At 54.7% G+C, this 284320-nt stretch overlaps 1 protein-coding gene and 1 pseudogene across 1 annotated transcript; both read left to right on the top strand.

Moving 5' to 3' along the window:
- Positions 1-70271: 70271 nt before the first annotated feature.
- On the top strand, positions 70272-70487 carry LOC128781554 (U2 spliceosomal RNA; annotated as a pseudogene).
- Positions 70488-95534: 25047 nt separating this feature from the next.
- Positions 95535-222415, top strand: CNTN3 (contactin 3). Its single transcript, XM_053929776.1, has 23 exons — positions 95535-95602; positions 125849-125981; positions 135891-136017; positions 147289-147464; positions 163343-163438; positions 178464-178667; positions 180086-180188; positions 180867-181051; positions 184036-184172; positions 185012-185141; positions 187386-187536; positions 197581-197708; positions 198783-198958; positions 205258-205375; positions 206217-206375; positions 206473-206622; positions 207954-208024; positions 208959-209193; positions 210996-211111; positions 218004-218187; positions 218425-218537; positions 219069-219240; positions 220690-222415. Exons 2-23 carry the CDS (start codon positions 125927-125929, stop codon positions 220788-220790), a joined length of 3087 nt encoding a protein of 1028 aa, XP_053785751.1. The 5' UTR covers positions 95535-95602; positions 125849-125926; the 3' UTR covers positions 220791-222415.
- The last annotated feature ends 61905 nt before the right edge of the window (positions 222416-284320 follow it).

Genomic DNA, 284320 nt, shown 5'->3' on the forward strand with positions numbered 1-284320 from the left:
CGGACCGCTTCTGACTGAGGTTGCGAATTTCAGTCTACCTGTCAAACATGGCTTCCCGCGTCTACTGTACAAGAATGTAAACTCCAGAACTTTCCAGGTGTCAGCAGAAACCAGCAGCCTGTGATTCCGTGTTCTGAGGCGGAAGTCACCCTGGAGGAAGGACAGTCTGTGAAGTGACAGCTGGTGGGACCTGCAGGTGGCTCTGACCCTTCAAGGTACATCTTTCAAACATTGTATCAGTTTAGTTTCCTAGATTCGCACGGAGACAGAGTTCACACCACACTCAGAATCCTGCCTTCTCTCTAGAAACCGGGAGGACACTGGTCCATCCCACACAGCGACTCTCGTCGGGGCTGGGGCAGTGGCCACCTGTCCCCTGGACACTGGGTCCCATGTCCCCAGCCCTCCGCACGGCCCCACATGCTCCTTCTCCCATTCCCACCACCGGGCTTTCCGTTTGCAGCCAGGGTTAGACATGGAGACTAACGTCGGTTATGAAAATATTAGAGAACCACCTCACGTTACTTTATAAAGACTCCTGAGAGGGCTCTTTGTGAGAGAAATCTACGTAATTACACAGAAATAGAGATACTTGTCCGGGAAACTTTAAGCCAAATAACACATGATGTGAAAGTAAAATATGCTAATGTATTCTGATGCAATGGGACATTTACCTCCTTAAGTTGAATGTTGTTACTTTAAATAAGAGCATTATGTGAAGTAATAAAAGACTAAGTTTAAAATTCATCTGGGTGAAACATTAATGAACTCCGTAACACGTAAAATAATACAAAGGACTCTATTTTAGAAGTCTTTTGTAATTTTTAAAGAAGATATACATGTTTTTTCCTCAAGTTCAAAATAATTCTACTAATTAACGTTTTTTAATGTGAAAAGATTATTTAGACGATTGAGGTAAAAAAAGAAAAAGAAAGAAAATTATTAGGACCACGGATCTCTGTTACTGCGTTTCATGGACATCCTTACAATGAAAGAGATTAAAAGACAAATTAATCACATGCTTCCTTCAAGAGAAATGCACTTGTGCCCGTTGCTATAGCAACTACATACATTTCCTATTAGCTTTTCTGTTACAGGAAAAGAATCTATAACGACAGATTACTTAAGATAACATATAGCTTCGGAAGAGACCTATTTATTTACATAATATTATTACAGAAACTGCTTTGCTATGAAAAACCCAAGGCGAGTACTTTGTCAAGGAGTAGTGCAGGCAGTGGAGCGGGTTCGGAGCCCGCAGCCCGGCCGCCCGCCCAGCAGCGGCTCCTGCAGGGGCCCGGCCTGCTCCACTCGGCCGACGGTCCCTGCCAGCCCACCGGCCGCTGCCACCGTGTGCGCCACACCCAGAGACACGTGCCAGGACCTCCGTGGCCTCCTCGAAATCAAAACACCAGTCGACTTCTTCCAGTTCAACAGAATGTTTTTGTCCTGGATTTTCCAGAACTGGTGAGCATTTAAAAAAAAAAAAAAAAAAGGTTTGTTTTGATTTGTTTTCCCCCTAGAGACACTGTCCGGGGAAATTCGATTTGTCCTTTGGGACTTACCGGAACAGTGGCTTGACCCACATCGCACCCACCACAGGTTACCGCCTGGCGGGGGCTTTGTTACTCCTCTGATTTTGGTCTCGGACTTGCATGCTCTGCTTTACGACTGAGCCAGCAGAGCTTCAGTGGGGCTTGGGGGGTGCAGCAGACACACCTGCCCAGTTCCAGGGAGAGGATGTTCTCCGGTCTTCCAGCCAGTCTTTTCCAGGCCGGCGGCCTTGGACGGCACAGGTTGGCCTCTGCGTTTCGCGTTCCCCGAAGGGCCGTCTTCGTTTGCGAAGGGAACTGCATGACTGAAAATACTTTCCACTTGTCTCCATAACCTCACTCATTTCATGAACCAGCAATATTTGGGGGTCTCTTTCACGAGGAAGGAACCCACCGTTTAACACTGCCTCTAATACCCTCACCCCCTCTTTTCCTCAAAGTAGAGAATCAAAAAATTCCTCAAACAGGAAGGAACAAACTACCTTCAAACAGGAAGGTAGTGCGGGTTTCGTCTGTCTGTAGCCGGAGGACTGAAGTGCGGATAAGGCTGCGTGGCCCCCCTGGCCGGAGGGCAGCTGCAGCCTTCCCACCAAAGTGCTCTCCAGCTTTAGACAGGAAAGAACGTGTTGTCTTTTCATCTCAGTTCTCTGGTTCCTCTCACTGAACAATGGCGTCAGAACATCAAAACTGTGCCCAGCTACTAAAACATTGTACTTCTATTTCAGCCTCGAACTGGTCAAGTGCTCGACACCAAGTACCCGAACGTTTCATGATTCTCTGAGCGGCAGCAGCAAGCCTGTTTCTGTTACCTTTTTACATCGCTGGTGGCAAAGTATCGCAGGAAACCAGATCACGTCACCCCAGATCGATTTTTCTGCTGGGGCATACTGACTACTTTGAATCAAAGGCTCTTAAGAAACACCAGCTGCAAGAAAGGATGTCGTGACCACCTTCCTGCTGTTTCCTTTCCAGGGAGGTGATTCTCCCAGGAAAGGCGCCTCCCTGTCCGGGAGGAAGGAAGTCACTCTTAGCAGCCTGGGGAGGGCGGTGGAGGGCCCCCCACACACATCTTGCTCCATTCACTCCTACCAGGTTCTGGGTGGGCTAAGCAGGACCATTATGTGTTTTCTGTGAAAGACACCTTTTTCATTTTCACCAATATCTTCATTGATTGGGATAGTTTGAGTATGTCGGCTCTTTCCTGCTCTCGGCTTCTAGTGGGGAGAAGCCAGGGGTGCTGCTCAACACCTCCCCGTGCAGAAGACAGCCCCACAGCAAAGGATTATGTGGCCCAAACGTCAACAGTACAAGAAACTTCTAACACGTTTGATCCGTCACCTTCTCCCTACACTGTGCAAATCTGTGTGTGTGTGTGTGCGTGTGCATGTGTGTGTGCGCGCGCTTCAGGTGCGTTTTTTTAACCTTCCTTGAAATAATGAAACATAATAGGACTAACATGTTGTATATCTTCTTCCATCTTCAATATTAAAATGGCTGCACAAAATTCCCCAATTTTGATACGTTTTTTCAAATGCACGCTGATGTGACAGCTGTCCCAGAACAATCTAACGACTCTGTTTCAAAAGAAGTTAAAGAGAGCTAAGCACTACGAGAGCCACCACACAGAAAGAAACGCAACAGAGCTTTTGGCCACCCCAGCGTCTACTCCCAGTTTGCAGCCCCGGAGGCCTGATGGGCTCTGCTCGCCTCCCCTAGATGTCCCTCCGCACGGTCACCGTCCTGTGTGGACAAGGCAGGGAAGCAGGAGCTCTAACCACCCCGCCGGTCACTCTTGCTCTAGTTCCCTCCCGCGTGAGGTGGGCGGCCAGTGCTAATAAATTTGGTTTCTGTTCATGGCCTTTTTGTGACGGGGGTGTCAGACAGGCGTGCAGCAAGGTGAACATCACTGTTCCTCCCCCGCAGCATAAGAATTCTTCTGTTAGGTCCCGGTGCAGCCAGCACGTCAGATAACCCCATTCACACGGCTGCTCTGGACGCCCTGCAGACGGACACAGCTGCAGAGGCTATTGCAGGAGCCGACCTACAGCGCTCCCTCTGTTGACCGAAGAAACTGAGAAACTCACAACATCCCCACTTTTCCATTCCTCTCCTTGGCTTCATAGTCACCTTCACTTCTCCCTCGTCACCATCACCCCCCAATTTCTTGTTTGCCCGTCACCTTTCCTCTCACTGAACCCTCCAGGGAAAAGAACCGAAATAACCCTTGGCAGCTAACCTGGGCACACTGCCGCCGTGGCTTTCATCCCCCTGAATGCAGCACTGTGCGCGGAATGCCCACGGTGACAGCTCTATTTGGAGACCAGGTATGAGGGCCACGTCCCAGGTGCAAGGCCCCGTGAGGGGCTCCCACACCATTGAGGTGCCATCACGCACACAGTCAGGGAGCGGCAGCCAAGGCTGGCCCACGACCCGCGCCAGGTCCAGGGACGGCGTGTTCGACGGCAGCGACCGAACAGCCCCAGGCCCCGCCATCCTGCTCACAACGTCCAAACCTCTTCCTTAAACGCGGTCAGTGCCCGTCTTCCAGCAGCCGCAGAAGGCTTACCAAGTGCAGCTGCCCCGGCCCACAGCGTGCAGGGCTGCGTACGTGGGGCTGAGGTGGCGGAGCTGCGAACTGGGCCCACGGCATCAGTTCAGGAGCCGAGCTCCAATCGAGCTCGTCCAACCGCTGCGCTGAGGTCACGGTTCAGTCAGCGCGACATTTCCAGGAGGTGATGCTCTTTGTCTGCGTGGCTGGCGGGTCTGCCTTAGGGAACAGGGCTCTCTGCAGACGAAGCGTGGTCTAAGGGTTTCCCCTCCCGCTGACTACAGTTCCCACCACTCCCTGGAAGGGTGCAGCTTCTCCCAAGGCGCACACATCCGCATTTGCTCACACTGGTGTATTCCCAATTCCCAAAGCAGCCTGGAGGAGGCGATGAAGTGCACCGACCCGTGCCCGAAACCTGGCGCTGACCGAGGGCAGCCTGTGACGCACAGCCTGCACCAAGTGCACGTCACTGGGATGGTTTTTAATTCTCATGGTGCTTCTAAAGGGGGTGAAATTCCTTGCTGGGTCCCATCCACAAACTGCAAACTCAGGTTAGAGGTGGTCATTCCCAAAGCCACCATTTAGTGTCACGGCGTCTCTGAAGGATACGGCCATCTCCTTCCCGCGTGTGGGAGGACTTGGGGAGGAGAGTGCCCAGAGAGCTTGGTGCACTCGTCCCCCTTAACCAGGATAAAACAAGAGAAAACAGAAAGTGGCATGTGCAAATTGAAATATTTAGCTGGATTTTTTTTTTTTGCCACTGAGAATGCTAGTTTATTTATTCCCTTTCTATACTGAAGCCTCATAAATCCATTCTTGATTTTGAACTTTTTAATCATAATGCACAGGATACAAATCACAAAATATGTACACACACCAGCTATTCGCCCATTTTACGTAGATTTTAAATCTTCTCAGTTATGCTCTTTGATTAGTGAGGACCTGACTCACAGTTATGCCCATAAGACCCAGGTGATATAGGAAACATGATCACTTCACTGTGGTCCACATACAACAGGGGAAAGTAGCGTCTTCATCGAGTAAAATTAGCATTTAAAAAGAAATACAGAAATATACTCCCTAAACCTTTATGCCCAGTTAGGTACCCCAGAGGACACCGGTCCCCTCTCTCACTCACACACACGTTGCTGCACTTTCTCTAGAAAACCTACGAGGCGAGTTGTCACCTTCCGTGTGGAAACTCCTCACATCGTCTGTGGAGCTGACGGCAGTGAGTATCTTACAACTAGACTTTTAGAAGCAAGTCGGGGGCTGGGTGAAGTCCTGGGCTGGCCAAAAAGTTCATGTGGCTTCTTCCATAAAAGACACATTTCTCATTTTCACCAATGACTTTATTGAGCTGGGTGTTTGGAGTATGTCGTCTGTCCTCCACGTGGTAGAACGTGCATTGTTCTCAATGTCTCAACTTGACCGCTACCAACTTCACCTGGCCCACCCGACCCTGGAGCATCGTCCAGCGAGAAATCTCCTGCATGAAACTTGCAAACCATTTTGACACATCCGATCAGTCACAGCACCTTCTCCTTACACAGCACAAATATTTTTTGTGTGTGTTTCAGTTGCATTTTTACTTTTCTTGAAATAAGAAAGGATAATATGCTGGAAATGTTGCTTATTTTCTTCCATCTTTACTAAAACTGACAGAGATGTATTTCTGAAAATAATATACTATCACGTCCAAAAATTTAGATGATCCATTTATATTTTAAAATGTTTGAGAAAGTACTATTTAGAGGATATATTTAAATTCAGGTTCTTCTCCTATTCCTATTTCTTCTCTCCTTTTCTAACTGCATCCCACAAGTTAGTTTACTTATATCAGGTTTTTATATTTAAAATATGAAACACTTGATTCTACCCAGGGCGTCTTTTCCTCAGTTGTCTCCTGTCAGGCATTCGTGAGGGTTGACTTGGGTGTGTCCATTGACTGAGCATTTCATTCCTGTCCATCATGTCGCAAGATGGCACAGAGGAAAATGCCCTGGGTGTCAGGCACCCAGACACAGCTTTGAAAGACGACAACCTGAGCAGGTGAGAGAAAGGGAAAGCAGGGCTCTGCACGTGCCGCTTTGCAGCTGCACGAAGGCAATTCCGTCCTCCGCCCAAGACAGCTGCAGAGCCCTCCCTTCCCCCGGGATGCGCAGGTGCGCAGATGCCACGGCCGCCGCCCTGAACCGCAGCCCTGACCCGCAGCCCCGCCGCACACGCAGCGCCAGCAGGTGTCTCCTGCAAGGGCAGGAGGATGAGAGAACCACAGGGAAGCAAAACTTGCAGAACCACCAGGAACCACTAGCTACATTTTTTGTCCTTCATAACATTGTATCCATTGAAAGCGGAGTTCAAAGACCTAACACACAATACATGATGTGTTACAGAATTGCACACCTGAAACCTACATAATTTTATTAACCAGTCATCCCTCAGGTACAATAAAAACTAGACAATGACTTGTTGAGGTTAGAGCCTGGGCCAGGGCCAGGGCCAGGGTCAGGGTCAGGGTTAGGGTTAAGTCCATCTAGGAACGCTCATCACAGGATCAGAAAAACTACCAGGGAGGAAGGAGCTTCCTGAATCGCAACTTCAGACTCTCAGCAGTGTGGGAACTTGAACCTCCAACCTGGGCTCCCAGGAGGACGGCTCACCCCCCGCACTTGCACCTTCCCTGGACCCTTTAGGACGGAGCTGCTTTCTCAACCTCAGTGCTTCTGACGTTCAGGGCAACGATTCTTCCTTGTGCCGCCGTCCTGTGCATCGAAGGTGCCTGGTGGTGCCCCTGGCTCCCACCGCTACTGGCCGGCAGACTCTCGTTCACAGTGGGACACCAGCAATGACCCCAGAAGCTGCTGACGCCCCACAGGAGGGAGGGCATGTTTGCCTCCCGCAGTGAACCCCCGAGCCTGATGGGGAAAAACTAAAGTCTTTAAAAAATAAAAACCTAGAAATTAGTGTTGCAATTATGCTTTAACTGGGTTCAGTCGGAAGGCAACCTGATGTAAGGTTTGGAGCACATGACGTTTATTTGGGAAGTGACCCCAGAAAGCACCAGTGGGGGACACGGGCAGGAGGACAGTGAGGAACGAGGCCACAGGCTTAATGAGCAGGTTACTGCTGCCCGTCCCTGGGGTTGACCCGCTGGGGCCCCTGGGACACTAAGAGGGACATGCCTGGGTTCTGTGCCAGGAGCAGAGGGACATGCGGTGTTTATTCACCACCTGCCACCCTAGTTGCTGCGGCTGCTCCCGAGGTCACTGATTCTCTGGTGCTGTGTACCTGCCCTCCTGTGGCCGGGCAGCTCCTGAGCACGGCCGGGGTCTGCACAGGAAGCTCCGGTCCTCACAGTGCCATCTCTAGACTGGCAGCAGCTGCGTCACTGTGACCTGCGAAGTCACAGGGAATGCAAACTCTCACGCAGCCCCTGAGATCTGCGCCAGGGACCTGGGAGCTGAGGCCTGGAAATCTGTGCGTTATTGGACCCTCCGGGTGATTCCGCTGCAGACTTGCTTCTGAGCCCCTGATCCAGGGCGGTAGGTCTTGGTCGGGGGCCCCCCAGGGGTCATCTGGCCACGTCTGGAGACACAGGGTGTCAGAACCGGGATGGGCATGGAGGGAAGCTGCAGAGCAGTGGGCAACATGCAGGGCAGCCCTCCTCATGGGGCTTTATCTGCCGGGGACGTGACTGGTGCCCATTGGAGGCCCGGGCCAGGGGCCTGCGGAGCGAGGGAGACGGCCGCCCCCCCCACAGCGTGCGTTAGGTCTTCTTCCCAGTGCTGTGGGTTTCCAATGTCGCGAACTCTGATAACCCTTTGATGAGTGGATCAGGGTTACACACACACACGGCTGCCACCTCACTCGGCTCCTCTGTGGGGAAGCTCAGCAAGCCTCCTGTCCCCTCGCTCCACCTGTCCCCTCGGGATGTCCTTTGCTGTGCGGGAGACAGCCCTGCACCTCAGGAAGCCCCTCCTCAGCCCCTCCGTTTCCAGCCAGAAGTGCTGCCAGCACCCCAGCACCCCTCCTCACATTTGTCCTCCTTCTCTGACCTCCGGGCCCCGGGGGCAGGATGCTGTCAGGTCCTCGGTCACTCACCTGGCGTCCAGGAGCCTGCGAGAAGGCCGGGGCCCAGCACCTCCTCTCTGGATGTAGTTCCCTTGTTCTGGGTCTGACTTCACGATGAAGCTGGTCCTGCGTAGCTCAGGGACCTGGGAACTCACTTGGGGTGCATGTCCATCAGTAATGCACAGACTCCAATGTCACAGATGCACAGGCCTCCTTGTCGCCATGGCAACTAGCATTCCTTCAGCATCAGGCCACGCATCTGAGGACCCTGCAAACTACCGGCACCACCTCAGCCTTGACTTTGGGCCTTGGTGTGGCCGCCATGACTGACACCGGCAAAATGTCCTCGGCAGATGTCATGAAGGGCTTCAAAGAGCCACCGTGTCCTGGATTGTCCGAGTGAGCCCAACGACTACGTGAACTCAGGCCAGCAGAACCAAGGGGCGGTGGCAGGGAGAGTGGGCAGGGCAGTGAGGGAAGGGTCGGCACGGGCGGGGGGAGGGGCCGATGCCCCACTCTGGCTGTGAAGGCGGACAGGCACCACCAGGGACAGAAGTGGCCTGCAGAACTAGGGACGTCTCCCCACGAGGAATGAGGACCCAGCCCTGTGACTGCACAAAACCAACTTCTGGCAGCAACGGACTGGCCTGGAAACAGATCCCGCCCCAGGTCCTCCCCCGGGTGCTCACTCAGACACTGTTCAGACACTGTGTTCATGGAGACGGTGTGCAGAGCTGGGTCCTTGTGCGCAGGGCAGTGCTGCCAGCAAGGCTCCTAGGTCCGCGGTGGAGAAAACAGGGGCTCAGACACACTCACTGTCTCAGTCGGGGCTCCATGTTGGTAGGTCAGGGATCTGGGGTCAGAGTTCAGATCTGGTCACCACGGAGACTGCAGCCTTGCCACGCTTTCAATTCTGCCTTCGAAAGGCAAGCTAGCAGAAGTCAGGAACAAGCTGTTTAGATTGATTGGCTTATTTGGTGGCGTTTCCTCGCGGATCTGAGCAGATGAAGCATTCGCAGGAAGATTAGGTGAGTCTATTGGGAAAACATAACCCGTAAGTCATCTAGGCATTAGAGGGAATCATCTCCGTTAGGCTTGGGGGCACGAAATGCTACACGTCACTCATCTGGATAACATGGATATAAGATAAAGTGGTCACCCAATGGGAAGGAGCAAAAAGAGGACATTCCATCCACTTTAAAAAAATTAGGAACCGGCCTGGCCAGTGTGGCTCGGTTGCTTGGAGTGTTGTCCTGTAAACCAAACAGCTGTGAGTTGGACCCTGGGTCACGACGCACAGCTGAGTTACAAGTTCGGTCCAGACGGGCACGTGAGAGAGGCCACCGATGGGTGTCTCTCTCCCTCCCTCCCTTCCCCTCTCTCTAAAACCAACAAGCATGTCCTCAGGTGAGGAAAAAAAATAAACAACCAAAATATGTGAGAAAGGAGGACTTTGTTTTACGTGGTACCAGGAAAGAAGCAGGTAGAGGGGGACTGAGGCCACAGCAGACTTCGGTGGGGAACCTCCCTTCATCTTTGTCGGCCCCACTACGTCGGACACTGTGCAGATTAATCCCTTTGAAAGCAACAGACCCCCTCACCACCAAGTCAACATCACAGGCCTCCCTGCGACGACCCTTGAAAAAGCGGGGCGCTGGAGCATCTCTTCTGCATTTCTCGGGTTCTTGTCGAAGTGGGCGATGATGCGCAGCGGGCTCCTCGAGGACTTTTGTACAAAAACAATTGTGCTTAATTCAGCGAAAGGAGCTTGAGAGTGAAAACATGAAGTGCTACCCATTTTTATTTCACATAGAATGCCCAGAGAAAAGGAAAGGCTACCAAAAGAGGTTTGAAAAAGAGGAAGATGAATCAGTGAAATATGTTTGCAACAGGGTAAGAATCGGGGCCCAGCTGCTGCTGAACAAACACGGTTATTACCATCCATCTGAGGGTCCAAGGAGATACAGTTTCCAGGCAGATGCCAAACAGGAAAGGCGCACGCCTGACAATCAAATACGCAGAGCTCCTGCTCCTGAGGGTAACTGTTCTGAGAAACCACTGAACCTAGGTAAGTAACACACAGGTAAAGCCTGTGCGGGGGTAGAAGGAACAGAGCTCAAATCGGTGCGTAAACAGACCAAGCAATGAATTCCGGATTACTTCGGCAGACTGATGGTCCTGTCTCCCGATGCCTTCCGCTCCCTCACTCCGGGTGAAGCTGGCAATCCCCTGCCACTGCCTTTCCGTTGACCGGCCGATATTTACAGATCCACCTTCTCGGTCTATATCCTTTTTCAGAAAAAGTGCTCTTCTAAAATAGTACAAAGTAGGGCAGGTGCTGCTCGTCACAGATGGTTACTTCCCCCGGATCTGTCTCCTCTGCAGCAGCATGCCCAGCAAGGCAGAAACCGGATTTGCATTTAGCAAGACCACTCGCAGCGCCTGAGCTGCGGCGCCTCCATGACTGGCAGGCAGGTGGTGGGAAGCCAGACCACAAAATGATACATTGTTATGTTCTAAGATGTATCTGGAGCAGAAGTTGCCTGCACCCAACCCGTATTCCCAGACCCTCATCAAATACAATAGAAGCCCCAGTTTCCTTCTAACTCTAAGCTTGCAACTATTTCTTTCCATGAAGGATTTTCTTTCCACCGAAGCTCACTGTGCTCACTGTGCCACGCGCATTGCAGGCTGGGGGGTGGAGGTTGAGCCCTGGTGTGGAAAGACTCCTGGGGGTGTGGAAACCCCTGCCCAGGGGAATCGGCGGGAAACCAGGCCCAGCGACCCCCCCCAGCACGAAACCTCTGGCTTCCTTAGGAAATTCATTGAAACCAGTCTCTAATTTTATTACCAGTTTTATTAGTAGTAATTTAAAATAATCGGGGAGATCCATTTGATTGCTTTTGTTTTCAAAAGTTAGCAACCAGAATCCACCAAATGATTTCCAGGTTTAAGTCGATGACATGTGTATCACAAGGAACTTGCTGGAAACTCCCAGACTACCACCTGGAAGGGCCTTTCCTTTTTCTTTAATGAAGGAAGACCTTTACCCAGCATGCAGATCGAGTCGAATTCTGAGTCTTTCCGTCTCTCACTTTCAGGAAGGCACAGAAGAGGAACATAAATTTATAAAATGTGACATTTTAATCAAGCTCCAAGCTGTCGGCTAATTACACCCCCTGCACTTAAAGGAAAATCACGAGGCGTCGGGCTGGAGCAGAGATGGACACAAAATTGCCCTTAGTCCTCCGCGGACTGGCCTGAATGCCGCCCTGCCCGCTCACCCGGCAGAGACAGCCGTAAATCCTTCTCAGAGTCATGCTTCCAGTTTTCTTTTCGATTTCATTTCGGAGTAAATTCGGACACAGTTTTATGCAAGAGCTGCCATTCTCTTTCAGCGCATCCTTTCCGTGCGGAAATGTGTGCCATGGACCCACCGGTCAGGCTGGACGCCATTGAGCCACGGGAACGTGAAATCAACCAGGAATGGCTATGTTAATCCAGGCACTCGTGCATAGCGGGTACCGCGGGCAGGACTCCGCCCGGCGGGACGGGTGCTGATGGGGCTTCCCGCTGAGGGTGCAGCCCGAGGGGCAACCTGGAATCCTGGGACCTGTCCCCCCGCCCCAGAGGGCGACCAGCTACTGGACCTCGTCACTGAGACCCACCCACATCACGTGGCTCTCAGCCCAGAGGAGGCACCTGTGAGGACCGGTCACCCCGGACAACGGCACTCACCACGGGACCAGAAAGGGCTTTCGAAGTCCCACGTCCACTCCCTCACCCTAAGGACAGGCCACAAAACCGGGGCTGGGGTGCAGAGGCAGACTGCAGTTCTGCTGTCCTTCCTCCTTTGCGCCGGAGAAACGGGGGCTTCGTGTCCCTTACTGACCGAGAGTCTCAGGAAATCTGTGTTTCTGGTGCCCCTCATCCTGTGCCTAAAACCTGGTCACAAAGAAGATGAACCAAAAACATACGATTATGAGATAACTATTGTTGATCCTTTTTTTTCTTGCCAAGGTGGGGATCCCACTTCTTTTTAGGGATATTGGATGGATGGGTGAGAGAGGTGGGTGGGCACATAGATGCATCGACACACAGGTCGATACAAGAATACACAAATACAAGCATGTTTTTAAAATACTGCAATCAATCATTTTGATAAAGACAAATTATTGTTTTTTCTTTACCCTAATTGTGCTCCTTTGAAGCAGCAATATGTTTCAAAAAAACCAAACAAACAACTGAGAATATATGCATTTCCCAGCTTGAGTTTCTTAAGACTTATGTAAATTTTTCCAAAGGCATCTATCTTGCTAACCCTATTTTTGGAATAATTTTATTTGGAGAAATAAGAATTTGTGATGGTTTGATTTTAGGTCCCTTAGACAAAATGTTCAGTGATTTCCTGTGTCATTTCTCAGCATTTCAAGTCTCAATTCTCAGGAGAAGCTCTAAATTAAAATCTTGTTAATTTTGCCAAATAACCACAAAAGGATGCATGCCTCCTGCCAACGGCAGCACGTTCTAGGGGCGGCTGCCAGGCTGGAAGGGGTCATGCGGCTGCGTGACATGAAATTACAACGGGGCCCTACCGAGCAGCGTCCCCACGGGGAGAGCTCACTGGACTGCGGGGGGGGACGTCCAGGCTGTGATTTGGGGGAGTGAGTCCAGAGCAGAGTAAGCGTTTATATTTATACCCTTAAATGCACAGATTTGGCTTATTTCTCTTTCTGGAAAGACATAAATTATGTAGGTTTGTCTTAAAATGAAGTGTGTCCAGCGAGGATTTACAAACTATGCTCTGTTTTAAATTTTGGTCCAATTGTTAAAGAAAGTTGTGCGTATTTTGACGGAGCAATCCTCCCCTTTTCTAGGTGATGCCATTCTTATGTCATTTAGAATGACATTGATTACGTCCTGGAAGCCGCCCACATCATGCATGAGAAGGTCAGATGCTTGGTGTAAAGCGGAAATTGCATTCGGAAAGGTGAGAGAGGATCATCATTATTAACAGCCTTTATAATTTGCTAAGCTACGAACACCGACAGCCCAGACCCTTGGATACACCTGGAAACGCAATGTGTCCGATATCAGGGTAGTTTTCTATATCCATCTGCAGGAAAACCATGGGATTACAGTTACGTCTGCTGTCATGCCCTCGGACTCCGGCAGAACCCGGAGATGCCAGGGGCTGTAGGAAGGGGGCTGCGAGAATTTGGGAGAGAACTTCTGAGCACAGTCCTGGATAAAAGGCGAATTACCAATGAACCCGGGAGCCTTTGCAAGATGCTGCTGGCAGGCTCCACACTGGGCTGTGGGGAGTGGGGGGGCACCAGAGCGAAGGAAGGAAAATCCCCTTTGAAAAGATCAGCGGAGGCCGTTTGTGTGTGATCGCAGACACAGTGCGACTTCCCGGGATCACAGTGGATTAGCAAGTCTTAAAAGGTGGGAAATTGTTTGGTTCGAAGCTCACTGCACTCTCACAAGTGTCAGGGAGACCCCGGACTGAAGTCTGACCCCTGCCGGCTCAGCATGCGCAGTCTCCTACGGAAATATTAGACGAAGGGAGGGCGGTGGCTCGTCCACATCTTTCAGGTAGATGAAAGATCGCTACACATTCAAAGCCCATGTCTTAGGGGGTCTTAATAGGCTTTGCAGTCACCCACATGGACAGACGTCACCGTGTGTGACCTGGGAGACGGCGGTGCCGTGGGCGGTAAGAGTGGGTAAGAGTGAGACAGGCCACTCTGCTGCCGCACGGCCACCCCCCTCCCCGGACCCCCGGGTGGAACCCGGCCCCCTCAGCCTGTGCACTCTGGCCCGCAGCCCCCCGCAGGCCTGACACCATCACCGCAGGGCGCATCGGCCGTACCTGGCATCCGAGAGAGCTGTAAAAGCACGAAGCGCTTTTAAGTTTCAGGTTTTCCTGGCGCTCCCATCTTTGGTTGTGACCGTTGGTGACAATGGTCTGATGCTGTCACGTAAGAAGTAGGAAGTCCAAGCGCTGCTGCCCCACAGGCTGCCTGACTCCAGCAAAGACACAGAGGCCGCAGAGCACAGAACAGCCCTGGCTGGCGGGTGCTGCCTCCCTCCCTCCTCCCACCCCAGCCCACGCGGCCCCTCAGGTGGCCAGTGAGCCACCGGCCTGCCCTCGCTTTTCACAAACGTAGGAAAAGGGACACTGCAGTGCGTGGAGGACAGGGACCCTGGACTGTGCACCTGCTCACAGGAAACACGCAGCATCTTCAGACGGCAGAGCCCCCGGGGCCTTTGCCTCCCCCACCTCCTACCGACCCCCAGATGCCCAGCCCTGGCGCCTGCCTGTCCTTCTGTCCGTCCTCACCCAGAGCAAGAGCTTCTCAGCCAACGGCCCCAGTCGTTGGGGTTGTAAGTGTGAGGTGGGCCTCTGTTCCTCCACCTCCCTTTGCTTCACTGACTTCAGGCCGGTGTTCAGACAGAGAGGGTCTCCAGCCCCGGCACTTCTGCGAAAGCCGAGGGGGCAACTGACCGAGGACCAGGACGCTCTGGTCGAAGGTTCATCTGGAAAAAGGCTCCAGAATCTAGCACCTGGTCCAGCAGGTTAACACTTTGTCGGCAGCAAAGTTTCGATGTAGCTGAAGCTTCAAAGGAAACAAAATGCATCGCCAAGGGCGTTGCCCGGGTGAGACGGGAGGCAGCAGATCACAGAAAGCCGTGCACGTCACTCAGCACGCCCCCCCACCCCCCCATCGTGTGCACTGGGTGACCCGACTCAGATGCGTATCTCAGACAGAAACTTAAGAATTTCTTGCTGATAGTAACTGCAAAAGGAGATGAACAAACGTAATAAGCTGCTGTTGTACGTGGGGCAAAATAAATAAATTTGCTATTGGGAGAAAACCTAAAATGATTGATGGGTAACACAGCACAAAGTGCTTAGAGCACAAATGTCGTCATGAACACAGGCAAAAAAAAAAAAGAGTTTTTGAAGAGAAAACCAGCAGACGGCAGGAAGAAACAGGTTACTCATCATTACTTCCCCCACACTCAGGACTGACCCCTTCTTCATCTTTGTCGCTGAGAGAGTCGAACTTAAAGGGAAAACGCAAGGAGGAAATAAGACAGCTGCCCGGAGAGACCGCCCACCAGAACGGCGTGTGCCCACTCGGCACGGTGAGAGTGTGCAGACATGTGGGCCGCAGGCAGGGCAGGGGTGGGGGGCAGAGGGAGGGGGCGGAAGGAAGGAACACAGCAGAAGCTTTGGGCCAGCTCCCAGCACCTTGCGCAGGAGCCTCCGGATCTCAGAATGATGTCACCAACTTTCACAGCCAGGTAACCGGCCATCAGCTTCTCTCCCACCGTCAACACACCTCGGATTAAATCGCCCGGGGAGCAAAGGTCTCCTCGGAGGTCACTGAGCTCCAGGTTTGGGACTTCCAGAACAGACTCGCCCTGAAGAGTGTTCTTCCCCTTCCACAGCCACCCCCGGCTGCAGCCCCAACCTGCGTCTCCAGGGCTTCGCTTGCTGTGGGGCCTTCCATGGAGGACCCACGGCAAACCTCAAAACCCAAGTCTCTTCTTAAATTTTTAGTTATGTGTCCAGCGTCACTGAGGAGTGACTGGCACGCCTCGCTGTGTGAGTGTAAGGTGCGCAGTGCGACGGTTTGGTGCCCGTAAACTGTGAAATGGTGACAGGAGATGCAGCTAACTAGCTAACTCTGTTCTCCCCAATAAATACCACGGCGGGAGAGAAGAGAGAGCAGACTTCCTCCCCGGGGCCACGGACGGGACTCGCCTGTCCTGTGCCTTCTCCCTCCCCTGCCATCTGCCCCAGACTCCCCTGCACATCTGAGCTCTTCCGCTATTAGTTTGGCCTTCTCTGTTTTGAGATTCCATATATAGGAGAGGTCGTTGGGTACTTTTCCTTCTCTGATTTACTTCACTTAGCTCCACGCATCACACCTTTAATTCCCACCTGTGTTTTAGCAAGTGGTGGGCGCTCCCAGCTTTTACAGCTGAACGATGCCCGGTGTGTGTGTGGGCACATTCGTCCTGCCTTCCCCACCCACCCCTGCGCACGAACTCTGCGCTCGTTCCCGAGTCTTGGCCGTTTCCATAGAGCTGCGGTGCACGGGGGACGTGTGCGTCCTTGCTCCGCGGGCTCTGTCCCCAGGACAGCAACCGCTGGGTCACAGGCAGGTCAACTTTTAGCTGTTGGAGGGTCCTCCGTGATGTTTCCCAGGGACGTCACCAAGCTGCGACGCCACCATCAGTGCCCACAGGGCCCCCTGCCTGTTCTCACCGACACTTGTTTTTTGACGACAGCCATTCTGCCCGGCGTGGGGTGGTCTCACTGCAGGTGTGACTGGCGTCCCTCTGATGACTAGTGATGCCCAGCACATCTCCACCTGCCTGCCGACTCCTGTGTGTCCCCTGTGGAGAAGGCTGCCCTGGGTCCTCTGCTCGTGCTTAAATTGGGTTCCTTCTTTCTCTGCGGCTCAGGTATGTGCGGTCTCTCTGCAGTGCGGGTGTCCGCCCCTCATCAGATAGATGGTTTGCATGTTTTTTCCTGTTGCAGGGGTTGTCTTTCCACTTTGTCGATTGTTTCCCTTGCTGTGAGGACCTTTTTGAGTTCTATGCCGTCCCTGTGTTTATTTTTGATTTTTGTGGCTTGTGCCTCGGGCGTCATATCTAAAAAGTCACAAACAAGATCTGTGTCGTGGGGCTTTGCTCCAACGCTTTCCTCCAGGAGCTTCCTGGTGTCGGGTCATGCGTGTAAGTCTGTGGTCCGTTTGGTGGTAACTTTTGTGAGTGGCCCGAGATACCAGTCCAGTTGTGTTCTTTTACTGGCGAAGGCCCTGTGACCCCAGGACCGTGTGTGGAAGAAGCTGTCTTTTCCCCCTCGAACGTTCCTGGCATACTCGTCAAGTACCAGGCCTGTTAAGTATCCTCAGGTCGGCTCCAGGTCCCAGGGATACCACAGCCACACCATCTGCCTGCTGGGCTCCCTTCCACTCGTGTCTACGGCTCCCCTCGTGGCGTCAGCCCACCTAACGCTCGGCCACACCTTTGTTAAATGTTGGCTGACACACACGCGGGTTATTTGTGGGCTCTTGATTCTGGTCCACTGGTCTGTTTGCCTGTTTTCGTGTAATAACCAGGCTGCTCTGAGGACTATTGCTTCGGAGTATCACTCGAAGACTGGAAGTATGCTGACTCCTACTTTTTTTCTTTCTCCAGAATTTTTTTTGGCTATTTGGGGTCTTTTGTGGTTCCATATAAATTTGAGGAGAGTTCCTTTCTAATTCGGCCCAAAAAAAAAGGCCATCTGAATCTTGATAGGGATCAGACTGAATCTGTAGGTGGATTTGGGTTTTATTGACATTTTGAAGGTAGAAATTATTCCAGTTTGTGCACATGGGGCACCTTTCCACTGATTTCTGTCTTACTCAATTTCTTTCATCAATGACTGTAGCTTTCAGAGGAGAGATCTTTCACTGCCTTAAATTTATTTCTAAGTATGTTTAATTTTTGATGCTATTGTAAATGAGATTAAGGTCTTTATTTCTTTTTCAGAACATTTGTTAGTGTATAAAAATGCTACTGGATTTTGGGTGCTAATTTTATCGCTGGCAACCTTACTGAATTTGTTGATTGCATGTAACAGGTTTCAGGTTGCGTCTTTGGAACTTTTCTATATATAAAATCATGTCATCTGCCGGCAGACACAGCTTTCCAGGGAGGAGAACCAGTCGCTCCTCACTTTTCTCACTCAGCTAAAACCATCGTTTGCCGCGGGCGACCCCTGAGACTGAAGGTCTGCGATCATCTTCACTAAAAAGACGTAATCGAAGTCAACCGTCAGGGAAAAGAAAATAACTATAAGCCAGAAAAAAAGAAAGAAAGAAAGAAAGAAAAGGATATTCAAAGCCTTCCTGCCGGAAGATAAGAATTTTTGCACTTTTGGAAGTAACTCCCGATTCCGTTTACGATCATAAACACATAATGATAGCAGTAGCTTCTTGCAGCCTCCGATAGCTGCTGGGTGCTGCTCGCGGGGTTTCTTGTGGAGAAACGAGGAAAAGCCTCCCAGCCCCCTAGGAGGGAAGAGCCGTGACCGTGTCCAGTTTAGGAAGAGGAAAGTGTGTCCACACAGGTCTGGGTGCCGTCCGTGGGGACCGGGCTACCCCCGCTCCGTTTCCGGGGCTGCACCTCACCCCCACACACAACACCCTCTCGGGCGGTGGGGGCCCTGCCCTTGGGAGCAGGACACGGGGCCACTCAGGCTGACTCCGCCCTGTCACGCGCAGTGACCTTGATACTGCCCACTTGAACGTATCCTTGGGGCTTAGCATTAAAAACCCCAAACCTGCAGTAAAAGTTCGAAGCCAGCGTACCGTGTACTGAATGCTATCAAGTTGATTAAAATTAATATCTGAAATGTCATTTATATGCAAAGTTTTTGTTTATGTTTGGTGTTTTCACTCTCATTAGCAGCAGCCCCACTGAGCTTCTGAATACATCTCATTGTTTTTGCAAATTACAGCCCATGTCTATTCATGAAATCACCCTCTGTGTCGACCGAGAGCAAGCCGTTCTCCAAAGCGTTCATCCTCAGAGTAGACCGAGTGTAAGGGGATGGGAAATTAACCACCACGTGTCTATGACATGTCAGAATGCAACCCCCAGTGATGTTTTGAGGTGCCTTTACTTCGATGGTCGAACCCTATTATTTATGTAGACATACAAGTGTAGAGATTTAATGCATGCAAAGAAAAACTACGTTTCAAGAAAAGATCCACTTTTTTGAATATTTAACAGTAAGGGGATAAATGAGTTGTAAACATCACTTCAATTGCAGTGTTGCCCTGGCCAGGTTGCTCAGTGGGTTAGAGCATCGTCCTGATAGGCCGAGGCTGTGGGTTCAATCCCCGGTTAGGGTGCATACAAGTGCCAACCAGTGAATGTATCAATAAGTAGAACAACAAATCGATGTCTCTCTCTCCGTGTCTCTCTCTTCCTTCCTCTCTCCAAAATCAATCAATAAACAACAAAACAAATAAACTGTGGTGTTTTGGGATTGACCCTGGCACCTCCCTTCTGTAACAGCAGGCAGACGGACTCACGGGGCGGGAGTGTATTCGTCCTCGTTCGGGTGCCGAGCCTCCAAGTGCCTGCATGGGGAACTGGCAGGGGTGACGCTTGTTCCGCCTGGTGTGCAGAGAGCGTTTTCTGTCCGTCACTCCGTCAGCACCGACTGAGTGCCTGCGATGGGTCGGGAGACAATGAGCAAGTAAACAGGAGCAAAGCGCCGCGAGCAGAAATAACTTCCAGAAGGTGTCCTGGGCCCAGTGGTGCCCCCCCCCACCCTGAAACTCACCCAGAACCCAGCATAGGGCCTCATTTGGAGACAGGGCCTGAGCGGCTCAGCAAGAGGTTCCTAACCCTGTCGTACCAGGTCCGGGGGCCCTAAAGCCTACGTGGCTGCCGCTCTGTCAGGGGGAGACGCAGTGCGGAGACATGAACACACGGGGAGAAGACCACACGGGGACAGAGGTGGAGGCTGGAGCCACGTGCCACAGCCACAGAACATCAGGAACTGCCCCAAGCCCCGGAAGATGGAAAGAGCCGCAGGGAGAGCGTGGCCCGGCCATTGGCCATCAGCTGTTGCCTGGGCTTTAGCCTTCCAGGCTCCAGAGCTGAGCAACCAGAAACCTGTGTTGTTTCCAGTCACCAGTTTGTGGCACTTTGCAGTGGCCACCACGGGAGCTGAGTCAGAGGGCGGGAGGAAACCGACAGGTGAGTGTGGCAGCCGCCGCGTGGGGCTCAGGGACAGTGCACCTATGAGAAGGGGACCATTAAGGTGGCCCCTAAATAATGACTCAGAATTGTGAGGAAGACGGGGAGAGGCATGCCAGCCAACAGCAAGGGAAAGTTCCGGAATCAGCAAAGGAGCTGGAGGATCGTACACAGGGCGGTGGGCCACGCAGAGAGGGACAGAGAGACAAGGGGACTGGGAAGCAGGTGCTGTCCTGGGTCAGGTGACCTGAGCTTGTCCCAGCGCAAGGAGAGGCCACCCTCGGGAGGGGCAAAGCCACACATTAGCAGCTGTTTGGGAGGCGGGCAGCGAGGAGCTCTGGGAAAGGCACCGTGTGGGACAGAGGAAGCGACTGTGTCTTCCCGAGAGATCGGGGAAAGATCTGCGGACGAGGGTCATGTGCCCTGGGTCTGAGACCAACACACACAGTTTCCTGCCACGTGAGGCCAGAGTCCCCAACACAACGCGAGCTGGGGGCTCTCGTGCAGGAAGCTCGCTGGAGGTGGCCCCTCTGGGAGAAAGGGAGCTCAGTCGGGACGCGGGGACATCCTGCCTGTGGCCCAGCCCGCAGGCAGCCAGCTCGAGGAGGGTCACGGGGAAATCTCTCTCCTTCAGACAAGGCGCTGGGCTTCTGCATCTGCTGTGCCAAGTCCCCACCCTGGGTCGCCTGGGGCTGCAACCCCTAGCCCCTTCCAGGGAGGTGGCTTCTCAGCTCAAGGGACGAGGGACCTCTTCGTGGTTTCCTAGACGCGTGGGTAGGGGCAGCAAGAGGCGCAGATGGGAGTCAGCCACACAGTCAGAGTTCTCCTCCGGGGGAGGAGAGGGGCCGAGATGCCCAGAGGCACACGGGTGAGTAAGGGGGGCCTGGCCCCCGGCCCTGTTCCAGCTGTGCCCCTCGGGCCACCCTGCTGCCTTGCTTCACCCAGCTTCTGCCACGGGACAACTGAAGAGAAGGAAGCCCACCAGTGACGAGCGATTTTCAGGTTCAGCGTGGAGAGGAGATGCCGCACCATGGAGCAGAGCGGTTGTTTCCAGACTAAGTGCCCGCGAGAAGAGAGAAGGACACACGGTCCCGAGAGACAGAGGGACGGCTCGTTGCCCCATCCTTAGACAGGACACTGCCGCCCGTCTCGCCCCCCAGGATCCTTGAGGCACTTGCTCTGTTCATGTGGCGCGTGGCCACCGAGACCCGCTGGCCCTCAGCAGTGTCCTCTGTGGGGAAGGGGGGTGACGTCACTGCTGACCCCGTCTGGCTCCCGTGGCTCCCAAGCTGCCACCAAGGTTCCTGTAATGAAGTAAAAACCACGCCACCGTGTTTAAGTGTTTAGCTGCCTGGTTGATGAACGTTGTCAAAATTGGAATAATTTTACCGAAACGTGTCATCTATCGGTAGAGGGGAGGAGGGGTGTCCCGAGGACACGAGGACCACAGGATCCAAGGCAACATGCTCAGCGACCGGGAGCTCCCTTCCCGGAGAAAGTCTCAGAAATATGCTGACAATCAGCATGGCCACTGGTGTGGTGGCTCATTAACCCCCACAGGACCCCGCGTTTCGATCGATAGCACATTGGAGAGAAATCGGAATGGGGACATTGTTTCCGAGAGTCACCCCTGCTGTTCTTGCCTCCAGGGACCGCAGGGCGCTGCCTGCAGCCAGTGCAGCCCGAGGGACTGGGGGGAAACGGCCGCGGTGGACGGCCGGCTCCCATCTTCTCTGCGTCAGTCAACGTCAGCCCTCGTCACCGCGCTGGGAAGGCTGGCGAGGCGCACCGTCTCCTAAGGACTGTGTGATTACTTCTTCACACGAGCTACAAGGGACTCCTTACAGCTAAGATCGTACCACGCATTTTGGCTTATTTCACAAAATCCCCCAGAAGAACACAACTAACAGCAACGTGAGTGCTGGCACATTGCGGGGGGCGCGCCAGCTTCCTCGGCTCGGGGCCGTCTTATGCCCTGGCCCATATATCGAAACCCCACTTGCCGGTTACAGGGAGATTTTAGTTGTAAAAATTATTGAAGGGTATTTAACTGTGTATTTTAGATATTTCGAATGTACCCGCATAAAAGTTGCGTGGTGAGAGCCCCCCAGAGTTCACACACTGGGGGCATTTATACATGTTACGTACTTGCCCAGACATTAGGCTGTTCATTCCGTAACAGGCTGTGGAGATGTGGAAATTCGGTGAATCACATTTAATCACTGTTCAACTGTGCCATTGATTTTCTTACCCTGCTCATAAAATACGGCAGCACTAGGTAGATAAGTGCTATTTTTCATTTTTAGAGAAATATCGGGAGTTTTCTGTAATTTTGCCCAGAGTCCGCAGTATCTTTCCAGCCCGAACTGTTCTATTCTGCTGAACTGAAAATTACGTGAGTTTAATTCCTAAAGTTCCTGTGTGGCCAAGGCACTCAAAACGCAAGGGCCTCCTCTCCCCCACGCGGGGGGAGAAAGCGGGGAGAAAGCCTTCAATAAGGGCAACGGTGCCGATTTTTTCAGTGAAACTCTTATTACACCGCTGTTAATGAGTTTACTCAGCATCTTTGTTGAGAAGCAGAACGGCAGTTAAGATCTTGGGGCTAGAGATCTCAATCTCCGTTCAACCCAGCGCTGTAGCACTTACTAAACGGCCTGACGGTCGAGTGGAGAGGAACCGGGCTGCGGCGAAGCTTCTGTAACCTGCTCCATCGCCACCGCTCCAGGACCGCCGGCTCCCAGATGCCCCTCGTCCTCGGGAGGAGACGGAGCGTGCTCCCTGACACAGAAGAACCTTGGTCCTCTGAAGCTCTCCACTCTCCCGAAGGCCCCAGGGTCCCCCAGAAGGCCCCAGAGCCCACCCAGGGGGGCGGCGGTGGTGAGGTCAGGTTTGCTGGGGCAGAAAGGGCTCCGCCCTTTTCTCCGACCCCAATGCGGACTCACTGACGTTTGTGGCGTGGGTGGCTGAGCGAGATGTGGCGAGAAGAACAGTTCTGTGTCTGAATCGACACCAGAAACTGTCGGAGCAGCTGATCGGAAGACCCCACCTCCAAACAGCAGTGTGAGAATCCACGGTCCTGAAACCCAGGTTTAAAGGATCATCGTTTTCCTAGGACGAAATGAAAATGAACTGGAAGGAAGATCCAGATGTCGCACCACGGTTAGTTTCAATCTGGTTCAACTGTTTTTGTTAAATCATCAGCATACCTCACACCTAAATAAATCAGCCCGCTTTGGGAAAAACGGGGACAATAAAGGCGGAGAAAGTTCAATTCACAAACAGCTGCACGGGAGACCCTGTACGCCCCCCGCCGGGCATCTGCGTGCGGCCGCTTCCACCCGGTGGCTCGGTTTCCACACTGGCCTCCCTGCGCCCTTCAGGGGGTCACCACGCCAGTCACATCCTCCACACACAACGCCGGCCCGGATGGCCCCGGGCAGCTGAGACGGGGGCCCACCCGGCCACCTCCATCCCCACACCGTGCAGCCCCCCTCAAATGCATGTCGCAGTTATTTACGGGGTGACCCTAAAGGCAGGCAGAAATCGTCAGTAAGTGTAAAACTTTAGGTTTTTCCCTCATTCCTTTCCAAAGTACGTAGGGTGTGTTGTTCCTACGACAGACGGAATCTGGCAACCGGGCTGTGCGCAGACTCCACGAGAATCACGTTTTATTGGCAGATGGCGCAGCGAGAGGTCGGGGCCGCTGCTTCTGATTGGTGAGTTTCTGTCAGAACCAGGGCCGCAGTTTGGGAGGAGACCATCCCACAGCAGGACTCCCTTTCCGTGACATTAAAAACACACACATATTTCCAGTGACACCCTGGACAGGCAGATCTAACTAACACTGCTTTTGAAATGAAGCCGACTTCACACATGGTGTCTGCTGTGAAGGCTTACGGTTGCGCGGCTTTGAAATGAGGGACAGAATAAGACAGGGAGGAAGAAACCAGAAACTGTTTACCTTTAAAAACTGAGTTAATACAAAGGTTTTCTGCAAATTCATTCTCAGGGAAATATGGAGAAGGTACGTTCTTCTCTCTACCTCCTGTACTAAAATGTTCATCGGAAGAACCAGAAGTGTTTTCATACTTCACATGAGTCCTTAGTAAGCATCCTTTTTTCAAACGAATTTCCCCCCCGTTGGCCTTAATTAAGTTTGGAAGGCTGTACCTAGACACTAACAATAGCTGCAAATCAAATCACTGGCTGGACCAGCGAGCTCTAACCTGTGCCCTTACAGCTGCATCCTGCTTTCCGTGTGTTTGTGCAACTTTCCCTAAATCCAATTTCTGGTAATCAATCACCCGTCAAACACACTGGCAGAAGTTGTCACTTAAATGAGTCTCCGGAGTGACAGTCTTTGCCTGGTGTCTACCTCTGTCTCCGCAGAGCAACCCTGCTCGCCATGCGGGGCACGTGGGCCTGCAGATGCTAACTCGCCTCCCAGGGTTCTCTCAGACGCTGCTGGCAGGGACGAGAGGGGGTTGTCCCTGCCACTGAGCTTCAGCACCTTCACGCCACAGCTGCCCCAGGTGTGTGCGGACGAGGCTCCTGCCCGAGCCCCTGCTCCCACTCACGGCTGTGGCTGAAGGAGCTAGGTTTGTTATCCGTGGCGGGGAGACAACCGCAGCACCAGGAACTGCTGGGGGACTCAGGACGCGGGTGTCGGAGGGCGTGCTACCGAATCGGGGATGGTGCAGAGTGGGTTGCAGGGGAAGTTCAAGCATGCAGGGCTCACTCTGGCTGGACATTCCCGGGAGGTGGGGGAGATTCTACCAGGGGACGTATTGACCCGTCTTACCAAGACCGAGGGCAGGTGAACTGCTGCAGTTGGAACACAGGTGGCAGTCACACAGGTGAAGTGGGAGAGGGGTGTTTGGGGCCGCGCTCCTGGCCAGTCCAAGTTCAGACGCAACCACGGAGTGGCCTTAGTTTCGTCTTCGTCCACCCCCCTCGGGGGCGGCGCTGCCCGGTGCTGGCGTCTGTGATGTTGTCTGTGTCCAGTGGGGACACTGAGGGCTGACCCGGGGCCTGGAGCTGGTCACGGCAACCCCATGCCGGCTGGGCGGCGGGGGCTGCCTCTCCTCTCTCAGCTCGGCGTCTCACTGGTCCCCACGGTGCGGTGGTTCGACCGTCACACACGCGCATTCATCTGAGTAGCACGTCTAACTCAGGGGCCCCCAGAAGTTTCCAGTATCCTAATCCAATAAACCCGGACCCGCCATGTGTCCCACGACCATGTACTCCTCTGTCCCAGGACATCCGGATTTCAAGGGTTCTGCAGCCGGCCGGCGTGGCCCCCGCACCCTCCTGTCTCTGTTTAAATCTCGCTGCTGCAGCCACGACAGACACCCTCATTCACAACTGACCGTAAATCACGGTCAGAAACCTTGTTGTTCTTAATGGGTGCTCTCTCGCCCAGTTTTGAAGAACCCAGTTGCCCTGTGCACAAAACCACGTTACTTAGTCAGTGTTTATTGAGGGGTTAGCCACAGTCGTGGGGAAGACGTGGAGACCAAGGGGCTGCAAACGTAGCAAAAGGCCGCATGGCGCATGTTTGAACCCCCCGCAAGTGAGACTGCAGCAAACGCTTGTGTGTGTAGTTCTGTCCAGTTTGAACAACAGCCCAAAACGCACGCTGCCCACCGCGACACTCGGGAGAAGCGGCTCTGTAGGGAGCTCCCTGCACCAGCAGCCTCAGCGTCGTGCAAGACCCCGGGAAGTGCAGGTCTGCAGGCCCCACCTGACCCCGGGTCAGAGCCCCTGGGGTGCCCGGTGATTTCAGCCGCACTGGCCGTCACTGCCCCCAGGCTGGCTGGTGCCCGCTGTGGCCTTGGAGCACACCACACACATGCAACCCAGGCCCCTGCTGTCAGAATCCGCCCTGAGCCACTCCTGCGGGTGCATCACAGCGGCGTCAGGCCTCCAGGACCCGGACCCGGAGACCAGGACAGGAAGTGCAGTTTCTGGGCAGCTGTGTCCCACCACGGTCCCCTCCAGACCCGTGTGCACGCCCTCCTCACTCCTGTCCCTTCTCGATGCATGAAGACCAGCCTGGCCCACAGGCTGCCCCTCTGTCCAGCCTCAGCCTCTGGGGCGTGGTCTGTGGACTGGGGACACAGTGCTCAGGGTAAAGGGACAGTCCTCCCAATCCACTAGGGCAGGCCAGTCACACGGACTGTGCCGGGCACCTGCGGGACGCTGTGCTCGTCGCTCTGGTCCTGAGCGACCATGAGAGATGGACAGAGTGCCCGTCCTGAAACCCGCTTCACAGCAGAACCCCAGAGACACACCGACAGGGAGAGACGCAAATCCACGCGGTGAGTCCCGATGGCACTGACAACCACGAGAGAAAGTTCCTCATTTGGGAAAAGGGGGACAACAAGCCCATTTGAACAGGAACATTTCATCACTAGTTGGCTGGACCACGGGGTTCGTGACGTCACAGGTGCATTTTCCTGTGTCTCTTTTGTTTTCTTCGGCCGGTGGCCTCGCTTGGCCTCACTGCCATCAACACAATCAAGAAGGAGAATATAGAGAAATTAATGCGAGGGAGTCTATTATTGAGCAAAAACAATCTAGGTATTAGATGAGCTGAAAATCGTTTGATTTAGAGCATCAGCAACCTCGCGTTCAGCACAAATTTGCTTCGCAGGAATATGATGTCGCCTGCGTAGGGCCCGAGTATGTTCTTTCTCACGTAAGAAATGGTTGCTACTCCTTGGCAGAAAACTTTTACTGATAATAATTGCATTTATTTCGGGTTTCTTGAAGATTCCATTCCAGGAAACACCAAGCAAATGGCTTAACACGCACGTATATGGTCTTAAATACAACGCTTGCATCCAAAGTATAAAAGCAACTAAGCAAATTCCGAATCTCAAAGTCTCACAGGGAGTTTACTTGGATACAGCAGAGGTAAGTGGGTAAATCCTACTTCAGGGAGGTGCGCAGCTCTGTCACTCAAACGGGAGAAAGATAAAACCAGGAGTCAGGAACCGTGTCTTCCCCACCTCGCCCCCTGTACTCCGACGATGCTGTGGAAGTGAGCGGATGCAGGAGTCAGACCCACAAAGATGAGATCTGACGGCAACGACACGACAAGAGTTCACGAGAAAACCTCTGGGGCGGCTTCAAACACGAGCCAGCGGGGTGAGGTGGAGGCGCCCCGTGCGGCCACCGTGCCCAGGGCCTGCGTCTGGCCGCCGGCCACGAAGCGTGCTGGGCGTTTGAGGAGTTCTGCTTCTCACAAAGCACAGGGCCCTCACCTATGAAAAGTCCACAGAGAGCCACCTTGTCTTACAGGGTTTTATTTTGTTTCGAAATTGCCTGTCCAGGTTGGACTTTGGAGGAGGTAGGAGTATCAAAAGGAATTTGTTTACCTCCCACCCCAGCCCTGGATGAAAGAAATCGAACTGAGGCTACTCTGTATCTCTGAGCTAACACTGTTGTCTCCATTTACATTACATCCAATATCCTCACCTACAAAATAAGTATAAATGAGGATCCAACATAATTCTAAGAAAATGTATCCTTCCAATGGAAATCTCTGAACTCAAATTAAATCATACTTTTATTTACGTAGGCTTCTTTCTCCTCTTTCTAAGAGCATATTATACTTTGCATGTAAAGCTATTTTTAAAAGTCTTCCTTACTTTATGCTACCTTATCAATCTCTGTAAGATCCTTTCTGGCTTTCCTTGCTTCGCAGCTACTACCTCCCACCAGAGAACAGTCTTCTCACTTCTGCGACACAAAAAGTGGGCAGTGGTATTTATTTGAAAAGTGTTCCATTGATATATTTAATTTCCTTAATATAAATATAGCCTTTTCCTAGGAAATAACTGAAACCACGTCGGTCCTATTTATTTATTACAAAGAGGGTGAACTTTTATTACTAAGACAACTATCCTCCAGCGGAGGTATTGAAGGGACGTGTGGATAGAAAATATTGTCTCACTTATCTCCTTAAATTTTAATGAACAGCAACACAAGCTTCAGCCCTGCAGAGTGCATGCCCTCACGAATTCAGGGAGTCTGAATTGTAACACAGTAGCTAAGAGGAGAAATAACCTTTCTTTAATCCTGACACTCCCTCCGTTTTACTTTCATGGTGAGTAAGTTTAACGAGTCTTGTTCCCAAGGAGGAAGGAAGGAAGTGGAGGAGGGAGCGAGGGGGAGCAGAAAGGGTTTAAGACACAAAGTCTCCACAGGAAAATATGTCGTGCAACGTATCTCAACCTGTGTTATATATATCACTTGGGCAAAAGAACATTTTAATTTTGGCGGTTGTTTATTGTAAAGCCAATTTAAAATAGAACTGGGAAATCACACTAGTGACTTCATGTCTATCACTGCTCAGGGCGCAGCGGGAATAATCTCAGTGAAAAGACGAGTCACATTAAGTCACTGAATAAATGAAGGGCAGGGCCGTTGACAGAGAGAAAACCGGAGAAGCCGGCCCACAAGCGACTTCCCTCCACGCCGTTCCTCCGGCCCGGGGTTACTGGAAACGGTGTCCGCGAGGAAAGCCCGGCTGTCTTTACACCTTTCCAGGACTCGCTCCACAGACAGGACTCAGAGGCAGGCGCGCACCGCCCCACCCACGTTCCCACGCCGCGGGGGGCGGCTGCTGTGAGTGACGCGCTGCCAGGAGGAAGACGCGCTGAGTCCAGCCCTGGGCACTGACGGAGTCCGGGGACACCCGGCGAGCCCTGAGCTCAGACCCGAGCAAGGACTTCGGCGGCTGGGCGGGCGCGGGCTCAGAAGATGGGTCTCCCACCCAGAAACGTTGCGACAAGTGCAATGAACTCGTATTCCACGTTTATTATAATGGGGCAACGAAAGCCGAGGTGGCTTTAATATTCAGAACCTTAGAACCCAGTACACTCAAGCTCCATGACAACCGAATGCGGGAAAACACGTGGGTCTCACCTGCTGCGCGATCACGACGCGGTTCTCTGCTCGGCACCCTGCACGGGTCAGCACGGCTCATGGCCATTTACGGCGAGCCTTCCGTGATGGTTTTGTGACTCGAAAAAAGAGCCAACTCATCACATTAGTCTGTTCATATTACACTTACCCATCAGGATTTTTGATATACCTCACACGCATGGTGTCGTGCAGGTAAGTGCTACCTGACCAGCATTTGGGGACAGCAAGTGACAGAAACCCAGCGAACAGAGGCTGACCCCAGAGCTGCAGCTGTTCTGCTTACTGGGAAGTCCAGGAAAAGGAAGGTAAAGGTAGCTCAGAGGTGTCGTCAGCACTAACTCACGTTCTTTCCACCTGCCCTGGCTTCGTGACTCACGACTTTTTCAGCTTTGTTTTGCTTTGCGTGTTTTTTATGTTCCTTTGTTTGGGTTAAGCTGATGGCTGGCTGTGAGCTGCAGACAGGACACCTGCATTCCAGCGTGGGCAGCCGGCGTGGAAAGGGCTTTTCCTCCCGGGTCTATGCCTTCTCTTCAGGAAGCAGCAGCTCGGTTTGAGGTGCCCAGAGACTTCCTGTCACATTTATGGCCAGAGGAGCTTCCTGTGGCCGTGACACTGGAAAAGTTAGGTGTGGCAGGTAGGGAAGGCAGAGGCAGCAGCTGGCCGTGATCGGTCAGGATTTATGCCCTGAGATTGGACACTCCGCCGTTCCTCAAAGCGCTGTGGCTCAGCTGGCAAGAAAGGCAGGCAGAGCTGCTGAGAGGCATCAGTGAGGCCCATCCCATCGACCTGGGTCCCTGCAGGAGCTCAGAATCCCTGAGGACAAAGCAGGTGCTGCCCTTGGGTTAACCTCGTGCTGGGGAAAAGGGGTCACTGCATAGGTCCTGAAAAGCACATTGAATTTAACTGAAATGCTTTTAAAAAATCAATTCAATTTCAAGAGTTAGTTCAAAAAATAGACTGATCTTTCCCTTCTATAGGTGGACGAATCCCATCCGTCCACCTATAAGTTGCTGTTCGTAGTTATGAAGGGGCACATTTACTTTTAGGGGGGAAGGGAGTGCCGGTAGGATAAAAGAAGATAAAAGAATGAACAGAAAAATCTGCAGTGAGGCTGAGCTGACGCACGGGATGAAGATGGGGAGAGAGCCAGGTCTGGGGAGGCCTGGGAAAGCGGGGCGGCTGGGAGGGCACCAAAAAAAGAAAAGAAAAAAAAGCGGGCGACATAAAGGCAATGCCTCACCTTTAAGAAGTAAGTAAGTTTTACACGACATGGCGTGTCCTCAAAAGATTAAACATAGAATTACACGTGACCCAGCAATTCCACCTCTGGGGACTTACCCGAAGACAAGAAAACCACAAACTCGAGAGGATACCCGCGCCTGCAGGCCCGGGGCTGCGTCACATGCAACGGGTCAGGCCGGACCCGCCTCGGCACCGCCGGCGGGCACTGGGTGAGGAAAACGTGACCGGACTCGGCCAGAGAGAGAGAGAACGGAATCTTGCCGCCCACGGCCACGTGGATGAACTTCCCAGAGCTACGCTGAGAGACGCGTCAGAGAGAAGAAACACCACGTGATCTCACCTGCCTGTGGGGCCTAAAGAGCGAAACACAACAGAAGAAAAAACAGAACTACAGCCGAGCTCACGCGCAGGTGAGGGGCGAAGGGTGGGAAAACGGTTAAAGAGTCAAAAAGCACAAAGTTCCAGTTATGAGATAAACCATCCCCGAGATGTGGTCACAAGAAAAAAATGTGCAACCATGTTTAGTGATGGATGTTAAATGGACTTACTGTGGGGACCATTTCGCAATCTATACAAATATTGAATCGTTACATTGTACCCCTGAAAGTAACCAATGCCAATTATACTTCCATAAAAAATTAGAATATTTTTTAAATAGTAACATTTTTACGTTTTTCTTTTCATCCACCTCTGCCAGGCGGCTCAGCTGATGAAATTTGCCTCTACAGTTTTCCTGCCCTTGAAGAAGAGACAAAGACCCCTTTTGGCTTGACCTTTGACTTCTACAAGGGGAAATAAGAATTACCTAGATTTTTGAGTTCTTACTTTGTAGGGGCCACTCGCGGTATTAAGTGCTTGTGGTTTAATGTTTTGTTTAATCCTCCTGCCAGCTTTGTAGATTAAATATTATCCCATTTTATCATTTTTTTTTTTGAAAGCCCTGAAGCATTAAACGTTGGGTAGCTTGCCTGGTAGCCGTTGTAACCGGCACGCGAGCGCATCCGTCCAGAAAACCCCGTGTTCCTGACGATAACGGCGGCCTGCGTAGGCTCAGGAGCGGGCAGGTGGCCCCGCCGTCTGCAGAACCTCACTGCAAACTTTGGAAAGTGCGCGGGAGCCCAAGGGACCCCCGTCTGTGTGGGGCGCTGCGGTTTGTTTGTCGCCCCCTCCTGACTGGTGGTCAGACAGCGGTACTGCGACTTTCTCCGTCCCTGACTCTGGATTGGCCGCCAAGTCCCTCAGGACATTGGTTCTGGGGGGATGGGGTCCGCGGCATGTGTGTCTACAAAGCCCCCCCCCCCCCCGTGAGGAAATGGGGCATGCGCGTGTGCGGAGGGGCTGGCACCAGAGAGTCACTGTGTTCTCTCCCAAATTACACTCTGGCCAGGTTCTCCGAGGGCCTGTGACGGGTGTGCGTCGTGCGGGTTAACATAAGACAGCAAAATACCAGGAAGGGGTGGCCGCCCAGGCCGCCTGCACCCACCGAGGCTGCTCCTTGTCCCAGCATCACCGCGGGCGGGCCTCCTCTCCGCGTGGGGACCGAAGGCCTGGCGGACGGGGGGGACAGCTGGCCTCACACACCGGCACAGTGACCCGGTCCTGAAAGAACCCCACAACACAGAGTATGTTTTCCTGGGTTTTCATCTTAATTTTAAAATAAGGGCAATGGATTACCAGCATGGCGTACGTTCCCAAACCCAGTATTTTGATGAGCGACTTTCTGATGGAGTGCCACTTGGGTGGGTGGCGAGTGGGAAAGGCGCCCGTGCGCTCCGCTGGGACAGCCGTCCTGGACTCGGGCGGTCCTGGACTCGGGCGGAGGAGACGCGTCCCCACCTCGGGCCGCGCTGTTCGTCTCCAGCGTCTCCGCTCCTCGCACAGACAGCTTTGCTGCAGGAGAAGCACGGGTGCTCTCCTCTTGCCTGTCGGCCGTGTGACTCACTGAAAGCACTGTGGAACATACTATTTTTTTAGGAAACACAGCCCCCCCGATGCCCCAAACGCACGCATTTACCTTCAACTCACCACACTTGTCCTCTGTCATGTATTCGGAGGCCATCGGCACCACTGGGTGGCAGTTTTAACTTTGCATCGGGCAGGTGACAGACATGAAGGCCATAGCAACGGTGAGAGGCCCCACTGTCCCCTGCCAGTCACCTCTGCTTTGAGGTCTGGAGGGGAGCCCCGCACCCCTGCAAAGCTCCAGACTCCGCGTCCTGGGATGTGCTGCTCAGAGAGACGCCGGTTTCCATGGCAACGAGGGAGCAGCCCTGGGTCCGGGCTGTCACTCCTCACAGCAACGTCTGCATTGGGAGACTGTGCTGAGCATCTCCAGCCCCATTTTGCTGTGGATTCGGGAGATGGGACAGCTGTGCTGCCATGGTAACTGTGGGTTTATCTTTGGGGAGATCCTAGAACAAAGTCATCTCCCGGGTTCCAACAGCAACTGCAAACGACTAGCAGCGGAATGACAAGAAAAGTTGGGATAACAAACTCCCTTCTTTGACATGATCTCCAAGTCTGGCTTCCTGGCTGTCGGTGCTGTGGCAATGCTGGGCTTGGGCAGGAGGAGGGGGAGCTACGGAGGACCAGAACGGGAAGAAGAACGCAGCATCACCAGTTACTAATTTTAAAAAGAAGAGCAGGGAAGAGCATGGCTCAGAGAAATGTGTATCACCAATCCTCACATATTCAAGGAATCCCTTGTATCAGTCTCTGCATTAATATGTCACCTAACGCAATCAAAGAGCTCCCACGCTTACGACAACAGTCCATGTGCCTCCCCAGACGCTGACCCTCTCCCCAGCGGCGGGCGCTTAGGCTCACCGGGGACACAGAGAAATGAGGAAACTGACGAGCCAACATCGTAGATTTTATTCGCTCCTGATCCCCCCTCTTCATGGTCCCGCGATTGGCCCAAGAAAGAAACAGCCGATAAACATTATGGAAAAGGCCACGGCCAATATTGTCTCGCCTTTCTTGGCTGTGGTGGCCCGGGCATTTCCGGAGTGTCTGACCACCGTGAACCCGACGGCCACCAGCACAAACGTACTGACAGGAAGTGGCTGAAAGCACAGACTGGAGTCCCAACGCTCAGACGCACACACTGCTAGTGTTCGATTTTGTGATTTTGGCTTAGTCTTTCTCCTGCTCGAGGTTCTACAATGTGGTGAGAATTGAATTAAGCGCATTACTTATGTTACTTTATATAAATTCCACTAAAAGCTTCTGAGGACATCATTATCTTTATTTCCGGAGGGACTTCAGCTAGCTGGCTGAATTATTTGGAATTAGACACTTCTTCTCCAAATTCTAGCGTAGAGTATCTTCATTTTTTGACCCCCCCCAATTGGAATCACATGAAATGCAGCTGGATAATTACTCTGCCACCGGGGAGGAGTGACCAGATCGAGAGGAGCCCCTGTGGCCGGAGGCAAAGGACCCGCACCCAGGAACGGGCCAGCAGCACAGGTGCAGAGCAGGGTCCCAGACGAGCCCACGCCCCAGCCTGCTGCTGCACGTGGTGCCGGGACCCGCGTGTCCCTGCCTGACACAGCGTCCACGGCTGGTGCCACGTGTGACAGATCCCACAAGACCAAAGACATTTCCTCTTCCGTCCGTCTCTCTACAGGAAACGTGTGCCCACCCTTTTTGAAGGCAGAGAGCCCATAGTCAAGAAAAGGCCCCGCGTGTTAGCGGAACGTGTCAGCAGGTAGGTTTGGGCACCTCTGTGAGAGCGGCCGTCGGTGGGATGGCCGGTGCTGAACAGACACGATGAAGGGAGAGGAGAGCAAGGCGCCTGCGCTTCCAGGCTGAATGGCTGCTCACGCCCCCCGCCAGCTCCCACCCGTACAACCAACGTCTCTGTTCACAGAGAAGCAAACGGTGAGTCAGAGGTTTTGGCCACGTGGCCAGAGACGCACGCCCAGGAACCCGGCAGAACGAGAATCTAATTCTGTTGACTCATGTTGCTCCTGCTGAATCACGTTTCCCCCTGGCATTTAGGCCTGAGAGTCCAGAATCAAAGCCTCATGAAATTGTTTTAGATCCCAACGAGAGCGAACTTAGAAGGCCAAGTACTCTGGCAGGAAAGCGGCATCTTGAAACATCATCTGTTCTCAGCGCCAGTGGGCCCAGGAAAGGAGCGAGCTCATTTGACAACTAAGTTCAATTCGTCCAAAATCATCCTTTCGATGTAAAGGATGCTTCCACCCAGACAGACCCGTCTAAGCTGCAGAAACTGCCCACAAGGACCACGTTTCCGCAGACTTCACGGGGAGCACCCACGGTGGCATCGGCTCTGACACAGCGTTGTCCACAGCAGAGACAGGGATGCACGCGATCGGTAACATTAGTGACTGGCAAGGGGACAATGACAGGAACAACGATACCAGGGAAGTACCATTCCTACTACATGGAAGAGAGACCTGGCAGGCCAGCCCTCAGCACCGTCCCATGAAGCTCTGCAGAGAAACCCAAGTGAAAAGGTAAAACTGCTTTCCCAGCACACCTGTCCTTCCGGCCCAGACCAGCCCATGCATGTAGCTTCGTTTTCCCTCACCCCATTGTCCGTTCTCAGGCCGACAACTCCAAGTAAGACGGGCAGCTCGGAGGGAGAGGGCAGCTCGATTATGTCACTGTTCATCAGCGAGGACAGCAGGAGTCCTGCCTGGGGCCATTTGTTCCCTCTGGGGTGTTGGGAAACGTCTGGAGACAGTTTTGGTTGCCATAAGCCCGAGTGGGGAACGCGCCACTCTCGCACCTAACGGGTAGAAGCCAGAGTCCTGTTAAATGCCCCGCAAGGCACAAGACAAAGCCCACACAAAGAACGTTCTGGCCCAGACCGTCCTTCGTGACCAGTGTGAGAAATCCCGTGTCAAAGGAAGAGCACAGTGGCCGTGGGCATCCCAGCCAAGACGCCGTCACCAATATTCCAAGCACACCAATTGCACACGGACAAGCGTTACTCACAAAGTCTTGAACTATGACCCTTAAACAGCCACAGCTGGCTAGTGCAGCCTACAGGGAAGCCTTGCGTAGGGTGACTGAAGGAGTGTGAGTAATGAGTCCCATCAGTGTCACCATGGACGGTGCTTAATAAAAATGGGCCCTCCGCGTCCCAGACGGCACCGCACACGTCCGACTGCGCGGACGCCCTGGGACCCGAGGGCCTCTGCTGGGCAGGTGGGCAGTCTGTCCGCAAAGACAGAGAAAACGTGACCGGGGAGGTGTCCGTCGAGGGCGCTGCAGCTCAGGGCGCTAACACCTCATTGCTCGTCCAGAACGTGCCACCCGCCAGGCGGAACACAGGTGGGCAATTTGCTCTGATCCGCCGAGATGACTCACCAAATTACTGCATAAAAAGGCACTTAGCTCATATTAAAGTTACGAAAGTTACGACCCAAACCCGTCACACGCTGTGTACCCCGAGTTAATGGTGATTTGACCTGCCTTCTCTGCTGTGGGTTTAGACAATGTGTTCCGAGGGAAGAAGTCAAAGGAAGGGTCAAAACGGCCACTGGAAACCGGAGAGTCACGTCTGAATGCTTCCAGAAGTATAACGATTCCAATAGAGCGTGGTTCTCCAAAGCTATAAGATGGGAAAATGTCAGGAGCAATTCTGAACGCGGGTCAAATTTGTTATTGCACCAGTTGCTTCCCTATTACACGACAAATCACACACGGGCACCAGCGCGTGATCTCATTCTCCCAGGAACGTAACGGTGACGGCCGGCACCTCCTCGCATCACAACAACAACCTGCGGGCTGGGGCTGGGGAGGAGTCCCAGGAGGGCCGCCTTGGCCATCCAGGGGCCCCAGACAGGTGCTCTGGGACCTGGACCATGGCTCTCTCTTCTTCATTCCGGTGCTGATGAGAATCCCGGTTTCTATGCCCTTTGTCACCCGCCTCTCCACTCCTCCCTCCCACGTGTGACGAGAGCATTTCCCACTCAGCGGATGTTGGGTTTCGCCACTCACCTTGCTTGCCCAGTGGGCTGTGGGCTAAAATGACAGTGTTCTACCCATTGCTTTGCCGTCACCCCATCAACCTTTCCGGAAACTTGCCTCATGTGCCCACTGACCAAAGTGGAGCTGAGCCGCAGACTTGAGAGCCAGGAAAACGCTTGTATGTCGACGAGAATTTGAGGTTGCTTGTTAGGTAGCCAAATCAGCACTACTACACCTGGACACGGCTTCTCCAACAACGGGCACACTGGGGACGCTCAAGGTTTGCCTCCCCCGCACTGTGTCCCTCACCTCCCGCTGGAGACGCCCGTCACTGGCGCCACGTAGGACGGAGTGCTGGGCTGAAGCACGCCTCGGCCCCTCTCAGGTCACTGTGACTTGATCCAGTCATGGACACATGATTTTAGGTGACAAACTTTAATGAATTGCAGGACCTTTGGAAGAGCGAGCAGGAAATAACTGTGCTGTTTCCACCAGGACTTCCACTGGAAGAATGCTTCCCACACAATGAGCATTCTTGAGCTGCCCAGACCGAAGCCAACGGAGCTGAAAGCATCGGAGACAGGATGAGACAAACCCGGTGGCGTGGCCCATCTCTGAACCCAGCCAGGCCTGCGAGCACGTCAGTCCTGGGGTTCCTGTGCGTGTGCCGGAGTCTCTTCTTCTTCCTCCATCTAATTCGGATTGAGTCGTAGGCCTCCGACCACAGAGAGATCTCTGATTTCACCTGAAAGGAAGGGAAAGAGGGAAAAAGGTGTTTTAAACACAGTTTTCCTGTCTTTGACCTGAAACACTCAGCCATTCTGTAATGTGTATAGAACGAATTTATTGCAGAAAGAGAACAATTAGAAAAGAGTATGTGAACATACAAGCCTAAATCTTCTATTCATATAATTTTCTTATAAAAATGAGTATCATTATGAAATAATTGTAGTTTCTCCAAATCCCAACATGATATTAACACTTCAAAGATATAATAGAATTGTAACATTTTTTGCTACAAGACAACACATTTTACCCATTGAGGCTACATTTATAATCTCCTAACCCTCAGTTAGGAGACTGACTGACACTCCCTTGCAGTAAAAATGAGCACGTTTAACCCCAGGTTATGAATAGGACGCAAGGAAACCTCCGATCTCAGAGACAAAAGAGTGTGTCTCTGCTGAAGTCCAGTCTGAATAAGCCACCTTCCCAGGCAACGCAGGAAGAGCATGCCCTCTGTGACTGAGCAAAGGGCTTCTGTGTCCGGCAGCTGCGTGTGGCCTCACGCAGCGGCCCAGAAGCGGTTTTTATTCCGGGTCAGGGAGGAGTTGTCCTTGGTCACCATCAGTGATGTCGGTGTCTGGTAATTACATCACCAGATGTTAATACATCGCTGCTGGCTGCTTAGTTACAGCCTACACTTTAGGAAATAATGGTCCTCTTCTCTGACTCCAAAGAGAGTAAACACCCATCTTACACAGTCTGGAAGTCCCTGAAAGGCGCAGGGGGCAGGAGAGGCAGCTGGGTTCCCCGCACAGCCATTTATCACCGTTGGCTGCGGCTGCGCTTCTCTCTCCAGAATTCATTTTCCACAACCGCAGAGTTTGTATAATGTGTGTCTCGGTTTTATTCTGTTTGTTTTTTACTGACTACATTTGAACATTTCCCTATGACAACCATTTGTCAAAAAGCACTTTCAATAAATCCCCACCTGACTTTAGGAGCCAAGTTCTCACGATGGTCTCTGTGGCTCACGCCTGTCATTCCCTGTCCCAGCCAGCCCCTCGCCTTCCTGCACCGACTCCGGTCACAAGCACACGCTGCTGTCTCCCGGCAGGCTCTGCGGCCCCACCTCTGCCTCAGCTGCTCCCCTCCCCCCCCCCCCGCCCCCGCTCACAGAGATGGCAGCCCCGCCATGCACGGCCCCTCCACCACCGCCTGCAAATGGCCAGCCTCTGAGACGTGCCCGCAGCCCTTGGCGGGGGGCGGGGGGGTGGTCACGGTCTCTGGGCCAACCTCACATGCTGGCTGTGCGACCTCGGAAAGCTGCTGAACCTCTCTGTGCGCTGGGGATGAACGAAGCCGCCCGAGCCTGTCGTGAGAATGAGAGGCAAATGCACTAGCAGCACGCTCGGCGCCCAGTCCGCACTCGGCGCCCGGTCTGCTCTTGGTGCCCGGTCTCGCCGTTGCACATCCACGGCTGTTTTACAGCCCTGTGCTCTCACTGATGGCTCCCTGTCGTTGTTATGAATCACAATACTGATGCACCAGTCAGCTTTATGTGCACCGTCCCCTGTCCCCTCACTTTCCCTGTCCCCTCACTGTCCTACACATGCCAGAATGGTCAAGGGGTTCACCTTGAAAAGTACCTCAAACAAAAACGCACTCAAAAACAGTAACAAAACAGTGAACCGTGATGCAGAACCCACAACACCACCAGGGTCCCAAGCTTTGCCAACGCGCCCTTCACTTGCCTCTGGTGGCAGCACCGGGAAGCAGTTACCGTCATGATGTGACCTGCATGTCACGGGTGAGAAAACGAGGCACTCACGCTCTTTGGCAATGCCCCCCCCCCCCCGGTATGTGGACAGCTGGTCAGAGTGGCTGAATCTAGGCAGTCAGGTGCTGGAGGCCCTGTGAGCCCCTGAGGAGCAGGACTGGCCACCAGGCTGAAGACCTGGGCACGGAGCACCGTCCCCTCAGCAGGGCCCAGCTTTGGTCAGGAGCTCGAGTGCCTTCTGGAACAGGGGACCCTACCTCTCCTGAGCAAGCAGGCCCACGCAACCTGCCTCATCCCAGCCCACTGCCAGCCGGGTGCCCTCCCCCGGCTGGGACACAGGGCTGGGATCCCCTTGTCCCCGCAGCCCTTGCTTGGCTTCCACAGGGTAAAGGGCCTTGCTGGCCGACGGGCTCTCTTTACCTCGAGCAGGTCGCAGTTTTCCTTCTAAATGTCACAGCTGGTCAGTGTGCTGCTAACAGTGGCATGGCCGGGCCCTTACGCTACAGTCTCACCCGCCCCTGGGGAACAGCCCGCTCTTCCCCTCGCTGACGTACTGCACTTCAGTGGAACTTCTTTTCTGGGGACCTGAGGCTTGTGGATACGGCAGGTGCTGTGGAGGCAGCAGGTGTGGGGGCCGGAGGCCGGCTTCTTCTTAGTCCTGGGAGGGGGTGGCCAAACCCCTGCTCACTGCCCCTTCCCCAGAGCAAACACACGCACTGGCGTGAGCCTGTCCCCGACAGCCACCGTGAGCACCGAGGCTGAGACAAGTCCTGTGTCAGGACCGGCTCGGTTTCAACAAGTGCCCCAGTGGTCTGAGCACTAGCAGGGACACTCACCGCCCTCCGTCCGCAGACACAGGGTCAGCACCTGCTCGGTGCTGCTCCCTCGCTTGTCGCAGGGACACGCGATGCGCTGAAACAGACCTGTCCCGTCTGAGCTGCCACAGCCCCTCGGGAGCCAGACATCAGTGAGGGATGCAGAGGGAACTCGGACTCTCAGCAGGAAGGGCAACGAGGACACGGGGGCTCTGGGATGGGCTCCGGCAGAGGGAAGGGATGGGAGGGGTTCTGGGGGAGGAGCCACTGAGAGAAGAGGGCAGAGAGGTGGCTGCTGCCTGCATAAGAACCTCTCTACTTGTGACAAATGCAGCAGAGTAGGCCCCCCCCAACCGCCCCCCCCCCCCGAGAGCCCCAAGGGAGCAGGGGGCCCACAGGGTTTGCGTTATTCTCCCTGCCCAAGAGGGTCCCACTGGCCACAGCGACTCTGAATTGACAGCTTGTGCAACTGAACATTCAGTTCCTCCATCCCACCGACTGCGTCTCCGCGCCAGGGCCACAGGTGGCGGGGTGCGTATTGGCAGCAGGGGTGCACGACCTTCATCTGCGGAGAGTGGTGGGCAGGACCGGAGGGGCGGCGCCTCCGACAACTGGTTAGAGACGCAGCCGGGACCCCAGGCCTCGGCCTCGTGACAGGATTCTTGAGTGACTTGGAAGTGCAGGAAAGTGTGAGAACCGTAATTCCTGGCAGCTGCCCCTTTGATGGAACCTCATTAATCACAGGCTGCTGGGATCGGGCGTGAAGCAGAGACACACTTCCGATCTCGGCGCCAGGATCCAGGGAAGCGCCTGCGGGAACCTAAGTTCCATGAGGCTCAGAGAGTCCCCCCAGGAGCTCAGAGAGACACACACACCACCTGGTTCAAATCAAACACTGAACATTTGGAAAAAAGACTGTCTTACAGTTCTTTCCAAATGCGATTTTGAGGCATCCCGCCTGCAGTTCCGTCCCTAACGCCGCCGGCGCGAGCAGGGGTTGCTGCCGCCACACCCGCAGAGAGCAGGCTGCGACACAAAACGCTTAATTTTCTGTTTTAGGGTTCCCGGCGGAAGACTGTAATGGGGGAATGTTATTTGTTAGCTCGTTAAAAAGAGCCTAATGAACTCACTGGTTTCCTGAAAGTGTCGCTCCATGTTTCAGGATGGTTCCTCATTTATTTTTAAGCGTATGATTATCATACAAATAGACCGACTTGTGGGTGTTTCGCATTTCAGTTGCATTTCCATTGCACAGTGCGGCCCATGACAAAATTCTCCAGGAAGCTCCCCCCAAGCCCCAGACTTGCAAACAAAGCATCAGAACACATGAGAGGACAGAAAAAACTCCAGACAGCCAGGCCGGCTGATGCTCACACTCACGCTACAGAAACGTCGTGATTCCAACAGGATGATCGTAAACTAACGCCCCCGACATGAACACCAATCGACAACGCACACGTACCTACCTCCTCGTGGTCACAGACTGAACGTGTGTGTGCATGCTGAGGGCCACCCCCCAAAGTGACGGTGTGTGGAAAGGGGCGCCTTCTAGGCCGGGGCTGCTGCAGCCGCAGCTCCAGCCCATGCTGCTGCGGGGAAGCACAGTCGCCAGTATGGAGGTGGAAGTGTGGCCCTGCGCCAATAAAACTTTATTGACAGAGCAGGCGGCCGGCCCACTTTGGCCCGCGGGCCTTCCTGGGTCCACCACGGACTGCCGTGAACGGCATCCGTAGGCGTCCCTTTAACTCCCCCAGGCTCCGTGTTCTCATCTGCGAAAGGGAACCGAACGAGGAGCTTACACGCTGCAGGACTGTGCGGTGAAAAGCACCCTCAGTACAACACACCAGCAACTGTCCAGGCGGCCCTGGTACAAGAGCTGCTAATGGCCTGAGAGCTGCTGTCATCCTTCTACAAACTTTGCATTTGTCTGCTGGCTACATCTGCATTTGTCTGCTGGCTACATCTGCATTTGTCTGCTGGCTACATCTGCATTTGTCTGCTGGCTACATCTGCATTTGTCTGCTGGCTACATCTGCATTTGTCTGCTGGCTACATCTGCATTTGTCTGCTGGCTACATCTGCATTTGTCTGCTGGCTACATTTGCATTTGTCTGCGGGCTACATCTGCATTTGTCTGCTGGCTACATTTGCATTTGTCTGGAAATGCACATATTTAAGACTGAAATTATTTCCCCCTCGTCAAAATATATACATGAAAAAATAAAAACCACCTATCAAAGGAAAAGCCCTGGCTGTTCTGCCTGTTACAGCGTCATCCCTGTTTCCATACCCGGGTTTCAGAACAGCGCCCGGAGCCCCTTGGCTGTGGGGCCGCCCCATCCTCGCCGGGCTCTGTACTTGTCACACGGCGTCATTCCCACGGCGGCTTGGGAGGACACACCTGGATTTGAGCAACGATCTGAGGCCACGATGGCTTCTTGTGAGTAAAACTATGCATGCAGGAAGTACGTTAATGACCTCCTTCACTGCGACTCCTTTAGAGCCTATCTGGGTCCCAACTTCAAAAACGAACACGTTAATCATGCCTTTACCAGTGGCTTCCGGAGGTCAGTGCGCTCCCATAGCGGCTGAAAGGGGTCTCACAGGTTGGCAGGAGGTAATAGCCCCGCGGGACTCTGGCACCGGGCGGCGGAGCGAGAACACCTGCCAAGGCGTGAAAGCAAACACGGAAAGCGGGCGTGTGGCGTGTAAAGCACTCTGCCAGGTAAGGAGATGGCGGGACACTGGCGAACAGCACACGGTGAGACGCAGGTGGGCGAGAGGAACAAAGTATTTCCGTGGGCTGAAGATGCGAGATGCTATTCCAGGGAGAATGGAGTGGAAATCAATGAAGAACAAAAGTGAACAAGGGCAAAGAGGAGATTCTGATCACGCAAGTGCCGACCCTGGGAGGTCTGTGACTCCCGTCCCTGCCCCGCCCCCTCATCTGAACCCCGCCCCCTCCCCTGAACCCCGCCCCCTCCCCTGAACCCCGTCCCGCAGCCTCCTCCCTTCTCTGGGGAGTGAAAACACACTTTTTCCAGAAAGTGAAGGCGCACTTTTGGAACCTAGAATAAAACATACAAGCGGAACACGCACGCAGGAAATTAGTTACTTTCGAAGCTTACATGAATGCACTCACACAGTCAGTGTTCTTTCTTGTTGGGCTGCTTTCGCAAAATGTCGAGGCGATGAGATTGTCCCCTATCGTTGTAGAGAAAGGTGGCCGTGCGTGTCCCGTGTGTCTGTCCTGCAAGCTTTGCCGTGGAAACGCCGCGGTCGTAAACAGCCCGGCTGCCTTTGCTACCCGCCGCGCTTTGGAATGAAGCCGCAGGCGGAGTCGCTGGGCGCGTCCCCGCGGGCCTTCCGCTGCAGGTTCCCAGACGGCTCGTGCCGCTCGCCCACGACACACACCGCACGCACGTCCCCGTGGGCCCAGAGCCCCCAACGCTCAGCGTTCCGTGCTTGTTTTGTTTTTAATTTTGGGCATTCTCAGACTTTGTGACAGCGCATTGGGTTCCTTGTCGAACGAGATACACATGCAATAAAACACAACAAAATGCGCAGATCCTAGCGGTTCAGTTCGATGAGTTTTAACAAATTTATTCATTCGCACAGTTAATAACCAAACAAAACACAACACAGCTCATTTCCACGAGGCCAGGAAGTGTCCCCGGCCTTTTTCCATTCACGTTCCCACTCCCAGGGGAAGCACTACCATCCCGTCCTCCGCCGCTGCAGTCCCGGACCCGGACGTCAGAGAAGCACATTCAACAGCACAGAACCCCCCCCCACCCCACCCCCCACATCTGGCTTCTCGGGCTGTGCGTGGTGGGCGCGGGGCTCGCCCCTGACGTCGCGGGGTCCGAGCTGCTGCGTTTCTCCCCCGCGTCAAACAGCAGCCGCCCCACGCACGCACCGCGACCCTCATCCCGTTATCTGGTCCGTGAGCATTTTCGGCTATTTGGATGAGACGCAATGGACGTTTTCATAAATCTTTTTTGTGGACAAATGTTTTTATTTTCCTTGGGTAAATACCTAGAATGGAATCCTTGGGTTTGGGACAGAACGTTTGTTTAACGGTGTAATAAACTGCCAAGGAGTTATTCAAAGTATTTGTGCGATTTCACCTCCCCGGCGGCCTTTAGGGGAGTCACAATAGTCCCACACCCTTGCCAACACTTAGCACCGGCTCTCTGGATTTTCTCCATCCCAGTGGGTGTGAAGTTGTACAGGCTGCTGCTTTAATTTGTGTTTCTTGGATGATTAATGATGTGGAGCCATCGTGTTTATTGGTCATTCTTGTATCTCCTTGTGGGAAGAATCTGTTAAGAAGTTTTACCTTTTTACTAGGTCGTCTTTGTAACTTTGAGTTGGAGAAGTTCTTCATATAATTCTGGAAAAAGTCCTTTCAGGGTTATGCATTGGAAATAATTTGTCACAGTCTGTGGCTTGGTTATTCATTTTCTTAATAGTTCCTTTGGATAAACACATGTCTTCTTTCTAATATTGATAAAGTACAAATTGCCAGTTTTTGTAATGACTAATCCTCTTTGTGCTTTGCCCAATAAATCTCTGCCTACTCAAGATAACAAAGACATTTTCTGGTTTTCTTATAGAAGATTTACAGTTGAAAAGTTTATTCATAGTCCTTTGAGCCAGAGTGAATCATTTTGATTTGGGTGTGTGGAATTGATCCAGCATTGTTTGCAAAAAGGCTTCCTTTCCCGTGGACTTAATTTAGCACCTTGGTTGAAAATAGTTGACTGTATATACAGGTCTATATCCGAGCCCTTTACTCGGATCTTCCAATCTGTTTGCCAGTTGTCATACCAAGGCTGCCGGCTTAATTAATGTGCTTTTATCGTGATTCTCAAAAGCGAGGCATGTATGTCTTTCAACTTTGTTCATTAAAAAGGTGGGTGCATGTGGCCTTTGAAATTCCATTTTAATTTTAAAATCAGTTCATGATTTTCCCCCCCCAAATCATGCTGGGATTTTGATGAGACTGAGCTGAACTGATAATAGCTTTCTCACTGCTATCACAATTTATAATTTATCTCTAGTTTTCAGCAGCCATGAGATATATCAGTATATTTTTCTTTGTTATCTATGCTACTTGAGTTTTATAACACTCCTTAAAACTCTGCGTTGAACTTTCTAATTAGTTTTTAAAATTCTTAGTGACAATCTTCTTAACCATTGCTTCTGCCAACAACACAGGAATAAACTGTGTTTTATTTACATTTGCGTACTCACAAATGTAACGCTACCTTTACCACACCCGGTATTTTCCTCGCTCCTGTAGATGTTCTCAGCAAATATGCTTTTTGGAAATCTCCTAGTCGGTCATCGTCCAAAGCACAACTTTTTATATCTCTTAAAAAGTAAATTTTTATCTAAGTTACGGGGTCAGCTTAAAAAAATATATTACTATCTCATCCTCTCTGAGGGACCAACCATAGGCAAGGTTTGCCTAATATCAATTCTGCTCATTGACATTCAACAGCATTAGTTGGCACATGTCATTTGTAACTGGCCGGTGCCGACGCTGCCCGATGAGGAGGAAAGGGGACTGATGAGTGTATCTCACGGAGAGTGAGAAGGATGCTGATGCCCAGCTGCACCTCTGAACGTGTAGGCACAGAACACGCCCAGACTGGCTGAGCAAACGCTGGAAGGCCTGACCTGAGTCTTACACCACCCCCACAAAGGACAGGGCCGACCCTACCTACCGCCCAGGCAGCCGGCCTGATGCCGTCCCCATTCCCGAGAAAAGTGGACTAGGAACGAGGATCCACGCGACCTATCGGAAATAGTGGCCGGTATTCCACACAAAATCAGCTGACATGGGAAGATACGGAAAAATGGGGCCCGTTTTTAAGGGAAAATACAATCCATGAATGCCAAGCCAAGCTGACCCGGACTCTGGAATTATGACTCAAGGACTTTATGATGGCTGTTATAACTGTTACTATTAGCTATAACTTTTATAACAAATGCACCTGAAATAAACGTAGAGATAGGAAATTCAGTAAAAGTATGACAAATGACAAAGTGAATGCTTTAAAACTGAAAAGTACAATATTCTAAATAAAAATCCACTGAACAGGCTCCGTAACAGAATATATATGACAGAGGAGAGTGTCAATAAGCTTGAAGATGCATCAATTGAAATTACTCAAGCTCGTGAACAGAGTAGACAAATGATAAAATAAACACTGAACAGGACTTAGGGAGCTACGGACCAATAGCAAAAGGTCTAGAGTAAGTTGCACTGTTCTCCCATGGGGAGAGGATAAAAAATGTAGGGCAGAAACGTATTTGAAGAAATAACATTTGAAAGTATCCTAAATTCGAAGGGATACATAAACTTATGGAATCTAGCAGTCCAGTACATTTCAAATAAGATAAATACTAACAAAATCATGCATCGAGATACACAGTAACCAAACTGCCAAATCCAAAGATATCCCAAACGAAAACAAACCCACTACACAGAGGAGGACGGTTTTAAGGACTGTGTTTCTCATCAAAATCCATCAAGAACAGTAAGTAGTCTATGAAACAGCATCTTTAATGCGCTGACAGGAAAAATAAAAGCATGAAAACTACCCAGCAAAACTATCTTTCAGGAATGACAGAGAAATAAAGCCGCTTTGAAGTCAAGGAGCCACAAAGCACTTGGTTGCCAGTTGAGCTAAACTGCAATGAAAACATAAGGAAGTTCTTCAGGCTTCAAGGAAGAGGAGGTTAGAGGAAAAAAAAATTTCAGGAAGGAATTAAAAGATTGGGAAAAGTGTAACGAAACGCATCCTGCAAAATCAAACGGACTGATTCTCCCGTGTTCAGCCGTGGAACGGGGCCCTCCCGGTGCCCAGGCCCGAGTCAGGCACTGGGGGCGTGACGGCACCCAAACCCACAGTGGCCGGTCACAGGAGACAGAAGCAGCCCAGTGTGAGCACAGGGGGCAGGAGAATGACGACGCTGACAGGGACCTCGGGGGAGCTATTTTGGTGCTGACAGGCCCATCACAGGACAATGGGATTCCACTGGGTGGGGGGTGTCTCTGGGGTGGTGATGTTACACAGACCATTAGGAAGAGCAGGCTCAGAAGCGCACAGGACAGCGTCCCAGCCTCCTCAGGGCCCCAGCGAGGCCCTGCGAGGGGGCGGGACTGTGAGGGACGTGGGGGACAGGAGCAGGTGTCTCGTCTGCGCTGTGACGCCCAACGTTGCCGAGACGCCAGGAGGGACTGGCTTGGCTTCTTTCAAAACTCAGATTTATGAGATTATGTAGCTTTTCAGAAATGGGCTTCCTCCAATCTCTCTGAGCATATAAGTAGATAAACTTCTCTCCACACCAATTAGCTTCCTACTGTTTAAAAAAACCCACGGGGAGCGAGGGTCCTTCCGAAGAAGATTGCTGAACTCACATGTTCTCCCCTGCGATATGCAGCCCAACTTTCTCTTGCTTCGGTGTAAGCTATTTTAAGATGATACCTTTTCTGTGATCGTCTCTCCTGGAACTCTGCAATTTAGGTCTCAAAGACACCCTGAAATAGCTCTTTAATTTTAAGGATGAAGAAACTAAGTCCCTCTCAACATGATTCACACAAGGTCACCCAGGGAAAGTGACACAAATAACTAGGTATTTCTCAAAAAACAATTTCCCCAAACTTAATCCCGATTTCATACCCGACCATTATCTTGTCCGTCCTTTAATCCTTTCAGGGACTCCAGCTTCTCTCTCAGGCTGCAGAGCGGAGAGCTTGTCACCGAGCACTGATGACAGCGCTCGGGCTCTCCACTGCGTCCCCGAACTGCCCGTGCCCCAGGGCTACAGGTGTGCGATGTCGCTCTCTGAGTAAGACCGTAGGTTCTCACACAGGTATGAAAAAGCTCTCTCATGATGCAGCGACCGTGGACTTTGTCAGCTCATACTAGAATGTGTAGACTTTTGAAATACCTTATTTTTAATAAGAAAGAGGCTAGGCAGTAGTTTAGGAAAGAGGTCAGAGATTAGGGAGCGACCCAGAGATAACATTTGTAAGTAGAGAGGGGAAAAGCATCTGTTCTAATTTTTGGTATTTCCCTTTCCTTTGCAATCAGTTAACTGTTGCACATTGGTGGCCGAACGGTGAACGGGCAGCTTGGCTGTCCGCATCTCTCACCCACTTACTCCTCCATTTCCCTTGTTCTTCAGTCCTTTCCAGAATCAGTCTTAGAGTTTCAATCTGCCGTGGCTTTTACTTATTAACTTTTGCTTATTTTCTTTTTTGGCAGCAGAAAGGATCAAAGTTTCTGAGTGATTCCAGATGAAAGTGTCCCGCCGGCATTGGGACACGTTTGTGCCTGAAGAAAAGCTGCTTTTGAACAAAGCGCCACAAGGAAGATAAAGCAACACAGAAACCGAGCGACTGCTTCTCCACGTTGCTTGTGAACTGGAATATTTATTGCAGTGATAGAGGCAGATAGTAAAAATTAAAGAGAACATAAAAGCTCGTGGTGGAAAGCAAGCCCCCTCCCTGCCCTGTGACTTGGGGCATGAGGACAGCAGCTGCATTTCCTGCGCGGGGACCTCGGTCGCCGCCGGGGCTGGCAGAGCTGTGGGGGTGTCCTCCGTGGCCCCAGTCCGCCGCCTCCCGCCGCCTTGCCCCATCTTCCTTTCCTCAGATCTCTCTGCTGGCCTGGTTTTAGGTTAAAGTGACACTGTCTTCCTTCTTCATAAGTTTGCCTGAGCTCTTGTATAGACTGATTAATACAGCTGCAGACCAAGAGCTGTGCCAACACTACCACGGGGTCTGACGTGCCCCACGGAGCACGCTCCACACATCCGAGACCCACGTCACGATCCCCGAGGGGCTGCGAGGAGAGCGCCCGAGGACAAACAGAATTGTGTTTCTTACTCTGCTTCCCTTCAAACCACGCCATGTATTTTACTACTTTGCTGCACATTCGGGTAGCGATTTTCCTAAAATCACAATATTTTTATTATTCCTGGACAATCTAATTGACTTTCCTTCTTCTCCTTGACAAAAACAAAACAAAACAAAACACACTTCACTGTAGTCTAATTTACTATATACTCATTGACATATTATTCGATTCTTTCCCCCAAATACAGAAATTGCAAAGCGCTGCGCACCGCGGCCATCTTTCTCGCGCACAGGGCTGGCTGCCTTCAGAACCTGGGCGACCTGTGCCTCCTGCTTCCTCGTCAAGAATGGAGAGCGTAGGTGACCACTGCAGGTAGCAGGTGAGGTTCTTTTGCTTTTGAATACCTTTGTCTTTTTTCTAGCGGACTGGCTCTCCCAGTGGCCCGCCAGCCTGGGACGTCTCGGTGGCCATCCGGGAACACTGCCGGGCCTGCCGTCCCACCAAATGTCAGAATGAAGACAGCTGGAGTCGGAGGCACCATCCACGGTAACCGGCACCGGAGTTCCCCCGGGGGGGAACTCCAGCTTCCGAGTGGAAGGCTGGATTCTGGCTGCGCATTTCCTGGGTGAGCACAGGTGGGCACAGCTCTTTCCTGCACAAACCTGCAGTAGATGCCCCGGTTTCTGCCTTGTTGCCATCCCTGTCCCCTGCCTTCCAGCCCCTGTCCCAGGGCCATCTTGTTCTCGGGGTTCACAAACCAGGCCCTCCTTCTACACTCTCGCTGGGGCCGTGACCGGGGCCGCCACTCCCGAGAGTCTGAAATGCAGCCCTGGCCAGACAGGAGCTGGCGGAGCCTCCAGAAGCGGGCTAGGTCTCACGGGGATTGATTCTCTCTGCCTTTCCGGCATTATTATTATTATTTTCACTTCAATGCTATGATCATAATGGGGTCTCTGAGGAAAGAGAGGAAAATAATGTGTTCCGACCGTCACAATTGAGCTCTAAATTAAACTTACTTAAATTAATAGGCTCAGTGAATTTTCATCTTTTGTTAGGTTGTCATTGAATTTCTTCCTTCAGCACCACCCGCTGCAATTTCCCGGAATGCGCCGTGCGGTAACACAGCTCCGGAGTGGCCTGTTACTAACCATTGTCCTGCTAAGTGCCATTCGGGAGAGATAAAAGCACGCATTAAGCCAAATACTCAAGCAAAATTGGTAAACCCTTATTATTTATAAATGAGGAGTTCTTAGAGCGTGCTAGGGTCTACCGTGAATTATATGGGCATTAAAAAAGACTTGTGTGCTTTGTGAGCCATTGCACACGGATATTTTAACATATAATTTAAAAACAATTTCTTCTCCTTTGGCTACCATCACACCAGGTACCTGGGGCCAATGGTAGGAAACTAATCTGTCTGGACAAAAGGGCCGCCTCCGGCCCCTTCCCAGGACTCATCCGAGTCCGCAGGCCCCTCTCAGCAGCGGCCAGCACCTGTCGGCTTTGCTGTGGGCTTCCTCCGCATGCGGACATCTCCCTGTTACTTCCCACCAGCGATTTCCGGCCTTCTCCACCTCACGGCACACACACACTCACTGCTAAAATTCTGCAGTGCACCAAAAAGTACAATTTTTGCCGTTTGACTAGGTATCATTGTGACTCACCCACATCGGACAGCTAGTGTTGTGTTGGCTGCTGTTGTCATTTTTTTATTTGACAATCTCAGGGAAAAGAGGTCAGTGCCCCTGACTAACTAGTCAGCATTGTGTGTTTTAAAAATTCTCGCAGCACGCCGGCTGAAAACTGCCGATCTGCAGCAGAGAAGACGGGGTTCTCTCGGCGTAACGGTGGAGAAAGAGACCAGTGGAACCGAAGGGAGAGCGTGGCGACACCTGCGCAGGTTTTGCCAACTGGTTGCTGACAAAGGTCCAGGTCTTTTTTCTGGGGAAAGGAGACCTTTCTAAGGAACGCTGTTGGAAAAGCTGAATATCCGTAACGGTTCTTAAAGGAGCATGGACCGCCACCTCACATTGTACACAAAATTAGCTCATGAAGAATAATTACGAAGTGTGGAATCATAAAACCTCCCGGAAATATCTTTATCCTCCCTGAGGTCACATTATACAGTAACCATAAAATGCTTTCAAATGAACAGATTAGACTTCATCAAAATATACCATTAAGAAAATGAAAATGCCAACCACCGACATGGAGAAAATATTTGCAATATATACACCTGCCAAAAGGCTTGTATCCACCATCCATACCTTTTAGAATTCTATAAACCACCAATTGAAGGGAAAAAAAGGGCACCAGTGTCTTAACAGACATTTCACAACGCACAACACACAGCTGGTCAAGAAGCCGACAAGAAGATGCTCAACTCCATTAGTCACCAGGCAAACGCAAATGAGAACCAGAATGAAATTTGGTTTCACATCCACTAAACTCATTAATTGTCAAAGGGCCAACGCTAATAAATGTCCGTTGGCAGGTGGAGTCCCTGGAACACCGCGCGTTGCTGGTGGGAACATAAACTATTGCAATAACTCAGGGAACGTGAGGGCTGCTCCCCGTGACGCGAAACACAGACGCCACGCTCTGCCGTTTCCTCAGGGGACAGGAGGGCAGGCCCAGACCAGCATGTGTAAGAACGTCCTGCCCTGGCTGGTGGGGCTCAGTGGACTGAGAGCCGGCCTGCAAAACCAAGGGTCTCCAGTTTGATTCCCAGTCAGGGCACGTGCCTGGGTTGTGGGCCAGGTCCCCAGTAGGGGGCGTACGAGAGCCAAACACACATTGACGTTTCTCTCCCCCTCTTTCTTCCTCCTTTCCTCTCTCTCTAAAGATAAATAAATAAAATCTTTGAGAAGTTGCTATAGATTAACACATCAGTCAGGGTTTAATCAGAGATGAAAAACTACTATGATATATATATAATAAATATGTTACACACACGTATAATTATGTGTATGTAATAACAACTACACAATATAAAGTCCTATGTGCCTGTGGAACAGTAATTCTGTATCACAGCACTGTCTCAAGGGGTTTGTGACATGATTCCATCTGAGTCAGGATGGGAGCTGCAGAGCCGTCTGTGGGAGGCTGCTGTGCTAACACTGGTGTAGGCAGCTGGGAATGGAATTCTATAAAATGGGGAGGAGGGGACTAGCAACAGGTTGGAGTGGGAGCCCATGACAACTGGCAGAAAGCCACACCAACACTTACTGACTTCGATTTGGTGGCACGGGACCCGCAGAAGCCAGGGCCCCCCTCAGGATGCTACACGCACCCCTGGCCCAGGATCAGAAGCGGTGACAGAGGACCCAGGGCAGAGGGAGCAGACGCAGGCTGGTCGTGGGCCAGCAGATAACATCTGCCATTCACGTCTGCCCCTCGCCCTCCCTACTGCCCCTCTGAAGGGAGCCCCGGGGACGCATGGAACCAGGCCACACGGGCACCTTCTAGTCACCAGGAGTCCCCGTGTGTGGACTCTGCTCTGCCAGGACCAGCCAGTTAGGACGTGAAGAACTGAAGACTGTCACATCACGCTTCATGGTCGTGCAGCCGTGTGACCCGGACAAGTGGCCGGGACTCTCCGGGGCTGAGAGACCTCCTCTGAAAGCCAGACAACGACAGTTCCTGTGGATGAGGCTTGTGTTCAGAGAGAGAGCAAGAGCATGTAAGACAAGAAGTCACAGAGCCTCGTCTCCCACGCCAGCCCTCCGCCATGGACCGCTGCGGGTCTGCCGCGAGCCACTTCTCATCACCCAGGGGAACCCTCTTCTGTCATTAACGGGTCAGGTGTTTGTTCAGAGTGTCTCGTCGTTGTGACCCTGTGCAACCGTATCATAACATACCTCCGCAAACTTGGTTTATGTATACGCACGCAAACGTAAGTGTTAAAAAGTGCTCAAAATCTACGGGCATCGGTAAAAGCTCAGTTTGAAATGGCCATTTATCAAGTGAGCCGCCGTGCTCATGAAGCCCGTTTAATAGAAGAGTCTGTCTAAAAATAGCCTAGCACACGCCTGTGCTTTTCTCCAGGATTCATAATAGAACAGGGCTTGGGAATTCATATGTTTACATCACACGCGGCTGCACAAAGAGATCGTTCCTGGACTCGTTGCACTTGACAATCATAATCTGTAACAAAAGTGGCTGGTCACAGGCTGATATGTGGCATGTTAGATAAAAAAGAGGTTAACAAGCTCACCAGAGCTGCAGCCAAATTATTCAACACTTTTCTTGAGGGGCAGAAGCCGAGTGAATTCCTTCCTCCTCACGCGTGGACAGCGCCTGCCCAGGTGCGTGTGTGGTGGTCTGGGAGGAAGGGGCGCACCGCTGCTTCGCTGCACACAAGACACAGTGACCCACGCAGGCTGCTGCGGGCTCCACCGGAGAGCAGGGAGACTAGCCCGTGAGCCCAGCAAGCCTCGCAACACAAGGTCGGTGTCGTTGTGCAGAAGCCAACTGTCTGGCTGCGTGCCAGCAAAACCCCGCCCCAACTTTACATCTATTTTTAAACTACTATTCAGCAAGGACTATGAAACTCAGATGCGCAGGAATAAATTTGAAGGAAAACGTGTTCAAGACCTGGATACTAAAGCTGCGAAATACCGCCGAGGGTAATTATAGAGCACCTAAGTCAATGGCACATCAGTCTCTGTTCACGCATCGGGAGATAACCGTTGTGAAGATGTGAGATCGCGCCAACATGACCTGTGGATCCACCATCTCCTCAGCCAAGGCCCTTCAGGACTCTCGTCAAACCGGACAGGCTGGATCCAAACTCCGTAGGGACCTGGGCAAGGCCTAGCTGAAACAGTGTTGAAACTGGAGGCCAGAGTGGGGAGACTTGCTCTGTCGGGTCTGAGGCTCACTGGAAAGGCGCAGTAATCAATAACTCAGAGGAGGAAGAGACACCGTGTTCAACAGAAGCAAAAAGGAAGCCCAGAAACAGGCCTGCACCTGCACAGTGCAGCGATTTTCTCCAAATGTGCAGAGTCGACCCACTGGGGAAGCCAGGCCGCTCAACAGAAGGAGCTGGAACCATCGAAAACCCATAAACAAAAAACCCAGCCTTGACCCGTCCTCCCATGAGGGACAAACATAGATCTGAAATGGACCATAAACCGAACTATTACAGGTAAAATTGAAAGCACCCAAAGACAACACAGGAGAAAGTGTTTATGACTTTGGGGTGGGCACGTATTTCTTAGGTTGGACAGACTGAGCCCAACGTATGAAGATAAACATGGTCGGCTGGACGTCAACAAAATTAAAAAATGTTCCTCCTCAAAAGGCATTCTTTAGGAAGCTGAAGTACAAGCCGCAACATGAGAGGGAATAGCTGAAAAATATGCGTGATACAGGACTTGTATCCAGAATGTAACAGGCCTAGAAACTCGAGGAGACGCACACTCCATTTTAAAATGGGGGCAAAACTAGAGCCCCCCCCCCCACGCGACATTGCCCTTGACCGGAAGGCTGTCTACAGCACCAAGGTACAGAAATATGTACTTATCGAATACCCCGTTCAAGATCTAAGTCTACCCGAACCGGAATCCATGACATCTTCCTGAAGTTGATAAACCTGAGACAATAGAGAATTCTCTGTCAACGAGCATCTTCTTTTCTCTTAAAATGCTTCACGATGCTACGATAAAACAGGAAATACTCTGTTTGGACAGATGCTTCCAGATGCCGCCCAGGTCCCAGGTCCCCAGTCTTTTACCCGAGATGTGTCAGTTGTGAGACACGTCCGACCCTGCGGGGAACCGGAGATTTGAAGACTGTGGCACAGAGACGTGCCGGAAAGGCCCCCGCTCGACACGGGAAAACAACGATAGATGATGATGATGATGACGAAAGACAGGAAGCTCTTGTTTTCCTTGGTGCAAAAACCCTCACTTGAAAATCAAATTCAGGAGACTACTATGCGATGTCATTTCATGCCTAAAATTATAGTTCCTCTCGTGAAATTTCTCAGGGGCCAGATCTACTGAAAAAACCATTCCCCTTGGGGAGGCTGAGAAAAACTTCTCCAGCCACCGTACAGGCAATTCCCGGAACGGCCTGAGAGTTTGTGAAGAACCGAGGTCCCTGCCCCCTTGCCCGCTCACCCAGGAATCACACTCTGTATTGCATTCCATCACGTCCTTTTGTGACTAGACGTAACACGTCAGTTTCTTTCATCCCAGAGGTAGAAGAGAGAGGGGGAATAAATTTGCCTTCAAGTTAGCTAAATAGCTGAAGAGCCACCTCAAATGTCAAGGTCATTACCAGATTGAAGCAGTGAGGAAGTTAACTGTTTGCTGCACTGTGACAAGGGTGCGGCCCTTGGAAGTGACGCAGGGTGCTCCTCCACCTTGGGCGGACGGCGGAGGATGGGGTTCCCAAACAGTCGCATTGCTGCCAGCCACGAAATGGACCACAGCGACACCCAACCACACGGATGGAACCCCCAAGACATAGTGTGGAGCAAAAGAACCAGACAAAAAATCACACATGCTTAGCTGCACTTACAAACAATTTAAAACAATTTAGCGGCAGAACTGGTCTCGGACATTGGAAGACAAGGCGGCGGTCACGGGTCGAGGGGGTGGCCACGGAAGAGACGTGGCAGGCGGGCGGGCAGTCTAGGGCAGGGACCGTCCCGGGCCTGGGCCTGGGTGCTGGGGGCCTGGGCACAGCCGCTCTGGGAAGGTGGCTCACCAACACTTTCTCTGTGTCAGGTTTTACAAAAATACTTGCAATTATTCAAACAAAAACCATTTAAAAGTGGTAACCTCAAAGATGATATGTTTTATTTTTATCTTTTATAAAAGTCTTATTTTTATCATTTTAAAATCCATTTATCCAGGTCTCTAAGTGGGACCTAAATATCAGTTTTCCCGTGCCTGGGAGCCACACCTCAGAGCTGCCCTCAGCCGGGACGGCTGTCCCCACACACCTGTCCCCAAAAGCGGCTCCCCGACAGAGGACAGTAGGTACCCACCTGAGTGGCTCATACGGACGTCAAGTCCAGAGCTCACATTCAAAGTGACTGAGCGAGCAGAGCAACGAATCTGCATCAGAGTTTACATTAAGCTTGAACATTTCCCCACGGAAACTATTCACATGGTTCAGAAGGCTGCAGCTATGGGCAACCGGTGACTGGCAGCTTCATCACGACAACACACCCACTCATGTATCACGTCTCGTGCAGAGGTTTTGTGGCAAAACATCAAATCATCCAGGTGACTCAGCCCCCCTACAGCCCAGATTTGGTGCCTGCGACTTCTGGCTTTTCCCAAAACTAAAATCACCTTTGAAAGGAAAAAGATTTCAGACTCTTGATGAGATTCAGGAAAATATAACAGGGCAGCTGATGGCAATTGGGAGACCTGTGTGAGGTCCCAAGGTGCCTGCTTTGCAGGGGACTGAGGAGTCATTGTCCTATGTACAATGTTTCTTGTATCCTGTATCTTCTTCAATAAATGTCTCCATTTCTCACATTCCATGGTTGGATACAGACCTCGGGCAAACACACATGGTGCTCGGCTCAGCCGCCAGGCCGGGGCGCAGGGTAGCACTCTCCCTGGGAGGGGCTCCGGCGCTCAGCACCTTGGTTCTGCTCAGGCAGCAAGGGTGCAGGGCTGGGAAGGGGAGGCCACATTTCCTGCCTGTGAGGAGCACCCCACTAGCCAGGCCTGCAGGGTCCCTTGGCCCCTGGAATTCTAGGAGAACAGGCTGAGTGTGCGGATGTGGGTGTGCGTGTGTCTGTGTGTGTGTGTGTGTTTGTGCACATGTACCAGAACTCAGGCACGGCAGGGTGGAACAGAGGGCGGGACAGAAGCAATGCAGGGACTCAGAGCCACTGTGGAGTGGTAGCGACGTCCCCACCCACCAGGTGACTGGCAGCTGCAGGGCTGGGCACCAAGCACAGGTAAGTAATTGGCCCAGGGAATGTGCGGCGCAGACGTGGGACTCGGGTTTCATTCCTTATTTATTGTGTTGGCTCATTTATTCAGCAAACGCGTAATGCACGTTGCCGCACTGTGCTGAGTGCGTTGGGAGGTGCTGGAAGACCAGTAAATCCCCGAGTGGAGTGGGACAGGAGAGACGGCAATGGAAGGAGATCGGAGAATCCAAGTGGCGACGAGCCGCGTTGTAAATAAATGTTTGTGTGCGAAGGAATTTCAGAGGGAGAGAACACTTGTCCCACAAAACAATGGCGCCCGTGACTGTGAAAAATAAATAAAAGACTGAGAGAAACCCCATGCTGCTAGCGTGAGCCCCGGCCTCCCAAGCGAGGCCGGACAGTCACTTTACACGCCCCAAACCAGTTGTTTCGGGCAAACAGCATCCGAAAGAGAGTCGGCATGGCTACCCTGAGATCAAAATAAACTCGGAGACAAAAATTGTCATGAGATGGAGAAGAATTACGGAATGATAAAAGATTAATTCTTGAAGAAGGGAGAGTGGTCATCCCCACAATGGACCAAAACTGAGATCCTCCAAACAAATCTGCGAGAACCGGAGGGAGAAATGAACAGTCCAATAATAGTTGGGGACGTCACTCCCAACATTAAAACGCCCTTTCAATAGCGAGTAGGACACCTGTGCAGAAACCGACCAGCAAGCAGAGGCCCTGGACGGCACCATCGCCGCCTGGGCTCGGCGTGGGACTCTCCGCCCACAGAGAGGAGGAGATGCGTCTCCCGTCTGGGAACACGTTCTCTGTGACAGACTGCGTACCGGGCTACGGAATGATTTTCAAGGAACTTTAAAATGCTAGAGTCATAGAGAGTTTGCTCTTCGATGACCATTCAGTGAAATTAGGACGACAGGAGACACCGGGGAGACTCACAAATAGGCGGCGATTCACACAGCTGCTGAATAACCAACGAGCCAAGCGGTGGAGATCAGGCAGCGGTCGTGTGCGCCGGTTTGAAATCGCTGCCACGAGGCTGAGTGAACGCACCATCGTTGGTACTAACTTCTCGTGGAAGGGGAACCCCGAGTTTCAACCCTCGGGCAAGCCAGGCGCACGGAAACCTCGGGTTCTTCGCCACAACGCAGTTCTTGGTGCGACTGACACAGACAGGAGACACTGACAAGAACAGCTTCCTACCCTTTCCAACGGCTCTGCGGGGTCCGGGCCACGTGGGTCCTACCAGAGCCGTAAACTGACAGCACATGGCCACACGGTACCTCTGCCGCTGCCGCCGGTCTGCCCTCGCCCGCTGTCCCGGTTCCAAACGGCCTGCCCGTCCACTCTGCCCTGAGCCCGGGGCTCCTCTGTCTCCGCACACTCGTCCTGAGCAAAGGTCCCCCGGTGGAGTCAGGTGACGGCAGGCACCAGCACGTCCAGGGCCCCGCCCGTGGCATTCCTGGGCACAGAATCCTCCGTGTGTGGTCACGGACATGGTGGCCTTAGGGTTGTGCAGTGCCACCACCCCCCACACGGACAGGACCCACTACCGACTGCCGCTCCCCACCCTAGCTCACGGGGGGGGGGGGGGGGGGGTTGGTCCTGGGCCCCACGCCGCGTTCCCATTTCCCTGGGAGGGCTGACCTGGGGCAACCTTGCAGGGGCGGAGAGAGGTACAGTGTTACCCCAAGAAGCCTCCCAAAGTCGGGTCCTCAGGTGCTCACCGTTAAGCAACCTCTGCCCAGGGAGGACAGCGGCCGTGAGCGGCAGAGGGCAGGACCTGGAGGGAGCCGTGGATGCTCAAGGCCAGTTTTCACACTCCGGGGACCTTGGCGAGCTGACCAGACTGACTGCCGACTGTGGGAAGTGCTGGTTGCAGACACACCTGTCAGTGGAGGGGGTGGGTTCTGGATCATGCCCTTTGCTCTCCCCGAGGGCCTGGCCCTGTGACCGGGTTTTACTCGATTCAGCCACCCTGCTGCAGTCCCCGCAGGGGGACAGCGACCTTCTGCAAACACTTTACAGCCTGTTCAGCACCTGGCATGAGTCCTACAGCCCCTCAGCACGATTGTGGGTGCCTGACTGGTTGAGACACAGGTCAAAGTACATGTGTTTCTGGGTCCTGCCAAGAAACGGGCCCTTACCCTATCGTAATAGAAGAAGGTGTTACTACCCGATGAATAATGAATGATTAAATACTGGGCTATGCGAACTCACAAAATATCTCCGTCTACTTTCAAGGGGGAGCGGAGCACTGCAGAGCATGTCAAGAAGCACCCTGTTACCTCCCAGATCTGACAGCTGAATTATTCATGACTTACAACGGGCATTTCTGAAACCCTGAGCCTTAGAGCCTACGCTGCCTCTTCTTCTGCGTAGAGAAGCATCAACAGACACTAATTTGTGTTGCGTCTGGGCTTTCCAAGCATCCTCCGTATCACCTTTGATGCTGTTAGGCTCCCCCGATCAGGGCTGGTAACGGATTTAACATATCAGGTCAGAATTAAAGTGGGTGACTGGCGGCTGGTCATCAGGAAAACTCACAGAGAAAAACTGCATCACTCCTCCAAGTCGACTTCCTACGTGTTCTCTTTGAAATCAGAGGGGTAAAGACGAAAACCTCTAAATCAGGCAGAAATGCATCGTTAAAATGGCAAGGCTTAGAAGCCCGACACCTCTGTGAGTGACGCCGAGTTGACCTTGCTGAGGGCTGACGGATGGACTACGGACTCAGCCACCTGGACGCAGCCCTCCCTGCCAGCTGCTACAGGTGGCTGCTGGATTTTTTACCTGATCGCAGATGGTTGACATGTAAAATCCACAAACATGATCTTGCCTGGGATGGTTTTCAGGTACACGGAAAAGTTTTTCTCTCCTTTGAGAACAATTAATTTTGCTAATCAATGAAAATCTAGCCACTGTTCATAAAACAATTGTATTTCCTCAAACCTAAGAATCCATGATTACAGGAAAACCAATAACTTTGGTTCCACGGAAACCTGCCCCTTTGACCAGCCGCACACTCAGACTGCCTGGAATTCTTACTTTAAATGACTGCAGAGCTCTGGACCCGGCTGACACCTGTGTGCAGGTGACAGGGGAAGAGAAGCCGGAAACCCTGGGTGGGGCGTCTCAGATGAGAGCGGTTTTCCCCACGCCCTGTCCCAGTCTGTCATCCACGCCCACATTTCCCACACAGCGTCACCCTGCCAGGGGACAACTTGGCCCTCTCCAAAGACGGCCCCCTGATGTCTCCAGATGTTTTGTGAAGCTGCCGACACGCTTCGGCACGCCTGGAATTGGTGCTCCGTTGACCTTCCACAGGAACCAGTGGGAGGTCTCAGGTCTGTCTTTAGGGGGGTCACACATGGCGTGCCCCCTGAAGGGCCACGGGCACTGGCTGTCCCATCAGGCTACCTGAGTCAAACCCGGGCTTGCAGTGCCCAGCTGGGACACCTGGCCCTGCACCTGCGGACCACGACGGCTGCACGCCGTGAACCTGTGGGTGGAGACGTGCATCTCGGCAGCGATAAAACATAAACATGGGGACGGCGGCCTTGAGCTTCTTTCTGTTTCCAAAAGCAGGTGGGTATCCAATGTGAACAATGAGGGAAACAGCCTTCGCAAGCGGCCCCACCCACAGCCCTTCATCCGGATGCGTTTTTGTGCATCCCAGGGGGAGATGGTGGAGTGGTGCGAGCCACCAGTGTGCGTGTTTACGCTCCTCATGATTTATCCCGCCCCCCGCCCGCCCCAGCATGTCGGCCTTGCCCGGTGGGGGCCTGTGTCTCGGTCACTGACGAGTCCCCAGGGCTTAGCAGAGACCTGGCCCAGAGTCGGTATTTCACAAGTACTGGCCGATCACAGGGATTTTGCTGACTCCCTCTTTGGGGATACGCGTTGTGCACTAGCCCTTCCCCTTTACTCCTTCGCTGTAACCGCTGTCGGTCAGGGAGGGGGGGCGGGAACAGACGGCGGTTCTGAGCCTCCTGGTGTCTCGGAGGGAGGCACCCACTCGGCGGCGGGCGTGCGGGGGTCAGTGCACGTGTGTGAAGTCCCGTCACCGAGCCAACGACTACAGTTCAGTGAGATGCTGTGCCAGCTCAAAGTGAATAGAACCTGGCCAGACGAAGAGTCGGATTAGAGAAGGCGGGATACGCCGACGAAGCCCACATACCGAACGTGCGGCTCTCCCGAAAGGCTCGGTGTCTGTTCAGGATTTTGAAATATTCCGAGAGTCCTTGTTGGTCACCAACATCCGGTCGCCACCGCTGCGGATTAATTGTGTGCGGGTTGGATTCCTGTCTTCTACGCCCTTAAGTTATTCGGGTTCGTGTTCAGGGAATCATTTCTGCGAGGGGAAAGGCCAGGGCTGCTAACTGGACCTGCAAGTTTTGATGGCTCATCGAACCTACTGCAACAGTAACAAAATCAGCAGCCAGAACAGCAGCCCTGGGAGCAAGCTCGGTCTGGCCGGCACCGTGAGGCTTTTCGGTGTTTAACGGTCATCGGCAACATGACTCCGGAAATGTAGAAATCACCACGTTATAACTCCGAACATTCCTAGGCTACGGAAGGCCCCTTGGCGAACTACTGGAATTGTGAGCACACAATTCCCCCATCCCACAATAAATCAGCAGAAGGGCCCCTGCCCTCCTCTCAGTGGCTCGGCAGGCACTGTGGGCCCCCGCCATGCTCGCCGTCCTTCCTGGCTTACGGGGTCTGTCCTCCAGGACGCTAACGCTGTGTTATCGCAAAGGGAGGGGGCCCGGTGACAACAAAACACCAAATAGTTCTGCTGGCGCCTCTCCTGCGGATCAGACATTCCAACGGTCTCTGAGGGGGGAGAGCGGTAACACCTGAGTGTGTGTGCTTTAAATCACCCACTGGAAATAGGTCGTGTGCCGTGGAGGCTGGCTCGTGGCTCGCCTACGGGGCCGGATCTGCGGGTACAGGTGTTATTAAGAACAGAAGGAAATGCATTCTGGGACTGTAATTCTTCAAAGCGGAAGGAGACTGAATACACATTTTTTTGAACTGCATAATGTCAATGTGAATTGAATTACATGTTTAAAAATAAAGCTACCTCCTATGTGAATCGTTAAGTGTCTATGAGTATGTAGCCTACACCCAAAAGGGTTATTCTTAGACATATTAAATAACAATGTTTAAGGCCCAGAGCTCCAGCAAAGAAAACTAAAAACTGACAAGTTGGTATTTCATTAGCACTTGTCAGAAAACTACAAGCAACTAAACACAGTGATATACATACAGTAGAGAGAAAATGCCGTGCGTAGAATAGAAACCAGGTTCCGAAATGGAAAGTGGGAAACGTAGAGAATATGAATTCCTGCAGTAACATTTCTCTCAATGACACTCCCCAGCTGCTCTCTGAGACTCCACGGGGCACCCAGGGGGACGGAGCCCGCGGGTGTCCTTTCGCGGAGGACAGACCAGGGGTCGGGAAGGGCGAAGCTGCTGGATTACTATGCAAGCTCTTTGCCACCCGCTGATACTGCCCCAGCTCCACTCCTTGCGAGGTGCAGGGGCGCAGAGCCCGCAATCAGCTAGAAAAGCCACAGTTAACAAACAGTGGTCACATGGCAGGGCTATGAACACGGACAAGTCAGCACAACCGCAGTTTATGCAAATCCACGCGGACAACACAAGTGACCGGGGCCAGTTCGACCAGGGATCAGCGCCTGGAACCGGGACCTCAGCCCTGAGTGGCTCGTGGGTCGTCAGTGATATACAGGCTTGCCGCCCTCCCTCGTCCCACACGGAACCGGGGCCGCTGCTCTGCCCCCCGCAGGTGCAGTGAGCTCCCAGAGCTGACCGGGCCCCCTGGGGAATCAAGGTCCTGCGGCCTGAAGACCCAGCGAGTCCGACCCCAGGTCCATTCCGTTCGAATGAATCCCTCTGCCCACACGCGCCCCTCGTGCACCCACCTGCTTTGCCATAAATGTCTCCACTCCGTCTCCGAAGCTTCAGGGCAGGGGCCTTAGGAAATCTGAGACGAGCCCCCACGTCCGAGGCCCCAGTGTGGCCGAATGTCCTTTAGAACACTAAATAGGTCCGGTCGATGGCTCCTGCTCTTGGACGCAGGCGCCGACAAAGACTGTGTTCCACTGGGCACCGAGGGCAAATGCAGACCAGGCCCACGCCCTGACCGCACATCGACTCCCCAGCACACGTTTTTCCGTAAAGCAGCATCCCTGACAGTCAGGGATGGTCTGGCAAGTTCATGGAGCCCTAGTAAAAGGAAAACAGGCCACTTCCGCCTCGGCATCCCTGCAGCCCATCCGGTAGCTAGAGGCAGTGTGACAAAAATGCCGAAAGGGCCCCTGTCCAGGTCTCAGAGCAGTTGACTCAGGCACCTGGCCAGGCGTCACGGGTCTGTGGTTCTGGGTCACAGGGCAGGGTCAGAGGTATCGCGGAGCTCCGAGCCTCCACGAGCAAAGGGGGGGTCTGGCTCCAGTCTCCTAGGGGAATGCAGGCCTGGGACGCACCCTCTGCACCGTGACGGGGCTGCTGGGTCTGACCCTCTGGTCACCAACCTTGTCACACCACAGGCTGCCTCCGGTGAACACCCAGGGCTCTGCCCAAGTCTGGGCCACAGGGCCGCCAATGACAATAGGAGCGGTGGGCAGGTACCCCGCATCCTCGCCCTGCGCCAGGGGCCTGAGATCCAGCAGGAGGCGCTCCCATGGCCCCAGGGGTCAGTGCCCTGGCAGTGCCGACCCCCAGCTCAACCCCCACTGTCCACGGACACCACCAGCCCAGCTGCGGGCTGCCGCGGCAACTCTGGAGAGAACCAATGAGCTTCCCGTGTGACAGGCCACCTGATGGCAACTGACGTTGGGCTCAAAGCAGCTTCCCGTTACTGACGCCGAGGGCGTGTTGCCAGAGGTCTGCGGGGGTGGGGTGGGCGGCTGGGGGCGGGGGGCGGGCTGGCCCAACGTTGCACCTGCTTCCCAGGGTTTCTCAGTCTTGCCTCGGCTGGCCCAGGGTGGACCGTTCTGTGTCGTGGACACGGTCCTGGGTGTCGTGGGACCTTCAGCCTCACCCCTGGCCCTGCTCGCTGATGACACCAACACCCACCCCCGCCCCAGCAGTGACACCCCAAATCTCTCTAGATTGTGACAAACACCTGGGGGGAGGGGCAACGTGAGGCGTCACCTCTGTCAGGGGTCCTGCCGTCCTCGCTGCGGGGTCTCACTCTCTCGCCCTTCCTAGCGCACTGTTTGCCGCACCTGCCGCCGGCCTTCCCCCAACAGTTCGTCCAGGAGCTGGTGCCACAAGCGAACAGATTTAAATGGCTATGATACCAGCAGTGCATGTCGGAAGCTCCGGTGGGGACTCTTCCTCACTCTCAGCGCAGTTTTCTCGGGATTTCTAGAAGACTGTCCCTCCTGGCCTCACTCCACTTCTCTTTATGGATCACATGAGGTCGTCTTCCCCGCACCCTGGGATGTGCGTCCCAGGAGGTCTGTGGGCCCCTGACGTCCCTGCACAGGTCGCCCCCGAAGGGGGAGGCCTGCATGCGGCGGCCGGCCACTGTCCCTGAGGCTGCCCGCTCGGCAGTGGGCAGCGGAGCCAGGGAACAGCTGGACGTGGCCATCACACCGAGTTACCAGGCTCTCCAAGTCCAGGCCTGCTGTTTGCGATCTAGCATTTGACTGTCTCATCCAGGCTTTCAAAACCCACATTGCACGTGATTTATGCGGCGCTACTGTGCTATTTTCAAGCCTGTGTACACGGAGTGGTGGGTGTAATAAATTTTAGTGCATGATTTTAAACCGTTCTGTGCTCCTTTAAGTATGTTGGGAGATAAAGTGGGTATATAATTGTGCTCGTGTGAAGGGTGCTTTTGAGTAAAGACACACTGACTACAGGAATAATTTTGCAGCTGGGAGATAAATATTTCCAATACTTTCTCCCACTGAAAATAAAAGGTCTATGCCAGTGCCAAACTGCCACGGACGCTGTTTTGGACTAGGAAGGACTTTCTCTAGATTAAAAAAAAAAAATCAAAAACAAGACCAGAAACCTGTTTCCGAGCAGCAGTGTGGGGGGATTTTTCTCATGTTCCTTTTCTTTCCTCAGGGTACGGCTCAGAATAACATTAGGTGTGTGAATTAAAACACACTGCATTACAAAGAATACAGAGGAAACAAGTTGTTCGGAAATGCAAGTATCAAAATGTAACAGAGTGTATTTGGGACGCAGCAACACAGGCAGCGCCCTAACCTAGTCGTGGCTCTAACCACCGACATTTCGAAGCAAAGATGAGCCCTTGCCGCTCGGGGCTGCTCTGTGCTGGCCTCCCGAGGCTTCGGACAGGGCCTCGCACCCCAGTAACGCAGGAAAAGAGAGCTCTGCCCGCCCCCTGCCGCCCCCCTCTCGTTCTGGAGAGACTGACCCATGACCTACTCACAGATGTCCTTTCATATTGCCTTGGGGCTCCAGATCTGCCTGGGGCGGGAGGGGAGGGCGTGACTCACCTCTTCTGTGTGATGAAAATGAGGTGAGGCTTTGAAAAATGGTGTCAGGGACATTTTTGTACTTACTTTTAACCTTTTACATTTTAATAGAAAGTAACCTTTTCTTCCTGTTACATTTAATTGAATCTCTCCCACTCTCAAAGAAAACCATGTCCTTCTCCATCAGGGGAACTGGAGATCGCTATTGAACACTTCTCCGTCCATAACTCTTGACCGATTTTCACCAGTCAGCTAATACAGTGCCCGATACCACCGCATGCATTGTGCGGTTGACTATTGACGGTGTATTTACAGGGAAGATGACTGTCTCAAAACTACCCTTGGATGAGTTTATTTCCAGGTCAGAGTTTATATTTTAGACTTAATTTTACTATAACAAGGGTACAATCCAGAGAGATTAAAAGATAGCTCACAGCTGTAAGTTTTTAAAAATATATGAAGTTCATTTTCCAATAGCATCTGTGATTTGGACAAAATACCCCGGAACAGAGAACGACAGTTATTCGCTGCTTTGGAGGAAACTGCCCGTCTGTCCTGTGAGTCATTTACCTCAGACGCACCGCATCGGAAACCCTCTCGACGCGTCCTCTCAAAGCGGGAGTTTTGAGTTTCCTTCCACCTGAGGCTTGCAGACGACTGGGCTGTAACCGCACGGGGGGTGAGTGATCTGCCTTCCCGGTGACTCTTTTTCCCTGTTGCCGAGTCTCCTCGTCCCCACTCGACTTTTAGGGATGATTAAGAATATTTCTGGTATTCTCGACGGTACAGCAACAGAGAGAAATCCGAACGACCGAATCGGCCACAGGAAATGGTCCATGCACTAAACACGCTGCGGGCCAAGCTCCGCGTGTCCCCAGTTGCGTCCTGGGCGTCACATGCCCTGGAGCCCCAAGCTCGTCCCTGTCCCTGCAGAGGCTGCGCCTCCCCAGGGTGTGAGGAGCCGAGGGAGAAGCCTAATTAGTAAGTAGCCACCTGGGAAATGAGACGGCGAGGAAGAGAGGAGGTGGGGTCAAGGACGAGGAGGGGAGCGGGTGTGGACCCCCTGTTTCTAGAGGAGCCCGGTGGCTGGCAGACCTCTGAGGACAGATGTGCAGGCGGGAAGGGCGTGGGCCGCCTGGCCTCTGGGGGAGGACTGGGAAGACCCTGGGGACGGCTGAGCAATGGAAAGGGAATCACCCAGTTTAAGGGGAAAAGCAAGGGGGACACGGAGGACCGGGAGGGGGTCTGAGCGCTGAGGGGGGGCTTGGCTACAGTGCTAACTCTCCTCAGTCCATGAGGCTGAGCCTGTGACTTTCAAAATCTCCGTTTGAAAATACGTTCCCATCCATGATTTATAAGTAAATATAATTGAATAATTAAGTACTCTGAATTATTCTGGACTCACTTAACAAAATAAAATCATTAAAAAGTAATGAATCAAATCCTTTCTGTCCCTGTTTGCAAACAAAAACAGAGACCTGCCTGCAACGATCGCCCTGTTTTGATGCCGATGCCACCACATCTGATGGATGGAAGCTCTGGCTGAGACACTGCCGAGGGTGAATCACTGTCCGTAACTGGGAAACATTTACCCAAGTTGCATCGGAGCACCGAGTCCCAGGCCTTCCGACACAGAGAGTCATAGAGACAAAGAGCAGTGCGGCGTTTTCCTCTGGTTTCTATGGAGAAGGAGGGGAGAATCGGGAAAGTGGGCGGGGTGGGGGCGCCTTCGCGGAACAGCCAGATGCAAAACCGAAGATGGGCTGGAACCCCGACAAGTCAAGGCACCGTTTCCATAAGGAAGTCAGATCAATGGAGAAAAGAAGAAGAAACGTGTAGCGGGAAGAACCATGAGCTTCTCCCACTGGTGGGCGGACGGTCTCCGAGCATCCCAAAGCCTTGGATGTGAAGACGACACGCCCGCGGCTGTTTGCAGACGAGAGACGGCATCGCACCTGGTGGCCAGGTTAAAAAGCGCAGCACTCTGCGCCCACGCGGCCCAAATGCAGAAATTACCCCGTGAGCTACGTGTCACTACCACAGACGCCAGTGAACCCGCTTACCAACCTCTGGGACGTCAGTGATGGCCGCTGCTCTTCCATCGGCCGAGGAAGAAGCCTACTTCCTGGACATCGAGAATGAATAACCCTCCAGATTTTAACGGTGGGTTCTGTTCTTTGAAAAGCATCAACACACTTGAATATAATTGAAACTTGGAATAGTCTAGTTTGAAGTCAAAGAGTTGACACCTTTATGCTAATTAAATTCCTTCTCACTAACTGAGAATCAGGCCTCAAATTAAAATCAAGACTTTTTGTCGAGCATCACAAAACCACGAAACCGGCTGATTGTCCGCAGCAGGTCGGGGTCCCCCGTCACGCCGACAAGGTATTATTTTAATTATCTCGCCATCACCTGCTGACTTATTTTCAAACCTGGCAAAGGGAAAACTGTTCGCATGTTAACTAAGCTCGCGCTTTGCCTTGGCCTCCTCCGGAAAGGTTAGTTCTCGTGCAAGTAACTCCAAACCGCAAGTTCAGAGACAGTCCACCACTGGTCACGTGTTCCCACAGTTCACCACGAAACTGTGGAAAACACCGCCCTTCGGGGACACCAGTCCTTAGGGGGTGGCACGGCTCACCGCTGCGAGGGCGTCCGTCCATGCACAGCGACGGGAAGCGTGGGCGCCCACGATGGACACAGCTGCTTGATGGCTTCCCGGAACCTGGGCGAGTCTCCTCCCATCGGGGGCTCCGGTAAGGCTGCGAACCTCTCCCCGGGAGCCCCTCGGCCTGCCAACCCCCCTTTCACAGAGGTGGTGTCAAGTCCTGAAAAACGCAACCCCTACGGCCGGCATCCCCGAACTGACCCCTGTCCACCGCGGGCCCCTCTATGGTCTCCCGGGCTCGGTCTCACCCAGGTGACCGCTGCACTGGCCCTTCAGAGTCTCCTCTCAGTCACAGACACAAGCCACCCACAGGGACGTGGGCTCCATTACCCTTCTAGGACAGAAATGGAGACATTTCCACCACGACAGCAAACCCCACTCGCTGGCTTGCAGCGTGTGCGGCTCTGCGACACCGACTTCCGTCTGCAAACTTCACGACGGACCACGTGCACTGACCAGGGATGAGGAAACAATGCACGGAGACTTGTGCCCAAAACTCTGGGAGAAAAGCGCTGTCTGGGGACACGCGGCACCGAAGCCAGTATTTCTGTTACCGTGTTCCGTCCAACACGATGTTTGTGCAGAGAAAAACTCACACACGTGTATGACAGAGGACAAAAATCAGTGTGTCCCGTGCAGCCTGCAGGGTGAGAGGATCCGGGAGAAGGAGAAGCTTCCCCAGTGATGGAGGGGGAGGGAGTTGGGGAGCAGGAGGAGGACGCTGAGCCTCAGTTGGGGTGCCAGGGTCAGGAGTCGCTGCTGGGGGGGAACAGCGGGGTCTCCAGGGACAGTGAGCAGCTAACACTCATAAGTGACCCCTAATGACCACACACATCCGTCCAGCCACCCCTGCTCGGGAGACTCATTCTGGTCCCGACACACCTCGTTCCTTCCTCCCAGGCCCTCAGCCCCTGCCCCGTGCGTCGTCACCCCCTGCGGAGCGCCCACGGCACACCGTGGACAGGACCCACGGGGTGGACCTAGCGGCACATTTCTGGGCCCCCCAGGGGCGGCCCTCTAACCTTCTCAGCTTTCCCCTGAGCTCGAAATCCATGACTAATGCGTGTCACTGCAAACCCTCCGTCCTCCCATCCTCGAAGACCAGGAGGCCACAGTGGCCACCCAACAGCAGAGCGTCCACGCCCCCAGCTGCTCTCTCCAGCTCCGCGAGAGCCGCAGGGCCCTCGGTTCTCCCTCGGCCGTGACCCCGTGTCCCGCGTGAGCCATGGGGGGTCTCCAGCAGAGACGGCTACAGGGGGCCTGGGTGGCGCTCTGTCCCCGTCGGGGTGCAGGCTTGGGCTGTGTAGACTACTTGCCCACCATCAGCCGTGGTTTGCAGACCCTGCTTAACGTACCACCCTGGTCCCGCGTCACCCATGAACTTCAGGTTAAGAACTCTGTCACCAAGGGCACAGCCTTGCACGTGTGTCCACAAGGAGAGGAGCTCCTGACTCCAGCCCCTGTGGGGACCAGGAGGCTTTGTGCTCAGTTCGTCCAGGAACAACATTGTCTCAGGTTTGTGGGTGAGAAAGAGTTCAGGGAGAGGTCAAAACTAGAGATCAAAACGAAATCTCCGAGATGTTCTATTTTGCCAGGAATGAGCTAAAAAATACTGAGTTGACCTAAATGTTGGTTTATTTTTTTCAGCACGATGGTTCTAGTAGCGCCTTGTTGTCTTTAACGTCATTTGAAACAATTTTGTTAGATTGTATTGTGACAGCTGTCACATCAGCGTGCATTTCAAAAATATATAAAAAGTGCTGAATTTTTGTGTAGCCATTTTAATATGAAGATGGAAGAAAATAAGCAATATTATTGGTGTTTTATGCTTATTGTTTAAAGAAAGGTAGAAACACAGCTGAAACACACAGAAAAGATTCGTGCCGTGTACGGAGGAGGTGCTGCGATGGATCGAATGTGTCAAAGCGGTTTTACAAAGTTTCACGTTGGAGTGTTCTCACTGGACGATGCTCCAGGGTCGGGTGGGCAGACCAGTTGAAGTTGATAAGAGATCAAATTGAGACATTAATTGAGAACAGTCAATGTTCTACCACGTGGGAGATTGCCAACATACTCCAAATATCCAAATCCATCAAGTTATTGGTGAAAATGACAAATGTGTCTTTCAGTTTACAGAAAAAAACGTACAGAATTTTTGGCCAGCCCGACAGCCAGACATCAGAATCCCCGTGTCTCATACGAGTGAGCGGCACTGTTACCGACAGACCCCACTGGAGGTGTGACCTGACTAAACCGGACCTCCACGGCACACCTGCTTTCACCAGGCACACGTCCGGCACAGGGCGATGCTGTGTCACCTGACGGAAGCGTGGATGGCCAGAGGACACCGCCACAACACATCACACGTAGGCCCGGCCCTAGTAGTGCTGAAGGCCAGGGCCGGCCTGATGTAGCCGGAGGAGCCCGGGACCCCCCAGCGGGCGACCCTGCACAGCGCCCCTGCCCAGGGCTGCTTCTCCCTTGTCGGAAACCGGCTGTAATTGCACCCACCCGACAGGCGTCCCATCCTGGGCACTCGGGGGAGGGTCAGAATGGAAAGCAGGGGAGAGCAGGCAGGCTCCTTAGAATCTTCTCAGCGCTGCTGACAAAAAGCAGTTCAGGTATTTTAACGGATTCCATCAGTTAAATTGGTTAAATTCAAGGAGCTGTAGACCCAGCTTGCTTCTGAGAAACGACCTGCTTTTCCTTTCTGTCTAAATTACGGGTGTACCTGCTAATAAGACTATGAGAATGATTTCAGCGTATGTGAACTTTCCACATGGCAATTAGCTAGAAATGCTAAATTGCGGCTGATTAGTGCCAAATAACTGGGTTCTCACAAAGAAACGGGTTATCCCACAACTCTGTCGCCTCCTGTCCATTGCCATCAACTTAAAAAAGCTTTTTCTAGAAAACTTCTCTATATCGCTTCTCGGCCTTTTGGCTAAGATCAAGTGTAGAAAACTTCTCTATAAAAACTGAAAGGAACATGGGGCTAATGTTCTGAGTATATCACCTATTTCAATAATAATAGGACTCTTTGGAGTGTTTGCAATTTTTTTTCATTTTAAACCTACTTTTCTTGATGGTAGTCTATTTCATTTAAATTTCAATTTAGTAAATGTCTCAATAGACCTCCACCTATGAATTAGTACCTCATGTGGATCTGTTTCACTCGAAATTTAAAAATTATTTCTGAAATAAAAAATGTAACCTTAGAAATCTAAAATATAGAAAATATAATAAAATCAAAAGATTGCCATTTCTTCGTTTTGCCATGAAGCAGAGACTCGGGTCTTCCTATTTGGTCTCCTTCTGTCCCCTATACCCAGCCTCTTTCCGTCTCCTTCCCCCAGCAGCTGCTCGTCTGACACGCACTGCCCCCCGCGCCCCACCGGGACGTCCGCCTGTCACGCGGCACGGGGGGTGCCCCACGGCCGGGAAGGGCTCCATGGGGAGGCGGCGCCCAGGATGCAGAGTGCAGGTAGGCTGGCTCGAGGTCCCACAGACCCGCTGAACTGAACGCCTCTAAGAGTAAGAGCGGTCGGTCAGTCACACACTGGGGTCGGGAGACAAGCTGTTCCAACTCGCCAGCTGTGTGATCTCAGGGCAGTTGCCTCGCGTCTCTGTGCCCATGTCTGTCTGTCTGTCCACACTCGCCACGCCTCCTTCCTTCACACCTTGGAGGCCAGTGGTTTGCGAACTTTGACTGCTTCAGAGTCACCTTGGAGAAGCGTTCCAACTGCAGATTTGGGGAACCCCGTCCCCAGATATTCTAATTCAAAGCACCTGAGGGTAGCCTGGAAGGGACCGAGCAGGAAGCATGCAGTGCGGTTCGCTGTTAAATTAATGTATGAATGTACATCCGCCTGTCCGCGGCTTCGTACAAACGGGATCCCTCGCACGCACCCTGTGACGACCAGCCCCTCGCACTCGGCACGATGCTCGCGGACTCGGCCACGAGGGTGGGGTCAGTGCTATTCCGGGGCTGCTCCCCTGCCGTCCCCGTGGGCTTCTTCCGAGCAGCACGTGGTCGGCGCCGGCTTTTCCCCCAGTCAGGGGGTCTCTGGTTTTCAGGGAGTCTTTGGTTCAAACTGTTTACAACAGCTGTGAACCAAACAGAAGTTTAAAAACGAGGTCCCTTGTAGTCATATTTTGACAGCTGTATAAAATGACACACATCCAGGCCCCGTGAGCCCCCCACCGTTCAGGACCCTTGGCATGTCGCCAGCGTACCCTGACTGCCCTCCAGTTTAGGGGACACACTCACAGGGACCCACCAATCAGAGCTGAGGCTGCACGCGGCTTCCTAGCGCTGGCTCTCCGGGAAGCACAGGCATTGGAGACCTCCAGCAACACATTTGTTTAAAAGAGAAGAAAGCAGAAAGCATTGTGAGTGGAAGTTTGTGAGCCAAGCGAACGGGCACAGCTGTCCAAACAGAGCCCAAGGATTTCTTGTAAAAGCATCCTTTAAGACAGAGAAACTTTAAGGAAATCATAAAGCAAAAGGCAGAAGACCCAAATGAAAAGAAAAAACCATGTTATTGTCAGCGGAAAACTTTCAACTAAGAGGAGAAGGTGAAACGGCTGGTGGAGCACAAAGGAAACGACGTTTGGGCAGTTATGATAACAGACTCTATTTTCTTCGAGGAGTTATTAACGACCGGCCGGAATTAGTCACTCATTAGACATATAGGATTACGCGCAAAGCCCCCGTCTAATGCGGTAAATCTCTGGTTTGAAGGTGGAAATGGCCCATCTTCTTTCGGAACGTCTCACACTCCGCTCCGGAGTGATGCTTCTATTGCCGAATGCGTTCCGTACTCTCTACAAGCTGTTTTCTCAAATCCTCAGTATCTTCCCTCGTTATGCACAGAGAGCGCATTCGAAGGGGATTAGAAATATGAGTGTATTAGCATTTAAATAAAGTTGATTCAGCCCATAAGCAACAATGGAAAGGCTTTCAGCTGGGTAATTCCACTTTAATGTCTCAACCAACGGCCCAAAGTCACCCTCTGCGGGCTGGCTGGGGGGGGGGGGGGAGTGTACTGGGGATGGACCGGGGATGCTGGTCACTGCATTTCGGCTGCCGGCTGGACGGTCTGCGAGAGGGGGCTCCCGTCCTCGCGCTGACACGGTTCTGTGTAACCTGCAACTCGGTCTGCCCCCTACTTATCCATGCCTGGATGCGGCTTTCGCACAGGGCTTCAGTTTCCTCCCTAAATGGTCATAATTAACACCGCCACCCTGCTTTTACAAGTGACTACAATGGACCCTCAAAGCATATCATTTAGAAATCCCAAAGGCATTGATCTTCATAATGACTGAACTCTAGCAAAGCGGTGTGCACACTATTGGCTGCTGTGCAGACAGGCAGAACCGTGCCGCATCTTCCCACGAACACCGCCGGACGGTTGCCTCTGCAGAGAGCAAACGGGAGTGTATCTGTCTCGACCACAAAGGTGGTGAGACCCACGTTACTTCAGATGCAAACGGCATGCAGACAGGTGGGCCCTCACACACCGACGGACAGGGTAGCGCCTGAGGCTGACAGAACCGATGGGAAGGCCGCCGAGAGCCGTCAGCCGTGGTGCTGACCCCACTGGCCCATCTGGCCGGTGTCACAATAACGTCACGCGTGTGGTTCGTGGCTCTGCACCAGCTGCCCTACACGCATCATCCCATGATCTGCACACTGCTCTAACCAAGGTACCCTTCCCATGGCCCCATTTCACAGTTAAGTAAACCAAGGCAGGAAACAGCTGACTTGAATGAAGCTCACAGAGGCTCTGGTGCTGCCAGCCCGTCCGGAGAGCACGTCCTGAGGGCTGTTCCTGTCCAGGGCCCGGCACGTCGCGAGAGTGATTACAAGATTTTAAAGGTGGTTTCCCCCCAAGTCCACCGGGATTCCTCGCGCTGGCCACTGACACAACAGCAGGCGAAAGTCTGGGGCGAGGCCGTAGTGCTGGCAGCGGTGCTTCCAGTTAGCCACCGGCTCCGAGCACAGAAGCGCCTGTGCTGAGGCTCTGTCTCGCCGAGTTTTATTCGATGAAACTCTGTCATGTCGGACAGGTTCTAGGTTCGCAGGACATCTGCAAAGACAGAGCAGAGGGCCCCCACACGCCCCCCGTCCCATTTCCCTGAAGCTGCCTCTTGCACGCCGGTTCCCCTGTCTGAACTAACGCATCCAAGTTGGCTCCACGGCACCGACTCCCTACGCCCAGGACGTCACAGCAAACAGGGACAGTCGGGTGTGGTGTGTGTGCACGTGGTGGTGATGGCCTCCACACGTGTGCGTTCACGCGCTTGATGTGTGGCCTCAAACCAGGAAGAGGCACGCTGGACATGCCACTGACGATGGCCCTTCCTCCGTCTGGGTTCCCATGAAACACGGGTTTTACTCTGGAGGTTCGTTTGCCTTCTCCCTTGCAAAAACAATTTAAAAAAAAAGGCAGAAATCTATTTTGAATGGCTTGGTCAAAATCATAAGTCAGCGTTTCAGAAAGGAGATGAAGATGTCGTGATTTCCGGGGGGAACCCCCAAAGCAGTGGGGCACTTCCTCACAGTCTCCAGAGCAAAACAGAACGTAACTCTGTACGTGAAAGGCCGTGCTCTTCCTGTGTGAATGGCAGGAAATCGCCTGGATACATAGGGTACTTGACAGCAAAACAGAGTCAAGTTCGCTGAAACGGAGCTTTCCTGAGCGACGGCTCAGCGTTGGAAGGACGCAGACGCCACGGCCTGCAGGCGGGAGGGCAGCAGCCGCGGCGCGTGGCCGGTGACTGAAGAAACGCAAAGGACGCTCTGCGAACGATCAATCGAACGATCAATCGACCCTTCGGAGGAAACACAGGGTGGCGGAGATTGCAGCCAGTCAGATGCACAACGTAAACTCTGTCCCGGGTTCAAGCCCCAAGCCCCCTCCAATGCGGCGGTGAGCAGGGGCCCCGGGGTCCCACAGTGGGGGGGGGTGAGCGAGGCAGCCCGGGGACCCCGTCCTCGCCCAAGTGCAGGCGTGCTCTCCTGACGGGCGACGTGAGAGCAGAAAAGGCACCATCATCAGCATTCATTTGAAAGGCTCACCGGCTGGAGGGACACAAAATCTTGAAGTTTTTCATACGTAAATGCACATGGCAATTAGTAACATGCCCACAAGTGCAGTGACTGTGTGGGACCCAAGCCATGTCCTCGTGGCTGCCCCACGGGCAGGAAATGCAGGCTCCCTCCAGCGTCTGAGCGGATGGGTGGGTGAGGCGTGGAGGACGATACGTCGGGTCTCTGTGGAATCCCAGCCCTTCCTCTGTCCCTGTGCGTGTGAACAGCCACTGTGCTTGGCAGGCCGGCTCCCCCGCACCGTCCACACCCGCTCGTTGCCACCCCGGTGACCTTAATCAACGCAGTGACCCCACAGAGCCCTCGCCTTCTGTAAGATAAGTTACCGCAGAAGAGACGAAAGGTCTTCGGCGAGCCTGACTTTCTAAAAGGTTCTCTTTAATTACACCCGTCACCTGAGTGCTGAGAAGGGAAGGCGTGCGGAAGAACGAAGAGAGCATTCTGAAGTCACGGAGGAGGCGGACGCGGGAGGGACGGCAGCTCAGGCACGACCCAGCCACAGGCTGCCGCCCACAGCCTGAGCTCGCTCGCTAACAAGCCTTCATCGGGGCAAACCCGACCTGATGGGGACCGTCACTGAAGCACGGGGCGGCCGTGGCGGGGTGGCCGGCACCCGGCGACTGCTCCCCACTCGCCACTCTGGCTGCCGCCAGGACGACATGGTGCCTGTGCGCCGGTCTGCAGCCCTGACCCCGCACACCAGTCCAGGTAACGCTGTCACCTGACGTGCAGGTTCTCAGGGCTGGGGCAGATGGCATGGATTCTGCCTCCCAGTGGAGGAGACACAAGTGACGAGACCCCCGATCCTGTCAGCCTCACAGCTCTTCTTGTCCAGACAGACAGACGCACAGACACACCTGTGCACACAAAACACATAGCACACGCCAACAACACACACGGACAGGTGAGCGCACGCACGCACACGCAGCAGGGGTGGCGGCTCCTTGCACGGCACAGCCATCCCACACCAAACATGGGTCTTTTCACGTCTCACACGCCGGCTGTTGCCTGCAATACAGGGGCTGCTGAGCACCAGAAATGTGGGGAGTGTGGCCGTGGAGCTATGCTTTCATTTCGTAATTCTCAGTGAGTTAAAGTGAAGCGTAAACAGCCATGTGTTCCCAGGTCCCCTCATCGGCTCCCAGAGCGGGTGCAGAGCAGAGCCCCAGCGTCGGCAGTGCCCATGGGCGCCCTCGGGTAGCACAGGTGGACCGGCAGGGCCGTGAGCACACACGCTGCCCCTGGCTGGTCCACAGGGAGGGGGCTCACCTAGGCCGGGCCACTTCCATTCTGCCCTGAAAACTCAACCCCAGAGGGACTCAGGGCGACTGGGAGCTGAGTCGTCAGGGAAACACCTGGTCCTGCTCGTATTCCGGCCCGTCCTTGTTCCTTTCTCCTTTGGGCTCCACGAGCTGGGGCAGTGTGTTCCCAACAGACCGTCCCCTGCTTCCCCCAGGTGACCGTCCGCACGGAGGAGCGAGATCTGCACCTGCAGGGAGGAAGCACGGTAAGAAACAGATGCGCCGACGTTTCCAAAGTGAAAAGAAAGGGGGAGCCGGACTTCTCGGCGGATTGCGCTGGACGGCCCCCTCGGAGACTCACCCACAACTGCGTGGGGGGGGTCTGCTGCGCTCCAGGCTCTGCCGGATTCCAGGAGCATGGCAGCAAACGGCAGGTTGTCCCAGACCCCATGGCCACGTGGAGCGGAGCAGGTCTGGGGCTGGGGCGCTGGGGGTCACTCCACCTCCGTCTGGGGCTGAGGGGACAGCCACTGCCCACCCCCTCACCCCGTGCTTCTGGCCATCAGCATGTTCAGCCTGAGGCTGGAGATTAGAATCTGCTTATAAAACTGAAAATCCCCCCACATACCGTATCCTTGCCACTTGTCAGGCATTGGCGGGTCACTAACCGTTCTCACCTTAAACAATCCCGATTGGCCGGGGGTGGGGGTGGGGGGGTCCCTGAGGAACAAGCCTGCGACCAGCAGGGGGAGACAACTACGGCCACAGGACAACAGCGGTCCCCAGAACTGTCCCCTGGCTGCGGGGCAGGCGGGAGGCTCCAGACCTCGAACACACTCTGCATTTAACCCTCACGGCGGCCCTGTGCCGAAGGTGTCCCCTATCCTCACCTGTGCTCAGGAAGCTGAGGCGAGGCAGGGAGGAGGGGGGACCAGATGCAAACTCAATCCACCTATTTCGGAGGAGCCTGTGTCCAGTCGCTGGCCTCCCCTCCCCCTGAAAGGAGAGAGCAGGCTCAACAACCAAAGTGTAAGGGCACCCCGCAGACCTCCACTTCTGCATGGGATGTTTCGATACATTTTCTGAAATATCTTATCTTCTGCTTTTCTGTGCCGATTCTGTCATTGAAGTACTTCAACCTGCGGATGCGTTTTCAACCTTGGGAAACAGTTTTGCTACAATGCATCCTCCCCTCCCCTTCTATCTGTTACCAGCTTCAGTTAACGTTAAATAAAGGTAAAATGCTGGGCGTAAGTGCCACGGAACATAACACAGAGAAGCCGGGCGCCACCTGCCAAGGCCGCAGCCCCGTGCCCGCCCGACTTCTGCTCCAGGCTCAGCGCAGACGCGATCCGGGGAACACAGTGAACGACCTTGCCGAAGGCTCACCAGCAACACTGCCCAGGGGGCGCGCCATCAAAGGTAAGGAGAGGAAGTGAAAAGTCCAACATGGAAGAAACTAGTTTGCCCACGTTACTGACAGCTCATCAAGACCTGGGAGAGCTTCCTAATGACACAGAATAAGCGCTATTCCACCTGGTAAAGCGAATACAGAAACACGGCCCGAAAGAGTCCTTATAAACTGCAGTGGGGACACTGCTCTCAATGCTTTACCTGGCGTGATCTTCTCAACATAAATTTAGAATCAGTAAGTATACTTGGCTGGAAGAAAATTACTCTCTCGATGAGTAAGGGGAGAGATGAAATTAATTTCCATGTTATTCTGATGACTGTCTGCAGGTAAATATGGAAACACTTACATTTGAAATGTTTTTCAGAAAACACTGTAAGAATCCAATATTCTTAAATTGAAAAGTCGTGAACAGAACTAGTTTATTTTAAAACCACAAGACGTTACAACGGTTTTTACTGTCTCACTCTGCGTCTCAGTACCTACGAACAGGTACAATAAGTTCAATATACTTTCATTCTATCCAATGCACTAATTTATTGGAAGCATGTATTGACGTCTCGTTTCAAAGGCTCTTCGATATTGCTCGTGCGTTATTCTAATCAGGTTTTACTTTGCTTTAAGAAGATGCAGCCTGATCGTAAATGCTGTTTTTAATCTCTTCCAAGCATCCCGTCTCGGGTCAGCGCGAGGAGGGGTGAAAGACCAAGGGAGAGAAAAACCCCTGAGGATGCGGAACCTGGTTAAAATCGGTTCCTCCCACTTCGGTGACATTTAGGAGAGATCGGTTGTCGTGGAACTGACCACCCTGGCTGGCACGGCTTCCTACAGAATGCCTCGGGTAGAACAGGCTTTACCGGCTGAACGTCCAACGGAACAAGCCCAACGGGAGTGCAGCTGACCTTGCGTCCCCACGCTGTGGCCCGTGTCTGGCTGAGCTAGACTCACTGTGGGCGGGCTCAGCACCTGCGTCTCCACCCCTGTCACGGGACCCCCGGGCGGCTCCCCGCTTTGGCTGCTGCAAACTCGGTGCACCAACAGCTCTCTGAGACCCAGCTTTCAAGTCCGCTGGGCGTGCGCCCAGGAGCAGGACCGCTGGGTCACACGTGAGCGCCGTTTCGGGAGCCTCCACGCCGGCTCCCACAGCAGGGGCACCGAGGAACCCCCACGGCGGCGCCCACAAAGCTTCCAATTTCTGCACAGCCTTCCTCTCCAACACCTGTTATTCCCTGTGGTGTTTTAAATATCATCATCCTAAAGTGCACCAATGTTGCATTTTAAAAATTAATGTTATAAGCTAAAAATAACTAAAAATAACTTCAGTGAATCATTAATATAGAGTTACAAATTGTTTAGTTTGAAAGCAAACAACAAAAGCCCCCACATTGCACCCTATTTTTACCAGAAATTAATTTATGTTGCTGGGGTTTAAGTCACTTTCATAGCAACAATTTACACTTACATATGTTCTAGTATTCACAGTGTTACTGTTTTCCTTCCTGTAACCCTACTCCGGACTTCTGGGAATGTTACCATTCTCTGGTTATAAACGGGAAACCGATACTCCCGCATGGAAACAGCTAATCCCAGACCTCAGACCGCGGGACGGAGACACAGGGGTGGCCCTGAGGATGGCCTTGGGCCGCAGCCTCACACCACGCCCCAGTGCATTCTGGCGTTAACGCATGGAGACCACGTTTCACAGCAATGCCACACTTGAGAGGAGGCAGAAGACACGCAGACCACGGAGAGCAAGAGTGCAAGCTCCTCCCACTCCCTGTGTGCCCACAGAACACCCAGGACTTACCTGGGGCTGCCGGGTGCTGAGTGGGTCTGAAGCAGAGACAGAGGACAGGAGTGCAGGAAACCAGAGGAAAAGGGAAGAGAAAGGGCAGAGGTGTGTGAGCACGAGAGGAGTGAATTCATGTTGTCTGGCTTTGTGACCCTAGCAGCAGCCAGCTTGCCGTGGCCAGAGGCCACGCCTGAGAGGCAGCTGCTGTGGGTGTGGCATGCTGTGGGCGGGGCACAGACAGGAAAGGAACCGGCAGAGGTGTTCAGTGCGCAGGTAGCAGTGAGAAAGGATCACCAGGGCTTGTCAAGCAGTGGTGACACAGCATCACAGAAGCTCCCGGTCCGTCGCAGCCCCACTCACAGATGAGACGGCCAGGCTCGGACAGTCGCCCAGGCCCCCAGGTCCAGGAACTAGTGTGGGGACTGCAGTTGCCCGTGACACTGGCCACACGCCTGAGTCCCGCACCACAGCGCTCCGTGTGACAGGGGTGGCCCGCACGCATCCCTTCAGACACCCACGGTCTCCTCCACACTGATCGTGGCTCCAGTGGAAATTAAAAATGCTGCCAGCAAATCGCCTGTCTCCTGGCAGAGACTGGGATACAGATGTTATGACGGCGTCATTTGCTAGTTAGTGTGGGCAAAGTGGAAAGGGAGGAAAAGGTAATGACAGCTCCATCATCGAAAAACTACACCGAGGTCACGTGAGTATCGCGGGAGCGGCAGATTCGCGTGGGCCTGGCAGGGTCTATGTAACTCACAGCTTTCAGAGTGCTGTTCACCTGCCGAGAAGCAGAAAAAAAAAATCCCTGCTTCAAAACCAACATTCCAATTACGAAATTGGCTGATACTTGGGGGAGACAGTTTGCATGCTTGAGAAAGCCGTGTCTTACTGAAAATCAGCTGCCCAAAGAGCGAGCGGAGAAGAGCTTCGGGCTTGGAGTGGAGGGAACGCCCCCTCCCGGAAGCAGGAACGAGGCTCAAGAACAACAGAGTGAGTGACACAGGCCGAGGGGACGAGTGTCACCCGCCAGGCTCCATGCAGAGTGTGACGGGAGACACCCAGAGAGGCGGGGGTCCACATTTCGCCCCCATTCCAAGGACAGACCCAGCTGCACCTGCTCCTCAGGTGAGCTGCAGCCAGGGGCGGAGCGACGGCACTGTGTCCAGACCTCGGCCCCAGGCAGACGCCAGGGCTGGTCCGCAGCCACCGGTGACACGTTCACTCCGGCTCGACGTCACGGGGTGAGGGGCAAACCTGTGTGCAGGATGTCTGTAACTGCATCGGCCTACAAGTGTCGTTTGCTCTTCAAACAGGTGTGCTGAGGCAGGGGCCGTGACATCAGGAGTAGCAAGGGACAGATCTAAGGAAAATTCCATCGGTCCTTAGTCAGCCTTCAAAAGAACTTTAAACAGACACAACTGTTTTGGGGAAAAACAGCTCGGTTGCCATGATTTTATGCTAATGGTCACACGGCCTCTTTCTGATCCCTTCATCCGTCCCAGCTTCCAAGAACGGGACGAGAAGGGCTGACGCGGCCAGGTGGCCCTGCACCCCCCCCCCGGGTCTGCAGGGGAGCCCTCGCCCACTGAGTCCCAGGGGGTCAGGGAGTCTGCGCCCCTCACACTGGATCCTCCCCGGGGCCACGGGGTCCAGGACTCCCGCCCTGGACAGAGCTTCCCACTGCGGGGACCTGGACGGACAGTCGCCCCCTGCGGCCTGAGTCACAGAGTTTCTGAGAGTGTGACTCACGGTATTAAAAGTGACCGCTTTTAAAGCAAATGCAGCACGATAATCTCCAATCTTTCACATTAATTAAAAAGTCCTTAGGTATATATGTATTTTGATACATTATTATTATGAAAAATAAATGGAAACTATAGAAACTGTAATATCTTAGAAAAATCTATTTATAGGGCACATACTTGAGCAAAACAGAGACTGTTTTTGAATATTAGTGTTTGTCTGTATTTTCACATTATAAATTCAAGATGACAGTCCCCTCACATAGAACAGAAATGCTTTTTTCTCCAAATCATGTATTATTATCCCTACGAAAGTAATCGAATGATAGTTTGCACCTCCTCACAGATGGTAGCCACACATTAATAATATTCTCATATGTTCTTCCTCATTAAAAACCCCGCTAAAAGCTACTGGGTCTGTGCGTGAGCCCAGGCAAACCTGCAGCTTCAACTCTTTCAAAGGCAAAGCCTTCTCTTTCTGTCCCTTCCCCCAAATCGCTGCTGAGTTAATGAACATTGTCAGGCGGGGTCTGACCCTCACGCTATTTGCCCCTGTGTGACCCGTCGCTGTGTTTGGGTGTGACAGAGACACGAGATGCCCAGGTCAGAGACGAAGGACTGTGTCACCCCCAGCCCAGCCAGCAGCACCACCGGTCCCCAGATCCCCCAGGGAGCGTGCCGGGTGCCATGCACACAGCAGGTTTGCGTCCCAGCTGAGCTTGGGGACATCTGTTCTTCTTGCAGCAAATGGCCAGCGAGCTGGCTCTGTCCTGATGAGACTCCTGGGTGAGTGGTCTCCTGCCCACCCGCTCCTCCTCCTCCTCCTCCCGTGGCCTCAGGTGAGTCGTTCAACCCTTTCGTTCTCAGTCTCCTCATCGTTGGCAGCGGACGCCCATCCTTTGTCAACCATGAAGTTTTGGAACATCCCACACATGCGGCTTCCGTTTCTGGTGCGTTAGCCCACAGCTTGCTACCCAAAGCCCCCAGGGAGAAGGCAGGCCCTGGGCCACGTAATCGTCCACATTCTTAGGGTGTCTTTCTTTCATCAGGAGAATTACTGCAAAGTACCTTCCAATGTTCGCGTACGTTTGCTCCCATTCACGAGGGACCGTCGTCGCAGTAACTGCCCGCCTTTCTCAGGTTCCGTCTCAGGCGTCAGGGACGACACCGTGAACCACGGGTGTGTGCCCTGCTCCCCGGGGGACGGGGGACCCCGTGAACCCCACAGCTGTCCCATCTGCACTGGGGAGGGACCCCATGCCCCGGTCAAACCTGGTCCCACGATGCCCTGTCTCCGAGGCCGTGATGACAAGCGATGGGACCCTCCTACCCCCCTGCACACCCAGAGCTTGCAGAACTCGGCACGCAGGGCACTCGCAGACGAACAGATTGAACCACAGGAAACTGCCAGCCCGGTCAGCCAGACATGGGCAGGTGCTAGCCTTCCCAAAGCTCAGTCGTAAGTAATTACGTTTGAGCGGAACGGAGCTGTCGCTGCCGGTCTTCCTCAAACGACAAGGCCCGGAGGAGCCTCCGTCTCGGGCCAGGGCCGGGGCCCCCGCGAAGGCTTCTGAAGCCTCCGGAGCCCCAGGACCCTATAAACACGTGTCCCACTCCGGATGTGGGAGACGGCGCTGCGTGGGAGCTGGGACGCACTTCAGGACGCGGGTCTCACTGGCCTGAGAGCTGCCCCTCGCGTTAGGAAATTCCGCCCCCGAAACACGGTAGTCGGGAGGAAAAGGCGCTTCAGGATAAAGAACACGCTACATCAAACTGTCTCCACGGCTGTGGTCAGGGCCACCCCCGCCTTCCCGATGCTCCGAAGGAGCACGTCGGCCCCAGGGGCACCTGAGATTCGAAAAGACCAGGCTTGTGTGTTCGCACGGTTGCGTCCTCGCGCAGCTAAGGCTGCGCAGTTGCCGGAAGTGGCTGAAGCACGTGAAGTGTTCTCACTGAAATCACAGAACTACTTCGGGCTGTCTGGTGGTCTCCTCACCTCCTTCCCCGTCTCAGAGGTCAAAGGCCACTGGCCCAAGTGGCCCCTCCCACTTCTCACTCCAGTGAACCGGAAAGAAGCCTGTGTGGAGGGTGAGAGACCACAGTTTCTCCAGCCCCGGCCCTGCGACGCCAGAGAGGTGGTCCTGAGCCTGAGCCCGACAGCCAGGCGCCCTCCAGGGGACCAGAGCCCGGCGCCCGGATCTGTGCTTGGTTCTTGCAGCTGGTGACCCTGTGTTCCAGGGGGAGCTGGGTGGGGCTGGAGCAGGGGGCCGGGACAGAGGCGCAGAGGTGTGGCAAATGGCCTGACCTCGTTTCCAGCACCTAAGGCCTCAGGTTCTTGCTGGCCCTATGAGGGACAACCGCCACTCCGTGAGGGGCGCTGCCCCCCTCCCCTGACACAGCCTGGGTTATCTGTCGGGGTCCCTGCGGGAGTCCAGACGAGGAGGGAGGGACATACAGGGAAGCCTGCGAGTGCGAGGGCAAAGACGAGACCATCCACAGCAGGGACGGGGACCATCGGCACAGCACTGTCCCCGTGTGGAGCCCCCTCACTCCCCAGAGGAAGTGGCAGTGGGATCCGACCCCAGAACACAAAGATTAAGCCTCTCAAATCCAGTCTGGGTTCCAAGACAAGTGGGTGACACAATTAGTTAACTAATTAGCTGAAATGAATGAAATAACTAATTAGATTCGTCTTAGGAAAACATATCACTGTATCTGACCCGATTGAAAAGTGTTCTGGTTAATGATCCTGCACGTGTGGGGGGTGCCTGGCGTGAAGAAGCGGAAGTGGGCGGGGCAGGGGGACATGCCAGACAGCTGTGCATGTGAGTGCAGGACAAGCTCCCCTGTGGGGAGCCCTGGGAGGCACAGCTCCACACCAGCGCAAGCTGTGAGTGGCGGGCGGGAAAGTGGGCGGGAGCCGGTCCTCAGGAGTGTCTCAGGTCCAGCCGACGGACCCGCAGCTGAGGAAAGCTCGGGGCTCCACTCCGGCGTCCCGTCTGCAGCACAGTTCAGAGCTGGGTCTGCGTGGGCCACTTAGGGCTCCGCCACAGAATACGACGTGTGATCTTAACCACATGATTGTGATCATTTTTGTGTGTGGCCTTATGAGAGAGAGAGAGAGAGAAAGAGAGAGAGAGAGAGAGAGAGAGAGCAAGCAGAGTTCACCAGTCCGCCCTGAGCCCCCTGCCCTGGGGCAGTCGGTTCTCTCCTGGGCTAAACTCTGAGGACACCCTCTGATCTGATCAAGTGTGGTCGACTGGCGGGGTCAGTGCTGGCTGGCAGGACTCAGGGAACAGCAGACAGGGTCTGTGAAAGCCGCCTCAGAACTCGGTAGCAGCAGGGAGAAAATTGGGGTCGTAAAGACAAGGATCGATAGGTGTGTCGCCTTCTGAAGAACGGCACCAGGGTCTCTGGCAGATGTCTGGAAACAGTCGATAGACAATAACGGCTGAGAGAACACTGGGCTCTGTGTCTCCGGAGGCACCGGGGCAGCAGTGTGGGCGGAAACACGCTGTTGGCGGGGGATTGACCTCGGGTTGGGACTGCGTAAGTCCGGCCACGTCCCCCACGCGTCACTGGGAGGCGCTAGAAATGAGATTCGTGGGAGTCGCACAAGCCCACAGTTGAACCTGCACATCGGTGATCGTCCACTCGCCCGGAACTGCCCGCCTGTCACGGCCAGGAGCTGGGGAGGGTTTAGAAACAGCTCTCTTCTCTGTCCTATAAAAACATGCGGGGAACAGGACGCAGGTGATGCTGGACCTGAACTTGACCTGGTCCTGGGCTGCCTTTGCTGCTGCGGAGACCACGCGGGGCAGCACGTGCTGGTGGCTGCTGCCCGGTCCCCCGCTGCTTGCTGGGGCATTTACGTTTACAGTTCAAACAAAAAGAGACTTGCTTCCTCGCAACCCACCCGCCCACTGGGGAGGCCTGCGCGGGGATTTTCAGAGCCCCGTCTCCCATCAACGGTTAGCCGGGGTATTTTTAAGGTTAATGTGCATCAATTTCAATTTCATAACATATTGCTTATGCAGGAGAGACACAGCGACATACTCTCAAAATAATTGCGAAATGAAAGACTTTATGTACCAAGTGGGCTCCCAGTTGCTCGCATCTCTGCATCTGCAGAAAAGCTTCGCCTCTCCCCCAGCAGAGGGTACACAGCGTCAACCTCGGGCCTTGGCTTGGCCTTGGAGTGGACTCAGCGTGGACTCAGCGTGGACTGGGCGTGGACTTGGTGTGGACTCGGTGTGGACTTGGCGTGGACTCTGCGTGGACTCAGTGTGGACTTGGCGTGGACTGGGCGTAGACTCCGCGTGGACTGGGCGTGGACTCCGCGTGGACTGGCACTAGCTCAGAAACAAAGCCTCCTGGCCTCCGTGGAGCCTGATGGCCGCCGACATAACCCACCTCCCACAGGCTCCTGACCACGCACAGTCCCGATAGCTGGGGCCTCACAGGGGCATCGGCAGAGGCCCAGTGAGGACGGCCCAGTCCTGAGGGGCGGTAGCCGAGACTCGCCAACCGGGGCATAGCGGCATTCCCACATCTTGGCGCACGCCGTGTGTGCTTCAGATGAAGCACTAGACAGCCCTGCGAGCACCGGCTCAGGCAGCCTTCACGCCCGATTCACGCGGAGCCCAGGCACCTTGGGTGACGAGCACACACAAACCCCAGGGCAGCAGCGGCTGGATTCATCTCCAGGACCGCTGGCTCTCACCCTCTTGTCATCACCGGCAGGGAGGGAGGGTCTTCTCCCCACCTGCCTCCTCCCCCTCCCCATCTCGGGGTTTTGGTCCTCAGGGCTCAGAGTGCACTTACCCGCCCGCCGCCCGGATGCTCGGCCATCCGCCTTTTCTTCCCCGACACTTGATTAGTTGGCTTTGTGGTGAAGGCTTGAAATGTGCCCCCACGGAGGGCTGCTTGCCGGCATGTCCACTGTCCCCGTGAGCCCGGCCCGTGGCAAGCGGTGTCACCCAGCCAGACCCATGGGGGTGCTGGCGCCCACCACGCACACACAGCCAGTCAAAGCACAGGCTCGCGAGCACAAGTGCGGGAGGGCTGCTGCAAGCCAGCGGTCTGTTACGGGGCATCATGGCCGTGACGGGTCAGCACTCCGCCGGGACCCATCCTTCCTCCAAGGAAACTGCCTTCCCCCCGGAATGTGGTTCCGTTCACTTAGCATGAAAAATGACTGTAGACCAAGGTCTGTGACCGAGACACTGGGCATATAGAAATGAAAAGATCAAAACTCAAACGTGAAGCCTGCCTTTCGAAGGCTCCCGGAGGAGGAGGAAGTGTGGCTGGCAGGCACCGAAGTCACGTGCTACATCAGCAGCACGCAGCTCGTGTGGCGGGCCTGGGAGGCACCGTCCATTCTGTCCGAGGGAATGGCGGTGGGGCATGGGAGGGGCGGCCCTTAAGAACATGTGGGAGCAGAGGCTAAATGTGGACGTCACTGCCCACTGCCATCCACGACAGCAAGACACACACAGGCACTGATGTTTCTAACGCAAGCGCAGCTGAGAGTCACGCTGTGTCCGCCACTCCGACCTGGGTACCTGCCCCAGACACGCTCGTGGATGAGACCCAGGTGCTGCCCCCCAGGTGGGCGCGACACCGCAAGGCCACAAAGACGTTCACAGGAAAAATGCAAACGCCACATAGGCGAGGTAGGAATAGCCCTTGTACTAAAAAGGTTACTACCTACAGCTTTCACTCACGGCCTTAATTGAAGGCAGAAATAATGGCTGTGCCGTGAGAGGTTCACGACCCACTAAGAGGGTTTATGGGCGGCCGTGTCTGGAAATGTTCAACATAAAGAGACGTCCTCTTAAAGGTGCGGGAACAGGAGGCCAGAGGCCACTTCCATGTCTTGAGGCTTCCAAGCGCTGCAACTTTCCTAATGCCAAAAGCAGGCTGGAAAAGTTGGGGTCTGTTTTTTACATGTTATGTCTCAAACTAATGCCAATTGAACTCACAAAAGCAACTTTGCAAGTTAATTTTGCAGACTAATTTAGCAGCCCTGCAAGAAGCCTCACTTGAGTGGTGTTTGGTGAGTGTGAGGCAGGAAGTAAACACCAGGAAGGCGTGGGAACGGACCTCGCTTGGGTTGGAACCTGGGTCGTGGAATCGTGTAAAACGAGCTCGGAAGCCCTCACCCTAAGGCCTGCCTCGGCGCTCACACGCGTGTGCACTGCTGACGCGTGCTGTTGACTAAAACACTAGGACTGGCAGCGGCACACGCATCCCTCACACACAGGGACCCCCGGTGCCCAAGGGCCATCAGTGAGGCCCATGAGTGTGATGAGACCTCCCTGGAGCTGCTGCCGGGCCTGCTGGGTAGGAGGAGTGCTCGGAGTACACACCTAAAACCGTCGCAGTGGCGTGGCTTCCATGACGGCGAGCCGAGCACACGAAGGCTGGCCCAGAAACTCCTTCCCAAACAGCGAGCTGTGCGCCACTGTGGCAGGCGCGGAGGCTGGCGGCGTCGCGACTGTGTTCGGCGAGCAGTAAGGGAGAAATAAGGAAGGAGAGACCTGTCTTCTCTGCTCTTCCAGACCCTCGTCCAGAATGCTTCCTGACTCGGGGGGCCCACGTGCCGCTACCCACTTTGGGTTTAAGCCCAAATATTCTATTCTCATGTTGAGGCTGGTCCAACGCGGCGGTTTTCCAGTTTCCAGGCTGACGTGTTCTACCGCAGCCAGAAACCGTTTCAGAAATCACCCACTGCCCCTGCCCCGGGCCCTGCCAGCCGACAGGTGTGCTCCCTGGAGAAAACAGGTGCATCTTAGCGCCGCGGCAGCGTGTGGACACAGTGGCCCACGTGGGAAAGCGGTGGGTCAGGAAACAGACTCACGTGTTTGAAAATCTGTCGTAGGAAATCCGGGAGGAAGACGGACAGGGCACGGATGCCTGAGAAGCATCTCTACAGTGAGGCGACGTTCTCACCTCCCCACCCTCTGCCTGCGCTTTTCGGGCATGCTGCCTTGATTTCCCTGGTGGCAACCAGCGTTGTGTTGGCTTCGGTGAGTCCCAGCCAGTGAGCAGGGACCGAGGACTGTTTGTCACCTGCCCCCCGGGACTCGGGTGTGGTGCGAGTGTTTATGAAGGTTCCTCCCTCGGCTGCTTCGGATCCAGGCACCTTCCTGAGATCAGTACGTAGGACCCCTGCCCTGCTGGTAAGCGGGAAGCCGGCAAACACAGGGCGGAGCTGCCGTGTTCCCAAGCCAAGCAGCCCCCGAAAGGGAGACGGCCCCCCAGGCTGTTTTCTGTAACCTATGTCGGTTTCGAGATCCTGCCATTTCTTGTTTCAAGTTAGTGATCTAAATTTTAGATGTAAGAACCCTCTGAGAAGAGGGGTGTGAAAAGTGGACGGACGGCAGGGGAGAGGCAGACTGAGCAGGAAAGGATCATCTGGGAGTCACAGAGCCGTTTGTCTGAGAGGCGTACCTCCCGCCCTAAACAGGTGGCACCACAGTTGCTCCCGAAGCGAAAGACACCAGAGTAAACGAGTGCGCTAATTACAGAGAACTAGATGCATATAAACGTCTGCAAAGCAGGGGTTGCAGCTGCCTGTCCAATCACACTGCTCTCTGATGAATATTAATTGCCCATCCCGCGTTAGCTGAGTTGGGGATCCGGAGCACAGGCTGCGGGCCGTTTCCAACAGCAAATTTACACCATGAATCAGAGAACCAACACTGGCAAATAGCACCCGAAAACCCAGTCAGGGACACTGCGCTTGCCTATTTCACAGGGAAAAAATCGATTTCACCGAATCAAAATGTGGATAGAGTCTCGCAAAAATGAAAGCACCGCTTTTTAATCCACCTCAAGTAAACTATTAGATTGAATATCTAGCTATCGCGGGAAAATGAGCGTCTAAACCCAGAACATTTCTTGTGAGCGGGACGGCGGAGTCGCTGGTGAAAATAACAGTTTCAGGCTTATAATGGCTCTGCCCAGTGGCTTCGCAGCTCCGAGACCGTGCAGGTGCCCTGCTCCGGGTTTAGTGCCCTGTCGCAGCTGTCTTGAAATTCTCAACAGCTTTCGCTTTGAACTTGTGCTTTGTAAGTGCCATCCACGGGGGCGAGGCATTGTGGCAGCAGCGGGGGTGCCCATGTGATGTCACAGTGGTGCTCTCGAAGCCCCAGACCCTGGTGCACCCCCCACCCACCGTGGGAGCCATAAACTGGCCACTGGCACCACTGCGGGAGCCAAGGGCTGAGGGCCCCGGGACACCATGGGTTCTGCTGGAATTGGAGTTTTGCTTCCAGTGCAGAAACCGAGCAAAGGCATGTAGAGAAACACTAACAACCGGAGCTCAAGGTTGTATCCCTTCGCGTCTGTTACCACTGCCCTGCCCAGCCAACCACCAACGTGGCAACTCTGACGACCGAGGAGAGTGAGGGAGAGATGGGCAGCTGCACCTCCCAGTCCTTCCGGGCCCCCCCGCCCCCGATGCCCGGGACGCCTGGCAGAGAGCGCAGGGGACCACACACTCATCGGCTCACAGGACAACACTGTCCAGCGTCCCCACAGCTCCGGAACACAGAACACACCTGCATTAGAAGCTGCGACATACCAACTGCGTGATTTCGGTGACTCTGCCTGTGAGTCACGTGCTCCTATGTTCGCATCCAAACTGGCACCGTGCAGCGTGAAGATGCGTGGTGAAATTCATGCTAAAATTAGCGTTTGTAATACTTCTTCCCTTAGAATGACATTGAACAGTGAGTAAAGCCGTCACGGCAACTCGAGAGACAGACGACGGAAGAACAGAAACGCATTACCGGCACACAACACGCTGTTCTGTGTCCTCGACAAGGGTTCCCCCCCGCCCCGCACCCTGGGGGCCACCATTCCAAGCCAGCTGCTGCCCGCCGTGGCCGGTCCCCTGGCTGTCACGGAGCAGAAGGCCTCCTCTCCAAACACGGCAGAAATCTTCTTCCAATCCTCCTCCTTCCTTCTATTGTTTTCCCTGCCAAGGATCCTGAAGATGCAAAACCAGAAATAGCCCCAAAGAGATCTGCCTACGGCTCAAAATCGAAAACGCCAAAACCCTTCGAGAACTAGCCACCTGATAACACCGGATAAGAGAAGTCAGCAGCGCGCCTCTCTCTCTGTCTCTCTCTCTCTGTCTCTGTCTCTGTCTCTGTCTCTGTCTCTGTCTCTCTCTCTCTCTCTCTCTCTCTCGCACGCCTGCCCGCACGCCCAGTATATTTGCGTCCCTGTCACTGACCTGTAACTAACTGTGAGTTGTCTCCACTTTGTGTTTCTGTGTGATGATGGCGCTGCTGCGTCCATAACCGCCCACCTGCCCACCTGCCCCGCACTTCTGGCTCCTGCCGCCGCGCCCCCAGCAGGCGAACTGGGCTCTGCTACCAGCGGCTCTCGGTGGCTGTCCTCTCCCCGCAGGACTTTGTCCCTTTGACTCCCTTTGTGTCGAGGTGATGGGCTGAACAATCGTTCCCCCCGAAACACGTGTGCCAGTCACACTCCAGTGTGATGGCATCAGCAGGGGCCTTGGAGAGACACCGAGGTCACGAGAGCGGAGCCCCCACGACGGGGTCCGTGCCCACGGGCTCACACATGCTCGTCCGCCAGGCGTGGGTGTCCCGCACGTCATGTGACGATGACTCAGACGTCTACAGACCAGGAACAGCCCTCACCGACCCGGCCAGGCTGGCCGAGGTCAGACCTCCAGCCTCCAGATGGAGGAACAGGCTGGAGGTGGGTGCTGCCCGGTGGTGGGGCTTTGTCCCAGCCCAGTAACCTACACCTCACAGACTGTACCCCAGACCCTCCCTCAGCCAACACTGGTGTCCTCAGTTCACAAAGGTTTTGTTTTCTACCCTCCAATTCCCATTATCCCATTAGCATCTGGGCAGAGAAGCAACACAAATAGTTACTGCACGGCCTGTGCACTGGATGGAGGGGTCTTCTCCGTGGTGACCTTCAGCGCCTGTGGGGCAGGCTTCCAGTTCCAGAATGGCGAACTTCAGTGACCTGGCTTCTTCCTCAGGTTGCAGCCCCCTCAGCCCTCCCCAGGTGCCACCGCCACCCACCTATGTGTGCACCTCCCTCTTCCACCAACTCGTCCCTCCTGTCGGCTCCCTGCCACTTCCACTCTCCCTGAAACTCAGGATGGGCACTGATACCGGGTGTCAGGTATCAGCCACTCTGCCTCCCCATTGGTGGACCCGGGTCTCACCTACCCTCTCTGCCTTAGTCCCTGCATCTGTAACACCGAGTTGTCCTAGGAAGAGTGGCAAAGCCCTGGCACTGGCAACTAACATGGCACTTGGCATGCTGGTCACTGGCTCAGCCGGGGACAACCATTTCCAGGGCACCTGTCCTGTGTGTCAGTCACACGTGGGGAGCTGCGACCCCAGCAGCAGCGAGCAAAACCAAGTCCCTCCCGGCCTTCCCGTCACTGCCTTTCTAGTGAGGGATTCTGGCAGTAAGGAATATCGGTAAAAAGCAAATGTCGCACAGGGATGTGTCCTGTGAAGTAAAGATGGTGACGGCAGAGCCTCTGGGGATGGGAAGGCAGCAGACGTCTTCCGAGGAGGCACCTGCGTGAGCCCCACATGGTGCGTATCTGGAGCCAAGTCCTGGGCGCAGCACCGAGCATCTCATGTGACCCTCTCACTGGTCAAGGGTGGAACGTGCTTGAATGAGTGCGTGCAATGCATAACCTGGAAGTTCAGGTGAGTGATTCATGGAAGGGTTTTTGCCTCTATCCTGTAGTTTTCATAAAATCTCATTTTTTTTTACCGCATCTTGGATGCTCAAAACCTACTAGTACTCATCAGTCTGAGACAAAGAACGTGCTAGAACCACCCACCCAGCGCTGAAGACGAGAACTCTGTAACCTCGTGATGCAGCCTGTAACCCAGACGTGGGGGCGGAGCTCAGGGAGAGGAATACGGCCGTGTCCCCGAGACCACTGTAAAAGACCGCACACCTCTTCCCATAGCCATAGGCAGTTAACTGAGAAACAGCTGCATCCCGACCTACACTTCTACCTGAGCATGTCCGCCTGAGGGGTCAGCAGGTATCGTTCTGCCTTTCCTTTAGCTACCCAATCCACCGGCGAGCAACGGTCCTGCGGTGTGCGAGGCGCGAGACAGAGCCGCTGTCCCTGCAGAGGTGGGGCGTGGAGCGACAGGGAGATGACCTCACTTTGAAGTGCTTTGAGGCGAAAGGCGCCCCATAAAAGGGAAGTTATTATTCTTAGTTATAATACCCTGAAAAAAGACCTGCCATCCAAACGGCTGCTGAAATTTGACTGCAGAATTGCTTAGAATGCTACAGTCAGTCGAGGCCAAGTTCAACAACAACTCCATCCAGCATTCACATGGAGAAGGCCCGCATGTGCCTTTATTTTATTTTTTTTTAATTTCCTGGGCTTCTGGCCCAGAAATTAGATGGAAATTTTATTTAAACCTGCTCTTGTGTATCAACTTTTGCTAAGTATCAGGTGTTCGGTTGACTCACACTGCGCTCTCCACTTTGAGCAGAGGGAGGAAACAGGATGCCGCCTCTCTGCGTGTGCGCCTGTTTACACACGTCTCACCTGTTCTGACACACGTTGCTGGCTCACACTGCATGTCCATCAGGCCTGGCTGGTGTGGCTCAGCGGACTGAGCGCCAGCCCATGAACCGAGGGGTCTCTGGTTCAATTCCCAGTCTGGGCACATGCCTGGGTTGTGGGCCAGGTCCCCAGTAGGGGGCGTGCGAGAGGCAACCGTACATTGGTGTTTCTCTCTCCCTCTCTTTCTCCCTTCTCCTCTCTCTAAAAGTAAATAAAATCTTTTAAAAAAATGTCCAGCTCCTACCGATTTAGAACCACCCCTACCCCCAGCCGCTGCTGCTGCTGCTGCTGCTGTGACCAAGGACTCCAAGCCCCTTAACTCCCTTCCCCGCGGTGACCAGCTTCCACCAGCACCTGCAGGCTGAGTTTGAGACGACTAACGGTGGGCGGGTGTGGCGAGGGGTCCAGGCTGGGGTTTCTCTCCAACGTGGAGAAGCCCGTCTGCTCTCCTGTCATTCCGCCGCCCGGGCCAGCTCCCCCACCCCCCTCCCGCCTCCACCTTTCGCACTAGACAGGGCGTGTGTGGGTGCGTGAGAACAGACACCAGTTCTACCCAGTGAAACGCCCGTCACACTCGGGGGGTCGGCAACATGTTCCCAGACTGCAAGCCAGAGGGTTATTTACAGCTGCCCATAACAGGCGGAACAGCTGTAAACAACCTTCCCGTCCCTATTCTGCCTCTTTCTTTGGCTAAGTAGAGAGACCTTAAGGAGCCCAAATTTACTGCAATTTAATTCTGATGGGAGAAAGCCCATTATTTTTATTTATAGTAGTGAGCTCTAGCTCACCTTGCCTCCTCCCGTTAAAACTTAAATCACCCCAGTTTTCTTTTCTTTTTTTTTTTTTTAAGGCAGCCACTCTTCTTACGAGGAAGAACAGTTCCCTGACACAGTGGGAGAGGACTGAGGCGGCCAGCCTTGGTGAAGGTCCTGGGGTGTCCAGGCCCTGGCCGCAAGCTCCAAGGAAAGAGCTCATCACTGCCCCCTGGTGCTCAGGCCTGGGGAACGGGTCCTTCCCACCAAGCAGCCCGACAGCAGCAAAGGCGGGTCCCTGCAGGCCCCGGGCACCCTGCGGTGCAGCACCCTGCATCCCTCTGGCCTGGGTTCAACCTCTTGTCTGTTACACCCCTGAAGGAGAGTTTTTCCCAAAGTTCAGATTCCATTCTGAGTTGCAGGGGGCAGAACGGGAGCCCTTTTGGGAGACGTGAGCAAGACTGAGAGGGAGTAGTCAAACCCGCGGCTTCCCTTCCAGGCCTTGCGGTGCCTCCTGGGCCCACCAGGTCCCCGCCCATGCTGAGGGGCTGTCCCTGAAGCAGGACCCAGGGAGGAGAGGGCAGAGGGCGCAGCACTGGGCACTCCCTTTTAGTCTAATTAAACCTAGTAGGCCTTTTGCTATAAACTGTGATACATTTTCAAAATGTTGACCCCGAGAAGGAATACATCTGACAGAGAGGGCTCCTGCGGTCTCGTAGTCCAGCATCCCGGGCTCACAGGTGCAGACTGCATTCCGTGGAACCACAGGCTCACCTGCTGCCCGCCCCCTGCCGGGCCCACCCTTATAAGGGAGTTCCGGGAATCCTATTCCTACCAATGGGCCCGAGACCTGCCTGTCCAATCAGAGCCAAGCAACCAGGCCCTCATTTGCATCTTTACTGAGCAATCAGCAGCTCCACCGTGACCAGTCAGGATGTGTGATCCCAATCAGAACAGTGTATTTGGGCCACACCCTGCAAATGTGGATTCCTCAAATTTGCATCAGAATGGACCAATCGGGGACCAGGGCAGACACTTTGTGTAAGGGGCCTCCCCTCTGTCCTCCAGGGGCTGTGTTTCCCGTTTGCAAACTGGGCACCTGAATCAAGTTCCTCTTCGTACGCCCCCGATTGGGGGTTGGTGTTCCCATTAGATGGGTAGTCGTCACCTTTTGTTGACAAAATGTCAAAGAATCACACAGTTCAGCCCCAATTCCGGTTTCCTGACCAGGCCGGCTGTTGGTATCCTGCCGAGTCCTTCTAGAAAATGCAAATGCAGAACTGTGCACGCACACAGGTATGTAAGCACAAAGACTGCTTCCCCACCCAGCCTCCTTCTCCTGACCAAACTCCCCGAGGCCATGGCAGGCCAGTGCCCGTGTCTGTCCAGTCCCAGCCTCCACCTAACGTTCCAGGGCGCGTCTCCAGGACACTGCGGTCACTCTCCTACCCGTAGGACAGGCAGGTGGTGCCCAGCAGAGGTTCAGTGCCTACTAGGGCCTCGCTGTTCAAAGCAAGGGCGAGGCTTCCACAGGCTTCACTTAGGTCCGGGCTCTGCCAGCTGCCACCGTCTGGAGGTGTTTGGGACAATAAAGGTGAGAACGCCCCCCTTGGAGGAGGAGGAGAACTGGGATTAGTCTCAGAATTGACTGCTGGCAGCCCGAGGCAAGTTAATTTCCTCCTCACTAATTCAGGGAACGAGCAGAGAGCCAGGTTCTCTGGGGAAAAACCAGAGCAGACGCGCCTCCACCGCGCCGTCCACTCCCCGGTGCACAGCGCACCCTCCATGACTGCCGGCTTTATTACGCACACTGCGGTCCCTGCGCACAGCTGGGTGCCATTCCCACCTTTAACCCCCGCGCTCCCTGGACAGCTGTGCGCACCCGAGGCCACCCAGCGGCTATACGCTGCCCTGTGGCCTCCAGCGCCACCACCTCGGGCCTGCAGGCCAGCCCACTTGGGCTCGCAGAGCTTTGGCGGGGCGTGGGGCATCCGTCTGGTAGGGAGTGAGAGAGGAGCTGGCGGGCAGCGTGGGCACACTGGGGGGCGTGGGGGTGGGAACACGGAGATCGGGGTGTGAATGCACTGGGGTGCAGGGTTGGGAAAGGGAGGTGGGCATGGGGTAGGAGCCTTGGGCGCGTACGGGGCGTGCGGCGTGAGTTCCCGTGGGGCGTGGGCACAGGAAGCGCAGGGGTGCGGGGGGCCCGCAGGACATGGGCACGTGGGAGCTTGGTCCTACACGAGCCGCGTGGGGCGAGGGATCCGGTGAGGCGTGGGCGCACGGGGGCGGGGCGCGCAGGGGGCGTGTGTTCTGGCGGGGCGTGGGCACGGGAAGTGCAGGGGGCGCGGGGCGTGGGCGCACGGGCGGCGTAGGTGCACGAGGGCCGTGGGCGCACGGGGGCGGGGCGCGGGCGCGGGGCCGGGTTGGCTGCTCACCAGCTGCTCCGCGTGCCCGCCCCCTGCTCTCCGCCGTGGCCCCGCCTCCAGCCGCGAGGAGCGGCGGAGACGCCGGCAGCAGGACCGCGGCGGCAGACACTCAGCCCGGCTGGCGGGGACAGTGCGCAGCGGGAAGGGCGCGCGGAGGCCGCGGTACCAGGTAGGTCGGGTTGTCCCTCCTCGGGCTTCCGGGAAGACTAGACGCGCTGGCTCGAAGGCCCCTGGGCTCCAAAGTTTGGAGAAGACGAGGCTTCTCTGGCTGATGAGCTTTGGGGCGCTCGTGTTCCCTTCCTGGCAAGAGCTGTTTCGGGGTTAAAAGGCTGGCATCCGGCCCCAGCGGGGGACGTGCCCGCCCGGCCTTGTGACCGGCCCTTAGCGCCGCAATTGACCGGGGAAAAGTTGGGGGGGAAAAGTTGCGGACCCTTGGGACGCAGAGGGAGAGTCCCCGGCCTGTGGTCGGAGTGGGAATGTGACGGTTGTGCACCTGAAACCCCCTTCCCGCCGGGCTCTGGGGACGCCGGGCGCAGAGCCCTCACTAGAGATCGAGTTCTCTGAGCGACCTCTCCCCTTCCAAACCTGCGGCGGGGACGGAATCCCTGTCGCATTAATTTGCCAGGTTTTCTCTGGCGGTCTGTGGTGCGGGTTTCCTGAGCTCGGACCCGGGTCTGGTCTGCTGCTCCTTCCCAAAGGAGCCCCGCAGGGCTCACCGAGCGCCCGCGGGAGCGGCCGAGCTCCCAGTCTCTGCGCCGCGGGGGCGCCGCCGGGCTCCGCTCGTGCTGGGCTCCGCAGGACGGGCGTCCCGCGCCCTTCCCCGTATCGCATTTGCTCGTTGATTGGCAATCAGGAGAGGCGCCCACGGCATGATTTAATAATAAACGGGGCCGATCCGGCGAGGAGAGCCAGTCCCCCTCCCAGCCCTGGCGAGGGGGCTGCCGGTCTGCTCGCCTGCAACCAGAGCTGGGGAAAACCAAGGGGGGGCGGCGGGGGCGGTCGGTGTGCCGGAGAGGTCAGAGGCGCCGGCCCATCTGGTGAGTAGGTTCGTCCAGAAGTCGTTCAACACGATCAGGCAAGAATAACTAAAAATACTAGGGAGACGGAGTGCGGTGGCTTCTGTCTGCCCCCACAGATATGAATGTCGCGCTGGCTGCAAAGAATCCTGATCTGTAAATAGATTAAAAACAGGAATTAATCAGAACAATGAGTCAGGCTCCAGGCTGAAGGGAGGGATAAGTGCCAGGACAGCGTTAGTTATTATGTCTCAGTACCAGAGTCGGACGCGGGGCCTCTGCTTTGGGGCCGTGTTTGGTGACACAGGCATGCCAGGCTGTGGCTGAACCTTCGAGGGTCACGGGACCGGGAGGGAGTTGCAGGTGAGTAGTCCTAAGCACGTGAACACCACTTGCAAAATGCCCACTGCGTGCAGGTCCCTGGCCGTGCCCACAAGACATCCGGTAGGGCTCAGCCTTGCTCAGGGACAGGGGAGAGTGTGCAGCTGACGAAAGCAGAGGTTTCGGGAGTCTTCCAACGCCGTCTGGGCGTCGGCTGAGAGGGGGCGTGTGGTTGGAGGACCCCTGAACGGGTCAGTGCCCACCAGGGACGTGGAGCGCGCAGCTGCACTGTCCTTAGGGCAATGCCCGGGTTGAACGAGGGGCGGGGCGGGGGCTCCTGTCTGAAGTGGAGTGGCTGAGACGCTGAGTGGCTAATTGATTTGCCGGCTGATGGATTCGGGCAGCCGCTGCCTCAGGCAATAACATTCAGCCCCGAGTCCCACTTGCTGCTGGGGTCCTTAATGTTCGCCTGAACACATGGGGGCTTTGTGCTGTTTCTCGGGGAGAAGCCTAACTTTTAAATACCCTTCACCACCGTCATGCGGCCCAGGTGCTCCTTAAAAGGGCCACAAAGTCCTTACCAGGACCAGCATGCCGAGCCCTTTCCGCCAGGGCCAAGGCTAGCTGTGGACGACACACCGTGGCCTCTCCACAGCTGGTTTATGCTCAGCTTCGTCCCCGTCACATCCCGTGTGTGCTGGTGGCTGCTGGTGGCACATGTGTCTGTGTCACCGGTAAGTCCCTGACTCCGTCTCCCACATTCAGGGCGCGTCCTCCGGCCTGGTTTCTCCCGCATTGTGTAAGCGTCTGCCGTGAAGTTTTCATTAGCTCCGCATCTGTTTTGTGCTGAACCAGGACAGAAATATCACTGCGCCGTTTCAAATTGCCAGGTGTCTGTTACTGAGCTGTGGCAACGCCACCCGACAGAGAAGCCATACTGTTTGCCTGTCCCCGAGGAGTGAGTTGTTAAAAGTGAGATAATGTGACTCGTATGTGTCGGGAGACACTCGGGTGGCGGGGGGGGGGGGGGGGGGGGCTTCCTGGCGTGGTGTGTGTGCCCACCCTCCCTGAGTCACCCGCCCTGCACTTCTGAGCTGAGGGGTTCCTCTGTCGCTCCAGGGTGAGCGTTTCTGAGGCGATCCCTGGTTTCTGATACCGAGTGTGAGTCACTTGATGCTGGGGGACTAGCCCGTGTGCTTGAGGACCCTGCATTCAATGGCATCCTTTTTGCCACGTGGTTTGGCAGTGACGGGCATGCCGGGCCACAGCCTGGTTCAGCAGAGCAGGTGTCTTGAAGTGGAGGGGGACAGATCTCAGTTCCAGAGGTGATCACATGTGCTGGCCGGGTTCTGGGTTTTTGTCCTCACCCCACCACACCTGCATCCCACACACTGCAGCCCATTTCTTCAGAAAATTTGCTGCGGGAGAAAGCTCTCCCTGGCAGAGACACTGCGTGCCGAGTTTGAATCCTTGATGCTTTCTCTCCATGCCCCCCCCCCCCGCCCGTGCACAAGTTAGACACAAGAAGTGGGGCTTTCTCAGAGGAGTGCTGGCAGAACTCGATAGCCTCAAACTGCGCCCCTACTTGCAATGTAAATATTGGTGGAATCGTTACTGTGCAAGAAGCTGCCTCACCAAAAAGTGAGAAAAAAGTGACTGTTTTATTAAGTAGGACAAAACAATTCCCAGGGCATGCGCGTTCCTTATTGCAGCCCTCGGTGTCGTGAGAGATCGGTTGTGCCGGATCCACAGTGCCCTGCACCCTCTTCGGGGCCTCTGTGGCTCCGACTGTGAATTTCCTGGGTGCTGGAGCAGGACAGCAAATCTGCTCTGTTTGCTTCTCTCACCCGCTTGCTTCGGATTGCCTTTCGAGCGCCAAGATGAAATCTGTAATTCAGAAACAACTTTGATTATATTGCTGATCGATGAGCCTGCCACCCGGCTCTTCTTACTCGGATAAAGGATTCTCGGGCTCGTTCCAACACGTCCAACACTCTGTTTTGGGAACTGGCAGAGCTCAGAGCTCCTGTGTCCCTTCGGGTTAAGTCTGACGTTTTCTCCGAGTTGCCCGTTTCCCTCAGTCTGTGTCTCCGCTCGCGTTCTTCCACATGCAGCCACCACCGTCCCCCCCTCCCCCCCCGGCCCACCACGTGGGCTCTTTCCCTGCTTCCTCCCCCAAATCTTTCTCTGCACAGAGGCCACACAGCATTTTTTTAAATGTACGTTAAATTCCTGCTCCTCTCCTCAAAGCTCTTAAAGGGCTTCCTGTAGCCTTCTGAGCTATTACGCATTACCTGCAGCACTGGGGAGCATTGGAGCCCCTGCCCCCCAGGCCCCCTCACACCATACTTTGCGGAGTGGGAGCTTCGTCTGCTGTTTCCTGTCCGATGTTTTGTTGACCTCTTTCCACCGTGGGGCTCGTCCTGTCCCTTTGCCAGGTTGTCCCCTCCAGCCTTTAGCCCCAAGCACACGGACACGTGTACACATGTGCACACACACAACCATGTGCAGACACACGGGAGGTTTCACAGCTGCTGCCCCCTTAGGCTGTGTGTAACTTAGACATGTGATTGAGATGACCTCCTCCGTCCCTCCCCGTCACTCCTCCTCCTCCTCTTCCTCTGCCTCCTCCTCCACTCTGAGCTCCTCTCTCTGGTCGTCCCCAGCACGGGCCATCACTCGGCTGGTTTCCTTCCTGGTTCCGTGTTTGCTGATCTGTAAGCCTCTGGCGTGCAGCGACCACCTCTGCCGCCACCCAGTGCTGCACGGCAGCACCGGTCACAGCCCCGGCTCCCAGGGGGCTTTGCTGAGCCCCCCAGAACTGTGCTGTGGGAGGTGCTGAGTTTGCAACTCCGGACGATGGAAGCGCCTGCGATGAAAGACGCTGTGGAGGACGTCCCTGCTCCTCAGGAGTCCGCAGCCCAAGTTCACAGGCGTCCTTCCTGCTGCGTTGCCCAGGATCCCCTAGCGCCCCTGAGTGCCTCCAACGCCAGCCTGCTGTGTGGACATGGGCTTCACGTTGCCTCCAAAGCAGGCCCTTCCCTGGTGACCATTTCTCTCGCTGACGTGCACCGTGGTCCTGGAGCGGGTGGCACCAGTGGCCTCCGGCACCATCCTCTCCCTTTGTCCCTGGAACCGGTCAACTGATTAAAAACACAAGGACACTCACTAGGGATGCTCCTGCTCCATTCCAGGTCTGAGCCTGGGGTCCACACCTCTTACTCAGTGCAGCCGTGATGACGCCCCCTGCCGCCCGCGCCAGCCTTCCTGACAGGCGGAATCCAGGAGCCCAGTGCCTGGAGAAAACTTCCTGGGTGGACCCCTGCTGGCCACCGGGCCCTCCAGCCCCAGGGGCTCTTTTGCTTTCGGGGAAGCTCAGGACCCTTTCGGCTTCCCCCACTTGCTCCTCTGTTCACTCTTACCTCTGCCAGCGAAGCTCTTCACTTCCAGTCCTGACCCTTGCCCGGTGACCCCCCCCCCCCCCCCCCCCCCCCGTCTCTGGTCCCTGCCCCACAAGGCGTGAGCCCCACGCTCTCCTCCCTCCACTGTTTAGGCTTCCTGCCCAGAGGTGGCGTGGCTTAGAGCTCTGTGAGTGGTGTTCAGCTGGCCAGTCTCTGCCGTTCCTGCCAGTCCGGGGTGGTGGTGGCGGGGGGGGGGGGGGGGGGGGGCACACATGTGTTAGGGTTTTGGTGAATATCTGCAGAATGGCAGAGAGTCTGATCACTTATCCACAGGAAATTCAACCGTAGCTCTGCTAGGGCTTAGCACCGTGTTGTCAGGCTTATAATTATTTTTAGTGTATAAATTTAAAGATTTTACTTTGCACGTTTCTGGGTGGCAAATGCTAATTGAAAACAGGTGAGTGTCTTGGCTGCGTGTAAATCTGGGAAACCCCGTGAGCAGCGTAGATGCCGTGCAGGAAGACCGAGCTGGTGGCTGGCGGCGTGGAGGGCCGGGTCTCGGTAAAACCGCCTTGTGTGTCTGGAATTCTTGAAATCTGTTCTTTTGTTGGGGTGGAGCCGTGGCAGGTGGGAACTGTAACTCAATGACTGGAAAACACGTCGCCTCAACTATAACCACGACGGCACGTAAACGGGCCCCCGGCAGTTGTCCCTTGTCCCCAAGGGGCCCTCTGATGGCACCGGACTTGCTCCTTCCCCTCCGCCGCCCCCGTTCGTGGTCTTTCTGGGAGCAGCGACTGGCGTGTTGAAATAATGGGCGTTCCTCGGCCTTTATAGGATTTGCTGAGTTATCGCAGCTGTCAGACTTGGTAAACTTACGTTTTTAATGATTTTATTTTACTGGTTTTGGCCAAAAAGTCTGTATGTTCTTTTTCTGTACAATAAAAGACACATTTTTCATTTTTTACCAATAACTTTATTGATTTGGATATTTTGAGTACATTGGCTGTCTCCTGCCTGGTAGAACATGGATTGTTCCCAATTAACGTCTCGATTTGATCGCTATCAACTTCACCTGGTCTGCCCGACTGTGGAGCACCGTCCAGCGAGAAATCTCCAACATGAAACTGCACAAACCACTTTGACACATTCAGTCACAGCACCTTCTCCTTATGTACCACAAATCTTTCTTTTTCAGTTTCAATTGTATTTTTACCTTTCTTGAAATAATAAAGCATAATATGTTGAAAATGTTGTGTATATTCTTCCAACTTCCATATAAAAATGGCTACACAAAAACTCACTTGTTTTGATAAGTTTTTTTTAATGCAGGCTGGTATGAGAGCTGTCACAATACAATGTAACAACATTGTTTCGAAGGAAGTCAAAGACAACTATGCACTACTAAGAGCCACCTTAGGGGGGGAAAACTAACGAACCCTTTGGCCAGCCCGGTAAAATGGTAATACGGGAAGTCACAGAAACAGCACAGGGAGCCCCTCACGTGCGCCCCCTTCACGCACTCCCCCCCCCCCCGCCCCGTGGCAAGTCTGCCTGTGCTCACAGGTTCGTGTCAGACAGCAGACACCATTTGTCACCTTTTTTAACCAGTGTGTGTGTGGTTGGGTACAGTTCTGTCCCATGTGCAGACTCCTGTGTCCAGGGTTTTACTTTGAAGAACAAATGTCCTGAAAGCCGGGCGTGCGTGCCCGCACACACTGACGTTGTATTTATGCGGGCGTCTTCGAGGTTTCGGAATCCCACCTCCATCGGCCTTCTTCCCAGCAAATATTTGTCTGGTTGTTCTTAAACAGCATGATCCGCCTCTCTCTGGAGATGCCTGCCTGTGCACGTTGCTATGGAAATGGGAGTGTTGGCATTTTACAAACCAGGGTGTGACATTTGGTGGCTCTCAGTAGCCATGGGTTCGGGAGTTTGTGTTGGCTTTCTGTACCAGCTTTTAAAGGCTCGGCAGGAAATGTGCTTGTGTTCGAATCAGACCTGGACAGGGGTCTTAGGCCCCTCCGGCCGAGCCTCAGCCGGTGCTTCCTTATACTGTCTGGCCCACCCCCCATTTCTGTTTCACGGAAGTGGTCCCTCTTTTACGTAACTCCCCATGCGGCAGGGGACAGTGATGACCCTTTTCAGGCTATTAGAACCAACCGGAGCAACAGCTCTGTGACCCGGGCCGGCCGCCACCGCGCCTCGCTGGGCACGCAGGGCAGCAAAGTGGCTGATGGCCGGTCGCCGTGACGAGTCCGTGAGCACTCGACGGCTTCGGGACGCAGACGTGCATGTTCGCCCCACATTGGGTGCGAGCTACTGGGATAGTTGCCCCCCCCCCCCCCCGACACCTACCCGCCCGCTTCGCTGACAAGCATTCCCGTCAGCACACACTACACACCTTAGTGAAGCTTTTCTAACGCTCTTGATTTTGCTATGTGACGCCAAGCAGGGCCTGTGTGCACGGGCCGGGCAGCTCTGAAATCAGAGCCTTGGGGGCCAGCGGTGTTCTCTTCTTCCCGCTTTCTCACGCCTCTCAGTAAGATTTTCTCACACGCAGTGGAGAACACGTGTGTGTCTTCAGCACGGCTTTTTCGGACTCTTCCGGACTCTGAAGCAGTAGCCGACCCCACTGAGCTGGTTCTCGGGTCCCGGCTGGCGTGTCAGTTTCTCGGAAGGAGGACGGGCCTCCCTGTGTGGTTTTATGACGTCATGAAACCGACCCCCTCACCTGGGAGGATTCGAGAGAGAAGCCAGCACACCGCAGGCGCCGGCAGCCCCAGAACACGGGCCGTCTCGTCATCCAGCAGCCACATCATTGTCTGTTGCTCTAAAGGTTTTTGGATGCTGACTTGTTTCAAAAATACTTTTTGTCACTTTTCTAAAAAATTGCTTCTGGGGATTTTCTCCTGGATCTTGATTTTTTAATTTTTCCCTGTGACTGTAAGCACTCTATTTCTTTGTCATTTAATGCCCCGACACAGATGCCCCAGGTGCAGATGAGACAAGGGAACAGTGAACACCAGCGCATTGCGCCCACAAGGCACGTACGAGCACGCACGCGACCAGGGTAGCGGCAAGTGCCGGAAGGAGTGCCGGGAGGAGGGCCGGGGCCAGGCTGAGGTGTTTGCAGTTGATCGGCTCTTCCTCCTCTCCCACTTCCTCGACTCCACCTCCTTTTCTGAGTGCTCTTTGGAGCTTTGGGCCCTGGGTCTGCACCACTCCTCTGTACTGACCCCTGGTGGTGAGCATGTGCAGCCGTCTCTGCGGGCGAGGAGGGCGCGCCTTTGTCTGCAGGGCAAGTGGGGGCTCAGGGAAGGCGACTGTAAAATGTCTCATGTTCGGTTTCCCAGAAGGAAAATTTTAGAAGAAGATAAAGCACAGGCCAGCCCCGCAGGGGATAGTGTATGAGGGAGGCGGGACGGTCCCTGCCTGGGCTCCTCGCCTGGCGGCCTGCCCTCCCCTTTGAGCGATGACCTCATTTCACCCGCCCTGCATCTGGGCCGGCAGCGCAGCAACATGGGGCCAGGTGGGGGGGCGGGGGTGCCTGCAGGGGGCCTCCTGGCTCTCAGGCCGCATTCCTGCTCTCTTCCTTCCTGGAGAGCAGGTGAGGAGGCCCCCATCAGACAGAGCTGACAGCTAGTCCCGAGCACACATGTGATGTGAGTGGCCTCGGCAGGACCAGCGTGCACAGCGCCCCGCCGACTGACCGCGGTCCAGTTCGGCGTCATCATCAAACACGTCGTGTCCGTTGTGGAGTTTGGAGTTGGTCACGCAGCAGTAACCCGCACAGGCACATGTCCTGGACACAGCGTTTGAAAATGGAAATAAACACTCGTATGTTGTGAGTTCCTCTCTCCTTTTGTCGTTTGTAGATGTGTTGGTCGGCCTGTCGTCACGGACAATCTGGAAATCTCCGTGGCTTCTAAGGACCCATGTGACCCACCTGCGTCCCTGGGAGCAGAGAGTGGGTGGGGTCTGCAGGCCACCTCCCCGTTCTGTGGGTGGGCCACCGAACCCTGGTCCTGGGGCTTCTCGTTCTGGTCCCTGGTGGCAGGTCCAGCCCTGTGGCCACCCAGCCGGGTGCAGCATGGCAGCCGCACCCCTCACGCCTGCTGGGAGGAGAAGCAGCTGCTGAAGGCTCCCAGGTTCCCCTCACTGGGACCTGCCCTGTTTGCAGAGAGGTCTTTGCTGAGGTCGCACCTGCTGGGGAGGAGGGCTGTGTCAGGCAGACGCCTGGGCACAAAACCTGGTCCCCTTGGCTCCGTTTAGGACAACTCGGAAGGGCCATCCCAGCCCCACAACGCCCTTCAGGACCGGCCAAGCCTGTGGGGCAGCTGCTGTGCGTTGGGGCCTCTCCCTGCGTGTTTCTTGCACTTGCTGGCAGCCTTCCCTTCCAGGGGCCTGCCTCCCCATACCGCCCTCACCCCAGCCTTGGCTCCTAGGGAGCCTCCCCGGGAAGACAGGCCTGGCCGGGACACAGTCCCAGGGCTGAGCCGAGCATCCCGGTGCCTGGTCAGACCTGTCCCACGGTGGGCGACCTCGCATTCCATCGGCCAGGTCATGGCAGGGCCACTGAAGGAGGTGAGAGGAGAGTGTGGGTAACAGCACAGACAGCCGCCGTCTGCCTGCTGGGTCTGAGATGGACAGAATTCACACTCAGTCACACGCAGGCGGCTCACACCTCTGTCCCCGGGAGCCCTACCCAGGGGTCCCATCTCGTCCTGTCCCATCCCGTCCTCACTTGAGACCCCTGCATTCTGTCACGGTCTCTGCATCTTGGGGCAGAATGATGTGCAGATGCCCGTCGTGGCCTCCCCCCGGGCCCGGCCTGCGTCTTCTGCGCCCATCTAACCAGCAGGCTGCACCCCGAGGCTGTGGGCGCACACATGCATGCCGCAGGAAGGTGTGGGGGTACGAAGGAGCATGTGGGAGCGAGAATACAGTGACCGATGGGAATTTCCACGACAATTCTACTTGGAAAGCGACGAGAGGCCTTCCTGTAGCTCGCTCTCGTGGGGCTGCTGGGGGCTGAGCTGGCCGTGCCCACGTGGCCATGGGTCAGCTGGGCTCGGGATGGCCGGCTGCAGCTGCAGGGCACGGGTCCGGTGTCTCTACGGCCTTCTCCAGGGTCAGCTGGACGGGGGAGCTCCTAGTAGGAGCTCTGTCTTCATGTACTTTCAGGGGTGCAGAACAGGTGGAAACTGCAGTATCTTGGCTTGAAGCTGGAATGTTACAGCTTCTGTAGCACCCTGCTGGCCGTAACAGGAGACACGGTTGAATTCAAAGTGACGGGCGGGAAGCCAGCTGCTGCCCCTTTTCTGGGGGGAATGTGAAGTCCCGCAGCCGAGGGCACAAGGTCAGGAGGGATGACGAATCAGGGCCCGTAGTGCAATCTGCCAGCCACTGACCCTCATACCCGCTAAGCATTGCCGACGCCGTCTCCGTTTTAGCTGCCCTTCAGATTAGAAACAGGAGGTGTGCGAGGGGACTCTGTTGCCCGGGAATGAGTTATGGCTCCAGCAGCTGCCTGAGGGGGTGCTCCAGGGTCAGGCCCCCGTGCTGAAGGAAGGCTCAGCCCCAGTGGCAGATCCAGCCCTGTGGCTGCCCAGCCAGGGGCAGCATGGAAGGCCGCACACCTCACGCCTGCTGGGAGGACATTGCCGACACTGAGGTGTGTTCCGACTCCAGTGATGGCGAGGTGCCGCCTCATCCAGGCGAGTCTGAAAGGGGTGACCTTGGGCTCATTCGTGGAGCCTCCTGGGCCCGGTGTCCTCATCTGTCAAGTAGAACATGGGCTCTTCCCACTCGAGGAAAGGACAGGCCCTTTGGAAGACCCAGGGAAGAGTCAGGCGGCCGCTCCCGTTGATGTTCGTGGCTGTACTAGCGTGGGGTGCCTGTTGCTCACATGTGATGAGTGTGACGGAGTGTAACACAGTGTGATGGGATGTGCGGTAATGGAACGCGGAGACTGATTTTCTCCCCATGCCTCATGTGGCGTGGACTCGGGAGGTGTCTGCTCCTGGGCTCTGTCCTACATGGAGCATCCTTTACTACATGGAGGGAGGTGGGGCTGTGAGACGGGCAGCCACCTGGACTGAGTCAGCTGTGGACGCTTCCGTCGCTCACTGCTGGGTGACACGCCCGGAAGCCGGTGGTGTGACTCGTGCTCTGCGAGTGGGCTGGGCAGCAGGTCTCAGGTCTGTGGTGTTGGCTGTGGGGGCTCCGAGGTGCTTTCACGCAGGCTCGGCGCCTCTTTGGGGCCTGAGGATGGGCCTGGAGGGGCGGCCCTCGCTCACTGGCATCGCTCAGAGACCCGGGCTGCTTTTCTCCCTCCTGCATGTCACAGGGTGGCCTCTGCCAGGCCAGGCTGGGCCTGCTCACCAACGCCATGGCCCTGCCTCTCGGTAGCACCATGGACAGCGGCTGCCATGGTTACTCACCACGAGCCCCTAACTTCTCTTCTAGATGTTTCCAAGGTAGCCTGAACTGGTATGGGGCACAGGAAGTCTAATCCGTGAAATCCGATGTCTTTGTGATTCGCTAAGGGTTCCCACGGCTGTAAACCCGAAGTCATTTCCGGAACTCCTCCTCCGCGATCCTGCCTCCTGCGGGCGTCAGGCCAGCCGACTGTGAGCCTCGCCACTCACCCGATGCCCGCGATTAGGAACCATGTGCGGAAATAGTCCTGACGAGCGAATCAGGGCCAACGGCGTCCCCTGGGACGTGGCTTCGAACATCGTAGGCTCCTTCTAGACAGGCTGTGCTGATACCGGGCCGCTTTGGGATCTCACCTGCCGAGCGCGAGTCCTGGGTAAGGCGGGCGCAGTCTGCAGGAACGGCGGGCGGCAGGAGGACTCGCCCGTGCTCCGCTCTCGCTGTCTGCCCGCAAAAATAAACGTGCTGATCGACGTGATGAATAATTGAGAGACGGCAGTCGTGGGGCTGGGCCGTGTCCTTCTCAGGAACCGCGTGTCCCGTTTCATAAAGCTGCGCGGGCTCACTCCCTGGGAGGAACGAGGGCCGGGTTGCTCCTTACTCGTTAAAATAAAACCGGCCGATTGCACACGGCTGGCAGCAGGGGTTTCGTCGCTCCGGGTGAGGAGCGTGGTCCTGTGCAGCATCAAATCACGGGGGAGGTTTAGCTAACGAAAGCATTATCCCGGGAGCAGTGGTGGGCGGGCACTTCCTGAAATGGGGACAGAGGTGGCTTTCCGGTTCGGGGCCCAACCTGGAGTCCGTGTGATTTAGGGAAGCTCATGCACACAGGGACGCAACACGGAGGTCACCTCTGACCTGGAGGGACAGCCAATGCAGCAACGTCGCCCATTGTCTGCGGCCTGAGAATCCCATGTAAACGGAGAGGTGGGTGCATTTAAATGGCCTGTCCCCTCCCCAGCGGGGTTAGGACAGTGGGGGGACCTGAATTTCAGGGCCCAGGTCACACTGCACCGAAGGTGAGGGGCGAGTCCTGGGCCGAGTGCTGTACCGAGGCCCATGCAGAGGCCCTGGGACCTGGCCTTGGAAGTAGGAACATCCCTGATAACAAGCCACCCCCTCCAACAGGGAGGGCTTTTGTGCTGAAGCCCGTGGCTCCCCGAGTCCCACTCACTGATTGGCTCAGAAAACAGCGCCTCAAGTTCTGTGCTGGGGGCACTCGGTGGGTTTTGTCCTCCTACGTATGGTTCCACTGTTTCTGAAGCAGGAGCCGCTGTGTGGATACGTCACTGTGGGCCTGGGTGTCTAGTGGGAGGGGGAGGGCGGCTGGAATTGTCCACGACAGGCAGCCCCGTGGCCCAGCGTGCTGGGGGATTGGGATGCGGGTGGCCCACGGAGAGTGGCCCCATGAGCTTCCTGGCTCACCCAGTGTCGCGGTGGGCATGGGGCCAGGAGAGGAGGGCCCGCGCCCCGGAGTCTTCCCCTGCTCCGTGTCCTGTTCAAAGCGCGTCGCTGCTCCTCCACTTCTGGAGACAGGGTGGTGCTCACTCTCCTGCGGCTGGGGCTGGGGGAGGGGAGGAGAGATCAGTACTCAGCAGCCAGCCCCTCATACCGGGCTTCCCCAATCTCAGATCGGCTATATGGTAAGAAAAACAATTACATTGTTGCTGGTGTGCTGTGCACTTAGAGGTGTCATGGCTGACGGGGCTTTTCTCTTGTGGTTATTGCCGAAACAGCACAGAATAACACCATTGACACGGGCCCTGTGTTCTCAGGTATTGCAGGAAATCTAGAGACAGTCAAAGGTAGACAGGGGAGGGGCGCAGGTGGTATGCAGGTGGAAATACTGCATTGTTTCACACAGGGGACCGAGCGTCCTCCGGGTCCTGGACCCAGTCCCCCGGGGGCACCACAGAGGACCTGCGTTTGTCATTTCTCTCCCGTGTGACCTTCCAAGTGAGCGAGGTCTGTCTTCCTGTCACTCCGGGCTTCCTCCTGTCAGACGGTCAAATGTTAGAAGCTGCGGCTGATACTTCATGTTTGGAACAGCCCCAACCCACGGACGGGCCTGAGGCAGCCCTGTGCACAGCCTGCCCCTCCTGACTCGGAGACAGGCACGGTCAGCACCGAGAAGACAGCCGTGACGTCGTGAAGAGAGGAGCGCTGCCTTGAACCGAGTTGCGTTTCTGCTGTGTCATCATCCTCTGCCTGTGCTGTCCCCGCCCCAGCCCATGGGACCCCCCCCAGGCCGCTCTGTGCTGTCGCTGTGACCACTGACCGGGCCGACACTCGATTCCTTTCTGAACACACTTAGCCACACATTGGGCGGCGTGGCCGCCACCGCTCACGCAGGCAGGGGACAGAGCGGCTTGGGCTGTGCGTGTCAAGGGGGGAAGCAACAGTGGACGCAGGCTCTCTCGTTCTCCCTCAGCCTCCCGCTTTCTTAACGGCTTTCACGCATTTTCTTGATGAAACATCCATCACATGGTTGGTGGGAAACCTGCTCCGTCGCCGCAGAGGAGCTGGCGTCCCACAGATGCTTCTCGGGGGTCCCGAGTCCCTCCAGGGTGGTCACCGAGCCAGGAGGCCCCGCCGTCGGCTGTCTGTCCCCTGCCAGCCTTGATGGGGCTGTTATGCTGCCCTTTGTACCGGGAGACATCTAGCAGCTTGTCACAGCCTCGGGAGACTTTGAGGAAATGAAGTCTGACTGCCAGCTGGTGATTTTACCATCATCCCAGTGGGTTTGTGTTCTGCTCGATACATTGTAATTTTAACAGGGCAGCTTCAGAGTCCTATCCCGCACCTTTGTGAAAGGCGAAGTAAAGCAGGAAGAGGTCCATCTGCTCTTCTGCAGTGCGTCTGACCGCTGAGAAGCCCCGGAACTGGCCATGACTGCATCCCTCCTAATCTATGTATCCGACGTTGAAATTACACTCTTAGTTGTGTTTATTGGAAATGGTAAAATTATTAACTCTAATTAAGGCCGCCATTTAGTACCTCAAGATGATAGAAATGAGGATTTTCCAAAGTTAAGTAAGAGTTTTAATTTTGCAGTGTGCTTTAAAAAAGTACTTATTTCCAACACGATGTTTACTGATAAAGTTAGCTGTAGTTTCTTTGGCATGTCCTACGAAAGGCCAACATTGTCTCAAGAGGTTTTGGGTCACAGAGAAGTACAAAATTTAAGTCACTTTATTACTCGAGAGGGTGGCCAGTTGTATGTAGCATCTTATTTGTCTAAAACCTGACTTCCAAGTAAAACCGATGCGTTTTAAGCCACAAATGTCAGCCAACGATGAATTCTGCAGCGTGCAGGCCTCGGTTCCCACAGTTGTCCCAGAAGTCCCGGGAGGCGGGGCTTGTGCACAGTTGTTCTTCAACATTTGAAACGCTGTGCATTAGACTTTGCAATCTCTGCTTTGCTCTTCCCTGATGCAGTGCTGGCTGCTCGGCTCGCCTTGCCCGCCCCGGTCCCTCCGGCCTGTCTGCTGGGGGACCCTGTGATTTGTGGGTGCCGACCCGCCGAACCCTCCAGCGTCCGGCTCCGTCTGTGTGAACGGAGCCCCAGGTGCGCCCACCCCCCTCCCCCAACAGGTCTTTCCCGGGCACAGAGATTGCAGCCTGACTAGCGGACAACTGAGTGCACAGTCTCAGGTGGTGTGCGTGTTGCGTTCTGACCGTTGATGGCCTGGACGGCCACAGATGGGCCACAAGAGGCCTGGATCACTTCTCTTGCCCGGACGTCCCCACAGCACTTTCAGGCAGCCTCACCGGGCCCTGGGGAAGCCACCTGGTTCCCTCAGCCAGGAGCCCAGTGTCCTCCGGAGTCCGGCTCTCAGCCCATTGCCCTGCCTGTCGCGCAGGTGTGCCGAGGCACTCGGTGTTCCCGTGTCCCGCTGACAGACGTGGGTTGGCTCTCCACTCTCAGGCTCTCGCTGTTCTGTGGTTGCTTTGGTTCCATATTCGTGTATCTGGCGTCGTTAATTAATTATAGGTCCAAACGACTGGCCAGCGTTCCCTGCATCTTTCTGGGGTTGGATCTGTCCCAGACATCTAGACACAGGGGAACTGTCGTCCAGATGCCGCCCTGATCGGTCAGTCCGGCCGTCCTCCTGGTGGTGGCTGCGCCTGGCCCTCTGCTGCCTGTCTCAGTGCTGTGGCCACGTGGCCCCCACCCGTGCCGGGGCGCGCCCCCTCGTCTGGGGGGCCCAGGTGACGGATCTTCCAAGGGCGTCAACCCCTCCGTGCCGTCCCTCAGCCACCTGCATCGGTTAAAATCAGGGGTGCCCATGAGACAGTTGTGGATGCGGGTCTCACCCACACACACATGCACACGCATGAGCACCGTTCTCCTGCACACGCGCTGGGCGTCCGCGTCTCGGGGTCACCCGCACCCTTGTCTGCACAGCCCCTGCCCACGGTGTCTTCCTGGCAGCCAACCCAGGACCGGAACGTGTGTCTTGCCTCGGGTTTAATTTGCATGACTAATGCCGCTAAGCATCTTTTCATGTGCTAATTCATCACTTTTATGTCTTCTTCTGGGAAGTGTTTGTTCAAGTCTATTGCCCATTTTTATAGGGCTTTTTATCTTTTCATCATTTCCTTGTATACTCAGCCTATAAGTGTGCTGCCTATTTTCTCCTAGACTTAATTAATTTTCTTAATTAATTTTCCTAATGGTATCAATTTTCTTAACGGTACTACTTATGACAAGAGATTGTTAATTTTGAAGAAGCCCAGTTTATCATTGTTGGAAATGGCGCAGACAGCCACACAGCTTTCTTCCGGAAGCTTCCTGGTTTCCGGTCTCACGTTGAAGCCGCAATCCGTGTTGGGTGCGTGCGTGCGTGCGGGTGGAGCACACACAGACTGGGGATCGCTTCATGGACACGCTCCCGTTTGCAGTAACAGTCCTTAGCCCCCCCCCCCCACACACACACACACCACCTCAGTGCCTTGGTTCAAAAACAGAGAACAGGCCCTGGCTGGTGTGGCTCAGTGGATTGAGTGCCAGCCTGCAAACCAAAGGGTCACCGGTTCGATTCCCAGTCAGGGCCCATGCCTGGGTTGTGGGCCAGGTGCCCAGTGGGGGGCGTGTGAGAGGCAGCCACACATTGACGTTTCTCTCCCTGTCTTTCTCCCTTCTGTCTAAAAATAAACAAAATCTGCTGAATTGTCTCAGGTGGAGCTCAGTCTGTGTTTTGGAGGTTCTGTGTAGATTTTAGAATCGTCTCTGTTTCATCCAAAGGGCCTGCTGGCATTCGCAAGGAGTGATGCAGCTCCGGCAGGTGACTTAGGGAGCGTGGGCGTCCCAGGGCTGCGTCTGCGAGTCCGAGAGCCGGCCTCCCCACCTCCCCACCAGGTACCTAGGTCGCCTGAGCTTCTCTCAGCGGGGCTCCTGGTCCCGTGCAGGGCGCAGCACACAGCACACACGCATTGGGTCTCCTCTTGGATCGCTGGGGTTTTATACGCCATTACGAGAATGACTTACACTTTCATTTTGCAGTTACATTTAGAAAAACAGTTGATTTTAGCATATTGACCTTGTATTCTGCAGCATTGCTAGTTTGCATTACAATCCAAGTGGGTTTTGCTTTTACAGATTTTATGGGCTTTTCTTGTATGCAGTCATATTGTCTGTGAATAATGAGCTTTATGTTTTTTTCCATCCAAATGCCTTTACTTTTTTTTTTTTTAGATTTTATTTATTTATTTTGAGGGAGAGAAACATCAATGTGTGGTTGTTTCTCACACACCCCAACCATGGAGGGACCTGGCCTGCAACCGAGGCATGTGCCCCGACTGGGAATTGAACCAGTGACCCTTTGGTTCACAGGCCCACACTCAGTCCACTGAGCCACACCAGCCCGGCCTCAAAGGCCTCGTCCTGTCTGTGCCAGGGCGAACAGTGGAGGGAGGGCCTCTCGGCCTTCCCCTGGTGGGAGGAGCCGAGTGTTCACCGTGAGAAGCTCCTAAGTGCAGGCTAACCAATCACACCCCTCACCTCCCGGGCACCCCGTTCTGTCCCTGCATGGCTGAGATGTCATCGTGAAGGCGGTGGCTTTGTCCTGAGACTCTCCTCCCTCCAATGAGAACAGTGTTTATTCTACTTTATTTTGTTAATGTGGCATTTCACATGATTGGTATTTTAAGTGCTAAACCAAGCCTATATTCTGGGCCAAGTCCCATTTTTTTCCATGACATTTTACCCTCGTTTTAATATTGGTGTTTGACCTAATATTTTTAGGGATTGTTGTTATTTTTAGGACTTTTCAAGGATTATTTCCATGAGAAAATACTGGTCTGTGGTTTTACTGGAACAGCCATCAGATTCTGGGTATCCTGCGTTGGCCAGCCTCGTAGGATGAGTTTAAAGGGTCCCCCTCCTTCTGCGTTCCGAAACACTCCATGTGGATTGGTGTTGTCTTCTCGATGTTGGAGTTCGCCCACGAAGTCGTTGGCCTGAAGCCTCTGCGATGGGAAGGGTTTCGACTGTGAACTCAATCTCATTCATCGATATGTGGTTACTTTGATTTTCTACGTCACCTTGAGTCATCTGCAGTTGTGTGTTTGAAGCAGTTGTCCTGTTAGCTACTGTACCTAATTTGTTGGCGTAACATTGTTGCAATATCTCCCCTCCCTGCTGTCTCCCCGTGTCTGTAGGGATGGTTGTCATGTTGCTCTTCTGCCTGAAGTGGGAGCCCCTTAGCTCTGTTCTCCCTGGGCAGTATTGCTAGTGGTTTATTAATTTTATTCACGTTTCTAAAGAAACATTGTTTCACTGTGTTTATTTTCCTTGTTGTTTGCCCTTTACATTTTTTATTTACTTATCCTCTTATTTTTTGGGTTTTCTTTGTTACATTTATTTTGAGCTTCATTTGCTTCTCAAAGTGGGAATCGCAGGCTTAATTGGAAACCTTTCTTCTTTGCTGTTAAGAGTTAAAACTCTAAATTTGTCCGAACTGCCTTTTCTGCAACAGAGAATGTTAAGTTGTTTCCATCATTATTCATTTAAGAATGTTCTATATTCTTTAATCCAGGGGTTATTTAGAAGCATATATTTTGAATATTGGTGAGTTTATGAATTTGTCCTGGTATTAGTTTTTCATTTATTATTTTGTTAGAGAACAAACCCTTTGTTTGCATTCTTTGATGATTTCAGAGCTTATTTTCATGGGGCCCCTGCGGAGGCCGCTCTGCGGAGGCTGTGCGTGTAGGCTGTGCGTGTGCCCAGCAGGGCGAGTCTCAGGGTTCAGGGAAAGGTGGTGTGGACGCCAGGGAGTCCAGCTGACGCTGGTTCTCAGGTTCCCGTGTCTCTGCTGACCTGGGGGGTGGGGCTGCTCTGCTCGTTCTGCCTGAGATGAAGGGAGCGCTTCGAAAGTCTCCTATGCTAAGTGAAATAAGCCAGGCGGTGAGGGACAAATGCCATATGATCTCACCTTTAACTGGAACATAGTCAACAAAAGAAAAAAGCAAACGAAATATAACCAGAGACATTGAAATTAAGAACAATGTAACAATAGCCAGAGGGGAGTGGGGAGGGGACAGTGGGGAGAAGGGTTTACAGGAGCTACTATAAAGGACACATGGACAAAACCGCGGGGGAGGGAGGTGGGATTGGCTGAGGTGGGGTGGAGGGATGGGGAGAAAATGCAGACTACTGTAATTGAATAACAATAAAAATTTAAAAAAGAAAAAAGATAGAAAGAAAGTCTGCCCCTGCCTTGCGGGGTCTCCGTTTCTTCGGAGCTGTTGGTGTGGGCTTCCTGTGTCTGAAGCTCTGACACTGGTCAGGTGCCTGTGCACTTGGGGCCGTCTCTGCTTTTGAGCTTGTATCACCGTGGGGCGCCCTGTGGCTTTTAGTGCCGTTCGCCGTCTTTGAGTTCTGCTCCGACACTGGTACATGCCAGTGTCCACCCGACCCTCAGAGCTCACACGCCTCATTTTCACAGCTGTTTCCTTCGGACGTGCCTGCCCGCCTATGCTTACACTGTGTTTCTTGTAAACAGCACACGGTTGCTGCTTTTCTGCCCTGTCTCGGAGCCTCTGCTGCTGCTGGCCGCGTGGGCCCTGCTTGCATCCCCTGTGGCTGGGGCCCCCTCTGGGCACAGGTGTCACGAACGGGAAGCCCGAGTTCTCTCTCGACCCCTGCTGAGGAAGAGAACAAACTCACAGGGCTTTACTTTTCATGTACTTAGTTTTTCAGCTGCATGACGGTGCGATTGACCAGGACTTTTTCATGGGCAAAGATCTGAGATAGTTAAAGCTTTTAAGTCTTTTGCAGCGAGTGACGGATACCCTGTGGTTTGGCCCCAGCCCTCCGTCCTTTCCAGAGCATGCGGAAAACGCTGCAGGCGCCTGCGGGGCTGTCCGTGGCTCCTGGCTTCCTGAGGGGCTTCACCCAGCGCCCCGATGGCACCGGGTCTGCAGCTGCTGCCTGGGCTCCTGGAGCAGGGTAAGCAGCTCCTCAGGCTGCTGGTTATTTGCAACTTTGTACTTTAACTTCCGACCATGGGAACATCCAGGGCATCAGGTCAAAAGTTGCTGGACTTTATTTCATTAATGTCCTTTTTCCTGCAGTAATCTTACAGTTTTCACGTTTTCTCTCACCATTTATAACCCGAGTTTGGTCAAGGGGTTGTTTATTATTCTGTTGATAACTTGCCGAACAGAAAAGTTTATAAGTATCTTTAGGCTTTCTTTAATAGGGAATTAATAAATAGCATTAACTTCACCTTAGGAGGAAGTGGATACTTTCAGCATCCACTTTGCGGATTGGTAAGGATTTACAGTAAGTTTATCGTGGTGAAAGTGCGGACACTTAGACTAGATGTCCCTTCTGTACCTGCTAACCGAGACTTCCATGAGTCGCACCGCTCGCGCGCCCACTCAAACCCGTGCCCGCCTCCTGCCCACGCCCCCCTCGTGCCCGTGCACTCACGGCGCCTGCCAGCTGTGCCTGTGTCGGGAACAGGATCGACTTGGAAACATCTTGTCATGGGTTTTTTGTTAGCGACACCCTCCACTGGTGCAGGACGAAACTTCTGGCCAAAGTTAATGCTGGTGTGTGACCCAGCCGCTGGCTTTGGCCGGGTCTGCACTGGCTATTTTCTGAGGCCGCCTCCACCCAGAGAAAGCTGGCGGGGGAGGCGGCACCGTGGGCAGCGGGCAGTGACTCTGGGGCCGAGGTGGCAGTGACAACGTGCTCTGTGGGTCTGCGGTCACCACAGTGACACGCAGGGCCCGCGGTTCTTCTCCCACGTTCTTGGAAAGGAAGAACTCACGCTGGGGTCCCTCGGGGAGGTGGGACCGGTGGACGTCACAGCTTCTGACAAAGGCACTGCTGACGTCACCTGGTTTAACGACCCATTTCGGCAAAGCCTCTTCACTGTGATGTGCACGGGAGCATCGGCACTCGGTGGACGTAGTGTACGCGTTCCTCTGGAGCCCTGGACTTGGGGCGGCCACGTTGTGACTTTGTCCCTGGGCCGGTACCTGGGCGCTCCCTGGCGGGGACACAGCACCTGGGAGGTGTTTGTTCAGGTGACCCTCAGGCCCGGTCAGAAGCCTCTGCCTCCTACCACGTCGAGGCCGCCTCTCCTCAGGAGGTGAAGGGTGGTCAGGAGACTCCACAGGGGTCGGTGGTTAATCCGAGGAAGAAAATGAGCTTAAAATCAGGAGTTAGAGCCCCAAAAATAGACACTGCATGTTTCTCGTAGGAAAGTAGGATTTAAGGCCTCATTTGAGTGTTTTTATTTTTAAACCATGTACTTTTAAAAAGTCTATAGTCAAGTTAAGCATCAGGAAATGTGCCCCTCTTTTTTTACTTAGTATAAACTACACACACACACACACACACACACAACAATCCAATTAAAAAACGGGCAGAGGACCTGAATAGATATTTCTTCAAAGAGGACATGCAGATGGCCAACAGACATATGAAAAGATGCTCAGTGTCACTGATTATCAGAGAGATGCAAATTAAAACCACAATGAAATATCCCCTCACGCCTGCCAGGATGGCTGACGTCAATAAATCCACAAACAGCAAGTGCTGGCCAGGACGTGGAGAAGGGGCCTCCTGCACTGGTGGTGGGAGGGCGGACGGGTGCAGCCGCTGTGGGTGCCGAGTGGACGTGCCTCGCGAATAAAAACGGACCTGCCTGTGACCCAGAGATCGCGCTTCTGGGATGTACCTGAAGAAATCCAAACATTAAGTCCAAAGACTATACGCACCCCTGTGGTCATTGCAGCGTTGTTTATAATCCAGATATGGGGGCCCAAGTGCCCCCCAGTACATGCGTGGGTAGGACTACCGGGGACATTTACAGCATGGAATGCTAGTCGGCTGTGAAGAAGAAGACAGTTTCACCCTTTGCAATGGCGCCGATGGACCTAGAGAGCATTGTGCTAAGTGAAATAAGCCGGTCAGAGAAAGACAGACACCATAGGATTTCACGCATCTGTGGAATCTAATGAGCAAACTAGACAGACAGACAAACTAGAAACAGACCCTTAAATACAGAGAACAGACGGACAGCTGTCAGAGGGGAGGGTTTCGGGGGCGGGGTGAGGAAGGTGAAGGGATGAAGCCAAACAGCACAGACCAGACAGCAGTGTGGTGAGGGAGGGGGGTGGGAGAGGGAGGGGGGTGGAGGGGGTACATGGTGATGAAGGAGATGTGACTCGGGTGGTGAACACACCACACAATGTACTGTTGATGGGCCATAAAGTTGCCCCCCCAAAACCTATGTAATTCTATTAACCAATGTCACCCCAGTAAATTCAATAAAAAATTATAATGTGAGAAACACAAAATACTACTTAAGGGCATTTTAAATAGGATTATGTGTACGATGACTGATTTTTTTATCTCAGCCATAAACAGAACTTCTCTTCTGGTTTACATATCAATGATTAATGCAGTTTCAATTTTTATCGACTTATGAAATTGTTTCCCCCTTGCTTGCGGCTCGGTCAGGAATTATGTTTTCTGTGCTCCCGAAATGGTGTGTAGCCTGGTTTGGGCAACAGTTGCTCTTGTTCTATTTTAAGTAGGCATTATGTAGACTATTGATTTTTTCAATTTTTTAAATGGAAAGGAAGAGGCTATGCAGATTAGCTGTCCGACTTGTTCTGGTTTATTGATGAGAACGCGGGCAGTTCACTTGAAACGCTCGGGTGGGAGGCAGGGGTGCTCTCACACGTGTGTCCGGCTGGACAATTCCCGAACACGGGGATCTGTGGGAACCCCCTCTACACTCCGCCGCACCGTCTCCCAGGAGACGCTGGACTCCGGCGATGGGGTGAGGGGTGTGGAGCTGGGAGGGAGGAGGCTACTGGGTCTGCACAGGTGATGGGGTCTTCCAGTGGGCCATGGCAGGGGCTGTGCTGGGCGTCCTGGGCACCACGATGTGCTGATGGAGGAGGAGGTGCCCAGCCTGGCTTGGCTCTGAGAGCCAAGGTGCTGGATGTCCAGGAACGGGAAGGGACCGGGGACCTGTCCACAGCCAGTGTGGGTGGAGAACCCCCTGGAAGATCCCAGGGTGTCAGGCCACTCACGATGCGCAGGGCGCAGAGGGGAAACCAGCCATGGATGTGCCTAAATTAGAGGTCCAGATGCAGGACCTGACCCCAAAGAATGGCAACTGACTCTCTGAAAAGGGACCAACATCTTTACGTTTGAAGGACAGGAAGCACTGCTGAGAGAAGCGTGATCTCCTGCCCATGGCTGTGAGCACAGCTACCCGACACCCCGTGTGCTGGGCAGCAGCTGGACTTCTCACCGGCTGTGTGGGTGTTCTCGGTGGCAACACTGGGTCCATGGAGGGAACAGGTACCCTCGGGTCAGCTGGCAGGGAGCTCGAGGCTGACCCGCTTAGGAACCCCGGATGCCAGTGTGGTTGGTGCCTCTGGAAAGGGTCCCGGTCTGTCCATCTGGGCCACTGGGTGGGTTGCTGAGACCAGCGGTGGATGTGGGACAGTCGGTCAGTGTGACGGGATCGGTCTCAGCACTTCGAGGGGCTTGTCCCTCAGCATCGCCCAGTGACTCAGTTGTAATCAACTAAATCCTGGGATTACCCTTTAAACCCTTCATCTCATCAGATGTTTAGGTTTTCAGAATGCCCGAGTGATAAGCAGCAGCATCTACTTGTGCACAGATGCCGGCAACGTGGGGCGTCTCTGGAATGAGCAGGAAGGTTTTTAGTGCCGTTCCCATAGAGACCCCCCCATCTCTCCGTCATTGCCTGAAACTGTGCGTTAAAGCACCGGCTTCGCAAGAGAAACAGCCGTCCTCTGCTCCTGCGAGTAACCGGGCTCGGGAGGAGAGGGTGGGAGACGGTTAGAGCTGGAGCCCTCCTTCCCCGTTTTCTGTGGTGCGCTAAAACCGCAATCACTCGGCTCCGAAACTGGAAACTCAGTGATTATGTAGTCAAAGTAAGAAGCACCCCCCACCCCACCAAAGCGTTTCACCGTGGTTGCTAATGAATCAGCACGAAAGCCTTTCAAGTAAGCATCACCCCGCATGCCCATCAAAAACCTCACCACAGACGGTGTTCGGGCTGGAATCCCACCCAGCTCAGACGGCACAGGAAACCGGATTCCTGTATTTCTGTGACTCCCTTCAGGTGGTTTTCCAGTGGCAGACCCCCCCCACCCCCCACTGCCCCGCTGTCCTGCTGCGGTCCCCAGAGTCTCCGAGGGACGTCTGTGACATGACAAAGACAAGACGAGCCACATTCGAAGAATGGTGTCTAGCCCTCCCTTCCCAGGCCATGTGGGGCCACATGTCCCTTACGGCTGGGCCGCCTGTCCTGGCTTCTGTGTCTCCATGCCTTGGGATCGTCCTGAGAACTCCAGGTGACCGGTGTCCTCTGTCCACCTGTGGCCTTCACAGCTGCAGGCCCCACAGCCGGGGATCCAGGGAAATTCCTCTTCCCTGTTCCCGCGTTTCCAGCCCAGAGCTTGGCTCAGTCTTCTCAGTGGCTTTGGAAGCACCGTGCACTTTTGGAAGTGACTCATTTGGGGACAACTCAAACGCTCCACTTTGCCTCCACCTCCGTGTAAGGAGGAACCGCAGAGCTGGCAGATGAACCTGCGCCCCAGGAAACAAACAGCCCCAGAGGCGAAGACACCCCGGGCCGGTGCTGGAAGCTCAGCCGGTGCCGGGAGCACCGGTACCCTGCACCAGAACTGCTGTGGGAAGTTAGAGAAAACAGAACAGAACAGAACAGCGATTCTGGGCCCGGCGCCTGGGAAGGATGAGGCAGAGGCATGAGGGATCCGCGTTTCTGCCGAGCTCCCCCAGATGGTCGGGGACGGGGCCAACTGTGCAGCCAGGGCCCTGCACCCGATGTTCATTAATTCAGCGCATATTGTTTGGCGAGTCTGCTGGGGCCCCGCGCCGGGACGGGCGGGTGGCAGACGGCGGGGCGTGTCGGTGAAGGCCGGGCGGGATGTGAGCACAGCGGGCTCATCGCTATTTGGACAACTCCCCAGAGACGCGTCGCTCTTGCTGCACATTTCTTGTTTCTCCTCTTGCTGCGTGTAGAGAGACCTCAACCCCTGGCCTGCAGGCCACGTCTGCTCTCGTTTTGTTGGGCCAGCCCTGTGTTTAAAAAAAAAAGTGAGTCTCCAACACGAACACCGAACAATGAGCGAGCACCTGCTGTCTCAAACCGAGAAGCACCTGACCCTTTGTCCCGCGTTGCACAGGCCGCCCCAGGCCCGCCCCACCGGGCCCTGGTCACGAACCTGCGGGGTCTGCCGTCTCTCTGATGCCCTCACACTCTGACATGCTCGGAACGCTGGGTGTGCTCCTGGACACGGTCGCTTGTCTCTGTTGGTCTGAAACGTGGAGGCCCCGTGAAGGGGCCGGGTGTTGGTTCTGCTACTGAGATACGTGTTTGGGGGTCCACGGACGGGTGCCTTCTCCGGGGGGTCTGCAGAGGCAGGGAGGGAGCAGGGCCTGGACCTTGGGCCCACCTGCGTTGCCAAGTCCTTTCCGGAAGCACATTTATCATAAAGTTACTCCCACGGGAGAGCTGGGAGGCCAAGCAACAGCCCCGGGGCGTCCCCCTCCAGGCCTACAGGGGGCTTGTGGGCGAGTCCAGGCCATCTGCTGAGTCGGCTTCGCTGCCCCTCAGGGTCTTTGTTAAGGTCTTAGCTTCTCCTGCCAGCCCTTCTGCCTGCATTCAGGTACTTCCTGTGGCAGGTGTAGCAGATGTGGCATCTGTGTGGCGCTCAGGGGCCGAGGCAGCCCGTGTGCAGGGCCCAGCGAACACCCCGTCAGGGCACCGTCTTCGGCACCCGCTGAGCCTGGGCTGCCCATTAGGTTCTGGGGCAGGAGCTCTCAGAGGATGAAGGGACCGTCTCGCTGACCAACACGCAGGCCCTCTGGCGTCACGGGTTCCCTCCTGTGGAGGGTGGGGGTGCCCCGCCCCGCATCATTATCCCCCACCCCCCGCCCCAGGAGAAGACTGGGAAGAGTCTCGAAGTGCGTCTGGTACACAGTGTTGTGTCTTTGTCCCAGGACACAGGGTGACCCAGGACCCACGTCAGGGTCGAAGGCAGGGAAGGTGGGTTTGGCCAGAGGTTTCAGGAAGGACCACGTCGAGGTTGCAGACACACGTTGTTTGGTCCACACAGGTGTTTGGAAGTTGGGGTGCAGGTGGGCTGCTTGCTCACGGGGAAGACTGGGAGATCTCTCCTAAGACTCGGCACGTCAGGGTCTTTTGGAAAGAGAGTGTGGCGGCCCTGGGGTCAGGGCTCCGCCGGGAGGGGGTGTCTGGCCGAGTGTGGCAGGCACACCCTCTGGTCCTCACCCCTCCCTGTGGTTTTGATTCTGGGCTTGTTCCAGATCATTCCACACAGGCAGGCAGTCTGAGGCCCCCTCTCCTCCGTGTGGTTTAAGGGTTTCACCTGAACCATTGCTTACCTGCGTGGAAATGGGGTGTGGGGGACTCCAGTACTTTTCCCCTCTGTCTCCTCAGCTGAAATCCTTCCTGTGGGTATAAATTCACAGTTTGCCACCAAACTGATTCATGCTTCTGAGCTGACAGTGGGTGTTTTACACACCTAGGTGTGAATTCCAGGCAGGTAACTATTCATAAACACGATTAGCATTTCCAAAGGTGTCAAAATCACTCCATTCATTGTGATAAAAAGCAACTTTTAAACACACAGTTAAGCAGAATAATAAGTGTTATGAGCAGCTGATGTCTCACTGAAGCCTGTGATTTATCACCAGCCAGGGTGCCAATCATACTTAATTTCCAGAAGCCACCTGGGAGCACGGGGTCCTGAACCCCAGGGCTCAGGCTCAGCGCTGAGTCACAGCCTTTGCTGCAGCAAACCAGTCAAGTGCGCCTGCACCTGCCCCGCCTCACAGATGTCAAGTTCAGGGCAAACAGGGCGTAATTAACGAGTCACTGGCCCGGTGTGACACAGCTGCATGTGTACACACATGTATTTACCCCGCATTCGCATGTACACACACTCACCCCGGTTAGCCACAGCTTATCCCGCCTCTCGTGTGTTTACACGGGTTGTGACCACCATTCCCGCAAAGAAATTCTGGTTATTTCAGCACTTGATCCGCTGCGAGTTCCCAGATTTCATCTGTGCAACCAGAGCCGCCTCTTTGCTTCAGGGCTGTGACCCTGGACGTCGCCTGGGCGGCCGCACCCAAACAGCACAGTGCCCGTCCCCACCCCGGGGCGGGGGTCGCTGGAATTCTCTCGGAAGAAAACCTTCCCACACCCTCTCCCGCCCCAGGCAGCCGGACCTCCCAGGCTGTGTTCTGGCGCCTGCCCTGCCTTTGGGGGTGACCCCACTCTTGTCCCCTGAGAGACGCCTCTCCTTCGCTCCAGCACCCTGGACAGGAGTGTCTCTGCTCAGAACGCTTCCCAGAACGCCAAGGGGATGGTTTGTGATTCATCGTAGAATAAAATGTCGTCTCCGCACCCAACGAGCCCTGGGTGCCCCGTGCCAGGGTGTGCTCGCTGGGGGCCCGCCCCTCCCCCCAGAACCACAGGTGGGCTCGCCAGCCTTGCCTCCGGCAGAGCCGCTCTCCCTGCTCCCGAGTGTCCGTGCGTCAGCCCTCCCCCTGACGTCATTCGCCATGTCAGAAGTGAAGTGAGATTTTCTTCTTTTTAAACACATTTGTTCATCCATCAGTGTGTGGATGTTGCAGAGAGGTGTATGCGAAGTGTAGGGGGAAGTGTCTTCTCTCTGTTCCCCGGTCCCAAGTGCCCGGCTCTCCCCGGAGACACACACCCTCCCGTCCTGTCTTCCCTTCCATGCTCCTCCGTGCTCCCGAGTGTGTTTACAGGTGTGTTTCCGGTGTCTGTACGAAAGGTGTCATGCCTTCCACACACTGTCACACCTTGTCTTTGTAGCTAGAGAGCTTTTCGGTCTCATGACTCAGTCCCCAGGAGTGGCTGCACCCCACCGACCCCAGGCCGGTGACAGGCAGGTGCGCTTGGAGGAGTCAGCTGCAGCCCTTCCCCTCCACAGAACCTGTTCAATTTCTTAAACTGTGTTGAGATCAATGCATTATCCCTTATGTACCGACTGTCAATGCCAGCTTTAAAAACAGGGAGAATATCAGGTTCCGCTTTCTGGTTCCCTGAGGATTGGGCCTGGGATTGGGTGGTACGCTGTGACCCGCCTCCGCGTCTCCCCGGGGGAGTTTCCCACCTCATCTGTGTCTCAGCCTCTTTATCCACAAGGGGAGGGAACAGAAGCCCCTCGGTGGCTGGCGTGAGGACGGAGGGGATCAGGGCCGACGCACGTGACCGGCACTCGTCTGAGCAGGCTGTCGGGAGATCCCTGTGCCGTTCTTGTCCTCGTCATCGGGACCTTGTCTCTGTAGAAGACATTCAGACCCGATGATGCGATGGAGCTGTGGTAAAACTCCAGTGGGATCTGTGGCGGCAGGGACGGGGTGACGTGGACGTGGGGATGGCGGTGGCTCCCCCTCACAGGGTGCTGGGCTTGCGGGGCCCTCCTGTGGGAGGAGAAGCAGAGACAGGCCATCAGCCTCTGCATTTACAGAAATCTGTTTACTTGGTTCCTTGTCTGTTTTGGGAGATGCTGGGGATAGGAACATATCACAGAGCTGGTAGCTCATGTCAGTCTGTGCGAATTTGGAGATCGGGCCGGTTCTCCAAAGGGACTGAACTCATGAGGGCCCAGGTCACTCACTGTGTCCCCCGGGATGTCATCCGGAGGAGAGAGAGCCACAGTCTCCCTCCCGAGGAAGGCGCAGGAGCATGGCGCGTCACAGGGAGGGAGGTGACGTGTGGGCGGTGTTCTCAGCAGCAGGAGGTGACCGGCAGCAGGGGCCTTCCACGTCTGTGCTGTCGCAGACACAGCTGCCGGGGGACAGTGACCTCGCCCAGGCTCCCTGCAGGGTCCCCTCTCCTTCCCTGCCGCACACTTGCTACCTGTGTGGGGACGTGTGTGGCATCATCCAGACTCTGGGAGCCCAGCGTTTAGTCTGGCTCCGTCCCAGCAGGGACACAAGGTTCGCGGGCAAGGTGGACAGGCGGCGTCCCCGGGAGAGGAGCAGGTCATGAGTCAGAGGGTGGAGAAGGAAGACGGTGGGTGGGTCCTGCCTGAGTTCTGCTTGGTGGGGACACGCGGCTCACCGTTGTCCGAGTGCCACAGGGTCGTGGTGGCTTCCGCGCCGGGAGCTGGATACGTTCCGGAAGACTCCGGGTACAGACAGCGCCGCGGCCTGAAGCTTTTCCCCGTTTGTGACTGCTTCCCTACCCCCGACGTCTCTGACCTGCTCAAGGGCGTGGGTTTTTTTTTTGAGGGGGTTGGGGCGGGTTGTGGGTTTTAGCAACAACGTCTGTTCGAGAACAGAATTTGTTTCTCAACGTCGAAGTTGGAGGTGAGCGATGTGTTCTGTCCATCGCCCTTCTGAGCGAAGTGCCGGGGGTTCGTCTCTGAAAGGAGGACACTCGGCAGGTGGCTGCTCGTCTGCTGGGAACGAAGCTGAAGGAGCAGCATTTCTGGACTGGCCTTGCCCCACGCAGAGCAGCCTCAGCCCTGAGCGTCCGCCCGGCCCGCGCTCACGGACGCCCACACGCATGCCGTGTCGATGTGCATCAGTATTTCACGATCCGGGGTCTCAGTGGCACTGTCGGCACGTACTCGGCACAAGCCACAAACGGTCTCGGAGCAGAAACCAGGAACCGTTTAGAGCCTCTTTGGTCTCAGGGCCAAGGTCCAGCGTTTCTTTGAGCTCAGCTGGCATTAAGAAGAGACGGTCCAGTCTCCAGTCAGCACCAGACTGGGGGGCTGTTTAAGGGCAGCCAGGAGGAACGTGATGTGACTCCATTAAGCTCCAGCCACTAGATGCAAATGTCTGTGAGCCGAGAAAACTCCAAAGGGTATCCGCTTTTTCTTTGACTGAAAACATCCCCATGAATAGCGAATACTCTCGTTTTGAGCCCATGACATTTTGATCTGTGTTTGTCTTGCTTCGGTGGCTTCGTCTGCAATTATTTAGCTTAGCGATCCCGGGAGTGGGACCAGCTTTTATGTGGCCCTTCTCTCTGCGACGGGTGGCACCAGCGCTGCAAACCCAGGTCACGATTGTCTTAATTGCCTTCGTCATTTGTGAAATCAGTGCCCTACCTAGCACTGATGAAAAGCGAGCAACGTGGTTTTTAAACACAGTGTTCCTGGATGAGGTGTTTTTTCACCTCAGACTTTACGCAGTGTATGCCTGTGGGTGCGTGTCTTCCTCCTCTGTCAGGCAGGTTGCCCAACCTTTTCCAGCCTGTGACTCAGTGGGTCCAAGGGCAGGGCTGAAGTGGGTGTGTTGGCAAGCGTGCTCCCTTTCTATTCCTTCAAGCCTGGCACAGGTGATAACACGTCTGAAGTGAATGCCCACTGTGCGTCTGATCACGGCGATGCCTGGTCAGCATCATGGTGACTCTTCAAGGGGCTTCATCTGAGACCAGCGGCCCCGGCCGGGCACCTGAGGTCGAGCCCCTCACAGGTCGGCAGCCTTGTTTCCCCCCTTCTGCCTCCCAGTGACATAAAGTGTTTTTTTTTTTTAAGTGTTTACATTTCGTATACCTTCTCTTTCCCATCAAAAAAGATTCCTTTCACTTAGGATTTTGTGTGACTTACAGTTTTATGAAACAAAGAAAACCTGTGTTTTAAGGTGTCTCATTTTTCAAGTCTTAACTTCCTTGTACGTATCTTTTACAGATTAGGGTTTTCCTGAAGACAAAGCATCCTGTTCATCAGAGACTGGACGAGAGTGGTCCTTGCTGTGGGCAGTTAAAGATGGTATTGTCATGGAAACAGTTGGTCCTGCTCTCCCTCATTGGCTGCCTAGGAGGTAAGAAGGAGCTGTGTTCTGAGTCGAGGTTAGAACTGTACTTAAGTCATGTAGTCAATAATTTGAAATGTTGAAGTAATACTCTGCCAGGAGCAAAGAAAAACAATTTTTTTCCAGGAAAAAAAATTCAAATTCTCTCTTCTGCCTATCAGCTTCTCATTTCAGCTTCTAATTTTAGCACACTGTTTTATTTCCGTGGCAAATATAATGGCTCCTTGTATCACAGATGGCCCGTAGTGTATGACTACAACCGTTAATCAGAATGTGAGGGTATTAATTTATGACTTTTTTCCTGAAAGGAGCTAAAACTTACCTCTAGTGTAAAGGGAGCATATAAACGGTAAAGAATGCCCGTATTTTCATCTCTAACCTTGAGGACAATGCAGTTTTCCTTTAAGCAAATAACTTCTTTAAGGGAACAGAGATACGCACAGGCTTTCTTACTTGTTAATTTGGAAATTTTGAAGTTTAGAACAAAATGGAAAGAAAAAGGAATAATTTTCCAGACATCCACCATATGAAAAGCAGCTCTTATAAATAAATCATTTGATGTGTTTCCTTTTTGTTCATTTTGTTTTGTTTTCTGGAGGACTGTGTAAGAGAAGAATTTTTTAAAGTGGTTTTGGGTTTACTTTATTGTTTGTTTCTTTTTTTATTGTAAAAATTCTCCAGCATCTAAAAAGTTGGAAGAACACTACAATGAACACTCACACAAGCACCATCTAGATGGAACTGTTGTGCCATTTTACCCTATATGTTCTATTTGTGTACGTATGTGGATGCATTTTTTCCCATTGATTGACTGACTGACTGATGGGTGAAACTGTTTGAAAGAAAGACACAGAAGTCCTTACCTCTCACCCTTAAAAGTTTTAGCACTGGCTGGTGAGGCTCAGTGGATTGAGTGCCGGCCTGTGAACCAAAGGGTTGCCGGTTCGATGCCCAGTCAAGGCACATGCCTGGGTTGCAGGCCAGGTGCCCAGTAGGGGGCACAAGAGAGGCAACCACACATTGATGTTTCTCTCCCACTCTTCCTCCCCTCCTTCCCCCCTCTAAAAGTAAATAAAATCTTTAAAAAAAATTTCAGCACCCATCTCCCGAGAAGAACAACTTTCTACATAAACACAGTTTCCTCACAAAAAGGGAACCGACCGAACACTGCAGGTGTGTAGTGGGAGACATGTGTGGTCAGGTGAAACACGTTATCAGAAACGTGTGGCGGGGGGGTAGACTTTCGAGCCCTTATCTCAAACTGTAAACATTCCTCAGATATTTAAATGAAGTGAAAACCCCCAACCTTTAAATTAAAGGTTTTTCACAGGTTTTTCCCCTGTGGCACCTCAGTTCCGTTCCTAAAATGTTTTCTTTGATGGCTGCGCATCTGGCACTGAAAGAAGGAGGAGAAATTACTTACAAATGTCTGCCCGTTTACATGGGCTTTGGGGAAAGACCAGTGTAGATTTCCAAAAAAAAAATAAACACAACTTGTTCTGCGAGGGTTACTTTCTGCACTTACAAAGTCTCAGCGTTGAACTCTGTTGTAGAAGGAGGAAAATGGTATTATTCATGACTCAGCTTTTATGGAAGCAACCTTAAAACTTCCCAGTTCATTGGAAATAGGAAGATATGCTCGGAAGTGCAGTGTGACTCAAGGAAAAGACCCGTTTTTGAAAGGTTTAAAATTTTGAGTTGTGATTTTTCACAGTGTGGAGATTGAATGAACTGTTTTCAGCATTTTTGAGAAATCGTCTACATATTTATGAATGAATTTATGGAAAAAGCAGTGTCCATCTTACTAAAATATTAATAGTTTTTTAAAAATGGAAAAGCCAGCCCTGACCGGTGTGGCTCGGTCGGGTGCTGGCCTGTGAACCAAAGGGTGGCCAGTTCGATTCCCAGTCAGGGCACAGGCCTGGGTTTTGGGCCAGGTCCCCAGCAGGGGGAGCGTGAGAGGCAACCACACACTGATGTTTCTCTCTCACATGGATGTTTCTCTGCCTCTTTTTCTTCCTCCCTTCCCCTCTCTCTAAAAATAATATAATCTGTAAACATTGGAAAGGCCAACTTGAGTCTCTGGATATGCTGGTAAAGATGCTGCGAGGGTTGATCAGGGAGAATTGGGTTAGTTGATGCGTGATGAATTCTATGCAGGGGGTGACTTGTTGAATCGGGCATCTCCGTAATCACCACGTGGGTAGATTGTGGCTCTTAGAATGTTGACTGCATCCAACCCTTCCCATCCTGGACCTGCAGAAATTTCTGATTAAAAGGCTGACTTGTTAATGTGGTATTCTGAGAACCAACACTGGGTCATTTTTTGTGCATTAAAGTTAAAAATCTGTTCATGATTTAGGGATGATCTCATAATATTGGGCAAGTGAAAATACAGGGTCTGGCACAAATAACACCCCTTTTTATTATGAAATCGTAAGCACGTGATTCTGTAACATCACAATATCACACTCGAGCACAACCTACGGCATTTTCGGTGAAACGTTCACATTAAAACAAATTATTCCCACTCTGTCATTACCCGACCAGCCACACCCTGGCAGGCATTAGCTTGCCGGGACCCTTACCTCTGGGTGCTGTGCCAGTCGCTTACTTATAGAGCAGTGAGCAGCCAGAGCCCCAGGCTCAGCAAATGAAGCAAATGGGTGTTTCCTACCTGCCTTGGGGGAGGAAACCGCTGGCAGTGGCAGTGACATTAGTAACAGTGACGAGGTGATACAGGGACGCTCCTTCCCGTGCATCGGGCACCAGGGGAGCTTCGTGTCTGCTTCCCACAGGCACGGTGAGGGAGGTGTGCTGTTTCGGAGATGACGAGGAGACGGTCTCAGAGCCTCGGGAACCTTCTCAGTCTGTTGTCCTCTCGGGATTTCTTTTTGTCCGTGATACCGACATGCAGCGTCCCGATCACGGGTGCTCACTGCTCCAGCAGCTGCTTTCCCCGGCGTGAAGTCGGGAGACAGGCCTGGGCTGCAAACCATCGAGGCCCCAAGGAGGCAGTTGGATTGCTACTTAATTACCCGCTAATCGTGTAGCCATGTTGGAGACTCAGCGCCCACGGCCCAGCCCTACGCGGGGGGAGGGGGCCACTGGCCACGTGCGGCCGCGCATCTGTCAGCCCTACGCCCGGAGGTGGCATCCATAGAAAAGAGAATGGATGCAGAACCTCAGGCTTCTTTCCAAAAATGTGAAGGATAATAATAAATAAAGTATCTTGATAACTTTCTATTGAGCAAATGTTGAACTGATACTATTTTGGATATATTTGGTCGAGTAAAAATAGTCTTAAAAGAAATGTCACTTGTTCCTTTTAGCCATGTTTCACGAGGCTCCTAGCAAGTTTAAAGGGACATGGGTGTGGCTTGCGCTGTCCTTCTGTGGGGTGGCTGTAACATTTATGGAGTAGAAATTGTCCTTTAAAGGTTCTGTGGCATCTGTTGTCGGAAAGAGCCCGAGAGCGGCGAGATTGCGGTGCCGTCAGGTTCCGTGTGAGCAGCAGCAACTGCTTCCGGGGTCCGTGCCAGCCGTGGGGCCTTGACCCTCTGACGAGTGAGCGCCGGTTTCGGGTGAATGTGGGCAAGTTCTCCATCAACACACGTGGAGATTCCGAACCTGGGTGTGTCCAACCTGTTTTCAGTTTTAATCTTCTGGTGGGACTAGCGAGGTAAATGAAACTCCTTTTAAAAAAAATATCTTATTGATTATGCTACCGCAGTTGTCCCAATTTCCCCCCTTTGCCCCCCTTTACCTGGTACCCCCCTTCCTGCTAGCAGCCCCGCTTGTTCACGTCCATGGGTCAAGCGTATAGGTTCTTTGGCTTCTCCATTTCCCATACTATTTTTAACCTCCCCCTGTCTCCTTTGTACCTACCATTTATGCTTCGTATTCCCTGTGCCTTTCCCCCCATCCTCCCCCTCTCCCACCCCACTGATAACCCTCCATGTGATCTCCATGTCTGTGATTCTGTTCCTGTTCTAGTTGTTTGCTTAGTTTTTGTTTTTTAAGGTTTTGGTGATAGTTGAGAGTTTCTTGTCATTTTACTGTTCATATTTTTGATCTTCTTTTTCTTAGATAAATCCCTTTACCATTTCATATAATAAGGGCTTGGTGATGATGAACTCCTTTAACGTGACATTATCTGGGAAGCACTTTATCTTCCCTTCTGTTCTAAATGAAAGCTTTGCTGGATACAGTATTCTTGGATGTAGGTCCTTGCCTTTCATGACTTGGAATACTTCTTTCCAGCCCCTTCTTGCCTGTAAGGTCTCTTTTGAGGAATCAGCTGACAGTCTTATGGGAACTCCTTTGTAGGTAACTGTGTCCTTTTCTCTTGCTGCTTTTAAGATGCTCTCTTTACCTTTAACCTTTGGCATTTTAATTATGATGTGTCTTTGGGTGGGTCTCTTTGGGCTCAAGTTATTTGGGGTGCTCTGTGCTTCTTGGACTTGCATATCTATTTCTTTCTCCAAGGTAAGGAAGTTTTCTTTCATTATTTTTCAAATAAGTTTTCAGGTTCTTGCTCTTCCTCTTCTCCTTCTGGCACCCCTATGATTCGGATGTTTAGAGATGTCCCAGAGGCTCCTTAGCCTATCCTCGTTTTTTTAAATTTTCTTCTTCCTGTTCTGATTGAATGCTTATTTCTTCCTTGTGTCCCAAACTGTTGATTTGATTCTCGGCTTCATCCACACGCAGCGGCGTGTGCCTGGCTGGTGTGGCTTGGTTGGTTGGAGCATCATCCCTTAGACTGAAAGGTCGCTGGTATGATACCAGTCAGGGCACAGGCCTGGGTTGCAGGTTTGTCCCTGATTGGGGCGCATGTGGGAGGCAACTGATCGATGATTCTCTCACACTGATGCTTCTTTCTCTCTGGAATCGATAAATGCATATTCAAAAAAAGGAAATGTTGTGAGAGAAACATGAGTCGGTTGCACCCCAGGCATGTGCCCTGACCAAGAATTGAACCAGCGGCCTTTGGCTTTGCGGGATGATGTCCACCCCACTGAGCCACACCTGCCCGGGCTGATCATCGAGAGCTTTGAAGGACAAACAGGCTTTTCAAGGTCTCCCTGAAGTAGCTGTGGAGCAGCTTTCCGCTGGTTTCCACACTAGCATCACCCTTGGTGTCCCTGCGGAAATGTCGGTGGAGTTGGACGTGGCTGCGCCCAACAGGAGCTGCCGTGACTGCCGTCTCTTCCCTGCGTCTCTGTGTGGTGTGGCGCCATGTGATGGTGCAGACCTCTGCTCAGGAGCCCAGCACCTTCGAGTCCCTGTGATGCACCCCGCCCTCACAGCGCCCGCCACCGTGAGGGCGTCCCGCTTCCCCACTCGGGTCTGGGCGGTTTCTCAGAGCGTGTGTGTGGGAGCCAGAGAAGGAAGGCGAATGCGTTGGTGCATTTCGTCCCCGTAACGTGGATCGGTGACAGCTCCACGTGTTGCGTTATTGTATGTGTGGTGGCAACTAAAAAGGCATCTGGGGACTTAACAGTCATGTGTATTGGAAATGCTATTAGAGCTCAACGAACAGAAGGTTAAGTAAAACCCACAACTTTATTTAGCTTTTAAAATACTTGCTGTCTGCAAAGTGGCTCCTGATTGCTTCACCGGCTCCTGCAAAGGAAGGTTCTTATTCAAACCCACGTGTCTGACGGCTGCCTGAGTATTGAGCGGCCTGAAAGACTTGCCGCGTGGAAGTGTTTTAAGTGCTCGTGTGTGTGTGTGCGTGTGTGTGTGTGAGTGAGTGAGAGAGAGACTCTGGGAATTGTGTTCGCTGAGTGGAATGGAATGGGCCCCCACCTGGACTGGTGCAGTTGTCAGGCACCGGTGCACGAAGGATGGCGGATGGGGGAGTATGAGACACTCACACGCATGTGCCCTCACACGCATGTGCACATGCGCACACGTGCACGTAAGCCATAGAAAGGACTCTCCATTGGTCAGTCTTACCGACGTGCCAGTGACAGGAAACGCCCCTGAATTTCAGCTCCTCGCCGCTGTTCCCTGTCCCCAAGTACGGCCACCGCTCCATAGTGGCTTGTGTCTCAGCCTCTCTCACCGGCCGCCTGCCCTGTTCTCACGTCCCTGCCTTTCCTCCCTTTCCCTGGCGCATCCCGCACGGGCAGCCCAGGCAGCTTCCCGGCACCCTCCCGCCCCGGTGTCCGCTCTGTGTAGCTGCGTATCCAGATGAGTGGCGGGGAGAGGCCCAGGGGGAACCGGGGTGCTGTCATCTAGGAGGGAAAGAAGACACATGTGACAGTGAGGGAAAAACCAACCCTCGCCCTGACATCCTGTGTAAGAAAATCCCTAGGACACTGGCATGGAGGTTCGGGGAGAGAAGGCGGAGAGAAAATGACTTCGAGCTGCATCTTAAAATGACGGTGGCACCCCCGGGAGCGTGTGCCTCGTGCTCACTCCGCACCCTGCTCCGAGCCCGGGGCCTGGCCGGGTTGTGGTGTCCTGGAAAACCTCGGGCCTCCTCTGAGCCCCGCGGGTTGTCACCCCTGTTTTACAAAAGAGGGCTGGAGCCTCTGACAGTCAGGACATTTTCTAAAATTCGTGTAGCTGATAAGGGTTGAGCTAGAGTTAAAACCAAGAGAACTGTGAGGCAGTCTCACTGCCCAGCTCGTGGGCGGGAGCCTTGTGCTGAAATTGGACCCGCCCTGTGCGGATGCGGCCGGTGCTGGCCTGTGTGGACCGCGCCAGGGAAGTCCTTGGGTGGGGTGACGATACATCACATGTGATTTTTGTAATTCTGGAGGTTGGGACTCCTAGTGCCCAGGTGCCAGCCGAGTCCCAGCCTGGGGAGGCCCCTCGGCCTGGCAGCATGGCTGTCTTCCCGCAGGGCCCCAACATTGTGGTTTTGTTGAAACCTAAGTGCCCCCCCGAGACCCCACATCCGAATACGGTCACACTGTGGGCCGAGGCTTCCACATAGGGGTTATTTCGGGGGGACACGGGTGTACAGTCCATGACAGGCAGGGCACTGATTTAATCTCAGCGGAAGGCGTAGCGTGGGTGTGGCGGGCCTGCGGCAGCTTCCATGACACCAACGGCCATGCGCGTGGGGACGGACTGTCCCCTCCACCCCGGCTCCAGGTGTGTTCATTTAGTTAATTTTCCCGATGAGTTTTTGAGGTGGGTCTCGTCACCATTGCTTCGCGAGGAAGCTGAGGCACAGCGAGGTTGCCATTGTGCTCCAGGTCCCGTTCAGGAGGGAGCACACATCGTCTGCAGCACCGCGGCCTCCCCTTTTCACCTGCCCCCGTTCCCAGGACCCCGAAGCAGGCAGGGCAGCCGGTCGCCCCAGGGCCCCCCGGGTGTGGTTTACTAGCTTTCAGGTTTTGAAGCAGAGCTGCTGGACTTTTTTTGGTTTCTAAGTTCGTTTTCCATCATTCACTGTTCTCTCATAGGGTTTCCAGTGGTGTGAGTGTGTGTGAGCTCTCGGCGTGGAATGGAGCACAGACACGCAGGGAAGTGGTCACACGCAGAGCAGCACGAAGGGGCAACTCCGAGGTCTCGGCGGGCGAGCAGGCAGCTGCGTGTGTTCCGAGCGACCGCATCTCCTCGTTACGGGGCCGTTCTCTCTCTCTCAGCGTGGCCAGTCCGCGGGCACCTTTTTCCCCTCATTTTGCAGCCAGGTGCTGCTGTTGGCAGGATTCCTGTTGGGTGAAAACCACACACTCGGCTACCAACAGCATAAAAGAACCTAACGCGGTTTTTTGTGTGTCTTGGAGGTTTTGAAAGCTCTTGGCTGCTTACGTGCCGGGTTTCCCGTTGGCACTGCCTTGGCGGTGAGTTGCCACCTGCGGGCAGAGTGGGCAGTGAGTGCGTGCTGGAGATCCGTCTCTCCATGGGGATGGACTGGTGGCCTCTGTGATGTCCCTCTGCAGATTGATGAGGATCTGTGGTCTTAGACACAGCACATAAAACCACGGTTTTCGCTCACACCGGGTGACCACACAGAGCTGCGCTGCCCGCCACCTCCGAGAAGATCGGCAGCTCCGTCCGGTGTTTCACACGGCGTAGGTATGGCGCCCTGTCTCCCACGTCACTCTTCCTCGGTTAGATACCATTAAAGGTGTGACGCAAGGGCTGGAAAACAGGCAACAGTGTCAAACACCACTTAAGACAGTGCTGCTGCCTTGACAACCTCGGTCGTCCTTGTACCCGACCCCCACGGTGTTGAGGTTGTTGCCACGTAACAGTGTGGAACGTAGGGGCGGAGTGAGGCCCCAACCGGCCCACGGCCAGGAGGAGGGTGGGATCAGGGGAGAAATCGCCTCTGTCTCCATCCCGCAGGCAGGCCCCTTCCCAAAGCAGGGTCAGCACACTTCATGACATGTTCAGGTCATGACGTGGGGGCTTCGTGGCCCGTGGTCCCTCATCTCTGCATCATAAAGTGCGGGCAGCCCAGACAAGGTGCAAACAGGTGAGCGAGGCTGTGTCCCAATAAAACTTTATTGATGGACGCTGACATGTGCACGTCCTGTGATTTACTCGTCACGAACTACTGTTCTGATTCGTGGGTCACAGTAGCCTGTGGGTGTGGGGGGGAAGCCACCTTGGGATTGGGTTGCTGGGCTCACTGGTCCCGTTTGGAGATGCTCACGGCGTCCAGCTGCGGTTGGGCTCCAGCTCCTCTCCTGCACGCCGGGGGTTATCACGGGCAATGCGAAGGGTGAAAACAGAGGCACGAGTGTGGGGTTCACGTGGGGGTTCGTGGCTGCTGGTTCCGTCCTTTCTCCCGTGACTGCCGGTGTGGCGCGATTCTACTCTTGCTCCGATGGGGAATGTTTCCTTCGAATGTCTGCTCGAAGTGGCCGAAATACATGGTCCCACTTTCTGGGCCTCTTTGATTTGCTCCTGCTCTGCTTCCTGTGGAGCCTCTGCAGGGTTCGGAGCATCAAGACAGGAGAGTCCAGAGCTTTCTCTCTTCTTTCCTGTGAATTCGTTTGCTCTCAGAAACGCTCTGGCCACGGTCACACAACCCCAGTGGCCCGAGCACGTGGTGGTGGTGTCATCTCGTTCCTTTCCGAATCTATCACACACACACACACACACACACACACACACAGAGAGAGAGAGAGAGAGAGAGAGAACTCTCCTGGGAGGATGTTTGCGTTCTCCTGAGCAAAGTAGAAACACTTTTTAAAGGACATGGGTTCAGCGATGTATTCGTCCGTTCATTTTGCCAGGTATAAAACAGAAGTCCTGCCAAAAGTAAGAGGTTTGGGTTCAGAATGGCACATAACACAGACGGCTTTCGGCTGTGCGGCCAGGCAGAGCGGGTGAGAAAGGTACCCGCCTGGTGTGAAGCCGGCTCTGGTTTCTCAAAGGAGCTCTGGCAGGACTTTCTGCGGCAGGTTACCCGCTAGGGAAAATGCAGGGAGCCTTCGTCACCAAGAGGAACCGGGGACGCCTTGTTCACGCCGTTAAGCAGTCTCACCGCTGTGGCCGTGATTTTATACCCTGTCCATTGTCTCATATGTGACCAGGCTGCCAGCAGTCAAGGGCACCCACAAACAGCTGCCCCCACAGAGCGTGCCGGCCTGTGGGCAGTCAGTGTCTTTGCCAAGAGCAGACACGAGTCCCTATCTTTTCTTTTCATCTCTGGAATGCAGCTTTTTAAAAATATATAATTTTTTAAAAGATTTTATTTATTTTTAAAGAGAGGGGCAGGGAGGGAGGGAGGGAAACATCAATGCGTGGTTGTCTCTCGCACGCCCCCCACTGGGGACCTGGCCTGCAACCCAGGCCTGTGCCCTGACTGGGAATCGAACCAGCGACCCTTCGGTTTTGCAGGCCGGTGCTCAATCCACTGAGCCACACCAGCCAGGGCTGGAACGCAGCTTTTTACCGTCCTTCCACTGACCAGGGTTATTTCTGGCTGTTTCCTTCCCACAGGTGAGGGGCCTTTCCACGGCCCCGTGTTCGTCCGAGAGCCCAGCAGCAGCATGGTCCCCGTGGGGTCCGAGGAGAAAGGGGTCACTCTGAGCTGTGAAGCACGAGGCAGCCCTGCCCCTCATTACAGGTACAGTGAGACTCGAGTTAAGAACACGGCGGTGTGGAGACTGGGGAGTTTTCGAGTCGGTACGCCGATGCCCTTGGGGAGAAGCAGCACACGGCTCTGGCTGCACCTGGTGTTCGCTGCACCTGAAGCGTGAGCACCAGGCCCCGGGCACAGAGGCTTCTCCACGTCTCGGGAAGGGTTCTGGGTCGAAGGGAACCTGCAGAATCTCTTCCATGCACAGTGGTTCTTACTGACTGACAGTGTGATTGACGCGTGAACTTGGACTTCCACGCAGGGTGGGGATGAAGTAAGTGTGTCTGAGGGGGCGTGGAAGTCACAGAGGTAGGAAAACAGACTGCAGTGCCTGACTTGCCTCCTCGCCGTTTTCCTGGGCTGTGTGGGGAGGTTCATCGGATACAGAATAAACTGCACTCTCACTGAGGTCATTTTGCTTATTCTTGAAGAGGAAAACATTTCTTAGATTTTTTTTCATGTGAAAGTCTGTATTTTGCAGATTACAGGAATAACCCCTGTTTACTGAAGAACTCCCGATGTCACAGAGAGACGTAAGAAAGAAAGAATAAAAACCGATCTCTGAGCACCTTAAGATGCAAACGTGTGGGAACATGTTGGGGACGGGGCTGGGTGGTGAGGACGGGATGGGGGTTCGCTATTAACTAACGGATCATCGACGTGCGTGCTCCTGGGGGGCTTGGGGGACCCGCTCCAATGGGAAATGACTTACTGATAAGCAGCACACGCCGCTTTCTTGGAAGGGCCTAGGAGGACGGGCTGGCGGCTCTGTGGAAACATGTTCTTTGAGTGCTGAGTGTTCGTCCCCAAAACTCTGTTGACACAAGTGGTCTGTGTGGCAGCCCCTGTGGGAAGCCTGAAGAGCAAGCGGACTTCAGCCCACGTGAACGACCCTGTAACCGTGCAGAGTAGCGGTGCCGGTCACGGGGCCGCGGGCACCCAGCTAAATCTCGCAGGCCGTCGGTGCCAACTGTGGCTCGCAGCCGGTGCGGCGCTGGGTTGGAAGGTTGGGTGCTGGCACCCGGGAATCGGCCGGGTAGGTGCCGTGCGCCAGTCTGCATTCTGTGCATTCCCAGCACGGCCCCAGGTGACGGGCCAGACAGGCGCCCGCCCCTCCCTGTCTTCCTCTCCCGCCAGCGACAGGAAATGTTTAACAGACGGTTACACTGGGAGGAACTGTGTTTTATAAGCTAGATTAACCGCTCACAGCTCCTTATTTGGGGGGAAGATGAACGTACCAGCTTAACAAGACGTTATCCTGGAGTAATTTCTCCAGCATTTCCATAGACCATCCTAACCCATTTAAAAGTGCCTCCGATTGTTCCTCCCTGAGAAGGCCAAGCCTGGTCCGAGACTTGAGGGTAAACCTGAGTCAGAGGCCAGCAAGGGACTGACATGTGGGGGGCGGGGGCTGCCTCTCTGCTGTCAGTGAAGTCGTGTTTCCCAGCTTCGTCTTCTGAAACATTGGGTGATAAATATGTTCGGCTGAGAAACTGTCAAGGCGCAGGGTTTTGTCAGACGGGGGCGTCTCTAAATGAATAATCAGGTTTGTGAAGTGTGATCACACAGCAAGAAGCATGGAGCTTAAATGTGCAGACACGGCCCCTTGTCCTTATTTCTTGGTACGCCAGGCACGTATTGGAAAGCCAGACGGAGTTTTTAAACATGTTGGTGGCGTGGCTGCATGTTTATGAAGTGGTTCTGCCCTTTGCCAAGTACTTCTTATATTTAGTATATGCCTGGGTGTTATGATGATATTTAAACACGACCTGTAACGGAGACGGGGAGATGTGTGACTTAAATCGGTCTATCGGTTTCACATCTTACACAGAAGGAATTTAATGCACAGGATTGTCGAACATGCAGGTGTGGTTTAAACCCTTGCTCAGTAGCCAAAGAGCCAACGCTTTCATTAAAGCTGTAAAGGTTTTCTAAAGTTCCGACTTGCAGCCACTGTAAAATTTCACTTCAGCTGAAGGTTGATAGTCCCTCAGACCTTACGAAGAGCACAGGGAACCTCTCTGTTTTGGAAATACTCACCTTTGTTGTAACAAGCCCCAGCAGCCTGCCGCGTGTTGTCCGCATGGGCTCTGGGACGGAGCCGGTGGGGGTGTAAAGTCACCTGGGCTGGAATTACAACGCCGCTCACACACACCAACCATCATTGACGGCCCCGTGTTTCCCCAAGGGTTTGACTGGAACAGTCACCTGGGTGATATTTTACATTATTCTTTAAATGTTCCAAAAGGAAATATGCTTGCTTGTTCTAACGTTTTTCCTGCCCTTCAAAAACCGCAGAAAAATACTATAAACACGTGGTAACATGGGGCCGTCAAAAAGGATATGAGCAACTTTCTCTAGGAAGCAAGAGTATTTGTAAGTATTTGTATACTGAAGCAGACAGGTAGGTAGGTAGTATGGGGACGATGGGTACATACATACACACATACACATTATATAAATGCATAGATAGGGAGGTAGGCGGGTAGTACATACACCCACACGTACATATATGAATGGGTACGTCGGTGGTAGGCAGATAGGTACATACACACACACTTACACACCTGGGTAGGCAGGGAGGTGGACAGGTAGGCAGGTACACAGGTAGGCACGAGGAGGAGCATTCGGGGCCGTGTGAAACCACCAGTGCATGGAATGCAAACACCTTCCCCAACATGCAGAGTGAACTGCGATCATCTTCCCCCGGACCGAAGCCAGCTTGGCCAGGAGAGAGCTCTGTCGTTACCCCACTGGGTAAAAAGAGCTCTTACCTGGCCACGTTAGAAATCCAGAAGTTCAGACACTCTCAGGAGACTCACCTGTCTTAGGGTGTAACTGGCAGTTTTATTCTCCCTGTTGCCTGTCCCCGCTGGGCCCCCCACTCCACATTCAAAGGTGAAGGAGTGTTGGGTCTCCCTGTACCTGCTGGTGGCGCCAGATGAGGTGGCCCTGGGTGGCCTCAATAGCTTGATTAAATGCCAAGCATTTTCCCCGACTTTCCATTGGGTGACAAATGCTCATTGAAAGGCCCCGAAGAGCAGGACCTCTGGTCACTCAGGTGCCTTTCAGCCCTGAAGGCACCACCAGTTGGGGCTGGCTTGGGTAAAGCGTGCCAGTACCCAAACGGACCGGGCAAGTAACAGAACTGAAGGGGTAGCCTGCCGGAGCACCCGCGGAACCTGGGCCGGGGCCTGGGGCTCTCCAGCAGCGGCCCCAGCACCCCAGGTCACCGTGGCTACTCCACACGGCTGTGACCACACTGGGGTCTCAGTCCAGCATCACACGGCTTTTCAAGAGATGCTTTGAGATGTTTTCTCTTGGGGACCTCTCCACTTCTGATGTGGACTCTGCTGTTCTTTTCCCACGTGATTTGGGCCAGAATAAACCAAATCTTCAGGCGGAGCATGGCCCATGTGGGCTGTCTTCAATGTGCTCTTTCCCTGGGACCCGGGAGCCGCGCTGCCCGGCTCGCAGATGCAAGAACAAAGGACAGGCAGTGAGCGGGGCATTTGGGGTCAGATCAGGAGTCAGGGTCACAGGTCAGAAGCAGGGATGACCTTAAGTTGGGGTTGCTACTTCTGTCTGGCTCCACTTTCAGGCCTATTCCAGTGAGGTGACAAGGGTGGCTGCCCAAAGCTCCACACTGACCTCAGCTGGGAAAGAGGACGTCTTCCCTGTTAGTGTCAGGAAGGGTCCGCTCCCATCGGGAAAACATGAAATGCAAACATAGTCATGTGGTCAGCGGGCAAAAGTCAGGAGAAAGGGGCAGCTTGATTCCCAGCTGTGACAGCTGGCAGAGAAGAAATGATTCTTTGTGGTTCTTCTTCTGATGTTCCCGAGTGGGAAGAGGGGGCTGACGCATGCGTCCCACCTGTCCTTGGGCTGGAGGGCATGTTCTGAGGGTCCGGCCTGGGTCTCGTGGGCTGTGGCCTCGTGGGAGGAGACCTGCTGCCGAGAACGCAGACCCAGCCGCAGGAAACGCAGGCGTAGCAGACCCCCATCTCCTCCCTTTCGCCTCGGAACCAGTGGGACCATCATGGACCAGTTGAAACGTGGCTGTAACTATGGAAACTGAACTCTTGTTTTTAATCCCAGTGTGGCTCTGGTCTCTGTTTGTTTTTTGTTTTTTTTAATATGTATGTTTGAATTGGACAGTGAATGACAGAAGGGAATCTATATCATAAAAACACTCTAAAAACTCAATTTTTAAAAACACAGCATCATGATTTACCTCATTTATATCTTCAGCAATTACTGCTGGAGCCTCACTAGTTATTTTTGGATAAAGTATTGAATATGCAAATTCAGAGATGCATGCTTTCAAGGGCCGCAATTATTCTCATCACTTCAGTAAACATATTAACAAGCACTGCGTTTGAGCACAAATGCATTTGCTTATTAACTCGAAGCCGCATCTGAAACCACAAATTGCTTCTGTGATTAAATTCCTAATTTTCTTGTCAAGACCCAACTCAAGCATTGCCTGTGGTTGAACCGGGGTTCGGGGTTGGCCGATTGCCTAGGCCCCGCCCAGCCCCCCGAAAGAGTTTAGTGCATTATGTTGCTCTTCTTGCTTTGTTCCACGTTGAAGTCCAAGGTGACATTTCATTTTCTCCAGAACCTCGCTTTTATTCCCATTTTCCTCAGATGTGGTGTGACAGCGTGGGCATCCTGAAGGACGGTTGCTCCGTACCACCCGCTGCGGATGAATTATGTCCTGGCATCATGTTCAAACTGCCGGAAGTCCCTCGATTTATTTGTAGTGGTGTTAGTTTCAATTTCCACGGGTGACTTTCTCCAACCTTGCTCTCAAGTTCTAGTGGAAGACCGTATTTAAGGCTTGGTACCTTAAATCACACTGGCAACAGGATCCGTCGCTAGTTCTTACTGTTACTTTGTCTCTGGGGGGTTCTGTGTGAGAGGCTGCCCCCTGTGATAATACCTGACGTGGCAAATAAATCAGGACTAGTGAAGTGAATGAAAAAAGTGATACCTGCACCCCATCTTGGAGATGTTTGTTGACCGTGTGGGTGGCCACCGCTGGGGACTACGGCCTGTGTGGGGTGGGTGCTGGCCAGGTGGGAAGGCGGGGTCAAGCCACTTCGTCAGGACACACCTGTGAGTGGCTCCAATCACCGTCTCCCCAGCTTTGGGTGGTCATTCGGGGGAGCCGACAGTCGGGGACTTGGTGTTGATTGAAGCCAGGATGACGCACACCTGAGCTCACACACACTCTCACAGCGGTGCGGTCTCTGCCTGGGAAGGCAGGGAGGGACTCATCCCCTCCGCCATGAATGCTTTATGGGCCAGAAAGTTCATTTGTTTTTGTCTGTACAGGCTCTGGAGCACCCAGTTGTCTCACCTTCATTCAAAACTGTTTTGTTAGATGGCATTGTGACAGCTGTCACATCAGCGTGCATTTGAAAAAGCTGATCAGAATTGGGAAAGTTTTGTGCAGCCATTTTAATATTGAAGATGGAAGGAAATATGCAACGTTTTTGGCATATTATGCTTTATTATTTCAACAAAGGTAAAACCCCAACTGAAATGCAAAAAAAAAAAAAAATTTGTGCAGTGTGTGGAGAAGGTGCCGAGACTGATCAAATGTGTCCAAAGTGGTTTGTGAGGTTTTGTGCTGGAGATTTCTCGCTGGACGGTGCTCCACGGTCGGGTAGGCCAGGTGAAGTTGATAGCGTTCAAACGGAGACATTAATTGAGAACAGTCCACTTTTTACCACGTGGGGGAGAGCCGACGTCCAAACAGTAAAGTTATTGGTGAAACTGAAACACGTGTCCTTTATTTTGTGGAAAAAACCGTACGGACTTTTTGGCCGACCCTGTGCTTTATCCCCTGGACGCAGGGAGTGTGGTTTTCACCAGAGAGACGCTGACCAGTCGAAACGCCTCCTGTGTCAGGCAGCTTATGCTTTACATTCAAGATTCAAAACCTGCTGGTTTGAGGGCGTGTGTGACGTGTTCTGTCAACTGTTCTCGAATTGCTTGGGGGGGATCCCCCACGGGCTGCGCCCTTCTGTGATTGGGCTCCCTGCCCCCTGGCTCACTCTGCCTGCCCCGCCCTGGGCCAGTGAGCTTGGCGTCCAGCAGTGTAGACGAGTAACTGATATTTAGAAGTGGATCCCTGAAACCCCCTCTGCCTCGCTCGGTGAGCAGACATCTCACCCCGCACCCCAACCTCCCCCGCGGGCTGCCGGCCCAGAAACAGATCCCCATGCCTCCTCCGCTCAGCAGCTCCGGGGCCTGGAACACGCTGACTGAGACGCAGTGGGTTTGTGAAGTGGGAACCACAGGCCCGTTCTCGCTGAGGACCCTACAAGCAGATCCCAGCTCGTGCAGAGCGGGCGTCTGGCACCAAGGGCTGCCTGTGTGCGTCCGAGCTCGCTCTGGAGGTCGCCGCCTGATGATTGTGTGGAGACCTCTGCTGCAGGTCGCCGTGTGAAGCCTTTGGGAATGGAATGCGACTTCCGTGAAGTTTTAAACAATTTCCACATTTCAAAAAGATTTCATTGTAAGATTGTCAACTTCCCTATGAACTGCAAAATCCCTTTATAAAACTGGGCTTCTGCACCTTCTACAGAGGACTGTGAAGGTGCAGAACTAAAAGAATACCTTCCCGGAAAAGTCCCCCAGTTTACGCCCCGAACGTGCCCTTGGTCACAGCTCGCTGCTCTGTGCTGTGCCCCTCGGCCCCAAACGGCTGGGTTACACTTCACTGCAGAATCTCAGTCTGCTGTGTGCATCCGACTGCGGGAAAGGAGGAGGGCGTGTGTGTGCCTCCGGTTTTCCAGCACATTTCCTAGGCAGATGAAAATGTCAGGAACATTTACAAATCAGGCTGAAGTGGAAATATTTTGCATTGGTATTTTCTCAGGATAAAACCCAGGCCCAGAGATTTCTTACATACTTCAGAGTTTAAATAAATATGACTCTTTTGAATTCACATACTTTCAGCAAGAGGAAAAGAATCAATATTTAATAAGATATTGAAAAATTCTGTATCACCTGAGGATGAGTTCCATTAATGAGGAACTGTGTTGGGAAGGCGAGAAATCATTGTAAGGCTTTGCTAAAAGAAAATGAATGTTCTTCAGGGAATCTCGAGTGCACGACGCGAGCTCTGAGGAGTCTGCGGGAGGAGGTGCCGCCCCGCTCGGGTGCGGTGGGGCCGGATTTGAGTCGTTTTTGCCTTTTCTGTGGTGAGATAATGCAGAGACTGCGACAGCATGATGGAGACCGAGCTGAAGGAAGGCAGGGCATTTATGTGACCGGAGCAAACCTCCATGTTTTTCTTAGAACTTTGGGGTGATAGCTCTTAGATCTGAGACAGCGACTGAGATGAGGCACTCACTCACCTACTTCCTGACCTCTAACTCTTCCCAGGCATGGACGAAGAAGGAAGAAGTGCTTCTCCGAGTTCTTGTGCATCTTTGCGATTTCCCACACAGCTGCTGTGCCTTTGGTACCCATCAGCTAAACACAGAGACACAGTTTTGAAAGGACGCTACCACCAGGCACGCTGAGACACAAACATTCTGACTCCAGAGCCAACATCTCCTTTTCCCCCCCGTGCAAGCTGAACTCTGGAGGTCACGGCGACACAGGCACCCTTTGTCATGAGACCGGTCCATCAGAACTGAAAGTAACTCCATCTTTCCTGACTTGAGAGAGTGTGTCCCGCTGCAGGCGCGAAGCCCTCTAACTGTTGGCAGGTTAAGTTTCAGCTCGTCCCCTTGTGACGTCCTGTCGGGTTTACTCTGAAGGTCAAGCCCGGCACAAGTCTCGCCCCACGTTCACAGGCTTCTCCAGCAGGTGCATGTCATGTGCAGACACCCCATCTGTGGAGACGCAGTCTGGTCCGCGTGAGAGGAGGGGCTGGGGCGGGGGCACCGAGGGAGGAAGCTGACCTGGAACCAACAGGCACTTGGAGAGGGGAAAGAGAAGCAGAGAGAAAGACGGCTGGGAGCCGGTGAGGGTGTCTCCTCCACGTTGGTAACGGCTCCCTGAGCTAAGAGCTTGGCATTGTTGTCTTTATAAATTTACAGAGATGGTAGTTTTTTCACTCTGCATGTTAAAAACTTAGGTCTAGGGGAGGTAAGTGATTGGCCCATGGTCATAGAGCTGGTGGGGGGTCCGCTCAGCCCACGGAGTGGGGTGCATTTGGTTGGAGTCCCTTCGGGGTTCATTAGGCTTTTACCTGGCAGGAGTGGCTAGGGCCTGGGACCCAGATGGAGGTCAAGGCAGGAGCCAGGAAAGCAGAAAAAAATCCACAAACGTGGAAGCAACCTAAGTGCCCATCAGCAAACGAGTGGATCCAAAAACTATGGCATATTTACACAATGGAATTCTACGCAGCAGAGAGAAAGAAGGAGCTTATACCCTTTGCAACAGCATGGATGAAACTGGAGAGCATTATGCTAAGTGAAATAAGCCAGGCGGTGAGGGACAAATACCATATGATCTCACCTTTCACTGGAACATAATCAACAAAAGAAAAAAGCAAACAAAATACAACCAGAGACATTGAGGGGGGGGACAGTCTAGCAGTGGCCAGGGGGGAGTGGGTGGGGACAGTGGGAAGAGGGGATTGCAGGAACTATTATAAAGGACACATGGACAAAATCGGGGGGGATGGTGGGGGTGGGCTAGGGAGGTGGGTTCAGCTGGGGTGGGGGGAGGGAAGGGGAGAAAAGGCATACAACTGTAATTGAATAACAATAAAAAATAAATTTTAAAAAAAATCCACAAACGTGAAGCTTCCTGAAGGCAGGGACCCATCGCACCGTGTGCTCAGAAACTAGAAGCTGGCCTGGCATACAGGTGCTCAATGTTTTTCTCAGAGGGAGGCAGGGAGGAAGGAAGGGCTTTCTAAGTACAGTTGAACATGAAATAGGTCAAGTGCAGGCGCTCTTACCTGCTTGTGTCCCCCAGAGGTGGCCCATGGTGGCTCCTTGGGTAGCAGGTAGACTGGATTGTCTCTAACCTTAGAGAGCTTAACATCAAACACTCGGCATTCTTATCAGGATGCCAGCTCTGTCTCAGCAGATCTAGGGTGGAGCCCGGGATTCTGTGTCCAATCGACTCCCAGGTGATGATGGTGGTGATGGTGAGGGTGATGGTGATGCTGATGCTGGTGGTGATGGTGATGGTGGTGATGGTGATGATGGTGGTGGTGATGATGCTCCGCAGAGCGCACTGTGTATCAGGCAAACAGAGAATTGGGACAGAGCGTGGATGGACAGTTCTCCTGTGTTTCATTCCCTTTTCGGAATTCCTGTAGTTCTCGGATTTGGGGGAGAATAAGATGAGAGGGGTTTAACACATGCTTATTATGGTGTGACATCAAAGCTCTAAGGGCAGAGTTAAAGTTAAAATAGAAGAAAATGACCCAAAATGTCCATGCAGATATGGACTTGCCTTGGGAAGGATCCTGAGAGTCACTCTACACCCAGCAAAACCAAAGACGCACAGCGGATGCCACCACGAGGAGGAGGTTACAGCTCTTTCTGTTCTTTTCTTTGTAATTTTCTTTTTAAATTCTGAAGAAAAGAGTCGGGGTCTCTAGTTGTCTCTTAGTTACAACTTGGTCTCTCAGGACAAATACTGGTTTAGACCTGGGAGACTGACATGAATAAAGAAGACAAATCAAGAAATTCTTCGTTTTGAACAGGGACAAAAGATAAAGTGCTTGTTGCGCACCAGAGACTGCACTTGGGAATGTGCGCCTTCCCCACAGTCCCCTCACTGAGACTGCAGTGAGCTGTTCCCGACTCAGAATATGGCACAGACGTGCAGTCAAGTATAACGATGAACCTCTCACTACCAAGAAAGCTACAGTCCCTGCGTCTGCCCCTGCTCTCGTTCTCCCTTCTCTCCATGAGAGCTAGTAAAACACCTTAAGTTGAGGTGTATCATTTTCATACATTTAAAAAGTATGTTTAGAATAGCCCTAATATATGTGTTTTTAAAACTTTATGTCAGTGGTTTCGAATTGCATGTTTTATTTTGCAGTTTTATTAACCCTAGTTCTTGAGACTTTTTCATGTTCATACGAGTTCGTGCATTTTCACAGCTGTTGAATATTTCATTTAACTTCTGCACACTCACTTGGGATAGAGCTCACATTTCACCTCATTATGTGCCTTCACGGTACCCAGCGTGTCCAGGTTCACATTCCCCGTGTTAACCAGACACCTTTCAACGCCCCGTGACGTGACTCGGGCTGGAACCAAAGTGGGTGTCGCTTCTGTTCCGGCCAGTTAATCCTCTTGGGACCGTTGCCAACCCACCCAGCTGCTGTGCTGAGCACCTCATCTAGGAAATGGGCCTTACGCCCCCCATTTTCTCAGAATCGTCATTAAGAACAATGAAAGTGGCTGTCGTAACGTGCTAAAATTTGCGGAACAGGTAGCAGTGTGGTTTTATTATTAGGACGAGGCCTTCTTAATGAGAACAATAGAATTATTAGAACAGGAGGTGGATGGCAGGGCGTGTGGAGTGGGTGTGTCTGGGGACTGTGGACGTGGGTGAGTTTGCAATGGCGATGTCTACCTCCGCGTGGCCCCTGGACTCGCTGGTTAAAACCTGCGGTGTTCCTGTTAGAAAGCCCCTGTTTGAGGCCAGCTGCTTGGCTTTTCCTTTTCTTCTTTTGCCTTCCCGTTGATGAATACGCCTCTGGAGTTCCTGCCTGGTCTGTTTCCCACCCCCAGGTGGCAGTTGGGGTCCTTGGCTCTGCGTCCTATTTAGCAGCACGGTGACGGCTTGGAAGCACCTCGGGCCGGTGTTTACCCAGACAAATGGAAATGGATAGCTGAGCACTTTCCCGATTAATTTATTAAACGTGCCCCATCCGTCTGGGTAAATCACAGGAGCGGGCTCTTTCCCGTTCCTGGCCAGCGAGCCACCTGCCTGCGGTGAGGGAGGTAATTACCTCAGCTTTCTGCCTCTCCTGGCTGCCTGGGCCCCGCCTGGTCTGCCCCGGTGAGCGACTACATCATTCCCACCTCCTCGGGAAGTCCTGAGTCATCTTTAACTTCTCGCTGCCACGCTGCTGTGGTTTCTACTCCATGTCGCCTTTGGCTGCTGATAGGTATCTTGGGCGTAGCTGATCTTCAGTTATGAAAGAATGCAGTGACATGCTCATTGCCTGTGGCCTCTAGGAGAGGTGACGGGTACAGTGAGCTTTATATGCCGATTTAAAGAAACACGTCCTAAGAGGGACAATCCTCGACTTTTTTCCAGGTGGCAACTGAACGGGAGCGACATCGACCCGCACGAGGACTCTGGGTACCGCCTGAGTGGAGGGAGCCTCGTGCTCCTCAGTCCCCGCAGGGGCCGGGACGCCGGCAGCTACCAGTGCTTTGCGACGAACGTGCTGGGCACCGTGGTCAGCAGAGAAGCCAGACTCCAGTTCGCCTGTAAGTGCCGCTTCGCCCCCGCGAGCCCAGGTGGGGGTGGCGGGGGATAGTGTGACCACTCGGTGAAGCTCCTGCTTGGTGTGCAGCGTGCTGACTGGACGCTGCCTCCTGGCATCCGCCTGAAGGGGCCTTCCCCACCTGGCTGGGCGGCAGGGAAGCGACCTGTCAGCCCGTGCTGCCCTGCGTGTCTGTGTGGGCCACGCCCTGCCCGGGGCCTCCTGTCCGAGTGGTGGCCGCCCCGGTCTGGCTGGGTGGAAACAGAGAGGGGGCAGGTTGCTTGGTGTCTTGTACAGAGAAGACGGTTCTGTGTAGCTCCTCCAAAGGCCTCGGTGTGCTGACAGCAGGGACGTGGTGCGCCGGGACCGAGGGCAGGGTCACGGGGTACCTTTCACAACAGCTGGGTTGGGGTGCACCCACATGGCAGCTGATCGCCCAGGAATGACGTAACTGCATGATTTGTAGTGCGACCACAGACGTGGGAATGTACAGGGACATGCACCTTCGTCCGTGTGTTTTGTTCAGTGGAGAAGTTCACTGTCACCACAGCTGTCGGACGCTGTCATCATCCCCAGAAGAAACTGTGCCCCGTGAGCCGTCACCTCCACCCCCTGCGGGTCTCCCCCGTCCGCTCCGGGAAACCGCAGGTGTGCTGTCTGTGTGTGGGCTCGCTGACACTGGACAGGTCTGTGGGGTGAACAGTAGTGTGGGGGTCTTTGGGCCGACCAGCTGGGAGCTTCGCTGATGTTTCTGAGATTCACTGGGTGTGATGCCTTGGACACCCGTGTGTTTTGTGAAATACCCCAGTACCTGGTTCATTGTCATTGCCGGGTGACGTTCCAGCCTGCGATGCGCTCCGTGCTGTTTGTGCGTTCGCTCACGGCCGTCAGGTGGTGTTCACTTCGGGGCCGACAGGGATTCCACTGTTGGAAACGTGTGTGCGAGTGTTTGCGCGGGTGCGGCTGCTCGTCCTCCTGCGTTCACACCTGAGACCGCGCTGGCGGGACCGTTGACCCACACGCAGCCTCCAGAGGGCGTGCCGCTTGCATGGTGCCCCTGCACACTCACGTGTCCACCGGCAGTGCCTGAGGGCCCGCCTCTTCCATCTCAGGGAACGTGTGTTATTTCTCTTGTTGACTGTGGCCGTCAGCGAGGGTTCTTTGGGAGATTTCAAAGGTCCTGTGAACTTAGGGGAATGACTTGCAAGTTTATCTGTGACACAGCTGTCCCCCCCAGGTATATTCTGATTTAGAAGGAGGCATCATAGTTGAGGGGAGGGCACAGGGGGTTTGAGGCACATCTGATTCCTTCTAGTTTTGAAGCAGAATTGAGTCCCCAGAATGATTTTAACAGGAAAATATTTATAAGTGAATTGGCCACTTAGAAAATCACTCTGTGTGGAAATAACCTCCCCCCCCCAGGCGCTAGTGCCTGCTGTGCCCATTACTCAGGGCATTTTCCCTCTCGTCAAGCTGTCCCAGTGATGACCTCATCACGCAAGTCTCCAAAACCGTGCTGCAAATCAGAGGCAAAGAGGTTGAAAAGGGAACTTTCGATTTTACCAGAGACTCCAGATTGATGGCGATGAATGCACCCAGGTTGAGAGACAGTAACATGTGAACCCACTGGTCCCTCTTCACCTCACCATCCAGGGACCTGCAGAGTCAGGGGCCTCTTCATTTGATGCCCCAGAAAGTGCACGGCGCCACCTGTGAGTTGCGGCTGACGGAATAAATGAGTCAATGGTGCCGATTCTAATCAAGCCGCTCGGTCAAACCGCCAGCTTACGGGATAGACGTTCAAGTTAATGGAAACCACAGAGATACAATTAGCCTAAACTGCATTGTAATCATTTCAACAGCACGAATGACCGATTTTCTTCAGCTAATTGATGGCGTAACAAAGAAGAAGAAACAGGAGGGCGGGGGGAAGTCCACGAGACCAAATGCCTGCTGGACCAGGGGGTGGCTAAGGACAGCAGGAGTGTCGTCCCAACAGTTCTGGAGGCCGGGAGGCGGGCTCAGGGCCAGCAGGGTGGGGCGAAGGGCCTCTCCCGGCTGCCCTTCTGTATCCTCATGTGGGGGGAGGGAGGAACATCAGCCGGTGTCAACACAGCAGTTCTCCAGGTACAGAAGCAAAGTCACGTGGTCACGTCAGCTGGCACAGAAAAAGCCCTTAGCCGTTTCGATACCTGTGCCTGAAATCTCTCATCGAGTTAGAAACACAGAGTAGTTCCTGCCCTCGGTGAGCCGTAGCTCCGAAGAAGACGAAACAGGTTTAGGCTCACAGACGCGTGCATCATCTCTGCTGGGAACTGTGTGGGGCTGATGACAGAGATGAGAGACAGCCCCCGTAGCTGGGGGATGCGGTGTCCTAAACTGGAAGACTCGATGTGTCAGAGACGTCATTTCCCCCCGGACGAGTGTCCGTGCGTCCCTGACACAGCCCTGGCCAGCGTCGTTTATAAAAAAGTTACAAGTTGGCCCCCTTCAAACTTCAAAACAGAACCCCTGTGCCCCGTGGAAGAGCCAGGGCAGGGGCGCCGGACGTGTGCGGGCAGGCAGGAAGCCCTCCTGCGCTCTGTGGCCGCGGGAAAGCGAGGTCTCGGCTGTTAGAACGCCGGCGTGCTTAGGCTCGCTTTCACGGATTCCAGGGGACACACAAAATCCAGAATCTGGGGAGAGCTGATGAAACGTGTGATGGGAGGTGCTGCCGGAGGGAGCTACCACCCAGGCTGAGGTTGGGGTGTACCTGAGGACTGACGGCTGGGTGTGGGGGTGAAGGTCAAAGAAACAGCAAGGGCGTTTGAGCAGAGGGAGCCGCCCGTGTGAAGGTGGGAAAAGCCGGTGTATTTAAGGACATTCAAGGCCCGGGAGACGTTGGGCGGCTGGACCCAGATTGGCCCCAGGTCAGTGGGCAGGGATGCAGCCGGGGAATGACCGAGACCGTGCCCCCGCCTCACTGAGAGCAGGGTCGATAGGAGTGTGGGGCCAGCCAGACCCGGTTCCCCCTCCTCATGGACGGGACCCTCACCCCGTTTGCAATGGGGACCTGTAGGTGGTCACCTCGGCCCCTATGGCACACTCCAGGGTGTCCCTGGGCCTTACCATTGGGGACCAGCGCCCTCTGTGCCCATGGCTGTGCCGTCCCCGGAAGGTCATGCACAGGGGCACACACAGCCCGTCCACTCCCGCGTCTGGCTCCTCCGCAGGCCACATGGAGTCCATCACGCAGACTCAGTTCCCCCTGTGTGGCAGGCGCAGCCGTAGAAAATGTGGCCGGGTTCCAATAAAACTTTATTTGTGGGCACGGACAGTTTTGTTTCGCGTGATCTCCACGCGCCGTGAACACACAGTCTCCCTTTGATTGTTTTCAACCAGCTGTGACCATCGCTCTCAGCCCCCGGACTGAGCGGGACCGGTTGGCGGGTGGGTCTGGACCCCAGACAGGCACGGTTTGCCGGCCTCCCTGACACCACCAGCCCCCCTACTGTCAGCCCCTCCACCATCAGCCCCGGCACCCAGGCCTGGAAACGGGAGCTCCTCGGCCCACGGATGGCGCCGCGTTCTCGGGATCTGTGTTGCCGATTAGAACCGGAGCCGGGGGACCTGCAGGAGTTCGGTTGGGATCTTGGTATCGGGTATGGTTGCGTTTCACCTGCAGGTCGAGCACGTGAGCAAATTTAAACAAAACGATTTCCGGACACTGAGAGTTATTTCTCCGACCAAACGTCTGTGTTCTTGAAAGTTTAAAGCTGGAGCGGGATTTGTGACCCGAGTGCAATCAGTTAGGACGTTCTCACAGTTCCTGACTCCTCTACACAGTTTTTCCTCTTTTCGAGTTTTTAATTGGTCGGATTCCTCTAATTTGCATGTTGTTATATATTATCCACCTTCTGAGCCGTGCAAAATATTTCCTTAAACAAGCCGTGGCATTAAAAATTTAATGAAGTTTGTGTACCATCAGACTTTATAAACGCTAAATGCTGAAGATTTCTTACTTTCAATAGTGAGTGCAGGCAGCACCCATGGAAGGGACCAAAGTGCACGTTTTTCTTTGGCCTCATTATTTGGAAAGGGGGGGAGGAATGGTCCATAACCCCCCCCCCAGTACTGCAGATGATGTCGAGATCTGAGTGCTGGGCTTTTTGGTGGGGAGTTTCTGGGCGGGGCGCCCCGTTCACCTGGGAGAGGGGAGCGAGGAGACTGGGTCTCGGGGCGGGCAGTGTGAGCGCCGGCCGGGGCCGTGACCAGCAAATCCAGGCTGTGACTCGTGGGCATGGCCGACTTCGAAAACTGTGTCGTATGGGAAGTTATTTTCCGAAAGTTGTCACCCTTCTGGAGGGCGCTCAGCTTTCACGAGTAATCGGAATAATCTCCTTCACACCAGCGGCAGCTTCGTCCCTCCCCACCAAGGTCAATTATACGATCCGACTTATCATTGGTTTCTATAGAACGTCTGATTTTAATAATAAACCATTAACTACCTCAATATTGATCTTATCTGAGAACGTTATGAAATATGCTATTTTAATATTAAAATAAATTCTCCCATTAACGGAGTAGAGCGTATCTGTGGGAGAAATTTTATAAGATTTGCGTTTATTGGTCTTAAGAATTATTTTGTTTGCTTTATGTGTATAGTTTGTGGAAGTAGATTTCATTTTCCTTTATGGGTCCTCTTAGAAATTTGCCCTTTCCACATAAAAGGAGCATCTTAAAGTCTCGGCTGGGTGAAATGAACACACGTGTTCATCGGCCAAAAAAGTTGTAGCCTAAGTCACAACAAGGAAAATGCAGAAAGTTTGTGATTTTTTAATGGAAAATGCCGGTTTCCTGCAGTGAAACTTCCCACCACTCCCAGGCTCACTCGTGGAAAAAACGCTGAACAACCCAACAGTTTCAGACACTTCACTCCCCGCCCCGACACTGTGTGACGGCCAGCTGCTGTCCCTGCACGCAGGGACCCCCCAGTGGACGAGCGGGCTCCCCCGCTCTGCTGCCCTCTGTGCTCAAGAGGCGTGAGGCACGGTGTCAGCCCAGCGCTCTCCGCTCTGAAATAAACATGCCACTTTCACGTCTGTCCCCTCCTCCTGAGCGGCCGGAGCCTGGTTTTATGACCGCAGTGCCTTTGAAGTGGGTGCTCCCGGGCCGGGAAGACAGTGTGGGCTTGTAAATCAGGTAGTTCAAGTGCAGAGGTCTTTCATTCTTTTCTGCAGCAGCTGAACTTCACGTAACGTGTGCTGAGGACCTTGGAGAGTGGGCCTCCTCCCCAGCCCGGGTCCGAGGGTCCTGGCCGCCAGCCCTCTGTGCCCCCGTGGTGTGGCCAGGTGTGGTCCTGCCCAGCGACTGGCAGTTCCTGTTCAGCACCTGCCAGAGTATTTCATATCAGGACACAGGGCTCTGGATTCCCCACGGCTGGGAAACAGTCCGCAGCACAGACCGGAGGATTCGGAGCCTGTTCCTCAGACCAGGGCGTCAGCTCCACCTGGAAACTTACTGCAAATGCTCGTTCCCGGGCCCGGCATCCAGCCTAGGGCATCAGAACCCGGGGGCTGGGAGCCAGCGTTTCAGGAAGACTGCAGGTATTCTGGTGCCCAGGGCTCCAGGGGGCCCTGCTCTTCCCGTTGGTCCCTTCGAGGTCCGTTCTGGCTCCGTTCTGCCATCGCTTTGTAAGTCGCGCTTCAGGGAGGGTGTCTGCGTGGGGACCTCCTGTGGGGACAGGCGAGCCCTGCCACAGCGCCTTCCAAGCTGACACCGCGACCCAGCTGTCCCCCAGTAATGCGCGGGGCCTTTCTTAGCATTTCTGAGCAAGCTTGCTTCGGTTTCTGCTGTGGTCTGGTAACTGGGACTTTCAAAGACTTTTAAACTGAATTTCAAAAACTGCACAGGTTTAAAATGTGTGTCCAGGAGCTGCCGAGCAGTCATGAGTGATGAGTGCCGGGAGCCGCCAGTGCCTGAAGGCCCCCTGTGCGCGGATGCTGGGGTCACGTCACTTTCAGGGGGTGAAGGGGCGGGTGCCGCACGGTCGGTTCCCTTGATGCTAGATCCATGTATGGTGACATGTGATGGTAATGATGCATGTGTGACCACGCGTGACGGCAACACGTGGTGAGAAAAGTAGGAGGGGGGCTTAAACATGCTCTTCAGAGAAATTCGAAACTCACCTCCTGAGGCCGGCCTTTCAAACACATCCCCTGCTTGATGGCCATGCTCCATGGCTGACCCGAGGGTCCGGGTCCTGGGTCAGGCCTTGGCCGGCTGTGCTCCTGAATGTCGGGAGGAAGACAGTTGATGCCTAAGAGCTTTTGGTAAACGTCAGAACTGAAATGGCTTCAGTGGCGCTTCAGTGAAGGACACAAGGTGTCGGAGAGTTCCCTGCGTGTCGGGTGGACCACCCTGTGTGCAGAGATGCACTGTGTGTGGGGCCTCAGGTCACCGCCGCCCGACAGGGCAGGATCCTGGGGGAGGGGGGCAGGGGTGGGGTCTTCACTGATGCTTGCTCCCTGCTAATCATCACACCCCAAGTGGTTTTTATTCTTTTATTAAAAATGATGGCTGGTTTTCTTCTTAATTGAGCAAAGATGATTAAAGAGATTAGTGCTCTCAAGAAGTGTATAAATAATTCAGATTCAAAGTCTTCACTGCAGCAGTGTGATTTACTTAAGACTCGGAACCTCATCTAAACGTAATTAGTGTGGTTTTCGGCCCTCCTCTCTCACTCCGCGGCGGGGGGACGGGCCCAGAGCAGGCCCGACAAGAGACCACAGAGCCCCTATTAACGACATTGTGTAATGTAGGTATTAATGAGTCACGCTGGATGGCCGCTCGAGAGACTGGGATCGGCTTATGGAAGGAAATCAGTGTGAGAGAGGACGAGCACAGATAAAACTAGGAGGAGACCGTTTACGAGGATTAGAGACGGGTGGGTGGGAGGAGGTAACTCTGACAGCCGGGAGCTGCCCCGAGAGGAAGCCCACGGGTTTACCAGCTTCCCACCTTGGATGGAGGGCACCTGTCCAGCTGTCAGATGGGCTGGCTCTTCCTGGACCCCGGCAGCGGGGACGCAGGCTGGGTAGTGACAGGCATTATTTGCCCAGCCTTTTGGCGTCTCTGGGCCACACTGGACGAAAAAGAGTTGTCTTGGGCCAACCGTTAAATACACACAGACACTAACAAAAACTGATGAGCAAAAAAAGGTGTTAAGTACGTTTATGATTTGTGCTGGGCTGTGTTTGCAGCCGTCCTGGGCCGCACGCGGGCTGCAGGCTGGACACCCCAGGCTTAACCGAAGACCAGGCGTGTTTTGCAGAAGATGCGGGAAATCCGTCTGAAGGGCTTCCTGACTTGTATGCATTTGGGTGCCTTAGAATTTAAACCACGGAGTCTTTGTCGAGGCTCTGTGGGCGCCAATGGCGGGGACCACATGTTCAGGGGTTTACCGATGGGGATGCTTCCATGGCAACAAGCAGGCTACCATAATATTTATATCCACCTATTACTGTGTTCTAGTTTATTGTGGGAGACGGTGCTAAAATGACACAATAATTTACGCCATTTTTCTCTTTAATCACTTTATATTAGGCTGATTTTTACCCCCTCAGTTAAATGTTTTTAAAGACGCCATAAAAATTTACAAGCAGTCATTACTGCAAGTGCGACTTCTTGTTATTCCCCATTAGTCGTGAGTTGCACACTTTTGTCTGTTTATGAAGCTTTTAAAGTGAATGGACGTGACGCGGTAGGTCTGACCCAGCGTTGGGGGCGGGGGGTGCAGACGTCTCTTTAAGTTCTACATTTACGTTTTGTGGGGGATTTTTCTTCACTGCCTCCTTGGTGAGCTTTCAGTTAGCAATCGAAGGGCTCTTTGGCGGAACCCTTGGCTGCCGTCCACCTCCCGCCCGCAGGCAGGACTTCCTTGTTTTGTGTGGGTGTGCGTGGGGTGTGGGCATGAGGTCTCTTACCGAAATCAGACGGTAACATCTGCTTATTCAGCTAACTCGTGACCTGTGTGCCCAGGACACAGGCATGAAGCGGAAATTGGACTCTCCCTCCTGAAGTGCACTTTCTGGCTGGAGGGGGGTGGGAGTGGGCGGGCACTCAGTAAATTAGCCCAGCCAGCGACACTGCGTGGTGACTTTGAAGAAGCCGAAAGCTGCCTTAGATTGTGGGGGGTGATGGCTGAGCGGAGCACTCACACCTGAATACGTGTTGTCATGCGCAGTCCGAGAGCTGGTGGCCTGATGGCCACCTGTGACCTCCTGAGCAGGCAGGCTGGTCCCACCTGTGGGGGAGATAATGGGCCCTGTGCCCACGGTGAAGGGCGGGCACAGGTGACTTTCCGAGGCTGGGATTCCTCCTCCCAGCCCAGCCTGGAGTGAGGGGCAGAACGAACCTGAAGTGTGAGCTTCAAACTGGGCAACTCCATCCGTTTCAATTTGCAAAGGCAGAGCTTCTGACGACTGAAAAGGAGCGAGAAGCTTCGACTTCAGTTTGGATGTGGTGCCCCCTCCTTTTCTCTGAGTTAGAAATCAGGGGGCGGGGGCCCCGCTCGGCTCTGCCAGTTAATTGGCGGCGGGACTTTGGGCGAAGGCTCGGTGCCTGTGCCTGGGCTTGCTCGTGGAGAACCTGGGCATAATAAGTGCGTGTGGCCTGCCTCACTGATTTATTTGAAAATCGGTTAAGAGATGTGCATCGTTAATGGTTCATGCTTGTGAACACAGACTCACGGACTCGAAGGACAGACTGACAGCTGTCAGAGGGGAGGGGTTGGGGCCAGTGACAGGGGTGAAGGGATTAAAGACAGAAAAATGAGACTCGTGGACTCAGGGCGCAGACAACAGGGTGGTGGTCGCTAGAAGGAAAGGGGGTGCCGGTGGGGGAGGCAGACATGGTAAAGGGGGATAAGTGGCGAGGGAAGGAGACTTGACTCGGGGCGGTGGGCCGGGAACACAACACACAGACCTGTTACAGAGTTGTACGCCCGAAACCACGGGCACCCCAAAACATTAATAAAAATAAAATAAACATCTCCGTCTGACTTGAAATCAGGAATTTTTCCAGCCAATGCATAAGTAATCATGATGTCTCTGATAAAAACTTCCAGTGTGAAGTGATCACATAATTAATGAAAAAATAAAACTAATTGGCTTCATCCCATGAAACAAGGGCTCTCTTTGCCTGCCAGACCCCGGGGGTCCCCTCACCCGTGGGCCGAGCTGCCCATCGGCAAACAGCTGGGGGGGGGGGGCGCCACGGAAAAATAATCAGCGTTTTCGTCATAAGGGTGGGGCCTCACTGTTTGACATCCCCTCCTGCAGTGCCCCGAGAGTCATCGCTTTGCTGACATATTTTCCCTTCTCACCTTCCTGTGACGGGTGGGGCCAGCAGGTAATGTCACAGTGCTCACTCATAGCTAACATCACCTGCCTTGAAGACAGCTGTCCCTGAGACGTGCGAATGTTCCCGGGGGGAGGGACCTGTCATTCAGAGGCAGGACGCTAAGTGTAGAGAAATGGAAGCCCCCAGAGTGGGGGGGTGATGTAGCTGTGAGTCGCCAGGTCTGGCGGCTGAGGACAGAGGAGGGGCCGCCTGCCAGTTCTCCCTGAGCCCCTCCCCTGTTCCCACACCTTTGCGTTTGCTGCCTCCTGTGACCCTCTCCGCGGGCACCTCGCGCGGTCACAGGCTCTGCGTTTTCTGAGAATTTCGTACAAACCCGCTCGGCCAGTGCGAGCAGCAACCACCACCATGGCAGGCTGCCCAGCTCCGTGTCTTTGCTGAGGACGCACGCAATGTTCTCATCCAGGCTGTTAAACGCTTTTTCAAAACCGTTTGAGAACACTGAGGTAGCTGCGCTGAAGTTCCACAGTCTGTCCCCACGGGCAGGGCACTGTCCTTTCTGGAGATCGCTCTGTTTCCGAGCTGGCGCGCAGACGGTCTGAGTGGGGGCTCAGTGGGTGTTTGGGTTGGACCCTCGGGCCCCCCACGGTGCACCTGGCGGGACGGGCGGGCTTGTAAAACACAGCTCTGCCTTTGGTGCTGTTTCTCTAGGAACCCTGGCTTCTCCTGTGGTCCCGTTCAAATCAAATCAACCTTTGGAATGCGGTTTTCGCGCCAGTGTGCTGAATTCTCTCAGACCTCAGGCATGCCTGGGTCTTTATTCCAGAGGGGAGGGAAGTGATGTGTAGTATGGCCACATCGATTTTTAAAAATGTGGTTTTGATGACAAAACTAGGCTTTTGGTATGGAAATAGAAAAAGAAATGTGTGGGGTGTAGAGATTTATTTTACTCCTCAGAGATAGTAAGTGTCCATCTTTTAAACATCAGTGTTACAGGTGAAATCAACATTCACAATCAGATGGGAGGAGGTTTACTGTTTCTTCTTTCTGCATTTAATAGATTACAAAAGAGCAGAAGTGTCAATAACAGAAACACTAGAGCACCCTTAATTTTTGTTGCTGGGTTTAAAAAATCCAGCATTTACTTTTTTCAAAATACCTAAGGGACTTTCTTATTTGATGCAGTTGGGACCAGGAGTTGGACTATTTATTCACTGAAGAACTCTTTTAAAAATAGGTACTTGTTTGGGGAAAAAAAAAAAAAGTAGATGTGGTAAAATTTTAGTTTTGCCTCGGCACGGAACTGTGTGTGGGCTGTGCTTTCCCTCTTCCCCGTCGCTTCCCCGCGTGGCGCCGCCGCTGTTCCGGTGCTCGCTGTGCTGCCCACGCACCCCACGCCGTGTTCATCCCTCCCGAGGCCTTTCCAAGTGCTGCTTTCCTTTGAGCGAACGTGGCGATTCAGTCCTGATGCATCCCGGGCGCACAGGTGGTCTGCAGACTTACGTTCTGTATTTTCAGGCTTTCGTGCTCATCTCACCCAGTTTGGGCGTCCACCTCAGGGACAAGGGAGGGCAAATTTCCTTTACTGAGTTTTTCAAGACCCTCTCATTTTATTTTTACATAAACAGCAGCTCCCTTTCCTGTCATATTTGTACCTCATGAACTTTTAAAAAATTTATTCATTTAAACAAAAAATGAAACCGGTGTGATCACTTGTGCCGACAAACACAGCCGGCCAGCCGGTGGCAGAGAAGGCTCTGTGGGGCGTGGGTGCTGGCCTGGAGGGGTGGCTGGGCCACTGGGTGGCGAGAACGGTCATGTCCCCAGAATACCGCCTGCACGGGGTGAAATCTTTAACGTGACCCTTCGAGGTGCAGAGTTGGCATTAAATGGGGGGGAAAAAAAGGTGGGGCTTAGGTCCAGTGTCAGAGCAGGAGAGCCCAGCTGTGTCTTGTTCAGACCAGCCAGTACGGAAGGTGACTGAGTGTCAACCGAGTCTCACATCCAGATGCGGCAGGCCTTCCAGAAGCTTCTGCACGTGTCAGGGAACACAAGAAGAGTCACGGTCACCCCCGAACCAGCGTTTTCTCTTTGTCGTGGGGCACGGCTCAGCGAGATGTCCACCGGTGAGGCTGTTGGCTGGAGCGTGGAAGCCGAACCTTTGCCACCGCTTCTGCGCCCGTAGCGTCTGGGCCCGGGGAGCTGAGGATGGGACCCGACTCACCGGCAGCCTTGACTTGTGTGCCCTTTCCGGGTTGTTGGCAGAGTTTGGCTTAGCTTTTGTACAGAGGCCCACAACTTGTTTTCCCTGGAGGCTGTCCGGTCCCGTCAAAGGCAGCCTCACTGTTTCAGCTGGTCTGGCTGTGGTCTCAGTCGGTCACTACCCAGCACATTTCCACGTCAGACGTTAGAGACCTGCAAGGCGTCACGCGTGGGCAAGTGTGACAGTGCCAACACTGGCGTTGCCTTCACGGTTCATTTAACAGCCCCGACAGCAAGTGTTTTGTGATTCCCTGGAACAGGGGGCACCCCGGTGACATCAGACGGGACCGTGGCCCCCAAGTGTGGTGGTCACAGTGTTCCCAGTGACGATGCTGTTTCGGCCCCAGTGCCCTGGCCGCGGTGACCAGCAGGTGTTTGGAGGCAGAGCTCTAACTTTCCAAACTGTAGGGCCGTTTGCTCGGCTGGCCGTGATTTCAGATATTATTGCTGCTTTTATGTTCCGTTTTAGTCCTGCTCGGCGGAAGATGGCCTGCTGTCCTCTGCACTTGTCTGTCTGTCTGTCCACTGTGCCCGAGGGCGCCTGTGTGGCTGGAACAAGACACATGGCCTCTGCCAGCATTTCCCATAAAGTGCCCTGCGCAGAATTCTCGCCCCGGACGTCCCGGGTCAGCACCGCGGCCTCTGTCCCCTGCACGTCAGTCTGCACGGAGACGCTCACTCCCACGCTTTACGGGGTGTTTCCCACACGGACATCTGGCCGACTGCAGTCACGCAGAGCGGCCCTGGGCACCGTCACCCTGTGGGGGGCGGGGGACACAGCACCCACACTGCCAGGCCTGCGTTTTAACTCTGACCAAATCCAGTGAGTCAGTCTTCCCTTCTGTGGTCCACGCCCCCCTGACGTCCGCTTTTCTCATCGGCATCTTGTCGTTTTTGGCATTTGGATCCTTTGCTTGTTTTATTACCTTTATGCCTGAGTTTTCCATTTTTCAAATGATTGCCTGTGGGTTTCAGTTGTAAATTATACTTCTTGCATGTTTATAGTTAGTATCTAGAAAGTGTATCATAAGACCTATCTAACTCATTTATAATAGGAGTTGGGGGGGGGTTGGTGCATTCCTTCTGATTTATTATTCAGACATGTCTTTGCAAATAAAGGTAGTTTTATTGCTTCCTTTTCGCTCTGTAAGCCTCTTTTTCTTTGATTGTTGTGACGGCCACGATTTCTGGTGTGGCGCCGCCGAGAGCGGTGAGAACGGACGTCCGTGAACCCTCCTGGCATCGGGGGAAGCACTCGGTCTCACCACCGACCCCACCGCTGGGAGCGGTCCGTGTGGGGTGTGGTCTGTGTGGCCGATGCCGGGTGCGGTTTGTGTAGATGGTGCTGGTTGTGTTGCTGTTTGGCTAGATGTTCTTTACCATTTTTTAAGATACTGGCTAGTTACAGGCTCCAGAATAATTTCAGAGTTTATAAGAATTGTTACAGGAGAAAAGACAGATTCTGGAATGACTTTTTATTCATTTTGACCCCTACACGCGGCCTGCTGGGACACAAGTCTTGCCGGGGTGGGACTGTGTGCGGCCTTGACTTTGAACTGGGTCATAGGTGTGACCCCGAGGAAATGTGTGTGTAACCTGAGACTGACCAAGTACACACACCGCTTTCGTCTCTTCCGTCCCCCATGCCCCCCACTGGGCAAATCCTGTTGCCTCGAACGTGTTCTTTCTCTTCGTTACCCCACCTGTGTGGGGAGAGTCCCACTGCCCACCCCACCCTCTGCCCCTTATTCCACCTGTGTGGGGAGAGTCCCGCTGCCCACCCCACCCTCTGCCCCTTACCCCACCTGTGTGGGGAGAGTCCCGCTGCCCACCCCGCCCTCTGCCCCTTACCCCACCTGTGTGGGGAGAGTCCCGCTGCCCACCCCGCCCTCTGCCCCTTACTCCACCTGTGTGGGGAGAGTCCCGCTGCCCACCCCACCCTCTGCCCCTTGAGGCATCTGGAGACAGGTGTCTCCCCCACGAGCACCTGAGAGCAGGTGTTCCGTCCCCTGCCAGTGTCCGTAACCCAGGGCCCTGCCGCACCTGCGGGGCTGAGCTCCTTGGGCCCTCAGTGAGCACGCTCAGTAAGTGCCTGCCCCTCTCCCGGTCACCTGTGTGGACGCTGAGCAGGCTCCTTCTGCCACAGGCCCAGCTGTGTGTTCCTGAAAGTCGGAGCTATGTTCCAAGGTGCTTAATCTGGGGCGAACTTCAGACATCTCAATGGGGAGCCACAAATCTGCTGGACGTGCACCAGCTTCAGCAGGTCGGCTCGTTAGCAAGGCCGCTCTCGATCTCACTCGCTGGTCGTCAGGGGTCCCAGAGACCTGCATCCGTGATGAGAACCCAGGTGACGCTGAGGCTGGTGGTCTAGGCAGTGTAAACTAAGAATTCAGGAGAGCCTGCTTTACGGAAAGAAGTCTTCCGTAGCCCAGTGCCCTGCTGGGAGCAGAGACCCAGGAAACACGTCGAAGCTGCTACAGGACGCACGCTCCCTGAACTGGCCTTGCCAGGCAGCGCGAATGACGTTCTCGTCCCGGCGGGAGGTGGAGAGGGCACAGCTCAGCATCCACACAGTGGTCCCGTCTGTGTGGCAGGAAGAGCCTTGTTTCAGGGAGAGGGGCCGTGATTGTTTTTTAGAACTCTTATCCTTTTGCTGTTTCTCTTGTTCAACTTGGTGCTGACTCCCTCCCTCCCAGGGTGTGAAGTGACGGGACAAAGGAAGCAGGAGCGGGGAGAGGGGGCACATGTGCCCGGTTGTCGGGAAGTGACCCCCGATTGTGTTCCGAGGGCTCACGCGATGTGCTGTCCTCCCCGGCAGCCCCTGTACATGCCGGGGTTGGGGGGGTGCGGTTTGGTGGTTCTAACTTCTGGAGCCTTGATGTTTCGGTAATACTGCGTTTCAGGTGCACATTTAAGGTGACACAATGCTATGTTATATCATTTTTGTAGGGCTCCCTCTGGTTAAAATAAGTCCATAAACACTATTTTTCTTCTTTTACAGTCTCATATGTGTGGGTTTTAGGGAATTGCTTCACTCGCGCTGGTGACCAGCAATGTGACATTTCAGCAACGACGAAATGAAGCGTGTACACTCATTCCCCTCCGAGGTGCTTACTCAAGGTGCTCTGAAAGCCCACCTGTCTACCGTTCGCAGTTTTATCGATTCGAAGATATTATTTTGCCTCCTAACATTTTCCAAGGCAGGGTTGGAATTTCCTAGGTTGTGCCCTAAAATGCACGCGCTGTCTCCTCTCTAGGGTGCCCCCCATCGGCGGTTTAGGTCCACCCTCCCCAGCCACGAAACGGGTGCATTTTCTCTTGAATCGACAGCGCGGTTGCCCTGAGCCTGTTACAAACACAGATCTAGTTCTATTTTTAAATCAGACTTTAGAGAAGCAGTAAATTATTTTCTTCCTTGCCCCCATCGGCTTAAGCTTTGTTCAAAATAAAACCAGCAGACTTTCAGCTGGAGAGAGTGCGGTGGATTTGCCGTCCTGGATTGCTGTTGGAGGAAATTCAATGTTTTAAAAATGACCTCTGGCGATCAAAACAGGGTTTGCCTCGACGGCTTCACGGGCCACTGGAAGAAGTTCTTTGGACGGTGATAGAAACGGCACCGTTTTTCAGAGCTGCCCGTAGAGAGGAGTATGCGGATGTGGGTTACCTCGTCCTGTGAATCCCCTGCTTGGTTGCTGCCAGTGACCCACCTCGCGCGGAATCCTCTGAGGCGTGGAGCCGACAGGACCGGTGACCAGGAGCGGGATGCTTTCGACTCTTTTTGGAAAGGGCAACGCTCATTACAGGGGCACAAGGGCATTTCATGCTGCTAAAGGAGAAAGGTCGCAGCAGAAAATTTCATGAATGGTGGGCTTTCATTGCAAGGAGAAGCTAAACATCTTCGCGATTCGGTGAATCGCTGTGACAAGTGTGGGCACCAGTTTCCGTGTGTGTCTGGTTGAAGATACTTCATTTCGTCCTCTGGCTCGTCCCTCCTGCTTGTCTAGTTCCCACCAGCCTTTGCCCTGCGGGGTGGCCGGGCCATTTCCGACGCTGTAACAGAAACGCAGGCTTAGTGGGCTCGAGTCTCTCCAGTGTTGCTGAATTTCTAGGAGCCTTAATACAGAAATCAAAATCTTACTTTTCCTTCTCAAAACAAACATTCTCCTGAGATCCCGGAGAAGGGCTGTTAAGTTCTCTCCTACAAAAGAAGGGCGTGTCCCTGTGCAGACATTTTAGTGTCACGGTTCTTTCTGAAACTGTTTTGTTGTGTTTCCCAATCAGATCTGGAAAATTTTAAAACCCAGACGAGAAGCACAGTGTCCGTGCGTGAAGGTCAGGGAGTCGTCCTGCTCTGCGGCCCCCCGCCACACTCCGGAGGTAAGAGGGCCCGTTTTTGCTCTTCGTCTTCATCGACATTTCTGGGCTGTGGCCACGTCTGTCAGTGGCCCTGGGCCGCGGGCTCTGCCTGAGAGGTGGTGGATGGGAACCTCCGAGGGAGGCGGTCCCACCAGAGCCGTTCGTGAGCACAGCCCACCGGCGCCTGTGGGAGGTTCCCAGGGTGGGCGAGCTCACGACCATTTCAGTCGCCGAATGGCGCTGAGCGCAGCTGTAGCCTTGCCGGTTGCCATCGGTGATGGGGTGGTAGACGGGGCGCGAGCTGTGGTCTTTCAGTGTGTGCACACGCTCTGTGTGTGTGTATCCACATCCATCTATATGTGCACATATATGTATACGTATATATCTACATGTGTACACATAGATACACATATCACACATGTGCGCTCCCACATAAACTTACTAATATACGCCGTCGCACCTCTTGGTTTTTGTAGGAAATATACGGAGTCGGCACGTGTGTGTATTCACAGCATTTTTACTGGGGTGTCGGAATGCAGGTTTTTGCCCAGCCTCGGTGCACACTGGGATTTGGCACTCTAGTGCCGTAGCTGGCCCGCGCTAAACTGCGTGAAAAATGTCTTCTCTTGGTGAAGTAAATGTTTAACTTTCTCTTGTTCACTTGGAACAAAAATCGGAGATGTTCTTCCAGCGTCGACCGGGGTGGCGTCTGTGGGAGGAGGCTGCGGGGCCCCCTGAGGTGCGGGAGCCGTGCTCACAAGCCGCTCAGCCCCTTGCTTGGCCTGCCAACCGTTCGCGACGCTGGCAGTGGCCCGGGCTCGTGGCTGAGAGCAGCCGCCACGTGTCTAATGCCAGAGAAGGAAACCTGGTTCATGGTTGGTGGCAACTGGGGATTTTCCCAGAATCTGTGTCACCACCCAGCCACACAGGGTGCTGTCGCGTGAGATGCCACATCCCGCCTCTCACTCTTTCTGTGGCATCTTCTCCCACTTGTGACCCTCCGCTGTCGCTGCAGACAGCCCAGTGGCGCTCTAGGACCAGAGCGATACACTCTCTGCTCACAGAAATCGGTTGGAAACTGGGAACTGAGGAGACAGGACCAGGACGTGCATGCCTCGCCGCTTCATAATTAATCTCATTACCGAGCGTGTGCGAAGCTGGAAACTGTGACCACCACGAGAAATGCAAACACAAGAAAAACTGTCCTTCTGTAAGTAAGGTCACCCAGCTGGTGCACAGGCCCTCCCTGACGAGCACTGATTAGACGTTAATGAGACAGTAATGGGTTAGACAGTTGGTATTAGGAAATCACAGGTTCAGCAAACCATCCCGTGCACGTGTTAACAAAGAGTGGATTTTGTCGGCAGGTGGCCGACAGAATCCATCTCTCCCAGTGTTTCACGAGCACATCCGATCAGCCTCCCTCCTGTGGACTCACCACCCCTTGGGTCCTGGAAACGCCGCCCCGGGCCCTGCTGCCCCCTTCACAGCACAGCCTCGGGTGTGAACAGAGGACTGGGAGACCCCCGAGAGCAGGGACCTCAGGCGCAGCCTGCCTGTGAACCGGTGCATGAGGGGAGGCCCGTCAGCCCCAGAAGCGGAAGGCGTGGGACGCACACCCTCTGTGTAAACATCTCCCTTCCTTCCTCCCCTGAGACCACAACCGAAAGTGTCACCTCAGGTAGCTTGGCAGGGGGACCTGAAGCAAAGGTGCCCCGGAGGGATGTCTGGAAGGCCACGAGACTGTTATGTGGCATCTCTGGTTATGATTAGGACTCGGTGTGAGAATTTCCCCAAATGACTAATCCGCGAGCCTGGCTTTCTCCAGAGTGCTCGAGTGTGGAAACTTGGGACCGACAATGTTGGCTAAGCCCCCCTCCCTCCTGGCTTTCCTCCCTCCCTCCCTCACATTCTTCCTTCTTTCCGCCCATCTGTCTGTCCGTCCACTTTGCGTATTCACTGGTGCATTCATCCGATATCCGTTGACACGTGGGAGATGCCTCTCGTCTGTCTCACTGGAATGAGCACAGCCCATCATTGGATGATCTCAGCACTGAGCAGAGCAGACGTACCGAGCGTTGCTGGTGAACTTGAAGGGAATGTGTTTGAATGGATATTTGTTGACCCCCCCCAAGCCCCCGCTCTCTGGAGGCACCACCACCAAGCTGATGTGCGGGAAATGGAAACAGAAGGAGCTCTGGTTCGTGGGGGTGGGGAGCCCCCAGGACGCGGACAGGGGGGTTTCCGGTGGCAGCTCACCCTGTAGCATCACACGGGGGCTGTTTCCGGCCAGACCCTGGGCTGCGACTCACCGCACCAGGACGGGTGCTGCTCCCACTCCGCATCGACCAGCTGAGACTCGAGCAGCGAGGCTGCTTGTCCAGAGCCACCGTCAGACATGGGCATCACCCAGAGGGGCACAGGCCACTTGGGTTACTGCCATGGAGAAAGCAGATCTGTGGGATTTCAAGGAAGTTAGAGACTGCGTGTTGGCACAATTTCCCAAAGACGTTTAACAGCCTGGGTCAGACAGCCCGGCTGCGGTCCTTCCTCAAGGTGTTCAGTGTAAACTATTTGGAGCCTCGTTTACGCAACAGAATGAGGGGGGTGAGAGATGGTGAAAGCAGGGTGCAGCCTTTAAAACTCACTCTTACTCCATTCAGAAGTGCATAAAATACTTCCAAACGAGACTAATTAAACCGCTAATTAAGGGCTCAGGAGGCCGCAGGACCGGGGGCAGCTCGTGGTCCCTCCGGAAATGGTTCTGCAGACCTGGTTTATGTTCCTGTTCTGAAGCAGTGACACCTTCTGCACTTCTAGTCCCGTTCACGTCTTTACGCCGTTTAACAAGTTGTTCGTAACCCCGAAGTCCAGACCAGTCTGTTCGCTAAACAGAACAAAGCCGTGGAGGCCTCACATTTGTGATTTCACTCCAGGTGAGTACAAACTTTTTTTTTAAGACCAAATGTGATTTTCACTGGAAAGAGGTGGGTTTGGACGGCCAGGCGTGTTCGGTGAGCCGGTCCCAGGAAGGAGTGCCGTGTCTCGAGGGGAAGCGAGGAGAAGCTGCAGAAACGCGTACGGCCCCCGCTCCCCCGCCGGTGTCTACACCTCGGTCCTTGTTCTCCATGCAAATGTGTCTGGGAATCCAGAAATTCAAGGACCCTTTTTCTTGTCTTCTCACGTAATCTTAATGCTTGTCATGGCATTATTTGGGAGTGATGTGCATTTGCAACCCACTCTTGTTACTTTTTTTTTTAATCCTCACCTGAGAATGTTTACTGATTTTTAGGAGGGTGGGGGGGGTGGAGAGAGAGAGAGGAACATGGATTGGCTGCCGCCCCTGTGTGCCCCGACTGAACCCCCAACCTTACAGAGTGTAGGATGACGCTCCAACCCGCTGAGCCACCCGGCCAGGGCAGTCCTGTTACTTCTTTGTCTCCCGCGTGACCTTTACAGAACTTGCTGGAACTCTGCCCGTGAGCCCCTCCCCAGAGCAGAGCCTTCCTGCAACCGCCTCACCCGGGGCCTACTGCAGTGCAAGCCGGAAGGGAGACTCTGGGTCCCCGTGTGGGCTCCCACCTCCGTCAGCATGTGTCGCACTCAGAGGCCCTCGTGTGACACGAGCTGGCGTTCGTCACAGTGTGTTCCTGTGCTGCCAACACAGACGTCCTGCAAAACGCAAGACACTTACAGGGAATCACATTTTTCAACCTGCTGGGGAAGCGAAAGAGCATCGTCCCGTCATTTCCCAGAACTTCTCCCAGGACAATGTTAGTGCCACCTTTTCCCCAAGAGGAGGGCTCCCCGTGACCTCGCCTGCACTCTCTCCCCGCCTGGCCGCCCCCTGCGGGAGGAGCACACCTCTGAGAATGAATGCCCCCAGGCCAAGCCCCCAGATGTTCTCGTGTCCTCTGCCTGGCCCTCGGGGGACGGGAGGAGGGGGGTTGTGAAAGTTCTCAGGGGCACAGCCGAGCAAACAGACCTTTCCTGTCCCCACCGCTCTGCAGAGTGCGGTTTCGGTTTTACCCGCGTGGAATGGTGGAGTCCCCCAGGAAGGCCCTTTGAAAAGTAGGGCACCGTGCAGACTGAGGGTACGGGGGGACAGCAGGTAGGGAAGGGGCAGTATGTCTTACTTTACTGGGGAGCAGGGGAGCTGTCTCCTGACCGTGTTCAGGTTCATCTCGGCTGTAGAAGCCTTGCTCTGGGGGGGGTGGGGGGTCATCCCTCTCGTCATCACGAGAAGCGGGGCGGAAACGGAAGGGCTCGCTGAGGGGTGAATGCACTCCGACCATTTTGCGAATCCCATGGACCAGGTGTGGTCCCGTCACGCTGTTACGGTGAGAGCAGCCGGCTGAGGTGGTCCGGTGGGGAAAGCCGCCCACCCGTCACCCACCCTCGTCGGTCGTCCAACAAGGGGCCCCATCCGCTGGCTCTCCACGCCCACGGTGTGTTTAAGCCCAGACTCGTGCTGTTCCGCAGTCTCATCGGGAGGCCTGCTCTGGGCCCCGGAGCGTGGAAACGGCGTGGGACGTGCGTGGGCTTCACGCAAGCTCGTGCAGCATCGCAGCCTGTGAGCACCGCCCGAGCCCCCCGGGGCCTTCTCTCTCTGTGTTATGTGTTCTGACAGCTCAGAGCGAAACGCCGCAAACCTGACATCTGGTATAAACAGGAGATGCTAATTCTTGGCACCAAAGCGTTACATTGCCAACCACTTAGAGGTGTGTGTGTGATGTGACATGTTTTCTCGTGACTGTAACACCGAGGCTGTGAGTCTCCTCAGCCCCAGGCTGGTAAGCATAAGGGATGTTCCTCGGTTTTCCGTCGCTATGGTCCCGAGTCTTGGTTCCATCGCTGCAGTTGAGGTGGAGGTGGGCTTCAGGGGCTGTGGACGCACGGGCGGTGAGAGGTGTGTTCCTGCAGCAGCAGGTGGGGCATGAGGGAGGCACAGAACCGTGGGAACCTGTCACACCCAGAGGGTGGGTGGAAGGCGCTACCAGTCTTTCTGTCAGGGAGCCAGAGCAGAAGCCACGTTCGAGGCCCTCGGGCGCCGGGAAGCACGGAGCAGCCTCGGCTTTGGGCTCTCGGGGGAGGGTGTCATTGCCGAACCCGCTCCCCGCCGCCGGCACCGTGAGCCTCCGCAGCTCAACTGGAGGAAACGCTGCTCGGCCAGAACCGAGTCGTGGGGATCAGAGCGTCAGAATGCCCTGGGGGTGTTGGCAGGGGCGCTGCCAAAGGTGTGAAGGGGCCGTCAACAGCTGTGCCGCCTGTCACCTTGGAGACCTGCCCAGGGGAAGCCTGAGCGGACTCCCTATTCAGGGGAGGCAGGCGTTAGCCAGGCCCCAGAACCGCAGCTGGAAGTGTTCTGTACAGAACATCCAGAGCCCAGACTGTGAGGTTCTGCCCCGGGATGCGATGGTCGTTCCTTGGCTTGTGTGGGGTGGTTCCAGCGTCTCCCGCCCCCCACCCCCCGCCGCCGACAGACACCCAAGTCTGCAGGTGCTCAAGTTCCTCAGAAACATCTGGTGTAATATCTGCATATCTGTGTAAACCCCACACACCCTCCCACCTGCTGGACTTCTCGTGACATTTGCTGTGGCCGATGCATCACTTTTGGCTCTGCAAATGCTCTGCAGCTTTCCCTGTGGGTGAGCGGTTCCCACTCTTCATGCCCCTTCAGCTCCCGAGAGGCTTTGTAGAAGTGAGTTTCTGGAGAGTGGGGGAAACCTGAGTGTGTTTGTTAAGTTGGTCCATTTGCAGGTCTTTTTTTTTAAGGTTTTATTTATTTATTTTTAGAGACAGGGATGGGAGGGAGAAAGAGAGGGAGAAAAACATCAATGTGTGGCCCCTACTGGGGACCTGGCCCACAACCTGGGCATGTGCCCTGACTGGGAATTGAACTGGCGGTGCTTCGGTTCACAGACCCTGCTCAATCCACTGAGCCACACCCGCCAGGGCCATTTCCAGGTCTCAGGCCCGTGATCAGGGGCAGACTCCTTGAACCGGTGGATAGGAATCGGGACGGCCAGCAGCGACAATGCCAAGACGCCCTGCAGGACTCGCGCGGCCCTCGTGTGTGCAGAGTTCCCGCCCCCTTCGCGGCCCTCGTGTGTGCAGAGTTCCCGCCCCGTTCGCGTCCTGGAAGGCCCGTCTTCCACGCCCCGCATAGCCCGTCGGCAGAAGGAATCGAGAGCCTCTGCACCCGGAAATGAAAACACAATGGAGCAGAATGTTGTGTAGAGAGTCACACCCCGTCTTCGTCCCCGTGGGATCCCAGTCACACCCGGGGAGACACCCTGCCGGTGGCCTCCTGGACCCCTGGGGAGAGTCACAGGAAGACAAGGGAGGGGTGCGTTCCGTGAAACGTCTTCTGGACCCACGGAAGCACGAACCTCCGGCACCAGGGGATTGTCCCAAAGCCGGAGAGGAGCCCACGGGGACCTGCAGGACGTTCCGAGACCCTGAGTCACTCGCGGAGGCTCCGCCCGGTCTGTGCCCAGAGCTGGGTGTGGGCTGCGTGTCCGAGGCTCTGTCCAGCATCTGCTCGGTGGGCAGAGGCATCGAGAGCAGCTCAGACCACACGCAGTTCCGGCCTCAGCCACACCTGCTCCAAGGCTGGGCCGCGTCCAGGTAGGGACAGTTGCGGAAATAGAGTACATGGCACACTCCGTCCTGGTGTGCCTGTCCCCGCCTTTCGGTCCCTGACGGCTCTCAGACGCGACGCTGTTGCTGTGGGAGGGAGATAATCCGGGCAAGATTTTTGCAGTGGGGGCCCCTTGCTGGAGGCCAACGGCTTGTGTGCTGGAGAGTTCTGTTTTCCTTTCCTTAAACGGCACTTGGATCAGACTTTCAGAGGCTTGTCAGAAATGTGCCCCCTTGTAAATCAGGGGAATTTATATCACACAGTTGTGAGGCCAGTGGGAAATTAATTTCCTTTGAAGCGTATTAGCTTGTGATTTGCCGCCTCCCACGGCGGAGCAGAATCTGTCCGGCCGTGCCAGTGGCCTTGGGGGCTTCCTCCCCGTTGGCAGCTGACTGCAGGAAGCCAGCGGTTTTCTGGGCCGTTCTGGCTCCTTTGGAAATACCGGGTCACAGGAAGGTCGACTGGAGACGCACGAGTGGCTCCCAGCCGCCATTCACCAAAGGGAACTGCGCATCTAGGGTCTCGGGTGTGTGTCCCTGTGCAAACCGGAGGGACATGTGGCTCCTTTAAGTGTCAACAAGGTGTTACATCCCACTGACCTGAGATCCTTTTGAGTGGAAGCAATGTCGTGTTATGTTCCACCATTAGTGTTTATTCCCAGGACATTCCAAACTTGCCATTTAAAAAGGTTCGGGGTGGGGGGCGGGCACAAAGAAGAATTCTGGGTCTTCGGCAATAAGGCCGTTTCTCTCTCTTATCACCTGTGCATTCACCGCGGCTGCGCTTTTAACGTCTGTGCAGAACTCACCGTTTCCGCGCGCACACTGCAGGCCGAGGCCCAGCTCTCTGCCAGCCTCCGCTTTCGTCCGGCCCCCCCCTCCCTGTGCGCCGGCATTTCCAGCTTTTGACGTGAAGTAAGGGACAGGCGAGTCTCCCTCACTCTGCACAGGTAGAGCCGGTGTCAGTCACTCGTTGGCCTTGTGTCTGGGGGACCAGGGAGCCCCGGGCTTAAGGAGGGACCGGAGCGGCGGGTGGTGGAGCCGCAGACACAGCAGCTCTCAGCGAGTTTCAGCGTCTTCCACGGGCGCGTGTCCCCACGCCGCCACACGAGTGACGTCACAGGTCACCAGTCGCAGAGCGCCCGAACAAGGGTGCCCGTCCTGACAGTGGAATGTCGAGTGAAGTGCCAAGTGCAACACAAGACAGGTCGTGAGCAAGAGCCGGCGGAAAAACGGTGCCGAGGGGCAGGACGCAGGGCCGCCCCCAGCCTGCAGTCCGTGAGGTAATACGCAGTGTCTGCGAAGCGCCGCGACTCGGGGAAGTGTCCCTGCACCACACGGGGAAAAGTGTCCCAGATTCCAGGGTAATCCTAAACCACAGCTTCCGCCTGGGTGGACCACGCCGTCCATCACCAGCTCTGAGGACCGCGGCGTCGAACACAACTGCTCTTTCTCTTCCGTCTCCTTCCGTACGTGACCCAGTGTAGCAAACAAGAGAGTTGTCATTTTAGGCCCAGAAAGAGTTAATACGTACGTGCTCAGTGCGGAAACTCTCCGATACGTCTCTCCTTTATTGCTCTCCTCCTCTGGCAGAAACAAAATAATTACTGGCCACAGGAAGCCCTGGAGCTGTTGTAGCCATTTATTTTCTCTGAGCTCGAACTTGGCGGCTCAGGGCGTTTCTCTTCCTTTCGGCAAGATTATAGATTTGCCGGGGAAGGACGCTGTCTGGGGAAGAAAATTGCCCACGGAGGAGGGAGCATTTGTTTCTGCAGCTCATTGTGCTGTAAGTGCTTTGCCTCTTTTAATTCCATCATGTCTGAGCAATCTGTCCGTCAGGGTCCCAGGTCATGCAACTTATTTTGCCAAAAAAGAAAGAAGTATCATCTTCCAACTACGTTTTCCCAAAAGCACACCAGAATCGTCACATTAAAGAAGGAGACCATCTTCACTGGAGTGGGTGACATTCACTGTTGTTTTGGGAAATCGGTAACTACGGCATTAAGATGTCACACTCACGAACACAGCGTGTCCTTCGGCATTGGAACCACCATGTCCTTCACGAAATCGCACGCCTTTTTCTGCATAAATGGCCACGCTTCTCAGCCGGTGATTACATCTGCTTTTCGAAAGAGTGTGGCTGGTGTGCAAGAAGACCCCAGCATCCGTGTGTTGTGCTAACTCTCTGGACACTCTCTTGGGGCCGGCGAATCCTTGGGGGATGCTTGGGCGTCCCCAGAGGATGCTGTAAGAGCCGTCTCAAGTCTCCCTGGGTCAGTAAGTCTCCCTGGGTCACCGCTTTCTGCTGTTCGGTAGAAAACCCGTCGTGTGGAAGGAGGGGCCCTCGCTCCCCACCGCCGGCGTTGTCGTGTGGACCGGCTGCACACTGGCCACGCTCACGCTGTGGTGCACGTCACTGCCACTGCAGTTTGAGTGTAGCCGCAGGTCTGGCCGGTGGCTCCGTGGTTGGAGGGCTGCCCCGATGCACTAGGGTTGTGGGTTCGATCCCCGATCAGGGCACCTACAGGAATCAACCAGTGAACATACCAGTAAGTGGAACAACAGACCGATGTTTCTCTCTCCCACCCCACTTTCTCCCTTTCTCTGCTCCTTCCTAATCAGTAAGTAAAATTTTTTTAGAAAGCATAACCATAAAGCCTTACAGATGTACAAGCCTGGTGTTTGGAGAAGGACCATCCTGGGCCGAGGACTCACCGAGCAGCAGAGCTCGGGCTGTCTCCGCCCCTCAGCCCCTCTGGGCCTCAGTGTGGGGCCACCTGCCCCTGCTCTGCGCAGACTGTGAAGCTCCGCCCCTCAGACCCATCGGCCAGGACAGGCTGAACGAAAACTGTCCGATGTGGAATGAGGCCCTGCTTCCACTGCGGAGCCCCCGTGTGAGGGGACGGTGACCACCATGTGCTTGGCTTCTGACCCAGCTGGGGACGGCCCACTGGGAGGTGGAGCCAGCTGGTGACAACTGGCGGCTTCCGTGAGCACCGTCTCCTGTTCTCTCTGCTCCCAGGATCTGACTCGGTGGCAGTGAGCACAGGCCGGGTGTTTTCTGTGGTGTGAGCAGTCGGACGGAGCTGGAGCTCACTCACCTGGGGCCGGGGCCGAGCGTCGAGAGTGCCGAAATGCCGCCTTCTGCAGCAGGCCGACCGCCGGGGAGGGGCCTTCGGCGGGCGTCTCCAGGGAAGCGGAGCTGGCTTCACAGAAACCAGGCACACGCCTAGGAAGCGCTTCCACGGTACAAGGTCACAGGAGTGTCCCGCTGAGGTTTTCTTCGCTCCCCTCCTCGTACACACACTCCTGTGCCTTCAGTAGAACTTGTGAACAGCGTGTGTCTTCTTACGTGGAGTCGCCCTTGGCTTGGAGCTCAGAGCTGACATGAAACATTGGTCCACAGACGTAGAAAAACACAGACACCGCTTTACAGGTTCCCTGGGTGTGCAGATCAATCCTGAAAGGGCCACAGCTGTTGCTGGGGTCTTACCCATGGTTCCCAAGGGCTGAAGCGTCCGCGTACCCCTGCGGGACCCCTGTCCCCAGAGCTCTGCTTTCTAATACGGGGGATTCAGGGCCTGCATTTCACCCTTCCTGCAGGCCGCCTGGTGGGGCGTGGATGGCGATCGTGATTCTGAAATAGTCTCTGATTCCAGTGGAGTAACCGTCTAGAAGGGGTCCATTGTGTTGCCATGGTTACAGGGAGGTATCGATCGCCGTTACACTTTTGAACCCGAAACGGTGCAGTGATCACGGCCGTAGCCTGCCATCGCCATTTCTTACCACGCTTCCCAGAATAAGTCTGTCTCAAGCAGAAATCCTCCGCACTGGAGCTCTGCACAGGACGACTGGTCTGCCGGCTGGAGAAGTGTGCTCGTGACGCGGCAGCCAATTCCATCTGAAACAGCACATGGAGACCAGACCTCCCTCCACCCCAGCGGGGATGGCCCCCCGCCCTCGGGACTGGAGTCCCCATCTGCACAGTGGAGGCCTTGGGAGCGCCTTCTGCTCGACGGTAAACAAACGGGAAGGTTGAAAGGGAAAACGATGGGGCTTTGAAGGAGAAAAGAGGTGGCTCATGTTAATTTGGAGAGTCTTCTCTCTGTGTGAAATTGACTGACAAGCTTTAATTGGACAGCAGTTTTTGTGTTTTTTTAACTATTTGAAGAACCTGGTATACAGCCCAGCCTCTCCGTCCCCCTGAGACAACCGCACACAGACAGCATGTCCAGGGCTGACCCACCGGCCGGCCGGCCTGGGTTCATTTATGTCTCTGCTCCAGCCCGTCTGGAACCCCCACCGAGTGCCAGGCACTGTCGCTGATGCGTGGTAGACACGTGTGTGTGTGCACTGGCCTCAGGCCGCAGTCTGCCCGGTGCCGAGCTCAGGGTGTTTGTCGTGGGGTCGGCCTGCGCGCCTCCTCTCCACGGCTCTCACCGTCCCTCCCGTGTTCTCGGGTCCGGTCGTGCGTTTGTTCCTCCGGCTCCGGCCCGAGAGCAGGAGCCTGTAGATGGGCCCGTTACTATGGACTCACCGTGCGCAGGCCCCGAGGTCTCTGCCTTGTCTCTGCGGGGTCCTCTCCACCGATAGCTCGCCTTTTCACTTTTTGTCTTCGGGGTTTGTAGAGAATGCACTTTTTGGTGCCTTGGTGGTTTAGTGATGGCTGAGTAGATGTTTGCTGGGTGAGTAGAGGAAGGGAGGGGGGTCAGGAGAGCAGGTGGAGCCCTGGGCACCCCCGGCCTGTCCCCCTCATTCACAGTGTCGTAACTGCCTGTACCCAGCACAGCCCGTCTCAGCCCCTTAATCATACCCTCGCCATCCCCAGCTCAGACTCTGTGCTGTCCTCTCTCCTTCCACCATCACCTCCCCTTCTCTCCTCTTCCTTCCTTCTCCATTTCTCTTTTGCATCCCTTCTTTGTCACTCCAGGGCCCATCACTATTTCTCACAAGAGCGATGTCACCCAACAGCTCCCATCCAAGTTAAAACAGTGTCTTACTCAGGAACCTAAGTGGGAGAATCCAAAATAATAATATAAGTAAACCATCGTAACAGCCTCTGCTTATTGAGCCTCTAGTATGTACCACGGAGACATGCGGGCTATTTCGTCTTCGGTGCGACCCACGAACATGAGCATCACTTCCCCATTTCACAGCAGAGAACGCTGAAGGTCAGAGGGTTAGGTCAAGGTCAGACAGTCGGTGGGCAGCAGGGCCCAGATCGAGCTCGTGACCCTGAGCAGGTCTTCCCACGGCCTCCCCACCCGCAAGCAGACCTTTACTCCCTGCAGGACGTCCAGGCTCCTGGCACCTTTCTGTCCTCACGGTGGGGTGGTGCCTCTGGTCTCCCCTAAGGCAGCATCGTCCTCAGTAGGAGGCGCCGCAGACAAAGCCCGTGTGTGGGTGGCCAACGTTGGCGTGAATCCCGGTGGCTGTTTTATGGGGCTGCCAAACCCAAGTTACTAAAGGCCCCTGACTCCTGTTACAGGCGGCTATGTGTTCCCTTGACTCAGACGTGTCCCTGATCATTCACGGCCAGGCCCCGGTTCCTATTAGAGTTTGATAAATGGGCAATGCCGGGAAACGGGTCCTGTGGAGGAAGACACTTCCAGAGAGGCCTTGGCCACTGTACGTCCTGCTCACTCAGCCCTGCCATCCCTACGGCCCCATCACTTCCCCGTGTGTCCAAGCACTGACCTCTGGCCTGCCTGCAGCCGGCTCGCGGTGGGTGGGCACGGCGGGCAGACCTGCCCCTGGGGGGGCCCGGGGCTGACTATCTGGCGGTGACAGTGTCAGTGTGGCAGTGGGGCTCCGGACAGGCCCCTCTCCGCTGTGACTCCCGCTTTGCCCGCTGCTGAAGCTTTCAGAGGGGTTGTGTCTGCTCAATTTTTTTTTTTTTTCCTGAACGCAGCTCCAGGCGTTCTGGGCCTCACGGGAGAGGGGGCATGGACGCAGGCAGGGAACTTGAAATGCCTGTTAGATCAAAAGATCTTTGTGAAATTCAGAGACTCTCACAGGATGAGATCAGCCGCCTTTCGAAGGGCTCTTCAGACAAGGGAGTGGACAAGACCAGGGGGTGCGGTCCAGCCGACTTCACCTTCTATGGCCGGCTCGTCCCTGGGCCATGTGCGTCGTGGGAGGCGCTGACCCACGGCAGGCTCACCCGGGTTCCCTGACGAGGCTGGAGACACCCGTCAGGCCTCAGGGGCACGTGGTCTGTGTCACACCTGCTCAGGGCACGCAGCAACAGGTGTGTTCACGCAGTCAGTTCACCACCCAAGCAGCCCGGGTCCCAGAGTTGGCTGGAGTGTGAACAGAGGGAGGAAGTGTCACCTCCCCGTTCTGACCTCAGGCCCCTCAGTGTCGACATCACTGTGGACAGAGGCAGGCGTCGAGGCTGAGCCAGGAAACCCTCTGCGTGTGCAGACGTTGCCCCAGACACCCACCTAGAGAGCAGCTTCCGGAACACAACACGCGCACAGGTGTGTCGGGCGGGTGCGTCAGGTGCCGACTTCAAAACCCTCACCCTCGGCCCTTTTCTCTTCACAACTTAAATCATCTTCAGTTCTCTGTGTGGTTGTAGGTCCTTTCATGCGTCCTGCATCCCTGCCCGCCCTTCCCCCGCAGTGCGGTGTCATCTCCTCGCTTCCCGATCGTGTGAACCTGATAGCCGCCCACAGGCCCCCCAGCAAACGGCCAAGATGTCCAGTACGATTTTGTCCAACGGCAATTTCTTCCTCTAGAAATTCCTCTAGGAAATGCCCGTGCGGAGGATTAAATCTCCGTTGTGATAGGGTTTCACGGTGGCCGTAGTCACGTCCGCAGTGTGTGGTCCACGCATCTCCGCGTGCACGGCCGGCGACGTATTTGGCGGAGCCCTGACCGGCCGGGTGTGAGTGCGTCCCGGGAAGCAGGTGGCTGTGGGGAGGAGGGTATCCCGTGCACTCCACTTTTGAGAAGCAGGGTTCCAGGAATTCATTTTGTGGATTTATGGCTTTGATGGCTAACCCTCTTTGTTCTCTTATAAAAAATGTTTCCCGGTCCCAGTATTCATGTCGCGCCGTTAATAGAAAGCCCAGTGGCCAGGTTGCTCTGGCATAATGTGGTTATGATTGAGGCAGGAAGTGGCGAAGGGTTTTGTAAAGTGTAGCTTGATTGAGTACATAAAATTATCATTTTTATGGTAGCTTTGTATTTATCATCACGCATCCAATTATGCTGAAAAATCTCCAAAGGATTCCGGTACGGTGTATATCCTGTTTTGCGGTGCACAATTAACGTTTATTGCGTGTGCGGATTTTCACAAGCCTGATAGGGTTACAGCAGGTGTGTTTTCCTCCGCCCAGAATGCAGTAGATTGCGTGGTTTTCTAACTGTTTCGATCGGGTGGTGCCCCGTGGGTGTGAGCGCAGCCCCCGCACTGAGTTCCCGAGGTGGCACTGGAGCCCTGGGCCCCGGGGTGTGTGGAGGGGTGTGCGCAGCCCTCACCTTCACGGGAGACAGTTGGTCCTTTGGACCCTGAAGTTCAGGGAAACGCTCACACGTCCTTTAGGAGGGAGGTAGTGGCATCAGTTCACTTGTAACGAACTCCTTGCACGTGGACTGAGGGCTGCTCGGTGTCTGGTGGCTCCTGTCGCTCATGGGCTGGGGGTGGGGCGGGCAGGATAAGAGCGGGGTCCGAGTTGCTGGGTGGGGGAGGGCAGACCGGCCAGTAGATGAGGCGTGGAGTGCAGCGGACGAAGGCTCAGTGTTGCCCAGCGGCCGCATGAAGGAAGACGTCCCTCAGCAGGTGACTCCTCAGGTCGGCACCAAGCTTTGAAAACCACCTGGGTGTTTCTGTAGCAAAGTGGGGGTTGGCTCTTGGAGGGAGGAAGCGGAAGGGTAGACGAGGAAATGAGCAGCACCTCACTGTCTGCAGGGTGACTCCCGTGGTGCAGGGGCAGGGGTGGGGGCTCCTCCAAGGGGAGGCTCTGAGCTGCCTGAGACCCGAGACCCCGGCCGTCTGCGAGATTCCTGGGACCCGAGCGGTTGCTGATGTTGCCGAGGCCACTGCAGAATGTGGGGCGCTCCGGGTCAGGAACTGGTCCTGGCAGGAGGTCACGTGCCTGGTGGAAGGGGTCCAGACTGAATCGGGAGACACTGGGCGGGGCGGGGGGGGGGGGTCTGGGAGTGCAGGTGCAATGACGGTGACAGGCCCCCCCCCACAGGAGAGCTGTCCGTGGAGGCCCCCCCCTCACCACGCAGCAGGGATGCATGCCGTCCCCGTCGCGGGCCCTCGTTGCGACCTGCAGCAGAAATGCGCAGCCTCACTTCACAGTGAAGGTGGGTGTGTCAGTTTCCAACGTTCCGCAGACAGCCGTCCTCACTAACGGGATTGATTCCCTTCTCTCCGCTGTGTCCTCAGAGCTCTCATTCTCGTGGATCCTCAACGAGTACCCGACCTTCGTGGAAGAGGACAGCCGGAGATTTGTCTCGCAGGAGACGGGCCACCTGTACATCGCCAAGGTGGAGCCGTCCGACGTGGGCAACTACACCTGTGTGGTGACCAGCACGGTGGCCGCCGGCCGGGTGCTGGGCGCTCCCACGCCGCTGACGCTGCGCGCCGACGGTAGGGCGGCCCTGGGGGCGCATGGCGAATGTGGGCACCGGCACCTGGGGAGCAGCGAGGGGCGTGGCATGGGCAGTTAACCTTTCAATTTTCTCAGAGCAGAATGTTTACGGGTGCAGGCACTACAGAGAGTCCGAGAGCCTCAGGTCCCGTCACGGTCCTCACACAGGCCCAGCCTCGTCACTCGCAGGGGCTGAAAACTGGGGGCTCGCCACCCCGACGTTACTAAGCGTTCCCAGACACCGACCCCTCACTCCAAGCCCAGGGCCCACTGAGCCTGGCCCAAGTCAGCTGTCCTGACCTTCGCCAGCCTGAGGGACTTTGCCACAGGCTGAAAGTTATCTTCATAAAAAAATAAAGAAAGATGTGAACATTGGATCCCCAGAACTTACTCATCTCGTAACTGAAAGTCTGTGCCCTGTGACAAATGTGTCTTCAGTTCCCCCCAGCCAGCAGCGTGGCGGTCGTAGTGAATTAACAACATTGCATCATGCACCTGAAATTGGTTTAGGGCGCAGATCTTACGTGCTCTCTTCACAAAAAAATTAAAAATAAATTAAAAATGGCCCAGCCCGTGTGGCTCAGTGGGTGGGGTGTCGTCCCACAAACCAAAAGGTGGCTGGTTCGATCCCCAGTCAGGGCGCATGCGGGAGGCAGCCCACCGGTGTTTCTCTCCCTCCCTTCCCCTCTCTCTAAAATAAAATTTTTAAAGAATTAGAAAAGGAATTAGACGTGGTGTCTCTGTGAGGGGCTCCGTGCGCCCGGCTGCCTGAGGGAATCATTTCACAGCGCATGTGTGGAACGGTCGCGTTGGGCGACCTGAATGCAGACAGTATTTCTCCGTCGCCCCTCAGCACAGCTGGGAAAGGGTTTCCTCACCCCCTGGCCACTATCTCAGGGACCCCGTGAGCCTCCCGGCAGCCTGAGCGCGCCTCCCAGCCGGCGACAACTACACTGAACCTTCCCCGGGTTCTGGGCGTCATGGGAACCATTTGCTAAGTCTGCGGCCGGTGTCTGCGCCACCAGGGCGCCGTTCAGGAAATGCCCAGCCGCCAGTGTGGCTCTCGAGGGCATTTCGGGAAGTCCCGGTGCACACTGTGCCTCAGTGGGGCCACAGGTGGCCAGGCCGAGCGCCGAATGCCAGAGCCGCCCCTTTTATGTGACGTGAAAGGCTTGCCGATTTCCTCGGAGCTTCTCTGTAAACGGTAATTTATGAGTCCCGGGATTCAAGGACAGTTATTAATGTCGCACATTTGGCCCGAGCCAGCACAGCTTCTAAATGCTCCCACCAGGCGGGAAATGAGTAATTTCAGTCATCGGGAGAGGCTAGCTAGCATGCAGCAAGGGAAGGGCGTAGGTGAGGAAAAGGGGGCGGTTCTGAAGGAAACAGTGAAACTGCCCACTTTGTGGATCTACAGGTGTGATGGGTGAATACGAACCGAAGATCGAAGTGCAGTTTCCAGAGACCCTCCCATCCGCCAAGGGTTCAACCGTGAAGCTGGAGTGCTTCGCCCTGGGGAAGTAAGTTTCTCCGCGCCCCCCACCCCTCACCCCCGCGGGGTCGGCAGGCTGCTCGGGAGATTGGGATCGCTTTTGACAGGCTCTTTTTTTCCTGTTTTCTATTTTCTTCCACTGAGAAGCGAAGGAAAAATAAAACGCAGGGGAAATGCACATACGTAATTTAATTTAAAACTTTCGGTGGCTCTGCCTGATTTTGTGAGCTGAATCGGTGCGATCTTTCTTCTCCTTGTTCATGTGACAAGACAGTGGGCATGTCAGACCTTTCACACTAGGAAAGAGTTAAGAAAACAGCATTTGCTTTATCAAACCGTCCACACAGATAGGGCCGCCCTGGTGCCAGTTTTCTGTGATGGACAATTGGCAAAAGCTGGGACTTTTTTTAAAGGAACTTTCTTTTTTTTTAAAGAAGGAAAGGGAGGGAGAAAGGAGAGAAACATCAATGTGTGGTTGCCTCTCATGCACGCCCCCTACTGGGGACCAGGCCCGCAACCCAGGCTTGTGCCCTGACTGGGAATTGAACCGGCAACCCTTTGGTTCACAGGCTGGCGCTCAGCCCATTGAGCCTCACCAGCCAGGGCCGGGCCCTTTTTCTCAGCCCAAACCCAGGCCTTACTTCGCTGAGCCAAAAGCGCGACTAGACTTTTTACAGCAGCAACCACGTGGCACTTCTCCCCGCAGCCCCGTGCCCCAGATTTCATGGAGGAGAAGTGACGGGCTGCCTCTCCCCCGTAAGATGAGGTTACAGAAGTTCAACGGTGTGCTGGAGATCCCCAGCTTCCAGCAGGAGGACGCAGGCTCCTACGAGTGCGTTGCCGAGAACGCCCGCGGGAGAAACGTGGCCAGAGGGCGCCTCACGTATTACGGTGGGTTTCCCCGTGGGCCCGAGGGGGTGGCCGTTCACCAAGCGCTGTGGACCCGGGGTCCGCCTTCATCTGCATGTCGTTCTGAAAAAGTCGTAAACGGAGTTGACAAGCAATAGAATTCCGCAATCGGGGGCACACTTCCTTTGCATTTTAAAGTGATTCACATGATAATGAAACATTTCACTTTTTCTTCCAAGAACAACCTTTTAGGTATTTAACCACATCAAGGGGAGATGCCCTTTCTAGAAAGGGTGGGTTTATACGTTTATTATCTGTGATCAGGAGGAGGGAACTGCCTCTGGGCAGGAGCCCAGTGCGCCCAGGTCCCCGCTGCTTGGTGGCCCCCCTGCCTGTCCCCACGACGTGGCTGCGTACAAGGCTGCCCGCGATTTGTAATCACATTTACTTGATGTGCTGCTCCGTTCGGGAAAGGATAATTATGTTACCTCCATTTATCTAGTTCATTTGTAGGAGAATTCGATTGTGTTTCTATTCAAAACTTGTTTTCAAATACCTTTTATTAAAAATGCCCTTGGTTCTTGACGAAAGCTCATGATAGAAAGTGTGAGTGGACGGTTTTGTAAAGCGTGCTGTGAAACGCGGGCACGGGAGCTGGAGAATCCGCGTCTGCGGTGCAGCCACTGGGGACGTGGCAAACCCCGTGGGACCGGCCACTGTGTGAGGGGAACTGCACGACGTTCTGTTCATCTCAGAAGCTGGGACCTGGAGCAGGTTGCAGCCTGCGTGTGTCGCCCACGAACCCTGCAGGGGGGAGAACGTTCGCAGACACAGGTGACGGCGATGCGGTTGGTGGCGGCCCCCTGAGGAAAACGGGCCGTGTGCCTGTCCCTTGGCTCTGATCTGATGGACGCTGTTGTGTCCCAGAAGATGTCCAGACTGTTGGGGACGACATGGAGGCTGCATGTGACCCCCATCGCCTTGCGTGCTGGTGGGCGATACGGAGACGGGCCAGAGGCACCTCCCCATGTGGCTCCGGATCCCAGGCCCCCCAGAGCAAGTGACCCTCCTCCTACCTTAGGTTAGCTCTTCCTTCCAAGCTGCCACGGCCGTTCCTGGGGCACACAGGGCAGCCCCACCGTCTCACTGTTTGACAGGGAGGGTGTTTTCAGTGGCGTGGGACAGCAGCCCCGAGTCAGTGGTACATAGGACAGTACGAGGAGCCCAAGGCTGAGCGGGGTTCAGCTACCTGAGGTTCGGTGCTGGCTCAGCTTCTCTGTGGTTTTTGTTTCAGTTTTTTTCCGACTTTTCCCTTTCTCTGCATGTTAGTTTCAGAACAGGCACAACGGGGCAGCCACTGGTGGCCGGCACGCCCACCCTTGTCCTCCCTTCCTTCCTCTGAGAAGCCTCGGATTCCCTCTCCCATCCCGGTGGCCCCGTGCCGACCGCTGCTACACCCATCACCTCCAGGGGGACTGGTCTGAGACAACGTGAGATACTCTGGAACAGGGAGTGAGGGCAGGATTCCTGGGTTGTAGGGACAGTGTGGGGCAGTGGAAGAGAGGATGGCCTCACGGAGAACTGGGCTTATTTTAGGAATAAAGGGGGAGAAGGAGGCACGACAGGTGACCCCCGTGGTCGGCACGCCTTGCGTCATTGCGTGCTGTACGAGCCTTGGAAAGCAATGAGACGCAGTTTCGTGAAAGTAACCGCAGTTACCTGCGTCTCTGCCCTCATATGTCACGGAAAAAAGTGGTCTAAGAGAATATACGTGGGTGTCGTCTGGAGGAAGGGCATCGCAATGAGCAGGGCGGCTGCTACTCTGGGCTGCCTCGGCTGCCAAATGCCCCTGTCCCTCGGGGAAGGAGGACAGCGGGGCCGCCAGTGGGAACTCTCCTACACACGGAGTGTCCGCCGGGGGCTCGTGTGTGGGGCCTGCCTGCGGGCTCAGTCCACCTGGGCCGGGGATTTCTGGGAGAAGAAAATGTGTCTTAACAGAAAGAAGTGATTTGGGACTGCACTGTACTTCAGAGTGGGCAAGTAGTTCATATATTAAAAAAGGAAAAATGAAATGAGGTAAAACTGGGGTCCAGTTTCTCTGAAAGCTGAATGGCCGTATTTTCATTTCAGTCTCATTTTTCTAGAAAGCAGTTTTGTGATAGAAATGGAAAGGCGGGTTTCCCGTGGTTGCAATTAAGTAGAACTGGATACACTGCTGCAGCATGGGGGGGGGGGGGGGGACACAGATGTGACCCCACCCCGCTCTGCACACATCACACAAGTGATGGGTGAGATGCCCCGCCTCCCCGTGTGGGCGACGCTGAGCCCGGGCTGGGCACGCTTTGCGGAGCGGCTTTCACTGGAGGTGGTGCGAGCTTTTATCTGTAAAGGAATTTTCCAAACAGTGTCTTCTGAGTGAAAGTGATAAACCCGCTCGCTGCAGCTGATTTGCATACATAATTGAAGGTGTGCGGGTTACTCCTTTTTCATAAAACCTCCTGTGACTGGGAGCGAGCCAGCACATCCGCCTTCTCTGCCTGCACGCGTTTTAATTAGCACTGAGGCTCATGGGATGCTCACTGGTCTGCATGTGATGAAGAGTTATTTCTCGCTGGAAGGAGACACTTCTTCCTCGGCTACGGCAGCTCCTCCCTGTGGACGTGAAGTTGTGCGTAATTGAGACCAGCGTCTGCCGTCCTCGAGGAGGACGTGGCCGTCAGTTGCGATCTCATGACTCAAACGACGCTTGGAAACAGCAATCTGTTCTGCGTGCCTGCGTCAGACGCCTACACCGAGATGCAAAGACACCGGGGGCTGCCGCCCAGGGCAGCGGTGTGACCGCGGACAAAGCAGGGGGCGCTCTGCTAAGAAGGGGACAGGTTGCCACCTCCATCCTCAAACCTGGAAAAACACCCTCGAATCCACACAGGGGAGCGTAGGGAGTGAGGCATCATCCCCAGCCCTGTGCCTGTGGGGGAGGGTGCGGTTTTCCTTGGCCGGGGGTCTGAAGCTCGTTTTCCTTGCAGCGAAGCCTCACTGGGTGCAACTCATCCAGGACGTGGAGGCCGCCATGCAGGACGCTCTGCGCTGGCAGTGCCGGGCCAGCGGGAAGCCCAGGCCCTCCTACCGCTGGCTGAAGAACGGGGAGGCCCTGGTGCTGGAGGTGAGGCCTGCCCGGGAGCCCGCCCTTTGCCCCACTCGGGGGGACGTGCCCAGAGCCTTGTGCCGGGGGGTGTGGAAAACCCGGTCACCGGAGCGGGGGGTCCCAACCTTGCATTCCCCTGGGAAAGGGTGATCTTTGTGAACTCAGCCTGTGAAAGGACAGGCCACTCACTGTTTTGGTCTGAAACTAGACAAGGACTTCCTTTAGTCGAGTGTAGAATGTATCGCCCTTTCTCCCATGTGGCACCTGGCCCGGCCCCTGGAGGTAAACGTGTGTCTCACCTCCTTGCCTGCTCACCCGAGTGTGTGTTTTCCCCGTCACTTCCTTCTCGGGCCACGTGGGTTCTGCTCTCTCTCAATTGTGTGCAAAGTGACCCCTTTCCTTCACATTTCCATGTGATGTTCCATGCTGCCCCAAACCCTTCCTGAACGGGTGCTTCCCAGAACTGTTTCCAAACACACAGGATTCATAATGTCTTCAGATGATTTTAAAAATGGTGAAAACCTTCCCGGTTGCCGCAACGGAAGCCGTGGCTCCTTGAGTCCACAGGGTCAGCCACGAGGGAGGGTGAAGCGGCTGCCACATTTCACCCCTGCCCGGTCACGTGTCTCAGGGCCCGCTTTGGCCCGAAGGGTGTTGGTTAGTGTTTCCAGTGTGGCTGTTGTGTTAAAATCACTCTCCCGTTTCCAAGTACGGGAAAGTGTGAGTTTCCGGTCAGATGGTCTGGTGGTCTCAGGAAACGGAGGAGGGTAGCGTGAGACCCCGCTGGGCGGTGCTGTTCGCTCTTCTGCTCAGATGGTGTCTACGTTTGTGTGCGAGACGTTCTTGTTCCCGTCTAGGAGAGGATTCAGATAGAAAACGGCGCCCTCACCATAGCGAACCTCACCGTGGCAGATTCTGGAATGTTCCAGTGCATAGCGGAGAACAAACACGGGCTCATCTACTCCAGCGCCGAGCTCAAGGTCGTGGGTAAGATGCGGCTTCTCGTCTTACTGTTATTTCTCTCAGATCCTCTGTTTTGCTAGCAGCAGAAATATGCACTTTCACATTCCTGTGTCTAACAAGGTTCCTAGAGTTTGTCGGGGTTTCTGACCAAGTCCACATACAGCCCATGACTTCTAAGGAGAGCAGGGGTCATGGCCAGGTGAACCTGCAGCTGGGGAGCCGGCAGTGGCAGTGGCAGTGGCCTCCTGTCCCCACACCGCTGTCACACGGAGGGGTCCCCTTCCAGGGAGTGTGTGACTTCGGTGTGCTCTGCCGCTGGGCCACCAAAGGACACCCCCAGTTCTAGGGGGTCACTTACTGGTCTGAAAGGAGCTGCCTCTTCTTGCGTGAGGCTGCCGGAAACAGCCGGGCGTGGTGCAGCGTTAACTAGAGAAGGCTTGGCACCTGGAAGTCCGAGCTTCCCTTCTTCCTGCGCTTCGGGTCCCGGAGAATAGAGAATGTGTCATGTCATGTTCAGGCGATTGGCCAGAAAAGCACTTTCCATGGCAAATGGCTGAAAATCCAGCTGCAGCTGAGAGTCCAGTACCGTACGGCATGAGTAGGAAGGGAAGAGGGAGGGCGGGGAGAAAGGCAGGAAGAATGGGCAGACTGCAGGTCCACGCACTGGAAGTTAATCTTTGGATCTGAGCGCAGCCCGATCCCAGACTCACAGGTCACCGGCATTACCGGGCACTAAATGCTGCTCCCCATGCGTTTCCATTACCGCAGTCCAGGGACAGAGGTGGCTTTCTTAATGGCTCCAGTGGAAGCCACAGGACTGCCTGTCACCGGCCCACGGAGCCCGAGTGGGCCACTTCTCCCTGCTGCCCCAGTCTGCACGTCCTGGGGGCCAGAAGGAAGGAGGGTCCCGATGCATCTGACTGGGCCATCCTCAGCTGGGGACGATGTGGTGGCCAGGGGCAGTGACTGGGCACATGTTTGGTCGCTGTAGTGGGTGGGGGAGGGGGCTGCTGGCTGGTGCTCCTGGTTTTTGTGGGTGGAGGCTGGTGAGGCTGCCGGGTGTCCTCCAGAAGCTCCTGAAGGACAGCTGTCCTGGCAAACGACCCAGCCCCAAAGGTCAAGTTCACCTTGAAAAATCCTGACTTAACAAAAGCAGGCCTCTCAGCCCCACTGTCTGGAGGACAGAAGGCACCCGGCACCCAGGGGTGACCCTCAGCTGAGAAGCTGGCCTGGGGAGAGGAGTTCACACGTGAGTCTCAGGTCCAAGTGCGGCTGCTGTCTCGTGTCAACCTAACCGTATGGACGTGATGCGTCCCTGCCCTACACACCGCATGGCCTTTTATTTATTTATTGGGGGGAAAATGCCAGATACATTTTCTTAATGATTTCATTGACCTATACAGGTCTTTTTGGCTCCTTTCAGTAAAACCGATTCTCTCAGAGTCGTGGTTTTCGAGGCGACAACCTCTGGACGTGTCTTCTGTACGGACAGTCTGCAGACAGAGTAGCCCGTGGCACGGTCTCCACGCATTAAACATACGTCACGTTCCCTGGGATTCGCGGTGAGGCAGCCTTGGGTGGTCTGGGGGTCGCAGCAGGTCCCTGACTTGCCCCCGCACTTGCAGTACAAGGGCGACTCACCAGGGACGTGTGATTTCGTTCCGGCAGTCCCTTGCTACATGTGACGGACCTGCAGGTGCTTCCGGACTTGCGTCCCACACATTGTCACAGACTTAGCGTCAGCTCCTCCTGTTGCAACTCCCTGTAGGAACGCGGGTTGCGATGCGCTCCTCCGACTTGCAGGCTCGCGTGGCCGCTTTGTGCGACATCTTGGTGACCTTTATGTGGGAGAAGAGGACTCAACACCCAGCCTCCGTGTACAACACAGCGGCCAAGGGCCTGGCCCTGGGCCACAGGCAGCTGCCTCAGTGACACGGGGGAGACCCCTGTTGTCCTCTGATAAATGTTTTTAAGTTTTCTAAACTCAGGGTAGAGCGACCTTAAACTTCCTAGTAAACAGTTGCAGTTTCCATGTGAAGTCGCTGTCGCGAGGGTTAGAAGTGGGCGGAAAACCCCACACGGGAGCCAGCGTGCGGCTAAAACTGTGTGTGGTGCCCCCGTGTCAGGCAAACCTGCCCTGGAGCGCATCCGTCACCCAGAAGCTTCACAAATGGCCGTCCAGAGCCAGCTGTGAAGTGTGCGGGACGCAGACCCTTCGAGCCAGGTGTTGAGCGCTCCTCCTCTCTCCTCTTCTTCCTCCCTCCCCAGCTGCGGCCCCCGACTTCTCCAGCGCGCCCATGAAGAAGCTGGCCCAGGCGCAGGTGGGCAGCGAGGTGGCCCTGGACTGCCGGCCCCGTGCCTCACCCAGGGCCCAGTCCTCCTGGAAGAGAGGCGAGGTGGCCGTGCAGGACAATGGAAGGTACTTACCCCGCCCCCCACAGAGAGACCTGTCACCCGAGAACAGCCCAAGAGCCATTCTAGTTATTCAGCCAGCACCTGGGTTTGCCGGGGAAAAGCACAGGGACGTCCCGGGGTGGGGAGTGAGTGAGGTGTACCGTTCACGAGTCCAGGTGCGGGGAGGACCAGCCGCTTGGCCCCCAGAGAGCAGGCGCTGGGGAGAGCTCAAGTGGAGGCAGCGCCCTGTGGGCTGGGGGTGCCAGGAGCCCGCCTGCTGGGAGGAGAAGCGTGTCCTCCCTCAGCCATCGGCCCTGCCCTCCTGTCTGGGGTCCAGTGGCCGGGCCTGACAGTGTCCCCTCAGGGCCCCTGACTCTATTTTCGACCAGGTTTCCCTTATTTACCCTCAACCTGCCACAGTGCGTGGTGCACGGGAGGGAAAGGTGTTTCCATACGACACGGGGTGTCTCGGAACCGTGTCAGTCAGGGCCACGTTGTTCTGTGACCCGCTCCCGACGAGAGTCGTCCGTCTGCGGAACCTGCGAACCTGTGGCTGCAGCCCCTTCTCGCCTGCCCCCACGCAGAGCACTCGCGGCAGATGGGTTCCCCTCCCTGCCGCGGGCGAGGCTCCGCTGGGGTGATGAAGGGGTGCCGTTCTGAAGCTCATTTTGGGGACCAATGAATTCACTGACGTACTTGAAAATACAAGGGAAGGCGAAAGTTCTCGACAGGGCGTTTATATGGCCAGACTGAAAACTCATCGGTTCCTTAGGGTTTCTTCGTCGTCGGTGGTGGTGGTTTTGGAGGTGAACTTGGGTTTTTCAGTGAATAAGAGACTTACGATGAATACGAAAGCTTTCTCCAGCCTCACAGGGGGTTGTTGGTGGCAGGTATGTGTTTGATTAAGTCGATATGTAAACGTATCGTGTGGGTGTGTACAGCTACACAGATAAGTGTCTGTGCCTCTCCATCTGTCTGTCTACTGTCTGTCTGTGTGTCTGTCTGTGGTTTTCTATCTATAGTATTCAAAGCTTAAACCAGAAAAGAACATCCGAGAGCTGCATGTCTCTGTCGGGCCGCGCAGGCTGCTGCCCACGTGCCCCGTGTAAATCACACAGTACATTTGGGTAATTACCGTCTTCCTGGGCCGGGAGCATTTATTGCAGCACCGTGTCAGCTTTGTAATGGGGATCTCAGTCGCCGAGACTCCTCAGTTACAGAACGGTGTGGGAGAGACCGGTGTCACTGCTTTGAAGTGGTGAGCACCTCTCCAGCCGAGGTAATGAAGGGATTAGTTCCGGGCCAGGTCTCCGAAACGCTGCCACTCGGCATAGAGAAAGGGCTCGGCGCACAGATGGCGCCTCCTGCCCTCCCCGCACAAGTGCCGGTCACTCCTTTGCAGATAACTCTGAGTGCCAGCGGTGTGCCGGGCACCATTGGAGACATCCAACTGCTGTTCTCAGCTTTCCAGGGCCTGAGAAGGTGACACAGGGCTGTCCCCGGGGACGCTCAGTTGGGGACGCTTAGTGGTTCCCCGTGAAGGCCGGCTTTCCGGAGAAGGCAGCATCCCAGGGAGATGGGAGGGTGCCGAGGCTCCAGGACAGGCTGGCCTGGGCATCTGAGTGACGAAGGCTTCCTGCCCCTGTGTGGACGGGCTGTGGGAGGGTGCGGAGGACTGAGCGGGGTCTCACTGAGGGACCTGGCTGCTGAATTGCCAAGTCTGGGCCCTCGTTCCGCAGCCACCGACAGCAACAGAAGAAGTCGAAGTGGCAAAGCCAGATCAACCTTCTGTTCAAAACACCACAGAGGTGGCGGAGGGGGTGTGTGTGTGGAAGGGGCTGGGGGCCCCAGTTAGCGGCAAACTGCAGCCTGAACTAAACAGAAGGCGGGGGGAATACAGGGAGGCAGGGGGGCCCTTGAATTGGCAGCACATCCGTGCCGATCTGGTTGAAGATTTGAATCAAGAAGACAGGGTGAGTCCTCAGCGTCCCTCTTGGGCTCCGGAGGGCAAGTGGGAGACCCACCGGTTCAGGCAGACAGAGCAGGACGAGGCACCCAGGTCACAGCAGACTGGTTGGCTGGGCTGGAGCTGCCCCTTGGAGACCCAGCCAGACGTCTCTGTGCACCTACAGGCTGACCGAGTCGGGGACTCGGGAGCGAGGCCCGATCCGCAGGTGGGATGCCGGTGAGCAGGTGGGCGGTGGGGGGGGGGCACCAGGCCCTGGATGATGGAGTCGTCTTGGCAGGTGCCGGTCAGCACACGGGGCTCAGGGCAGGGTGTGCCTCTCCCCTCGGGGCTGATGGAAACTAAACGCAGAGCGGAGGAGGCCGGTGTGTACGGTCCCGTTCACGTGACTGATGGTTACAGTTTATAAGCGATGGGTTTATTGTCAAGCTAAGTCAAAGGTCCGCGTGACTCACCTGGCGGACAGACGGCCTGAACTGTGACATCATGGGCATCAGTAGGGAGCAACGGTGTGTTGTTTTGTTTGGGGTTTTTTATTATTATTATTATTATTGCTGCTTTGTATTTTCTCTGTCACTGAAAAGAAGGGACGCCTTCCTCCCTGCAGGGAGCAAGCTTTCTGAGCCACGCAGGCCCTTCGCTGCTGTGGTTGTGCCCCCAAACCCACGTTCTCAAGACTGGAATTAACCTGGGAGGGTTTCCCTCCTTCAGCGAAGTGAAATTGAAAAAGGCCCCAGAGAATGCAGACGGGCACGGTACACAGGAAGAAACGGCCCAGTGGCTCGTTTTAAAGAGTGTTTAGCTTTTCTGTGTTGCTTACTAGTATTTAAGACGCATTAACCAATTATTTCTAAAAATGGCGCTTTCCCTTGAATGCTGTCCCCTGTGCTGGTGAATGTTTTATTGCAGTGGCCTCAAATTGCTTCATGGTCTGTGCAGCATTTAACACTATAGACAGTTAATTGCTTTTAAAAGGAAGAAATAGTACACATTTTCTCCAAATACGAATAACCATGATGCGGACCATGTTTTAAAAATGTAACCAATTCTCAATATTTTTTTGCATATAGTTAGAAGTTGGCTTTTAAAATGCAAAGAGCATTATATGCTGTAGGACTTTATTTCTGTGACATTCCTGGAAAAGGCACGGCTTTGGGGACAGAAAAGAGCCATCACTGCTTGCTGGGGCAGAGGGGCAGGTAGGGGGGTGCCCACTGGGGCCTCGGGGGTTTGGGGCGAGGGGACAGTTCTGCCCTCGGCTGCGGCAGTGTGCACGGCCTCACTCGCGTGTTAAAACTCCAGGGCCGCACACGGAAAAGGTGACTTAGGCTCTGAGGAGACACCCTACTCTCCTTCCACAAGAGCGTACACGCAGTTCTGCCCCCACCCCCTTCCGATTCCACGCACAGCCTCATGAGAAAGCTCCCAGCAGGGCCCTTTGCCTTTGGGGAGGTGTTGGGCCATCTGCTCGGGGAGGTCACTGGGGGCAGAGTCTGAACTTGCGCCCATCAGCGGGAGACGGGTCGGAGAGACCAGCTGGCGCTGTGACCGCCTGGCACTCCCGGGAGGGCCCCCACCCCTGCTGCTGAGGCTCTGCGATGGAGAACGAGGGTCTGTCTGCAGAGCAGTTTCTCTCTGCATCCCTCCCTGATGCCTCACAGTTCTTGGCTCCCCTCTCTGACTCTCTCATCTCAGAGGAATCTGCTTTTCCTCACACATTCAAGTCACTGCTCCCTGTCCTTCCACCCCCTCTCGTCCCCTTCGCCTCCCTCCTGTGCCCAGCTGCCCCTCCCGATGACGAGTTTGGGTCAGTCCAGCCTCAGGCACACGGCTCATAGCTCAGTGAGCCCTCCTGACCCTTCACTCCCGGTTTATCTCCAACTGCTGGCCTGTCCAGAACAAGGGAGGGCTGTACATAGTATGTGTCAGGCCCCTGCGTCGGGACCCAGGTCTGGTTGGGTGGAGATCAGTGCCCTGTCTGCAGGGAGGTACCCACGCTGTCCACTCGCTCCTCCCACCTGCACTGGCAGCACACGTGAGTGAGAATCAGCACCAGCCTCCCCTGCGTGGGATGCGGGAAACCCGGCCATCAGTTGTACTGAGGTGACCGCGGAGTTCCATGCACTGGGACACCTGGGAAGAGAACCAGGGTGCTGTTAGCGATGGCCTCCAGGAATCTGGACACTGCCACCTGTCTGCAGTGGAGGTGTCCACAGGGAGCCCGTGGGGAGACCAAGGAGAGGCTGTGTCCCAGCCCTGAGCAGGGGGTGGAGAGGGGAGCAGGTCCCTGAGGAAGCAGGGACCTCGGAGCTGCGTCCAGAAGGGTCTGTGCAAGCGAGCAAAGAAGCGAGAAAGAAAACGCCATCTGGACCAGTGACTGCATAGCCCAGAGGGGAAAGGGGGTCTCTCCCCTAGGTGAGGCCAGGTCAGGGTCCCACACGGTCACAAGGGTGAGCAAGCCCAAGCTGAGTTCTCCCTCAGACAGACGACTCCAGCCATCGAGCTGGGAGCTGAGCCACACCTTCCTGTGGGGCCCTCAGCTCTGGAAGAATCCCCTCAGGCAACCGGACTCACAGGGAGGGGGTGTGACTCCTCCTGGGGGGAGAGCACTCGAGGGGGACGTGCCACGGCTGCTGTGGGGAGCACAGCCTGGCGCCCACTGGAGGCAGGCACGGTGCACAGGTGGGCTAGAAAGATACGTAGGGTGTCTCAAGGAAGGCTTCCTGAAGGAAGTGACTTTGGGCAGAGAACTGAAAGGTGAGAAGCCCCGGGTCAGCCTGAGAGCTGGAAGAACCTCCTTCCAGGAAGAGGTGCAGGGGCCAAGGCCTGGGCAGGGGAGAGGGCTGACGTCCGGAACCAGGGGGAAGCCAGAGGACAGGAGTGTCCCCGACACCGTGTGCAGAAGGGCCCTGAGAGGAATCGAGGGTGAGCCGGGCAGGGTCCAGGCGTAGGGTGACCGTGATAAAAACATGACTCCGTTGGAAAGGGAATCAGCAGGCGGGGTGGCGGGGGGCGGGGGGGGGGGACACGCTGGCTGCACCAGGGTCTGGCCAGGCGACTATTGGCTGCGGCATAGACGGTGGGCCAGAGAGACAGGAGGGCTCCAGGAAGCTGGGAGGGGTCAGCGGCTCAGCGGAGGCCGGACCCAGGGCGACGTGGAGGGAATGGCGGGGGGGCTGTGTGTTTCCCCGGCAGCGCTGGGCACACTTGCAGCTCAGATGCGACGCTCCCTGCCAGCGGTCGCACCGGGTGGTGGGATGTGCCTGAGCGACACCAGTCCCCGTGGGCTCTTCGGTTTCAGTCTCCACGGGACGGGGCTCCTCCTCGCTTCTCTGCTTTTCCAGAACACGCAGGGTGTGGTAGGAGCCGCAGACACCTGTGGAAGAGCACTCACCTCAGGCTTCCCGGCACCTCTTCCCACGCACCTGCGGTTTTCTTACTTAACTTACTGCTCCTATTTCTCAGAAACACATAAGATTGACTTTTTCAGAGATTTCTACTTGAGTCTTCCTGTCAGCAGTAGGGATGTGCTGTTCTAGTATATTTCCCCCTCCTGCAGCTCTCGGCTGAACTTGGGGTGGACGGACGCAGGGCTGGGCCGCGGCATGTCCGACGCTGGAGTTATCCGTGACTTGTGGCCCGTTGTGTGCGTTCTCTTTGTTGTCACCGAGTTGGATTTCTTGCTTCCTGACGACCTCAAAGAAATTTGTTGTGTAATTTGGCATTTTCCACCCCCTGATCTTCTCTGTGATATTTTCTAATTCTGTCTTAACACAGACGTCGTGGCTGGAGCGGTTTCTGTGGGAGGATCAGAGTGGTTGACCCTCGTGAGTCTGTAAACCCGAAAAACTCTATCATTGAGTTTGAATGCGAGAGAATCGATTTTGTTTCGGAAAAAACGTTTACCCAACCTTTGACACTCAAATGCTAAGGAAAGAGACGTCTTAAACTTTGACTTTGATTTTATTAGGCACTTAAGTTTTTATATTATGTGTTAATTTACTTAATTGGGAAATCCATAGTATTTTAAAAGCAACCGATACAGTCGATGCCCGAGGCTGCTTTAGGGAGAAAGCCCACCCACGGTCCGCACCCTCAGTGGAGGCCCAGAGCCTGCCGCTCACCGACGAGCCCACTAGACAACCCATGGTGTCCGAGGGGGCAGCGGCCGGGGGGCGCACACGTCCTCTGGCCACGGGGTGCCGGCCTGCCCAGTGGATGGCGGGGCGCTGCGTGGAGAGGATGCTAATGCGGCTCCCGAAATGCAGTGCCTGGCCCACAACCTAAGGGCAGCTTTGAACATGCAGAAACTCAGAATACTTGAAAAACAGGTGATAGACCACCTTTCTTTTAGCTAATGTTCCGTGAATGTGTTTTTAATAACCTTGAAGTGGAACTTATTTCAAGGTCGTGTCCTGTGTCGGCAGCCTTGGGGGCGGAGAAGGAGCCGCTGGGCAGATGGAGAGAGTCAAATACATAAGGAGTCGCCTGAGCGAGCATTCAAGTCCACGTCCTCTTAGCAGGGGCGTGGGGCTCGGCCGGACCCGGTCGGGAGGGACAGGACTGCAGCTCTGCACGGAGTGGGGACAGGGAAGCTCAGGTGGCCGGGCTGAGCGGTTCCTCAGGACGCGGCGTGATGGGAACCTGCCACCCCAGTCCCACTTCTGCGGCCATCGCCGCTCTGTTTCCGTTCGAGGTGGTTTCTAGGGAGCCTGTCACCAAACGTGAGTCACCATAGAGGAAAATCTCACCAAAGCGCGTCTGGAAAGGTGGACGCCGAAGCACCTGGGACAGAGAGGCTGCGCAGGTCACCGGGGGTTGTCATTGCTGCGTGAGGTGCCGACCCACCCTGCCCTGGCCGTAGGCAGCTGGCCCTGGAAGGGTCCCACCTGTGGTCACCGCCGTGCACATAAGCGCCCGTTCTGCAGACAGCGTCCCCGACGTCTCCAACATCAAAGGCGCTGTGTCCCCGACGGTTAGAAAGGACGACCAAGATTGTAAAAAAGGCCCTGAAATGGTGACAGGTGAAAATGGGGACCTTGGGCTGGGAATGGTGGGGCCAAACCCTCCGCCTTGCAGGAACACACCTGGCAGGTGTGTGTCAGACAGAAGGTGAGAAGCGCCGTGTGCCTGGTGCCAGCTGCAGGTGGCTGGTGTCCCCAGGAGTCGAGGACCATGGCTGAGAGGACACCGAGGGTGTTACATAGAGCCCCTCAGCAAGGGGCAGGGACGGCTGGGGGCGTGGGGCTCAGGGTGACCTTGGGTCTCTACGGCCGAGGTCTCAGCGCAGCAAGTGCTGGGACAAAGGGGCCACCGTCATCTTCATTATCACCGTCACAAGTCAGCTCAGAGGACCCGGCTTGGAGTGCTGTTTCTCAAAGTGCGATCCCCGCCAGCCACAGCGACCCTGGGAACTTGTCAGAAATGCACCTCACTGGGGGGCCGTCTAGGGGTGGCCTGGGGTGGGAGTTGGGGAGCCCTGCAGGTGACCGGTGCCCAGAATGTCTGAGGAGCCCCGTGAGGCCTCCAGGGTCCAGCCCTCGGCTGGGATCGGACGGGGGGCCTGGGCTCACAGCCCTGCCAGGATGGCTGGGGCAGAGAGGTCCTTGACACGAGACTGGTGTCGTTTGCCAAAGAAAGGGGAGTCAGTTCTGAGCAGCCCAAAAGTGTCCCACTCCTGCCGGGGTTCCCTGTTTGGGGACAGCGTCGGCTGGTACAGCGCACCCTGGCAGTGCTGTCGCAGGTGAGCTGCATCCAGGGGCCGCCCCAGACTGACGGGCCTCTGACCCTCCCCAGAGGCAGGGTCTGTGCAGCAGGGGAGCTGGCCCCGCGTGCCCGGTGCCGCGCCGGCTCCTTGCGTAGCGCAGGTAACGAAGCTGGCGTTCCCCCCAGTGGATCTGGCTCGTGAACCCGTCACAGGGCAGAGAATAGCAGTGTCCGATGTGGGGTCCCCTCGGACCGAAGTCAGTGCTGCTTTTGAGGTTCGCTCTGACTACGTGGCTGTCGTCCGAGACGGGTTTCCTCGTCAGGATTGCTTTTACCACCTCGGGTGTTTCTAATCACGGCAGGTTGTCTAGTGCCTACGGGTTTGGATGTTTCAAATGGGCCGTTGCCTGGTCCCTAACAGTTTCATAAAACCACTGAAACTAGAAATAGCCTGTAAGGGGCCTTTCAGATTTCAATTCACTTTGGAAACAACCCACTGAGTCGCTGTCATCATGAATTTGGTTTCCAATGTGTCTCTCACGATGGGCAAGCTCTTGAAAGGTTTTGGGGAAGTCACGGAAACATCCCTTTGTTGCTGGTGCTCTTACGGACGAACATGCAGAACTGTTCGTGGGCTGCCAGAGGCGCCACGTCCGTGTCTCGGACCCCGGGTGCCTGTCCGGTGCGGTGTGTCCAGCAGAACAACAAAGCCGAGTGTCGGTGGCCTGGTGCTCACCCCCGCAGGGTCCCCGACTGCCGGACCGTCTCTGCTGTCTCACTTGTCCTTGAGATCTTCTCACCCATAAATTACGAGGCTGACGCTGCCGAGTTTACAAGCGGAAAGCCCAGCGCCGCAGGGCGGCTGAGAGAATGAGCCTTCTGACACCCTTCTCCTGGGAGTGGAGCGGCCTGCAGGCTCCCTCTGACCTCGGGACATTACCGCCTGGCGTCCGAAGTTCTCCTGCGTTTCACTGACTTCTGTTTGCCCTCTGCACCTGCCATCATCTCCCCGTCACACCTGCGTTGTGGCGCTTCCCCCACCTCCGACTGTAAGCGTCTGTCTCTTAGAAGACGTACTCGGCGAGTGGAGTCCAGAATAGCCGTGTAGCTTCCCACCCAGCCGTCCGGTCACAGTGAGCCCATCCCCACCCGGGGGCGGGTGCCCACGACTTCTCAGGGAAACGAAACCAGGACACAGGTGAGCGTGAGGAATGGCTGTTGAAGGAATATGCATGTACATGCACACGTATAAACATGAAAAACCTCATGTGTATATTTTTGGTACATGAACTCAGACGAATTGCGACACCCATAAAAACCTAGCCGCAAATGGACGATGCTCGGAGAATGAGTCGCAGGCCTCCACGCTTGCCCTGCGTGCTCAGCATCACCCCCGCCTCGCACCACGTGGCCCCCGAGCTGGAGGCAGCCCTGGACCCTCGTCTGCACTTACCTTGTCTGAACGCTGGGCTGCAGCGTTCTGAGGAAGTCCGCCATCAGCCCTTCGATAAAAATGACTCCTTTCAAACCTGTGAGCCGGACGGGAAAGGGCCTGCTGAGCATCAGGCCCGTGCTGTGGGTCCTGCAGATGCCGGGAAGTGAATGGGAGGGGAAATAGGGAAGGGCGGCGACGAGGGGCAGTAACAATTCTCGGGTGGGGCTGTGGACCCCGGCAGCCTTCCTCCTCATTCTTCTCCGTTTGAGCGACGCCTTTTCTGAGAGGCTCTCCTGCCCCCTGTTTATCCCCCGCCCGCGTCCGAGAGCGCGTCTCACAGACTACAGATGGGAGCCCACCTGGGTACCTGCGGAGGGAGGGATGTGCCACCCGGGGCCTGTGACCCCGGCAGGTGGGCTCCTGCCTGGCAGCACCCAGCACATGGAAGGCGCCTGATGACTCAGATGCCAGAACCGTACGAACCGGGAGCTCAGCTTCTGCGTGGAAGCCCACGGCGACCAGGTCAACATTCTCCAGCAAAGTCTGGTTTTTCTCGGCTGGCACGTGCCTCTCCCCAGTTCCTGATGAAAGGCCAGCAGATTTCTTATTTCTCATACACTGTTTCCGATTGAAGGGAAATAGTCTCATACCTACTTTCTGTTTTGTCCAAACCGCCACACCGTGTGTTTTTGGGAAGTGTTTCACACTTACCTGACGAAAGAATCTCCCAGGTCAGGTGTAACGTCCAGTAGCGCTGGGTGAGGTCCTGGCGGGCGTGGGGGGAGGGGGGGCAGGTGCGTGTGGAAACATTGTTTCATTGTCTTTATTTCCTGAAGGCGACAGCAGGTTTACTGGCCTTAAAAGTGCTCACCTAAGGCAACACTTCTGTTTAAAACTTGCTGTGTGTTTGGGAGGAAATCTTAGTACCATGCATTCACTGGTCTAATTTACATTTCCTTTAGAATTTCTCTTTTAAAAGACGGAGGCCTCAAAATAGCCAACGTGACCAAAGCTGACGCGGGGACATACACCTGCTTTGCGGAGAACCGGTTTGGGAGGGCCAACGACTCCACGCGCCTGGTCGTCACAGGTGGGTGTTCACGCGGCGTGCTGCGGGGCGCCATCCGGGAGAAGAAGGGGTCTCAGCGGGCTGTGCCCTCTGGAGATTGGGGGGGGGGGACCGGTGAGTCACGGAGAGAAGGCGTGGAGACCCAGTGAGAAGAACTGCCCGGCTTGATACACGCAGCTCAGGCAGATTTAGGAAAAGGAGAGGGACCGGGAAAGATGCGGCCAGCAGGTGGGAGGAAGCTGAAGGGCTTGGGGAGGCAGGAAGCGGCAGAGGGAGTGCGCGGAGGAGGAGAGGAGGGCAGGGGGCCGAAGCTGCTGCTGCTGCTGCTGCTGAGTGCATAAAGCCAGAAGAGAGGGAACTGGGGAGACTTGTGGGAGCCTTGATGGGGGCGGATGGGCTTCAGGGGCTGGGTTGGGGGGGCTGCCAGAATGGATTGAAGAGCGAAGGAAGCGTAGTCAGCATATTCGACTGACTGTTGCAGACGGTTGCTGCAACATGGGCCACGGAAATGGGGAAGGTGGAGGTCAAAGAGTTTAATCCACGCAGACGGCGGGGAGGCAGTGCCCGTGAGGACCTTCGCCAAGGGGACAAACCCGCGAATGAGCCCGGCAGCCTCGTCTCCCCCCCCCCCCACCAAGCCTGCTCGAACACCCGGCAGGCTCCCGGCGCTTGAGTCTGGCTGTGATAGAGCCTTCTCCCTTCACTCCGAGTGAGGGCGGTGGTGGGTCCTGTTTCTGCCGCTGCGCCTGGTGTCCTGTGTCTGGTGTACAGATGTCTGTGTCCTGTAAATTCAGGCCTCCCAGTTCCTTTACGGGAAGGTGTGGGTCCCAGGAAGTATCCCGTAGATGCGCGTAAAACCGTCTGTTAACCTCAAAGAGTTTTATTGTATAGACGGATGAGCACATGTGTGTGCATGTTCAAATGTACGTGCACTTAGAGCATCACACATGTGTGCATGTCCGAATACACATGTGACTTAGCACATACGTGTGCATGTCCAAACATGCATGCTCTTAGATGACCAGTCTGCCTCTGAAAGTTGCTTTCGTCAAAATAAAAAGGTGATGTTCTGCCCCAAACCTTGTCGCCCCCCAGAGCCCACGCGCATCACAGTGGCACCGCCCGACATGGATGTGGCCGTGGGCGAGAGCGTGCTCCTGCCCTGCCAGGCGCAGCACGACCCCCTGCTGCGCGCGGTGTTCACCTGGTACTTCAACGGAACCCTCGCGGACGTCGGCGGGGGCGGATCCCACCTGGAGAAGGTCGGCGGGGTAAGTCGTGCGCCCTCCTCCTGCTCCCCGTGTGTGTGTGTGTGTGTGTGTGTGGCTCGGGCGCTGGTGTGTGGAGAGGCCGATGATGACACGTGTGGGCGGCTCCAGAAATGTCTGTCACCTGCGTGACTCAGGGCTCCCGGGTCTGTTGGCACTGAAGGGAGTCATCGGAATCACCAGAGAGTGAGCACATCTGCTGTGACCTAGAAGTGCAGTTTCAGTTAAACCTGGCGTCCGAGACCGCGCCATCCCTGACGGTTCTGCCGATGGTAGCTCGTGGAAGGCACGGTGTCCGCACACTGTGTCTATCGTCCAATGACAAGCTCACGAGGAAGCGCCTCGGTTTCAGTGAGTCCCGCCTCCTTCACAGCCACTCCCGTGACGGCACCGATGTGAGCCAGACGTTGCCATTTGCCAGGCACACAGACCGAGGGTGGGAAACGTGTTTTTACCTGCCCTGCGCCATGGAGCTGGTGAGAGCTGCTGTCGAGACTCAAGCAAAACACAAATGCCCTCCAGTGTTCCCTTGGCTCCTCCTCAGTGTCCAGTGGGTGAGAGCGTTGTCCAGACACGCCAAGGTTGCAGGTTCGATTCCCAGTCAGGGCACAGGCAGGAGCCAACCAATGACTGTATCAATGAGTGGAACAGCAAATTGAAGTTTCTGTCTGTCTGTCTCTCTTTCTCTCTCTCAAATCAATCGATCAGGAAATAACTTTAAACAAAAAGAATTCCTATTTCGAGGAGGGATTGAGACACCGGAGAACCGCGAGGCAGTGCCTGGTGTCGGTGATGCACCGCCTCCCGGTGGCTTCGTTCTCCCGGCCGAGACTCCGTGGTGCACAGGGGAGCGTGGGGTCTGTCCTTCAGCCAAGACAGCGTGGCAGACAACTCAGCGGGACCCGTTGGACCGGGGTTTCTTACTAAGTGTGTCTGTGGATCTGTGGGCATATTGAGGTATCAGAATCACGTGCAATGCAAAGGATGATGGTTTCCTGGGTTCTGTGAGCCGGTCACAGAACCCATGGTGGAGCGTCGCTGAACCCCAATTTATAGCCGTCGATCACGAGTACTGGCGACAGTGGACACTCGTGGTCACTCGTGGTCGGTGTCTCAGGGTGCAGCGCTGAGCCATTTGCTAACCAGTGGGGCGTGGCGCCCCCTGCAGGCAGGTGGTGTCAGAACCAAAGTGAGTCCCAGGTGCCCCATCGTGTGGGGGTGTGGCCGGCTGTGAGGGGCGCTCACGTCTGGTTGGTGTTGCGCTGTGGGGTGTTCTGAGTGGGTCGCAGTTGGCGGCAGAAGGGACAGTTATTTTCCACGCTCATACATCAGCGCGTGACCTCGTTTGGAAGCAGATTTCTGCAGGTGCAGCTCAGTGACATTGAGGTTGACCGCAAAGGACAGACCCTGGCGCGATCTGACCAGTGGCCCCATGCAGAGAGGGCAGCAGGGAGCAGACACAGAGAGGAGAACCCCAGGGACACAGACACAGGGAGTAGGCCCCATGGGGACCAGGCAGTGGCGGGACCCGCGCCCCCTCGGCCAAGGGGAGCCAGGGCCAGGGAGCTGGATGGGCCGAGGCGGGTCTGGCCAGAGCTCAGGGCCCTGGTCCTGCAGGGGCAGGAGGGTAAGTCCTGTGGTGTGGAAGCCGCCCAGTGTGCGGTCCTTGTTAGGGCAGCTCGAGCACCTCACACAGCGGCCTTTTTAGATTGAATGTGTTGGGGTGGCGTTGGTTAGTGAGATTGTACGGGTTTCACGGTGCATCCCCACAATGCACGGTCTCTACACTGCAGTGAGCGCTCACTCCGCAGCCCAGTCTTCCTCAGTCACCAGGCTTCTGGCCCCGACCCTGGGACGGCCCTCCCCACCCCCTTCCAATCCCTCCCGCACCGGCACACGGTCGTCTGCGCCTGTGGGTGTCTGTCTGTCTGTCTGGTTTGTTCATTGTTGCTTCCAGTTTTATATCCCATGCATGAGGGAGATCTTAGGGCTCTCGACACTTTCTGTCCTGGCGGCGAAATCGTCCTTCCCTGTGGCTGATGTCATGCTGAGCAGTCTTCGAAAGGGAAAGGAAGGGGAGACGCTTGGAAACTGGGCTGCGGGGAAGTACAGCGTCTGGCTGACTCCGTGTTGCATCCTGGTTTCCCTGATTGTTCCGACCGAGTCAGAGCTGTTACGACTGGTCCAGTTGTTCCAAACTGTTAGCATTTCTCTCGCTATTGCATGAAACGCCCTCTTGAAGGTTACCCGCCTGTGTCCTCTGCCAGCTCCGACTCCTCACTCGTGTTTGGCCTTCACCTGTCCCTGGCGAGAAGGGTGCATGTCACCTGCCTGGGGGCCACGGTCCGCTCTGCAGGACACCTCACCTCTGACCCACCTCTCCCCCAGCTTTGACCTTGGACACAGAAGCTGACTTGAAACCCAGGTTTCCTTCACTGCGTCCTGTACTGGATCTAAATTGCTGATGCTGTTGATCAGGCACGAGGCCCTCCATCCTAGCGGGCGCTGGGGAAACACGGGAAGGACCCCACACCCAGCGTCGTCGGAGGAGGAGCAGGCGTGGAGGCAGAGTGAGACACCGCGTCTGCAGGCGGAACGCGCAGCGAAGGGTGTCTGAGGTTCGCCCGTCACTCCGCTGCCCCTGCTTGGCTTGGGTCCACACGAGGCCAGAGCTGCCTCTCAGAGAGAGAGGCGTCTGAGACACGGAGCTTCACGACAGGCCCACACCTATCCATTCCGGTCTTTCTCTGAACGCTCGTTGGTGCTGGGAATCTTCTTACAAACACGCGCCATCAGCGATCAGTGTTCTGCCGCCACGTGGCACAGGGGCCGCCCACAGCGGCTTCGCCTCCGGCACGGAGCATTGAGCAAAGTGGTTTTTGCTGCATCGGACAGAGTCGCGGGACAGCCGGTCCTGCTGTGTGGGCGCCGGGGTCCTGACCAGCGTCACTGAGAAGCCACTCATGTGCCTCACGGTGCAGCCACTCAATGTGAGCGTGTTTGGGGTACAGGCACTGAATTCTGCATCTGTCCCCACAGTCGATTGTAGAATGTTTCAACTCCTTCAAAAAGAGGCCTCACGCCCCTGCCTGGATGCCCCCCTCCCAGCTGTAGGCGACCTCCGCTCTGCGTGTGTCTGTGTATTTGCCTGCTGGTCGTTTCCTGTCCACATGGTCTTCTGTGCCGTCAGTGGCCTTGCCTTGGGGTCGAAGGCAGACGGGCGCACGGGGGGACCAGCGCCGCCACGAGCATGCTTTTGCTGATGGAGCTCAGGGGGCAGGCGGGGAGGTGCCCTGCCGTCCTGAGACTGGAGGTCCCTCAGCCTGCCGTCTCCGCAGTTTCAGAGGCCACGGGTTTGTCTGTGATGTCCCTTCTCTGCTGAGTCTAAGAAGAGCTGTGGGTTTTCTCGTTGGTTCAGCTCTTTTCTTCCTGTTGGGATGGAGCCGTGATACTCAGCTCTTCGGGGCTGACCGGCAGCGAGCCGGCGGGGCTGGCCTGGGTTGCACTGGGCGGGGGGTGCTCGCCTTTTTATCATTGAGTTGCAGTTGTTATGCTGGCTGAGATGTTATGCTCCAGTTTCAGAAAGAAATTCATTCACTTTTCAAGACATAACATTTTATTACACCACTTAATTGATGTGAACACGGACAAGGAAGCGAAGGATGAACGGTTCATTTGGGGCAATTTAAAATGTGACAGTTGAAGTCAGGAACTTTCTTATTACAGTAAGAACTGTGATTTTTAAACTGTGTTTCTTACACTGACCTTAAAATTTTAGAACATGCTTTTTACCAGAAAATAGTCCAATGACCGTCATCCTTCACACCAAACCTAGCTTCTGTCTCCTTCGGTGAAAGTGGGCGATGAGAGGTGTGCTCCTGGGATGCGTCGGGACGGCTGTGGGGCTCCCCAGTCTGCGGTTGAGGCCGATCAGCGGTTCACACTCGGCTGCTGAGGGGAAGGGGGGTGTCCAGGCCAGACTTGGGGGTTTTTCCGTTCTTGTTGCTATCACTCAAAACAACCCTGCAGGGCGGAGTGTTGGTGAGCAAACCCCCCTCGCTCACTGTTGGCCCTTCGGCAGATATGCCGGGGAGCCGAGGAAAAAGCCGGGGCGAGGGACCTCCTCATGCACAGCCTGACCCCCAATGTGGCAGAAGGGCAGGGAGGGGGGCCCACAGGGGGTGCACACCCAGGTTTTGCAGCAGGGGCGGCAGTGACTTCCCTACCCATGTGTCCTTCCCAACGACAGGCATGCGCCTCTGCAGGGGACACTCTCAGGGAGGGGGCGCCCCGGTTGGACTCATGCGAACGTCCCGTCTTCTTAGGTAACGAAACAGCTTCCGGAGTGGCTGCCCCGTCCACACGCCCACACTGCACCCCCGGCGATAACAAGGGCAGTCGCCCCACGCTGGGAACAAGACCTCGACGGCCCCGTTTATTCTGGGGTTCCTGCTCGGGGCCTGTGCCGGGTGACGTCACTTCATCTTTACCCAGTAAACTTCCTGCATCCGTAAAAACAACCTTCCGCACGTATAGGTGTCTGTCCCCTGACTGGGCTTCACGCCCTAAAGTGGTGATCACTCGCTGGAAGCTTCTGGAGCGAATCAAGCATGGCTGCACGCCCGCTGCACCGAGAGACGACGGCGTGAGGGTGGGAGCCCCTGGAAAAAGACCACCACCAACAGGTTTTCCTGAGAGAGGCAGAAACGGAGGCGGGTGTCCTGGGTTTGGTACCTTTTTCACTTACGGATTCACCCACCCCACGTCGCCATGTCGGCACCTGAGAAGTAACCACTGGTTCCTACAGTCACTGTTGAAATCCTGTCTCCCCTGAGGTCGGCCCGCTGCCTGTCTTCAGGAAGGAGGTTTGGTTTGTTCACCAGCGGGCGACGCCGTGGCTCTCACCACCGGTCACACCGAAGGTGAAGCAGCAGAGCCGCGTGCCCGGAAGCGGCTCGCTCGGCTCCAAGGGCGCGGAAAGCCCTGTTCCCGTCCCCTGTGCCCAGGTGCCTCCAAAAGAGCTGAATGACCCGGAAAGAGGAGGGACTGTCGGTGTCACTGCCTCGGCAGAGTTTAGCAGCAACATTCCTACTTCACTGGAAATAGAGGTCCCCGCAGACACCACACTCCAGCCGCTGTGAGCGGACGGAGCCCCTAAAACCTGAGCACTTTCTCAAGGGGCAGCAAGCAGGGAAGATTCTGCTCGGGGGTAAATTTCTGAATAACGCTGAAGAGGAGACGGAGGACGGGGAGAAACAACGTTCAAAGTGGCAGCAATGAAACCCCAAAGTTGAGTTTCTGGATTATCATTTAACGACAGCCGTCGATCACCTCACATCTGCCCGCAGCGGGGGCATGGCCCGTGGGGCGGGCCGCCTGAGGGTTGAGGCCGCGGTCACGCAGCTCCCCTGCCAGAGATGGAAGGGATTGCCTCAGAGCCAGCAGCAGGACCCATCTGTCCACAGGTGCTAGAAAAACTGAGTCTCACTCTTTTCTTCATAAATAACATAAATGCAGTTGCTTCCTCTTCTGCGCCGGCTTAGAGATGATCCCGCAAGTGATCACGTTGAAACGGCTGTGCTTTCTGAGTCGTTCTGTTTCAGTCCCCGTTTTCACTGATGAGCGAGACTGGCCTGCAGTCAGTCACTCTGTGAATGCGGCTTTACGTTCTTCTGAACGAGGACCCGTTTGAGGCTGAGCTTTGAGAACCAAGCACATGGGCTCCGTTACCTGGCACTCAGCTGCCAGGAGCCTCTCGATGGACAGCTGGTCCCTTTGGGGTTTGAAGCACTTTAATTCCTCCGTGTGAGGGGTGCCTGTCGACGGTGCCTACGTTCTGAATCCAGCGGCATTTGGTGTGTAAGCCCCGGTGTGGCTGGACCACGGCAGCCCCTGCCCTGCGGCCGCCTCTCCCCCCAAGACTGACAGGCTCCCCCTCTTCTCGGGAGGATTGCGCAGAGATGGGGCACGGAGAGGAGAGGGAGCGGGTGCTGAGCGTGGGTATGCGGACAAGTGTCGCCTGGTGGAAGGAAATAAACTCTGAGACTGTAATCCCTGCCCACGTTCACTTTGGAACCGTTAATGCCCAGAGGCGCGCCGGCCATCCGGCCCCTCGGCAGGCCGGCTGGGGTTTCACCGGCTCCGATGTCCACACATTCCGTCAGGTCCGTCTTCCTCTGTCTCCCCCACAGTCTCCTCGTGGGGTGCAGGCTCCGCCCTGGTGGGGGGCTGCCCACAGCCTTCAGGGTGCTCTGCGCTTGCAAAGCAGAAGTGTGTGTGCTCATTGAGTGTTTGCCCAACAGAGCTCGTCGGGCGACGTGCTGATCAGAAACGTCCAGCTGAAGCACAGCGGGCAGTACGTCTGCGTGGTGCAGAGCGGCGTGGACAGCGCGTCGTCGGCCGCCGCCCTCGTGGTCAGAGGTAACCATCCACGCGCCCCCGCTTCCTTCCGGTTTCACGTCTTACCGGAGCCTCCCCGTGCGGGAAACTCCGGGATGCGGGGCGGGGGGAGGGGGCATGGGAGCACGCAGGTTCTGATACTGATTTGTGCCCCCCGCGCCCCCGAGAGCGTGGCGCTGTCGGGGTGTGTGTGGATTCAAAGGAATGACACTCTCGGCTCTGCCCTCACACCATCTCCGGGTAACACTCGATCCATGGCCACTGCCTGGCCGGTATGAGCTGTTGTTCATGCAGCGGTTGTGTGTGCTGTGGAAGGGAACGGTGACAGTGTGTGTGAGTGTGTGGGTGCTTGTGTGTCTGTGTGCCTGGTAGTAAGCCAGGGTTCTGTCGCCCAGGATACCCGAGGTAAGTGGTCTGAGCTGCTGTCCAGGTGCTGATTTGCTCCTGGGCTGGACAGGGACCCTGGCCCCAGAGAGGAAAGCAGCCCAGGCAGCTGGGACACTCGAGCCCTCGCAGCGAGCGGGCGGAGGGGCCGGCTGCACAGCCACAGGAGAGGACGCTGCATGTGGAAAGGTGGGGGAATCCTGAATGGGGGCCTCAGAGCTGGTGCTGTGTGTGGTTGTAGGGTGCTCTGACTTCAGAGTTACTGCCTCACGTTCTGATTTACACTCTAACCACAGAAATATGTGGGTTGGGGGGAGGGCAGGGTGGCTTTATTACAGGTGAGTGGGCTTCTCTCAGGTGCTTTTGAGATTGGGGGCAGTTGGAGTTGTGGAAGGGGCCCCGCGATGTGTTCTTCCCTTTGGTGAAGGGGACGATGGGGATGGACAGCTCCCCACCGATGGGTTCCCGCCTCCTGCAGGTTCCCCCGGGCCCCCCGAGAATGTGAAGGTGGAGGAAATCACAGACACCACAGCCCAGCTGTCCTGGAAAGAAGGCACCGACAACCACAGCCCCGTCACGTCCTACTCCATCCAGGCGAGGACCCCTTTCTCCGTGGGCTGGCAAACTGCCACAACAGGTACAGGGGGCAGGCGGGTGCCGCCGGCACCGAGCAGCGCACCGAGGGTCAGCACCGAGAGCCTCGGACCCTCACTCTCTGACCCGCCCCTGTGCAGTGCCCGTGCTCCTCGACGGGACCACCCGCACAGCCACTGTGGTCGAGCTGAGTCCGTGGGTGGAGTACGAGTTTCGGGTTGTGGCCAGCAACAAAATCGGAGGTGGAGAGCCCAGTTTACCCTCAGAAAAAGTAAGAACTGAAGAGGCAGGTTAGTGTTCTGTTTCCTGAGTAACGGGTTGGCAGGTCTCCGGGGTGTGGATCCCATGTCCCTCAGTGCCCAGGCCAGCAGGGCCCAGCGGCAACAATCCGTCATGGCGATGACCCTACCCCCTCATGGCAGGACTGGGGACGGCCAGGTGGCATTTGTCAGAGGCAGTGTGACGTGTCCAGGAGCCCTGTGCGCTGCAGCGTTCGTTAGTGCACACTGAGCGAGCACGGTTTCATCACTTGGGGTGACAGTCGCTCTCAACACAGTCACCCTGCGGACCAGGGAGGTGCTGTTTTCCTAGTGTCCCGTCGGGGAGGCGTCTGGGAGGACCGGGAGGCTTTCCCTGCAGAGTGCGATGTTAGTGGTATTAGGTGAAATGACGTTTCGCTTAAAGTTCTCATGTCAGTGTGGGGACGGAGCCGAGTAGGAGTCACGGTGTAGGTTTCAGCAATTTCAACGATGCCGTTTTACTCCGAACGACTCGGATCAGTTGACTCCAGGTGTTGGGGATGCAGGGGACCGTCCCCTACGTGCTGTGCTCACTCACGTGACACATGGAGGGAGTGTCTGCCGTGGGCTGAGCACTTTCTTCACACAGTGGGTGCAGCTGGACCCGGCCAGGCGGTGGGGATCCAGTGTTCTCGAGGTGCCCGGGGCTCCCCAGCCCAAGGCCTCCGAGCCCGTGGGAGAGCAGCGTCTGGCTGCCCAGGGTCGGGAAGGGCAGCCGGGCACAGGACCTGAGGGGTTGGGTCTGGGCACGTGTGGGTCAAGCCACCATTGGGCCGAGGGTTGCGTCATCCTTGGATGGTCCCCGGGGAATCACTTTCCTCATGTTACGAACCTTCAGACTGAGCCGCTCGTGCTTGCTGTTTGGGTCGTTGGTGACGCTGTGCAAACATAAACGATGTAGTTCCCGGTGCCCCAGAGACAGGCACGGCTGGCCCTTGATCAAGGCACAGACCCCACACCATCGGCAGCCGGGTGTAACCTCTGACTCTCCAACAACTGCAGCTGCACCCCAGCGCCCACTAGGGACTGTGGGTGGCAAAGCCTGAGGAAGCTCCCGGCTCCCGGGGGAGGCAGTAGGTCAGTGTGCACAGCTCGCTCCCTGCACCCGCAGACACCCCAGCCGCAGCCAGAAGCAGCCCAGGGCTCCGGGAGGGAAACCGTGTGCGAGCCTGCGTTGTTCCAGGGTCAGCTGTGTGCACACATATGTGCGATAGACTCACACGTACGTGTGAAATGTGCTGGCGATGAGATCGCTTCAAACACCAGAAACAAGCCGGACGGCGTCTTCTCGCAGGCCCTCACCCCGTCTCTCTCGCCCTCAGCTCCAGAGGTGCCCCCTTCTGAAGTTAGCGGCGGAGGCGGAAGCCGGTCCGAGCTGGTGATAACGTGGGATGTAAGTGTTGGCCTCCCCATATCCTCCCTGGGGCCGGCTGTCCCCAAAGCTGTTGGGGCTCCCAGGGGCCAGGGCTGGGGTCCTGCCATCAGCTCACGCTCCTGAAGCTCGCTCTGTGCTAAGCACTGTTCCGACCATTTTGCGTATTTTTAATTGCATCCTTGCAACAATTTAGACAAGACACTAAGGCACAGAGTCATTAAATAATCTGCCTGCGGCCACTGGGCTGGCAAACCAAGGGGAGAGTCGGGTCCCAGCTGCTGACTGCCCGGCTGGCCCTGCGGGTCTCCACGCAGCTGCTGCACCATTGCCGGTGATGGCCACCCGCAGGAGACACACACCCCCGGATGCCAGCAGGTGGTGGCCTCCTGGCCATCCTCTCAGCTGCTGCTTTGTGTCATAATTAGGGACAGTTTTAATTAACATGTTTAAAGCCAGAAGGCACTAGCTATAACTGTCTGTATTATTTGAGGATGCTGTTGAAAAAATGCGAGTGAAGAGATCATGATGGAATGTCAGCGGGGATTTTTGACGCAATGCAAATACAGCTTTGAGTTTAATGTGTCGTCTTTCTTTCCTTGTTTCCTAGTTTTACTTTTGGGGCTTAATTATCATATCGGTGTGGGACTTAGAGGATTCTTGTGTGGCATGAGATGAGGTGATCCTCATCCTCGTCCGAGCTCAGACCGGGGCTTCAGGCCGCTCCGAAGCGCCCGCGCCCTGGGGAGGGCTCCGCAGGCCTGGCTGTGAGAGGGCACCGTGCGTCTGCCCCGGGACTTTCCTCTGTTGTTTACACGCCCCTTCCCCGCGATGCAGCTTCCTCTCCGGGCCGCCCCATACGCTGAGGACCAAGGCTGCCTGTGCTCGCCCCGAGGGGCGGTCAGGGCCGCTGACGGGCCGTGTCTCTGCTGACGGGCCGTGTCTCTCCTAACAGCCGGTCCCGGAAGAGCAGCAGAACGGCGAAGGCTTTGGGTACGTCGTCGCCTTCCGCCCGCTGGGAGCCACCAGCTGGATCCAGACTGTGGTCCCGTCCGCAGACACCCCCAGATACGTCTTCAGGAACGAGAGCATCGTGCCGTTCTCCCTGTACGAGGTCCGAGTGGGCGTCTACAACGACAAGGGGGAGGGGCCCTTCAGCCCCGTGATGACCGTGTTCTCCGCGGAGGAAGGTACGGGCACCAAGCTTGTCCGTCAGCTCTGCCCGGACCCACGGGCCTGTCCCTGAGGTGACAGGGGAAGGGGGGTTCCCTGTGACTTCAATGCCCGTGGCCAGGACCCTGACCAAGCAAAGGGCTGAGCAGGAGGGTGAGGCCAAGGCTTGGTGGAGGCCGGGCAGCCCAGGTGCAGCTTGGAGCTGTGGCCCCAGTGGGCACCAGCCCTCCGCCTGGACCCGCCCACCTGCCCTTACTACCTCCAGCGCCCAGTGTTGCCTCTCATTAGAAAACATCCCCAATGTCAGAGCTGCTGGGAGTCACAGCCCCTGCCTCACGAGAGCCACAGCCAAGGAGGCCGACTCGTCCTCCTCTGGCCTCTCCCGGCCAGGCCCCCTGCAGGGGCTGAGGGGTGTCTCGTGCACACGTGGGGGAGTGCGGGCTTGTGGACGACATCCATGAACATGCCCCAGTCGAGCCGGCTCACCGCACTGGCACTTTAACGTCACCGGGCTGTGAAACTCGCTGTCCGCTGTGTCCTCTGCGGCCTGCGGCCGTGGCTCCTAAAGACAAGGAGAGACCCCGTTTTCCTTCCCCCTTCCCCCCGAACCCTGTCTTTTTCTGCTGAGTAGAAACACAAACGTATCACAAGCAGCTTCGCAAAAGAGAGCTTTTCTGCCCACACCCAGACCCCGCTTCCGAGCGGTGCTGGGGCTTTCGGACAAGGGCAGGTGGGGGTCCGGGTCGGGTCCCAGATAAGCAGGGGGTTCGCGGCACACCGGCCCCGAGGGCACCGTGGGGAGGGACAGACACAGCCTCAACCCCTCCCACACCCCCATGTCCCTCCTCCTGTTACCCCTCCTGCTGCCCCTGAAGACTCGGTGACAGGTCCTTCAGTTCCAAGTGTCAGAACGGAGGGTGCTCCTCTGTGAAAACCCTGGTGGTCTTTTGAAAACTTCTGGGGGGTCTCGTGGAAGCGGAAGAAGAGTTAAACAGAAAGCCTCATCAAGAGCCGTCATCAGCCAAGGCCTGGGCCCCGAAACGGGCTGTCTCCCTAGCGCGCCAGGACCGGGTCAGTGGGCCCAAGCACCCCTCATCTTCCCAAACCAAGTCGCGAATTCCCAGGTGGAAAACGCAGCAGCCTGGGCTCGGACCAGGGCGCTACCTTCAAACCTATCAGCCACGGCGGCGAGCAGGGTCCGTTAATGACGGGGTGGATTCGGTGGGGAGAGAGTCTCTGCTACAGGGCTGCACTGAGCGGGGAGGGTCCCTGGGCCGGAGCCCGAGGAGCTGTCTGCTGCAGGGGGGCCCCTGACTGCGTGTGTCCTCTGTCCACCCCTCCAAAGAGCTCCCCACTCAGGTCGGGGTGCGAGTGGCCTGGGCCCGAGCAGCCACTCACTAGTGCACAGGCAACGTCTCTAGCCCTCGACCATTGTTGGGAAGTTGGAAAGCGATAAACAGTAGCTTTTGTGGGCATGGTGGTGCCCAGGCGGGAGCCAGGAGAGGATCGGTGGTGGGCGGGGAGAACAAAGGGAAGGGGAGGAAAAGTGGGGGTCCAGGATCAGCTTGAGGGGGTGCCCAGGCCACTGCGGCCTCTGAGCAGGGAGACACGCGTGGCTCCGATGCCGCCAGGTCCTCAGAAATAGACATCGGCCGGTGCCTCTGTTTGCATGTCATGGTTCATGTGTTCAAATACTTTCGCTGTCTGTTGTAGAAATTTTCCAAAGTGCTGAAATGCTGGCCAACACTCGGAACTTCGGTGGGTTTTTTAATGTGCCGCCGACATTTGAAATCGCACTTCCCCTTGTGTCCCCGAGCAGAGCCCGCAGCAGCGCCGCCACGGGTCTCAGCGGAGAGCCTGTCCGCCTCGGAGATCGAGGTGTCCTGGGGCGCTGTCCCGTGGAAGCTGAGCAGCGGCCGCTTGCTGGGCTATGAGGTGAGTCCTGGGAAAGCCCTCCAGCTGCTGCCTGGGTGTTGCCACATTCGCCTGTGTGCTTTCGACAGTGACCTCTCAGCTCAAGTCCGCCTTTTGTTGAAACTCCCCCAGCACCTTGGCCTGTATGAACATTTGTGGGTATTGCTTTTAACTCAGCAAGCTGAGTGGAAGTAACTTCAGCTGGGGTTGAAAAGAAAAAATGGCCCTAGAAAAGGAAAGGCATCTTCCACGTGGGCCCAGTATTTAGAAGGGTTGAGCCAACAGCAAGCCTGGGGTGACCTGTCGTGTTTGAGGTCACGGACACGCGTGCCTTTCCTCCACTGTCTATCTCACTGTCCTGGTGGCCTTGTCACAGGAGGGCCCTCCGCTGGGCTCAGAGTGGCCGGCCGGCGGTCTGGGACTGTTGCCCGCAAAGATGCTCTTTGGTGCAATGAGACGGAGGAGAGGACACAGGAGGTGACCAAACGTGATAAATGCCCAGGTGTCAATCAGAAACGCTCCCCTGGGTAACGAGGGTCAGTGACCTGAGGGTGGGGTGCATAACGGGACCCAGGAGGAAAGTGGGGTCAGTGTGGCGGACAAAGACCTGGCCACGGGGCTGGGGTGGGGCTGGAGGCCCCTGCAGATGGAGGTGCCCGTGGCAGGTGACCACAGACAGGACCAGGACCTGTCACACGAGACTGTCTCCTGGGCCCACGCCCAGCGGCAGCTGTGAGCTGAGCCCCGGCAACAAGAAAACTAAGAAGCAGCGTGATATCTGGAGAAGATATCTCTCGACGGTGACGCTGGAACTCACAGTTGTGACTTCACGCCCACGCACAGCCGTCTGCCCTTGTTCTCGTACATCCTGAGTGGGTGGCGGGCGACAGGCGTGTCTGCAGCACAGGACGGAGCCGAGGATGGCTGCCCCCGGGGGCCCCTTGGCCAAAGGCAGCGACCCAGGGACGGGGAAGCGGAGCTGGCTAGGTTCTGCACTGCAGTGAGCATACAGACGCTGTCATCGCAGTTGGTGAAATGCAGGGACAGGTCAAGTTCAGCTCTTCTCAAGCTCAGGTCACGAGCAAGCAGGGCGAGACGGAGCAGACAGACCGAGCAACCCTGAGGGACGGAGGGACCCGGCTGCATTCTCTCCCACACACCAGCCGTCTGCCTTTGCACTGACTCCCTTCGTGTTCAAGTTTGAGGGACTTTCTGGGCCTCGTACCACACAGGCACTGACCTGGGTGAATGTGAGTGACAGGGAAAGGATTGGCCGGCAGCGTGACACTCACCTGCATCCCATGGACCTCGGTCAGCAGATTTACCTGAATTTCCTGCTAAAGCTGAGCTCCAGAACCCTCCTGGACCTGCCGATCCCAGACACCTGGGAATGGGTCTCACTCACGGACACTTTAGGACGTACGCGTGGGGATGTCCTCCTGCATGTTAATCACGGGACACTGGCTGTGAGCTCTCTGGAGTTAGGGAGCAGGAGCTGAGGAAGGACGGACCAGCGATCACACCGCAGAGCTGCTGGGTCAGCTCACAGGGGGCCCCAGAGCCTGGGCGTGGGAACCCCTCCAGTCCCGAGCACCGCAGATGGTGGCAGCCGGGGCGGCTCCCCAAGAGTGGGGGAACGGCTTTGCCAGGACAGGTGGGGGAGGGGGAACGCCAGGGAGCACACCTGTAACAGAGTGTGGCCCTGAGGTCACACCTGTGCCACATCCGATTCTGCCACTCTGTTTCAAAGTCGTTACAATGAAGATGATAACAGTAAACTACCTAACTCATAGCCATTGTTGAGCAGCCTGAAGAGACTCGGGGACCTCCCCGCTTCTGTTTTGAATTTGGGGCCTCAGGGTGGATTTCCCTGGCAGAGAATCTGACACCCCGTGAAGTCACATGGAAACAGCAGGACCCGAGTGTGTGACTCCTGCACTGCCCTTGGTGGGAGGCGGGTGGGGAGGGGGTAGGGGGAGGGTGCACTTCCCGAGGAGTGAGTCCTGGTTGCAGCCTCGCAGCCTGCGCCTGCTACTGAGCAGCAAGGCGGCCATCCACAGGGGCCCATCCCAGTCCCAGAGGAACAGCTGGTGCATTTTTCTACCCGGGGCTCTCGGAAGGGTGAAGAGAGTGAAGACAGGCTCAGACAAAGAGGTCCTAATTGGGGACGTCATCAGAAATGCTCTCTATAATTACACTGAGGAAAACATCGGTATTCCCCCAGTGCCAGTCATGATGTAAACCCCAACCTGGGAAATTGACGGCTCCGCAGGGCACGAAGCTCCCAGCGGTGGGCTGGCTGCCTGGGCGCCGTTCCTCCCACGTGGCTCTGACCCTGCCGGCCCCTCTGTGAGGGCTGTGCACGGGCCAGCTCCCCTGACGGGACCAAGTCATCTCTGAAGAGCTCATCTCCTGGGGCTGTGGGGCTGTCCCGGCCGAGCTGGAGCGCTCCTGTGCCTGTGGGCAGAGGGACCCTGTGCCAGGGACAAAGGGAAGGCCGAGCTTTGAGCTCACGGTGGGGGGAGGAGGTAGGGACACTGGGGATCCACAGGCAGCATCCTGAAACTCGTTCTGCATCTGGAAGGAGCAGAACTTGCGAGCCTGACCTTGGTAAGTGATTGAAACAGAAGTCTGGACTTAGCAAATAGTACAGAGGAGTGTGTTTTCCAGCACCTAGTCGGTTTTTAAAAACGCTTGGCAGGGAATGTAACCAAAAAAGCATGAGGGCTACCAGACTGAGACTCCGCAGCTGCCCCCACCCGCCGCCTGCTCTCCACAGCCGGGCAGCATGTGCTTGCTTCCCAACATTTTAGCTGGAACGGGAAGGAGATGTCAAATATTGGAGGAGGTGTTTGAGAATACGAAAATTCTACTGGGAAGGGGAGACACACACGTTGAGTCTAATTCCCTGCTGTCAGGCGAAGGGTTAACTTCACTCTGGACCCAGCAAAAGAACAGAAGAGAGTGGGAGAGCCCCCCTCCCCCACCCCCAGACACATTTGCAGAAACAGGGAGCAGGCAGGAGCCTGTGAGCCAGGCAGCCCCAGCTAAGCTGTGTCCCTATTGGGCAGAGAGGTTCCTGCCAGACCCCAGCTCAGCTTGGAGGGCCGGACACCCAGCCCCACCCCCACCTCCTGCTTCCATTCCCAAATCCTCCAGAGAGGTCAGAAGGCACGGGGCCCAGGCCCTGGCCCTCCCAGGCCTGAGACCCTAGTGAAGAGGAAGAAGAGAAGACCCGACATCTGGAATTCTCTTCTGAAACACTGCCGAAGGCATTCTGCCTGCCTGGTGTTTATTTAAATGTGTTTGGTCTAGCAGCTCAATTGAAATACTTGTCTCTGAAAATCTGTGAGTATCAACGGAATTATTTGTCCATTAAAATAGCAGTTTAGACTTCATACCTGTACTTCAGTGGCTAAAAATGGTGCCGTTTTTCAATACATTATTTTTATAAACTGCATTTCATTTTAGGTTTAAATTAAGTGCAGTCTCAGATGCAGTGATATTAAGGACTCTTCCAAGGGGCCGTTAGTTTTCGGAATGACCAAATTACTTGCAGAAACAGCGATCGCATTTTAAATCCTGACGTCCTCGAGTTCGTTTCTGTTCTCTTACCCACATAAAGATGCACTGGCCTGCAGAGTGGTTTTATGATCCTGAAGAAGAAAATCCTGTCAGCGAGAAAGTGGAGTTCCGGTGTGCCGCACACCCGCTGTGTCTGTCTGAGTGTGTCAGCCCCCCACCCCGCACCTGCGGCCCCTTCCCAAGGTGTCAGGCCCTGTGGTCCACCGGGCTCTGAGAATGTACATGGGAAATTCCATAAATCACACCCCGGAGGTTTTGGTTGGTAAGCCGTCCGAGGAGCCTGAGGTGGTGGTTCGTCTCTCCTGTGTCTAGTTTGGAAACCAGCTCTGTCACAGGTGTGTGTGTGTGTACAGGAAGAAACAGTATAATTTAGGGGTTGGTCCACCGGGCACCCAGGAACGTGCCCCTGTGGGGAAGGGAGTCTGCGGCCCCTAGCGGGACGAATGGCGGGAAGCTGTTGTGCTCTGCGCCGCCCGATTCCCCAGCACCAGCGGGGCCACCTGCCTAATTCAGCGCAGTTCTGACGCTGCGTCCATGGAAGGAACACGCAGCATGAGAATCCCTGGGTTTCTTCGTTTCTGGAAAATTCTCAGGTGTTTTCTCCCCGTTGCCTTTTCCCGGATCCCTCCTTCTGGAACTCTGGGTAGAACACTCACAGTAGCCTCAGTGCCTCTTACCTGTGTTTCCACAGCATTTATGTCTTCCTCCACGTTCTGGGTTCTTTAATTACCTCCTAGTCTTCAGCTGAGTCCCATCACGGATTTTAGTTTTTAATACTGAGTTGGGTCTCCCCTTTGGGGAACTTGCCCGCGGTGCAGAGACTCCTCTGAGGGTCCGCTGCTGATGGGTGCGCGCCAGCCGGCCCCCTGCTGCCTTCCTGGTCCGAGGGCGCCTGCGCACTGCCATCTGCCTCGGCCGCCTTCCGTGGACGGTGCCTTCGTGTCTGGCACCTGCGTGTCCGGCAGTGCCACGCTAACTCTCGTCTCACACCTCCCTCTGCTTGGGGGCTCGGCAGCTCCGGTCGCCCACCCTGTGCCTTAAAGCCCCAGTGAGTGGGGGTCCCCTTCTCTTCTCTCCAAGCACAACAGAGAGGACGGACGGGTCTTTGTCTTCGGTCACTCCTGACTTCTCCTTCTTTGTGTACAAACAGTACCTAGCCTTATAGAAATATTTCTGGGAAGAATTTCTCAGAAGTTGGGGATATTAATGTCACCGCTTATTCTCTCTCTCCTAGCTTAATGCGTGCTCATGCGGTCTTTAAAGGAAAGCCACTTAAGGTTCTGTACTCAGTTTTAACCAATATCGTGTTCAGGGTGGCGGCGTTTTCTCCCTGTTGAAACATTTCTTTCTACTTGACGTGAGAACGGACACCTGAAATCACGTCCGGCTCTGCGCAGCAATCGGCCGCCAGAACCTCCAGCTCCTCCCCGGGACGGACGCATCAGAGGGCTTCCGCACGCACGAGGCCTCCTGTGTCTCCTCTTTCTGTCCCCTACGGAACAGTGTTCGGGGGCTTCTGATGAGGTGATTTCACACATAAAGGGGGTGCCCCTGGGTCAGAGGCCGGCAGGGGACCAGAGTGAGTGGCCGGACAACCCTGGCTGTGTCACATTGCCCCCCTCCATTGTCCTCGCTGTCCCCCGCCCCTGCTGTACCCGAGGGTCATCGGAGCCCACCGCTGCGTGGCTCTCCTCCCAGTCCGTGCTGCATCTCAGGCCCTTCAGGCCCCTGCGGCACCTGATTGCGATTAGGGATCACGTGTTGTTCTTCACTGACAACTGGGCGGCACCTCCAGGGAGGGAAGCGCTGCCTCGTCATCCTGGCCCTGAGCCAACCCTCCTCACCGACCTCGCTCACCGTGGGCGCAGCCAGAACCAGCCCAAGCCCCAGCCCCAGCCCCACCCACTGTGAGCTCGGCCGCGGCTTCAGAGCCAACACTGTGGCGTGTCGCTCTCGTAGGGATGTGGTTTTCTCCCGTAATGGCACCTGGGGTGTGTCATTTTTGTGCTTTTTGGTTAAAATGTCAAGTTGCAGTGCCAACCCGGTGCTTTAAAGCTGTAGAAACGACGCGTTCGACTTCACCTCAGTCGTTTGGGTTCACGTCCTTCTTACAGAAACTGATCACCCCTTCCCAGGGAGGTGCCGACATGCGGTGTGTACAGCTGCACGCGCAGACACGCATGTACAAACATGTATGTACACACACACACGTGCAATACATACACACACAGAGGGTAAATGCTGGGCCGGTGTGACATTAGTGTGCTGATTTGGGATCATTGCTGAAAGCCCCGGATTTGTACGTGGCTACCGATGGTCTTCCCGAGTGAATCGGTAGTCGTTCACTTAAACAAAGCAGTGACCTCTAGCGTGTTTTCCCAGTGGACTGAACCCTGTCACCCTACACAGCCCGCAACCGCGTTTTGTTCAGCCCACACTGTCCGTGAGAAATGGAGCCAACTCTGAGTTTGGGGCATTTCACCCTACAATCAGGGTTTTGGCTTTCTTTAAAAAAACAAAAAAGGAAACCACCCTTACCCAGCCCCCCACCCCAGTGGACCGGAGCCACACGGAGGCCGCTCTCGCCTCGCTCTCGCCGCACAAACCGTCGGACCCCTAGCCGAGCCCGCAGGACCCACGGAAAATTTGGAGGTGGCGAGGGAGCGTGTGTTTCGTCGTGTCCGTTCCTTATTTCTTTTCTCGTCAAACTCTCGTCAACTTACCTTCATCGCTGCGCTCGATGTGCGTCCCCTTCGCATGGAGTCCCAGGTCGTTTCGCACGGCGCAGAAGAATGAAGTCCAGCAGGCACTTTACCATCGGCTCCCACTGCACCGCGGCCTGCCGCCTTCCTCCGCAGCAGCTCTGTGGACATGTGGCCGTCACCGTAGCGCAGTCACTGGCAGCTGGCTCTGTGATGGTCTTCTGTCCCCCAGTCACTTTCCTCCGAGAAGGACAGTCCCCCGTCAGGGAAGCTGCAGCATAGCGTCCAGCGTTCCGGAGTTGGGCTCGGTCCCGGTGGACGGGGCAGGGGCCCCTCACTCCGTGGAATGGGCGGTTTCTCCTTCCTGTCCCCTGCGTTAATTCTCGCCTCTCATGGTATTTAGTGCGTCCTCTCTTTGAACTTTCCTGGTTTATCTGGGCACTTGTTGTCTGTCTCTTCGCCACCCTTTCCGTTAACCCCATGGCCCAGAGCCCGAGGCGGCGCAGCACACAGTAGGCGCCTTGTGAGTACTGGTTCAGTCGAGGAGGAAAGGCAGTGCGCCCACAGTGCCCCCCACGGTGGAGCTCCGCGGGCCTGAAGGCGGCTCTGCCCTGCTCTGCCCTCAGGTGCGGTACTGGAGCAGCGGAGAGGAGGGCCCGCCACGCAGAGTGACAGTGGCGGCCGGCAAGACGTCGGCCAGGCTCCACGGCCTGCGGAGCCACCGGGCCTACCACGCCGCCGTCAGGGCCTACAACAGCGCGGGCGCCGGGCCCTTCAGCGCCACCGTCAACGCCACCACCAGGAAGATGCGTACGTAGCGTCTGGTGGTTGCGGGGGCAGGAGTGTGTGTCTGGGACAGACGGGCCACGGCAGCCAGCCCTGCGCCACCCCTGTAGTCACGAGCCACATGTGTTCCCCTGACGTCCCAGGTCCTCAGGCGACCTTTTGAAAGTGCACCCCCGACCCACTGAGTCACTTTATTCTCCTGTGTATCCGCTCCAGGGAGGTGCCCCTGCCCCCGAGTTAACCTCTCACTTCCTCTCCCAGCCCCCAGCCAGCCGCCCGGCAACGTGGTCTGGAACGCCACGGACACGAAGGTGCTCCTGCACTGGGAGCAGGTGCGCGCGGCGGAGAACGAGTCAGAGGTGACGGGGTACAAGGTGAGTGGCGTGTCGGCTGTGATTCCTTTTCCAGCTTCCGGGCAGCCGGCCGGGTTCTCTCCCCGTGGGCGACCTGGCTGCTTCCTGTACCGGAATCTTGTCGTGCCGGGTCAACCCGTTTAGTAAAAGGGCACGTCCCCAAAACGTCTGATTCCTTAAATGCAGTTAAAGGGAAATAAGTCTGCTCACGAGCAGATTTTGGACACAATGTCTGTGGGCTGTTTATGTTCGTTGACTGCATCCGATCCTGCCTCTGTGCAGTGCTAAGAACAGTGCTGGTTCTCTGTGATCACTCAGTCCGGCGTCCTCCATCCGGGCGGTGGGGCCGGTCCCGCCCAGCACCCCGCCTGGCTGGCCCGGGCCCTCCACGGTGACCTTCCCTCTGCCCAGCCTCGGGGCTTGAGGGCCGATGACCCTGCCACGTGCCAGCCTCTCTGGACGGAGCTGTGACAACGTGAATAAGGTCACGGCAGCAGGTCCATGAGAACACGAGAGCCGGCCTGTAGCGAACACGCGTGTCCCCGCATGCAGGTTTTCTACAGGACGAGCGGCCAGGACAGCGTGCAGGTGCTGAGCACGAACAGGACCTCGGCCGAGCTGCGGCTGCCCGTGGAGGACGGGGGCTACATCATCCACGTGCGGGCCACGACGGACGGAGGGGACGGCGCCAGCAGCGAGCCCGTCAGGGTCCCACGGATAACCAGTAAGCTCACGGGGCACCTCCGCATCCGCAGCTCCCAGTCGTGGCCCCGAGGAGGCGTCAGGGCGTCTGTCCACACTACCTGCCCCCCACGTGTTTGTGGGGGCACCGAGGAGGTTTTGGGGGGTGAGGCAGGAGGTACTTTTACGAGTTGTGCAAAATTAGGAGATACATAAAAGCCAGCAGACAGAAAATGTAGCAAGTACTTAGCAAAACTGTGAATTTGCATTTTTTCCACCTTCTGAGCCTAGATTTGCCTTTGGGTTGCATGTAGAAGCAGAATTCTTTGAGGGCAGCATTGAACACACACACTTTTTAAGATTTGTAATGTTCATGTTATTTGCTTTCTAGAAATGATAGTTAACATTTTACCAATTCTTTAAAAAAGTAGAAAAAAATAAATTATCAAGGTCATAAGCCACTTGGCCACACCAAAAACACCTAAAAAAATATTCTTCGAATCCCATTGCATAACAATAAAAAAAAAAAAAAAAAAAATTCTTCATTTCTGTTTTCAAATGAGGTTCACGCTAACTTTTCCTTTACAAATTCAAATGCAACCTGTTTTATCCTCGAAATCCACTTTCTGACGGCAAAGTGGGTGGGTTTGGAAAGTGGGTAGGGAAACAGGCTTGGTTTGTATTTTATCAGTGACAATGACAGAACAAAATTTATTTTTTCTTCTAATCTGGAGTTTTCAGGCCTCAGGCTGAGTACAGTTGACCCTTGACCCGCACAGGTTTGACCCTTGACTCGCTCGGGTTCACCTGTGTGCAGATTTTTTCTGCCTTCCGGCAGCAGAGTCCCAGAAGGGCACTTCTGTGGGAGCTGGACCAGGAATCAGCTGATGCCGAGGATGACGGTTTTAAAATGAAACAGGCGTGCTGTCTTGTGCCGGGAGCACCACAAGGGACAGAGTTAACATTTCAGGGTGGCCCCGGGACTGTTGGATGGAACGGGCTCCAGGCCTTGGAGGGGCGGGCCCTCCTCATGCTGGAGCGCGGTGGACTCTGGAGCCGCTGTGTCCCGTGTTACCCGCATCCACTCAGACGTCCTCTGAGGAAATGGGCCGTCCTTGCCTTGTTTCAAAGATGATGTTTTATTAATTCTGCATAATCGTTACCTAAAAATGTATACAGTAGAAACAGATCTTTCAAATTCCTATCCAGTGAAGCTTTCTTTAATTAAAGCCTTGATTCAAAATCCTTAAGTTGTTTTTTCAGCTTAAAGTTAAATAACGTAGGTGAACGAAGCCTAGAACTGTTTATGAAAACTCCCCCGGTGTTTTCCTGGGTACCCTTGGCAACCAGCACTGGCAGGGGGGGCCGATCCCACGTGCGGCCCCAGGGGAGCCTCTGGCCGTGGCCCGGGTTTGGGAGGAAAGTGTTGCTTCTGCCCACTCTCGGATGCCGGCGTGACCCTCACTAATGAGCCGTTTCTCGTCCTTGACAGATTCGGATGCGAGGGGGTCCACGTCAGCCCTGCTGAACGCCCACCCCGTGTCCAGCTGCCTACCGCTGGCCCTGCTCTCCACTGTTCGTGCTCTGTGGTGACGGCAACTATTTCTGACTATGTGCCGGGAAGTTAATTGGTTACAAAAAAAGTGCTTTCATGAAATGCAGTGATTATGCATGTTGTTTTCCAACTCTGTATTTTTAACTTTCTACGTAGGTATGATACGAATATAACTTAAAATGCATCCTTTTGGGGGACTCTGAAATGCCTTAATACTTGATATAAACCAAAGGACTTTCCATGTTACGAACGTCAGGCTTTTGACACGGATGATCTTAAGCTATCGTTTCGAGCACTGCCTGGGGGTGAAGGGCCCCGCACAAACACGCACATTCCTGTTTTTATTGACGCAGAAACGCCCGTGTGATCCCCGGGTGGTGGTCCTGCCGTACAGCGTTGTTTGGAAGGCCCACTCAGGGTCACGTGGTAAGGGTCACAGCTGCGTTAGAAGCCCCTGTTGGGAACAGTGTACACGCGATTCACAGAAGGGCTGGGTCCCCCGGCCCTCGAGGTCGCGGACGCTGTGGGTCCCGGTGTCTTCTGGCCCGGCTGGGATTCAGCCCAGGTCTCTCTCTCTGCCCCTCCGTCCACGTGGAGAGGGCCACGTGGCCTGCTCACCTGCGCCTGCCCGGGAGCTCCCCGTAACCATGAGGAAGGAAACGGGCGTGGGCCGGGCTGACCCTCGCACCGGGCCTGTGCGGACGTTTGTGTGACGAGACCCCTGTCAGGCCAGGGGACTAGGCGTCTTTATAAAGCATGCATTCCATTCCGGGGAGTGCTTTTTTTTGATTCGATGATATGATATTGAAACAATCCCACCCTATCCTTTCTCAAAAATAAGGAAAAATGATAAAAATGAATTGTTTCCTTCACACCTGTGGAGAAGCTTTCAGGTGTTATGAACACACGGTGGAGAAAATAAGGAAGGACCCAAATCTCAACCCAAACATTAGTCAAAATTCCCACAATTTTTCATTTCCCATTTCTGATTCCATTAAGAGATCCTGTCTTTTTTGGATGACAGAGATGGTTTCTTAATGAAATCTAGCCGGCCCCCCGCGCGAGTCTGCAGGCGTTTTCATTCCGATTAAGTTTGTAACAGAACCAGACAACGCGGCCGGCCTCCATGTGAGTGGCCGGGCCTGCCACTCGTGGTTCCCGAAGGGTCCCCACGACGGCTCCACAGCAACACGGAGGGAATCCATGGACACAGCAGGTTGCACTAGACGTTACAAAATCAATTTTTTTACGTCTTTTTTACCAACATCGCATTGTGCAGAAACTCGTTCTCTGCAAAATTATCAGCGTTTGGAGCCAACAGTTCAGGCATCCAGAAGAATAGAGCGTCACTTTTCATTTAGAGATTACATTTACGATGAAGTCGTTACATGCAAAGGAGAACAGTGTTTATAGCTTTCTCTGCAAGGTCTGTATATACTGTACATAGCCAGGAACATCGGACCATCGCTGCTTCCGGTCGGACGAGGGCAAACGCTTTCTGCAGCACCCGCATTTCACGCTCCCTGTGGAGATGGGGTGCACCTCCTCACCACTATTTCCGACGTGTCCCTGGGCTCGTCACCTCCGGCGCGACGCTCTGTGTCACGGCACCTCCGGCAGTTTATCTCCATGAGATTCGTTCTTTGTTTCATATTGAAAAGTATAAAAAGTATCTTTAAATTCCTGTGTGTGTATCCTATGGTTATCTGTATGTACTATTTTCTATTATTCTAATAAAATTTCTAGCAATCCACTGCCCGTGCCTGGTGGACTGTGGCACAGTAAAAACGAACATCGACAGGGGAACTAGGAGGAATAACTGTGGTTTTCAGCCGACAGTTAGTCTTTCCGTAGTTCACAGGATATTTTCATAATTGCCTGGGGCCCTGGCCGGGTGGGACAGTTGGTTAGAGCATCCTCCCCATACGCCAAGGTTGTGGGTTTGAGCCCCCGTCGGGCACATACGAGAAGCAACCAGTACGTGTATATGTGGAACAATGAATCGGTGGTTCTCTCTCTAAAAGTCAATGAATAAAAGTGTTTAGAAAAGTACTTGTACACCCTACTGATGGAGTGAAACCAGCGTTTGAGGCAGGGCCCTCTGTCCTGACCGGGGGAGTCGGGGGGCGAAGCAGGAGGCTCACCTCACAGGATCCTGGCTTGTCCTGACCTGGTGTGCTTGGCAGCAGCCACGTCCACGGCTCTGACAAGTATGACGATGAACATCCGTTGGTCCCGTCCTCCTCCGTAGACTTCCTCACTGGTGTCAGAGTTGGAGCCTTGCTTTTAAACAATCCTCATGGCATATGAGATTCTAAGTATTTGGAAAACGCACTAGAGAGAGATCAGTGTCTCATTAGTCAAGGGCTGTAAATGTCCCTGTCGAGGTCGGGAGAGTTAGAGCTGAAACAATAACCATTTTCTTACATGAAAATTCACAGGCGTATTTCAAGGCAGGAGAATCAAGTGGGAAAAGCATGTGTAGCACGGGGCACACGGGTGTGCCTGTGTGTGCACACGTGGGTGTGATTTGAACTTAAGCACCGCTGCACGGGGGGTGCCAGTTGCCCTGACGAGGGTGAGGACCTGGGGCGGCAGATGCAAGCTGCTCCATGGGACCGGTCCCAGCACCCCCTCGGCTGAAGCCAGTGCGGTTCACGGGGAGGGTCAGCTCGGCTCGGGCCCCATGGCCACGGCCCAGACACCACCTTCACCGTCGTGCTCAGGGGTCCCGCTCCAGCTCTGCTACCCATCGGGGCTCGGTCCCACCTGCAGAAGGGGCCATGGGAGGGGTGTTCTCGCTGTGGTCGGGACACTGGGTGAACACTCAGCTCTCTGTGCGGGAGGGTCCACCGGCACACTGAGGATGTCGGTGATGCCCTCGGAAGAGGCTGGAGGGGTGTGGGTGCCTGGGGCCGTTATCCTGTTCTTGAACATTCTTCAATTACAGTCGACTTTCAGTATTATCGCGTGTTAGTTTCAGGCGGGCAGCACAGTGGGAAGACGGTGTCCCCTGATGTTTCTGGCACCCGCCTGGCCCCACACACGGTTATCACAACACTGCCGACTGTGCTGGATGCCACGTCCCCGTGCCTGTTCTGTAGCCACCACTCTGTCCTCGGCCCCTGCACCTCTCTCTCCTGGTGGTCTTCCCATCGGAGCAAACGCACGGCAGTGGGAGACAACATTTAAGGCGGCTTTGGTTCATTATGTTTAGGGTTCTCCTGGCACGCACGCTGGTTCCAGGTTATTTTATTTTTCCCGAGGGATTCAGTGTTGGTAAGGTTAAATATTGTGTGTGCCGGGCTCTGAGGTCAGCCCTTCATCTCTGTTGCATCCAGCTTCACAAGCCCATTTCACAGGTGAGCAAGCCGGGGCTCAGGAGGGGAGAGTACGTTGCACAAGCCCTCGGGGCACAGGGACTCGAGCCGGCCCTGTGGCTGTGGCTGTGGCTGCGGCTGCAGCGGGACCAGTCTCATCGGCCCGTCTCAAGGTCAGATCCTCGGGTTTAGAGACTTTGCCCACCCCCAGCGCAGGGGGTGGGGTGCGTTCCATCCTGGTCATCGATCATCATTCCCATCAGGGACCCGAACCTGGGGGGCCTCCCTTGGGCTTTTAGAAATGTCGACATTCCCCATTTCTTGCATGGAACGCTGCCCAAGCTTAAACAGACTCAGCTTCAGAATTCTCTAAGTGAAGACTAGAAAAAATGTTTGTTGTGAAAATATTTTCTAGGTTTTATGTTTGATTTTCACTGTTCACTTTCTTTACATTTTTTGAAGATAATTTGTGTTGACTTCTAATCACTTTATCATTTTCAACAGAAACATAACAGTATAATTCAGTAAAATAAACTGCAAAATGATTAGGATGTTCCAAGTTGGTTTTTTTCCCCAACTAAAACCCCTCTGCATTGTATAGTCGTGTAATTCCATCTTTTCTACATTGAAAGTCAACCTTAGGTGGGATCATGTTATTCTGAATACGTTGCCCTTTTTAAAAATGAACATTGGAGTTAAGAACAATCTGACAATGGACAGGGGGGAGTGGGGAGGGGACAGTGGGGAGAGGGGATGACAGGAACTACTATAAAGGACACATGGACAAAAGGGGGAGGGTAGAGGTGGGGGAGGGAGGGGGGTTTGGCTGAGGTGGGGTGGAGGGATGGGGAGAAAAGGCATACAACTGTAATTGAATAACAAAACTTTTTTAAAAAATGAACATTGAACCCATGTGTATTTCACTGTGGGTCCACCTCTGTAACACCCCCCGCGGTGGCCATGACAAAACTGGCAACTGGTGAGTTGTCCCATTCCTCTGGAAGAGAGAAGTCAAGAGGTGGTTGGGATGTGGCTCATGGACATCGTTAGCTGTGTTTGCTTGAACCCTGTGCCCTAACTTGGCCCGTCTGGCCCTGCCTGGAGGTGATAGTGAGCTCTTGACCTTGCACCCGGGGGGATGCGGATGCGCGTGCGAAAGGGTGTTCTTGCCGGTCCTCACCCTCGGCTGTGGGCTTGCTCTGCCCTCTGACGCTGCCTGGTGGTCCTCCCGGGGGGGCCAAAGGTCTGTCTAGTTTTCCATAAAATAAAAGGCCCACTTCTCATTTTCACCAATAACTGTTGATTTGGATATTTGGAGTGGTAGAATGTTGATTATTCTCAATTACTGTCTCTATTTGATCTCTATCAACTTCGCCTGGCCCACCCGACCGTGGAGCACCGTCCAGCGAGAAACCTCCAGCACAGAACCTCACAAACCACTTTTGACACATTCGATCAGTCACAGCACCTTCTCCATTCACGACACAAATATTTTTTGTTTCGGTTGCATTTTCACCTTTCTTGAAATAACAAAGTATAATATGCCAAAACTGTTGCTTATTTTCCTCCACCTTTAATATTACAATGGCTACACAAAAATTCTCCAATTTCTTTTTTTCTTTGTAAATTAATTTAAAATTTTATTTTTTAATTTTATATATTTGCCGTATTTTTATTGTTATTCAATTACAGCTGTCAATGTTACTTTTTAAATGCACAACTGGTAGGAATCTGTCACAACACAAGCTGACAAAACTGTTTGGAATGAAGGGAAAGACGGCTGAGCACTACTGGAGCCGTGGAACGGAAAAGACATCACGGGCTTTTTCCCCAGCCCAGCACCTCGGTCGTCCCTTGTGCTGCAGGGCGGAGAAAGACTCAGAACCCGTGTCCTGGGACGTCACCTGGGAAACGCAAAAAAAGGGCCACACGAGGAGAGTGGCCAGTGAGTAGCTGTGTTCTGTCACCGGACAGTAGAATATAATGGGCGCACAGCTCGTGCTGAATGTGTATCTTGACTGGCTAAGGAGGACATGGGGCTTCACCAGCCTCTTGACATGAACGGCCCCTCTGAGGCTGCACATCACGGTCACCCATTGAAATGCCCTCGGGGACCCCGGCTCCGGCCCAGGGAGCATCCTCAGCCTGCACGGCTCAGCTCTGCCCGCTCAGTGCTTGTTTGTTGAATTGACTCAGTGAGTCTGTGACCACTTGGTCCTGGCCTGTCCGGTGTAGACTGTGCCGTGGGCAACACGATGTGGAGGCAGGAGAGTGAGAGGGACTGTGCAATTGCAGCCACTGTCAGTGGTAGGTCACCTGACCTGGGCACACCGAGCCGTTGGGAACGAGGTCGTGTAGGCAGCTGGTACAAGCACCGCTCCCAGCCTGTGTTCCGGACAGAATCCCAGCCCGGTCCCAAAGTGCCCACGTGACCTTGGACCAGCAGGTAGCTCCGCTGAGACACAACGCTTGTCTCTAAAATGCCACCGAGGGAGGGCCTCGGTGAGGACGTGATAACAGGAGCTCCTCACACAAACGTTTTTTCAGAGTTTCTCACGTGGATGCTCAGCAGCGGAGTCCAACAACTTCATAACGTTTCCGTTGTTGTTATTGGGTTTTAAATGCTGGCTCGTTCGTCAAGAGTTACTTGTCAAACACACACAAAAACACACGTATTCGAAGGGTAACTCGGTAATTCCCCCACCCGCAGACTCTGGTCTCTCGGGGAGCTAAGGTGCAGGCAGCGAAGCAGGAGACGGGGCCACGGGGCTTGCTGGAGGGCCAGACGGTGAGTTTGGGCGCACGCCGCAGCGCCGGGAGGTAAAACAGTGTCTGCACAGCTTCAGGCTCAGTTCTGCACACGGTGACGAGTGTCTCTCCGGGCCGTGTGACTCCCTCCGAACAGGACAGGCCTGGCAAACAGCCGATGTGGCCCCACCTCCAGGCCAGGAAGTCACTGGGGTCTGTTGCTTGGAAAGAGGTTAAGTCGCAGACTGAACGCTTTCCTGCGGCTGTCTGTGTGTGAGAAAGGCCCGTCTGTGGCCTCGGGTGTTCCTTGTGACCCGCGGTGACTGAGAGCAGAGTCGCGGAGCTGGTCGGGGTTGGTCCAGGCGGCAGAGAAGGTTCCGGTTGTTTGTCTGAGGAGCCTGATGGAGAGGAATGTGCTGAGCAAAGGGGGTCCTGGGGACAGTCCCCAGGCCCACGTGCTCTCCCCTGGAGCGGGTCCCTCCACCTGCAGGGCCACTTCCCACAGCGACAGACAGGCCTGCGGGGGCCGGGAGACCTCAGCTCCTGTGGCCACGCTGTCCCTTCAGAAAGTAAGCATGGCTGTCCCCCAGCCCTGGCTGGGTGCTCTCTGCCGGAAGCAAGGCCGTTCTTGCCTGGTCCCCACTCTGTGAAGAAAACTCCGGCGGCCGATGCACATCGACACGACAGGTTCTCGCAGAGAGAGCAGCGGGTGAAGCTCAGGCTGAATCTGGAGCCAGGTCTTTCCAAACAGCGTGATGAGATCACAGATTCAGAACCTCGTTTCCACGCCCCTTCTCTGGAAAGCCGTGTGATCCCCTCCAAGAGCGTTTTCTTTAAACCCGAAGGTCCCGATGCTCTGGCAGAGGCCAGTGGGTCCTGGGTTAGGGTATTCTGGCCACAGCTCTCTGCTGAGGATGCAGCTGGTGGGCCCAGGTGGGTGAGGGAGTGCCCCATCCCCCGCCAGGACAGGGCGGGGACCCAGTGAGCGGGGAGGGACTGGTCTGGGGGTTTCCGGATCCGAGGACCCTACGGGCAGGGCATCACCTGAGCTGAGAGCTGAGTGGTTGGCCTTGTAGGTCCACCTGCATCGAATTTTCGACGGGAGGACAGAGCAGGTGTGGGCATGGCTGGCGTTACGTGCTTTGGGGCCCACAGCCTCCCGGGGCTGACGCCCTGCTTACTTGCTCAGCCCCCTGAGCAAAGCCCTCGGCCCCTGCAAGTCCCCGTCCTCACCTGTGCGGTGGAGTGAGCCGGCCGGCCCTACTGTGCGCTAACTCCACAGCACAATGCGTGTAACCTGGGCATCACACCTGAGAAATGGGTCCCTCACTCTCCCGGCTCGGAGCCCAGGCGGCCCTTCTGCACCCAGAACCTGCCGGAAGGAGGTCGGTATCACTTTGAATACCTGATATTCTCCGTGCGTTTGACTCCCTAGCTGGTGTTGCTGTTGTGGGTCCCGTGCTGGTCTTGCTCGTGGCTCGAGGTGGAAACCGGCAGCCAGGGCCACACTGAGCAGGGCCGCCCGCAGCCTTCAGCCGGGCTCCTGGGGGCGGACAGCAGCGGCCTTCTGTCCTCCACGGGCCTGGAGCAGGGCCCCTGTGGTCCCGGGTGCGCGATTCCGGGCCCTCGGTCCCTGAGCGCTCCTGTCAGCGACCCTCCCCTGAGACGGGCTGGGGTGTCGAAGGGAAACAGTGCATTTGAGGACACGGGCCTCCGCCTTCCCGAGCAGCCTGCTCAGACCTCCGGGGCCTGTCGTTTGAGAGCTTTCTTTCCCGAAAATGTGCACGGGCCCTCAGAGGCCTTCCCGTCCTCGCGACAGAAACCCCAGAAGCGGCCTCTCCTCAGGCCCACCCCCGAGTCTGGGGGTGCCGTCGAGGGCCTGGGTTAGGCCGACTTGAGAACACCAGCTTTGGCCTTGAGGTTGTGATTGTAAGAAGGAAAGTTTCTCTGTGAAACGTGCCGATCTGGGTTTGTGTTTCGGGGGCACGTTCAGATCAGTCTCTTCCTGGCAGGTGAGTCGCTTTCCCACAAGCAGACACACCCAGGTGGCTCTTCAGCCACAAAACGGGGGCCAGCATGTCCTTGGGGCGCCCCAGCAGCCCTATCCTGCTGGCTCTTCCCTTGGCTGTTTCCTGGGCCCCGAGCGACGCTGAGCTCGGTGGATGGTGGTGTGCGGACAGTCCCCCCACATCACAGAATGGTGGGGACTGTTCGCGGGTCCCTCCCCATCCCCCTGCCACCGGCTGCATCAGGCTGCAGTCTGGCTGCTGTCTGGCTGTGGTCTGGCAGGGCAGCCGCGGTTCAACCTGGAGCATGTTTCTCTGTGGGAGTTTCCACGCCTCCCAGCCGTCTGGAATCAGCCTCCCGGGCTGAGGCGTCTGCAGCTTTGCCTCATGATGTGGTAGCCGGCGTTCTAGGACAAGGAGTGAGTGAAAGGGGGTGAGACAGGAAGAAGCACATCTTAAGACAGACAACATGCGAAGTAAAAGACACCGTGATTAGGGCTATGGAAGAATGGGAATCCCTAAAACACGGCCTTTTAGACGTCAGCATCCCGAGACTGCGGGAAGTCCGCAGAATGCATTCTGGATCACAGAGGGGTGTTCTCCGCATTGTGCTGGCAAGACGAGAAAAACGGAGGGGGGGGGGGGAGAAACTGTGGGTCCAAACCCACGTCAGCACACAGAGCAGCCACCTTGCTGATTCACACCTAACTCGGGAGGGCTGGTGGGCAGCAAGTCCTTTCCATGGGAAGCACCAGTGTGTCCTCAAAGGACAGGGGACGCAGACACCGGTCCCCTCTGCCTCCACGCACAGAAGAGAAGTGGCCGTTCTTCCCGGTTCCCAGGTTCTCTCTGTGTTTCTCACCCCTAAACTGATGCATGTGGGGCGGGGGAAGGGTTTGAGTTGTAGAGCTGCCTCCGCCCGCTGCGTTTCCAAGTCTCCGTGGCGTGGGGCTCTGCCCGCCGACATGTGGAATTGGGTCCTTAAGCCAGGTCTGCAATCTGTGGTCCGGGTCTGTGACCACACATCGTCTTCTCAGCCAGTCGGCTTCCCGCCCTGGCTGCAGGTCCAGGTATGGCAGTGGGCAGGGGTCTCACAGCGAGAGTCCGCCCCTCCCACCCCCGTTGGTCTGAGGAGCCAACGACGGGGACCAGGCTGGTGTCCCTTGTCGGCTCCCAGAGACAGAGGCTCAAAGTGTAAGGTTTTCCTTCTCTGACCTTAAATCGTTCTCGGGTCCACGTAAACTAGGACAAGGATGGGACTGGAAAAATGCAATGGTAGCAAAGCCAAATCTGCCTCTGCAGGCAGAGGAGACCCTGAGGGAGGGTGGGGGCCCGTCAGAAGTGGTCAGGGGTTCCTGACGTGCCAGGGAGGGGCCGCGAGAGCCGGCCAGCCTCCGAGACGGAGCCCAAGGGTGAGGTGAGCGAGATCTCAGCCCTGGCGACTGTCTGTGCTTAACTGACTTCCCTTTCTCCACGGGATTTGTCACGTGCATTCTTCACATAGCCTCTGCAATCGGGAGGGCCATACAACAGACACGCCGGAAAGCGAGCGCGGCGATCACTCGAGGGCAGGCCCGTGCGAGGGTCAGCGCTGTGGGGGCGCCGATGGAGGGAGGTGCACCCGGATAACGGGTGATGGTGGAAATACAGTCGCCTGTAAAGCGCGAAGGGGAAACATATTTCAGGAGCGGAAATGCTTTGCCAAGCACTTGGGTCTGTGGCCGTGACCTTACATTTGCAGCTACGTCAGGCCACAGAGATGCCTTCCCTGTGACTCGTCAGCATAAAAATGTCACTCGGTTTGCGGGGTAATTGACTGTCCACCGTGTGGCAGAGCTCTGCTGGACAGTCCATCGCTCTCTTGTCGGGACCCTAATTTCACCCTTAGGGATGGTCGGAAATCAAATTTAGACTGTTTGCCTGGAAAGGGGACTCTGTCTCTGTCGTAGCTGTCTGTCAGGCGGTGGCTCTCGGGGGGAACGACGCCATCGGGGACGAGGTTCCGCAGGCTGACGCGCGTTAATCTGACAGCTTCACGTCTGCAGTAAATAGCAGCGCCGCGTGATCTGGGGAGCAGAATGGGTTTGTAAACAGCCACGCTCTGGGAAGCCTATTCTCTTGTTTCATGGTAATATGGATTTTTCTACTTTCCTCTGAAAAGTTTTTCCCGTTATCTCTATACTAAGATGATTTATAGAATTGTGCTTTTACCACTTCCACCATCTCGTAACAGCTTCGGGGCGGTTTATTCTGCACGGCCCTGTCTGCTCAGGAGCGAGACGCACGTTGACTCTCGGGAAGGGTCCCATCGACACTGTGTAGCGTCGAAGTCGTCCGAGCTCCTGTTATTGGCTTGTCGTCCCGTCCCCTTGGATGCCAGGGCTGTGTCCAGGCCCGGGAAGATTTTGTGCGGCTCCGTGTCTCTGACACGCAATGTCCTGCTCAGGGGGCGATCAATGCATAAAGGATTAATAATATGAATGAATGAATGAATGAATGAGAGTTCTGGATCATTCTGTCCCATCTCCTTGTCTTCCCCTCCCTGTTGCTTCCTGTACCGGCTTCCAGGGGATGACGTCCCTGCGTGACACAGGGGACCGTGAAGTCTTTTCTCTTAAACAACGGCATACAGGTCCACCGCTCCTTTCTGAAATGAGAGACAGTCACAAAGAGACTCCTGAGTGAGCCCGCACAGCAGGGGGGCCCCAGCAGTCCTTGCTCCCCTAAGCCGAGCAGACAACCTGCCCGAATATTCTCGTTTCCTCACCTGCTGACACCCAGGGTTCCAGATTCCCTGACCCGCACGCTGAGGCTGACGCGCGGCCACTCAGGGAGGGTGCGGAGCGGGCGGGCACAGGACCCCGGAGAGCACAGGGAGCCGCTGCTGGTGCCGATGGACGCTGGGTCAGCAATTGTCTCGAACGTGGCCTGTGGGTAAAGGACCGCTTCTGATAGGGCGTTGTCGACTTTGGGAACAGGAAATCAGTTCCACAAGCAAATCATTCTGTTCCTGAACTTCCTTGTGCTGTGTCCGTATAAACAAAAGTTTTATTTATTTTTTAACCCTCCTGATTTTACCACTTTCCCTGCCGTATCCCTGCTTAACCTCCTGTTGGAACTGTGCCATTTTCAAGAAATGCCTTACAAGGACGTGACTTTAGTTAGAGACACCACACAGTTGTGTGGGTTGTGCTGTTGTCATTTTATTAGTAAAGCCCTGGACCTGTCTCCCTTCCGTGTGTCTCATTATTCATTGACACCCGACTCGGCTCCAGGCGGGTCAGAACGCTGCCCAGACAGAGCTGCCGGCCCGGCCCTGTGCTGTGTTCTCACAGATCTCCTGTCCCAAGAGGCGTCACAGGTGTCAGCCGGGGACCACACAGGTACTGAGCAGGGTCAGGCCGGGGTGGAAGTGGCCAGGCAGTGGGCAGTGAGCTCAGGGGGCAGGAGGCTCGCAGGGCGAGAAGTGGGGGGAGGGAGGGGATCCCAGCCAGGGGCCCAAGGACGCATTTTCTAACCATCTGGGAGTCAGGGCCCCGGTGCTGCAGACGGCAATTGTCGGGTCCACGACGCCAAGGCCCAAGGAGATTCCTGGAGGAGAGAACACTGTCGGAGGAGGGAGGAGCCCACGGCCCGCTGACCTGGAGGACATGATCGGGAAGCTGGATTTTCTACGCAGTGAAGCGGGGAACCAGTTCATGTTTAAGCAGAAGAGTGATATGAGTTAAATACTTAAAAAAGCCATCCTGGCCGCGGTGTCCCGTGGACTGAGCGGGGGAGGCCAGCGGGAGGCCGGTGGGGTCGCCCGGGGAGGTCTCGGGGCCGGAGACAGGCAGTGGACGGAAACGAGTGGGGTTGCTTGGGGGCTTGGGGGTGTTGGAGGTGGGACGGCTCACTGGCCAGGAGCCAACGCCGTGGCTCCGGCCTTGAGGGAGCTCCCACGACGAGGTCGACCCGCGAGGAGGCAGGAGGCAGATGCAGTCTGGGTCTCTGACCCGGCGGGCCGCACTCGGAGGGGGCGGGGTTGAGCTGAGCATGCTCCGTGCAGCCGGTCATTTCCGTGCAATAGGGGCGGAGTGCACCGGTGAGGAGGGATCGCAGCTCCTCGCGCGTCACGTGTTTGCATTTGGGGGCATTTGACTTGCGGCTGGTGGGGACTTCAGCCTCGTCTGGTGCCTGGGCCACCGTTAGGGCAGGGGTTCCTTCTGCCCAGCCTGGACAGGCTGGCTGAGACCCGCAGAGCCCAGGGCTCCGGTTCAGGGAGTGGGAGGTCGTTCTGAGCCCGGGAGCCGTGACCTGAGAAACCCCTTCCACTCGGGTCCAGAGGGCCGTGGCTGATGCCTCGCTACTCAGGGCTGATGGGGCGGCCTGTCTGCCCACCCAGGGCGGCTGCACGAGGCTGAGGGGCTCGGCGAGGGGGGCCGCGTCTCACTTTGGTGCGTTTTCTCGTGGTCACCCCAAGTCAAGTCACTGGCCAACTCGTTTCAGGTCCTTCAACAAAACTGTCGGCCACCAGGAAGAGTTTCATTTCATGCACACCTGGTGTTTTCATTTACATCACACGTTATAAGCGTCGTCTTCTCTCCGGGTAGATTACTCGTCATTGTCAACAAAACTCAGGGAAACCACCCTTCCCTTAAATCAAGTCACTATTTTTGCTCTAAAGTTCATTTTTATTCTATCAAAATAATAACAGCTGCACAGGTTAGTTTTTCAAATTGAGTTTATTTTAAAGGGTTGTGTTGAATTATTTTCCAAATACAGCAGCTTTAAAAATTCAGAGGAGGTCCTAAATGTTTGATGCTTTACCTGTGGCAGGATTTTTTTTTTAGCCTAACGATGTTTATCTGGTGATTGAAAAAGGTGTGTAATCTTACAAGCTGCTTTCCAAATCCCTCGCAAATTCATTGGCGGCTTTCTGTTCTTCAGGGAGAAGGTCAGTGTGTCCTAACATTTGTAACCACTGAAGCAAGATACCAGTCGTGGACACATTTGCGTGTAAAGGGGGGAATGCTGTTTATACCCAAGACCGTCTCTTCTGTCAGTGGGAGAGGCCTCCCGTGCCTGGCAGTCTGCGCCGGTGAGTCGGTGAACCGCCATTAACGTGACTGCTGTGGTTGACCCATGGCCTTTTTCACACGGCCTCGGTGGGAGATGCGTCCGGGGCGCTGCTGCTTTGTCAGGAAGTCATATCTGGCGGTGTCGGCAAAGGAGAGGCCACGATTACCACACTGCGCCGCCCGTTCTGTCCACACCGAATGCCACATGCTCCCGAGCCCGCACCACAGACCGGGGCACGATGTCCTTTCACTGCCCCGTGACAGCACCTGCTGGCGTGTGGCTCCGTGTGACCTCTGACGCTGCTGAGCCTGTGTTCTCAGCAGCACCAGAGGTTCCGTGCCAACCAATGGCACATGTCCCTGCCGTTTTCAGACGCCCCCTAAGGCGAGAGGTCAAGGATCAATAAAGAGCCCCAAAATGGCTCTCTCTGCCGCCAGAGCTCCTTGCTTCCCCTTTTCACTCGATCTCTGCGTGCTGCTGACGTGTCCCGAGGAGCTTCTGTGTCTCATTGAACACAGAGTGACTGGGGTGCTGTGTTCGCCCCCCTCTCTCCGAGGGCATTCTGTCCCCAGGACCCGAGGGCTCAGGATGCATTTCGCTCACGCACGACGGGGGATAACTCACCGTCTGACAGCTGTGCACCTTTGGAAACTGCTGCTTCCTGAGCCAAAGGAAGCCCAGCCTGTCTGTTTCTGCAGCCACGCGACACGGGACATATACTGGTGGCAATTACACAGACTGTCAACTCTGAGACGTGTTATGGAATTTAGAGAGCAAAGCAGAACATGAACTCTGGTCCTGTTTTAAAGGACATTGGGTCAGCCAAAAAGTCCCTGACGTTTTTCCCGTACGGCGGCGCTCAAAGTGCTTCATTGTCCCTGACTTCATTGCAAACAATTGTTAGACTGTATTGTGACAGCTGTCCTAGCTGTGCGCATTTTAAAAAATTATAAAATCGGTGAATTTTTGTGTAGCCTTTTTGATTTGAAGATGGAACGTAGCAACATTTTCGGCATAGCCTGCTTTATTATTTCCAGAAAGGTCAAAATGCAACTGGAATGCAAAAAAAGGTTTGTGCAGTGTGTGGAGAAGGTGCTGTGACAGATTGAATGTGTCAAAAGAGGTTTGCGAAGTTTCTTGTACCGTTGACATTTTGGCCACACAATCCTTTGCCGTGGGCTGTCTGATAGGTTGGAAGGTGTTGAGCAGCACCCCTGGCCTCTGCCCACTAGAAGCCAATAGCAGGACACAGCTGACACTCTCAAAACATCCAAATCAATAAAATTACTGGTGAAAATGAAAAATGTGTCTTTTATGGAAAAAAATGTAACAGACTTTGGCCAACCCGATATGAAGCCCCGTTTTAGTCCATGGTTGTTCGTGCCTCAGAAAACACACCGAGCATAACGGGTATACGTGGGGAGGGAAAGAAGGAACTTCGACTTTTCACTCTACAGACCACTGTGATTTTAGCACGTCTCTGCAGGAGCCGCAGGTACATTTTCCTTCAACGCGATTTGTATTACGGACACCGTGACAGCGATTCGCTGTAACTGCCCTACCAGACGTGTGCTTCGAGGACAGATTTTTCAGGGCCCCCGAGAGCCACAGTGACTAAGTCCCGTTGCTTCGCCTCGGTGTAACAGACGGAGGGCCTCTGTGGTCAGCATGTCCCTGCAGCCCCAGCACAGCCAATGCCACGGGACCAGGGTGTGACCAGCTCCTGGGCTTCGGGTGTGTGACCCCGTGTGCGCATGTGACAGTGGGGAGGCTGCTGCACGTCCCACGTCAGGGTGACCAGTGCCTGCTCTCTGGGGGGCGGGTGCCGTTACCCCCCCTCTGCAGAAAGACACCAAAGGAAAGCCGGGTTTGAGTGGCTAAGTGTCGGAGCCCCAATGAGAGGCTAGACGTTCAGCACCCTTGGCCAATGGCCCCCTCACCTGTGACAGCGTGGGGGCCTCCCAAGGGGCAGTGTGGGCATGTTCAGGGTGGAAACTATCAGAGAACATCCAGAGAACACCCCAGGTGCTGTGTCAGGTTCTGCACTTTGAAGGATCCATTATACCGCATTTTATTGCGCTCCTACCTTAGCCCAGACCCGTGCTAGAGGCTGGGACGAACACTTTCACAGAAACTTCTCTGCGTAATCCTAAAAAAGGCAGGAAGCGAGCCAGTGGCCTCTTCTCCTCCCTATGACAATTGTGTCTTTTCTAAGAACCTGGCCAAGCTGTGGGCATGTCGTAGGTGTGGGTTCTGGTGATGAGATCGCAGGGTCCAGTGATTGGCACACCCAATGCCGATGGACATCCCCAGGCCTCCCTGCAAAATATACATCAGACCAAAAAGCAGCTTCGCTCACGGAGTTCCTGAAAGCAAGTCTCCACGCTGCCTGTGCGCCTGTCTAGTGCCTGTGATCCTTTGTAGGGCCGTGTAACGCCTCTGGTTTTAATGAACTGACATAGTTTAATTTGTCCAAGTGGCCTCAGCACGTTTTAATGTGATCAGCAGCACCGACTTCAGAGCAGGTCTTTGGGGACCCGGTGACACCAAAATGACAAGCAGAGTCTGCGGCGAAATTCCGCGCCGATGTAAAATCAACGCTCCCGGAGATCTTGTGTTTACAGATGAGGGTTCTGTCCCAGCACAGCCTCCGTGTGGCTTCGTCTTAAGTCCACATGTTGTTCTTGTCGGGGATGAAGTGCTTGTTAGAAACCCAGAGCTGTCCTTCAGAAATCACTAACTTCTTGCAGCCGTGGTCCAGAGATTACAGGGGTTCAGGCTGTTTCAGTGCCACAGCTGGTACAGGACGCGCGTCTCCTTTGTGGGCCTGCCCAGGAGTCAGTCCCCTTACAATGTTGAGAGGAAGTTATGATCTTCACCAAAAAGAAAAATGCATTAACAGGGGCAGGATGAAAAGACGTTAAATTTCTGATTTAAATTTAAAGTTATAACATAATCCAGGTCCTCTCTAATATCTTTTCTCTCAGAGGAATTTCAGCAAGGGCCCGTCGGCCCTGGGCCGGCTCCTGCTGAGTCGAGAAGAGTGCAGGACCCAGGGTTCATTCTGCTGGGCTTTGTGCTTCCAGGCACTTATCCCGCTCTCTCCCCTGACTCCAACGTCTTCCCCGCAAAGCGAACATCCTGGACACGGCTGCAGAGAGCCTGGCCTGCGGGAGGCTGACCTTTCTGCTCTTGTGCAGAACTGAACTCGCCTCCCAGCCTCCTCTTTGCTGTTTGTATACTTTTGGAATAAAATAAGTGGCACTGCAGAAAGACACACACAAGTACGTGCCTGGATTCATGATCCCACAACCAGCACGGCAGCCTCCCACCCTGCCCTGGTCTGAGCAAGGGGGCCCTGTCCCCGTCCCTTCCCTGTGACCTCACCCCCCCATCTGAGGATGGCTGTCCCCGCCCCATGAACCCCAGTCCTGCCTGACATCAGACGCGCATCCTCAGACACCCCAGTCTCTCCCCCCGTTCTCTCTGACAGCTCTCTTCGCTTTCCCTCTATCGCAGGCCGTCTCTCCACCCTTCATTTCTAACTCTCAGTTTTCGGTGCCGCCGGACTCAGCCTGGGACTAACTTCAGCTGCTGACATGGGCAGCCACTCTCTGGGCAGAAGTCTTGAATCACCTTTAAACCACAACAAGTAACTCTTAAAACCAGGTCCCCCAAGGGGGCTATTCCTCAATCTTGACGTATTTCGATGTGACACAGGGGACAGAAATTGCTTGGAGGTAAAACTTGAAGTTTATTGAAGGAATGAAGTACACTGAATGGTACAGGGGGGCCACAGAGCGTCCCCCAGGAGCAGGTGGCAGAAGCCCTGAGGTGAGCGAAGGACAAAGGGCAGTTTGTTACTGAGACCCTGGAGTGTGTCCAGGATCCACAGCTCCGGCTGAGTGGGCCACCTATCTGTCTGTCTGTCTGTCCGTAGTGGAGTGCTCTGGGAAGATGCATCCTCAAGTGGTGTTGCATTTCGGGAGAATCCAGGCTCCGACGCAGAGGGTCTCAGGCAGGGCCAGGGCCGGCACCCTGAATGATGCTCAGGTGGAGCCCACACCGCTGGCCCTGGAGCATGTCTGAGAAACAACAGGCCCCCATTGGCAGTGGCCAGCCCGGCGGGGTCACCGATGCTTCCACTGTGTTCACGGTCAGATTTCAGGAGTAGAGTGCGCCCTCGAGATGGCGGAGCCCCTGCAGGCAGGAACCCTGGAGACACTGTTTGTGTTGAGAGCAGAGAAATGGGCGCTGGCCTCGGAGAAGCCCCACCTGGATGGCGTTGGCAGTGCCCGGCCGCCTCCACCGAACAGCTTCCCACCACCTGTCGCCATTCTCTCTGAAGTGAAGTCAGGGCCACGGTCAGCCACGGCCTGGAGGGAGCCCAGACGGCCACCCCACCGGTCTCCTTGTAAATGGAATTGCCAGTCCTGAAACGTGCGCAGGAGGTGGAAAGCGGAAAACATAAAGCATGCCGGCGTCCTGGGTTTATTACTTAGTTGTACTCAGTCTCCTAATTAAGCGCGGTTGCTAAATGAAGCAACGCCAGGCCTGGAAATCACCGAGCAGGTGTCGGAGAGGCACCAGCAAGCATTTCTGTGCGTGTCTAATTAGTGCTCCGACGCGCTTTGTGGCTCACTCCTCGTTATTCCTTCTTCATTAGTTGCTGATAATGCATCTTATAAAAATGTTCCTACCAACTTTCAGAGAATGTGAGTATTCCCAGGGCAGACAGGCTGTAATGGGCATTCTTTCTCTTAATCCTCACCCAAGGAGATGACATGGTTATTGATTTTAGAGAGAGGCTGAGAGCGAGGGAAACCTCGAGTGAGAGAGAAACATCCGTTGGTTGCCTCCTGCACGCACCTGGACTGGGGATGGAACCTGCAACCCAGGTGACCAGGGATCCAACCAACTGAGCCGCCAGGCCAGGGCCAAACATGAGTTCTTTTAAACATGCAAATGAAATATTTTTTTAAAAAGACCACTTGTAATCCAGGCTTAATATTTATATGCATGTGATAAAGGAAACTTGTAAATATTTGCATCTGTGCACATTCTCTGCTTGGTACGGGGGAGCAGGATGGTACACCGTCAGAAGGGTGAGTCAACACCGCTCTTTCTGCGTCTGGAAGCCGCTCGCCAGTCAGAACGAGGCGTCCCCTCCCCCCACCGATGCGCCCCCCATCCGCAGTGCGGGGGGGATGCAGCCATAATTCCCAACCCAGGAGCACATGGGTCCCTTTTCATTGATTTTTTCTAGCTGAATTGAGATAGTTGACATGCCCCACGGTGTACTCCACCGCGCGCCCCGCGGCAGTTTGACGGACAGACCTGCCGCTGGGCGATGCCCACGCGAACCTCCCCGCCAGGTCACGTGTCCGCGCTCGGGGCGGTGGGGGGTGGGGGATGACTCAGTCCCCCAGCTGCGCATTACCCCAGACTGATTATGAGTGGACGCTCGTCCCTGACCGTGCCCCCCTTTTCCTCTCCCCCGGCCCTGGAAGCTGCCATTTCCTGTTTCTACGGACATTGTGCGTCTGGGTTCCTGCCGGAGCCCTGCAGGGCTTGCCTTCCCCATCTGAAGCGCCTCCATGAGCACGGACCCCGTGGGCGTGTCCCTGCCCTGGCAGACTGCAGGCTTCCTTCCCCCTATGGCGGAACAGCGTTCGAATGTATATACGAGTGTGTGTGTGTGTGTGTACATATATATATTTTCTTTATCCACTCCTCTGTCATCGGTTGTGGCCACTGAGCTGCCCGAGTGTCTTGGCCTCTGGGACAACAGATATGGCCTCTGGGACCCCCATTCTTAGTGGGCATGGGGGGGTGTTTCTGCATCTGATACGCCAGACGACAACCTCTCCTTAGGGAGTAACTGAACATAAGTTTATGTTAAATCAATCAATCCATCAATTTTAAATACATTTGAATGTAATGTGCTTTTTTTCTGAGGCTGATGTGGGAGCGGGGGTGATGGTGAAAACAGATTTAGAAATACACTCTCATGTGAGCAGGCGTAAAGGGCTGAAGCCCGACGAGAGGATTCGGCAAACCTGCACTAGGCCCTGTCAAGTTTGGGGCAGCCAGCGAGTTCCTGGGGAGGGCTGAGAGAGAAGGGGCCGTGCCCCCCAAAATACGGGAGATGTTTCTGTGTCTCCCCACAGAACCCCGTCAACAATCTGGTGAAAACGAGCACAGGTGTTATCGCACCTGTGTAGAAGCCCAGCTTCGGGGGAGGCCGCCTGGACAGCTTGGTGACACTGTGAGGGACCTCGATGTCCCACCTCCGGGCCTTCCATGGGGCCCATTATTCTAAGTCTGTGAGTTCTGTTCTGTGGCACTGGAATGTGGACAGTCACGGGTCTATTTGCCCCAAACACGGGTGACGCTGTGAGTTCGGGCTCTGTTGATGGGTCTCAGCTTTGCTGCTGCCGCCCGGGCTGTGTCCCAGAGGAGACCCTTGCTTCTTCCAGCACACCCATTCCCCTGCAGAAAACACCCTCCCCAGGGCCCCACAGCCCCCTCCCTCGGCACCTCCACCAGGAAGGGGCCGCACCCCCGCCTCCACCTCAGTGGTAGGTGGAGAATGACATCTCTGCAATTGATCTCTCTTTCGAACAGCTTTAAATTGGACGGTTACAAGCCCAGTGAGCTGAGTCAACACACCCCAGTTCACATAAGGAGAACGTTGGAGAACTTGCCAAGTAAATTCCGCATCTCACGGCGTATATTTATCATGCAAAGAAATTACGAAACAGCAAATGTTTTCGATGACTCACATGTGAAAAGTGACAGATTATGTAAGTACCAAAAACAAAAAGTCCTGGAAAATTGTACTTGTAATATGTACATTTTTTTAATTTTTTGCTTTTTCTTTTCCCAACTCATGACATAAAGTGCTTTAATAAAAGCATAATAACTTAATAAATGGGCTGGCATACTGGAAGTAGTAGAAATTCCAAAATTGGTGGGATTTTAAGGATGGCCGAGAATTTTAGTTTTTTAAGTGAACTTTTATTCACTCTGACATGCGGTGAAGCATGCAGTTTATCTGGCTGCAGCTTGAGTCCCTGTCCCGCAAAACAAGCCCGATCGTGGAACAGGCCCCTGGAACAGCGTCAGCTCACAGCGACCTTGACCCCTGCCCCAGTCACAACCTCCCAGAGGGAAAAAGACCCTAACCCCTAACACTGCAGATTGCACTTTTGAACTTTGCCTAAACAAAACTTTATATCATGTATTCCCTTGACTCTGGCGTTTGGGATTCAGTGTCATGTCTGTTTCACCCAGGCTGCCTGAGCGGAGCCGAGTCTGCTGCCCCCTGACTGCACAGTCTTAGGTTGATGTGATACTTCGTAACAGCACACAAATGTTACTTGCCGTTCGGTGTCAGGGCACGGGGTGGTTTTTGCTTTCTGGCCGGTGTGAGTCGTGCTGCTGTGAGCATTCTTGTACGTCTCTGTCGAAGGTCAGACGCATTTGCTTCGGTGTAGCCCTAGGCAGGGGGTGCTGGGCGTGGGAGCCCACAGACGCAGCTCCGGGGAAGCTCTCAGACAGTTCCCCACGTGGCTGAGCCGATTCACAGTCTAAGCAATCTACAGCCGTCCGCCCACCCGCTCTGCACCCTCATCGACTCTTGGTATTGTCCAGTCTCCTTTCGGCCGCCCCCCCCTCACTGTGCTCTTTGTCTGTACCGCCCGGTGACCCCGCAAGTCAAGCCCCTTCTCTGAGGTTCGCAGGCTCTTCTCTTGCTCGCCTTTGTGAAGTACCTGCTCAAGTCCTGGAGGGCAAGGGCTTTTCATCTCCTACACTCGGGACGAACTACGGCTCGCTGCCGTCTTGCTCCACGTTACTGGACATAATTGGCTGTTGCACTGGGGTTCATCTGGGACGAGACGTGGGACAGATCGGTGACTTTGCCCTGGGTCACCCCTCCCAGTCACTGTCCCAGCCTGCCCATCATCGAGGGTCCCTGCGCCCCACGGGCTCCAGCTGCACTGGGCTCCTCGCCAGGCTTTCCCGACGGAGGACGCTTCTGCCACCGTCCCTCAGCTTCCCACCAGGACTGCCGTGGGTGCCTCCTTCTTCATCTCCTGGTCCCTTCTGACATGGCCCCTCTTCCAAGCGCTGTGTGCGGTCCTGACACATGGTCTCGCTCCGCTCAGGCCCTTGTTTTCACTCGCCGGGCACTCTTAGGCGTCATCGGCACCTGGCGTGTCACCTGTTCCTCCTCCCTCCGTCAGGGGACGTGCAGTGAGGGCCGGGCCTGGGCTGCATGCCAGCTGTGTCCCTGGCCCGTGAGAGAGGGCTAGTCACAGCAGGTGCTTGTACCTGTGTCTCAGGCAGATGAGTCGATGGCTGTTGGTGCTGACGGCAGAGGTACGCTCAGAGGGTCTTCCCGGTGCAGGCTGTGTGGGAGCCACGGGTGAAAGGCAGAGCCGCTGCTTTCCTGGGCGCCACCGGGGATGGAGACCTAACACCTGAAGGCTCCAGGTGGTGGGTTCTGTGTGGCGGGGGAGGGGAGGGAGCGCAGGGCGGCCAGGGACGACTGCTTCATTTTAGTACTTCAATTCCTTCCCGGTGTGAGTTGTTTTGACATCATTTTTTAGTTTAAGAGTGTCCTCTAGGATTCAAATACATAGCTTCTCTCTTCTGACACCATTACCCACCTGTAAAAATAATACCTATGAAATACAAGAAAGGCCAAGGTGTTCCTTGAAATATCTGAAAGACTCCACCTTACCTGGGAAACAATGACGTCTTTTAAGGGAAAAAGTGGTGTAACTGGTATCTGTCACATTACTCATCCAAAATGCCCCAGGAGCGGAAATAGACACAGCAGTTTGGACTAAGTTGCTGAGGCCGTCCTGAATCCCCACAGCGCGCTGTGGTACCGAAGGCGCAGCCCGCGTGGACCCGGCCCGCTCAGCTCAGAACCTCGCCCTTCGGAAGCCTCCACAAGGTCTGTAAAGCAATTTACAAGGGGAAATTTTAAATAACCCCAATTGTCTAATAAGATTATCCCCAGACATAATCTTGCCCATGTGCATTAAGGCTTCAGAAACTCGCAGATGCGGAGGGGAAAAGATGCATAGAAGTGTCAGCTGAGCATCCTGGAATCAGAAACGGAAGACAGGGCCCCGTCTTAGTGCCCAGGGTGCAGAAGGGCACAGAGCAGTTCAGTGGCCACAGCCGGGCGTGTGGGCACGCGCTCCACAGAGCTGTCTGGGGGGCCCTGCGTTCGACAGCCTGCTAAAAATAGACCGGGGAGCGGCAGAGCTGATATCTGGTACTGCGGCTGCCTCATCGTCCCGGGAGGCCGAGGTCGGTCCGTCAAATGTGACACCGCGGAGGGACGTCACTCCGTGCAAACGTGAGTGGGAGTAGCCGTTCCTTTTGACTTGTGTTGGGGACTGAAGGGGCTCTTGTTTGTCCGTGTGGGGCCCACTCCTGAATGACGTCAAACAGTGTAACGCCCGCACCGCACACCGACGGACCTCACAACAGACTCTGATTGTGGGGAAGGAATCCAGGCAGGACTGGGCTGCGTGGCCCGTCTTGTTAAAAAAAGCCGCGATGGCAGAGAATTCCGTGCGGTGGGCAGCAGGAAGACCACAGAGTGCTGAGTGAGGCCTGTGGGGAACCAGCTCCCGTAATGAACAAATGGGGCTGAACTTGCTGTATTTGCGTGTCTGTGATTCTCGCCCTCTGTTTTCCAGAACAGAAGGAGTGCCAACGCACCCCTAACGGGCACGGGGCGGCACAGAGGCAGCTGTGCGTGCCAGTCATGGTGGAACACATGGGGGTCAGATTTGAGTGGGTGTGTTGGTCGTCCAGCGTGTGATGAGTGGTGTGAGTCTCCTCTGACTCACCTGTGACGCTGTGGGCTCCATGAGTGAGCTGCCCGCCCTGCTCACCAGTTGAGTGCAGGGAGGCGGCTGTGTTCTCTGAGCTCTGAAGTCGTGTCCATCCCTGTCAGTGCCCCATGGAGGAGGGTCTGAAAGCCACCAACACGGCAGTACCCCCCACACCTGCTTATCCCTGAACGGCAAGACCTGCCCGCCAACAGGTGTCCAGGACCCTCAACATCAAAGAGTTCACATGACAGCTTTCCCTCCGCCCATCTCTCACTCCTCGTTCTTCCTTTCTGACGAGTGGCTTTTGTTCCACTCTTCTCCCAGATTGAAGCCAACACCCCAAAGCCACAGAGCGGTTGCAGGAAGTGCACGGAGCTCTGTGGGTCCCTCTCGCAGACGCAGGTTCACCATGGGCCTGTCTCTGACGTGAGACTCGGGACTTGGACTGGCGAGTGTCGGGCGCTCCCCTTCCAGGCCAGCCCTCACCCTTCAGTCTTTGAAACTCACCTGCGACACATTTGAACCCTGACGTGAAGTTGTGGATTTAAATCCCCTCTCAAAAACCATGACTCAGATGACACAATCCAAAATTTTCCCCTAGAAACAGAAAGGTGCTATCTTTTAACCTCTGAAACTATTTCCAGTGCTCCCTTAAAAATGCATTTGTTAGAAAGTCAACCAAACACGCCCCAGGGAAAAGCACCTGTTGGTTGGGGCCAGTTTGGCTCCGTGATACGTTCAGCCCCATAGCCTGCAAAGTGTGCGGCCGTTTCTCCTGGAAATCAGTGATCAGATGCCTGGGCAGCTGATTTTGTAATAATAATGAAACAAGCACTTTCTCCCTAAAAGGCAAATTTGCGGGGTTTTTTTTTTTTTTTTTTTTTTTTGCTTATGTTTTCACTGAAACACCCCTTTCGCCAGCAGAGTTGGCCAACTTGAAAAAGCAGTACTGACCGCCCAATCCTGGTAATCCAATGAAGACTCCTTCAGGGTGAGACTTTACCCGAAGGCAGAGATCACCGATTCAATTGTGAGGTCGGCTGAGAAAGGGAAAGGCTTTTTAACCGCCGGGCGGAGAAGCTGTGGTACATATTGAAGTGATTAGTGCTCAATCGTGCATCTGGGCTGACAAAAGCCGATGTGTGCCTTTGTTACCCTCTAATTTATGTGATTCATGGAAGTCACCAGTCAGCGAAACTTGTACTGAATTTCACGTGCATTAAAAATAGCAGAGCAATGAATTGTGAAGTTATTAACACCCGGGTCTGCTGGAGTTATTAAGTCAAATCTGGTCGTACAACAGCACTTAATCAGGAGAATCGCTAAAGGTCGCCGGGCATCCCGTGGTGCCCACCCACACGGAGCCGCAGCGGGACCCCAGTGCCCGACGCAGCGCACCGAGAACACGTCTGAAAACCACCCCACGCTCCTCTGCTCCTGAACGGATTTCCCAGTCTCGGGCTGCCTCTCCATCCGGTCCTGGTCCCAGATCGCAGGGGCCGCTCCCCCAGTTAATTACAGACTGACCAGGCGTGAGGAGGGAAGTGACGTGGGATCAGTCTGCTTGTTTGCCCTCTACCGCGAGTGGACCCCTGGCGCTCCCCGCCCAAACGGGGCGCACAGCTTCCTCTGCCCGGGAGCCGCAGCCGCCTGAGTTAAGTAGCTGGTAGTCACACCTGTGACGGTGTGATGGCTGCAGGACAAGTGTCCACATTTTCAGACCTAAAAGCTGCAAACATTGAGCCCTCTGGATCCTTGACATCGACATTCTGAGGCCCCACCTGCTGTCCCAACAGGTTGTGAGGTATAGCGAGGAAGGACACCCCATCGACATGCACGCAAGTGCTGTCTCCAGGGACCGCCATGGATCCAATGTTCAGTGTTCAGTATTTGCAGATTCCCCAGTGGCTTCGAAGGCAGCTGCAGCGTGTGCATGTGAAGAGAACGCCAGGGGCACCCAACGCAGTTTCCGATGGTTACCGTGGGTGCAGGCTTGGACCACGGCTCTCTGTGGCTTTTCCTCGCCGCCCCACTTCGAATTTGGTGCCGCGGCCCAAGGAAGCAGCTCACAGCCTTACAGATTCACTGTGTCCCCAGGGACTCTGGTGCCACCCCCCACCCCCACTTTGGGAACGGGCCCCAGGGTCCTCTTACAGACTTTCACTGGCCGCTCTCTGTCCTGCTTGCTGTGGCGCCCACCCAGAAGCCCTGTCCTGTGTCACCGAGGCGAGCATTGGGTTCCTGGGCCCTTTGTACCCTCTGCCCCGATCCAAACGGGAAACGTGGGGCTCTTAGATGGTTTCCCTGAAAGGTTATAATGTGTCCAGGTGAAGAATACGAAGCGGGTACCCGAACAGTGTTCTTGATGGAAATTGTTAACAGGACAATGTTTCAATCGTTAGCATTTCCTCCGTTCAGAACTCGCTCGCTGGAGACCTACTCCCTTCAGAGGTCAACACATTATATCACTTGTTTTTAAAAAAGTATCCAAATGTACATATCACAAGTGAAGAACAGCGAGCTACCTGGAAGTAAACATATCCCTGTAACCCACAGGTTTTTTTTAAGAACATTATCCGTGTCCCCAAAGCCCCTCATCCTCCTTCCCAGTTGCTCTGCAGGCCAAGGGCGCCGCTGTCTGGCCTTGAGCGGCTCTGCGCTCAGGCACCCGTGCGCGCTGGCTCTGCCGCAGCTGAGCTGCTTTGCCGAATGTCGTTTGGGAGGCTTGCCCACACGGCGCTTGCCCGGTTGGGGGGTTCGTCCGCACCTGTGTGGTTGGGGGGATGCGGCTACACTTGGGTAGTTGGCAGCTCACGTGTTTGAAGGGAATACTGTGTGTTAAGATGCATTTATCAGTTTTTATTTTTAACCCATTTAAAAATAACAGGACTGGCTGTACCTTAGGAAGTTATGGCGCGACCTGAGACGTCTGGGGAACATGGTGAGTCTTCCGGCAACAGGCCGGTTTTTCCAGCCGGGACCCCGGGCCATGTACCCTTGTGCACGTGTAGCCCCCAGGCATTCACACACAGCCTAGGCACGCACACGCTCGGGTATCAGCCATGCTGGGGTGATGGTGTCGAGGCCACCGAGCGGGCAGATTCCGTGTGGCTGTGGTTAGTTGGCTGTGTGGCGCTGAGCACTGATGAACGACATCGTACATCCCCTGAGTCTGACTTTCCGCCGCAAGCACACAGTCCCCTTTGAGGGCGGCGTGCTGAGCGAGGTGCCCAGAGGAGCGTCTGTGCTCCCACTGGTGGCGACCGCCTGCGGCTCTCAGCCCCACCCTGGAAGGCGTGTGTCACAGCCATCCCTGGGAGCATGAGTTTCCATCCCATTCATTGGGATGTAAACCTTTGCACCGTGTCTGTATAACCTTAGCGAACAGATGCGAGGGGCCGGGCTGTAACAGAGAATCCTGTTCATTCCAGCACTGTTCCCTGGAACTCTGGGACACCAGAGGGGTGGAAACGTGTGGAGTGTTTAGGAAGATCTACAGGGAGCTCTGCCCTGGTCTCTCACTGTTCCGTCACTTTGAACGTAATCTCAGTGTCTTTTTCATCTACAAGACGGGATGGGGCCACCGTATGGAAATTAAGGGTCACTTCTTTCCGTGTGCGTGTGCAGACAGCACAGTGCCTCATGTCCAGTCAGGGTCCAATGCCCACGGAGACCTCTCACCTGCCCCCAAGGGGGACAAGGTCCCCACCCACATTCACTCGTTAACCACCACCCGGTGGGCTCTGGGCCAGACCCTGGGGTTGTCGTGAGGGGGCAGTGGTGGTGGGCTAACCCCCTCATCTCACACCGAACGTTTTAGTTCACACTGGGCCGCACAGCAGTTGTCACACGGCATTCAGACAGTGGCATGAGACCAGACAGTCGAGGGGTAACCAAGTGACTCGGACCAGCCCAGCCCTCAGAGAACCTGAGATGAGCAGAAGGTCTTAATCAGAAGCACTGCACTCCTGAGGGCGTCTGGCAGTGTCTGGAGACATTTGGGGGCCCTCTGGGGGTGCTGCAGGCATGTGGAACCTGAGATGCTGCTCAGTGCTCTACAAGGCACAGGGCAGCCACCCCACACGTCAGCCTCGGCAGGGACACCCGGGGCCCCAGAGCGTAAAGTGGACACGTGCGGATGAGGCCGTGAAGTGCGCTGCAAACGGGCACTGTGAACGGTGCGGGTGCTGTTGGGTTGTGGTCCTGAAGCCAAAGACCCCCTGGTGCCCTCGCCGGGGCCTGTGTGCTCGTCCACGCAGGCCTCTCCGCAACTCTGATGTCAGGTTCGATCCATCCCTCGGGGGAAACTGAGTCCAGGGAGACCCGGTTCGTTGCTGGTGTCACCGAGTAGGCACGTGGCGGGGTCAGGGTGTGTCCCGGGAGGTGTGCCCCAAAGCCAACGTGCCGACGGCCGAAACCGCAGGGACCTCCCCTCCCCTAGTAACAGCAACATCTATCACAGCAGCCCTCCGGGGACCTGGACTACGGTCCCACTGTGGCCGTCATTCCTCTGGGCTTCTGTCCGCAGAAGGGAAGCTGGAGATACTGCCAGCGGTACCATCCTTGTCCAATTCTTCTCCAGCTTCAAAGTTGTATGATTCTGGCGCTGAGCAGACAGAGTTCTTTAACAGTTTTTAGGATGCCTGGCGTGATGCAGGCAGAGTCTGGGTGCTTGGGAGACAGGCGAGGTGTTATTGTCTGTGACACAAACGGTGATGAAATAAGGCTCCTGGATGCAGATTTTTCATGCTTGGTCACAGTCTAAATTTCTAAAAACACAGACTTCGGAGCACACACGCAAGAATATCCATCACTGATTGGACGGGACGTCCCATTTTCCCGAGAAACTGAAGGGCGGAGCGTGTGAATGATACCCACAATAACGCAGATCGGATTTCAGTGTGTGCTGTATTTTAAATAGGCTTAAAGAAGCTGTGCCTTTAGAAGCATGGATTCCGCGTATTGGAGAGCCACAGCTGTAGGGAGGGGATAGTTTTAGTACGTCGGTGCCTGAGGTGGAAATAATGCCAGATCCTGTCTGGTTGAATTTGCCCTTGAAAATGTCTTACATTTCCCAGAAATTATGGGATTTCTGGTGTCCTAGTTCCCTAAGGCTGCTGTAACCAGCGCCATCAGCTGGGGGGTTTAAATCAGAGATGAATCTTCTCCTGGTTCTAGAGGCGAGATGCCCCAGACCCAGGTGCTGTGGGCCAAGCTCCCTTGGAAGGTTCTGGGGCACAGCCTCTGCTTGCCCGTCCCTGGCTTCGAGTGGGCGCCTGCAACCAAGGCGTTTCTCAGCTCGTGGCCACAACCCCAGGCTCCACCTCTGTCTCCATGTGTCCTCTTCTCTGTGAGCATCTCCGGGAGCCATCCCCTCTCCCTCGAGGATGCCAGGCGGCCTGTTTAGGAACCACCCGCCCAGCACTACCTCACCTTAACTGATCACAGCTGCGAAGGCTCTATTTCCAAACAAGGTCCCTTCTGAGGTTCCCGGCGGGAGAGACTTTTGGGGACACTCCTAACCCCCCACACTGGTGTCCTGTGAACGCCCTGTGGGGAGTGGGGTGCCTGCAGGTGCCGGGTGCACCCAGGGGCCTGACCCTGCCAGTGGGGGATTTCCAGATCTGTGTCCCTCCACTCGAGTCACGCGGAGCCTCTGGGAGACCCAGACAGCATATCCTAACTCCCCACGCGTGCCTGGTGACTGTACCATTTTCCTCGCTTCCTGGGGCCTTGTTAATTCCATTTCATTGAAATGACATGTGATGTGTTTCCCTCAAGAAAGATGATGAATTATTGTAATTGTTCTACCGTTTTTGTGGTTTTCCCCATGTAACTACTACAGTGAGGATGACTATTTTAGATCATAACGTTCTAACCTTTGTTTCGCCCTTTTCAAAGTTCTGGACCCGCCACCTGCCATTGTTCTACGGCAGTTCCCTTGTTGAATATCGAGCATTGTCACTGTAAAAATCTGTTTACTGTAAGCTCCACCCCCGTGGAATAAAAATCTCATATTCGTAGACATGGCCATTTTTACTGGATTGAATATGTTAACATCCACATCAAGCGATAAGGAAAATATTAGTTAAATAACGTGCTTAAGAAAGCCACATGCTGACAGCGATGAAAAAAATTAACCGGTTGCAAAAATGGAAAAGCAAACCAGAGGAAAGAAGCCCCTCTGGGAAGCACAGAAGGCCCCCCCACATCTGCTCCTCCTTCAGGACAACAAGAACATTTGCAAAAATAGTGAAAACCGACTTTTCCAGCAACTCAGTCAAAGGCTGCTACAGGAGGAGACAGGTTGTGTTCAAGACGAACGGCTGACCTGGGGCGGCAGCAGCAGGCGCCGTGTCCTGCTCGCCGCCAGAACGTCAGCCGCCAGCACACACTGCGAGTCGGGGGGAAGAGGCGGCCCCGCAGGACCGGGACACACAGACAGGAGCTCTGGCCCCAGCCACACTCCAGAGCATCCTCACCACGTGGCCTTTCGGACTGCTCCCTGGACAAGCCTGTGGTGACGAAAGAAATTCAGTAGCCTGGGTGCCAAAAACAATAACTAAAAAGATCTTTGTGATCTGGGAGGCCCTGGGACAAAAGCCTGTTCGTGATCAGGATGCGGCCTGGGTAGAAATCACCACCAGTCAGGCTGGACCAGTGGGGAACCTTGCTCGACTTTAATTAATTAATTCCCTCCCCCCAGTGAGGAGTAACCTTCCTTTTGTGCAAAGGTGCTCAGCTCTCCTTTGTGATGCAATAAAGCGTCTCTCTGCAGCCCCTCTTGCAAACTGACCTGAGCCTCATACTGGCCCTGCCCTGCCAGCTGGCCATGTGGAGAGGGAACCTGCCCAATTTCGTTCTGTGATCAGGCCCCATCGGGCGACCTCTGTCCTGCCTTCGCTCGCTTCTCTTCCCCCGTGGCCTGTAGGTGACTTAGGACCTTGTCCACCCGGATGCCTGTGCGAATCCAGATGCTGCTTCTCACCTCACTTCACAGCTGTGACCGGGAGCAGAACTGACCTCAGGGTGAGGCCCAGCTGCCTGCTGCTCAGACTCCCTCTGGCACCCACCGCGGTTCCCGGTTTGCAGAAGGTGCCCACCCCTGGCCTGAGGGAATCAGTGGCTGTACTTTGTGCAGCAGGGAAATCTCACAGTTTTAGGAAGTTTGGCTCTTCCTCCTGGGCTGCCGTTTCTCGTCTTTCCTGCGTGTGTGGAGCTGATTTCCAGTAAGCAGTCTGTACCCACTCTGCGGTTTGAAAGTAAGTACATCACTTCCTCGTCTTCAAATGGAGTTAAAATCATCCTTACTGCTTCGGGCTACTGAATGGACCAAAAAATTCCACGTATGGAAAGCACCTGTCCCATTAATTCATTTGTTCTGCAGATGCAAGTGGGGGCTCACACCTAGAGATGCACTGGGGAAGGGGGTGGCAGGATCCCCCCTCTTGTGGCCTGACGGCCTCTTAACACATGACCACAGTGACCTGGGGGTCCAAGTACTCCTGCCACTTGGCCAGACAAAGTCCAAAGTAATGTGCGGGGTTGGCGTGTGAGCACTTAGAAGAGGTGTAGTGATCACCAGAAGGGACTGGAGATCCAATAAAAAGTCCCACAGGGGACTCGGTGCTGGGGGCCCATGGCGTTTCTGAGGCCAGAGACTGTGAAAATGACAGATGTGCCGGCCGGCTCCGGAGCCTGGACATTCCAGCCGCACCGTCACAGGAGTGGCCGCCTGGCTTCAAGCACCGTGTGTGGGGAGCCTTTGGGAGTGCGATCGACCACAGATCAACATGAGGAAATAGTATGATAGGACCCCATAAAGAGCAATTTCTCCTTCATCGGAAGGCGATCGTAGAGGCGTCTGTTCCAGCGTGAGGGGCGAAACTCTGGCTCCGTCCCGGTCTAAGTGCAGTCTGACTCTCTGACTGTGGAGCAGGTTTGAGTGAATCCGGACGAGGAACAGCCAGCCCCCGAATGTGTGAAAAATAACGTGCACGGTAAAGGAATCCTGGAAGAACCTCTAGGCTGAGAGGCAGGGCAGACGTGAGGAGAACCTCGGGGGCGAGGATCACGTGAGGAGGGGACCCGGCCGGGTTTCAGAGCCAGGGCGCGGGCCGGAGAAAGGCAGGTTCAAGCAGGGCGCCCGCACAGCCCGCCCGGGTGAAGAGCTGAGTCCGGCGCCCACGTGGGCGGGCGCAGGCAGCTACAGGTGTTTTCAAAGGGGGCTTTTGTCCCGTGGTCAAGACCCAAGAGCTACCTTCTGCGTGAGGATAGCTCGATTTGAAGAGTGTAAGTTTGGCACGAGTGGAAGTCCACACGGATGCTCCGCGGATGAGCAGTATCGGCGACGGCTGCTGCTGAGGCAATGCGCTCCCCGGGGCTCTGCCAGGCAGGGGCTCACCGGCGGTTGGAGAATTTGCCATTGTACATTTTTGCAGCCAGTGAACACTCAATGTTCAGCTGCGGCCATGCGGCCTCAAGCTGAGGGTCTCCTGCCGCTGACCATCCCAGAGGCCTCGGCGGGCCCCTGTGCACCGGCTGGCTGCCGACCCCAGACAGACGGCGACCACATTTAGCCTTCCACAGAACTCAACACATCAACCTTCCGGAAAGCTCTCTTTAGTGTCTAGGAAACACAGGTTTCAAATAACATACGCGGGAGTATTCTGAGGTTTTTACATGACCACAAACGGCGGCCTGCGTTGGGAAATCAGGAAGTACACACCTCGGCCCAGGTGCAGTGGAGTCTCGTTCTAATAAAGCCCCTCGTGAGGGTGTCCGCTGTAAGGAATGCTTCGGTGACTCGGGGTCCACGCATGATTGCCGCGCCTCCCCCAGCCCAGGGGGGCACCAGGGTAAACCAACCTGTCTCGCTCCCGTTACGTCTGAGTGGTGGGCTGTCTCATCGCAATGGAAAGGGGAGAACGTCAGAGAGCAGGCGGAGCCCCTCAGAGCTGCCTTGGGCTCATCGTTACCTGTCGACGTGAGTGGAGCTTGAAGGAATGTTTGCTCGAGAAAACAGCAATTTACCCACAAAGCACTTGAGATACCAATGATGAGTAGAAAGCCCCGGCTATCACAAAAGACGATGCTGCCACAGTTTTCTTAGAAACAGGTCTAGAAAATACCATGTACTTCGCATGGCCTTCCTGTTAAAAACTTGGAGGGGGAACAATTCCCAGCAGCCCTCACGGCGATGTGTCCTGCACCCGCCTCATCACCAAGGAAAAGGAGGGGAGACCGCGGTCACGGGTTGCTTTTATCCTGCCTGGGGTTGGTTCTGAGTTCGTGTGTGAAGCCACACCAGCCCAAAATTCACGTGGGGGACGCTTTTGGCGCAAGCTCCTTTGGTTCCATTGTAGAAGCTGAGACACGATTCGAACCCGAAGAGGGAAAGAACGATCCCTCCTGGGAGCCCACTCCATCTTCGCGGCCCCCACGACTCTGCAGCCTACACACCAGCGAGCTCGGGGAAGCCAGGTCCAGCTGGGTGTCGTCAAAGTCGCATGAAATGAATGTCCTAGGTCAATGTCAGGAAATTCGAACCCCGAGTCACAGGGCTGAGGATGCTCTGGCCGCGTCTGCCCCCACGGCGCTGCCAGACCTGTCTTTGTGTTGAGGTGACCATGTGAGGAACACAGATGAGAAGCCACGGAGAGTCCCCCCTCGGCTTATGAGCCCATCCACTTGGCAGAGGCACCGGGGCACCCGGCGAAATCTCTTGACCAGCGCCCAGGAAAGCCCAGTGCTGGTGTGTGCTGTGAGTGAATGTAGCACAACTGGGAAAATGACCCCTCCCGGGACCACCACCAAAGCAACTCTTCACAGTGGAGTGTCCATGAGGCAACTGAGTGTTTGGATTGGATTTGTACCAACTGATAGGCTTCTCACCACAGCTCCCCCAGAGAGGGCGCGTGTCACTGGTTGTTCAAGGTCACTGCGTCTGCGCACCATCAACGCTATCAGAACCTGCGGGGTTTCCCACAGGACTCTGTTAACATGGAGGGCGGGGTTCAAGTGGACGTCGAGAAGCATGATATGTGGGCGTTGAGTTGAAACGAGCCCGCAGTGGACAACAGCCCCAGAGCAGACCTGAGACCACTGTCCTTAGGAAGGGCCGCTTGCTACGATGGTCTTGCTGGGCTCTGAGAGGGCTCCCTCCGTGTCACTGGGCACCGTTTCTGCAAACAGAGTTAGTTATTCCGAACACCGGCCTTCCTTCAAGGAGTCCAGAATGACTGTCCATGTGACCAGCCCCTGGGAACACCCGGCGGTGAGTCCAGTGTGTCCCGCCCCCAGACAGCGTGTCACCCACTGTCACGGCTTGTGGCTGGGAACTGGCACATCCCATGTGACCCCCTTGGGGGAGGGCTCGAGGACACCCGAGCCCACGTTCCTATGACTTCGCCCTGCAAGTCCCTTCCCTTTGCCGATTGTGCCATGTCCTTCCCTGCGACAGACCAGAGCGGTGGGCCCTGCCGCCAGCCATCGGCCTGGCGGTGCTGTTGGGGGCCCTTGACCCAAGCACCAGCTCCTCTTTCCTTGTCCCTCACTTTCAAAGGCACTGGTCGGGTCCGCGGAAATCGACTGAGCACCTGCTCTGTGATTGGCTCTGCGCTGGAATCCGGGAGCGGGCTTGCCAATGAACCACGCGGCTCCTGCCGGCTGGAGCTTGGACTCCGGGGCTGAAACAGACAAAGATGTCCTCATTTTCTTTCCTTTTTTCCCCTGAGGAGGAAATCATGCCAACTAGTTACAGATCAGTGCGTAAGGGCCTCGCCCCTCACAGAGCAGGTCACTAGAATTTAATGCACAGCTTTTCTGTTTTCCCCAGAAAAATTTAACTGTATCGCTAAGGATAGCGTAGGATGTTAAAGTTCAGTGACGAGGAAGACGGTTGTCCCACGAGCCATGTCCAGGTGTGCAGGCTGAGGCTAGAGGGGTTGACACATTTTCACGACCAAGTTCCCCGAGTCCCCCACGGTCTCCACCTGCAGGGGCCGGTGGCAGGTGTCACCCGCAGATGACAGCTGGACTCTGCCGCTGGGAACTCTGGCAGCAAGTTCCAGTAATGAGTTCGTGAACGGAGACAAAATGTGCTGGGGACTGTAATTGATTTTTTAACGCAACTTCAACATGCTTGAAATAATGAGGCCAGACATAACATTTGAGATATGAGTGGGTTTCAAAAGATATCAAATGATGACTGGAAATGTCAGCATTATTACCCCTTTGGAATTAAAAAAAAAAATTCCAGGGACATATTGGAAATTTAAATTGCTCGCCTACATCCGCTGCTTCCTGCACAGCTTTTCTGGGTGCAGTTCCTCCTCCAGAGTTTATTTTAAGATATGCTTGGAACATGTCAGCCAGCCAGCTCCCATCTGCGTGGAGCGGGGAGGTTTCAGTGTGCGGCACAGGCCGGCAACCGTCTTCTCCGCTCGCATTGGTTGGGAGAGGGAGACACCGTGGGGTGCAGAGTGCTGCCGTGCTCTGGTTTCCGGCCATGACTTTGGTCCCTCTGGCGCGGTGGCCCACGGTTTATGGACACTCATCCGTCTCCCGTGCTTCGCTGCCTCAGAAGTCTCATCACTGACCACGCATGAGAAGAGTGGATCTTCAGTCTTGGGAGTGGCCGGGACTGGCGCGGGGCCGCCGGCTCACCAGGGGGCCCGGTGTGTCAGGACGCACCGTGCACATGATTTAGGATCCACTTGGACCATACGTCTGGCTTTGCAGTGTAGACACTTGACAGGTGGAGTGACTCTTGCGTGAATATAAGTAAAATACAGCGCGGGCCCAGTTTCATCTCCCCAGGCGTGAGATCTCCGGGCAGGCTTGCCGGCAGCCATGGCCGCTGCAAACTCACAATCGCTGTGAGTCACGTGGGATTGTTGCCCAGACTCTTGAGCAGGCGAGCGCTGCCGAGAGAGACTGAAAATCCACGGAGCGACGAAGTGCAGCAAACACGAAGTTCAGTGGGGAGAACGTGAGGCTGACCTCGGAGAGCTCTGGGTTCAAATGCGGGTTCTCTACGCTGTGGGTGTGTGGGCAGGTCAGCCCGCCTTGAAGGACTTGTTTATTTTTAACATGAGGCTAAAGACAAGCTCTGCTCCCTGAAACTGTTTTCAGTTCGAAATAGTGTAACCCCTAAAAGATGCTTCTCTCATTAGCTCAACAATGCACATTTTGTCATTGAACGTACGGGAAGTACACAAAACACCTCTGTAGCTCAGTGGATTCTCAAAAAGCGTGGAGAGCCGTGAGATCGGGGAAGGGGACGTGATCACCTGTTCTATCTAGAAACTGTCCCCACCGCCCCCCAGGCGTGATCCTGGACCTGAAGTCTGTCGTCACCGAGGTTTGCTTTTGCGACCTTCGTCTGTTGATTCTTTCGGATTTTCTGCAGGTGCTCTCATGATGGGTGGACACATCACCTCGCCCCTTTCCAAGGCTGCCTCCTGCCTTCGCTCACTCAGGTGGGACTCCAAGGCAACGCGACAGAAAATGGCCATTCAGCCGCCTTTGTCTTGTTTCCGCCAGCAGAGAGCACGAACTTGTCATTTTGAATCATCTTCGCCAGATTTTTAAAAGCATTTTATCAGATTAAGAAAAGTCCCATCTACTCCACTTTGGCTAAGAGTTTCGTTATGAATAAAGTGTTGAATTTTATGATGAGCTTTATCTGCACCCGTGGATATGGTTTGCTTCTTTGGGGCTTAATGTGTCAAATTACGTTTTTTCCAAATGTTAACCAACTTTGCATTCATATGACTCCTCACTTAACTGGGGAGCGTTTGCCTCCCTGGGATGAGACATCATAATATTTTGTTGGAGATTTTACATCTCTGTTGATGAGAAGGATTTTCCCTGTAATTTTCTTTCTCGTAATGTTCTTGTCAGGTTTTGCATCAAAGTTATGCTGCTCTCTTTAAACAAGGAGATCAGCATAACTTCTGTTCTTTTTTGGAAATTCACATTTTCTTCTTTAAATGTTTGGAAATGCTCATTGCTAAAACCATCTGGATCTAGGGTTTCTTGCGCAGAGTTTGGTAATCAGTGGTTTTCAAGAAATATGTACTTTTCTAAATTGTCTAAACTGTCAAATACATCTTCCCTTCATTTACTTTCTTGGGATTAATTTGCACTTTTTTTCTAGTTGTTCAAGATGAATACTTTGTTCATCGATTCTCAATTACTGTTACTTTTAATACATGCATTCTGAAGCTATAGTTGTGTCTCTAAACAGTGTATCACACGTACGTCAGATTTGATATATTGTTACCTCATTATTTAGTTCTGAAGGGTTCCAGATTTTCTTTTTCTGTAAACAATGTTCGCCTAGTTACTCAGTTACACCACTTAAGAAACTACTGAGATTCCCCCAAAGTAGAAATGTTTCTGCTTTAGTTGTTACAATTACACAAGCCAATTCTTCGTTTTTTTGCTAACTTATGTATATTCTTATTTACATGTTTAAAACACTGTTCAAAATGTTTTATAGTCAAGGACCATATGTACAAAGTAACTCTCCTATCCAGTGGGCTCTCCGATTGAATCGTGCGTCGACAGAAAGGCAGCGGAACACTTCCATGTTAGCAACCCCGCAGAACGCCGACCGACAGTGAACTGGGGGGGGCGGGTTGTGATTTAATTCCTGACCCCCAGTCACTGAACAATGCATGGCTTCGTTTCCAAGAAGCCCGGAGATCATCTGGTTATTTGTATAGGGTGAATTAATTATTCCCAGTCCCCAGGACATAATTTGAATGAGTTAAATGTACGCACTGTGTCCGATTCATCTGAAAGTCGTCACCTACTGTTTTGACAACACATTCACCGACGACGGCCCCTTTGGCACTGGCCAAGGCGCTCTGCGGATGTTGGCTGCGTGGGGGCTGTGGACAGGTCTTCTGCCTCGTCACTGGTCCCCGGGGTCCAGGGAAGAGCTGTGCTGCCTGCGGGGACCAGGGACCGCATCCCTCTTCAGAGTGGAGTCACTAAACCACAGTTTATCTTATAAATCCTGTGGCTTAATTCTGACCAGTACCAAGTCTTCATATGCAAATCGGTGCTTAAATATTAAGTCTTACTGTCAATTACTGTTGTTTAGAATTCAGATTGAGAACGCGGCCTTATTGAGTCGGAAAGCCATCTGAAGTCTCGCTTATGTGCTCGTTAATTTAAATGTGTAGAAGAATTTATTGCCCTCAGGCACGACACGTTTTCCCCTTGGGTACCTGACGGTTGTCGGGAGTGGAATGCGCCGCCTGGCTGCACAGCTGGGTGACGGGTGGGTAACGGTGGGGGTGCTAATGGTCCCGAAACTGGCCACGGGAGGGCCAGCTCTGCCACAGCCACGGGGGCGCCACTCACTCTGGGTAATCGGGCACCGGCTTTCCTGAGTGTTTTGAAATGGTGAACGAGTGAGCTGCCAGCCCAGGATCTGCCGCCGGCAGCGGTCCCCATACAGATACACTAAGTACCTGAGGCCACACTCTGGAAGCGTTTGCTGCTGGTCAGGGAGCTGTCTCGTGTCTGATGGGCTACCACGCTACCCAGAGGCCATGGTGGACCTCGCATGTGAGTGGTGGATTCTGAAGGGAGCATTTCTGATAAGCCAATAGGACAGGGCTTTAGTGTCAGACGTGCAGTTTCCATCCAAGAAACCGCTCTGCGGGTGGGTCCGGGCTGACCTGTGAGCGGACGCGCGGCTAGGAGGTGCATTTTCATCTTTTCAGCGCGGGAACTTGGCACCACCGAGGGCTGGGGGTTAGAAGCGTGCTGTTGTGCATTCGGAGACCGTGCACCCTCGGCAAGGAGATAAGGCACGCCAGTCGTTGCGGTGGCCCTGTGCCAATCTTTCTTCTTTGTAATTGCCTTGTCTTTGAAAATCAAAACCAGGATGGATGAAGTGAGTTCTTATCAGAGCGTTCTAAACAAGCCTGATACATATTGATCCACCCAAAGCCTGTGGTCCAACACTCTTCAAAAACAAGTGATTCCTGCTTTTCTCTAATCCCCAGCAGCAGATGTGATTTTATCTCAAACGGTAAAATGAAAGGTTTGGCTTTCACTTTTAACTTGTCCTCCAGGAGCTGAAAGCGAGGCTGGTGCGGCCCCTTGCTGTCGCCAGGTCCGCTGAGATGAGCCCTTGGGGGGGGGGGCGGTGGGGACGGGGGGACACGGGGCTGTTCCTGGGAACCTTGGGGTAGGATTGGCAGAATTACACTGATCACACACAGGATTTAGACGGTTGGGGAAGTGATATTTGGGGGACATTCTTCTTTTTATTTTTTCTGCATCTTGTGATTGAATGTCCTGCGTTACTTTCTGTAGGCACCATCTCATCTCACGGTGCGTGTTTCCATCTGCTCTCTCCCCAAGCAGGGGCAGTCCGATATTCAGAGATTACCTGTAAGATTTCCATCAAAGAAAAGTTGCTTGAGTACTCAAAGGCACCAAGACACAGTGTCTTGATCTTAAAAGAATTATTTTGAGTACACAGGGTAGAGCTGGACACCCTTTACAGTTTTAGTGCATTTATCCTGGAAATGCCATGACCGATATTCCTTCTGCACAGATTAGAAAAAGTGAACTAAATAGAATGCTCTTTACAATTCTTTACAATCTTCATCTTTGTCTCATTAGTTAAAACTCATAAAGGAAAAGAAACAGGCAAATACGTTGAAATTAGAGGGAAAATCCATTATGGGGTATTTTATTTTCAAAATGAATTTTGTATTAGACCACCACTTCAAGGCTGGACATCCCAATTCACGTGCGGACTTACCTAAGATTTTCCTCTTAGACTTCATGTGCTCTAAACTGTGGCCGATGACAAGGGCGTTAAAGAAACTGATCGATTTTAGATTAAGTCCTACGTCTACTAGCGTCCATGCAAGTTAGTTTCAACTCTGGAGTTCCTATGGCTCTGGATTCTTTATTTCACATTTAAAATGTACAAGGGTAGACGCCATGGTGGTAAGATTCGATTGATAGTCTTTTGTAGCCATCTTTCAAAAATTCTAGGCAACAAATATTGATGAAATTCTGAACTGCTTTCCTAGATTAATAAATAACACATTTAAATTTTAATAATTATTTATGAATTCTACAGCGAGAAGCAGCATATGGAACCCTCACAACGCATTTTTAAAACTGTGACAAAGCTTGCGCTCTCTGTCTCTGAATTTGCCTGTTCTGGGTGCGTCCTCTCAGGAGACTCACTGTTCCGTGTCCTTCTGTGTCTGGCTTACTTCCTTTCGCATGTTCCCATGGCTCGTGCATGTTGTAGCAGGTGTTAGAATTTCCTCCCCGTGTGAGGCTGAATAATGTTACGTTGTACGTATATTGTTGCCTGTGGTTTATCTGCCCCTCTGGTGGATTACTCCCACCGAGGGCTGTTTGAACAATGTTGCTACGGACATTGATACGCAAGGATCTCTCGGAATCCCTGCCTTCAACGCACCTACAGGCGGAACCACTGGGTCATATGGGAATTCTGGTTCACTGCTCAAGGAACCGTCAAACTGTTCTCCACAGCGGCTGCTCCATTTCATGTCCCCACCAGCTTCCAAGGGTTCTGGCTTTTCCACGTCCTCACCAAAGTCTGTTATTTCCCCTTTGGTTGATGAGGACAGCTATCCCGATAGATGTGAGGTGCTAGTTCATTGTGCATCTGCTTCGCCTTTCTCTGAGGACCAGAGATTAAGCATCTTTTCACGTGTTTGTTGGTCATTTGATGGTGTCCTTCGAAACAACGTCTGTTCAGGTTCCTGAGCCCTTTTGCTTCAGGTGTCCTTGAGTTAAGGTGTTCTCGGTGTATGGGGGACATTAATCCCTTGTTGGAGATGCAGGTTTCAAATATTTTCTCCCGTTCGATGGGTTGTCTGTCACTCTCTTTAGTTCCCCTTGATGTACAGAAGTTGTTGCTCTTGTTTCCTAAATTTAATGAAGCCCAATTTCTCAGTTTCCCTTTTGCTGTCCGTGTTTCTGGCGTCACAGCTAAGCGATCATTTCCAGCTCAAGCTCCTGAAGGAAGAGTCCCGCCAAGGTGTTTCTTTAAAGTTGTAGAGTTTCAGCTCTTAGATTGAGGTTTTCTACGGATAAGATTATTGTCTGTGAACAGAGACGACTCTATAACTTCAACTTTTGCTTTCGCATTTGGATGCCAGTATTGCTTCCTCTCGTGTGAAGGCTGTGGGTGGAACTTCTCGCTCTTGGTTGACAGCTGTGGTGACAGTCACAGCCTCCTCGTCTTGCTCCCGCTCTCGGGGGAAGGTTTTAGTGTTTCACCTCGGAGTATGACGTCGGCTGTGGGGTGTTCACACATGCAGTCTGCTTTTAAGATTTCATACTCCCAGCTGACCGTACAGAACTGGTGTTTAAACCAAATGCATCCAGGAACGCAGGCCCCAAATGTCATTTCTAAAATGTCTTTCATTGTTCCTATCGGAAATCCCAAATAAAAATGCCTTGAACAGGACTTGGGTCTAATCTTCTCTGATGGTGTAACTGTGGAGGCTGAAGCGGGGTGTCTCAGAGGCGCGAGGGGAGGAGGTCCTGAGACTCGGCTCCGCACCTCCAGGGCACAGCTGTCTTCCCTCCCTCAGGAGGCAGGGGCAAGGCGGAGGCTTTGCTTCCGGAATTCCTTCTGTCCTTATTACAAGGAGCTTTTGTGGGAGTTCTTGTAGTTACTCCCACTTCCATTTCACGGGCCCGGCCCCCCGATGCAGGGGATGGGAGGCTGTGCAGTTGTTCAGGTGGGCCCACTGCTGAAATAGAGGAAGAATGGTAAAAAGTAACAAAACCTCTCACACTCCTCCATGATTCCCTTCATCTCCTTCGACATTAAACGACTAAATTTAATGTTAGAGGGTGATGTGGGGGAGGTAGCTTCAGGATGGAGCACCCTTGTTACTACTGTGTAAGACACGGGTGTCATATTCACCGAAGGCACGGGCGTCTCAGAGCTTAATTACGTGTCTGTTGCCAGCCTACACTTCTCACTTCCCCTAACAATGTCACTGACCTGCTCTGAGCCAAGATGGTTCTCTGAAGACAGTGCCTCATAAGCCAATCAGATTTTCCACTTTAAAAATGGAACTTTCTCTCTTTATTCTTGCTTTCTACACGCATTCATGAAGGAATGCAAATTATACAATGAGATGCAGTTTGGTGCTCGGATGGAGATCCCATATGTCAGGATCTCGGCCCGAGAGTGTCCGCTGGTGGAGCTGGCCCAGGACTCTGCACGGTCCCCTGCTCTGTGTTTGTCCCCAGATCTCTGCTCCGTGAAGAGGAAGTGCCCCCATGCATCGTGAGTGCTGTGTTCTCCGAGGGGGCGATTTCTCAGGGGGAGAGCCGACGAAATTAGATAGACAGATTCGCCGGACGGGGAAATGCCATTTACCACTCTCTTCTCTCTGCATCACGGAGTGAAAAGGAATCGAAATGATACAGCAGAACATGGAAAACAACAAAAGTCTAAAAGGACCTCTTAGTGCCAAGCAGACAAATCCCTTCGCGAATGAATACATCACACATGTGCGGATGCTGCAGAGTAGCTTCTGTACCAGGCCCGCGGGTTTTGTAATCGCCTTGCGGTGGCTGATGTTTACCGAGCGCGCGCAGCCCGGTCCGCACAGGCGTGAGCGTCCACCAGACCCCCAAACGCTCCTCTTGGCATCTAATTAATTAGCAAAGCTTTAAAATGGCAATTTATCCACATTTAGGCCACTTAAGTGAAGAGTAAATTATTACACTCAAAAGCCACACATGAATACATTTACTGAAAAATAACTATTAGAAACTTAAAGGATATTGATTAGGATTATTTTAGCACAAGTTGAACCTAAAAGCACAATGTTTATCTTCATTCTTTAGTGAGAAGGAAAGCGTTGCTCCAGGTAAGTTCAAGAACAAGATTTAGTGGACGATAATTCTATCTATAAATTCTAGGTTTGCGTATATTGGGCAAAAAATGGTTAGAGGGTAAAAGTTATTGTGAAGCACTGTATTAAAAATAAAATTTGGCCTCACCACGTACTGTGTACTATAAAGTTAAATCTATTTCAAGTAGTCCTATTTTATACCCAAATCCACCCGATCTAATTGCTGACCTGTGAACAGACATTTTTCCCTCTAAAGAGGGGTCAACATTTCGGGTCCCAAGTCCTGCTTTGCAGGGTCAGAGACAATGTAACTTTATAAGAACCACTAATGCTTTCAAAAATTCGACATTTACTAGCAGAGCTTTAAAAACGCCAAACAGTGGGATGCTTGGTGGTCTCAAAGAGTTTACCTGATGGATTTCGCATTTTCACATGTAAACCCTCGCTTGTGGGCCTTACCATCTCTCATTGAAGCCACAGTCTTTAACTTTGCTTGTAGGGCTAGTCATACCACATTTTAACTAGAGCGCAGGGAACATTTCTTAAGGCAGCAAAAGTCTACTACAGTTTCAGAGAACCCGCTGCCAGCTGAGCCTCGTACGATGAAGGACAAATTACCCAGGAGGCGGCAACCCCCACGAGCCCCCTCTGTGGACGGTGGGGGGGGGGGGGGCGGGGCGCGTCCTCCCAGCAGCTGGGTTTAGACGGTGCGTGAAGTACCTGCTTTTTCTGTTACCTGTAATAATAGTCATTTTGTTTTGTTTTTACCAGAAGTGCAATCTTAAAAATCCCCACTAGTCTTTTACCTCTGAACTTTATTTACTTCGGCCTCAGAAATGCTCCGGCGTAAATGTGGTTTGTTTGGAAATTGGTGACACATGAGAAGGCTTTAAAATCAGACGAAGGCGTGTCCTTGAGGGGAGCCCTAGGTCTGCTCACGTGTGAGCTGATTCCTCATTCAGGGGACGTGTCTGAGGTGCCACCCAGTCTCGGAGGATGAGGGCTTGGGTCTAACCAGGTTGCGGGGACGGGGGTCCCACACCCGTGGCCATCAACAGCCATGTGGAGTCTTTCTATTCCACCAACAGCGATTCTTAAATGCTCACCTCTTTCCGGAGGTTTCCGCAGATGTTCCTTTCCTGCGGGCTCTGCTCTCGCCTGGAACAGCCTCCCCGCCCTGTGTGTTCAGCATGTCCCTGCCTCCCTGTGCTGTGACTGTGGCCACGTGGCCTGGTCACCGAGCAGGAGGCTGCCTCCTCCCCAGCCCCCGCCCACGAGCTTCTCCAACGCTGCAGCAGCATCCTGGCCCCACCACACAGCAAATCCTGCCACTTAGCATTTGACAGACATCTCATGGATTGATTCCCGTGAAAAGGTGAGAACTTTTATGGAAGACGCCCAGAGCCTGAAATCCGGAGGAAGTCACAGATTCTTAAAATAGCAGCACCAAAGCCAGCACAGGGCGCAGGGTGTATGGTGCGTGTGTGATTGGTGTTCGCTCTCTGGCTCACATTCACGAATCCGACAGCCAGAGGCACCGCGTACAAACCTCAGGTATGACGAGTCCGAGATTTGAGAGCCGTGTCTCGCTCCCCAGCACAGCTGTGATCCTTCCCCTGCATTAGATCCCAGGCCGCCAGGGAGACTGCAGTTTTTTAAAGAACAGGAAGCATATTTTTCTTTGCACCTTCCAAGGGGTCTGTCCACATCCCTAAGGGAGTTCCTCTCCTTCCCAGGACCACCATGGTTCCCACAGCCACTCTCTGGGCCCCTCTGTACTGGCTTCTTCGGAGCCCACGCCTGGCGGGACTGTGAGTAGGAGGACACGTTCCCCACCCTGTCACGTCACACCAGGTGCCCTGGGCAGGAATCGAGCCCACGCCCTTTGGCCTCCAGGACGAACCTCGACCCCCTGGTCCACGCACACCAGCCAGGGCCACGTGCTGGGTTTCTCCCGCCCAGGCTGCCTGCATCAGCAACTTCCATGAGTGGGTGCACCCTCGCCAGCCACGGCCGAACCCATGCAGGGTTCATCTTTATGTCACGACCTTGCCTTCCTCCCTGGAAGGTGAGCCATCGCCTCTGGCGGGTCTCCGGGGGATTTTCCATCTTAACTGTCTCCTGGGCGATGCTGTTCTCAGCAAACGCGAGCAATTTTGTGGCTCAGCGACCTAGAAAGAGAGATAATGGGGAGACATCAGAGAGTCAGCTGAGGCAAAATGTGGTTTTCCCCGAGGCTGGCGCTTGGTCACCTCGCGTCTCCCTTCTCCTTTAGAAATGGGTCCCCAGGTTGCTGTTGGACACACAGCTGCGCAGCTGGGCATTATGCTGCTCTTTCCCGCAGACGCAGCCAGATGTGGCACCAGAAGAAATGCTGGCCATGGCAGGTAAGGAGCATGGGGTGTCTGAGCGTCTGGATCCCCCTGAGATTCGCAGGTCGAAGTCCTGACACCCAAAGGTGATGGTGTCGGAGGTGGAGCCGTTGGGAGAGGGTGAGGTCCCTGACTCAGGCTGATTTGACTCAGGATTTTTTGACTTTACGGCAGAGTGAGAGCCGTACACGGTCGGCAGAAACCGTAGTTCGAGTTTGGAATTTTGGTCTTTTCCTGGCAGGTGGTCTGACGCTCTCTGGGAAGCGGGGCGGGGCAGCTCCCGTGGGGCGTCAGCGGACTCACTGCGTTGGCCGACCTTGCGCGTCTGCAGGCGTCTGAAGCGACCTGTCACAGGTCCGTGTGTCCGTCACACAACCTGCTCAGTTGCCAGCTGTCCTGGGGTGAGCCCAGAGCTGCCATATCTCTTAGGTGACCCAGTGACCCAGCAGCAGTGACCTGAAGACCAAGTAAGCGCAGCCCTCTTCTCCCTCTCCTTTCCCCAACACACAGGTGGGAAAGAGGGGGTCTTAAAAATCTTCCAGAACTCCTCAAGTTGCAAGCAAATGGTCACCAGCTGTGGCCAGGAATACACCAAAATCAATACAACTTCTCTCTTTATTTAAACGTGGGATATTTGCGCCCCCCCCCCCCGCATTTTTAGATTAATTTTTGGTTTGAAACCTTCCCGCGAAGCGCGGCTGGTTTCGGATCACTGGGCCACTTGCCCTTCCCTTCGACTTGTGATCGACGCTGGTGCCTCATTTGCTGCACTTGGGGCCGAATCGATGACTCTTCACGACTTAGCCCTGAGGGACAGTCGCTTGTCTGCGGACAGACAGACAGACACCTTTCCACCTGGTGCTGCCCCCCTGGGCCTCAGGCCTGACCCTGCACGTCCACCGCAAAGCGCTTCTTCATTTTGTCCGAGAAAACGGATGATCTCGTCTCTGGTTAAAATCGGACCTTCCCGCAAATGCGGTGGTTTCCCCCAGAATCTCCGTCAGGCTCTCTGGCCCGGCAGAAAGTTGTCCTTAAGGACAAGCGGACGCCGGCATGTGCTGGAACGTTAGTTCCAATGGTTTTCAAAACAGTTTGTTTTGGACTTACCTGCTTTGTAGGACTCTTATTTTTTTCTTTTGTTTTACTTTATTTTTTATTTTTATTTTTATTTTAAGCTGTTGCACACCTGCTCCATTCTCAAGAGATAAGCATTTAAGCCAATTGTGAGCTTTAGGATTAACTGCCATTTCCCAAGTAAACCTGAAGTTAATGCGGGGGGGAGGGGGGCAAACATACATCAAAATATATTTGGCTCTTTAAAAATTTATCTAAATATGTGTCCTGGAATTTGACAAGAAAGTATCATCTTCCATGTAACGTAATGTGTTTTGTTGCACGCACGGCTGAATTTTATATAAAGGAGAGACATTAGCAAACTCAAGCTCCTCCACTTTTCTCATTCGAAACAATGAAGGGAGAAGCTGACTTGAAATTTCTGTAGACTTCTCTTCACGCAGGCCCCACGGGAAAAACGCTCTGGATCCACCTCAGATTTGCTCCCCGGGGTGCAGAGCTCCCTGGCGTCTGTCTCTTCACCGGGGCATCACCAGCCCGTTAATACCCGGGACTCTGCCCTGGCCCGGCTGCTGCGTCGCTGCCGGCCGAAGGCCTGGTGGGGCTCGTCATCACGCATGAAGTGTAACTGGCTACTTATCTGAGTGCCCCTGAAGACGCTTTCGGAAAGAACTGGGGGTGAGGATTCCCAAGGATCTGAGCTCATTAAGTGAGTAGCCGGGATCTCAGCGATGAGGCAGAGTTCTACTTCTTCACGGAACACAGTGCCCAGATGACACGAATAGGGGGTGTTAAAGGCGCCAATTCGCGTTGAGTTTTACTGAACTCAGAATTCGTTTGGGGTATAGCTGTCCTCTTTCGCAAAGTGCCCAGACGCTCAAGAAAGACCCCACGTTGGTTAGGAGATGAAAACTTGACCGACTCTAACAAAGGCTGCGGGAATTGGAAGTCAGCCTGGAGAAAAGGACCCGAAGTAGAGCCTCAGTGCAGGTCACGGGTGTCGGGAAGCCCGACCCCGCGTGGCACAGCTGGGACCCGCCATTTGCTCCAGGAGCAGAAAGAAGGCGTGGGATTCTGTCAGGTACAAGGACAGCTTCCTTCTCGAAGGACATGGGTGAGCCACACATTCTGTCTTATTTCTCCTAGACGACTTTTTGGAATTACAGAGGCACTGGCCTAAAACAGCTTTGACTTGGATCTTCTCCAAGACGAAGATGTGGTTGGCTCCATGGGCACCGCCTTCGGAGCGCCGAGTTTACCAAAGTGAGACATTCAGTCCCTGCGCACTTCCGACCGAGGTGCCCGAGCCTGAGCGAGCCCCGGCCCAGGCTTTGTTCACGGTCATCGCCCACGATGGTGAAAATTGGGACAGGATAACAGCTTTTAACCCCACGAGGACAAAAACTCGTCACTTGTGTTTTGCACTTTGTGGTTGCAATTTTGAAAGATATCTCTGGCTCTAAACATAATTCTAAGTATATTTTTAAACTTTCGTAGAAACAAAAGAAAAAATAGAGAATAGTTCCCCCTGCACTCCCCCTGCAGATATTATCTCGACTCCTCTCTCAGAGCGTGGGCCCATCCCAGCCTAGAGTCAAATATTCCGAGTTCTGTTCCCTCACTGCCCCGGACACACTCATCTCTCCACCTCAAGAATCTCCAGTTGCTCAGAGAGGGCACGGTTCAGCCCTGATGAGAGTCCAGGGACCCAAAGCTCCCAGGGGGGATTTGACAAAGTGACGCCTAAGAGAACGTGGCCCTTGTTCCCACTGTGAACAATCCCGAGGGTTTGCACCAGGACTGAGTGACACCTGGGGGGGAAGGGCCCCCCCACACACACACACTGGGACGTCTGGGTCTGTGGCTGGTAGCTGACCTGGGTTGAAACAGAATGCGTCCTGCTGGAGTGCGCTCCCCTGTCTCTGTTGCCATGGTGACGGAAGAGGAATCTGCATCTAAAAGCACATCCTCAGGCTCCCCTGGAAGCTGGCTCTCTGTGCCTTACCTTTGAGGGTCTGTTTTGCAGTTTTGGATTTTGTTCTCACAACTTCAGAAAAAAAATGTTTGTGGCGAATTCCAAAGAAACGACTGTAGCACTGCCAGCATTTAAGTGACAAGAAGAGACAGGATGTTTACATTCTGGTTGGCAGCTTGCTCGTTAGTTACCCTGGTAAAAAGTATTCTATGGATTTCATGACCTCCGCGTCATTTTCAGATTGACGGCTCTCCACTAGCAACAGTTTCACCCCAGGGGACACGTGGCAATGCCTGGGACATTTTTAGCTGTCGCAAAAGGGGGGCTGTACCGGCCTCCAGTGAGGAGAAAGCGGGGGTGCTGCATAGCAGTCTCAGCAGTTTTGTCTCCGGCTCTGTGTTAACAGGGCTGAGGGGGCGGGGTCCTACGGGTCTCATGTTCAAATGCGACTCTCCCAGGTTGACACGGAGACAGGTCTGAGTAAGTCGGGGTGTGGGGCGGGGAAAACACAGAATCTTCTCCAGGGTGTTGTTCTGTGCACCCAGAAACCACTGAGAGAGACAGTTTCCCCCGACAGTGTGCGAGCATCTCATCTCCGCACTCTCTCGCACACCAGCCCCACTTACACCGAGACTTCACAAGTCTCATAAACCTTTTCTCCTTCTTTGCTGAAGAAAGAAACCCAGCGTAAGCCAGAGGTGCGGTTTCGGTTCCAGTCACTTGACCGCTGCCCCAGGGTCCCCCCTGATTGCTGGGAACCACTGTTCCTGCCTCGGACGGGCAGACGTCTGTGACTCTCAGGACCCAGGGGAGCCCTGGCTGCCAGCTCCCGCCTGTTGGAAGTCAGAACCTGGCTCCACAGAGTTGATTTTCTGGGTTCGAGTTACTCGAGTAGAAGCACCTTCCGACCTACAGCAGCTGGACGGAGGAGTGTGAGCATGTGAGCGGGAGCACCAGCCACGCCCATGGAGCAGCAGCACGCCCAGCGGGTGAGCAAGCCCCATGAGTGGGACCAAGCAGGGCACCCCTCTGCCCACCCACCCAGCCGGGGCCTGTCCCCTGCAGGGACCGTGGCTCTTCCGGGACTCCCGGCCGGAGACATCAGACACCAATCCTCTCCCACAATGGAGCTGATAGAACGTGTGTGTGGAAACTTGTGCCATGGGCACAAAACAAACAAACAAAAAAGAATACATTGATTTTCCTCGGAGCCTGTTTCTCCTGGACCTCTCAGAGGTGACTGCTATACTCGCGTCATTTTGAAGGCGGATAATGCAGGGTCTTTGTACCGTGGGGTACATTTGCCTCCCCAGCATCCAGGTCACCCTGTCTGACATTATTCCGAGGATCGACTCTGGGCGCGGCCCAGCCTCCTCAGACTCTGCAGTGGGAGTGGGTGGGGCCTTCTGCAGCTCCCTGGAGGAGCCCATCACCAAGACAGGGCCAGCAGGCCTGTCCTTCATTGGGAGACTGATCCGGGATGGGCCGCTGAGCGAGACAGGCCATGAGATGTGGACTGGGCAAGGATGGGCCACGGCGGCCCCCCGAGGTGTGAGAATTTGCCCAGAGAAAAGCTTGTGTGAGGGCAGATGGGCTCGGCGTCCACTCGGTCCGAGCATCCCACTCGGCAGGGCCCCCGGTGCCCAGGGTCAGACACCCGGGCACTTCACTTCTGTGCGCCCACAAGTCCACCTTCTGCATAAGGTGGCCCCACTTCATTCTCTGCTGCTCCCACTCGGCTAAAAGCGGAAGAAGGGAGGACACTGAAATGGGAAATAGCTGAAAATCAGAAGATGTTTGTGTCTTAGAAAACAATCTTCCCTTTAACACATAAACCTCATTTTAAGGAGATGATTCAAGCCAATTTAGCCAATCGGTTTCCCACCAGGAACTTTTTCCCCCTAATGGATGTTGCATTTGGGAAGATGGAGTGTGGTTTCGTGGAGGGTTGGTTTTCTCTGTTCTGAATATCACAAAATAGCCTTCCAACGAACACAAGAACATTTCTCTCAACGTTCCATTGCACAGTGAAAACAACAAACTCACAAACCACAGACCTCCGGCTGATCCCCCAAAGCGTCGCCTGCGTCGGGAAGGCCTGTTAGCTCCTGGGACAACTTGTGAAACGTTGGTAATGACCGTGCCTGGAAGAGCTGAGCGTGGCCAGGAGTGTCCTTCTCCCCTATTAGGCAGTGGTTTGAGAAGAAAGAGGAAATCCGTCCCTTGGAATAGCGACCTTGAACTACACACCCTGTTCACGAGTGACGAGCCGTGAGCACTCGTGGGCGGGGCTTTGGTGAAGGTGCGTGAACATGCGCAGGGCCCGGAGCTGCACGGGACGGACGCGCGCTCAGTGACCCTGCCCTGTGGTGACTCCACCCCAACGTGAGAGAGAAGCAGCCCCTCACCTCTAACTCTGTCTCCCGCCTTCCAGTTTCTTTTTAAAAGTTAAAAGAGGAATAAAATGTGGAAAAGGACAGAATCAATGTCAAATAATCACAAAAAACTGCTTTTCTGGACAAAGTGGTACAAGGAACTCAGCGGCACGCACACGCGCTCTCGGCACCGTCCTGGGCTCCCTGTGAATTGACTGAGCGAACAAAGAGCAACAGGAGGTAGGCAAAGGGGTCTCAGCCCGCCCCCCACTTTGGCGGGCTGTCTGGAAGACAGAGCATCAGCGCAGGGCTGGCCCGTTCTGGGTGGGCTTCGTCGCTCAGCAGGGTGAGGACACAGACCACCCTATGGAGAGTTTCTGAGTCAGAGGCACAGGGCCCTCGGGGTCCGGGCATCCACACGCCAGCTGCCGACCCCGGGCCACAGAGGCTTCCTCGGCATCTGGGGCAGAGCAGCGCGGCCTGGCACCTTCCCGACAAGGCTGGATCACAGCGAGGACAGCGGGACAGCCCACTGCGCTCCACGGGGCTGCCCCTCGGGTTGGGAACAGCCCACGCCTGTCCTCCTGACCAGGCCTGCTTTCCTTCTCTGTCCTCGGCATCAGACCTCGGCCTTCCCCCGACCCCAGACCAGCCGGCACCTGCTGGGCCTGCCCTGCCAGCCCTCTGGGGGGCAGGGGAGGGAAATGCTAGATAAACTCTCACCTGCAGACACCCAAGTGGTAGGTGTTCTTGTAGAAGCAGCCAGCGTACCTGGCTTGACGGCATTCACAGGTGGTGCCTCTTCTGCAAACCCAACGCCGGCCTCCCTGCAGTGGCAGGCGGAGCAGGCTGGTCCCAGGCCCCCTGCCCTTCGGCAGTGGGTGACGTTGGAGGGCGAGCCCCACCCTGCATCAGGGGGAGACACCGCCGTGACCCAGACACGGGCTCCTGCTCCGGGAGGATCCTAGGCAGGTAGGCTGCTCCCTCTCCTCTTCCCCGCACACCGGTTCCTCCCCGAGCAGCTTCTTTGCTCTCTGTCCACCTGAGGTGCGGCCCTGTCTCTCAGTGGACCACTCTCGGCAGGGACATGGGGACACAGGGATGGGCCCCGGGGCTCTCTGGCTCTCCGGTCAAGGTTCACCGAGATTTTCAAACAGGCCTCCAGAAGGACACAGTGTGGTCTTGTCTCTTGTTAAGTGTTATTTTTGTTTGTCTGAGCAGCTGTTACTGGGCGGGATTTGGTCCTTTTTAAAATTTCTTATAATGATATCTGCGTTGCTTAAAATGTTGGCTGGGTGGCAGAGAGCGTGCCTCACCCGGGGTGCGCTGTTTAAAGTTGTATTGACGATTAGCTGCGGTGGGGTCAGGACCTGCTACCCCCAGACGGGTCCTGGACGGGCCGCCCGGTCCAGGGGGAGCAGTTTGAGAGGCAGAAGCGGGAAGTTGCACCCTCCCCACCCACCCAGAAACAGGCTGTAATGCACCCCTGGCCGGCGCTCCTGGCACGCGACCCCTGGCCGGCGCTCCTGGCACGCGAGGGCGGCAGGCGTTCCGCCACCAGGGCCTGGGAGCTGGGGGCTGAGCCCCCGGCACAGACACCCTTGCTGAGTCTCCCGCACCTGCCTGGTCGGCCCGCCCACCCTGTCCTGTCCGCGCCTCGCCGATGCGTCCAGTCTTTGCGCACGAGGCACGCGCTGCCTGCGTGGCGCCCCGGCTGGGGCCTCTGTTCACCTGTGCGGGCTCCGTGCGCGTCAACACTGGATAAAACGTGGTGCTTTTCCTCTGTTCCTTGTTATAGTTCAATTTCCCGACCCAGCCGGGCCCCTGGGAGGGTCGGGGCAATAGTTTCCCTCCCCTACAGCTGAAGGTCATGTGCTCCTTATAATACAGTGACACTGTAACCACACGTGTTTAAAAATCTCTGAGTAGGAAAACCCTAGTTTAAAAAAAAAAAAGACACAGAACTCAACGCCAATTGGAAGTCGTTTCGGGGTCGCGAGACTGCGTTTTCTCCAACCTCCGGTTTGCACTTGAAAATGATGGTAAAATGTGCCGTGTGAAAGGGAGGATTACTCGTTTCTCCCTTTTTGACGAGTCGTCCTGATTTTAAACCTGATACAAGTCATCAATTTCACCGTGACTTAGCAATTTATTTACCGTTTCACCGAGTTGGACACTCACAGCTGAGTTTCAGCTTGATGAAATATCGTTACCTGTGTAATTCACTTTCTGCTGCTTCAACGAGGTGTTTAGGTTTGGGGAGCTCCCGTGTGAGGTTGAAATTGAATTGGAAATGCATGCGGAGGCTCCACGGATGAGGCGACTCTGAATCTCAGGAAAGTGTCAATTAAATTCACTCCAGTCTCAGGCAGGCAAACCCGCTCCCGAGGCCGCAAGAATAGTTCTCATTATCATATCGACCGGAGTCGACAAATGGAACTCAGATGCAGGGTGCGCATGGGTTTGTTCCCGGACGCTCACAATACCTTCCCAGTATATTTTACATACATATTTGTCCCGTTGAGCTCCGTGTAAGTGATGAATGTTTACCGTCGTGATTAATCGGTGCTTTATGGGCAATCCTCACTTATTAAAGATGTTATTGACCGGGCTGGACTTAGCAAGTCTGTGTTAAGTCAGAATGTTAGTCATAAAATCAAACAAAGCCCCATCAGTTGTAAATTCATTTAGAAACAGATACAAAGGTAGAAATAAGACAGCAGGAACTGTTCTCATGGGTCCCAAGTACCTTCGCAGTGGGGGAAAAAAATTGAATAGAAAAAAATCACTTTTTTCCACAACAGTTTCCTGTTACCTAGAAAACAGGGGCCAATTTGCTCAAATACGGAGCAAAAATAAACAAGTAAGTAACCACCACCCTCCCCATCTGTGGAAGCCCACAGCAAGTTCTCTAGAGCTCTCAATTCTACGTAGTGTCCCGGCAGTGCAAGCGGGGAGTCTTCTTCTTTAGAACATGGCATTGAAGGGAGGGTCCCAAAAGGGACATTTAGCGGTCCCCGTGGGGAACCTTCTTACAGACCCTAGCTCTGATTTAAAACCCACTGTCACCTGTCTGTGAGGACGGGGGCAGGTGGCCAAGGAGGCGGGAAGGGTTTCCATTTCCCAGGTTCTGCTGAGAAGGCACCACGCACTGTGGAAGGCATTCTGCTTTGGGGCGCTGCTGCCCACTGGAGACAATGCCCATGTCCCAGTGCCACCCAGAGCCCACAGGCAAGGAGCGTGACCCTGAAGCAGGGTTCAGCAGAAGAGATGGAGACACAGCCCTTCCCTGAGGCCCGGATGCCCCCACGGCCCCGTTCTGCGGGGGGATCTCAGCCCAGGAGCAGCTTGGGGACATGCTGGGGAAACTCTTCGGTGGCCTGAGGAACAAGAAAGGCATTGAGGGACATGCCATATCGAATGGTGTCTGACAGGGCCCCTGACGTCTGACCCGGACGGACTCCTAACCAGAGCGCCTACTGTGTGATGCTGAGCAGGTGCCAAAAACTCTCTGCACTAAAACCGCCTCACCCTGGGAAAGGCAGATAGAAAGGTGTTCCGCTGGCCCTGGCCGGGGCGGCGCGCTGGTTGGAGCGGTGTCCCGCAGACCGAAAGTCTGACTCCTGACCAGGTTTCTCCCACACATCGACCTTTCCCTCCCTCCCTTCCCCTCTCCCTAAAAGCGATAAGCATGTCCTCGGGTGAGGATGAGGAAAAGAATTTAGAAAAACAGTACCTGTCTCTCGAGCTTGTGAGGTTGTGTGGAGTGCTGAGCCCACAGTAAACACACTAAGTTCGTTCGTCCTTGTTACTTCTATTACTATCATTGGATGCGAGTGGCCCCCCCACCCCCGGGCTTCAGCTCCCGTTTCAACATTTAGGGGCTTTGACCTTGGGCCAGTTACCTAACGTTGGCAGAATCTCCACCTGAACGGCATCAAAAAGTGGGTAAACCTACCTTTTCGGCCTTTTTACCAGTAGAAACTGACGTGACGCGTGCAAACCGCACACGGGACCTCTCGCGGGCACGGAAAACAGCCCCTCCCCGAGGACACGGGCAGAAAGTGGAAAAGGCGCCGAGAGGAATTGGGAGGGCGTCTGAATGGCCAGGTGCCGGGTTCCCCGAGCCAGCCGCAGCCCCGCACCTGGCCTGAGGACAGCGAGCGGACACAGCTCGTGTGGGGAGGTGACCGTCCACGCAGATCGGAGGGAAACGCCTCGTTTTCCCGGCACTGTGGGGAGGTGTTCGAATGAGAGGGGCCCCTCCAGTGAGCCTGGGCGGACGCCCTTGCCCCAGGGCTCACCCGACCCCCTCTCTCTTTCCGTGGCCACCACGGTTCGTTGCTCTCAGTGTTTTGAAGTCGCGTGTTCGAGCACATGGGCCGGGCACCAGCGCCCCCACTGAGTAGTTGGTAACAACAGCTTCGAGGGGTTCCATGTCGACTGTGCCCCGCAAAGGCCAAAACTGGGGTTCAGGCTGGTTGCCGTCCAAAAGCAAGGTGAACCACATGCGGGGGTCCAGGCTTCTCCGGACTCCGCCGCTCCTGACTTGGGGGACAAGGGTTGGTGACAAAGGGCTGGCGAGTCTGTCAGAATGACCCTCCCCCTCCCACCTCGGGCTGATACAAATCCCGGTGACATGGCAGTCTCCGGCGGTCCTTACCCATTTCTGCCCCATCCGTGGTAGCAATCCCGCCGTCTTGTCAAAGGCTTCTGACTGTGACCCCTCTCCCCGGTCGGCCGCCTTTTGAGTGAAGGGTTGGCACTCTGTACCGTGACCAAATGTCCCTGGAGTGAACAGGACGTGTCCCATTTAGAGGAGTTGTAACCGTTTAGTTTCCTTCCTCGTACTTTACTGTGGGGAGAGCAGAGGAGTTTACAGCTGAAAACAGCACCAAACAAATGAGAACCTGGGAAGGTCGGTGGGCCAGGACAGGAAAGGGACAGGATTTCCTTAAATGCTTATCAGCGAGTGGACGTTAACAAGGACCCGCCTGTGAAAAAGGTGTGTGGCTGCCTCCCCTTGCTTCAGAAAGTGCCTTTCTCAGGCTGGCGGCCTTTCTCGGTCCCCCATCACCTCGTTGGGTGGACGCTCGGATGACCAAAGTCTCAATGCTTCCCGTCTGCCGTCCACCCATTAACACGGTGCTCTGCTCACGCACCGCAGTGGCGGCAAGCAGGTATTTCTCCCGTCCGGCCGGCTGCCTTTCTTTGTGGCGATGGGCGCCGTCCCCGCGTGGGGGTTTTGGTGTGTTGTGGCCTCGCTGGTACCGTCTTTGCTCTCCGTGTCAAATCCACACAGTCATCGTGGAGACCAGGGCGAGGGGCCATGGAGGCTCTGACCCGTCTGAGTTCACTCCGTGCGTGCTGTGAGATGCGGCCGGGTCTCCCCCCTCCACACGTGCTGCCCAGAGAACAGGCTCGAAGAACGTTTTGTATGTAAGTGGTTCTCAGCAGCCACCCGTGAAGAGGAAGGGTATTTATTGGATTTCGTCAAAGAAAGAGTCAAATGCATGCTCTTTGCCGTGTCCTGCCCCTGGGCAGGGACGCTCTCCTGGGCGGGGTGCCCTACTCCCCGCAGGCATGTGCTGGAGCCCCGGCTCCCCGCCCCTGGGGCTGACTGATGTTCCCATCAGTCAAAGGGCTCGAGATGCAGCCTCAGGCCTGGGACATGCTGCCCACAGGACAGGCCGTGGGCCCGTTCTGCCAGTTTCTGTCCGGGTCCGGGTCTCAGCTCTCCCGACGCGCCCCCACTCCCGTCTGCCTCCATCAGAGCAGCACAGGCCCGGGTGCACACGGCCCATCACAGAAGCGGGTCATACCTTCCCGCGGGCTTACCTTCCTAAACCCGCCCTGGGGAGGAGAGGTCTAATAATCACGGATGGCCCGACGGATTAACAACACAAATTCAGAAAAGCTTTCATGTTTTTGGTGACGTTAGCCCCCCCCACCGGGGGCAGACACTGGGTGTGTACAGAGGAGTGAGGTCCAGAATGATTCCTGCCGGAGGGAGCGCAAAGCGTAAGCTTGCATCTGTAGTGCTGAGACTCACGGGAGAGGTTAGACAACAAAATACTAATATTTCACTAGAACGTAGCCGGCATAACTTTTCTCTCTTTCTAAGGAGAGATCATCGTGACAATGTGAAAAATGCGTTAGAATTTTTCTAATGTTCTGTAGAGAGAGGGATATGCAGACAACTTCCAGTTTTATAAAAATAGAGATCACGTGTTGGTCCCAAAAATGCCTGAACAACTAGGCCACGGCGGCGGCTGTTTCAGGGGCTGGGGAAAGGGTGCTGAGAGAACCGTTCCGGGGGAGCTGCAGAGACGGCGAGGGGAAGGGTGAGTGGTTGTGGCCGTCTGTGCCGTGGACAAAGGTTAGACAAAGAAAGGTGGCCCTGCGGGACGATGGGGTGGCTTTTCTATGTGGGTCAGACATGGAAGGCCTCTCTGATATGGTGGCACTTAGCCAAGAATCGGAGAGACAGACAGAGAGAGGGAGAGGGAGAGAGAGAGCCATGGTGGAGGAGGGGACCCAGGGCTGAGGGAGCCAGGCCGGGGGCACAGAAGCCAGAGCTCATGGGGCGCGAAGGGGGTGAAGGGGGAAACCCACCTACACCGCAGGACCTCCGTGGCAGCGCAGGACACGGGGAGCAGTCGGGGTAACAGACAAAGCCCTTCCCTGTTGGGGCTCACACTCAAGCCTGGGGGACAGATGGAGTCTCTAGTGAGGTGTGTAGCGGGGGGTCAGATGGCCCTTCACACTATGGAGAAAATTAGACCCAGGCAGGGAGAGACGCGCCGGGTCCGCAGGGCTGCATTTCTGAGTAAAGCGGTGAAGGGTGCGTTCAGGTTATTTCCACACTGGGAGCGGAGACTGCAGGCGGCTAATCCCAAAGTCCACAAAGGTAATGACGGAGGTTTCTGAACTCGAGTGATGCTCAAAGTCAAGGAGGGCACCCCTCCCCTCCAGAGAAGTGTATTTGCTTTGATTGCTTTGTTTCAAGCCAAGGTCGTGGAAGCGAGGAGAGTGAAGCAGTCGGATTTCCAGGCTGGCGTCGTCCAGGGCGTTCTCCAGGAGCTGTGTCCGAGAGCCATTCCCAAGTCAAACCCGGGGGCAGGGCCGGTGCAGCAGTGAGGCGGGGCCGGTCAGCCTGCTGGGCGGTGGTTGTCCTCTGTCCCCCGCATTTATCACGCTGCGAGAATACCGCGTCCCCGTCCATGCTGACCAACCCAGAGTGCAGTTCAGCTGGTGTCCCGGGAAGTCAGGTGTTGCGGGATTTCCCTGACGAGTCTGCGATTGGAAGTGAAGTGTTTGCACGGTGTTCGGCGGTGTGGTAACTTGCTTGAGTCAAACATTTCCTTTTAGAATGCCTGCTGTTACACAGATGCCAGACTCTGAGACAGTTTAAATGTTAAAAAAACAAACAAACAAAAAAAAAACAACCAAACTGACTGTGACTCCGTGCAGGTCGAAAGCTTTGTCTCATGGCAACTTGGCTGGAAATTTGGAGGCTCGGAGGCCGTGGTTATGAGCTGAGATTACTAACAGTTGGTATGTGGTGTTTTCTCAGCAGACCGTCCATCCCTAAGCCGATGCTATAAACCCGCGAAGACGTAAGGATTGCGTGTGATCGGGGCTCCCCAGGCGGAGATACTCAAACCAATGCTGCGCTAACTGTTGGGTATTTCTACCCAGCCCAACAGAGTCCGTCTGTCTAATAACCTTCTCATAACTGGCCGCACTCTAGTGCCGCAGACCTTTCAGCGGGGCCGCGCTCGGAGAACCGGCTGAACTGGAAAGCTCCAGTCAGCTTTAGAAGGGGGCTCCTGTCTGGGACAAACGCTCCGAGAGGTGGGGTCACCTCAGCTCTCCGGGATGGGACGGGCAGCCAGCAGGTGCTCGCTCACCCTGGCAAGTGGCCCAGGTGGCTCGAGAGTCGGTCATACAAGGTCTCTCCGTGCCCCCCCCCAATAGTAATAGTAAACTGTGAAAACCACAGAAATCACCCAGTGTCGTCTGGCTGCCCAGGAAGGGCGGCTGTGCTGTGACGTCTGCTCTGAAACGAGAGCAGAGCGGGGCAGCCCCGGACCCCGGGGACTGCTGACCGTGTGCAGCCCCGGTCTGCCGGGGGCGGGGGCGGCACAGTCTTCCTCTAACACCAGTGTTTGAAATTACTTCCTTGATTTTCTTGTTCTGTGCCCGTCACACACCAGGCCTTCTCACTCCCTGGTGCTCGGGCCGCAGAAACCAGGCGGTGTGGCGTTTCAGCTCCAGAGCAGGTCTGATCTTCGTGCCGCTGACGGCCGCTGTTGGCAGGTTCGTTGCCGAGCCAATGAGCAGATTTTAATTGATTTATTTGAATCAATCCTTCAAAAGACTGAAAAGAATTCTGGGCTGTCAGTGCAGTTGTTGTAATTAAGTCGGTCAATGGGACTTTCTTTCAGCAACCACCCACTGAAGAGTTATCAGCCTGGAAACCAGTTTAAGCACCGAGTGGTCCAGTATTGACGATGGAGCCGTGGCCTTGGCTGGGGTGGGACTGGAAATCAGAAATGAGCTGAGCCGTTCCCTCATCAGTGCGTTTGCACGGAGATCCGAGCTCACACAAGGCTTTCCAAAGTGGGGGGAGGGGGCGGGGGGGCAGGGGAGTGGGGGGTGTCACCCATGTCCTCTAATGCCAGCAGCTGCTCGGTGTCACAGCTGGGGTGTGGGCCCCTGGGGTGCAAGCACCACTTCCCTCCGTTTTCCAGGGGGCGATGGCACCAGAAGCAGGTGCCTCGGCCCCACCTGCTTGGCCATGGCAGGCGCTCTTGGCAGCTGGGAGGCTGCTGGGACGGCGTCGCTCGTAAAACTGGTTTGCCGTCGGAAAATACGTGTTGCCCTGGCAGCAGAGACGTTGATCTGTTTGTCCAGTTGACGAGTACCGAGGACCTGTTCCGTGGGGCACCGAGGATGGAGCCGTAAGTGAGGCTCACTCCCAAGGACCTCCTGGCCAGTGGGACGTATCAGTAAAGGTTTGCGGTTGAGGGTGGTAATTGTTACGGTTAGGTCAGGTCAGGGTGTGTGGGAGCTAATTCCGGGGTCACCCCTCAGTCTTGGTCAAGGGGGGCTTCGCAGAAGTGATGTCCACACTGAGAGGGAAAACAAGTAGGAATCAGGGAGGGTGGGGACAGGGACCTCACCCAGAAAGGCCACCACGTGCGAAGCTCCTTCCCTGGGAGGCCGCCGGAGTCCTGCTCAGAGAAGGCGCCCATCCTGCGTAGATAGTGGGCTTTGGGAGGGGAGGGTCCCTGGGGCCACTCGGCAAAGAGGCTCCACAGACAGAAAGGCCCCTGGGAGCTTTTTCAGTGTTCAGGGAGGGGCTGCCGAAGGCTCGTAAGCAAACGCTGGAATAACGGAATCTTCGGGGTGGGGGTGGGGGGAGAATTCATTAGCAAAACTTAAAAGGAGGGAAACCCTTCAACTTCTGTTTTTAACCAGACACCTGTTTACTAGGGGAGAAAATGCAGAGGTGAGGCTGAGCTCGTAGTGTGGACGTTCTAGGTTTTCCAGCACAGTTACGTCGTTTGGTGAGTAGCCACCGCGACTAACCATGGAACGCAGTCGTGGCCTCGCCGGCGTGGAAAGGCCTGTCCCTCTTCGGCAGACTCAACGAGAAGCCAGATAACGACTTTGTGAAAGTCGTTTCTTCCCAAAATTTAAATTTTAAAATAAGCAAGTGAAATTGCCATAGCACGATTCTCCGTTCGGCTGCAGGAATTAACTCTCTATATTTTTTAATTCCAACCAAATATAAGATAGTGGAAAATAATTATAAAGCTGACCTTACTGCATGCATCTGATTCTTTTAATAATTGCTCTAATTATGGGATAAAATCCCCAGGAAACAACGATTGTTATTAGAACAGATCGTGTTATTACATTTTGTGAACTTCTGAGGTTCGGTGGGGCCATCGTTTTCTCCTTCAGGCCTAAGGCGTCGGCTCCTCCCAGGCCCAGGGCCAAATCCAAGCTGTTCCAGGGCCAGGCTCTCCCCACCTCTGGAGAGTTCCCAGGACGCCCCCTGGTGCCTGTGGCTGGAATCATCACGAGAAAGCCTGGGTGGCAGGGTGGCCTGCAGAACAGGCCACACTGAAGACACGAGGTCCCGTGGCTGAGCCACGTTTAGAGAATCTACACCTTCACTGAACAGGCGGTGCCAGGCTGCCAGACCGGAAGACAAAAATGAAGGAAAAGGACAGGACCGGCAGGCACTTGGGATGTGCTCCCACGGCCATCTCTTTATTGTTCATTTGAAGTTCTAGTTTACCTGCGTGTCATGGACTGGAAAAGTCCCGTCTTCCCACCTGAGCGTCTCCTTAACCTTCCACAGAAGCCTCTGCTCTGATGCTGCTGGGCGGTGACTCTGTGGGGGTTTTCCCACCATGTGGGGGTTGACGCTGGGTGGGGGTCCCCCAGTCTACCTCAGTTCTGACATGGCCTGCCCGGATGTGGCGGACCCACCACCAGACGCCGCCGCCAGACGCCTCCAGTGCAGTGTCCGCCCCCACAAGGCTGCCCGCCCCTCACTGCAGACGGCAGTTCCCAGTCCGCATTGTCCCCGTGCTCCTGACCCACTGGGGAGAAATCTGCGGTCCCCTCAACCCCCTCCTCGCAGAACTCAGGGAAACGCCTATGTCCCTTTACCAGTTCATTAAAGCCTGGGGTTAGGGACACAGGGGACAGCCAGGTGAGACACGCAGGGGAGGTCTGGGAGGGTCCTGAGCTCAAAAGCTTCTGTCGCCATGGAGTTGGGGTTCATCACCCCCCAGTACGTGGACTGCTCCCCCACCTGGAGGCTCCCTGTACTTCTGGAGTGTCGTGGACGCCCCATGTGCAGCCCACCCCAGTGTGGAGAGCGGGAGGCAGGGCTGCAAACCTCACACTTGTCGTCACGGTCTCATCTTTCTGGTGACAGCCCCGCCCGGCCCCCCCTCCCTTTGCCAATGATGCTCCGGTGCTCTGACCACAGGCCCCAGGGCTGTGTGCTGGGATGGGGGTGGACAGCAATTGGATACATTTTATATTTTCTCACAAATCCTGCATGTGTATATTTTGGCAACTTCACAAAAAGGGGATCGAGGGGCATTTCCATGGAGACCAGCATTTTCTTTTTCCCTCCACCCACTCTCATCACACGAGCTTCAGAGTTTCTCTCCCCGCAAAGCTGCCAGAACATCTCCCATCCCTGTGCCTTCCCGTCCTTTCCCGGCCTCTCCCGTGGTCCCTCTCGCTCTGTCCCTCTCACTCTGTCCCTTCGTCCTGCAGGCTGACTCAACTTCTCTGCAGCGGGACGGGACCCCTGCTCCTCAGCAGGGGACACCGAGGGACACAGTGCTGGCTGGGACCCCAGGGGGAGGCCCGACAGCCCCAGCCAGTCTGTGTCCCACTTCTCGGCATCTCCGTGTGGGGCCCAAGCTCTCACTTTAAGGTGTCAAGCACATCTTGTGCGCTTATGTCAATGAAATTTCAAAGTAAAGGAAGTTTTGTCAAAGTGAGAAGCCAGTTCCATGATGGTTAGACAGTTAAATTGGCTCCTTGGGCTGAAATTGTGTTCCCGTGGGCTGCAGATTTAACAACATTTAAAAACACACAAACGTTCACTCTCCTACCAGGTGCTGCTCTAAACCCTAGTGTGGCTTTTTCTCAGAAATCAAAGCGAAGCTTTGTGATTACGGTTAATTATGTTTTTAATTGTCAAGCAAAAGAATTCACCTGTAAACTAAAACCCAGGAAAGTGTGACCCCTCAGTAAGGCGCAGAGCTGGCGATTAAGGACAATCTTCATTAAGAGATTGAAATGAAGAACAAAGCTATCGCACGGCCATTTCTTGTTCTTTGAGAAACATCCAAGAATACGTTTAAAAAATTCTTTGTGGATTTAAAAAGGGCTTTGACAGCTCATTATGTTCATATTTCACGGGAAATTTCAGGTTTCTTGTTAGAAAATTGTAATACCGTTAGCAATCATGGCAAAGCCGCATGTTTACCAGATAATCACACCCTCCTAGAAAATTTATGGTTAGGGACAAAGAAAATTAGACAAAGAACCTCTCAAAAAATTTCAAGTGTCTAGGACCTTTGTCTGGGGGAAAGTAGTGGCAGGTTTCAGAATAAGCATCATAATTGAAAAAGACTTTCGGATCCTTGGCCCCTGTGGGCACAGAAGGTGGTTTTTAATTTGGGGGTCATTTTAGAAGGAAGCAGGTTAATCAATCAGCGTGAAAATACCTGAGGATGAGCTCGCTGTTGTAAGGCTTCAAACATTGCCTCACATACACCCCCCCCCCGACTGCCTGCCGATCCCCCCACCCCCTGCACTGACCCCTCTGTCCCCCCAGCCCAGGACAGCGGTTCTCCTTCAACGCTTGGTTTATTGTGATCACTTGTCGCCAGGCTCAGCCTTCCAGCTTTCGTCCTCCCAGAGATGAAGCGCCCCAGATACTTACTCTCAGTTTGCATGACAAGGGACTCTTACTCACTCTACCTCCCTCTCCAAAGGCGCACCCCCTTTCGGCAGGCGACACCTGCCCCTTTCAGGAAGACCCCCCCCATCACCAGCACTCTGAGGTCACGGGTTTACGCCACGGGAGCCCGACTGACGAAGGGGCACAGACCAGCTCTAGGGCCCAGCTCCGCGTTTCTTGGTGTCTGAACTGGGGAAACTCGTTACCTTCCAGCCGCAGTTTTCTCGCCTGTGAACGGGGCGGTGACACCTGGGCCGCAGCAGACTGTGCAGAGTCCTTGTACTCCTCCGTGTTGTAGTTTGCCTTTCTTTCTTCCTGAGCTGCCAGGATTCCTTGCTCTTTAGGACTTATTTTTGTTTCTGTTAGATAACTCCATTTAGCCATTTTTAGGGCACATTGCAGGTAGTAAGCTCCCTGCATTTTCATTTCATCTGAGAATCTCTCCATACCTTCCGCGTTCCTGAAGGAACTCAGAGGTCTGGGCCGAGCCCTCCTTTCCGAGCACATACATGCGGTGCCGCCTCCCCCGGGCCCTGATGGTCCCGAGGGGTGATCTGCTGGCTTCCGAATGGTGTTTTCTGCACAGGGCGTGCGTTTGTTTCTTCGTAGCTGCTTTTACGTATTTGCCTTTGTCTTCAGTTTTCCAAAGGCGCTGCTACGGTGAGTGCTGGTGTGTGCTGCTTTGTGTGTATTCTCTTTGGACTCTGCCCAGCTTCTAGAATTTTCTCTCCTTTCGCCACGCTTGGGAAGCTCTCGGCCATTGGGTTTTCAGTCCCTCGCAGCCCCGCCTTCTCTCTCCTGCGTTGGAGGCTCCGTGACGAGGGTCTCAGATCTTTGTTATGGTCACGCGGGTTTTAGATGCTGTGTTCATTGCTGCTGATTTTCTCTGTTGTCCGGCCTTCAAGTTTACCAATTCTTGGTTCTTTCTCTTCACTGAATTTTTAAAAATGCCCCATTATTGAATTTTTTTAGTACTAAAAGTTCCGTTTGATTTTCTTCATCTATCCCACTCTTTCTCTTCCCCGAGCACCTCCACGTCTCACCTGCTCAACGGGCACTGAGTTGCTCACTGAAGCATGTGGGTGGTGGCTGCTGGAAGACGTGGGTCAGAGCACTCAGCACCTCTGTCGTCGCGGTGGCATCCACCGATCGCCTTGTTTGCCGTTCGGTTTGGGACTTTCTCGTCGCTGGCTTGTAGATCAGCCCAAACCTGATCCAGTCATCAGACAGTGAAAGCTCGTGAGCCTGGCAAACATTTCTAGAAACCACACCTCACACAGAGCCGGCCGACCCTCTTTCTGTCTCTCTGGCATAAAATGAGACAGGCCTACGAGTTCCGTTTTAGGGTCCAGGGCAAGTGTGTG

This window comes from Desmodus rotundus, chromosome 8 (assembly GCF_022682495.2).
Source record: "Desmodus rotundus isolate HL8 chromosome 8, HLdesRot8A.1, whole genome shotgun sequence".
NCBI classification, from domain to species: Eukaryota; Metazoa; Chordata; class Mammalia; order Chiroptera; family Phyllostomidae; genus Desmodus; species Desmodus rotundus.

Bases quoted from the DNA above. Each gene is read 5' to 3' on its own strand.
- CNTN3 (XM_053929776.1), top strand. From the start codon at position 125,927: ATGGTATTGTCATGGAAACAGTTGGTCCTGCTCTCCCTCATTGGCTGC. The intron at 178,668-180,085 runs GTAGGGCGGCCC...GTGGATCTACAG, and splicing joins GCTGACGCTGCGCGCCGACG to GTGTGATGGGTGAATACGAA. The intron at 198,959-205,257 runs GTAAGTCGTGCG...TTTGCCCAACAG, and splicing joins ACCTGGAGAAGGTCGGCGGG to AGCTCGTCGGGCGACGTGCT.